The sequence below is a fragment of the Atractosteus spatula genome, chromosome 2, assembly GCF_055471065.1.
Source record: "Atractosteus spatula isolate fAtrSpa1 chromosome 2, fAtrSpa1.hap1, whole genome shotgun sequence".
In the NCBI taxonomy this organism is placed as follows: Eukaryota; Metazoa; Chordata; class Actinopteri; order Semionotiformes; family Lepisosteidae; genus Atractosteus; species Atractosteus spatula.
In genome coordinates this window covers 49,384,382-49,598,369 of record NC_142707.1, presented here as the reverse complement: position 1 = coordinate 49,598,369, position 213,988 = coordinate 49,384,382, and the positions used below count along the sequence as shown (strand labels likewise).

The window sequence follows — 213,988 nt, the reverse complement described above, 5'->3', positions numbered from 1 at the left end:
TGTAGGGGGGGGGAGATACAGTCACCCCACTGCTCTGTCCTGTAGGGGGGAGAGATAGTCACTCCACTGCTCTGTCCTGTAGGGGGGGGGAGATACAGTCACCCCACTGCTCTGTCCTGTAGGGGAGAGAGATAGTCACTCCACTGCTCTGTCCTGTAGGGGGGAGAGATAGTCACTCCACTGCTCTGTCCTGTAGGGGGAGAGATAGAGTCACCCCACTGCTCTGTCCTGTAGGGGGGAGAGATAGTCACTCCACTGCTCTGTCCTGTAGGGGGGGGGAGATACAGTCACCCCACTGCTCTGTCCTGTAGGGGAGAGAGATAGTCACCCCACTGCTCTGTCCTGTAGGGGGAGAGATACAGTCACCCCACTGCTCTGTCCTGTAGGGGGGAGAGATAGTCACTCCACTGCTCTGTCCTGTAGGGGGGAGAGATAGTCACTCCACTGCTCTGTCCTGTAGGGGGAGAGATACAGTCACCCCACTGCTCTGTCCTGTAGGGGAGAGAGATAGTCACCCCACTGCTCTGTCCTGTAGGGGGAGAGATACAGTCACCCCACTGCTCTGTCCTGTAGGGGGGAGAGATAGTCACTCCACTGCTCTGTCCTGTAGGGGGGAGAGATAGTCACCCCACTGCTCTGTCCTGTAGGGGGGAGAGATAGTCACTCCACTGCTCTGTCCTGTAGGGGGGGGAGATACAGTCACTCCACTGCTCTGTCCTGTAGGGGGAGTGTGACAGCTTGTCTCCAGCTATTACTATTGAGCAACTTTACTGCGAAACTTTTATTCAGCAAGTGGCAAAAGCAATGAAACAAATCCTGAAACAAAAAACATGAATTATTCCTGTAAACAAATTTGGTCCTTTATTAACATATAAAAGTTCAATCAGCGAGAGCAGGCAGAAGGTGCATATGAAATTATCATAATAATTTATCATAAAGTCACAGTGTCTTCTGTTGCTGTGAAGGAGGATGAGAATAAGGGACTTTTCTCAGTCAGGAAAGGGGTACAGGTCCTGCAGACACATTCTGCCTCGAGCCAGGGGCACCAGGGGACCAGACGGGGGTGGAGGGGTCAGGGTTCGGCCCAGGGCTCAGTGACAGCGGTCAGTCAAGGGAGAAGGGGTCAGGGGTCAGGCCCAGGGCTCAGTGACAGTGGTCGGTCAGGGGTAGGGCCCAGGGCTCAGTGACAGCGGTCACACAGGGGAGAAGGGGTCAGTCAGGGGTTGGGCCCAGGGCTCAGTGACAGTGGTCAGTCAGGGGAGAAGGGGTCAGGGGTCAGGCCCAGGGCTCAGTGAAGTGACAGTGGTCAGTCAGGGGAGAAGGGGTCAGGGTTCGGCCCAGGGCTCAGTGACAGCGGTCACACAGGGGAGAAGGGGTCAGTCAGGGGTTGGCCCCAGGGCTCAGTGACAGTGGTCAGTCAGAGAGCAGTGCCTTCTTGACAGCCTCCGGCACACGGCTGGTGTAGTACTCGTGGTTCTGCAGGGTGGCCAGCACCCCCGTAGAATTCATGTGCTTCACGTGGCGGTCGTACCGATAAGCTTTGCCATGGATATCGGTCAGCTTCCCTACAGAGGGAGAGAGAGGGGTCAGCACCGAGCTGAGGGCCGAGGGCCAGGGAGACGCAAACAGCAGACGTGTCTCACCCCCCACGGCGTGCAGGATGGCCTCAGGGGCGCAGGTGTCCCACTTCTTACATCCCGGACTGGCAAACACATAGGCAGAGGCCTTGCCCTCCACCAGCTGGATAATCTGCAGAGAGGCAGGGAGAAGAGGCTTCTACACACAGGCACCAGACTCAGAGAGGTCAGGGGGAGGGAGGGGCTCAGAGAGGGGGCCGGACGAGAGGGGCATGACTCCGCCCACAGTGGAAGTAGAGCTCCGCCCCCAGCACCTCACCTTGTTTCCTGCCCCGCCCACTCTGATCACATCATGCGGCTGCATGGCTTGGACACACTCCGTCACCAGCTTGTTGCTATGGGAACGGGTCGTTGTGATGATGCGCTGCCCTCCCGGCACCTCCTGCAGCTGGAAACCGAAAGAGCCCAATCCCAGCATGCCCCACAGTGTCCGCCCGAGAGCAGCTCCTGGGCCCAGCTACAGGGAGAAGGAATAGCAAGGGGATCAGGGTGGGGAAGAGATAGGAGATGATCACAGCAGAGCACTGTAACAGTGCGAGAGACCGGTGGGTACGTCTTCCTCTGGCTGGAACGCTGCGAGTATCTATCTGGAGACCCGAGAGCAGCTGCTGTACCTGATAGTTGTAGAAGGGCTGGTTGATCACTCCAGCGATGGCTGTCCCATTGTATGCAATACCAATCAGCACGGTCACGTGATCCAGGAGTCCTGGAACACAGTGTAACATCATCATGTCAAGTGAAGGATCCCTCACCCACCCTGCTCGAACCCTTCTCACCCCAACTGCACCCACCCTGCTCGAACCCTTCTCACCCGGACTGCACCCACCCTGCTCGAACCCTTCTCACCCGGACTGCACCCACCCTGCTCGAACCCTTCTCATCCCGACTGCACCTACCCTGCTCGAACCCTTCTCACCCCAACTACACCCACCCTGCTCGAACCCTTCTCACCTGGACTGCACCCACCCTGCTCGAACCCTTCTCACCCGGACTGCACCCACCCTGCTCGAACCCTTCTCACCCGGACTGCACCTACCCTGCTCGAACCCTTCTCACCCCAACTACACCCACCCTGCTCGAACCCTTCTCACCTGGACTGCACCCACCCTGCTCGAACCCTTCTCACCTGGACTGCACCCACCCTGCTCGAACCCTTCTCACCCGGACTGCACCCACCCTGCTCGAACCCTTCTCACCCGGACTGCACCCACCCTGCTCGAACCCTTCTCATCCCGACTGCACCCACCCTGCTCGAACCCTTCTCACCCGGACTGCACCCACCCTGCTCGAACCCTTCTCACCCGGACTGCACCCACCCTGCTCGAACCCTTCTCACCCGGACTGCACCCACCCTGCTCGAACCCTTCTCATCCCGACTGCACCTACCCTGCTCGAACCCTTCTCACCCCGACTACACCCACCCTGCTCGAACCCTTCTCACCCGGACTGCACCCACCCTGCTCGAACCCTTCTCACCCGGACTGCACCCACCCTGCTCGAACCCTTCTCATCCCGACTGCACCCACCCTGCTCGAACCCTTCTCACCCGCACTGTAGGCACCCTGCTCGAACCCTTCTCATCCCGACTGCACCCACCCTGCTCGAACCCTTCTCACCCGGACTGCACCCACCCTGCTCGAACCCTTCTCACCCGGACTGCACCCACCCTGCTCGAACCCTTCTCACCCCGACTGCACCCACCCTGCTCGAACCCTTCTCATCCCGACTGCACCCACCCTGCTCGAACCCTTCTCACCCGGACTGCACCCACCCTGCTCGAACCCTTCTCACCCGGACTGCACCCACCCTGCTCGAACCCTTCTCACCCCGACTGCACCCACCCTGCTCGAACCCTTCTCATCCCGACTGCACCCACCCTGCTGGAACCCTTCTCACCCGCACTGTAGGCACCCTGCTCGAACCCTTCTCACCCCAACTGCACCCACCCTGCTCGAACCCTTCTCACCCCCACTGCACCCACCCTGCTCGAACCCTTCTCACCCGGACTGCACCTACCCTGCTCGAACCCTTCTCATCCCGACTGCACCCACCCTGCTCGAACCCTTCTCACCCGGACTGCACCCACCCTGCTCGAACCCTTCTCATCCCGACTGCACCCACCCTGCTCGAACCCTTCTCACCCGCACTGTAGGCACCCTGCTCGAACCCTTCTCACCCCAACTGCACCCACCCTGCTCGAACCCTTCTCACCCGGACTGCACCCACCCTGCTCGAACCCTTCTCACCCGGACTGCACCCACCCTGCTCGAACCCTTCTCACCCGGACTGCACCCACCCTGCTCGAACCCTTCTCACCCGGACTGCACCCACCCTGCTCGAACCCTTCTCATCCCGACTGCACCTACCCTGCTCGAACCCTTCTCACCCCAACTACACCCACCCTGCTCGAACCCTTCTCACCTGGACTGCACCCACCCTGCTCGAACCCTTCTCACCCGGACTGCACCCACCCTGCTCGAACCCTTCTCATCCCGACTGCACCCACCCTGCTCGAACCCTTCTCACCCGGACTGCACCCACCCTGCTCGAACCCTTCTCACCCGGACTGCACCCACCCTGCTCGAACCCTTCTCATCCCGACTGCACCTACCCTGCTCGAACCCTTCTCACCCCAACTACACCCACCCTGCTCGAACCCTTCTCACCTGGACTGCACCCACCCTGCTCGAACCCTTCTCACCCGGACTGCACCCACCCTGCTCGAACCCTTCTCATCCCGACTGCACCCACCCTGCTCGAACCCTTCTCACCCGCACTGTAGGCACCCTGCTCGAACCCTTCTCATCCCGACTGCACCCACCCTGCTCGAACCCTTCTCACCCGCACTGTAGGCACCCTGCTCGAACCCTTCTCACCCGCACTGTAGGCACCCTGCTCGAACCCTTCTCATCCCGACTGCACCCACCCTGCTCGAACCCTTCTCACCCCGACTGCACCCACCCTGCTCGAACCCTTCTCACCCGGACTGCACCCACCCTGCTCGAACCCTTCTCACCCGGACTGCACCCACCCTGCTCGAACCCTTCTCACCCCGACTGCACCCACCCTGCTCGAACCCTTCTCACCCGGACTGCACCCACCCTGCTCGAACCCTTCTCACCCCGACTGCACCCACCCTGCTCGAACCCTTCTCATCCCGACTGCACCCACCCTGCTGGAACCCTTCTCACCCGCACTGTAGGCACCCTGCTCGAACCCTTCTCACCCCAACTGCACCCACCCTGCTCGAACCCTTCTCACCCCCACTGCACCCACCCTGCTCGAACCCTTCTCACCCCCACTGCACCCACCCTGCTCGAACCCTTCTCACCCGGACTGCACCCACCCTGCTCGAACCCTTCTCATCCAGACTGCACCCACCCTGCTCGAACCCTTCTCACCCCGACTGCACCCACCCTGCTCGAACCCTTCTCACCCCGACTGCACCCACCCTGCTCGAACCCTTCTCACCCCAACTGCACCCACCCTGCTCGAACCCTTCTCACCCCGACTGCACCCACCCTGCTCGAACCCTTCTCACCCGGACTGCACCCACCCTGCTCGAACCCTTCTCACCCCAACTGCACCCACCCTGCTCGAACCCTTCTCACCCGGACTGCACCCACCCTGCTCGAACCCTTCTCATCCCGACTGCACCCACCCTGCTCGAACCCTTCTCACCCGGACTGCACCCACCCTGCTCGAACCCTTCTCACCCCAACTGCACCCACCCTGCTCGAACCCTTCTCACCCCAACTGCACCCACCCTGCTCGAACCCTTCTCACCCGGACTGCACCCACCCTGCTCGAACCCTTCTCACCCCAACTGCACCCACCCTGCTCGAACCCTTCTCATCCGGACTGTAGGCACTCTGCTCCTCCCACTCTAAGGCTTGTCAAGTGTAGTCTAGTATTGTGTATTGTTGTGTTTCCAGGTTGTAGAGAAACGGTGTGTATTGCTGTGTTTCCAGGTTGTAGAGAACGGGTGTGTAGTGTTGTGTATTGCTGTGTTTCCAGGTTGTAGGGAACGGGTGTGTAGTGTTGTGTATTGCTGTGTTTCCAGGTTGTAGAGAACGGGTGTGTAGTGTTGTGTACTGCTGTGTTTCCAGGTTGTAGAGAACGGGTGTGTAGTGTTGTGTATTGCTGTGTTTCCAGGTTGTAGAGAAAGGGTGTGTAGTGTTGTGTATTGCTGTGTTTCCAGGTTGTAGAGAACGGGTGTGTAGTGTTGTGTACTGCTGTGTTTCCAGGTTGTAGAGAACGGGTGTGTAGTGTTGTGTATTGCTGTGTTTCCAGGTTGTAGAGAAAGGGTGTGTAGTGTTGTGTATTGCTGTGTTTCCAGGTTGTACAGAACGGGTGTGTATTGTTGTGTACTGCTGTGCTTCCAGGTTGTAGAGACAGCTGTGCTCTTATTGTGTGTGTTGAGACAAGGGGGCACAGTGTCCTCTCTCCCCCCCTGACCTGGGCTCTGATCACAGCACTAGAGCTCACTGCAGCACAGCAGGGACTGGAGGAGACAGCGAGGAGATCCCAGCACCCCAATCACAGACCCCAGTCTTCACTCCCACCAGGGCTCCCCCAGACACAGGCTTTCAGCCCCAGTCATGCCTGAACGTCACTATTCCACTGCTGACATGCAGACAGACTGGATCTTTCACCAGCTCAGACAGGAGTTCACAGCACGTGCAGCACACCTGTCTCGCAGAAACCAGGCGCAGTGGGCGATGATGAATACTGTGCTCTCCAGGAGAGGCGCTATATAAATAAGAGCTGATGGATCCAACTTACCCTCAGTGTACTCCTTGGTGCCGTCCAGAGGATCGACCCACACCACCAGCTGAGAGAGAGAACTGGAGTGAAACTGCTGAACTCTACAGCACACTGTTCCCCTCTCTCACTCTCACACTGCTGAACTCTACAGCACACTGTTCCCCTCTCTCACTCTCTCACACTGCTGAACTCTACAGCACACTGTTCCCCTCTCTCACTCTCTCACACTGCTGAACTCTACAGCACACTGTTCCCCTCTCTCACTCTCACACTGCTGAACTCTACAGCACACTGTTCCCCTCTCTCACTCTCTCACACTGCTGTACTCTACAGCACACTGTTCCCCTCTCTCACTCTCTCACACTGCTGTACTCTACAGCACACTGTTCCCCTCTCTCACTCTCTCACACTGCTGTACTCTACAGCACACTGTTCCCCTCTCTCACTCTCACACTGCTGTACTCTACAGCACACTGTTCCCCTCTCTCACTCTCTCACACTGCTGTACTCTACAGCACACTGTTCCCCTCTCTCACTCTGTCACACTGCTGAACTCTACAGCACACTGTTCCCCTCTCTCACTGCTGTACTCTACAGCACACTGTTCCCCTCTCTCACTCTGTCACACTGCTGTACTCTACAGCACACTGTTCCCCTCTCTCACTCTGTCACACTGCTGAACTCTACAGCACACTGGTCCCCTCTCTCACTCTCTCACACTGCTGTACTCTACAGCACACTGTTCCCCTCTCTCACTCTCTCACACTGCTGTACTCTACAGCACACTGTTCCCCTCTCTCACTCTCTCACACTGCTGTACTCTACAGCACACTGTTCCCCTCTCTCACTCTCTCACACTGCTGTACTCTACAGCACACTGTTCCCCTCTCTCACTCTGTCACACTGCTGAACTCTACAGCACACTGTTCCCCTCTCTAACTCTCTCACACTGCTGTACTCTACAGCACACTGTTCCCCTCTCTCACTCTGTCACACTGCTGTACTCTACAGCACACTGTTCCCCTCTCTCACTCTGTCACACTGCTGTACTCTACAGCACACTGTTCCCCTCTCTCACTCTCTCACACTGCTGTACTCTACAGCACACTGTTCCCCTCTCTCACTCTCACACTGCTGTACTCTACAGCACACTGTTCCCCTCTCTCACTCTCTCACACTGCTGTACTCTACAGCACACTGTTCTAAGCCAGGGTCTCTCACTCTCACCTCCTCCTCTCTCAGGCCGCTGTACTCTGCAGGACAGTGTTTCTTCAGGACCTCCTCAGACTGCCTGCTCTCAATCAGGTCCTCCTCCACCTCCTCAGGAAGAAGATCCTGGACAGATGGAGAGAGAGGCAGAGTTTTATGGTTTTATCTGATTCTACACGTCAAACCTTCACCAGATTAATCTGGAATCACTATTACTCTGAAGTCATTTGGCTGATCAGACAGAGGTGAGGCAGAGAGATCAGTCACTGGGAGACAGAGATCGGACCAGCAGAGACTCATACAGAGAGTGATGAAAAACGAATACATTAATACACTAATAGACAGACGGACTGACCTCCTCTCCGATGATGGTGATGGTGGGGAAACTACGAGACAGCGAGGCGACGATACTCTTCTGAACCAGTCGATCAGCCTGAGTCTGCAGGTCACTGGCCCCAGTCTGAGAGGACAACAGCAGGAGCACAGCTGTCTGATCAGTCCGCACATAACAGGATTTTCAAAGCAGGACAGCAGCTACCTGCCCCAGTCTGACAGGACAGCAGCTACCTGCCCCAGTCTGATAGGACAGCAGCTACCTGCCCCAGTCTGACAGGACAGCAGCTACCTGCCCCAGTCTGACAGGACAGCAGCTACCTGCCCCAGTCTGACAGGAGGCAGGACAACAGCTAACTGCCCCAGTCTGGCAGGACAACAGCTAAAGATTAGCTACAATGACTAAAACACACAATTAACAATGATAAATCCTAAGTAAAGGATCAAGGCACATAACACAGACATGGGGAGAAAGAAAACAAAGATATCCATCCAGTTGATAAAATGATCCATTCTCCCATCTTGAAAGTGTTTTATCCAGTACGGGGTGTGTGGGGAGACCGAGCCTGTGCTGGCAAGCAAGGCAGGAGACACAGGGCACACACTCACACACAGTCACACCAGGGCCACTTCTACCTGAAGCCAGCATGTCTTTGGACTGCAGGAGGAAACCCATGCAAACACAGGGAGAACATACAAACTCCACACAGACAGCACCCAGGAACTGAATCCAGGGCTCCAGCACTGTAAGGCTACAATGCTAACAACTTACCAATACAATTGTAACAAATACTTTCATTTTGTGGAATTTAGACAGAAGATATACAATTCAATTTTTTCCACACCAAAGACCATCCTAAATCCCTTCTTCCCTCTCCCATTCCCCCTCCCAAATCCCTTCTTCCCTCTCCCATTCCCCCTTCCCAAATCCCTCCTTCCCTCTCCCATTCCTCCTCCCAAATCCCTTCTTCTCTCTCCCATTCCCCCTTCCCAAATCCCTGGTTCCCTCTCCCATTCCCCCTTCTCAAATCCCTCCTTCCTTCTCCCATTCCCCCTTCCCAAATCCCTCCTTCCTTCTCCCATTCCCCGCTCCCAAATCTCCCCTTCCCTCTCCCATTCCCCCCTCCCAAATCCCTTCCTCCCTCTCCCTTTCCCTCCTCCCAAATCCCTTCCTCCCTTTCTCTTCCCTCCTTCCCTGTCACTCTCCCATTCCTCCCCTCCCAAATCTCTCTGAGCTCTACAGGGACACTGAGCCCTGATTAACAGCCTTACTGCAACCTGCTGTAAATGAAAGAACATCTTAGGACACAGCTGACTTGGATTTCGGAAGGGAAGGTCTTGTTTCACCGGTTTGTCAGAATTCAGGAGATAACACGACTGCAGCCAGGTTCATTTGTTTGCCCGGGTTGCAGCTGTGATCAGAGCCATTGGCACGGATACAATCCGCTTCTTGTCTGGGCTGGAATGACCACACAGGAAGCAGGTGCCTTTGGTGATGTCACTGTGTCAGGCACGTACACACACACACACACACACACACACACACACACGATGTTTGAGGTTCTCCACCTCTGTCCCATCACACAGCTCCTGCCTGACAACGTCACAGATCGAGTTTCTCTGCACGATCGCTGGAAAGTGATCCACACAGGAAGGAGGAAGATACAGACAGGAGCAGCGGGATGGTACACACGACAAGAGACATGAGTCTTCGTGGGGATGCTGATGTGTCCTCATCAAGACAATGTGGAGAAGCAACTGAACCTCAAACTAAAAGCTTGGTGACAGAGCAGTGATCCAGTGATCCTCTACCGCTACAACACACTAGAATACAATAACCTCATTTAGAGCACCGTGTCCAGTTTTGGTCATCATACCATGAAAATGATAATACCAGAAAGAGTTCAGAGAACAGCAACAATGATTGCTGGTCTTGGAGGACAGTAGAATACCGACAATTTGTACTGTTGTTGAGAACAGAGGAGATTGAGAGATCGAATTAAATTCAGGAGATTTTAAAAGTTTCCAGGTTTACCAAAGCTAAATGGGAGTCCATTAACAATGAGAGTGGGAACACACGTGTGTCATGTACCGCGGGCTCCAAAACACGCGGGCTCTGACAGCTGTGACGGCCTGTGTCCTCTCTCTCTCACCTTCTCCACGATGCCCAGATCTCCGCTGTGCAGCACCTTGCGCACGATGCTGCCGGCTCTCTCCGCCACCATGAAGGCCGAGGCCACCACCCGCATCACTGCCGGACTGGACGCCATCCTGAGACACACTGAGAGACAGCCAGGTCAGCTGGAGAGGAGGGCGGCAGGAGGAAAGATCATCTTCAGCAGTACACAGGGACACTGTACAGAGCTGGCACCACAGTTTAGGACACTGCACAGAGCTGGCACCGCAGTACAGGGACACTGCACAGAGCTGGCACCGCCGTACAGGGACACTGCACAGAGCTGGCACCACAGTACAGGACACTGCACAGAGCTGACACCTCAGTACAGGACACTGCACAGAGCTGACACCACAGTACAGGGACACTGCACAGAGCTGGCACCGCAGCACAGGACACTGCACAGAGCTGACACCGCAGCACAGGGACACTGCACAGAGCTGACACCGCAGCACAGGACACTGCACAGAGCTGGCACCGCAGCACAGGACACTGCACAGAGCTGACACCGCAGTACAGGACACTGCACAGAGCTGGCACCACAGTACAGGGACACTCCCCAGAGCTGACACCGCAGTACAGGACACTGCACAGAGCTGGCACCACAGTACAGGGACACTGCACAGAGCTGACACCGCAATACAGGGACACTGCACAGAGCTAGCACCGCAGTACAGGGACACTCCCTAGAGCTGACACCACAGTACAGGGACACTGCACAGAGCTGGCACCACAGTACAGGGACACTGCACAGAGCTGGCACCACAGTACAGGACACTGCACAGAGCTGGCACAACAGTACAGGGACACTGCACAGAGCTGGCACCACAGTACAGGACACTGCACAGAGCTGACACCGCAATACAGGGACACTGCACAGAGCTAGCAGACAGTATAGTGACCTTGGGTGTGAGGTTTAAATCTATTGTGGTGAAATCGGTAATTTGCAATCACAGTACAGTGATGATTACACACTAACCACAGCACCTCCTGTTTCTCAATGGTGTGTGTGTGTGTCCGTCACTGGAACCCCACAGACACACAGCTCTGAGCTGCTCCTGACTACATTAGAAATTAGTTTCTTTTTTCATTTCACGCACACTGTTGGCATAGACCACCATTTAGATCTGAAATGTCTCCCACCAACCCATTTCCTAAACTATCTGTTAAAAGTTTCAGAAGAAACAGAAATAATCCTGTTCAGACAGGTGAGTTGAGAACGACAGGGGGTCACAGTCAGATATTTCAGCATCACTGCAAGTTCTGATCTAATCCGCCTGGTGAGCATGAGATCGGGCTTCATTCCCGGGGTTCTGTCAGACTTGTCTCTGACTCCTGTGACACTCGACTACTGTCAGCCTTGTGTCTTCAGTGACCATAGCTCTCAGACACCTGGAGGGACTGATCTCTTCTGAATTGTTCAGCAAACGATTAGCTTTCTAACACGCATACGGCATGTTTTCTCCGGTCCTTACAGCCAATTACTCGAATCATTCCCATCGTTAAAGGTACAGTCGCCTATAAACACCCCAGAGCCTCGTTAGAACTACAAGCGTGCCATGAGTTAAATAATCACACCAGATCTGTAACAGAGAGCTCAGCAAGTCCAGTGCAGAACACTCCTCGCCCTCCAGAAGCCCTGACCCGACCTGTCGGCACAGCGCAGAGACCCGGTTTAACCCAGACTGTGTTCACACTGCCTGGACCTCCTCAGACCCTCCAGACACTTCAGACAGCTGAGTTATTTTACATTTTATTTTAAAATCAGTTTATGCATTTTAGAAACTTTTAAGCAAATCAAGATAGACCACGTAAATTTCTTGAGGTGTTTCCTGTACTTTTACAGGTCCAGCACTGTGTGCGTAGTTGTGTCGGACTGACGACTGTATTTAGTATCTGAAAACGGACGGACTCTGGACGCTGGACTCACTCGCGGTCACCGTGCTGACGGACAGGTGCGCTGTAGCCACGGAGCTTCTCGCTGGCCATCCCGGGCAGCTGGGCACCAGGAGCAGTGACCACTGCCGAGAGGGCCGCCCGGCGTGCGCTCCGCCCGGAGGTAACAGGTCAACACCTGCTGCCTTCAGGTCCACCGGACCTGCTCAACACCTTATCACACTGCTACGGCACTGCAGTGTATCTATTTCACCGTGACACCGCGCTATCCCACAGTAATCGCGCTGTCCTGTGGGTGTGAATAAGGAAAACTCACCGAGTTTGCCGACTGCAGTTACAGACTTGACAGAGGGAGCCGATCAATGCTGATCCGGGAGAGTCCGGGCTGTTAGTGCCGGGAGCGGCACTCAAAGCCACAGTCTTAGTTCCCAGCCGGAAACTGTACCGAAGGGGACTGCGCAATCACACACCAGCTTCCCGTCACTTCTCCGGGTCCTAATGTTAAAAGTGTCACTGCAAATCCCGCAGCAGCTGTCGGTACTGCATATTTCTATTTTCGACGGACATCGAGTCTTAGTGTTTGTTACAATTGCCTTAAAAATAAAAAAAACAATATCCCGTACATGGGACAGCATAAAAACAAAATTTGTTACAATCCAAGAAGACTATTCGGATCATCTAGCCTTTCTGTATTGGGAAATTAATCGATCCCTCTCACCCATCCGTTTCTGGGATGAAGCAGGGTATCGGCTTCAACAACACAGTAGAGTAAACCGTTCCATACTTCCACAACCCGTTGTGTGAACAAGTGCCACCTGTTCTCACTTTTAAATATCACTCTCCTGTGTCTCTGCTGTAGACAGTGTGTCTCCTGTGTGTGCAGTCAGGAGCAGCTCAGAGCTGTGTCTCTGCTGTAGACAGTGTGTCTCCTGTGTGTGCAGTCAGTAGCAGGTCAGTGCTGTGTCTCTGCTGTAGACAGTGTGTCTCCTATGTGTGCAGTCAGGAGCAGCTCAGAGCTGTGTCTCTGCTGGAGACAGTGTGTCTCCTGTGTGTGCAGTCAGGAGCAGCTCAGAGCTGTGTCTCTGCTGTAGACAGTGTGTCCCCTGTGTGTGCAGTCAGGAGCAGCTCAGAGCTGTGTGTCTGCTGGAGACAGTGTGTCTCCTGTGTGTGCAGTCAGGAGCAGCTCAGAGCTGTGTCTCTGCTGGAGACAGTGTGTCTCCTGTGTGTGCAGTCAGGAGCAGGTCAGCGCTGTGTCTCTGCTGTAGACAGTGTGTCTCCTGTGTGTGCAGTCAGAAGCAGCTCAGAGCTGTGTTCTGCTGTAGACAGTGTGTCTCCTGTGTGTGCAGTCAGGAGCAGCTCAGAGCTGTGTCTCTGCTGGAGACAGTGTGTCTCCTGTGTGTGCAGTCAGGAGCAGCTCAGAGCTGTGTCTCTGCTGGAGACAGTGTGTCTCCTGTGTGTGCAGTCAGGAGCAGCTCAGAGCTGTGTCTCTGCTGTAGACAGTGTGTCTCCTGTGTGTGCAGTCAGGAGCAGCTCAGAGCTGTGTCTCTGCTGTAGACAGTGTGTCTCCTGTGTGTGCAGTCAGGAGCAGGTCAGCGCTGTGTCTCTGCTGTAGACAGTGTGTCTCCTGTGTGTGCAGTCAGGAGCAGCTCAGAGCTGTGTCTCTGCTGGAGACAGTGTGTCTCCTGTGTGTGCAGTCAGTAGCAGGTCAGCGCTGTGTCTCTGCTGTAGACAGTGTGTCTCCTGTGTGTGCAGTCAGGAGCAGCTCAGAGCTGTGTCTCTGCTGGAGACAGTGTGTCTCCTGTGTGTGCAGTCAGGAGCAGCTCAGAGCTGTGTCTCTGCTGGAGACAGTGTGTCTCCTGTGTGTGCAGTCAGGAGCAGCACAGAGCTGTGTCTCTGCTGGAGACAGTGTGTCTCCTGTGTGTGCAGTCAGTCAGCAGCTCAGAGCTGTGTCTCTGCTGTAGACAGTGTGTACTGTTGCCTGTGTGTGGAGTCAGGAGCAGCTTAGAGTCAAATGTTTAAAAAGTCAATATCAGGTCATCATCGTCAGGTGTCACAGTCCATCAACATAGTACTGAGCATATGCTGACTGTAAGAAAGTGGGTTAAAAAATATGTCCATAACATTTTGCTTTTATGAGACAACATATATATTGTTATTGTTAGACAGCTTCTGAATGTTAAACTGTACAGTAACACAAACAACTCTTAACTGAGCACCACTGTGTGAAACATTGTAGAAAATCCCGATCATTCTATACTGTAAATGTACAGTACCACTCAGATTGAATGCTGAATTCAGAATGGGTTCCTTTATACCAAGAGTGGTGGCTGTGTGGGGCAAATGACCATGCACCTCGTAGCTGAAGGTGGTTCAGCTCAATCTGTCGGTGACATGAGTATCTGGGAGCAGCAGTCAGAGGGCTGTCACTGTGTGGCACAATATGTCTTTCCTGTGATGTGATTTGTCACTGTGTTGATGGTGAAGACAGAGCTGGACTTGAGAAACTCTGTGGTCAGGAGTGGTGACTCCTGCTTCCTGTTTGTTCAGCCTGCGGTCTGCAGGATGTAGAAATGGAGCTTGAGAAACCTGTACAGCCAGTCTGAGTCCAACTGACTGTCCCATCTCACAAAGCCCTCAGTGTCTCTGAATCCATCTCACAGAGCCCTCAGTGTCTCTGAATCTCATCCCTAAGAGCCTTCATCATCTCTGAAGCTATGTCACAGAGCCCTCATTATCTCTGATTCCATCCACAGAGCCCTCAACATCTTTGAATCCATCCAGAGCCCTAAACATCTCATAATCCTATCCACAGAGCCCCCAGTGTCTAAATCTCATCCACAGAGCCCTCAACATCTCTGAATCTCATCCACAGAGCCCTCAATAACTATGAATCCATCTCACAGAGCCCTCAATATCTCTGAAGCCATATACAGAGCCCTCAAAATCTCTGAATCCATCTATTGACCCTAAACATCTCTGAATCCATCTACAGTGTCTCAGTGTCTCTGAATCCCTCCACAGTGTCCTCAGTGTCTCTCAATCCCATCCACAGTATCCTCAGTGTCTCTGAATCTCATCCAGTGTCCTCAGTGTCTCTGAATCTCACCCACAGTATCCTGTGTCTCTGAATCCCTCCACAGTGTCCTCAGTGTCTCTGAATCTCATCCAGTGTCCTTAGTGTCTCTGAATCTCATCCACAGAGCCTTCAGTGTCTCTGAATCCCGTCCACAGAGCCCTCAGCGTCTCTGAATCTCATCCAGTGTCCTTAGTGTATCTGAATCTCATCCACAGAGCCCTCAGCGTCTCTGAATCTCATCCAGTGTCCTTAGTGTATCTGAATCTCATTCACAGAGCCCTCAACATCTCTGAATCCCATCCACAGAGCTCTCAATATCTCTGAATCCATTCATAGAGCCCTCAACATCTCTGAATCTCATCCACAGAGCCCTAAATAACTATGAATCCATCTCACAGAGCCCTCAATATCTCTGAAGCCATATACAGAGCCCTCAAAATCTCTGAATCCATCTATTGACCCTAAACATCTCTGAATCCATCTACAGTGTCTCAGTGTCTCTGAATCCCTCCACAGTGTCCTCAGTGTCTCTGAATCTCATCCAGTGTCCTCAGTGTCTCTGAATCCCTCCACAGTGTCCTCAGTGTCTCTGAATCCCGTCCAGAGCCCTCATCATCTAAGAGCCTAAGAGCCCTCATCATCTCTGAAGCTATGTCAAAGAGCCCTCATCATCTCTGTTTCCATCCACAGAGCCCTCAACATCTTTGAATCCATCCAGAGCCCTAAACATCTCTGAATCGTATCCACAGAGCCCTCAGTGTCTCTAAATCTCATCCACAGAGCTCTCAATAACTATGAATCCACCTCACAGAGCCCTCAACATCTCTGAATCCATCCACAGTGTCTCAGTGTCTCTGAATCTCATCCACAGTATCCTCAGTGTCTCTGAATCCCTCCACAGTGTCCTCAGTGTCTCTGAATCCCATCCACAGTATCCTCAGTGTCTCTGAATCTCATCCACAGTGTCCTCAGTGTTTCTGAATCCCGTCCAGTGTCCTCAGTGTCTCTGAATCCCATCCACAGTATCCTCAGTGTCTCTGAATCTCATCCAGTGTCCTTAGTGTCTCTGAATCTCATCCACAGAGCCTTCAGTGTCTCTGAATCTCATCCACAGTATCCTCAGTGTCTCTGAATCCCTCCACAGTGTCCTCAGCGTCTCTGAATCTCATCCACAGAGCCCTCAGTGTCTCTGTATCTCATCCACAGTATCCTCAGTGTCTCTGAATCCCTCCACAGTGTCCTCAGTGTCTCTGAATCTCATCCACAGTGTCCACAGTGTCCTCAGTGTCTCTGAATCCCTCAAGTGTTGATACACCAGAAAATACAAAAATGTGTACAGTATATACACAGTGCAACACAGGGATCAGCACACAGGCCTCAGAGATGGAGACACAGATACTCTATGTAGATTACACACTAAGCACACAAACACTCTGTGTTTCTCTGTATTACACTGTGTCTCTGTGTGTGTACTTTTTGCCACAGTGTCTCACTGTTTGACTAACAAAAAGATCTGCAACCCTCAAAATAAAGTTAAATGCAATTATAACAGATCTCAATTCAGATATTAAGGTTTCATCACTATTGACAAAGCATTTACAGTAACGTCCAGCCCAGCACATTAAGCAATAAGCATACGGTAATTATACTTTTTAGAGAGCAGTTGCATACAGAGAAATCAATTTACAGTCTAGAATGATTTTCAGTATCTCTGTAATAAATGTAGTTCTGCTTACAGTTGCTTCTTACTGTGGTAAAGAGTGCATATATGTTACAGTATGTCACAGAGTGTCAGTGTGATATACCCCAGTGTGTCACAGGGTGTCAGAGTGATATACCCCAGAGTGTCACCCCTGTGTGTCAGTGAGATTTCATTAGTCATTAATTACAGTTAATTATAGCTCTGGTTACCTGCATACCTGACTCTCCACTTATACAAGTCAGTTGTTGGCTGACCAAAGATGGCCACCAGAGCAACTCTGGGAGACAGGAGGAGAAACAGGAGAGCGAGGGGAGATGGGAGAGCTAAACTAGGAGACAGGAGAGTGAGAGGAACAGTGCTGAAAGAGAGAGGAAAGACAGGGGGAGATGGGAGATTGAGTGCAGGTTACATCCCCCTACAGAACTCCTTACTACAGTGAGGGAATTCTTCCTAGTCTCCACACAGAGATCAGTCACTTCCAGGGCCAGGGAAACGTGCTGCTCTGTGGTGACCTCAACGCACGAACAGGCACACTGGCAGACTTCACCAGCACACAGGGAAACACTCACGTATTCAGACAATCCCCTCTGTACCACACACCGGTCACCTCACACAGGTGCAGCCATGACACCACGGTCAACAGCACCGGGCGCGAGCTGCTGCAGCTCTGTCAAGGGCTGGGCCTGTACATCGTCAACGGCAGGACTAGAGGGGACTCTCTAGACAGGTCCACCTACAGCCCAGCTCTGGGCAGCAGTGTGGTGGACTACACCATCACCGACCTGGACCCCTCCTGTATCAGTGCCTTCACTGTCAGGCCACAAACTCCTCTCTCTGACCACAGCCAGATCACACTCTACATGAAGAGAGCACACCAGCACAGAGACACACTGACACAGCCCAGCCAGCTGTATGATCTCAACCAGGCGTACAGATGGGACACAGATGCTCAAATTTTTCAAATTCTCATCGTGAGAACTGGGTGTTTCCCTGAGGCCTGGAATCAAGGACTGATCACATCTATAAGAGTGGAGACAGACTTGACTCTCCTCTAGAGACTCTGGGTGGGACACCATCAGTCAGACAGCATCTTCATCCTCTGGAGACTGGGTGGGACACCATCAGTCAGACAGCATCTTAATCCTCTGGAGACTCTGGGTGGGACACCATCAATCAGACAGCATCTTCATTCTCTGGAGACTCTGGGTGGGACACCATCAATCAGACAGCATCTTCATCCTCTGGAGATTCTGGGTGGGACACCATCAATCAGATAGCATCTTCATCCTCTGAAGACGCTGGGTGGGACACCATCAATCAGACAGCATCTTCATCCTCTGGAGACTGGGTGGGACCATCAGTCAGACAGCATCCTCATCCTCTGAAGACTCTGGTCGATGGCAAGAGCTGCTCATTATTATCCTCCTTCTCTGGACTCTCTGTCTGCCTGATAAACTGTCCCCACTGTCATCACTCTGGACAGGGCTAGTCTCTCTGTCCCCACTGTCCTCAGACACTGCACTGGACTAGTCTGTCTGTCCCCACTATCCTCACAGACTGGACTGGACTAGTCTGTCTGTCCCCACTATCCTCACAGACTGGACTGGACTAGTCTGTCTGTCCCCATACTGTACAGAGAAAACCAAGTAAAGTCTAAATTGTCCTGGAGAAGTCATTTCTTCTTCAGATGTAAATTTAGATTTTTTCGGTGTTCCACAACACTATTTGTGGCAATAATGAAAAGTGTACTATTTAAAAATCTCTTAATCTGCTAACATAATTAATATTACGTACTAAGAATAATAGCACTATGCTTTCTTTAAGAGTTAAGAGTGTCCTGCACAGTGAGAAACATTCTTCCCTAAACTCAGAAATCTAATCCCAGAGTTCCCACACCTGCCAGAATCACAACGGGTCCCAATCCTACTGGGAGAGGGAGGAGGGAACTCAGTTGAACTGGCAGCCCAGTATGTGATCTCCTGTCACAGCCTGAGGAACAGTGAGTCTGTCTCCCAATAATGCTCAATATGTTTACAGTATATGTAAATATTTTATGATATGTCTTTGTTGTAAATGTCTGTAATATGTCTGTAGATTTTATTTTACTTTTATTTTTTGTTTCATGTGAATTTCATTATTTTTATTTGCTTTGGCAACACTGATTGTACCCATCGGTCATGCTAATAAAGCACCTTGAATTGAATTGAATTGAATTGAGTGTGTGGTTACGTGGACAGAAAAATAATATTTCTGTCCACTTTAGAGAACAGCTGATTGTCCCTGGCAAAGCGAACACCCCTTGGAATCCTCGGCTCCAGAGCTCGGTCTGGACCGTGCTCGTTTCTCTCACTCCGCGGTGCAACAGTCGAACAACGCGTTTTTAGGGGGCCCTGGTGTTCCGCACAGCAGCGAGAACTCGGACTGTCCTTAGCAGCTCTCCGTAGTTGTGCTGCTGATTAATTCTTCCGGCTGGAACCTGTGAAGACCTGTGAAGTAACAAGCAACGGAGGCCGATCGACAGGAGTCCTGACTTTCCCGAGAAGTCGCTCTTAGTGCCTGTCATGCTGCTGTGCCGGGCCGCTGGGGCGCTCAGACAGGGGGTGCGCTGGGGGCCGTGTGCTCGCAGAGGCGCCCTTCATCGCGGCCTCGTCTCCAGCCCCTCACAGACTGGCGACACCGCCGGACCCGCAGTCGCCCAGGGAGATGGGCGGTACCGCGACACTGTCCTGCTGCCCCGGACCGATTTTCCCATGAAGCTGAGTGGTCAGCAGCTGTTGGACAAGGAGCTGGAGATACAGCGGGTAGAGTCTCAGTACCGGTGCTGAGTCTCGGTTTAGTGTGTGCGCTCAGGGGAGTGTGAGTCTCGGTACCGGTACCAGTTTAGTGTGTGTGTGCTCAGGGGAGTGTGAGTCTCGGTACCGGTACCAGTTTAGTGTGTGTGCTCAGGGGAGCGTGAGTCTCGGTACCGGTACCGCTGTGCGCTCAGGGGAGCGTGAGTCTCGGTACCGGTACCAGTTTAGTGTGTGTGTGCTCAGGGGAGTGTGAGTCTCGGTACCGGTACCAGTTTAGTGTGTGTGCTCAGGGGAGCGTGAGTCTCGGTACCGGTACCAGTTTAGTGTGTGTGTGCGCTCAGGGGAGTGTGAGTCTCGGTACCGGTACCAGTTTAGTGTGTGTGTGTGTGTGTGCGTGTGCGTGTGCGCGCGCTCAGGGGAGCGTGAGTCTCAGTGTACTGGTACCAGTTTATTGTGTGTGTTCAGGGGAGCTTGAGTCTCAGTACTGGTGGTGTGTCTGGTTGTGTGGGTGTGTTGCCTCTGTGTGTCAATACAGGTGTAGTGTAATAAAAGTGACAGGACGGGTGGACTGTCAAGGAGTGGTAGATGTGAGCCCCATTGTTCTACTGCTGCTGTAAATGGTAACATCTCTGTTTCGTGCTCGTACGAATTCCGGATAGTAATTCAGCTCTTGTCAGATCGGCAGATCTAACAGTATTCTTGTGTATACTAGTCTGTACTAGTCTGCAAGTATCGCATCAAGCTTGGCAGTACTGGTAGATGTAATATTATTTTACTTAGTCTCCCTCTTAATTACCCTTCTCTCTTACCTTCTGTGCCATCTTGCCTCCTCTTCCGAGACCATGAACATGTTTTCCTCAGACATCTTTTTCCAGATGTACATCCTCCTCCTGAAGGGGGATGAACTTGAGCCAGCTATTGTTACTGAAACAATTTTCATTATACAGTAAACTGACCGTTAACAATAAACATGATAAGGGAGGAACAAAACTGATTGATTGTCAGGAAAGGTTCTGTCTGTGTTTTCCATTCCTTGAGATGACAGCAGTTAGATATGAGTTTGTGTGTTTTCCTGGAGAAACAGGTAATGTTTTGTATTAATCGCTTTGGTGACAATAACTATTCTTTGTTGTTCTCAAGTCTTTGTTTAGACACAAACATAATCTTCCCCCAGTCCATGCTGTTCAGAATAAGCTGTAGGGGTTCTGTGGTGTTTAACTCTGTGCTGTATCTGACAGTGTGTGAGTGCGTGCAGGTGTGTGCTGCTGGGCAGGTGTGTGACGGTGTGCAGGTGTGTGCTGCTGGGCGGGGTGTGACAGTGTGCAGGTGTGTGACGGTGTGCAGGTGTGTGATGCTGGGCGGGGTGTGACAGTGTACAGGTGTGTGACGGTGTGCAGGTGTGTGATGCTGGGCAGGGTGTGACGGTGTGCAGGTGTGTGATGCTGGGCAGGGTGTGACGGTGTACAGGTGTGTGACGGTGTGCAGGTGTGTGATGCTGGGCGGGGTGTGACAGTGTACAGGTGTGTAATGCTGGGCGGGGTGTGACAGTGTGCAGGTGTGTGACGGTGTACAGGTGTGTGACGGTGTGCAGGTGTGTGATGCTGGACGGGGTGTGACGGTGTACAGGTGTGTGACGGTGTGCAGGTGTGTGATGCTGGGCGGGGTGTGACAGTGTGCAGGTGTGTGACGGTGTGCAGGTGTGTGATGCTGGACGGGGTGTGACGGTGTGCAGGTGTGTGACGGTGTGCAGGTGTGTGATGCTGGGCGGGGTGTGACAGTGTACAGGTGTGTGATGCTGGGCGGGGTGTGACAGTGTACAGGTGTGTGACGGTGTGCAGGTGTGTGCTGCTGGGCGGGGTGTGACGGTGTGCAGGTGTGTGCTGCTGGGCGGGGTGTGACGGTGTGCAGGTGTGTGATGCTGGGCAGGGTGTGACGGTGTGCAGGTGTGTGATGCTGGGCGGGGTGTGACAGTGTACAGGTGTGTGACGGTGTGCAGGTGTGTGCTGCTGGGCGGGGTGTGACGGTGTGCAGGTGTGTGATGCTGGGCAGGGTGTGACAGTGTACAGGGGTGTGACGGTGTGCAGGTGTGTGCTGCTGGGCGGGGTGTGACGGTGTGCAGGTGTGTGATGCTGGGCAGGGTGTGACGGTGTGCAGGTGTGTGATGCTGGGCGGGGTGTGACAGTGTACAGGTGTGTGACGGTGTGCAGGTGTGTGCTGCTGGGCGGGGTGTGACGGTGTGCAGGTGTGTGACGGTGTGCAGGTGTGTGCTGCTGGGCGGGGTGTGACGGTGTGCAGGTGTGTGATGCTGGGCAGGGTGTGACAGTGTACAGGGGTGTGACGGTGTGCAGGTGTGTGCTGCTGGGCGGGGTGTGACGGTGTGCAGGTGTGTGATGCTGGGCAGGGTGTGACGGTGTGCAGGTGTGTGATGCTGGGCGGGGTGTGACAGTGTACAGGTGTGTGACGGTGTGCAGGTGTGTGCTGCTGGGCGGGGTGTGACGGTGTGCAGGTGTGTGATGCTGGGCAGGGTGTGACAGTGTACAGGGGTGTGACGGTGTGCAGGTGTGTGCTGCTGGGCGGGGTGTGACGGTGTGCAGGTGTGTGATGCTGGGCAGGGTGTGACGGTGTGCAGGTGTGTGATGCTGGGCGGGGTGTGACAGTGTACAGGTGTGTGACGGTGTGCAGGTGTGTGCTGCTGGGCGGGGTGTGACGGTGTGCAGGTGTGTGATGCTGGGCAGGGTGTGACGGTGTACAGGTGTGTGATGCTGGACGGGGTGTGACGGTGTGCAGGTGTGTGACGGTGTGCAGGTGTGTGATGCTGGGAAGGGTGTGACAGTGTGCAGGTGTGTGATGCTGGGCGGGGTGTGACGGTGTGCAGGTGTGTGACGGTGTGCAGGTGTGTGATGCTGGACGGGGTGTGACGGTGTGCAGGTGTGTGACGGTGTGCAGGTGTGTGATGCTGGACGGGGTGTGACGGTGTACAGGTGTGTGACGGTGTGCAGGTGTGTGATGCTGGACGGGGTGTGACGGTGTGCAGGTGTGTGACGGTGTGCAGGTGTGTGATGCTGGACGGGGTGTGACGGTGTGCAGGTGTGTGACGGTGTGCAGGTGTGTGATGCTGGACGGGGTGTGACGGTGTGCAGGTGTGTGACGGTGTGCAGGTGTGTGCTGCTGGGCGGGGTGTGACGGTGTGCAGGTGTGTGACGGTGTGCAGGTGTGTGATGCTGGACGGGGTGTGACGGTGTGCAGGTGTGTGACGGTGTGCAGGTGTGTGATGCTGGGTGGGGTGTGACAGTGTGCAGGTGTGTGACGGTGTGCAGGTGTGTGCTGCTGGGCGGGGTGTGACGGTGTACAGGTGTGTGACGGTGTGCAGGTGTGTGATGCTGGGCGGGGTGTGACGGTGTGCAGGTGTGTGATGCTGGGCGGGGTGTGACAGTGTGCAGGTGTGTGACGGTGTGCAGGTGTGTGCTGCTGGGCGGGGTGTGCTGCTGGGCGGGGTGTGACGGTGTGCAGGTGTGTGCTGCTGGGCGGGGTGTGACGGTGTGCAGGTGTGTGATGCTGGGCGGGGTGTGACGGTGTGCAGGTGTGTGATGCTGGGCGGGGTGTGACGGTGTGCAGGTGTGTGACGGTGTGCAGGTGTGTGCTGCTGGGCGGGGTGTGACGGTGTGCAGGTGTGTGATGCTGGGCGGGGTGTGACGGTGTGCAGGTGTGTGATGCTGGGCGGGGTGTGACGGTGTGCAGGTGTGTGATGCTGGGCAGGGTGTGACGGTGTGCAGGTGTGTGATGCTGGGCAGGGTGTGACAGTGTGCAGGTGTGTGATGCTGGGCGGGGTGTGACAGTGTGCAGGTGTGTGACGGTGTGCAGGTGTGTGATGCTGGACGGGGTGTGACGGTGTGCAGGTGTGTGACGGTGTGCAGGTGTGTGATGCTGGACGGGGTGTGACGGTGTGCAGGTGTGTGACGGTGTGCAGGTGTGTGATGCTGGGCGGGGTGTGACGGTGTACAGGTGTGTGACGGTGTGCAGGTGTGTGATGCTGGGCGGGGTGTGACGGTGTGCAGGTGTGTGATGCTGGGCGGGGTGTGACAGTGTGCAGGTGTGTGACGGTGTGCAGGTGTGTGATGCCGGGCGGGGTGTGACGGTGTGCAGGTGTGTGATGCTGGGCGGGGTGTGACAGTGTGCAGGTGTGTGACGGTGTGCAGGTGTGTGATGCTGGACGGGGTGTGACGGTGTGCAGGTGTGTGACGGTGTGCAGGTGTGTGATGCGGGACGGGGTGTGACGGTGTGCAGGTGTGTGACGGTGTGCAGGTGTGTGATGCTGGGCGGGGTGTGACGGTGTACAGGTGTGTGACGGTGTGCAGGTGTGTGATGCTGGACGGGGTGTGACGGTGTGCAGGTGTGTGACGGTGTGCAGGTGTGTGATGCTGGGCGGGGTGTGACGGTGTACAGGTGTGTGACGGTGTGCAGGTGTGTGATGCTGGGCGGGGTGTGACGGTGTGCAGGTGTGTGATGCTGGGCGGGGTGTGACAGTGTGCAGGTGTGTGATGCTGGGCGGGGTGTGACAGTGTGCAGGTGTGTGACGGTGTGCAGGTGTGTGATGCTGGGCGGGGTGTGACGGTGTGCAGGTGTGTGATGCTGGGCGGGGTGTGACAGTGTGCAGGTGTGTGACGGTGTGCAGGTGTGTGATGCTGGGCGGGGTGTGACGGTGTACAGGTGTGTGACGGTGTGCAGGTGTGTGATGCTGGGCGGGGTGTGACGGTGTACAGGTGTGTGACGGTGTGCAGGTGTGTGATGCTGGGCGGGGTGTGACGGTGTGCAGGTGTGTGACGGTGTGCAGGTGTGTGACACTGTACAGGTGTGTGACGGTGTGCAGGTGTGTGATGCTGGGCGGGGTGTGACAGTGTACAGGTGTGTGACGGTGTGCAGGTGTGTGATGCTGGACGGGGTGTGACGGTGTGCAGGTGTGTGACGGTGTGCAGGTGTGTGATGCTGGGCAGGGTGTGACTGTGCAGGTGTGTGACGGTGTGCAGGTGTGTGATGCTGGGTGGGGTGTGACAGTGTGCAGGTGTGTGACGGTGTGCAGGTGTGTGATGCTGGGTGGGGTGTGACAGTGTGCAGGTGTGTGATGCTGGGCGGGGTGTGACAGTGTGCAGGTGTGTGATGCTGGGCGGGGTGTGACAGTGTACAGGTGTGCTAATAGGCAGGGTGTGACGGTGCGCAGGTGTCTGACAGTGATCTCTGTGTGCAGCGCTGTGGCTTCTCAGAGCTGTACTCCTGGCAGAGGGAGAGGAAGGTGAAGAAGGAGTTCTGTCTCCATGATGGTCCACCCTATGCAAATGGAGACACACATGTTGGGCATGCCCTCAACAAGGTACTGTATACTCTCACCCCCTAACTCTGAACCCCAGCTGCTCATCCCTGCTGTCTGACACCACGTCAGAGCTGGTGGCTCTGTGTGTGAGTGTCTAGGAGCTCAGTGTTGTGTTGACTCAGGACTGTGTGTGTTGACAGAGCTGGTGGCTCTGTGTGTGAGTGTGTAGGAGCTCAGTGTTGTGTTGACTCAGGACTGTGTGTGTTGACAGAGCTGGTGGCTCTGTGTGTGAGTGTCTAGGAGCTCAGTGTTGTGTTGACTCAGGACTGTGTGTGTTGACAGAGCTGGTGGCTCTGTGTGTGAGTGTCTAGGAGCTCAGTGTTGTGTTGACTCAGGACTGTGTGTGTTGACAGAGCTGGTGGCTCTGTGTGTGAGTGTGTAGGAGCTCAGTGTTGTGGTGACTCAGGACTGTGTGTGTTGACAGAGCTGGTGGCTCTGTGTGAGTGTGTAGGAGCTCAGTGTTGTTTTGACTCAGGACTGTGTGTGTTGACAGAGCTGGTGGCTCTGTGTGAGAGTGTCTAGGAGCTCAGTGTTGTATTGACTCAGGACTTTGTGTGTTGAGAGAGCTGGTGGCTCTGTGTGTGAGTGTGTAGGAGCTCAGTGTTGTGGTGACTCAGGACTGTGTGTGTTGACAGAGCTGGTGGCTCTGTGTGTGAGTGTCTAGGAGCTCAGTGTTGTGTTGACTCAGGACTGTGTGTGTTGACAGAGCTGGTGGCTCTGTGTGTGAGTGTCTAGGAGCTCAGTGTTGTGGTGACTCAGGACTGTGTGTGTTGACAGAGCTGGTGGCTCTGTGTGTGAGTGTCTAGGAGCTCAGTGTTGTGTTGACTCAGGACTGTGTGTGTTGACAGAGCTGGTGGCTCTGTGTGTGAGTGTCTAGAAGCTCAGTGTTGTGGTGACTCAGGACTGTGTGTGTTGACAGAGCTGGTGGCTCTGTGTGTGAGTGTCTAGAAGCTCAGTGTTGTGGTGACTCAGGACTGTGTGTGTTGACAGAGCTGGTGGCTCTGTGTGAGAGTGTCTAGGAGCTCAGTGTTGTGGTGACTCAGGACTGTGTGTGTTGACAGAGCTGGTGGCTCTGTGTGAGAGTGTCTAGGAGCTCAGTGTTGTGTTGACTCAGGACTGTGTGTGTTGACAGAGCTGGTGGCTCTGTGTGTGAGTGTCTAGAAGCTCAGTGTTGTGGTGACTCAGGACTGTGTGTGTTGACAGAGCTGGTGGCTCTGTGTGAGAGTGTCTAGGAGCTCAGTGTTGTGGTGACTCAGGACTGTGTGTGTTGACAGAGCTGGTGGCTCTGTGTGTGAGTGTGTAGGAGCTCAGTGTTGTGGTGACTCAGGACTGTGTGTCAGTGTTCAGACTGTGCTGTGCTGTGTTATTGTGCAGACTGTGTATGAACGGTGCGCGTGGCGCTGTGTTGCAGATCCTGAAGGATATCCGGAATCGTTTTGAGGTTCTGCGTGGGCGGCGTGTGCACTTCGTGCCAGGCTGGGACTGCCACGGGCTGCCCATCGAGCTGAAGGCCCTGGGAGAGCTGGGCACCACCGGGCTCACGCCCCTGCAAATCAGGCACAAAGGTCAGGGGTCACTCTTTCACGCTGTGGACACACCCCCTGAGTTACCCTGCCCCCACGGCACCTTGCATTTCAGCCTGTGTGTGTGTAGGTGTCGGGCTGTACTGAGTCTGACTGTCAGGATGCCTGTGTGTGTGTGGGTGTCAGGCTGTACTGAGTCTGACTGTCAGGATGCCTGTGTGTGTGTAGGTGTCGGGCTGTACTGAGTCTGACTGTCAGGATGCCTGTGTGTGTGTGGGGGTGTCAGGCTGTACTGAGTCTGACTGTCAGGATGCCTGTGTGTGTGTGTGTGTGTGTGTGTGTGTGTGTGTAGGTGTCGGGCTGTACTGAGTCTGACTGTCAGGATGCCTGTGTATGTGTAGGTGTCTGACTGTCAGGGTGCCTGTGCGTGTGTAGGTGTCTGACTGTCAGGGTGCCTGTGCGTGTGTAGGTGTCTGACTGTCAGGGTGCCTGTGCGTGTGTAGGTGTCTGACTGTCAGGGTGCCTGTGCGTGTGTGTAGGTGTCAGACCTTGTCTCAGATTAGGACCTGACCCTGACCAGATATGTGCCAGGGATCATTGTGCAAGTAGAGTCCTGTAACACTTTTCTTACCCCTCTGTCTGTCCAAACCCCTCTCTCTTGCCCTCTTGCCCTGCTCTAGCCCGGCAGTTTGCGGAGGCAGCGATCTCAAGACAGCGCGCAGCGTTTCAGCGCTGGGGGGTGATGGCGGACTGGGACCAGTGCTACTACACCTTTGAGGGGCAGTACGAGGCCAGGCAGCTGCGTGTCTTCCAGGACATGCACAGCAAGGCAAGAGACTGACTCATTCATTCACAGAGGACATTCGCTCCAGCTCGTTTCACCTGGATATCCAACACCCCTGTCCTTGTTCAGTGACACGGCTGGATGGGTCATTCCCAGGGAATCCGTGTTCAGTGACATGGCTGGATGGGTCATTCCCAGGGAAGCCGTGTTCAGTGACACGGCTGGATGGGTCATTCGCAGGGAACCCGTGTTCAGTGACACGGCTGGATGGGTCATTCGCAGGGAACCAGTGTTCAGTGACACGGCTGGATAGGTCATTCCCAGGGAAGCCCGTGTTCAGTGACACGGCTGGATAGGTCATTCCCAGGGAAGCCCGTGTTCAGTGACACTACTGGATGGGTCATTCCCAGGGAACCAGTGTTCAGTGACACGGCTGGATAGTTCATTCCCAGGGAAGCCCGTGTTCAGTGACACGGCTGGATAGGTCATTCCCAGGGAAGCCCGTGTTCAGTGACGCGGCTGGATAGTTCATTCCCAGGGAAGCCCGTGTTCAGTGACGTGGCTGGATAGTTCATTTTCAGGAACCCCGTGTTCAGTGTGTTCAGGGTGTTACTCTTTGTTTTGGTGCATGCTGGGGCGCTGTGCTGGTAGGGTCAGTGTGTGACTCTCTCTCCTCTCTCACAGGGCCTCATCTATCAGGACTACAAGCCTGTGTTCTGGTCCCCCTCCAGCAGGTACGACTGAACAGGGGAGGAGCAGGGGTGAGGCTGTCAGTGTGAACCACACCCAGCTGGAGAAGTGTGAGAGTGATGGGAATGAATGACTGGACCCCACACTTCACTGCCGTATAGAGCAATGGGTTGGATCACACTTTCAGATATATGCAGCCAGAATTTTGTGGGGTGAGGGGGGTTGGTGTTGTCGACCCTCCTTCTAATGATGTAGGAAACCCTGCTCGCCTTCTCCTTCAGTGCCAGGTTAAAACTCCCAGATGAACTGGTGGTCAGTCTGGGGTATGAGTACCTGGTTGTGTTCCAGTGTGTTGTTGTTCAGTGTGAAGTGGTACCTGTATTTCTCTCACCAGACTGCTCTCTGTCTCTCCCCCCCTGTCTCTGTAGGACAGCGCTAGCTGAGGCGGAGCTGGAGTACAATCCCAATCACGTGAGCCAGGCTGTGTACACCACCTTCCCTGTGATCACGCCCCCTCCCAAACTGGCCTCCGCCACAGGTGAGAACACACACCTGTACTGCACACCTGTACTGTCTGGACCCCCTCTACACACCTGTACTGCACTCCTGTACTGTCTGGACCCCCTCTACACACCTGTACTGCACTCCTGTACTGTCTGGACCCCTCTACACACCTGTACTGCACACCTGTACTGTCTGGACCCCTCTACACACCTGTACTGTCTGGTCCCCTCTACACACCTGTACTGCACTCCTGTACTGTCTGGACCCCCTCTACACACCTGTACTGCACACCTGTACTGTCTGGTCCCCTCTACACACCTGTACTGCACACCTGTACTGTCTGGACCCCTCTACACACCTGTACTGCACTCCTGTACTGTCTGGACCCCCTCTACACACCTGTACTGTCTGGTCCCCTCTACACACCTGTACTGTCTGGACCCTTCTACACACCTGTACTGCACACCTGTACTGTCTGGTCCCCTCTGCACACCTGTACTGCACACCTGTACTGTCTGGACCCCTCTACACACCTGTACTGCACTCCTGTACTGTCTGGACCCCTCTACACACCTGTACTGCACTCCTGTACTGTCTGGACCCCTCTACACACCTGTACTGCACACCTGTACTGTCTGGACCCCCTCTACACACCTGTACTGCACTCCTGTACTGTCTGGACCCCCTCTACACACCTGTACTACACACCTGTACTGTCTGGACCCCCTCTACACACCTGTACTGCACACCTGTACTGTCTGGACCCCTCTACACACCTGTACTGCACACCTGTACTGTCTGGACCCCTCTACACACCTGTACTGCACTCCTGTACTGTCTGGACCCCCTCTACACACCTGTACTGCACACCTGTACTGTCTGGACCCCCTCTACACACCTGTACTGTCTGGTCCCCTCTACACACCTGTACTGCACACCTGTACTGTCTGGACCCCCTCTACACACCTGTACTGTCTGGACCCCTCTACACACCTGTACTGCACACCTGTACTGTCTGGACCCCTCTACACACCTGTACTGTCTGGACCCCCTCTACACACCTGTACTGCACTCCTGTACTGTCTGGACCCCCTCTACACACCTTTACTGCACTCCTGTACTGTCTGGACCCCTCTACACACCTGTACTGTCTGGACCCCTCTACACACCTGTACTGCACACCTGTACTGTCTGGACCCCTCTACACACCTGTACTGCACTCCTGTACTGTCTGGACCCCCTCTACACACCTGTACTGTCTGGACCCCTCTACACACCTGTACTGTCTGGACCCCCTCTACACACCTGTACTGCACTCCTGTACTGTCTGGACCCCCTCTACACACCTGTACTGCACACCTGTACTGTCTGGACCCCTCTACACACCTGTACTGTCTGGACCCCTCTACACACCTGTACTGCACTCCTGTACTGTCTGGACCCCTCTACACACCTGTACTGCACTCCTGTACTGTCTGGACCCCCTCTACACACCTGTACTGCACTCCTGTACTGTCTGGACCCCTCTACACACCTGTACTGCACTCCTGTACTGTCTGGACCCCTCTACACACCTGTACTGCACTCCTGTACTGTCTGGACCCCTCTACACACCTGTACTGCACACCTGTACTGTCTGGACCCCCTCTACACACCTGTACTGTCTGGTCCCCTCTACACACCTGTACTGCACACCTGTACTGTCTGGACCCCTCTACACACCTGTACTGCACACCTGTACTGTCTGGACCCCTCTACACACCTGTACTGTCTGGACCCCTCTACACACCTGTACTGCACACCTGTACTGTCTGGACCCCCTCTACACACCTGTACTGCATACCTGTATTGCCTGTACCCCCTCTACACACCTGTATTGCCTGTACCCCCTCTACACACCTTTACTGCACCCCTGTGCTGCCTGCACCCCATGTGCACACCTGTGCTGCACCCCTGTACTGCCTGCACCCCCTCTACACACCTGTGCTGCACCCCTGTACTGCCTGCACCCCCTCTACACACCTTTACTGCACCCCTGTGCTGCCTGCACCCCATGCGCACCTGTACTGCAAGCAGAGCTCCACTGGCTCGGCCACCCCAGTCAGGATGAGACGAGCTGCCCCTGAGTCCCTGCGGGGGTACACTGTGAAATCTTGCTTCAGTGAGGTCATTACAAAGAGTGCATTCCCTGCCTGGTAATGTGCTTACTTTCTTGTTTATTTTAATTCTATTTCTTTTTACCTAATGCCACAGTTCCAGGAAACAAGCTATTTCCATACTGCTTGTTGTGTAAACATATGTACTGTAGGAAATCCAGTGGTTATTCTAGTTCACTGAGTGGGGGGCCGTCCATGTAAAGACTGTCTCTGCTTCAGAGGACTGGTGCAGTGTGGGAGTTTTGGTGTGGACCACCCAGCCCTGGACCCTCCCTGCCAACGAGGCCATCTGCTACATGCCCAACGCACAGTGAGTCTCGGCTGCGCACTGTCTATACACCGCACGCTGTACTCTGACTGTACACTGCCCTGGGACTGGCTAAGCTCCGAGCTGGAGCGAAGCCGGACAGTTCTTGTCTGTTGAGCTCCAGAGCTGCTCAATGAATGAATGATTTGACCCACAATCCAACACGCATAGACCACATAGTAATGAAAGAAAAAAGCACAAAGAGCTTCCATGCTGAGTGTTTTGTATTTACACACATTGTATTTACACCACACTGTACACTGTAGCCTGACAGTGAGCAGTGTGTAATCGGGTACAGCGCACGGTGCCCTGACTGTACACTGTAGCCTGACAGTGAGCAGTGTGTAATCGGGTACAGCGCACGGTGCCCTGACTGTACACTGTAGCCTGACAGTGAGCAGTGTGTAATCGGGTACAGCGCACGGTGCCCTGACTGTACACTGTAGCCTGACAGTGAGCAGTGTGTAATCGGGTACAGCGCACGGTGCCCTGACTGTACACTGTAGCCTGACAGTGAGCAGTGTGTAATCAGGTACAGCGCACGGTGCCCTGACTGTACACTGTAGCCTGACAGTGAGCAGTGTGTAATCGGGTACAGCGCACGGTGCCCTGACTGTACACTGTAGCCTGACAGTGAGCAGTGTGTAATCGGGTACAGCGCACGGTGCCCTGACTGTACACTGTAGCCTGACAGTGAGCAGTGTGTAATCGGGTACAGCGCACGGTGCCCTGACTGTACACTGTAGCCTGACAGTGAGCAGTGTGTAATCGGGTACAGAGCACGGTGCCCTGACTGTACACTGTAGCCTGACAGTGAGCAGTGTGTAATCGGGTACAGCGCACGGTGCCCTGACTGTACACTGTAGCCTGACAGTGAGCAGTGTGTAATCGGGTACAGCGCACGGTGCCCTGACTGTACACTGTAGCCTGACAGTGAGCAGTGTGTAATCGGGTACAGCGCACGGTGCCCTGACTGTACACTGTAGCCTGACTGTGCACTGTACCTGATTATACACTTCTCACTGTGTCCTGACTGCAACCTGTAGCCTGACTGTGTCCTGACTGTACACTGTAGCCTGACTGCGCTGTACCTGATTATACACTTCTCACTGTGTCCGGACTGTAACCTGTAGCCTAACTGTGCTCTGTACCTGATTATACACTTCTCACTGTGTCCTGACTGTACACTGTATTCTGTGTAATATACCCTGACCATACACTGTGTTGGCCCTGACAGCACCCTGACTGGACACTCCTTCAGTCTGTACTCTGCACCTCAAATAGACAGTGGGTGGTCAGTGCACATACTGCAAGCACTCCATACTTCCTGGCAGCTGTCAGTACGAAGGCACGCCTTCACGTTGTTTTAACTGTGTGTGCTGTGTGGCCTGACTGTTTTTCTGTGCTTGGCCTCAGGTACTCAGTTGTGAGGAGAGCTGACAACTCACAGCTCCACCTGGTGGCTACTGAGCGTATTGCCAGCCTTGCCACCCTGCTGGGCACCCAGCTGGACACCACTGCCTCCTTCACAGGTAACACAGCGCCCTCTGCTGGCCAGCTGCTTTCTCCCTCTGAAGGAGACCCATGAGCCCCATATCATTAAGCAGGAGGTAAACTGATGATGAGCAGATCTTAATGTCTTCCAGGCTAGTGTCCAACTCCAGCCCTTAAGCCCTTAAGACCACACAGGCACACAGCAGACTTTATCGGCCCCAGGACAGATCCCTGCAGTGCGCCAGACACTGTGTCTTCATGGTGGGGGTGCACAATATAGCCCATTAGATGAGCAAGACACCCTAGTAAAAGTGTCCACATCTAGTGTCCACTTGAGGTCTCCGGGGGTCAGCAGGGCTGGTCAGTGTTGAAAACGTCAGGTGTCAGGTGGTTTTTCATTGCATTTCAAAGGTCTTTGTGTAAGTCTTGTATTGTGTATCTGAAATACATACTCCTGCGGTTTAACATTGATACTGTTATATTTAAATATATTCTTATATTTAATTTAAAACCGTTGGGTTTCTCACCTTAAAAATAGTTCTAGTGTGGTTCCATCCTGCTATTCTGGGAAACAAGCCCTTCTAGATGACATTTTCCGTACTTACCCAAGCAGGTACAGTGTACGGCTCCGCACCCGTGTTCCTGCTGAGCCCTGCACCTCTCCATGTGTCCCAGCAAGCTGCCGGACTCTGGGCATCTGCTGCTCTGAATTAAAGGGTTAATAAAAGCAGCTAGCACCTAGTTCTACTTCTGGGCTCTCACCAATATGAATACAAGTCCTTATCCCGCTAGGCTGGAGCTTTTATTATTTTTCATCTGCATTCCATACCTGCTGGGCTAGGAGAAGATTCACGAGCTGAGAGAAGGCAATGCCCGTCTGTTGATCGGTTCTCCAGACAGCCTGTATGAGTACTGAGCATGCTCCTGGGCACAGGAAGTGACCTCGCTGCCACTGCGTGTCGTCTGCAGGGTCTGAGCTGGAGGGTATGGTTTGCAGCCATCCCTTCACCCCTGGCAAGGCGTCTCCACTGCTGCCCGCCAACCATGTGACCATGGGCAAGGGCACGGGATTGGTGCACACCGCGCCCGCCCACGGCATGGAGGACTACAGCGTCGCCTCGCACTTCAAGCTGCCCGTGGTACGTCTGGCTCTCAAACGCACCTTGCAGCTGGCTCATTCGCTGCCTCTTTCTCCTCACTGAGCAGCTCGCCCAACTCTTTCACACCCCCACCTCCCTGTCTCTCTGTTGGACCTGCCCCATCCCTCCCTCGCAGTCTCTGCTCTGCCCTCTTCTGCCCCTTCACTGTTTCCGCCATCTGTCTCCTCGTTTATTCTCCTCCGGTCTCTTTCTTCCTCTCTTACAACACTCATCGATCCTCTCTGGCATGTCCTGCCTGCTTTGTCCCTCTTCTGCGGCGGCCTGACTCCCATGGTGCAGCAGTGTGGCCCAGCTGTGAGCTGCAGAGGAAGGGCTGGATACTGGGATTGGGAGTTACTGTGCACAGGCATTGTGGTGATAAAAGCACTGGGCGTTGTCACTCTGTTCCTCTGCCAGTGAAGAGGGGCAGAGGGCTGGCGACCGGTTTTCTTCATGGGGCTGTGTGTCCCTGGATTAAACGGCTCCGTGTCCTCCCGGCTGTCCCTGTCAGGTGTGCCTGGTGGATGAGGAGGGCCGGTTCCTTGAGCAGGCGGGGCCGGAGCTGTGCGGCAAGGAGGTGCTGGACCAGGGCAGCCACACAGGTGAGTTAAAAGGCAGGGAAGTGTGGCAGTGCAGGCATTAACAATCTGAAGGATACAGGAGCTCTGGCCAAGGAGGAGCAGTGTGTGTGTAACTGTGTCTCTCAGTGATCTCCATACTGAAGGATACAGGAGCTCTGGTCCAGGAAGAGCAGTGTGTGTGTAACTGTGTGTGTCTCTCTTGGTGATCTCCATACTGAAGGATACAGGAGCTCTGGTCCAGGAGGAGCAGTGTGTGTGTAACTGTGTGTCTCTCTCTCTCGGTGATCTCCATACTGAAGGATACAGGAGCTCTGGTCCAGGAGGACCAGTGTGTGTGTAACTGTGTCACTCTCTCTCAGTGATCTCCATACTGAAGGATGCGGGAGCTCTGGTCCAGGAAGAGCATTGTGTGCACAGTTACCCATACGACTGGAGAACCAAAAAACCTGTTGTCATCCGACCCAGTAAGCAGTGGTTCATCAACACTGCCAGCCTGAAGGACCGGGCCCAGGTCAGCCTCACCTGCCGAACCATGATACTACAGTGACTGTTGTGTGGATCAATGTACTGACGCACTGCTGTCATTGTACTGACATTGTCACTGTACTTACACAGACACAGACTTTGCGTCTGGTCTGTGTCTGTCTGGGAGTGTGTGCGGTCTGTATCTGGGACAGTGTCTGGTCTGTGTCTGTCTGGGAGTGTGTGCGGTCTGTATCTGGGACAGTGTCTGGTCTGTGTCTGTCTGGGAGTGTGTGCGGTCTGTATCTGGGACAGTGTCTGGTCTGTGTCTGTCTGGGAGTGTGTGCGGTCTGTATCTGGGACAGTGTCTGGTCTGTGTCTGTCTGGGAGTGTGTCTGGTCTTTCACTATCTGTGTCCCTATCTGCAGGAGCTGCTCCAGAAAGTGCGCGTGATGCCTGAGTCTGCGCGCAGCAGCCTGCTGGCCATGCTGGACAGGAGGACCTACTGGTGCATCTCACGCCAGCGGAGCTGGGGTGTCCCCATTCCTGTATTTTATCACAGAGTGACTGGAGAACCCTTAATCAACAGGTACGAACCCTTACATTTCACAGCCAGGGCACCCCAGAACACCCCATCAACAGGCCACCCCGAAAGCCCAGTGTGCGGTATTGACAGTGTGTTTATAGTGTGTGACAGTGTTGACACTGTGAGCTGGTGTGTTGCAGGCACACAGTCTCCCATGTGGCGGCGCTGTTCTCTGAACAGGGCAGTGACTGCTGGTGGGAGCTGTCCATGGACCAGCTGCTGCCCCTGGAGGTGCTGAAGAAGGTGAGAGCGTGGGACTCGCTGACCTGCCGCGGGACCGTGAGGACTCGCTGACCTGCCGCGGGACCGTGAGGACTCGCTGACCTGCCGCGGGACCGTGTGGACTCGCTGACCTGCCGCGGGACCGTGTGGACTCGCTGACCTGCCGCGGGACCGTGAGGACTCGCTGACCTGCCGCGGGACCGTGAGGACTCGCTGACCTGCCGCGGGACCGTGTGGACTCGCTGACCTGCCGCGGGACCGTGTGGACTCGCTGACCTGCCGCGGGACCGTGTGGACTCGCTGACCTGCCGCGGGACCGTGAGGACTCGCTGACCTGCCGCGGGACCGTGAGGACTCGCTGACCTGCCGCGGGACCGTGAGGACTCGCTGACCTGCCGCGGGACCGTGTGGACTCGCTGACCTGCCGCAGGAGTATGTGACCTCTCTGCTTCTTCATCCCACAGAGTAAGGCGGGCACCGCGGACGACTACGAGCGCGGTCAGGATGTGCTGGACATCTGGTTTGACAGCGGAGTGTCCTGGGCCGCAGTGCTGGACGGTGAGTATCTCGCACAAACACACTCTGGCCTTTCTCAGGTGACCCACAGGCAGCCTTAAGCTGGGAGGCAGACAGGAGGCAGGCTCTGAGGGGAGGTCAGGGTTAGAAATCATGCCTCCGATTTTTCCCGACTCCTGTTTCTTTTCCCCAAAGCCCTCCATGGAGATGTACCCTGACTATACTGAAATGTTGATATGAATGATTGATGCAAAGTGAGTCCTCGCACAGGTTTAGAGCTGATGCTGTGTCGGAGAGTCCCCAGATTGGGTTTCTCAGGTCTGTATGTCAGTGTGAAATAATCAGTGTGTTCGTGTGCACCTGTGTCACAGTTTCACAAATCCCCCTGTGCGCTCTTGTTGCACACGTCTGCCCACACCAGTCTGGATGGAGGGGAAGAGCTCCGTCTCCCCCCTTGCTCCTCTTGCAGGCTGACCCCTGTCTGGAGAGCGTCGTGGATGACCGTGTGTCTGCTCTCTCCCGCAGACTCGGATCCGCAGGCTGACGTCTATGTGGAGGGCAAGGACCAGCTGGGCGGGTGGTTCCAGTCCTCCCTGCTGACCAGCGTGGCTGTGCGCAACAAGGCCCCCTACAGGTCAGGCCTGAGCACTCGCCAGTGCCCGTGCTGTCACCAGTGTTCGTCATCAGTGTTTTGTTCTAGTTATATTAGTGTTAATGTTGTTATTATTCTCAGTATTATTTTTGTATTGTTAGCAGTGATTCTAATATTGTATTATTCTCAGTATTTTACAGTTGTATTCAGTTCCAGTTTTGTATTTTAATGCAGGAAAACCTTCTTAATCAGGTGCCATAACCTGCTTCCTGTCAGTGATGTGTGGCTTTTTTGTGTGTTTTTCTGGGTCACTGCACACAAACATTCTTTTGTGCATCAGCGTACGTGTGAGGCTGTGTTTGTTGGTGCAACATTGTCAGGTTTATCCCTGTGTCAGTGTGTGTATGTCAGCATATTGCTGTGTGTGTCTCATTGTGTCAGTGTGTGGATGTCAGTAGGTCAGTGTGTTTGTATTTGACACTGTGTGTTGCTGTATGTGTATAGCAGTGTGCCAATATTTCCTTGGATATTAATGGAGAAAACATCGGTGAACTGTGACTAACACTGTCCCTCTCTGTCGCCCCCTGTGGCAGGTCGCTGGTAGTGCACGGTTTTGCTCTGAGTGAGCAAGGGGAGAAGATGTCCAAGTCTCTGGGGAACGTCATGGACCCCGACACGGTCATCAATGGGGGCCCGGTGAGGACGGATACGGTCTCTTACACGCTCATCTCTCAAGCCAGGTTCTCTCCATGAACCCCCACGCTAGAGGAGGGGTGTCTTCAGAGACAGATATGCAGAACACATTACACAGCATGAGCAGTAGGTGATGCCGCTATCAGATGGATGTTTTCCGCAGCTGATTACTAAGCAAGGAAGGAAGTGGCTATGTCACACTGCAGCTCACAGCCGGCAGTCCACTGAAGCTCAGCAGGTGTGAGCCTGGCCACTACCTGGAGACCTCCTGGGAAAAACTAAGGCTGCTGCTGCAGGAAGAGGTGTTAAGAGGGGCCAGTAGGGGGCGCGTACCCTGCTGTCTGTGTGGGTCCTAATGCCTCAGTATAGTGATGTAAATAAGCATACTGTTTAAAAAAAAGGTGCCGTCTTTCAGATGAGGTCTGAGGTCCTGACTCTCTGTGGTCATTAAAAATCCCAGGGCGTTTCTCAAAAAGAGTAGGGGTGTTAGCCCGGTATCCTGGCCAAATTTCCCATTGGCCTTTACCAATCATGGCCTCCTAACAATCCCCATCTCTGAACTGGCTCCATCACTCTGTTCTCCTCCTCACTGAGAGCTGGTGTGTGGGGAGTGTACTGGTGCACTACGGCTGCCGTCGCATCATCCAGGTGGGGCTGCACACTGCTGGTGGTGGAGGGGGGTCCCCATTACCTGTAAAACGCGTGTCCAGAAAAGTGTTATATAAGTGTAAGCAATTATTGTTCTTTAAAACCATGTGTCTGTCCACACACACAGTAATGAACAGTCTCGGCAGAACAAGACGAGTGTCACATGGACTGCGCGAAAACCAGCCTCGGCTCTGTCTTTCCATTCTGAGCTTGAGCAGTCTAGAAATAAATGGATCACCAAAAGAGTTAGATCACTTAATGAGACGGTTGAATATTAATTAGGACCTGTTAATAAGGATCTTGAGTCAAGCGCTTAAGGCAGACGTTCCCCTTGTTTGAAGCGGTTCAGTTTAGGTATAGGGTAACGTATGTACAAGAGCTTGGGGTTAGGAAGGACCGACCTTATTTCTGTACCTCAACAGGGCCAGTGGGTGTCAGCAGAGGTTTGATTGGGTGTACTTAGATTTCAAGAAACCTTTGGGGAAGGTTTCAAAATACAGACATTCGAGGCTGGAAACTGTAAAGTGTGTCTGGGGGTTGAGAAGGGATATGCCAGGTAAGAAAGAGCCCTGGTATCACACGGATCTGTACTGGGTCCCCTGTCCTTTCTCATCTTTCGACTGCGATATACACATACACCTGTGATCACAGGACATCACACACACACTGACTGACCCTCTCTCCTGCTCTGCACATGCTTGTGATCACGTGACATCATCGCACACACTGACTGACTCTCTCTCCTGCTCTGCACATGCCTGTGATCACATGACATCATCACACACACTGACTGACTCTCTCCTGCTCTGCACACCCTTGTGATCACACGACATCATCGCACACACTGACTGATTCTCTCTCCTGCTCTGCACACGCCTGTGATCACACGACATCATCACACACACTGACTGATTCTCTCTCCTGCTCTGCACACCCTTGTGATCACACGACATCATCGCACACACTGACTGATTCTCTCTCCTGCTCTGCACACGCCTGTGATCACACGACATCATCACACACACTGACTGATTCTCTCTCCTGCTCTGCACACCCTTGTGATCACACGACATCATCGCACACACTGACTGACTCTCTCTCCTGCTCTGCACACGCCTGTGATCACACGACATCATCACTCACTGTCTGTCTCCTCTCCCCTCCAGGACCCCTCAGCCGCCCCCCCCTACGGTGCAGATGTGTTGCGCTGGTGGGTGGCTGAGTCCAATGTGTTCTCCGAGGTCCAGATTGGTCCCAGTGCCCTCAGCTCAGCCCGAGACAGCATTGCCAAGGTCTGTCTCTCACTGCAGTTGTCTCTCACTGTGTCACGAGTGTCACTGTGTCAGTCTGTTGCTGCTGTCGTCTCTTACTGTCTACAGGTGCTACACAGGTGTCAGTCTGTCGCTGCTGTCGTCTCTCACTGTGTCTGTAGCTGCTACATGAGTGTCACTGTGTCAGTCTGTCACTGCAGTCGTCTCTCACTGTGTCTGTAGCTGCTACATGAGTATCACTGTGTCAGTCTGTCGCTGCTGTCGTCTCTCACTGTGTCTGTAGCTGCTACACGGGTGTCAGGGTGTCAGTCTGTCACTGCAGTCGTCTCTCACTGTCAGTGTCACCGCCATCTTCTCTCTATGTCTATATCTGCCCATGTCTGCAGCTGAGGAACACTCTGCGCTTCCTACTGGGGAATCTCCAGGGGTTTGACCCCCAGACCCAGGCAGTGGAGCCCAGAGACATGTACTACATTGACCAGTACCTGCTGCATCTGCTCCGAGAGTACAGCATCAAGGTCTGTGGAGTGTGTGTGTGGGGTGTCTGGCTGGCTCTAAGTGTGGGATCTGTGGAGTGTGTGGTGTCTGATTGGCTGTGTGTTTGCTGTCTGTGGAGTGTGTGGTGTCTGATTGGCAGGCACTGTGTGTGTGGGGTCTGACTGGCTGTGTTTGCTTCCTGTGGATTGTGTGTGTGAGGTCTGTGGAGTGTGTGTGTATGTGGTGCCTGATTGACTGTGTTTGCTGTCTGTGGAGTGTGTGTGTGTGTGGTGCCTGATTGACTGTGTGTTTGCTGTCTGTGGAGTGTGTGTGTGGTGCCTGATTGGCTGTGTTTGCTGTCTGTGGAGTGTGTGTGTGCGGTGTCTGATTGGCTGTGTTTGCTGTCTGTGGAGTGTGTGTGCGGTGTCTGATTGGCTGTGTTTGCTGTCTGTGGAGTGTGTGTGGTGCCTGATTGGCTGTGTGTTTGCTGTCTGTGGAGTGTGTGTGTGCGGTGTCTGATTGACTGTGTGTTTGCTGTCTGTGGAGTGTGTGTGTGGTGCCTGATTGGCTGTGTGTTTGCTGTCTGTGGAGTGTGTGTGTGTGGTGCCTGATTGGCTGTGTTTGCTGTCTGTGGAGTGTGTGTGTGCGGTGTCTGACTGGCTGTGTTTGCTGTCTGTGGAGTGTGTGTGTGTGGTGTCTGATTGACTGTGTGTTTGCTGTCTGTGGAGTGTGTGTGTATGGTGCCTGATTGGCTGTGTGTTTGCTGTCTGTGGAGTGTGTGTGTGGTGCCTGATTGGCTGTGTGTTTGCTGTCTGTGGAGTGTGTGTGTGGGGTGTCTGGCTGGCTCTAAGTGTGGGATCTGTGGAGTGTGTGGTGTCTGATTGGCTGTGTGTTTGCTGTCTGTGGAGTGTGTGGTGTCTGATTGGCAGGCACTGTGTGTGTGGGGTCTGACTGGCTGTGTTTGCTTCCTGTGGATTGTGTGTGTGAGGTCTGTGGAGTGTGTGTGTGTGGTGCCTGATTGACTGTGTTTGCTGTGTGTGTGTGCGGTGCCTGATTGACTGTGTGTTTGCTGTCTGTGGAGTGTGTGTGTGTGGTGCCTGATTGACTGTGTGTTTGCTGTCTGTGGAGTGTGTGTGTGCAGTGTCTGATTGGCTGTGTTTGCTGTCTGTGGAGTGTGTGTGTGCGGTGTCTGATTGGCTGTGTTTGCTGTCTGTGGAGTGTGTGTGTGCAGTGTCTGATTGGCTGTGTTTGCTGTCTGTGGAGTGTGTGTGCGGTGTCTGATTGGCTGTGTTTGCTGTCTGTGGAGTGTGTGTGTGCGGTGTCTGATTGGCTGTGTTTGCTGTCTGTGGAGTGTGTGTGTGCAGTGTCTGATTGGCTGTGTGTTTGCTGTCTGTGGAGTGTGTGTGTGTGGTGCCTGATTGGCTGTGTTTGCTGTCTGTGGAGTGTGTGTGTGCAGTGTCTGATTGACTGTGTGTTTGCTGTCTGTGGAGTGTGTGTGTGCGGTGTCTGATTGGCTGTGTTTGCTGTCTGTGGAGTGTGTGTGTGCAGTGTCTGATTGGCTGTGTTTGCTGTCTGTGGAGTGTGTGTGTGCAGTGTCTGATTGGCTGTGTTTGCTGTCTGTGGAGTGTGTGTGCGGTGTCTGACTGGCTGTGTTTGCTGTCTGTGGAGTGTGTGTGTGCGGTGTCTGATTGGCTGTGTGTTTGCTGTCTGTGGAGTGTGTGTGGTGCCTGATTGGCTGTGTGTTTGCTGTCTGAGGAGTGTGTGTGTGGGTGGTATTTGATTGGCTGGCTCTGTGTGCGTGGTGTCTGAATGGCTCTCTCTGTGCGTTTCCCAGGTGACAGATGCCTACAGCGCGTTTGACTTTGGCAGGGTGATCCGATTGCTGCAGGGCTTCATCAGCAGGGACCTGTCCAGTTTCTATTTCAGCATCATTAAGGACAGGTACCGAGTGCTGCTGCTTCAGATTACACCAGACAATCTGATAGTCTTGCTCGATTACACCCTAGTGCTCTGCTACCTGGTTCTCATTGATCCCAGGTTCTTAACCAGGCGTCTTTTAAATAAACCAGGGTATCAAGCCTGGGGAGCTTGCTCCACACTCCCACAACCCTTTGTGTGAAACAGTGCTTCCTATTCTCAGTATGAAATGTACTTACATATAGTCTCCAAGTTTCCACTGTGTCCTCTGATTTGTGTATGCCTGCTCATTCGGAGGAAATCTTTAGAATGGAGATGGGTTGACTTTTTTAGTTTATTTGAGGATTTTGAATACTTGTGTCAGGTCTCCTTACAGTCTTTTCTGTTGAAGACTGAGGAAACCCAGTTCCTTCAGCCTGTCTGCCTTCAGCCTGTAAAAAACTTCTAGCTCAGTTTTTTCCATGTTGTATTTACAGTTATTTTTTACTACCTGAATGGAAAACCCTGCACTTGTGTGTACTAAATGTCACCTTGCACATTTGTGCTCAGTCACGAAATTGTATTGAAATTCTTTTTCAATTTTATTTGCTGCTACTGCAGTGTTTGCTGATCTAATTTGGTATCACCTGTAAAATTGACCTGTTTAAATATTATTCCATAATCTAGATTATTGGTATAAAATAGGACGAGCAGTAGTGCTAGTATGGGTTCAGGCAGACAGATCCCTGGGATGATAGGGATTAGATCCACTAATTACATCATCTAATATGAACATCTTACCCTATTCTGTACACTGGGTCCTATTCATTAAACAGTTCTCAATTCAGTTGTACACATTTCCCTGAATGCCTTCCGCCTGTGTTAATCACATGCTCTGTGTGTGTCAGTGGTCGCTGTTGCTTGTTCAAAGAGCCCTTTAACACATGAATCTGCTTCCTTTCTTTAACCACCTTCACCTTCTGCCGTGTTGACTATCCCCTAGAAAAGGCCTGCTGTGCCTGAGGGATTTCTGTTTCACCCTGTGCGACTGTCTCTTAGGCTGTACTGTGATCCTGAAAGCTCGTTGGGTCGGCGTTCTTGCCAGACAGTACTGGAAGAGATTCTAGATGGGGTGACGCATTCTATCGCCCCCATCCTTCCACACCTGGCTGAGGAGGTGTACCTACACTCACCTGGACGCACAGGTACAGCACACCTGCACACGGACACCACGTAAATACTGACACACCCGGACACAGGTACAGCACACCTGCACATGGACACCACGTAAATACTGACACACACCCGGACACAGGTACAGCACGCCTGCACACGGACACAGGTACAGCACACCTGCACATGGACACCACGTAAATACTGACACACCCAGACACAGGTACAGCACGCCTGCACACGGACACAGGTACAGCACACCTGCACATGGACACCACGTAAATACTGACACACCCGGACACAGGTACAGCACGCCTGCACACGGACACAGGTACAGCACACCTGCACACGGACACAGGTACAGCACGCCTGCACACGGACACCACGTAAATACTGACACACCCGGACACAGGTACAGCACGCCTGCACACGGACACCACGTAAATACTGACACACCCGGACACAGGTAGAACACAGGTACAGCTCTCTTCCAAACCTCTGGAAGAGCTCTGCAGTGTGTGCTGCAGTGCATGATGTCTTGGTGTCTGTGTTCCAGAGAACAGTACTTTGTTCCAGAGTGGCTGGATCAAGGCCAGCCCTGTGTGGAAGCGTCCTGGCCTGGAGGAGGTGGTAGAGGGGGCATGTGCTATCCGTGACTCCTTCCTGTCTTCAATTCCCGGTCGCAACGCCGCCGAATACGAGCTTATCATTGCTATCGAGCCCAGCCTGCTGTTCGAGCTCATGGAGGTACACCTGACAGGCTGGCTGCTTGACCGTATGTCCTGAGTGGTGTTGTCTGCCAGTGACCTGTCAGCACCTCAGTGCTCTCTCCCTGTCCCGCAGTCTCTGCAGGATGAGCCCAGCTCCAGCTCGTCCCAGCTGACGGAACTGATGATGTCATCGCGCACCACCCTGCTGAGCGCCCTGCCCCGTGATCTGCCCCCCAGTGCTCTCACCAGTAGGGGGACCTTTCTCATCAACCTGGAGGGTGAGATACCTCACACAGCGCCACACACTGGCTAGGGGGGCACACTGCACTGACTGTACCCTGTGCGGTACCTGTACAGTGCGCCAGTCAGTCTCTTCAAAAGTGGTCAAAGGGACACATTGCATTGACTGTACCCCTACACCGTCCCCCACTGTGTCATACACAGACCAGGGAGCCCCACCTTGCCTGTACCCCCACACTGCATCACATTCTGGCCAAGGGACCCCACATTGCGTGTACCCCCACTCTGTGCCGCATTCTGACTGGAAACTCTGCATTAAATGTACTCCCACACAGGGTATTCCACCTATGCACTTTCCTGAAAAGGGAGAGCAGTGACAACATTATAGCAAGATAATGGAAAAATATATAAAACTGAGTCACAACGTATTTACTCAAATGTTTTTTAATTGAGGACTTCGGTCCTAGGATTTCTGTTTTTGCTTTGTCCTAAAAAGATGTCCAGGCTTTGTTTAATGGACTTGGCTCTGTCCACCCATCCAACAGCTGGATGAGATTCAGGGACCTATTAACTACTGACCGCAGACCGGGCTGGAGGAGAGGCTGCTGGGCAGGGCTGTCTTGTGCTCTGAGGGGAAGTCTGGGAGACTGGCACAGCCCTGGCTCCGCTCACCGCCGTGTTGAAACAGCTCCTGAGCACCAAGGGGCTGACCGGACCTGCAGTGTCTGCGATCGCTGGGTGATGTAGACCAGTAACGTCCTCTCCCCCCTCGCAGGTGGGGACATCCGGGAGGAGTGTGGGTACAGTGTGGCCGCCGTGCCCTCCTCGCTGCTGCGCTGCCCGCGCTGCCGCCGGTACGCGGCTGAGTCGCCGGACTGCCTCTGCCCTCGCTGCCAGACTGTCGTCGCGGGACTGGCACACTGACGGGGCACCACTCCTGCTCTCGCCCACCACTGATGGAGTGCCCTGATGCTACCCATCTTGTCCCCCACCTTCTGATCCTGCCACCTTTCTTGGCTGCCATATTGCTCCTGTTTCTCTGTCTTGCACCCTGGTCCTTCTAGAAGCTCTGCGCATTGACGTCGCCGATCCCAGCAGGGCAGGAAGAGTGAGCACTGCTGCTAGGCTGACAGCAGTCTCCTCCCCCAGCCCTGGCAGGAGCTCTGCCAATCAGGCCAGGGCAGGAAGAGTGAGCACTGCTGATAGGCTGACAGCAGTCTCCTCACCCAGCCCTGGCAGGAGCTCTGCCAATCAGGCCAGGGCAGGAAGAGTGAGCACTGCTGATAGGCTGACAGCAGTCTCCTCCCCCAGCCCTGGCAGGAGCTCTGCCGACTGACGTAGCCAATCCCAGCACGGCAGGAAGAGTGAGCACTGCTGATAGGCTGACAGCAGTCTCCTCCCCCAGCCCTGGCAGGAGCTCTGCCGACTGACGTCGCCGATCAGGCCAGGGCAGGAAGAGTGAGCAGTGCTAGTAGATAGTGCCTCCACATGCATGGACAGTGTTGGTGCAGTAGGGGGGGGTGTGACTGGCTGTTGAGAGCAGCGCCCCCACAGCCACACAGCTCTGGAATGTGCCCGTTTTATGTATAATACAGAAAAGGTGTCTGATCAGAGGTGGTTAAGGTTCCTGTGTGATGTCTATACATTCAACGTGTGCATACATTCTGTGGCTATATTATGTATATAGAGTTTACCCTTTCCAAAGAAAGCCAAATAAAATTTGAATCAACTTCGTGTTAGTGTGCTGTACAGTATTCTGGTGTGGACTGTAGTCTGTTAGTATTGTGTGTCTTATACTCTTCTAGGTGCAGTATCATGTTCTGCAATCTTGTTAGCTGCAGTATTGTTCTCTACATTATTCTCAGACGCAATGACAGTACAGCTTTCTTACAGTATATAAATATAGAAGACAATCAAGGAAACATTTGAATATTTTTATATAATACACCATTTAAGTCTTAGAGTACAGGGATAGACAGAGACAGGAATAAAGTATACAAAAATCTCATGCCCATCAACTAACAGAGGAGACAGCTGGCACGTATTTTTTTATGACGGCTTCAGGCTCCCCCCCGACTGATAAATACAGCTCGCAGGACGTGACTGCAGGCCCCACACATTCCACCACTAGGAGGGGCAGGTGTGGCCATGGCACCTGCCCACTCCAAACTGTAGCAGTCCTCTCTCTGCCCCTCGCTGCCTCTGTCCCCCTCTCCGCTCCCCCCTGCTCAGGTGTCAGTGTCCAGGACCTCCACGGCCTCGAGCAGGTGCAGGGCCAGGCTGTACTGGCCGTGAGTCTCGGGCAGGACCTCAATCAGGCGGCTGACCAGGCGGCTGGTCTGGGACAGGGGCACTGAGGGACAGCGCAGCTCCCCGGGGTCCTGAGAGAGGAGCAAGAGCGAGTGAACGTTACTGATACATAGTACATATTCTCACTGACGCTGTACAGGGGCAGTAAGGTCAGTACAGCAAACCGTCTTCAAGGACGCAGAGGACACTGTGTACAGCTCACTAGAGCTCAGAAAACAGTGTATACCGTCGGCTGTAGCTCACAGTGCCGTGCGTATACAGTCCTCTGTAGCTCACAGTGCAGTGCGTATACAGTCCTCTGTAGCTCAGTGCAGTGTGTATACAGTCCGCTATAGCTCAGTGCAGTGCGTATACAGTCCTCTGTAGCTCAGTGCAGTGCGTATACAGTCCTCTGTAGCTCAGTGCAGTGTGTATACAGTCCGCTATAGCTCAGTGCAGTGCGTATACAGTCCTCTGTAGCTCAGTGCAGTGCGTATACAGTCCGCTATAGCTCAGTGCAGTGCGTATACAGTCCGCTGTAGCTCAGTGCAGTGCGTATACAGTCCTCTGTAGCTCACAGTGCAGTGTGTATACAGTCCTCTGTAGCTCACTGCAGTGTGTATACAGTCCTCTGTAGCTCACAGTGCAGTGCGTATACAGTCCGCTATAGCTCAGTGCAGTGTGTATACAGTCCGTAGCTCACAGTGCACTGTGTATACAGTCCGCTTTAGCTCAGTGCAGTGCGTATACAGTCCTCTGTAGCTCACAGTGCAGTGCGTATACAGTCCGCTATAGCTCAGTGCAGTGCGTATACAGTCCTCTGTAGCTCACAGTGCAGTGTGTATACAGTCCTCTGTAGCTCACAGTGCAGTGTGTATACAGTCCTCTGTAGCTCACAGTGCAGTGTGTATACAGTCCTCTGTAGCTCACTGCAGTGTGTATACAGTCCTCTGTAGCTCACAGTGCAGTGCGTATACAGTCCTCTGTAGCTCAGTGCAGTGCGTATACAGTCCTCTGTAGCTCACAGTGCAGTGTGTGTATACAGTCCTCTGTAGCTCACAGTGCAGTGCGTATACAGTCCTCTGTAGCTCAGTGCAGTGCGTATACAGTCCTCTGTAGCTCACAGTGCAGTGCGTATACAGTCCGCTATAGCTCAGTGCAGTGTGTATACAGTCCTCTGTAGCTCACAGTGCAGTGTGTATACAGTCCGCTATAGCTCAGTGCAGTGCGTATACAGTCCTCTGTAGCTCACAGTGCAGTGTGTATACAGTCCTCTGTAGCTCACTGCAGTGCGTATACAGTCCTCTGTAGCTCACAGTGCAGTGCGTATACAGTCCGCTATAGCTCAGTGCAGTGCGTATACAGTCCTCTGTAGCTCACAGTGCAGTGTGTATACAGTCCTCTGTAGCTCACAGTGCAGTGCGTATACAGTCCTCTGTAGCTCACAGTGCAGTGCGTATACAGTCCTCTGTAGCTCACAGTGCAGTGTGTATACAGTCCTCTGTAGCTCACAGTGCAGTGCGTATACAGTCCTCTGTAGCTCACAGTGCAGTGCGTATACAGTCCTCTGTAGCTCACAGTGCAGTGCGTATACAGTCCTCTGTAGCTCACTGCAGTGTGTATACAGTCCTCTGTAGCTCACAGTGCAGTGCGTATACAGTCCTCTGTAGCTCAGTGCAGTGTGTATACAGTCCGCTGTAGCTCAGTGCAGTGTGTATACAGTCCTCTGTAGCTCAGTGCAGTGTGTATACAGTCCTCTGTAGCTCACAGTGCAGTGCGTATACAGTCCTCTGTAGCTCACAGTGCAGTGCGTATACAGTCCTCTGTAGCTCACTGCAGTGTGTATACAGTCCTCTGTAGCTCACAGTGCAGTGCGTATACAGTCCTCTGTAGCTCACAGTGCAGTGCGTATACAGTCCTCTGTAGCTCACTGCAGTGTGTATACAGTCCTCTGTAGCTCACAGTGCAGTGCGTATACAGTCCTCTGTAGCTCACAGTGCAGTGTGTATACAGTCCTCTGTAGCTCACTGCAGTGTGTATACAGTCCTCTGTAGCTCACAGTGCAGTGCGTATACAGTCCTCTGTAGCTCACTGCAGTGTGTATACAGTCCTCTGTAGCTCACAGTGCAGTGCGTATACAGTCCTCTGTAGCTCACAGTGCAGTGCGTATACAGTCCGCTATAGCTCAGTGCAGTGTGTATACAGTCCGCTGTAGCTCACAGTGCAGTGTGTATACAGTCCGCTGTAGCTCACAGTGCAGTGTGTATACAGTCCTCTGTAGCTCACAGTGCAGTGTGTATACAGTCCTCTGTAGCTCAGTGCAGTGTGTATACAGTCCTCTGTAGCTCAGTGCAGTGTGTATACAGTCCTCTGTAGCTTATGGTGCCGTGTGTCCACTGTAGCGCTGCGCTCTCTTACCATGGCTTTGAGCCAGGTGCAGAGGACAGGGGGCAGGCGGGCGAGCAGCTCCATGCCAGGCCGGGTCTGGGTGTGCAGCAGGGCGAAGGAGAGCCTCTGGCCTGTGAGAACCAGCAGCTGGGAGCCCAGAACCTCTCGATCCTCCACCTCCAACATCACCTGAGACACCAGGGAAGGTTAAGAATGTGTTATTAGTGTACAGTGCTTTAATGGGTACATCATCATCAGGGTGAGAGTCCTGCTGGAGTACAGTAGTGACACAGTGAGTGTTGCTGGGGTACGGTAGTGTCAGGGGAGAGTGTTGCTGGGGTACGGTAGTGTCGAGTGAGAGTGTTACTGGAGTACAGTAGTGTCAGAGTGAGTGTTGCTGGGGTACGGTAGTGTCAGAGTGAGAGTGTTGCTGGGGTACGGTAGTGTCAGAGTGAGAGTGTTGCTGGGGTACAGTAGTGTCAGAGTGAGTGTTGCTGGGGTACAGTAGTGTCAGAGTGAGTGTTGCTGGGGTACGGTAGTGTCAGAGTGAGAGTGTTGCTGGGGTACGGTAGTGTCACAGTGAGAGTGTTGCTGGGGTACATTAGTGTCAGTGAGTGTTGCTGGGGTACGGTAGTGTCAGGGGAGAGTGTTGCTGGGGTACAGTAGTGTCAGAGTGAGAGTGTTGCTGGGGTACATTAGTGTCAGAGTGAGTGTTGCTGGGGTACAGTAGTGTCAGGGGAGAGTGTTGCTGGGGTACGGTAGTGTCGAGTGAGAGTGTTACTGGGGTACGGTAGTGTCAGAGTGAGAGTGTTACTGGAGTACAGTAGTGTCAGAGTGAGTGTTGCTGGGGTACAGTAGTGTCAGGGGAGAGTGTTGCTGGGGTACGGTAGTGTCGAGTGAGAGTGTTACTGGAGTACAGTAGTGTCAGAGTGAGTGTTGCTGGGGTACGGTAGTGTCAGAGTGAGTGCTGCTGGGGTACGGTAGTGTTAGGTGAGAGTGTTACTGGAGTACAGTAGTGTCAGAGTGAGAGTGTTACTGGAATACAGTAGTGTCAGAGTGAGAGTGCTGCAGGAGTACGGTAGTGTCAGAGTGAGAGTGTTGCTGGGGTACGGTAGTGTCAGAGTGAGAGTGTTACTGGAGTACGGTAGTGTCAGAGTGAGTGCTGCAGGAGTACGGTAGTGTCAGAGTGAGTGTGCTGCAGGAGTACGGTAGTGTCAGGTGAGAGTGTTACTGGAGTACAGTAGTGTCAGAGTGAGAGTGTTACTGGAGTACAGTAGTGTCAGAGTGAGAGTGCTGCAGGAGTATGGTAGTGTCAGAGTGAGTGCTGCAGGAGTACGGTAGTGTCAGAGTGAGTGCTGCAAGAGTACGGTAGTGTCAGAGTGAGAGTGCTGCAGGAGTACGGTAGTGTCAGAGTGAGTGTTTCTGCGGTACGGTAGTGTCAGAGTGAGTGTGCTGCAGGAGTACGGTAGTGTCAGGTGAGAGTGTTACTGGAGTACAGTAGTGTCAGAGTGAGAGTGTTACTGGAGTACAGTAGTGTCAGAGTGAGAGTGTTGCTGGGGTACGGTAGTGTCAGAGTGAGTGTTGCTGGGGTACGGTAGTGTCAGAGTGAGTGTGCTGCAGGAGTACGGTAGTGTCAGGTGAGAGTGTTACTGGAGTACAGTAGTGTCAGAGTGAGAGTGTTACTGGAGTACGGTAGTGTCAGAGTGAGAGTGTTACTGGAGTACGGTAGTGTCAGAGTGAGTGCTGCAGGAGTACGGTAGTGTCAGAGTGAGTGTTGCTGGGGTACGGTAGTGTCAGGTGAGAGTGTTACTGGAGTACAGTAGTGTCAGAGTGAGAGTGTTACTGGAGTACAGTAGTGTCAGAGTGAGAGTGTTACTGGAGTACGGTAGTGTCAGAGTGAGAGTGTTACTGGAGTACGGTAGTGTCAGAGTGAGTGCTGCAGGAGTACGGTAGTGTCAGAGTGAGTGTTGCTGGGGTACGGTAGTGTCAGGTGAGAGTGTTACTGGAGTACAGTAGTGTCAGAGTGAGAGTGTTACTGGAGTACAGTAGTGTCAGAGTGAGAGTGTTGCTGGGGTACGGTAGTGTCAGAGTGAGAGTGTTGCTGGGGTACGGTAGTGTCGAGTGAGAGTGTTACTGGAGTACAGTAGTGTCAGAGTGAGTGCTGCAGGAGTACGGTAGTGTCAGAGTGAGTGTTGCTGGGGTACGGTAGTGTCAGGGGAGAGTGTTGCTGGGGTACGGTAGTGTCAGAGTGAGTGCTGCAGGAGTACGGTAGTGTGAGGTGCTGGAGAGAACGATTATAGAAAGGGGAACAGTGTAGCTGGTACACTGCTGTAAGGAGCAGCGATGGTGATTTGCAGTACCCGATATGCTCCTCTCATGATGTTGTTCAAGAATGAAGTAGTGTATATGTAAAGACCTCAAGGGCTGTAATACTGCTGGAGTACAGTGAGACAAAGCATTAACAGGGTTACTGGGAACTGATCATTCTGGGTCATGCCGCAGATCTCACAGAAACAGTACCTCCTCAGCCCGTCGATCCAATCCCTGGCTGTACAGCTCACACACCAGATGTCGGCGCAGAATGTCGGGGTTCACCTGCAGGAGGGGGCCCAGATCCAGGACCAGTGAGGGCCACAACTCAGCTCCAGGGACAGAAGAGGGAGCAGACTCCTCACCCGTCTCCCCAAGAGACAGAACCCACCCACTCAGCACCTTCAAAAGAAACTGAGAGAGAGAGGAGTCCTGTAACTCCACTCCACACCTCCCCCTGCACCGTCAACAGCACTGAGGAGGAGTCCTGTTTCTCCACTCCACACCTCACCTAAGAGTGAGGATCGAGGGAGAGGAGAGGGGAGCCGGAGGAATGAGGGAGAGGAGAGAGGAGCCGGAGGAATGAGGGAGAGGAGAGAGAAGGGGCAGATAAGCAGGAATGAGGGATGCGAGAGAAGGGAGACGGGAAAAAGGAAGAGGAAGAGAGAGACATCAGCAAAACACACTGGAGCTCTACAGAGTCATTCCCCGCACCTGCCAGCGGGGGGCGCTCTCACCTCCTGCCTCAGCGACACCAGGCTGGGGTCTACGTCTCCGCTGGGCAGCAGCTGGATGGAGGTGAGGTCCTTGAAGAAGGCGTTCTTGCCCTGGAGAGAGGAGCGGAATAGTGAGCAGACTGGGTCTCAGGGAAATGGGTACAAATTAGGTCCTACCGCCCAGTCAACTGGGGGGGCTTCTTCCTGGCAGAAACCGCCCATTACTTGGCAACAAGGAACGACTGTCCGCTCGGACAACTGTGACGGTGGGAAGAGGTACCAACAAGAAGGAAACTAGAACAGTTGCCACAGCAGCCTCTCCTAGGACAGTCATTTCTGCCTCCAAAAGCCTCATCCAGCACATCACGTTTCACTACAGTGCGTCAATAACTGCTCTGACTCTGGATAGAAAACTAAACAGCTTTACTGCAAGATGAAGCCAGTACAGAACTGGGCCGCGGGTCAGTGTGACAGTCGCCGTGTCTCTGGGGTCAGGATCTCGTGTTACAGAACTGGGCCGCGGGTCAGTGTGACAGTCGCCGTGTCTCTGGGGTCACGATCTCGTGTTACAGAACTGGGCCGCGGGTCAGTGTGACAGTCGCCGTGTCTCTGGGGTCACGATCTCGAGTTGTCACAGAACTGGGCCGCGGGTCAGTGTGACAGTCGCCGTGTCTCTGGGGTCACGATCTCGTGTTACAGAACTGGGCCGCGGGTCAGTGTGACAGTCGCCGTGTCTCTGGGGTCACGATCTCGTGTCACAGAACTGGGCCGCGGGTCAGTGTGAGAGTCGCCGTGTCTCTGGGGTCACGATCTCGTGTCACAGAACTGGGCCGCGGGTCAGTGTGACAATCGCCGTGTCTCTGGGGTCACGATCTCGTGTTACAGAACTGGGCCGCGGGTCAGTGTGACAGTCGCCGTGTCTCTGGAGTCAGGATCTCGTGTTACAGAACTGGGCCGCGGGTCAGTGTGACAGTCGCCGTGTCTCTGGAGTCAGGATCTCGTGTTACAGAACTGGGCCGCGGGTCAGTGTGACAGTCGCCGTGTCTCTGGAGTCACGATCTCGAGTTACAGAACTGGGCCGCGGGTCAGTGTGACAGTCGCCGTGTCTCTGGGGTCACGATCTCGAGTTGTTACAGAACTGGGCCGCGGGTCAGTGTGACAGTCGCCGTGTCTCTGGGGTCACGATCTCGAGTTGTTACAGAACTGGGCCGCGGGTCAGTGTGACAGTCGCCGTGTCTCTGGGGTCAGGATCTCGTGTTACAGAACTGGGCCGCGGGTCAGTGAGACAGTCGCCGTGTCTCTGGGGTCAGGATCTCGTGTTACAGAACTGGGCCGCGGGTCAGTGTGACAGTCGCCGTGTCTCTGGGGTCACGATCTCAAGTTGTTACAGAACTGGGCCGCGGGTCAGTGTGACAGTTGCCGTGTCTCTGGGGTCACGATCTCGTGTTACAGAACTGGGCCGCGGGTCAGTGTGACAGTCGCCGTGTCTCTGGGGTCACGATCTCGAGTTGTTACAGAACTGGGCCGCGGGTCAGTGTGACAGTCGCCGTGTCTCTGGGGTCAGGATCTCGTGTTACAGAACTGGGCCGCGGGTCAGTGAGACAGTCGCCGTGTCTCTGGGGTCAGGATCTCGTGTTACAGAACTGGGCCGCGGGTCAGTGTGACAGTCGCCGTGTCTCTGGGGTCACGATCTCGAGTTGTTACAGAACTGGGCCGCGGGTCAGTGTGACAGTCGCCGTGTCTCTGGGGTCACGATCTCGTGTTACAGAACTGGGCCGCGGGTCAGTGTGACAGTCGCCGTGTCTCTGGGGTCACGATCTCGTGTTACAGAACTGGGCCGCGGGTCAGTGTGAGAGTCGCCGTGTCTCTGGGGTCACGATCTCGTGTCACAGAACTGGGCCGCGGGTCAGTGTGACAATCGCCGTGTCTCTGGGGTCACGATCTCGTGTTACAGAACTGGGCCGCGGGTCAGTGTGACAGTCGCCGTGTCTCTGGGGTCAGGATCTCGTGTTACAGAACTGGGCCGCGGGTCAGTGTGACAGTCGCCGTGTCTCTGGGGTCAGGATCTCGTGTTACAGAACTGGGCCGCGGGTCAGTGTGACAGTCGCCGTGTCTCTGGGGTCACGATCTCGTGTTACAGAACTGGGCCGCGGGTCAGTGTGACAGTCGCCGTGTCTCTGGAGTCAGGATCTCGTGTTACAGAACTGGGCCGCGGGTCAGTGTGACAGTCGCCGTGTCTCTGGGGTCACGATCTCGTGTTACAGAACTGGGCCGCGGGTCAGTGTGACAGTCGCCGTGTCTCTGGGGTCACGATCTCGTGTTACAGAACTGGGCCGCGGGTCAGTGTGAGAGTCGCCGTGTCTCTGGGGTCACGATCTCGTGTCACAGAACTGGGCCGCGGGTCAGTGTGACAATCGCCGTGTCTCTGGGGTCACGATCTCGTGTTACAGAACTGGGCCGCGGGTCAGTGTGACAGTCGCCGTGTCTCTGGAGTCAGGATCTCGTGTTACAGAACTGGGCCGCGGGTCAGTGTGACAGTCGCCGTGTCTCTGGAGTCAGGATCTCGTGTTACAGAACTGGGCCGCGGGTCAGTGTGACAGTCGCCGTGTCTCTGGAGTCACGATCTCGAGTTACAGAACTGGGCCGCGGGTCAGTGTGACAGTCGCCGTGTCTCTGGGGTCACGATCTCGAGTTGTTACAGAACTGGGCCGCGGGTCAGTGTGACAGTCGCCGTGTCTCTGGGGTCACGATCTCGAGTTGTTACAGAACTGGGCCGCGGGTCAGTGTGACAGTCGCCGTGTCTCTGGGGTCACGATCTCGAGTTGTTACAGAACTGGGCCGCGGGTCAGTGTGACAGTCGCCGTGTCTCTGGGGTCACGATCTCGTGTTACAGAACTGGGCCGCGGGTCAGTGTGACAGTCGCCGTGTCTCTGGGGTCACGATCTCGAGTTGTTACAGAACTGGGCCGCGGGTCAGTGTGACAGTCGCCGTGTCTCTGGGGTCAGGATCTCGTGTTACAGAACTGGGCCGCGGGTCAGTGAGACAGTCGCCGTGTCTCTGGGGTCAGGATCTCGTGTTACAGAACTGGGCCGCGGGTCAGTGTGACAGTCGCCGTGTCTCTGGGGTCACGATCTCGAGTTGTTACAGAACTGGGCCGCGGGTCAGTGTGACAGTCGCCGTGTCTCTGGGGTCACGATCTCGTGTTACAGAACTGGGCCGCGGGTCAGTGTGACAGTCGCCGTGTCTCTGGGGTCACGATCTCGTGTTACAGAACTGGGCCGCGGGTCAGTGTGAGAGTCGCCGTGTCTCTGGGGTCACGATCTCGTGTCACAGAACTGGGCCGCGGGTCAGTGTGACAATCGCCGTGTCTCTGGGGTCACGATCTCGTGTTACAGAACTGGGCCGCGGGTCAGTGTGACAGTCGCCGTGTCTCTGGAGTCAGGATCTCGTGTTACAGAACTGGGCCGCGGGTCAGTGTGACAGTCGCCGTGTCTCTGGGGTCACGATCTCGAGTTGTTACAGAACTGGGCCGCGGGTCAGTGTGACAGTCGCCGTGTCTCTGGGGTCACGATCTCGTGTTACAGAACTGGGCCGCGGGTCAGTGTGACAGTCGCCGTGTCTCTGGGGTCAGGATCTCGTGTTACAGAACTGGGCCGCGGGTCAGTGTGACAGTCGCCGTGTCTCTGGGGTCACGATCTCGTGTTACAGAACTGGGCCGCGGGTCAGTGTGACAGTCGCCGTGTCTCTGGGGTCACGATCTCGTGTTACAGAACTGGGCCGCGGGTCAGTGTGACAGTCGCCGTGTCTCTGGGGTCACGATCTCGTGTTACAGAACTGGGCCGCGGGTCAGTATGACAGTCGCCGTGTCTCTGGAGTCAGGATCTCGTGTTACAGAACTGGGCCGCGGGTCAGTGTGACAGTCGCCGTGTCTCTGGGGTCACGATCTCGAGTTGTTACAGAACTGGGCCGCGGGTCAGTGTGACAGTCGCCGTGTCTCTGGGGTCAGGATCTCGTGTTACAGAACTGGGCCGCGGGTCAGTGTGACAGTCGCCGTGTCTCTGGGGTCACGATCTCGAGTTGTTACAGAACTGGGCCGCGGGTCAGTGTGACAGTTGCCGTGTCTCTGGGGTCACGATCTCGTGTTACAGAACTGGGCCGCGGGTCAGTGTGACAGTCGCCGTGTCTCTGGGGTCACGATCTCGTGTTACAGAACTGGGCCGCGGGTCAGTGTGAGAGTCGCCGTGTCTCTGGGGTCACGATCTCGTGTCACAGAACTGGGCCGCGGGTCAGTGTGACAATCGCCGTGTCTCTGGGGTCACGATCTCGTGTTACAGAACTGGGCCGCGGGTCAGTGTGACAGTCGCCGTGTCTCTGGAGTCAGGATCTCGTGTTACAGAACTGGGCCGCGGGTCAGTGTGACAGTTGCGGTGTCTCTGGGGTCACGACCTCGAGTTGTTACAGAACTGGGCCGCGGGTCAGTGAGACAGTCGCCGTGTCTCTGGGGTCAGGATCTCGTGTTACAGAACTGGGCCGCGGGTCAGTGTGACAGTCGCCGTGTCTCTGGGGTCACGATCTCGAGTTGTTACAGAACTGGGCCGCGGGTCAGTGTGACAGTTGCCGTGTCTCTGGGGTCACGATCTCGTGTTACAGAACTGGGCCGCGGGTCAGTGTGACAGTCGCCGTGTCTCTGGGGTCACGATCTCGTGTTACAGAACTGGGCCGCGGGTCAGTGTGAGAGTCGCCGTGTCTCTGGGGTCACGATCTCGTGTCACAGAACTGGGCCGCGGGTCAGTGTGACAATCGCCGTGTCTCTGGGGTCACGATCTTGTGTTACAGAACTGGGCCGCGGGTCAGTGTGACAGTCGCCGTGTCTCTGGAGTCAGGATCTCGTGTTACAGAACTGGGCCGCGGGTCAGTGTGACAGTTGCGGTGTCTCTGGGGTCACGATCTCGAGTTGTTACAGAACTGGGCCGCGGGTCAGTGTGACAGTCAGTTCTTCTCTGGGGTCAGAAGAACAAGCCACACTTATTAACTACAGAAGCACAATCGTTCATGTATTTCATGTGTTTCACTGCCTCTTGACCCCAACCTGAGACCCCTGCCTCCGCCACTGACCTTGCTGTCGAAGAGTCCGAGGGGCCGCGCGGACCGGAGGTTGAAGGTCATGGCGGCGTGCAGCAGGGTAGCCAGCAGCACGTGATGTTGGACCAGAGGGTAGTGTACTGGTCGCTGCTCTAGGGCCAGCTCCGCCAGCGAGCTGCGGCCCTCCGCACCCCCCCACACCTCCTCCACTGCCAGCGCCGGGGGAGGCACCTCGTCACGCCCCACGTCCGCCTGCAGGGAGACAGAGCCCATAGGTCAGGAGCCTGGACACTGCACTGGGCAGGAGGAGAGGGGAGAGTGACCAGTCCAGTATACAGAGGGGTCAGAGGTCAGGAGCCTGGACACTGCACTGGGCAGGAGGAGAGGGGAGAGTGGAGAGAGGGCAGAGTGATTGGTCCAGTATACAGAGGGCTGGACACTGCACTGTGTAGTCTTTCCCAGGGGTGTATGACAGGAGAACAATCTGAAGCAGAGACAGAAACAGTATTTGCAGACTTACCTCCATCAGAATCTGCAGCAGCTGAGTGCACGACCCCAGGAATGATGTCATGGCACTGTCACCCATCCCCACATCCTGCAGACAGGTATAGACCCAGTATTAGTCCGGTACAGCACTACCATTACTATGACAGCCACACCCACACTGCACGGCACCTCCTCTACTGGCCACACCCACACAGGAGGGCACACCCCTTCTACTGGCCACACCCACACAGGAGGGCACACCCCTTCTACTGGCCACACCCACACAGGAGGGCACACCCCTTCTACTGGCCACACCCACACCGTAGGGCACACCCCTTCTACTGGCCACACCCACACCACAGGACACTCCCCTTCTACTGGCCACACCCACACCACAGGACACTCCCCTTCTACTGGTCACACCCACACCACAGGGCACACCCCTTCTACTGGCCACACCCACATCGCAGGACACTCCCCTTCTACTGGCCACACCCACATCGCAGGGCACTCCCCTTCTACTGGCCACACCCACATCGAAGGACACTCCCCTTCTACTGGCCACACCCACACTCACACCACAGGGCACTCCCCTTCTACTGGCCGGAGGACAAGCTGAGAGGCGACATGGTGTGTTGGGAACTGAAACTCACCCGCCGACACAGTCGATCCTTCGGAGCTTTGCCCACCTATAAAAGACACAAAATGTTTTGGGTCACAGCAGAGCTGAGGGCAAACACACACAGACGTCAGAGGTCACAGCAGAAGCTGAGAGGGAAACACAGAGGTAAGAGTCACAAGAGAGCTGAGGGCAAACACACTGTCTCTCTCTGCTGACCTTTTCCATGAGGAAGGCTGCTGCAGAGAAGCGCTTCACGATGAATGTGCTCCACATCATCACCCCGATCCCTGAGAAGGAGGAGAATTAATACACGAGTCATCTCCGAGACTGTGTGTAGTTACAGTTGGTGCTGAGGCACTGGGTGAGCCTGTGACTGCTCATCCCAGTAGTCTGGCTCACCGTGCTGGATGTGGGGGTTGCTGATCTGTCTTAGGTGCTCCACTGCCCAGGACAGGTATCGCCCCACCTGGCGAGAGAGAGAGAGAGAGGGGTGAGAGAGAGGAAAACCCCTCACCAACATAAAGAGGTGGACGTTTCCCATTTGCTAGAATGCTTGAAGAAAATCTGCACCACTTGAATATCCTCTTTTCCAAACTTCCAGATCCAGCAGAGGCAGAACTGAGACAGCAGCGCTGGGCACAGCAGGCACACATGCCAGGAGAGAGAGGAGCGTGACTCGTTCACCTGGCTCACCTCAGGATCCTTGTTCCACTGCACCACGTACTCCCAGCAGCAGTGAGCCGACAGCAGGTCTGGGGACACAGAGCATGGGAACCGCTGGAACACAGCACACAGCAGCTCTGGAACACAGAGAGAGACACTCCCCCACTTAACACAGCTCTGAAACACAGAGAGAGACACTCCCTCAGTTAACACAGCTCTGAAACACAGAGAGAGACACTCCCCCAGTTAACACAGCTCTGAAACACAGAGAGACACCCCCCCAGTTAACACAGCTCTGAAACACAGAGAGAGACACTCCCTGCGGTTATCTACTCTCCACAGATTCAGAGAGACACTCATGTTAGCACACATCTGGAACAAAAACAGGAGTGGGGACACAGTGAGACAGTAGTGGGGACACAACTGAGGGACACCATACCGTCTGAGCCCACCAGCACTGACCTGCGGCTGTCTTCAGCCCAGCGTCCTCTTGGCTCTCCTCGTCCGCCCCTGGCTCTGCTGCGCTCTGCTCTTGGCTCGCTCTGTCCGCCCCCCCGCGCCGCAGCAGCTGTCTCAGCTGCCCGGGGGCCAGGTCCTGCAGGAACACCCACTTGGACACGCTGTCCGCCACTCCCCCTGCAGAGCGTTCAGCACAGCAATCACTCACCCCCATAAACCCCTCGTGTCAACACAGACGTGAGACAGGTAAGAGAGAGGCGGCGCGCAGTACCTCTGCCGGCCTCCAGGAGCGCTCTGACAGTGAGGCGGGTCACCGCGCCCCCTGGGGGTGGGCGAGGGGAGGGCAGGGACAGCAATGTCTGCAAAGCCAAGCAGTCCTCCAGCTGTCTGAGACACACGGCCCACTGCTCCAGCTCCAGAGACACTGCCTCCCATGAGTCAGACAGGCACTCAGTCTGGAACTGAGAGAGAGAGCATTAAAGTATTGGCTACACCTAAAAAACAGCGACCAAAACTCCTACCACCACAAAGCCCTGCTGAGCCAAGAGCTGAGCCCAAAACAGAGCCCCCTGAGCCAGCTGGTCCTGAGGCTCACTGACCTGAGCCACACCGACACTAACCAGCCTCAGGACAGCACTGCTAGAGCACCACAACTCAGACTCAATCACATCACAGCACAGATCAAACAGCAATATCTCACACACTGGGACACACACACACAAACACAACATAAACTGGAATGCTACAGAACCCTAAACAGACAATACACACTAGCCGAATATTTGACCAAGATAAGAAACAGCAAACAGAAACAGACCCTGAGGAAGTACAGGCTCAGTGACCACAGCCTGGCCATAGAAACTGGACGACACAGGCAGACCTGGCTGCCCAGAGAGGACAGGCTGTGCTCCCACTGCCAGCGGGGAGAAATAGAGACAGAGGTGCACTTCCTACTGCACTGTGACAGATACTCTGGGATTAGAGAAACATTCTTCCCGAAATTCAGAAATCTAATCCCAGAGTTCCCACACCTGCCAGAATCACAACGGGTCCCAATCCTACTGGGAGAGGGAGGAGGGAACTCAGCTGAACTGGCAGCCCAGTATGTGATCTCCTGTCACAGCCTGAGGAACAGTGAGTCTGTCTCCCAATAATGCTCAATATATTTACAGTATATGTAAATATTTTATGATACGTCTTTGTTGTAAATGTCTGTAGATTTTATTTTATTTTTTGTTTTGTTCCATGTTAATTTTATTATTTTTATTTGCTTTGGCAACACTGATTGTACCAATCGGTCAAACACTGATTGTACCCATCGGTCATGCTAATAAAGCACCTTGAATTGAATTGAATTGAATTGAATTGAGAGAGAGAGAGAGAGAAACAGGCTCAGGCTCTCAGGGACCAGTAAGACAGAAAGAGGAGTGTTGAGAGATCACCACAGTCCTCAGAGCTGTAGGCTCACCTTCTTCTGCGCCAGGCTGTTAATGCATTTCTTGGCCACAGTGTGCCCCACCAAACCAGCCAACAGGGCGGCGCCAGAGTTCTCAGACTGTGAACACACAGTGCGCACCTGCTGCCACCAGGGGGAGACAGTCTGGAGGTCCCAGGACTCCTCCACTGCCCCTGTAACGAGCACTGACACTGAGACACTGAACTGTCCACAGCACTCACAGCACTGACCCCCCACACTGTCCACAGCACTCAGAGCACTGACCCCCCACACTGTCCACAGCACTCACAGCACTGACCCCCACACTGTCCACAGCACTCAGAGCACTGACCCCCCACACTGTCCACAGCACTCACAGCACTGACCCCCACACTGTCCACAGCACTCACAGCACTGACCCCCACACTGTCCATGAGTTTTTGGGATCAAGCAGTCCTGACAGCTCTGTGACCTGTCCTGTGTCGTCAGTGCAGTCATGTCCACTGGGCTGGACTGTAAGGCTGTCCTGCCAGAGCCACACACCTCTCATGCAACTGAGCTCAGTCAGCAGGGCGCGCAGGCGGGACACAGCCTCCGGATCCCTCAACACCGCCCTCTCGCGGGACAGCCACATACTGAGGCACAGGGCCTGCGCAGCAGGAGAGGGAGAGGAGGAGATAAGGAGGACACCAAGAAGAGGGAGAGGAGGAGAACGGAGGAGAGGGAGGAGAAGGGTGTGGGAAAGAAAGGGGAGACAGTTTAATTCACTGCAAAACACAGGCATGCCACTTTAAACCCCAGCTTTCCTCCTGTCACCATCCCTCTCCTCTTCCTGCTGCTCTTCCTCCCCTCCTCACAGCCCTCATTTCTCCTCTCCCTCCCCTCCTCAAACCCCTCCCCGCTCCTCTCTCTCTCCTCACCTCACACCCCCTCCCTGCTCTTCTCCCTCTCCCCCATCCCTCCCTGCTCTTCTCCCTCTCCCCCATCCCTCTCTGCTCTTCTCCCTCTCCCCCATCCCTCCCTGCCCTTCTCTCTCCCCTCCTCACCCCTCCCTGCTTCTCTCTCCTCTCCCTCCTCTCCTCACACCCCTCCCTGCTTCTCTCTCCTCTCCCTCCTCTCCTCACACCCCTCCCTGCTCCTCTCTCCTCTCCCTCCTCTCCACAGCCCTCCCTGCTCCTCTCTCCCTCCTCACACCCCTCCCTGCTCCTCTCTCCTCTCCCTGCTCCTCTCTCTCCTCTTCTCACACCCCTCCCTGCTCCTCTCTCTCCTCACACCCCTCCCTGCTCCTCTCTCCTCTCCCACTTCTCCACAGCCCTCCCTGCTCCTCTCTCCTCTCCACACCCCTCCCTGCTCCTCTCTCTCCTCTCCACACCCCTCCCTGCTCCTCTCTCTCCTCTCCTCACACCCCTCCCTGCTCCTCTCTCCTCTCCCTGCTCCTCTCTCTCCTCTTCTCACACCCCTCCCTGCTCCTCTCCCTCCTCACACCCCTCCCTGCTCCTCTCTCCCTCCTCACACCCCTCCCTGCTCCTCTCTCCCTCCTCACACCCCTCCCTGCTCCTCTCTCCTCTCCCTCCTCTCCCTGCTCCTCTCTCTCTCCTCTTCTCACACCCCTCCCTGCTCCTCTCTCCTCTCCCTGCTCCTCTCTCTCTCTCCTCATACCCCTCCCTGCTCCTCTCTCCTCTCCACACCCCTCCCTGCTCCTCTCTCTCTCCTCACACCCCTCCCTGCTCCTCTCTCCTCTCCCTCCTCTCCACAGCCCTCCCTGCTCCTCTCTCTCTCCTCACACCCCTCCCTGCTCCTCTCTCCCTCCTCACACCCCTCCCTGCTCCTCTCTCCCTCCTCACACCCCTCCCTGCTCCTCTCTCCTCTCCCTCCTCTCCCTGCTCCTCTCTCTCTCTCCTCTTCTCACACCCCTCCCTGCTCCTCTCTCTCCTCTCCTCACACCCCTCCCTGCTCCTCTCCCTCCTCACACCCCTCCCTGCTCCTCTCTCCCTCCTCACACCCCTCCCTGCTCCTCTCTCCCTCCTCACACCCCTCCCTGCTCCTCTCTCTCTCCTCACACCCCTCCCTGCTCCTCTCTCCCTCCTCACACCCCTCCCTGCTCCTCTCTCCCTCCTCACACCTCTCCCTGCTCCTCTCTCTCTCTCCTCTTCTCACACCTCTCCCTGCTCCTCTCTCCTCTCCACACCCCTCCCTGCTCCTCTCTCTCCTCTCCTCACACCCCTCCCTGCTCCTCTCCCTCCTCACACCCCTCCCTGCTCCTCTCTCCCTCCTCACACCCCTCCCTGCTCCTCTCTCCTCTCCCTCCTCTCCACAGCCCTCCCTGCTCCTCTCTCTCTCCTCACACCCCTCCCTGCTCCTCTCTCCCTCCTCACACCCCTCCCTGCTCCTCTCTCCTCTCCCTCCTCTCCCTGCTCCTCTCTCTCTCTCCTCTTCTCACACCCCTCCCTGCTCCTCTCTCTCCTCTCCTCACACCCCTCCCTGCTCCTCTCTCCCTCCTCACACCCCTCCCTGCTCCTCTCTCCCTCCTCACACCCCTCCCTGCTCCTCTCTCCCTCCTCACACCCCTCCCTGCTCCTCTCTCTCCTCACACCCCTCCCTGCTCCTCTCTCCCTCCTCACACCTCTCCCTGCTCCTCTCTCTCTCTCCTCTTCTCACACCTCTCCCTGCTCCTCTCTCCTCTCCACACCCCTCCCTGCTCCTCTCTCTCCTCTCCTCACACCCCTCCCTGCTCCTCTCCCTCCTCACACCCCTCCCTGCTCCTCTCTCCCTCCTCACACCCCTCCCTGCTCCTCTCTCTCTCCTCACACCCCTCCCTGCTCCTCTCTCCCTCCTCACACCCCTCCCTGCTCCTCTCTCCTCTCCCTCCTCTCCACACCCCTCCCTGCTCCTCTCTCCCTCCTCACACCCCTCCCTGCTCCTCTCTCCTCTCCCTCCTCTCCACAGCCCTCCCTGCTCCTCTCTCCCTCCTCACACCTCTCCCTGCTCCTCTCTCTCTCTCCTCTTCTCACACCTCTCCCTGCTCCTCTCTCCTCTCCACACCCCTCCCTGCTCCTCTCTCCTCTCCACACCCCTCCCTGCTCCTCTCTCTCCTCTCCTCACACCCCTCCCTGCTCCTCTCCCTCCTCACACCCCTCCCTGCTCCTCTCTCCCTCCTCACACCCCTCCCTGCTCCTCTCTCCCTCCTCACACCCCTCCCTGCTCCTCTCTCTCTCCTCACACCCCTCCCTGCTCCTCTCTCCCTCCTCACACCCCTCCCTGCTCCTCTCTCCCTCCTCACACCTCTCCCTGCTCCTCTCTCTCTCTCCTCTTCTCACACCTCTCCCTGCTCCTCTCTCCTCTCCACACCCCTCCCTGCTCCTCTCTCTCCTCTCCTCACACCCCTCCCTGCTCCTCTCCCTCCTCACAGCCCTCCCTGCTCCTCTCTCTCTCCTCACACCCCTCCCTGCTCCTCTCTCCCTCCTCACACCCCTCCCTGCTCCTCTCTCCTCTCCCTCCTCTCCACAGCCCTCCCTGCTCCTCTCTCCCTCCTCACACCCCTCCCTGCTCCTCTCTCCTCTCCCTGCTCCTCTCTCTCCTCTTCTCACACCCCTCCCTGCTCCTCTCTCTCCTCACACCCCTCCCTGCTCCTCTCTCCTCTCCCTCTTCTCCACAGCCCTCCCTGCTCCTCTCTCCTCTCCACACCCCTCCCTGCTCCTCTCTCTCCTCTCCACACCCCTCCCTGCTCCTCTCTCTCCTCTCCTCACACCCCTCCCTGCTCCTCTCTCCTCTCCCTGCTCCTCTCTCTCCTCTTCTCACACCCCTCCCTGCTCCTCTCCCTCCTCACACCCCTCCCTGCTCCTCTCTCCCTCCTCACACCCCTCCCTGCTCCTCTCTCCTCTCCCTCCTCTCCCTGCTCCTCTCTCTCTCCTCTTCTCACACCCCTCCCTGCTCCTCTCTCCTCTCCCTGCTCCTCTCTCTCTCTCCTCATACCCCTCCCTGCTCCTCTCTCCTCTCCACACCCCTCCCTGCTCCTCTCTCTCTCCTCACACCCCTCCCTGCTCCTCTCTCCTCTCCCTCCTCTCCACAGCCCTCCCTGCTCCTCTCTCTCTCCTCACACCCCTCCCTGCTCCTCTCTCCCTCCTCACACCCCTCCCTGCTCCTCTCTCCCTCCTCACACCCCTCCCTGCTCCTCTCTCCTCTCCCTCCTCTCCCTGCTCCTCTCTCTCTCTCCTCTTCTCACACCCCTCCCTGCTCCTCTCTCTCCTCTCCTCACACCCCTCCCTGCTCCTCTCCCTCCTCACACCCCTCCCTGCTCCTCTCTCCCTCCTCACACCCCTCCCTGCTCCTCTCTCCCTCCTCACACCCCTCCCTGCTCCTCTCTCTCTCCTCACACCCCTCCCTGCTCCTCTCTCCCTCCTCACACCCCTCCCTGCTCCTCTCTCCCTCCTCACACCTCTCCCTGCTCCTCTCTCTCTCTCCTCTTCTCACACCTCTCCCTGCTCCTCTCTCCTCTCCACACCCCTCCCTGCTCCTCTCTCTCCTCTCCTCACACCCCTCCCTGCTCCTCTCCCTCCTCACACCCCTCCCTGCTCCTCTCTCCCTCCTCACACCCCTCCCTGCTCCTCTCTCCTCTCCCTCCTCTCCACAGCCCTCCCTGCTCCTCTCTCTCTCCTCACACCCCTCCCTGCTCCTCTCTCCCTCCTCACACCCCTCCCTGCTCCTCTCTCCCTCCTCACACCTCTCCCTGCTCCTCTCTCTCTCTCCTCTTCTCACACCTCTCCCTGCTCCTCTCTCCTCTCCACACCCCTCCCTGCTCCTCTCTCTCCTCTCCTCACACCCCTCCCTGCTCCTCTCCCTCCTCACACCCCTCCCTGCTCCTCTCTCCCTCCTCACACCCCTCCCTGCTCCTCTCTCCTCTCCCTCCTCTCCACAGCCCTCCCTGCTCCTCTCTCTCTCCTCACACCCCTCCCTGCTCCTCTCTCCCTCCTCACACCCCTCCCTGCTCCTCTCTCCTCTCCCTCCTCTCCCTGCTCCTCTCTCTCTCTCCTCTTCTCACACCCCTCCCTGCTCCTCTCTCTCCTCTCCTCACACCCCTCCCTGCTCCTCTCTCCCTCCTCACACCCCTCCCTGCTCCTCTCTCCCTCCTCACACCCCTCCCTGCTCCTCTCTCCCTCCTCACACCCCTCCCTGCTCCTCTCTCTCTCCTCACACCCCTCCCTGCTCCTCTCTCCCTCCTCACACCTCTCCCTGCTCCTCTCTCTCTCTCCTCTTCTCACACCTCTCCCTGCTCCTCTCTCCTCTCCACACCCCTCCCTGCTCCTCTCTCTCCTCTCCTCACACCCCTCCCTGCTCCTCTCCCTCCTCACACCCCTCCCTGCTCCTCTCTCCCTCCTCACACCCCTCCCTGCTCCTCTCTCTCTCCTCACACCCCTCCCTGCTCCTCTCTCCCTCCTCACACCCCTCCCTGCTCCTCTCTCCTCTCCCTCCTCTCCACACCCCTCCCTGCTCCTCTCTCCCTCCTCACACCCCTCCCTGCTCCTCTCTCCTCTCCCTCCTCTCCACAGCCCTCCCTGCTCCTCTCTCCCTCCTCACACCTCTCCCTGCTCCTCTCTCTCTCTCCTCTTCTCACACCTCTCCCTGCTCCTCTCTCCTCTCCACACCCCTCCCTGCTCCTCTCTCCTCTCCACACCCCTCCCTGCTCCTCTCTCTCCTCTCCTCACACCCCTCCCTGCTCCTCTCCCTCCTCACACCCCTCCCTGCTCCTCTCTCCCTCCTCACACCCCTCCCTGCTCCTCTCTCCCTCCTCACACCCCTCCCTGCTCCTCTCTCTCTCCTCACACCCCTCCCTGCTCCTCTCTCCCTCCTCACACCCCTCCCTGCTCCTCTCTCCCTCCTCACACCTCTCCCTGCTCCTCTCTCTCTCTCCTCTTCTCACACCTCTCCCTGCTCCTCTCTCCTCTCCACACCCCTCCCTGCTCCTCTCTCTCCTCTCCTCACACCCCTCCCTGCTCCTCTCCCTCCTCACAGCCCTCCCTGCTCCTCTCTCTCTCCTCACACCCCTCCCTGCTCCTCTCTCCCTCCTCACACCCCTCCCTGCTCCTCTCTCCTCTCCCTCCTCTCCACAGCCCTCCCTGCTCCTCTCTCTCTCCTCACACCCCTCCCTGCTCCTCTCTCCCTCCTCACACCCCTCCCTGCTCCTCTCTCCTCTCCCTCCTCTCCCTGCTCCTCTCTCTCTCTCCTCTTCTCACACCCCTCCCTGCTCCTCTCTCTCCTCTCCTCACACCCCTCCCTGCTCCTCTCTCCCTCCTCACACCCCTCCCTGCTCCTCTCTCCCTCCTCACACCCCTCCCTGCTCCTCTCTCCCTCCTCACACCCCTCCCTGCTCCTCTCTCTCTCCTCACACCCCTCCCTGCTCCTCTCTCCCTCCTCACACCTCTCCCTGCTCCTCTCTCTCTCTCCTCTTCTCACACCTCTCCCTGCTCCTCTCTCCTCTCCACACCCCTCCCTGCTCCTCTCTCTCCTCTCCTCACACCCCTCCCTGCTCCTCTCCCTCCTCACACCCCTCCCTGCTCCTCTCTCCCTCCTCACACCCCTCCCTGCTCCTCTCTCCTCTCCCTCCTCTCCCTGCTCCTCTCTCTCTCTCCTCTTCTCACACCCCTCCCTGCTCCTCTCTCTCCTCTCCTCACACCCCTCCCTGCTCCTCTCTCTCCTCTCCTCACACCCCTCCCTGCTCCTCTCTCCCTCCTCACACCCCTCCCTGCTCCTCTCTCTCTCCTCACACCCCTCCCTGCTCCTCTCTCCCTCCTCACACCCCTCCCTGCTCCTCTCTCCTCTCCCTCCTCTCCACAGCCCTCCCTGCTCCTCTCTCCCTCCTCTCCACAGCCCTCCCTGCTCCTCTCTCCCTCCTCACACCCCTCCCTGCTCCTCTCTCTCTCCTCACACCCCTCCCTGCTCCTCTCTCCCTCCTCACACCCCTCCCTGCTCCTCTCTCCCTCCTCACACCCCTCCCTGGTCCTCTCTCCTCTCCCTTCTCTCCACAGCCCTCCCTGCTCCTCTCTCCCTCCTCACACCCCTCCCTGCTCCTCTCTCCCTCCTCACACCCCTCCCTGCTCCTCTCTCCTCTCCCTCCTCCTCTCTCCTCTCCCTGCTCCTCTCTCTCTCTCCTCTTCTCACACCTCTCCCTGCTCCTCTCTCCTCTCCACACCCCTCCCTGCTCCTCTCTCTCCTCTCCTCACACCCCTCCCTGCTCCTCTCCCTCCTCACACCCCTCCCTGCTCCTCTCTCCCTCCTCACACCCCTCCCTGCTCCTCTCTCCCTCCTCACACCCCTCCCTGCTCCTCTCTCCTCTCCCTCCTCTCCACAGCCCTCCCTGCTCCTCTCTCCCTCCTCACACCCCTCCCTGCTCCTCTCTCTCTCCTCACACCCCTCCCTGCTCCTCTCTCCCTCCTCACACCCCTCCCTGCTCCTCTCTCCCTCCTCACACCCCTCCCTGCTCCTCTCTCCTCTCCCTCCTCTCCCTGCTCCTCTCTCTCTCCTCTTCTCACACCCCTCCCTGCTCCTCTCTCTCTCTCCTCTTCTCACACCCCTCCCTGCTCCTCTCTCCTCTCCACACCCTTCCCTGCTCCTCTCTCTCTCTCCTCACAACCCTCCCTGCTCCTCTCTCCTCTCCACAGCCCTCCCTGCTCCTCTCTCCTCTCCCTCCTCATCTCTCTCTCCTCTTCTCACACCCCTCCCTGCTCCTCTCTCTCTCTCCTCTTCTCACACCCCTCCCTGCTTCTCTCTCTCTCTCCTCTCCTCACACCCCTCCCTGCTCCTCTCTCTCTCTCCTCTCCACACCCCTCCCTGCTCCTCTCTCTCCTCTCCTCACACCCCTCCCTGCTCCTCTCCCTCCTCACACCCCTCCCTGCTCCTCTCTCCTCTCCCTCCTCTCCCTGCTCATCTCTCTCTCCTCTCCACACCCCTCCCTGGTCCTCTCTCTCTCTCCTCTCCTCACACCCCTCCCTGCTCCTCTCTCTCTCTCTCCTCTCCTCACACCCCTCCCTGCTCCTCTCTCTCCTCACACCTGTGTGAGTTTCTGCCATTCCCCTCCCTCACCAGTAGCTGCTGTGGGCTCACACCAGCATCCTGTAGTCTCTCACACAGCCTGCGGGGGGAGCTGTTCCCGCTCACGCACGCCCAGAACAGGAAGCTGCCTGAGGGGCAGAGAGAAGGCTGGAGTCAGGAACGCTGGACCCAAGCCTGGAGACACAGGACCCCACACAGACCCCCGCACTCTGTGGCCATACCCAGCTGTGTCCAGTCGCTGTCGGGACCCTTCACCACCTGCACCGCCCCGCCCTCGCACTCCAGCTGCGACAGGAAGCTTCGCACAGGAAGTTGGCCTCCCGGCTCCTGGGCGAATGACACTGAGGGGCGGGAGTTGAGTTCTGAGTATCGCTGTAGCGCTGGCTGGAGGCGAGCCAGCTCGCTGTCACTATCCACATCGCAGGACTCTGCCTAAGAGAGAGACTGAGATGAGTTTCTCTTCCACAGCATTTATCAAACGTCAGGCTACGTGTACATGTGTATCTCTCAGTGTCTGAGCTGGGCTCCTGTCCCTCAGTGTTCAGCGTCAGTGTGTGTCAGTGCTGTATCTCACAGTGTCTGAGCTGGGCTCCGGTGCCTCAGTGTTCAGCGTCAGTGTGTGTCAGTGCTGTATCTCACAGTGTCTGAGCTGGGCTCCGGTGCCTCAGTGCTCAGTGTCAGTGTGTGTCAGTGCTGTATCTCACAGTGTCTGAGCTGGGCTCCATTGCCTCAGTGTTCAGCGTCAGTGTGCGCCAGTGCTGTATCTCACAGTGTCTGAGCTGGGCTCCTGTCCCTCAGTGTTCAGCGTCAGTGTGTGTCAGTGCTGTATCTCACAGTGTCTGAGCTGGGCTCCATTGCCTCAGTGTTCAGCGTCAGTGTGTGTCAGTGCTGTATCTCACAGTGTCTGAGCTGGGCTCCGGTGCCTCAGTGTTCAGCGTCAGTGTGTGTCAGTGCTGTATCTCACAGTGTCTGAGCTGGGCTCCGGTGCCTCAGTGTTCAGCGTCAGTGTGTGTCAGTGCTGTATATCACAGTGTCTGATCTGGGCTCCGGTGCCTCAGTGTTCAGCGTCAGTGTGTGTCAGTGCTGTATCTCACAGTGTCTGAGCTGGGCTCCGGTGCCTCAGTGTTCAGCGTCAGTGTGTGTCAGTGCTGTATCTCACAGTGTCTGAGCTGGGCTCCTGTAAATCAGTGATCAGCGTCAGTGTGTGTCAGTGCTGTATCTCACAGTGTCTGAGCTGGGCTCCGGTGCCTCAGCGTTCAGCGTCAGTGTGTGTCAGTGCTGTATCTCACAGTGTCTGAGCTGGGCTCCGGTGCCTCAGTGTTCAGCGTCAGTGTGTGTCAGTGCTGTATCTCACAGTGTCTGAGCTGGGCTCCGGTGCCTCAGCGTTCAGCGTCAGTGTGTGTCAGTGCTGCATCTCACAGTGTCTGAGCTGGGCTCCGGTGCCTCAGTGTTCAGCGTCAGTGTGTGTCAGTGCTGTATCTCACAGTGTCTGAGCTGGGCTCCGGTGCCTCAGTGTTCAGCGTCAGTGTGCGTCAGTGCTGTATCTCACAGTGTCTGAGCTGGGCTCCTGTAAATCAGTGATCAGCGTCAGTGTGTGTCAGTGCTGTATCTCACAGTGTCTGAGCTGGGCTCCGGTGCCTCAGCGTTCAGCGTCAGTGTGTGTCAGTGCTGTATCTCACAGTGTCTGAGCTGGGCTCCGGTGCCTCAGCGTTCAGCGTCAGTGTGTGTCAGTGCTGTATCTCACAGTGTCTGAGCTGGGCTCCGGTGCCTCAGCGTTCAGCGTCAGTGTGTGTCAGTGCTGTATCTCACAGTGTCTGAGCTGGGCTCCGGTGCCTCAGCGTTCAGCGTCAGTGTGTGTCAGTGCTGTATCTCACAGTGTCTGAGCTGGGCTCCGGTGCCTCAGTGTTCAGCGTCAGTGTGCGTCAGTGCTGTATCTCACAGTGTCTGAGCTGGGCTCCTGTAAATCAGTGATCAGCGTCAGTGTGTGTCAGTGCTGTATCTCACAGTGTCTGAGCTGGGCTCCGGTGCCTCAGCGTTCAGCGTCAGTGTGTGTCAGTGCTGTATCTCACAGTGTCTGAGCTGGGCTCCGGTGCCTCAGCGTTCAGCGTCAGTGTGCGTCAGTGCTGTATCTCACAGTGTCTGAGCTGGGCTCCGGTGCCTCAGCGTTCAGCGTCAGTGTGCGTCAGTGCTGTATCTCACAGTGTCTGAGCTGGGCTCCGGTGCCTCAGTGTTCAGCGTCAGTGTGCGCCAGTGCTGTATCTCACAGTGTCTGAGCTGGGCTCCTGTCCCTCAGTGTTCAGCGTCAGTGTGTGTCAGTGCTGTATCTCACAGTGTCTGAGCTGGGCTCCATTGCCTCAGTGTTCAGCGTCAGTGTGTGTCAGTGCTGTATCTCACAGTGTCTGAGCTGGGCTCCGGTGCCTCAGTGTTCAGCGTCAGTGTGTGTCAGTGCTGTATCTCACAGTGTCTGAGCTGGGCTCCGGTGCCTCAGTGTTCAGCGTCAGTGTGTGTCAGTGCTGTATATCACAGTGTCTGATCTGGGCTCCGGTGCCTCAGTGTTCAGCGTCAGTGTGTGTCAGTGCTGTATCTCACAGTGTCTGAGCTGGGCTCCGGTGCCTCAGTGTTCAGCGTCAGTGTGTGTCAGTGCTGTATCTCACAGTGTCTGAGCTGGGCTCCTGTAAATCAGTGATCAGCGTCAGTGTGTGTCAGTGCTGTATCTCACAGTGTCTGAGCTGGGCTCCGGTGCCTCAGCGTTCAGCGTCAGTGTGTGTCAGTGCTGTATCTCACAGTGTCTGAGCTGGGCTCCGGTGCCTCAGTGTTCAGCGTCAGTGTGTGTCAGTGCTGTATCTCACAGTGTCTGAGCTGGGCTCCGGTGCCTCAGCGTTCAGCGTCAGTGTGTGTCAGTGCTGCATCTCACAGTGTCTGAGCTGGGCTCCGGTGCCTCAGTGTTCAGCGTCAGTGTGTGTCAGTGCTGTATCTCACAGTGTCTGAGCTGGGCTCCGGTGCCTCAGTGTTCAGCGTCAGTGTGCGTCAGTGCTGTATCTCACAGTGTCTGAGCTGGGCTCCTATAAATCAGTGATCAGCGTCAGTGTGTGTCAGTGCTGTATCTCACAGTGTCTGAGCTGGGCTCCGGTGCCTCAGCGTTCAGCGTCAGTGTGTGTCAGTGCTGTATCTCACAGTGTCTGAGCTGGGCTCCGGTGCCTCAGCGTTCAGCGTCAGTGTGTGTCAGTGCTGTATCTCACAGTGTCTGAGCTGGGCTCCGGTGCCTCAGCGTTCAGCGTCAGTGTGTGTCAGTGCTGTATCTCACAGTGTCTGAGCTGGGCTCCGGTGCCTCAGCGTTCAGCGTCAGTGTGTGTCAGTGCTGTATCTCACAGTGTCTGAGCTGGGCTCCGGTGCCTCAGTGTTCAGCGTCAGTGTGCGTCAGTGCTGTATCTCACAGTGTCTGAGCTGGGCTCCTGTAAATCAGTGATCAGCGTCAGTGTGCGTCAGTGCTGTATCTCACAGTGTCTGAGCTGGGCTCCGGTGCCTCAGCGTTCAGCGTCAGTGTGCGTCAGTGCTGTATCTCACAGTGTCTGAGCTGGGCTCCGGTGCCTCAGCGTTCAGCGTCAGTGTGCGTCAGTGCTGTATCTCACAGTGTCTGAGCTGGGCTCCGGTGCCTCAGCGTTCAGCGTCAGTGTGCGTCAGTGCTGTATCTCACAGTGTCTGAGCTGGGCTCCGGTGCCTCAGCGTTCAGCGTCAGTGTGCGTCAGTGCTGTATCTCACAGTGTCTGAGCTGGGCTCCGGTGCCTCAGCGTTCAGCGTCAGTGTGCGTCAGTGCTGTATCTCACAGTGTCTGAGCTGGGCTCCTGTAAATCAGTGATCAGCGTCAGTGTGTGTCAGTGCTGTATCTCACAGTGTCTGAGCTGGGCTCCGGTGCCTCAGCGTTCAGCGTCAGTGTGTGTCAGTGCTGTATCTCACAGTGTCTGAGCTGGGCTCCGGTGCCTCAGTGTTCAGCGTCAGTGTGTGTCAGTGCTGTATCTCACAGTGTCTGAGCTGGGCTCCGGTGCCTCAGTGTTCAGCGTCAGTGTGTGTCAGTGCTGTATCTCACAGTGTCTGAGCTGGGCTCCGGTGCCTCAGTGTTCAGCGTCAGTGTGTGTCAGTGCTGTATCTCACAGTGTCTGAGCTGGGCTCCTGTCCCTCAGTGCTCAGCGTCAGTGTGTGTCAGTGCTGTATCTCACAGTGTCTGAGCTGGGCTCCTGTCCCTCAGTGCTCAGCGTCAGTGTGTGTCAGTGCTGTATCTCACAGTGTCTGAGCTGGGCTCCTGTCCCTCAGTGCTCAGCGTCAGTGTGTGTCAGTGCTGTATCTCACAGTGTCTGAGCTGGGCTCCGGTGCCTCAGTGTTCAGCGTCAGTGTGTGTCAGTGCTGTATCTCACAGTGTCTGAGCTGGGCTCCTGTCCCTCAGTGCTCAGCGTCAGTGTGTGTCAGTGCTGTATCTCACAGTGTCTGAGCTGGGCTCCGGTGCCTCAGTGCTCAGCGTCAGTGTGCGTCAGTGCTGTATCTCACAGTGTCTGAGCTGGGCTCCGGTGCCTCAGCATTCAGCGTCAGTGTGTGTCAGTGCTGTATCTCACAGTGTCTGAGCTGGGCTCCGGTGCCTCAGTGTTCAGCGTCAGTGTGTGTCAGTGCTGTATCTCACAGTGTCTGAGCTGGGCTCCGGTGCCTCAGTGTTCAGCGTCTGGATGTCAGTGTAGAGCTGCAGCAGGCTCAGCTGGGTGGAGCAGAGCTGCAGGAGACCGTCGTCGATGCTCTCTGGATCTGAAACACACACAGCAGTACTGGTCATGTGATATCACACACCTGCGTCACGCCTGGATAGCGACAGGCCGGCCCAGGGGCAGGTGGCTCTGGCCCGGTTCTGCTGTACCTTGGTCCTTCAGGCTGTCCAACAGAGCCCGAGTCACACTGGTCAGAGATGACAGAGGGGCGTTCTTACTGGACAGCAGGGACTCCAAGGCCTGTCAGTCAAACACAACAACTCCATCACCAACAAATGAAATCAGGCATGGCCCCTCCCCCATCACTCTCCCACTCCGCCCTGCTCTCTCCTCCTGTCTCATGCTGTTCCAATGTCATACCACCCTCTTCCTACGTTCTGTTTCTCCCGCACCCTTCCCTGCTAATCTCCCTGTCATGAGTGTCCCTCAGTGATGCCTGCGTCTCAGCAGTGTCGCCTGCGTCTCAGTGCTATCCGTGTCTCAGTGTCGCCCGTGTCTCAGTAGTACCTGTTTCCGGATGGCAGGGTGCTTGATGTCCAGCAGTATGTTCTTAGCATCACTCTCCAGAGTCTCTGTTTAAAAAAAGTTCAAGGATTAAGAGGTCAGGGGTCAATGGCAGTGGTCTGATCCCAAAGAGTATCATATTATTATATTATATGAAGTTCAGGAAATACACTGTTCCACCTCACTGCTCCCACTCTCTCTTGATGCCACTCAAATTCAAATTCAAAGAGCTTTATTTAGAGTGGCAGTGTTATAACATACAATTAACAAAACATTTACAAATAGGAAAATAATTAACACTATGGACAGACAGACTCACTGTTCCTCAGGCTGGAACAGGAGATCGCACACTGTATTATTATAATTGAGGCACAGGCTCACTGTCTGTTCCTCAGGCTGGGACAGGAGATCACACACTGTATTATTATTATTATTGAGAGACAGGCTCACTGTCTGTTCCTCAGGCTGGGACAGGAGATCACACACTGTATTATTATTATTGAGAGACAGGCTCACTGTCTGTTCCTCAGGCTGGGACAGGAGATCACACACTGTATTATTATTATTGAGAGTGAGGCTCACTGTCTGTTCCTCAGGCTGGGACAGGAGATCACATACTGTATAATTATTATTATTGAGAGACAGGCTCACTGTCTGTTCTCAGGCTGGGACACGAGATCACACACTGTATAATTATTATTATTATTGAGAGACACGCTCACTGTCTGTTCCTCAGGCTGGGACAGGAGATCACACACTGTATTATTTTTATTGAGAGACAGGCTCACTGTCTGTTCCTCAGGCTGGGACAGGAGATCACACACTGTATTATTTTTATTGAGAGACAGGCTCACTGTCTGTTCCTCAGGCTGGGACAGGAGATCACACACTGTATTATTATTATTGAGAGACATACTCACTGTCAATTCACTGTCTCCAGTTTCTATGGCCAAACTGTGAATACTGAGCCTGTCCTTTCTGGGCCCCGTGCCTAGTTTCTATGACCAGGCTGAGGTCGCTGAGCCTGTACTTCGTCCTTGCTGTTTCTTACCTTGGTCAGATACTTAACTAATGTGTTATTGTCATTTTAGGGTTCTGTAGTATTCCACTTTGTGTTGTGTTTGTGCGTGCAAGTCCCAGTGAGTGAGGTAGATTTGTCTGGCTTCTGTTGTTATTAGTCTATGATTTGTGTTGTTTTACTGTTTTCCAGGTGTAAACAATATTTGGTTGCTCTCTTCTGTATATTGATTAGTGATGGGTATTGGCCTAATTCAGCCGTGCACTTATTGTTTGGAGTTTTTCTCTGCGCATGGATGATGTTTTTACTGAACTCCGTGTGCAGAGCTTCTGTGGGGTGTTTGCTCTATTTTAGTGTGATCCTGGTCTGTGATTGAACCCTGCGTTCCGCTGTCATAGAGGGCAGTGGGGATTACACTTTCACATTTTTCTGGGTGGGGTTGATAGTGCAGAATTCTCTCTCACCAGGCTGTGCGTCTCTGTTCTTCAGCAGGGCGTTCAGTCTCTTCAGCAGGTGCATGTCCCGGGCACGCTCACTCTTCTTGTCACTGGCACAATAACACACCACAGCATACTCTTACCCACTGACTCACAGTAACACTCCACAGCGCACTCTCACACACACAACGGCAGTGTTACTGTGCCAGCAGCGGGGCAGTGTGTTACACCCTTACAGGCATTAGAAACAGGGCAGTGTGTGGTTCAGGTGTAAGGAGTGGGGAGAGTATGTCACACAGAGTTTGGGACAGGTATCAGAAGTCTGACAGTGTGCTACACAGTGTGTGGAACAGGTTATACAGCACGTGGGATAGGCGTCAGCAGTAGGAAAGCGTGTTACACAGCGTATGGGACGGGCACGAGGTATGAGCAGTGAGATAGCGTGTTACACAGTGTGTGGGACAGGCGTCAAGAGAGGGACAGGGTGTCAGAGTGTGAGGGACAGACGTCAGCAATGGGAAAATGTGTTACACAGCGCGTGGGACAGGTGTTAGCTGTGGAATAATGTGTTACACACTCTAAAAGGCAGGGGGCGCTCTTACCTTAGGGCCAGGTGGAAGGGCACGGTCACTGTCCTCAGAGCTCCACTGGCTGGGTCTAGCAGACATACCTGCTGTGTGGGGAGCTGCCAGCCCTGACTGGTTACACTGGTCACCCCCATCAGCTTGTATCCGGGGTACAGCAGCCTGAAAGGGGAGGGAACAGAGAAACAGTTTGTGATTTTGGGATGACTTGGTGCACTGTGACAGTGTGAATTATTGGGGCAATGTGACAGTGTGAGGTCTCAGAGTGTCTCAGGGCACTATGACAGCATGAAGACTCGGGGAACTGTGACAGTGTGAGGTCTCGGGGTGTCTCAGTGCTGTGACCGTGTGAGGTCTCGGGGTGTCTCAGTGCGATGTGACAGTGAGAGGTCTCGGGGTGTCTCAGTGCTGTGACAGTGGGAGGTCTCGGGGTGTCTCAGTGCTGTGACAGTGGGAGGTCTCGGGGTGTCTCCGTGCGATGTGACAGTGTGAGATTTCGGGGTGTCTCAGTGGGATGTGACAGTGAGAGGTCTCGGGGTGTCTCAGTGGGATGTGACAGTGAGAGGTCTCGGGGTGTCTCAGTGCTGTGACAGTGTGAGATTTAGGGGTGTCTCAGTGCGATGTGACAGTGTGAGGTCTCGGGGTGTCTCAGTGCGATGTGACAGTGTGAGATTTAGGGGTGTCTCAGTGCGATGTGACAGGGTGAGGTCTCGGGGTGTCTCAGTGCTGTGACAGTGTGAAGTCTCGGGGTGTCTCAGTGCTGTGACAGTGTGAGGTCTCGGGGTGTCTCAGTGCTGTGACAGTGTGAGGTCTCGGGGTGTCTCAGTGCGATGTGACCGTGTGAGGTCTCGGGGTGTCTCAGTGCGATGTGACCGTGTGAGGTCTTGGGGTGCCTCAGTGCGATGTGACCGTGTGAGGTCTCGGGGTGTCTCAGCGCTGTGACAGTGTGAAGTCTCGGGGTGTCTCAGTGCGATGTGACAGTGTGAGATTTCGGGGTGTCTCAGTGCTGTGACTGTGTGAGGTCTCGGGGTGTCTCAGTGCTGTGACCATGTGAAATCTTGAGGTACCTGCAGTGTTTGCCCACAGTGAAGGCCCCCACTCTGGGGCCCTGCTGTGTGCCCCACACCTCCAGGATGCCCCGCCTTGGGGCATAGATTACCAGGAACTGAGCATGTCGCCGTGGGAACGAGGGGGATCTGGGCGCCTCCCCCTCTCCCCGGCCTTCACACACCTGTACCCACCCCAGCTGGGCGTCCCGGTACCCTGAGACAGGGAGAGAGACGGGGAGACACAGGGAGGAACACGGTGAACCTCTCTAGTGAGGAAGATACAGGCTTGCAAACCGTTTCTGCTTTTGCAACACTCAGTCAAGCCAACAGAGCTCAAACTGGAATCACAGGAGGAGAGAGGAAGAGGAGGGGAGAGAGAGGACACAAGTGAGGAAGAGAAAATGGTTGAAGATAAGTGGTGATGGACAAGGAACAAGAGAACGATAAAGATACTGCAAGAAAACCAAAGAGAAAAAGCTGGATCATACCAGACTTCTGTCACCTTACCTCTCCCAGTCCCTCAGCTCTAACCACTAGCCCACACTGCCTCTCTCTCTCCCAGTCCCTCAGCTCTAACCACTAGCCCACACTGCCTCTCTCTCCCAGTCCCTCAGCTCTAACCACTAGCCCACACTGCCTCTCTCTCTCTCCCAGTCCCTCAGCTCTAACCACTAGCCCACACTGCCTCTCTGTCTCTCTCTCCCAGTGCCTCAGCTCTAACCACTAGCCCACACTGCCTCTCCCTCTCTCCCAGTCCCTCAGCTCTAACCACTAGCCCACACTGCCTCTCTCTCTCTCCCAGTCCCTCAGCTCTAACCACTAGCCCACACTGCCTCTCTCTCTCTCCCAGTCCCTCAGTTCTAACCACTAGCCCACACTGCCTCTCTCTCTCTCTCCCAGTCCCTCAGCTCTAACCACTAGCCCACACTGCCTCTCTCTCTCTCCCAGTCCCTCAGTTCTAACCACTAGCCCACACTGCCTCTCTCTCCCAGTCCCTCAGCTCTAACCACTAGCCCACACTGCCTCTCTCTCTCTCTCCCAGTCCCTCAGTTCTAACCACTAGCCCACACTGCCTCTCTCTCTCTCTCCCAGTCCCTCAGCTCTAACCACTAGCCCACACTGCCTCTGTCTCTCTCTCCCAGTCCCTCAGCTCTAACCACTAGCCCACACTGCCTCTCTCTCTCTCTCCCAGTCCCTCAGTTCTAACCACTAGCCCACACTGCCTCTCTCTCTCTCTCCCAGTCCCTCAGCTCTAACCACTAGCCCACACTGCCTCTGTCTCTCTCTCCCAGTCCCTCAGCTCTAACCACTAGCCCACACTGCCTCTCTCTCTCTCTCCCAGTCCCTCAGCTCTAACCACTAGCCCACACTGCCTCCCTCTCTCTCTCCCAGTCCCTCAGCTCTAACCACTAGCCCACACTGCCTCTCTCTCTCTCCCAGTCCCTCAGCTCTAACCACTAGCCCACACTGCCTCTGTCTCTCTCTCCCAGTCCCTCAGCTCTAACCACTAGCCCACACTGCCTCTCTCTCTCACCCTTCCACATGCGGATGGCGATCCCTCTCCCCACGTCCAGGAGTGTCACACGTCCAAAGTCATCAGTCACTCCGGCCAGCGTGTTGCAGGGGGACAGAACGATGGCCTCGCCATGACGACGGGAGTCGGGGAGGCCAAACCTGCGAGGGGGCAGATATGAGAAAAGGAGGGTGAGTTGGGAGAGGGGTGTCAAGGAGGAGATGGTCCATCTCAACAAAAAAAAAAGGACAACAGATGCAACACCAGAATGGGAGGATTCGTAGCAATGGAGCACAGAGACTGGGGAATTTTCTATTATTTATGTGCCATCACAGTCGCTCTGGTCAGAGTCCTCACAGTAACTTTGGATAGAGGTCACACTGTAATTACAGTCACTCTGGACAGTCATCACAGTCGCTCTGCAATTACAGTCGCTCTGCAATTACAGTCACTCTGGACACAGTCATCAGTCGCTCTACAATTACAGTCACTCTGGACACAGTCATCACAGTCGCTCTGCAATTACAGTCACTCTGGACACAGTCATCACAGTCGCTCTGCAATTACAGTCACTCTGGACACAGTCATCACAGTCGCTCTGTAATTACAGTCACTCTGGACACAGTCATCAGTCGCTCTGTAATTACAGTCACTCTGGACAGTCATCACAGTCGCTCTGCAATTACAGTCACTCTGGACAGTCATCACAGTCGCTCTGCAATTACAGTCACTCTGGACACAGTCATCACAGTCGCTCTGCAATTACAGTCACTCTGGACACAGTCATCACAGTCGCTCTGCAATTACAGTCACTCTGGACAGTCATCACAGTCGCTCTGTAATTACAGTCACTCTGGACAGAGTCGTCACAGTCGCTCTGCAATTACAGTCACTCTGGACAGAGTCGTCACAGTCGCTCTGCAATTACAGTCACTCTGGACAGAGTCGTCACAGTCGCTCTGCAATTACAGTCACTCTGGACACAGTCATCACAGTCGCTCTGCAATTACAGTCACTCTGGACAGAGTCATCACAGTCGCTCTGCAATTACAGTCACTCTGGACAGTCATCACAGTCGCTCTGCAATTACAGTCACTCTGGATACAGTCATCACAGTCGCTCTGTAATTACAGTCACTCTGGACAGTCATCACAGTCGCTCTGCAATTACAGTCACTCTGGACACAGTCATCAGTCGCTCTGTAATTACAGTCACTCTGGACACAGTCATCACAGTCGCTCTGCAATTACAGTCACTCTGGACAGAGTCATCACAGTCGCTCTGCAATTACAGTCACTCTGGACACAGTCATCACAGTCGCTCTGCAATTACAGTCACTCTGGACAGTCATCACAGTCGCTCTGCAATTACAGTCACTCTGGACAGAGTCATCACAGTCGCTCTGCAATTACAGTCACTCTGGACAGTCATCACAGTCGCTCTGTAATTACAGTCACTCTGGACACAGTCATCACAGTCGCTCTGCAATTACAGTCACTCTGGATACAGTCATCACAGTCGCTCTGTAATTACAGTCACTCTGGACAGAGTCATCACAGTCGCTCTGCAATTACAGTCACTCTTGACACAGTCATCACAGTCGCTCTGCAATTACAGTCACTCTGGACACAGTCATCACAGTCGCTCTGTAATTACAGTCACTCTGGACACAGTCATCACAGTCGCTCTGCAATTACAGTCACTCTGGACAGACTCATCACAGTCGCTCTGTAATTACAGTCACTCTGGACACAGTCATCAGTCGCTCTGTAATTACAGTCACTCTGGACAGAGTCATCACAGTCGCTCTGCAATTACAGTCACTCTGGACAGAGTCATCACAGTCGCTCTGCAATTACAGTCACTCTGGACACAGTCATCAGTCGCTCTGTAATTACAGTCACTCTGGACACAGTCATCACAGTCGCTCTGTAATTACAGTCACTCTGGACAGAGTCGTCACAGTCGCTCTGCAATTACAGTCACTCTGGACACAGTCATCACAGTCGCTCTGCAATTACAGTCACTCTGGACACAGTCATCACAGTCGCTCTGCAATTACAGTCACTCTGGATACAGTCATCACAGTCGCTCTGTAATTACAGTCACTCTGGACACAGTCATCAGTTGCTCTGCAATTACAGTCACTCTGGACACAGTCATCACAATCTGCTCTGTAATTACAGTCACTCTGGACACAGTCATCACAGTCGCTCTGCAATTACAGTCACTCTGGACAGACTCATCACAGTCGCTCTGTAATTACAGTCACTCTGGACACAGTCATCAGTCGCTCTGTAATTACAGTCACTCTGGACAGAGTCATCACAGTCGCTCTGCAATTACAGTCACTCTGGACAGAGTCATCACAGTCGCTCTGCAATTACAGTCACTCTGGACACAGTCATCAGTCGCTCTGTAATTACAGTCACTCTGGACACAGTCATCACAGTCGCTCTGTAATTACAGTCACTCTGGACAGAGTCGTCACAGTCGCTCTGCAATTACAGTCACTCTGGACACAGTCATCACAGTCGCTCTGCAATTACAGTCACTCTGGACACAGTCATCACAGTCGCTCTGTAATTACAGTCACTCTGGACACAGTCATCACAGTCGCTCTGCAATTACAGTCACTCTGGACACAGTCATCACAGTCGCTCTGCAATTACAGTCACTCTGGACACAGTCATCACAGTCGCTCTGCAATTACAGTCACTCTGGACAGAGTCGTCACAGTCGCTCTGCAATTACAGTCACTCTGGACACAGTCATCACAGTCGCTCTGCAATTACAGTCACTCTGGACACAGTCATCACAGTCGCTCTGCAATTACAGTCACTCTGGACAGTCATCACAGTCGCTCTGCAATTACAGTCACTCTGGACACAGTCATCAGTCGCTCTGTAATTACAGTCACTCTGGACACAGTCATCACAGTCGCTCTGCAATTACAGTCACTCTGGACAGAGTCATCACAGTCGCTCTGCAATTACAGTCACTCTGGACACAGTCATCACAGTCGCTCTGCAATTACAGTCACTCTGGACAGTCATCACAGTCACTCTGGACACAGTCATCACAGTCGCTCTGCAATTACAGTCACTCTGGACAGAGTCATCACAGTCGCTCTGCAATTACAGTCACTCTTGACACAGTCATCACAGTCGCTCTGCAATTACAGTCACTCTGGACACAGTCATCACAGTCGCTCTGTAATTACAGTCACTCTGGACACAGTCATCACAGTCGCTCTGCAATTACAGTCACTCTGGACAGACTCATCACAGTCGCTCTGTAATTACAGTCACTCTGGACACAGTCATCAGTCGCTCTGTAATTACAGTCACTCTGGACACAGTCATCACAGTCGCTCTGTAATTACAGTCACTCTGGACAGAGTCGTCACAGTCGCTCTGCAATTACAGTCACTCTGGACACAGTCATCACAGTCGCTCTGCAATTACAGTCACTCTGGACACAGTCATCACAGTCGCTCTGTAATTACAGTCACTCTGGACACAGTCATCACAGTCGCTCTGCAATTACAGTCACTCTGGATACAGTCATCACAGTCGCTCTGTAATTACAGTCACTCTGGACACAGTCATCAGTTGCTCTGCAATTACAGTCACTCTGGACACAGTCATCACAATCTGCTCTGTAATTACAGTCACTCTGGACACAGTCATCACAGTCGCTCTGCAATTACAGTCACTCTGGACAGAGTCATCACAGTCTCTCTGCAATTACAGTCACTCTGGACACAGTCATCACAGTCGCTCTGCAATTACAGTCACTCTGGACACAGTCATCACAGTCGCTCTGCAATTACAGTCACTCTGGACACAGTCATCACAGTCGCTCTGTAATTACAGTCACTCTGGACACAGTCATCACAGTCGCTCTGCAATTACAGTCACTCTGGACACAGTCATCACAGTCGCTCTGCAATTACAGTCACTCTGGACACAGTCATCACAGTCGCTCTGCAATTACAGTCACTCTGGACACAGTCATCACAGTCGCTCTGCAATTACAGTCACTCTGGACAGAGTCATCACAGTCGCTCTGTAATTACAGTCACTCTGGACAGTCATCACAGTCGCTCTGCAATTACAGTCACTCTGGACACAGTCATCAGTCGCTCTGTAATTACAGTCACTCTGGACACAGTCATCACAGTCGCTCTGCAATTACAGTCACTCTGGACAGAGTCATCACAGTTGCTCTGCAATTACAGTCACTCTGGACACAGTCATCACAGTCGCTCTGCAATTACAGTCACTCTGGACAGTCATCACAGTCGCTCTGCAATTACAGTCACTCTGGACACAGTCATCACAGTCGCTCTGCAATTACAGTCACTCTGGACAGAGTCATCACAGTCGCTCTGCAATTACAGTCACTCTTGACACAGTCATCACAGTCGCTCTGCAATTACAGTCACTCTGGACACAGTCATCACAGTCGCTCTGTAATTACAGTCACTCTGGACACAGTCATCACAGTCGCTCTGCAATTACAGTCACTCTGGACAGACTCATCACAGTCGCTCTGTAATTACAGTCACTCTGGACACAGTCATCAGTCGCTCTGTAATTACAGTCACTCTGGACACAGTCATCACAGTCGCTCTGTAATTACAGTCACTCTGGACAGAGTCGTCACAGTCGCTCTGCAATTACAGTCACTCTGGACACAGTCATCACAGTCGCTCTGCAATTACAGTCACTCTGGACACAGTCATCACAGTCGCTCTGTAATTACAGTCACTCTGGACACAGTCATCACAGTCGCTCTGCAATTACAGTCACTCTGGATACAGTCATCACAGTCGCTCTGTAATTACAGTCACTCTGGACACAGTCATCAGTTGCTCTGCAATTACAGTCACTCTGGACACAGTCATCACAATCTGCTCTGTAATTACAGTCACTCTGGACACAGTCATCACAGTCGCTCTGTAATTACAGTCACTCTGGACACAGTCATCAGTCGCTCTGTAATTACAGTCACTCTGGACAGAGTCATCACAGTCGCTCTGCAATTACAGTCACTCTGGACAGAGTCATCACAGTCGCTCTGCAATTACAGTCACTCTGGACACAGTCATCAGTCGCTCTGTAATTACAGTCACTCTGGACACAGTCATCACAGTCGCTCTGTAATTACAGTCACTCTGGACAGAGTCGTCACAGTCGCTCTGCAATTACAGTCACTCTGGACACAGTCATCACAGTCGCTCTGCAATTACAGTCACTCTGGACACAGTCATCAGTCGCTCTGCAATTACAGTCACTCTGGACACAGTCATCACAATCTGCTCTGTAATTACAGTCACTCTGGACACAGTCATCACAGTCGCTCTGCAATTACAGTCACTCTGGACACAGTCATCACAGTTGCTCTGGACAGAATCATCACCGTTGTTCTATAATTACAGTCGCTCTGGGCAGAGTCTTCATTCATTCTGGGTAGCACAGACTCATGAACATGTTTCAGTTGGATGTAAGACATTGTTTCTCCTAACGCCACTAACTAGAGATCTCTTCGCAATGCTACAAGAGATCGGAGAGGGACAGAAACTGGCTGATAATGTATCTTTGAGCCTCAACAACATGGCTGAGAAATTCCAGACAACCCCTTTTAATTGAAATGGATTCCCTGCGACTGAGATGACTAGACGAGGCTCCTGGCCTTAGTGGATCAGTGGAAGTTTTAACTTGTAAACTGCAGAGTGAGGGGGGTCGGTCTCGCACTGAGGTTAAGACTGACATTACCCCCGATCCTAACCCCACTGTGGCTATTTTCCCCCGTGTGGCATCACTATTAGCCCTTCGTCTTTGGGGAAGGAGCCATAATCCTTAAACAAACAGTCCTGGAGTCGCTGCACTGGCTCCCCGTGGAGTTTAAAAGTCCACTTTAGGAAGGTTTGTTTCTCATCCTGTAGTGATCTCCGCAGTGCCTGGCCTCTGGTGTGGGAGGCAGCAGCTGGAGTGTGGAGTGATGCTGCAGCTTCCTGTACACTGTCCGAGCTCCGTCCATAGCTGTCATGAGCGTTACAGGAAAGCCAGTAATAGGCACAGTGATAGAGCAGTATGGTGACGTTCCAGCACAGAGAGAGAAATCAGTGACATCATTCTCTGGGCTGCAGTGACACGGAGTCACGAGGATGCTGGGGTACAGTGGTTTTGGGGTACCTCACTGCTAGTGGGGTAGCTGGCTCCACTTTGGGCTTTTGCTTCTGGACAGGTTCCTCCTCCTGCTGCTTATTCTTCCAGCCCAACCAGCCACTGAGAGAGGGAAGAGAGCAGTGAGAGTATTTCAGTTCTATTCATCGGGTTTTACTGGCATGACCGGTCCATTACAGTGTTGCCAAAGTGTATTCCAATTAGCACAACATTTACAATACCCAAACGCACACTGAGAGAGACAAGAGAGCAGTGGGAAAGACGCAGACGCAGACTGTCGAGCATACCTGGCTGCGCTGAAGAAGGCGGATGTTAATTTACTGGCCACAGCCAGAGCGACGTGGGACAACAGGGGCTGGGAGCTGCCCTGGGGACAGAGACAGGGGTCAGGAAAAAGAATTTAAACACAGCATTAGTAAAATCAAAGAGTAAAACTACATTCACAGTGGCCTAGACACTAAAAGCTCTCCATGATCACAGATACAAGCTATGTCACTAGTCCACTGGGACCGGGACTGAGACTAGGGACACTCTTGTCAGAGCTGAGACTCCAGTACAGGGCCGTGTCTCCTGTGATGTGTTGAGAGATAAGGGGACTGGGGACTCTCCTGTCCTCCAATCAGACCTGAGCCTGCAGTATGGGGCTGTGTCTCCTGTGATGTGTTGAGAGATAAGGGGACTGGGGACACTCCTGTCCTCCTATCAGACCTGAGCCTGCAGTATGGGGCTGTGTCTCCTGTGATGTGTTGAGAGATAAGGGGACTGGGGACACTCCTGTCCTACTATCAGACCTGAGCCTGCAATATGGGGCTGTGTCTCCTGTGATGTGTTGAGAGATAAGGGGACTGGGGACACTCCTGTCCTCCTATCAGACCTGAGCCTGCAGTATGGGGCTGTGTCTCCTGTGATGTGTTGAGAGATAAGGGGACTGGGGACACTCCTGTCCTCCTATCAGACCTGAGCCTGCAGTATGGGGCTGCGACATGCTGAAATAAGGTGTTCCTCCTGAAGCCACTCTCACTCCCTTGAGAGAACAGAACCCCTGCAGTCCCCGGGGGGGGAGCGGGCAGACAGACAGTCCGCAGTCCGGGGGGAGCGGGCAGACAGACAGTCCGCAGTCCGGGGGGGAACGGGCAGACAGACAGTCCGCAGTCCGGGGGGGAACGGGCAGACAGACAGTCCGCAGTCCGGGGGGAGAGCGGGCAGACAGACAGTCTGCAGTCCGGGGGGGGAGCGGGCAGACAGACAGTCCGCAGTCTGGGGGGGAGCGGGCAGACAGACAGTCCGCAGTCCGGGGGGAGTATAGCAAGGCACCTCGATGGCGTAGTAGAAGCCGGTGAAGGGCCCTGAGCCCACAGCGATATACTGGCTCATGGCGGGAGGGCTGCCCTTCACGGTGGCGTGGAAGCCCCCCAGGATAGAGGCGTTCTTCATCTGGTCAAACGCACACAGGGTCATTATTCCTGCCGGGCAGAGGGCAGACCGGGAGAGAGGAGGGAGCAGCGTTAGGCATCATTAACACTGCAAGGCCAGCAGCACCAGCTGAAGCTGAACTTGGCCCCCAGCAGGGAACAGCACTGTGCTCCTCTTTCAGCCTGGTCAACACTGTCCGCAGCAGAGCACAGCGCAGCACTGCCACTGCACACAGCCTCTTCCTCCACCCCCTCTTCTATCCTCTCCCTAGCCCTCCCTCTCATCTCCCTTTCCCCTTCCTCTCTCGAACCCCTCCCCCTCTTCTCCCTTTCCTCTCCCTCTCCCTAACCCCTTCCTCACCATCCCTCCTGCCATCCTCTCCCCTCCCTCTCACATCCGACACCCTCTCCTCCCTCTGCTGGCCTCTTCTCACCCACGCTGCAGTGGTCCACGATGGAGTCCATGTCCAGGAGACCCCACTTCTTGTAGGCTAGAGGGGGCGGCTGCACACTCTCACTGCCTGCTGCCGCCGCTGCACAGACAGGAGGAGAAACAGGGAGTCAGGGATCACACACACACACACACCTCTGTCCCCCTCTCTCTCACACACACACACGCACCTCTGTCCCTCTCCCTCTCACACACACACACGCACCTCTGTCCCTCTCTCTCTCACACACACACACGCACCTCTGTCCCTCTCTCTCTCACACACACACACACCTCTGTCCCTCTCTCTCTCTCACACACACACCTCTGTCCCTCTCTCTCTCTCACACACACACCTCTGTCCCTCTCTCTCTCTCACACACACACCTCTGTCCCCCTCTCTCTCACACACACACCTCTGTCCCCCTCTCTCTCACACACACACAAACGCACCTCTGTCCCCCTCTCACACACACACACCTCTGTCCCCCTCTCTCTCACACACACACACGCACCTCTGTCCCTCTCCCTCTCACACACACACACGCACCTCTGTCCCTCTCTCTCTCACACACACACACACACCTCTGTCCCCCTCTCTCTCACACACACACACACCTCTGTCCCTCTCTCTCTCACACACACACACACCTCTGTCCCTCTCTCTCTCACACACACACACCTCTGTCCCTCTCTCTCTCACACACACACACACACACCTCTGTCCCTCTCTCTCTCACACACACACACACACACACCTCTGTCCCTCTCTCTCTCACACACACACACACCTCTGTCCCCCTCTCTCTCACACACACACACACACACCTCTGTCCCCCTCTCTCTCACACACACACACACCTCTGTCCCTCTCTCTCTCACACACACACACACCTCTGTCCCTCTCTCTCTCACACACACACACACCTCTGTCCCCCTCTCTCTCACACACACACACACACCTCTGTCCCCCTCTCTCTCACACACACACACACACCTCTGTCCCCCTCTCTCTCTCACACACACACACCTCTGTCCCCCTCTCTCTCTCACACCTCTGTCCCCCTCTCTCTCTCACACACACACACACCTCTGTCCCTCTCTCTCACACACACACCTCTGTCCCTCTCTCTCACACACACACCTCTGTCTCTCTCTCACCTCGGGCCACCTGGTTGCGACAGGCTCGCAGGGACTGGAAGAGGCTGAAACCGTCGATGGTGACCAGCGCTGCAGGGTACAGGATGCTGAGCTCCTCGTGCTGAAGAGAGAGACGGTCATTTCTGGACAATGATCACACACCTGTTGCTGTTCGATTACAGTGCCTCTGACACAGATTTGAATTACAGTATAACAGCGCAGACTGCTGTGTTCAAGACTTACAGTACCTCATCCAGAAAATAATCTGCTTACATTGGTCACTGTTCCTCCACTACAGAAGTGGTCAGATCTGTTGTCCCACTGGGCAGTGTTCTTGGCACAATTCTTTTCAGTGTCTGTATGGTACCTGTGTGATGGACTCCTCACATGTGTTACATCAGCTTTAATTCCTATACTGATTATTCCAAATTTTCTTTATATGAAACCTGACAATTAAACTGTGTCTGCCTTTCCACACTGCTCAGATTATGCTAAAACTGTTCCTCAGACCCTTTTACATCTGAACTGACAAGACTGAAGTCATGGTGATTGTCTCTCCTTATCAGCTCCACAAAAGTATCAACCTAAGTTTAACTGCTGATGGTCCTGGAGTCAGGGCTGGTTCTCTGGTCAGGAATCAGAGTCACTCTGACCTGAGTCTTCAGGAGGTCATGATCACTGGCTCTCCTCAGTGTGACTGCTGATGATCCTGGAGTCAGGGCTGGTTCTCCAGTCAGGAATCAGAGCGGCTCTGACCTGAGTCCTCAGGAGGTCGTGTTGACTGGCTCTCCTCAGTGTGACTGCTGATGGAGTCAGGGCTGGTTCTCCAGTCAGGAATCAGAGTCAATCTGACCTGAGTCTTCAGGAGGTGGTGTTGACTGGCTCTCCTCAGTGTGACTGCTGATGGTCCTGGAGTCAGGGCTGGTTCTCCAGTGAGGAATCAGAGTCACTCTGACCTGAGTCTTCAGGAGGTCATGTTGACTGGCTCTCCTCAGTGTGACTGCTGATGGAGTCGGGGCTGGTTCTCCAGTCAGGAATCAGAGTGGCTCTGACCTGAGTCTTCAGGAGGTCGTGTTGACTGGCTCTCCTCAGTGTGACTGCTGATGGAGTCAGGGCTGGTTCTCCAGTCAGGAATCAGAGTGGCTCTGACCTAAGTCCTCAGGAGGTCGTGTTGACTGGCTCTCCTCAGTGTGACTGCTAATGGTCCTGGAGTCAGGGCTGGTTCTCCAATCAGGAAACAGGAGGTTTACACTGCTCTTGGGGTCAGTGTTGTATTTGAAGCTCATGTCCAGTGTTGTGAAGGTGTCTTTTATTCATCTGCATGACACTGCATGTATCTGTACACATCTTTCCCAGCTGGACACAGAAAAGCTGAAGTCTGTCTTTTCCAGACTAGACTGCTGTAACACAGTGTTTGCTGGAGTCTCCAGACACACTTGCATGTGGTGTGAGGCCCTGAACACTGGGACACACCTGGAGACGCTGGTGCTTTTTCTCCTGCTGCTCCAGGGCTGTGCAATGATCTCCCAGCTCATATCAGGTCTGGCAAATCAATCAGCAGTTTCAAATCCTGTCTTAAATCTCACTTTTACACTTTGACTGCATTGATCACTGCACACCTGTTTTACAGTGCAGAACCTGGTGATGATGTACCATAAAAGGCAACATACTGTATAAGACAAATATTGCGGCATTAACACTTTTAGTTACGACTAACATTAAGGCATTAATTGCACTACAATAATAACTGCTGTTGCCTTTGAGTTTAGTTTCCTCCCAGACTTGTCTCTCAGCCTGTGGAGGTCAGACACACTGGTGTCCTCCTGGCAGGGTGGCCACTGGACCAGTAGACCTAGATGTCTTAGTAATGGACAGTACAGGGGAAAGTGGTGATTCAGCTCATTTTTTGGCATCTTTTATATTCATCTCCAGCTTGTCAAATTCAATGACCACCAGCCTGCAGCCTTGAAGAGTCTCTGATCTTAATCAAGATGCTGCTGCTCCTACTGAATGTCCTCTGTGTGTCACCTCCTTTTACATCCCAGAAACACAGGAAACCTGTTATATAGTTCAAGAAGCATTTCCAGAGAGCAGAATGTAATTGACAAACTCTATTGAAAAGAAATACATAGGGGTGTGAATGCAGGGGACCCTCTTACTGCCTGCTGACGATCCAGGCTTTCACACTCACAGGGGACAGGTGTTGGCACGCTACCTGCTCTGTGACTCCGTGATGTCTTGGCTGCTCATAGGTGCGACACTTGAGCTGCAGGACGGGGTCCTCATTCAGGAGCTGAGCCAGGAGAAGGACCCCATTCTGTCAACAACAACAGCAACAGCACTATCACAGACTGGATACCTCCTTCCTGACAACAACAACAACTGCAGCAACACCATCCCACAGAGGACCCTCCCCCCCCCGACAACAACAACAGAAGCAGCAGCAACACCATCCCACACAGGGCCCCCCACTCTGACAACAACAGCAGCTGCAGCACCATCCCACACAGGACCCCCCACTCTGACAACAGCAGCAGCAGCAGCACCATCCCACACAGGACCCCCACTCTGACAACAACAGCAGCAGCAACACCATCCCACACAGGGCCCCCCACTCTGACAACAACAGCAGCTGCAGCACCATCCCACACAGGACCCCCCACTCTGACAACAGCAGCAGCAGCAACACCATCCCACACAGGGCCCCCCACTCTGACAACAACAGCAGCAGCAACACCATCCCACACAGGGCCCCCCACTCTGACAACAACAGCAGCTGCAGCACCATCCCACACAGGACCCCCCACTCTGACAACAGCAGCAGCAGCAGCACCATCCCACACAGGACCCCCACTCTGACAACAACAGCAGCAGCAACACCATCCCACACAGGACCCCCACTCTGACAACAACAGCAGCTGCAGCACCATCCCACACAGGACCCCCCACTCTGACAACAGCAGCAGCAGCAACACCATCCCACACAGGGCCCCCCACTCTGACAACAACAGCAGCAGCAACACCATCCCACACAGGGCCCCCCACTCTGACAACAACAGCAGCTGCAGCACCATCCCACACAGGACCCCCCACTCTGACAACAGCAGCAGCAGCAACACCATCCCACACAGGACCCCCACTCTGACAACAGCAGCAGCTGCAGCACCATCCCACACAGGACCCCCCACTCTGACAACAGCAGCAGCAGCAACACCATCCCACACAGGACCCCCCACTCTGACAACAACAGCAGCAGCAGCACCATCCCACACAGGACCCCCACTCTGACAACAACAGCAGCAGCAACACCATCCCACACAGGACCCCCACTCTAACAACAACAGCAGCAGCACCATCCCACACAGGACCCCCCACTCTGACAACAACAGCAGCAGCAGCACCATCCCACACAGGACCCCCACTCTGACAACAGCAGCAGCAGCACCATCCCACACAGGACCCCCCACTCTGACAACAACAGCAGCAGCAACACCATCCCACACAGGACCCCCACTCTGACAACAACAGCAGCAGCAACACCATCCCACACAGGACCCCCACTCTGACAACAACAGCAGCAGCAACACCATCCCACACAGGACCCCCACTCTGACAACAACAGCAGCAGCACCATCCCACACAGGACCCCCCACTCTGACAACAGCAGCAGCAGCAACACCATCCCACACAGGACCCCCCACTCTGACAACAACAGCAGCAGCAGCACCATCCCACACAGGACCCCCACTCTGACAACAGCAGCAGCAGCAACACCATCCCACACAGGACCCCCCACTCTGACAACAACAGCAGCAGCAGCACCATCCCACACAGGACCCCCACTCTGACAACAGCAGCAGCAGCACCATCCCACACAGGACCCCCCACTCTGACAACAACAGCAGCAGCAACACCATCCCACACAGGACCCCCACTCTGACAACAACAGCAGCAGCAACACCATCCCACACAGGACCCCCACTCTGACAACAACAGCAGCAGCAACACCATCCCACACAGGACCCCCACTCTAACAACAACAGCAGCAGCAACACCATCCCACACAGGACCCCCACTCTGACAACAACAGCAGCAGCAACACCATCCCACACAGGACCCCCACTCTGACAACAACAGCAGCAGCAACACCATCCCACACAGGACCCCCCACTCTGACAACAACAGCAGCAGCACCATCCCACACAGGACCCCCCACTCTGACAACAGCAGCAGCAGCAACACCATCCCACACAGGACCCCCCACTCTGACAACAGCAGCAGCAGCAACACCATCCCACACAGGACCCCCCACTCTGACAACAGCAGCAGCAGCAACACCATCCCACACAGGACCCCCCACTCTGACAACAACAGCAGCAGCAACACCATCCCACACAGGACCCCCACTCTAACAACAACAGCAGCAGCACCATCCCACACAGGACCCCCACTCTGACAACAACAGCAGCAGCAGCACCATCCCACACAGGACCCCCCACTCTGACAACAACAACAGCAGCAGCAGCACCATCCCACACAGGACCCCCACTCTGACAACAACAGCAGCAGCACCATCACACACAGAACCCCCCACTCCGATGATGACGACAACAACACAATCACACAGGCAGCGAGTACCAGAATGAGGTACAAAGACAGAATGACACAGTGAGATGGACAGACCCCAAGGACACTGGTGACACAGAGACAGTGTGACAGAGCCGTACCTCAGTGTAGAAGCGCACATATCCTGAGGTGAACCCCACCACTATACAGGTCCAGTCTGGACGGCCTGTGGAGCTCCTGAACACAGAGAGAGAGAGATACAGGTGTGTCGTCAGCACCGCGACTGACACACAGAAAGAGAGAGAGAGACACGCCTGTAATCACTGCTGTGTCTAATGCAGGCATAAGAGACAGGTGACACAGAAAGACACCACTGGCATGAAGACCACCCCTCCCAAATTAAAGGAGGAAGATAAAAGTGGAAACGTAGAAAGAGAGCGTAAAACAGGTGCCTTACCTCTTCTGACTGGCCAGAGGAATGCAGATCACACTGCTAACACATTCCCTGCAAACAGACAGGACACAGTTACAGCACATACAGTATAAGTCCACCCACCCACCAGATTCTCTCTCCCAGTGCCTCAGCTCTAACCACTAGCCCACACTGCCTCTCCCAGTCCCTTAGCTCTAACCACTAGCCCACACTGCCTCTCTCTCTCTCTCCCAGTCCCTCAGCTCTAACCACTAGCCCACACTGCCTCTCTCTCCCAGTCCCTCAGCTCTAACCACTAGCCCACACTGCCTCTCTCTCTCCCAGTCCCTCAGCTCTAACCACTAGCCCACACTGCCTCTCTCTCTCTCCCAGTCCCTCAGCTCTAACCACTAGCCCACACTGCCTCTCTCTCTCTCCCAGTCCCTCAGCTCTAACCACTAGCCCACACTGCCTCTCCCAGTCCCTTAGCTCTAACCACTAGCCCACACTGCCTCTCCCTCTCTCTCTCTCCCAGTCCCTCAGCTCTAACCACTAGCCCACACTGCCTCTCTCTCTCTCCCAGTCCCTCAGCTCTAACCACTAGCCCACACTGCCTCTCTCTCTCTCCCAGTGCCTCAGCTCTAACCACTAGCCCACACTGCCTCTCTCTCCCAGTCCCTCAGCTCTAACCACTAGCCCACACTGCCTCTCTCTCTCTCCCAGTCCCTCAACTCTAACCACTAGCCCACACTGCCTCTCTCTCCCAGTCCCTCAGCTCTAACCACTAGCCCACACTGCCTCTCTCTCCCAGTCCCTCAGCTCTAACCACTAGCCCACACTGCCTCTCTCTCCCAGTCCCTCAGCTCTAACCACTAGCCCACACTGCCTCCCTCTCTCTCTCCCAGTCCTTCAGCTCTAACCACTAGCCCACACTGCCTCTCTCTCTCTCTCCCAGTCCCTCAGCTCTAACCACTAGCCCACACTGCCTCTCTCTCTCTCTCCCAGTCCCTCAGCTCTAACCACTAGCCCACACTGCCTCCCTCTCTCTCTCCCAGTGCCTCAGCTCTAACCACTAGCCCACACTGCCTCCCTCTCTCTCTCCCAGTCCCTCAGCTCTAACCACTAGCCCACACTGCCTCTCTCTCAATTCATGATGCTTTATTGGCATGACCAATGAGCAGATTCAGTGTTGCCAAAGCAAAACAAATACCATTAACATAAAACAGAAATCTACAGACATTTACAATAAAGACACAATCATAAGATACTTAGAAACATATGGAACATTATTGAGAGACAGGCTCACTGTTCCTCAGGCTGTGACAGGAGATCACATACTGGGCTGCCAGTTCCACTGAGTTCCCTCCTCCCTCTCCCAGTAGGATTGGGACCTGTCGTAATTCTGGCAGGTGTGGGAACTCTGGGATTAGATTTCTGAATTTGGGGAAGAATGTTTCTCTAATCCCAGAGTATCTGTCACAGTGCAGTAGGAAGTGCACCTCTGTCTCTATTTCTCCCCGCTGGCAGTGGGAGCACAGCCTGTCCTCTCTGGGCAGCCAGGTCTGCCTGTGTCGCCCAGTTTCTATGGCCAGGCTGAGGTCACTGAGCCTGTACTTCGTCAGCATCTGTTTCTGTTTCTGTTTGCTGTTATTTATCTTGGTTAAATATTCAATGTGTATTGTCTATCTAGGGTTCTGTAGCATTCCAGTTTATGTTGTGTTTGTGTGTGCGTGTCCCAGTGTGTGAGATATTGCTGTTTGATCTGTGCTGTGATGTGCTTGAGTCTGAGTTGTGGTGCTCTAGCAGTGCTGTCCTGGGGCTGGTTTAGTGTCGGTGTGGCTTGGGCCAGTGAGCCTCAGGACCAGCTGGCTCAGCAGGGCTTTGTGGTGGTAGGAGTTTTGGTCACTGATTTTTAGGTGTAGCCAATACTCTAATACTCTTTTCTGTATGTTTATCAATAGTGGGTACTGGCCTAATTCGGATGGGCTGGCAGTGCCCAGGTCTGACAGTACTGCTCCAGCACTGCCAGGTTCTGCTGCAGCCCCTGTTCTGGGTCCAGATGGGCTGGCAGTGCCCAGGTCTGACAGTACTGCTCCAGCAGGGCCAGGCTCTGCTGCAGCCCCTGTTCTGGGTCCAGATGGGCTGGCAGTGCCCAGGTCTGACAGTACTGCTCCAGCAGTTCCAGGCTCTGCTGCAGCCCCTGTCTTGTGGGTGACAGCAGGACCAGGTCATCTGCGTATAGCAGGAACTCTCTCTCCCATTCCCCCTGCTCTCTAACACTGGGTCTCTGTGGCACACGGGGGGACTCACCCCTCCTCTGCACTCAGAGCACCACTCCAGCTGACCGTCAGGGTCATCTCCTCTTGTCCCCCCTCGTCTGTTCGCCACTTCGCTGCAGAAAGAGACAAACAGTGAGACCGACATAGAACCCGGTCAACAGTCATACAGAGAGAGAAACCCCTCAGAGAGCACGAACTCACCAGAGAGAAACACAGCCCTGTGCTCACGGGCCACCACCAACAGGTCAGAGCAGGGCGACAGGGACACTGCACACTCCTGCAGCCAGGGGGCGCCCTGGGAAACACTGTCCTCCTCCACCTGAGAGACAGACAGAGAGCAGACCAGTCAAACAGGACCGGGACATGCAGGCAGACACACACCACTACCGCAGGACAGACAGAGAGACAGCGACACCAGTCACACAGGACAAACACACACCACTACCGCAGGACAGACAGAGAGACAGCGACACCAGTCACACAGCACAAACACACACCACTGCCGCAGGACAGACAGAGAGACAGCGACACCAGTCACACAGGACAAACACACCACTGCCACAGGACAGACAGAGAGACAGCGACACCAGTCACACAGCACAAACACACACCACTGCCGCAGGACAGACAGAGAGACAGCGACACCAGTCACACAGGACAAACACACACCACTGCCGCAGGACAGACAGAGAGACAGTTATACCAATTACAAACAACAGAGACAGAGCAGTCACACAGGATGGACAGAGAGGTAAGGACAGGCTCTTTCCATCTGAAACCGTGTAGAAAATGGTTTTCGACACCCGCCATCCCAGAATGCTCTGAAATGATCTATATAGTTAGAGAGAGATAAGACACGCATCCCTATAATGTTATTTGTAAAAAATAAGTGAATTGATAGCACCAAGAAGGACACTATGATAGGGATGTAATCACAAAATATTTTGTAATAATAGTTTCCAACATCTTATCTTTCCCTGAAAATGATTAGGACATGAGGAATGCAAAAGTAAATGGTTCATGACTACTCTTCTTACTCCGATAGAAGATGTCCTGAAGAGAAAAAAAGTCAAAAGAAGAGCAGTCATGGACAAAAGTTTTGATATTCCATACATTTCCTTCGAAACCTAGAATCTCTTGAAAGTAAAGCTTTAAAAATATTGCGGGCATTTTTTTACTTTCACTTTTTCACACCTGGGAATAGCGACACCTGGAGGTCAGAATTTGTTAATATTAAGTGACATTACACAAAAAATATCTGTCGTGTTTCATTAACTTGTGCTGGAGAAAAAAGCCATCACCTTTTTAATAATAATAATTGCTTACACTTATACAACGCTTTTCTGGACTCTTTACAGGTAATGGGGATCCCCTCCAGCACCACCAGTGTGCAGCCCCACCTGGATGATGTGACGGCAGCCATAGTGCGCCAGTACACTCCCCACACACCAGCTCTCAGTGGGGAGGAGAGCAGGGGGATGAAGCCAGTTCAGAGATGAGGATTATTAGGAGGACATGACTGGTAAAGGCCAGGGGGAAATTTGGCCAGGCCTCCGAGGTAACACTCCTATGGGAAATACTCCTTTTCGAGAAACGTCCTGGGATTTGTAATGACCATGGAGAGTCAGGACCTCAGTTTTACATCTCATCCAAAGGACGGCTCTTTTTACAGTATAGTGTCCCCGTCACTATACTGGAGCATTAGGTTCCACCCAGACCGCAGGGTGAGCGCCTCCTACTGGCCCCACTAACACCTCTTCCAGCAGCAGCCTTAGTTTTCCCAGAAGGTCTCCCATCCAGGTACAGACCAGGCTCACACCTGCTGAGCTTCAGTGGGCTGCCAGCTGTGGGCTGCAGGGTGACATGACTGCTGGATGTCTTCTCTGGGAATACTTCAGAAAGATTGGAGAAATAATACTCCAAGCCCCAGCTTCGCCCTACTTGTCCATCATAGAGAGCTGATGTTACACACTGTGATATGGGTGGGCTCAGGGTAGAGTGTGGGGGACGTTTACCCATTTATTTGTATGCCTTATGTCCTAATCATTTTCGGGAAGGGGTTTGGTACAAAATGGACGTTGGAAAATAGCATTACAGGGAGGGTGTCATGGTGTGTGATTTGACATGGAATGACCTAACAGGGAGAGACAAACAAAGCGACAGAGACAAGCAGGGGGACAGTGTGTCCAGTTCCACTCACAGGGCCCCTGTCCTTATCATCATGGTCGTCCCAGGAGCCCCAATCCACATCGTCCCAGTTCAGCTCCTTATCTGGAGAGAGACAGGAAAGGATACACTCCTAACACCACAGCATGGACACAAACCTGGCTGTCCAGAGAGGACAGGCTCAATGACCACAGCCTGACCATGGACACTGGACACAGGCAGACCTGGCTGTCCAGAGAGGACAGGCACCACAGTCTAGACAAAGAAACCAGGATACAGACAAACCTGGTTGTCCACAGAAGACATGCCCAGTGACCACAGCCTGGCCATAGAAACTGGGTGACACAGGCAGACCTGGCTGCCCAGAGAGGACAGGCTGTGCTCCCACTGCCAGCGGGGAGAAATAGAGACAGAGGTGCACTTCCTACTGCACTGTGACAGATACTCTGGGATTAGAGAAACATTCTTCCCTAAAATAGTGAATCTAACCCTGTGTTATGATCTAAAAGGAAAGATGTTGTTAAGTTTTGGTAGCAGTTAACCCAGCAGTAACCCAGTCCAGTGAAAGCCCAGTGTGGGGCATCAGAGAGCCCACATTCGGAGGGTGTGTGACCTCCCTCTCTTCTCCTCGCTAGAATTCAATCTCACATTCAAGAGCTTTACTGCCATGACTGATGAGTTATAGTGTTGCCAAAGAAGACACAATTAACACATCTACAGATGTTTACAATAAAAACAAAACAAATTATCGGACAGTTACTGTACATACATCACAGAAAATATAACGCATTCATGAGAGACAGGCTCACTGTCTGTTCCTCAGGCTGGGACAGGAGATCACACACTGTATTATTATTATTATTGAGAGACAGTCTCCCAGTCTGTTCCTCAGGCTGGGACAGGAGATCACACACTGTATTATTATTATTGAGAGACAGGCTCACTGTCTGTTCCTCAGGCTGGGACAGGAGATCACACACTGTATTATTATTATTGAGAGTGAGGCTCACTGTCTGTTCCTCAGGCTGGGACAGGAGATCACACACTGTATTATTATTATTGAGAGACAGGCTCACTGTCTGTTCCTCAGGCTGGGACAGGAGATCACACACTGTATTATTATTATTGAGAGACAGGCTCACTGTCTGTTCCTCAGGCTGGGACAGTAGTTCAGAGTAATTCACACATTGCAGTAGTCTCTGTCTCTGTTTCTCCCTGCTTGTGTGTGTGTGTCCCAGTGGGTGAAGCAGTGCTGCCCAGCTCGTGTCTGTCTCTCCCTCCCTCTCCCTCTCTCTGCGATGACTCATATACTGCACAGCCCCCAGCGCATGTCGGTGCTGCAGGCGCACACACAGGGACGGACAGAAAGGCAGACCGACACAAAGAGACACGGCTATGATCTCTGTCACCTCTACTTTGCAAGAGCTGTTCCCCCCCCCCCAGCCGTCCCTCATCCCCCTTAGCGCCAGGAAACCGATCACAAAACGGCAAGACACCCCAGAAATAAAGACCCGCAAACCGGGCGCAGCACCGCGGGTGAGCGGGGACCCGCGGCGGTGTGACGTCAGAGGCGCAGGCGAGGGAGAGCCCAGTCGGTTCCGGCACCAGCAGCCGAGCTGCCTCTTCCTTACCTGTCTGGTTCTTGTTGGTGTCGGCGGCTCGCAAGCTTGGGAACAGGAACTCGCGGACCGTCCGCAGGTCCTGGACCCGGCAGAACTCGAGCAGACAGCAGGACATACCGAACCGAACCGAACCGGGTCGGGAGAGCAAGAGCCTGGACTGCCGATGTTACAGACTGGTGTCCGAGCCCGTGTGCCTCAGTGATACCGCCGGGACTCCGCACAATCACAATCCGCCCCTCGGTGTCTACAGCTGAACCCCAGTACGAGGATGTTGACACGGCGCCGCTCTTCAAGACAACCCGAAGCTCCTGACAGCCTGCAGCAGCGGCTGCTCTCCCTCACGCCGCCCCCTAGCGGCTGGCTGACCGGCAGCCTGCGCGGTCCGACCTGCCGTGTGGAGATCAGTGCGTGTTCACGGGTGGGCACGGAGAACAAACTCCAGAACAGCGCATCCTCCCAGGAGAGAACTCAAGTTCTAAATATCGTAACACCTGCAGGTCTGCCAACAACGATCCCCTGCGGTCGATCAGATCATACATCCGCCTGTATCGAACTGGTCTATGTGCATAAAGAGCTCTGTGCAGCAGCGCAATACTGATGGGTTATTAGACAATCTAGGAACAAGTGAACACTTCCAGCCAGGATCTCATCCAGCCAGTTCTTGAGAGAAACCTCGATATGACTGAGGCCTCATTTAGAATAGAAAACATATAGCTGCTCATTCCTGGGCTTAAGATAGTGTCCTACACTGACAGGCTGAAGGAACTAAGTCTCTTTAGTCTTGAACAGAGATCTGATACAAGTACAACACTCAAAATCCATAAACTAATTGTATTTTTGTAACAAAATCTGACCATAGTCTGAACCATGAGCTACGGCAGCTTTCTCAGTTTGTTTTGTTTTATAAATGTATTAAAAGCTAAATTTATATTAACTTCTGCGTAGATAACACCATCCCCACCAAAGACGTACACTGCTTTTCCAATAACAAACCCTGGATCACCAGCGACCTGAAGGCTCTTCTGAATGACAAGAAGAGAGCCTTTAGGAGGGGAGATAAGGAAGAGGTCAAGCGTGTACAGAGGGAGCTAAAGCAGAAGCTAAGAGAGAGCAAGGACGCATACAGGAAGAAGATAGAGGACAAGCTGCAAAGGAATAGGGTGAGAGATGTATGGAGCAGCATGAGAGAGATCACTGGCTTCAAACAGGCTGGGGGTGCAACAGAAGGGAACCTGGAGATGGCCAACGAGTTGAACCAGTTCTTTAACAGGTTTGATTCTGGGTCCTCTGTGGCGCAACACCCATCCCCCCACAGCCACACGCTCCCTAACCCTTCACAGCTGCGACTGCCCAATACCTCCTCCATCCCCCCACAAACATGGCCGCCTACAGCCACAACCCCCAACGGCTACTCACCCACCCATCCCCCACAGCTGCCACTCTCCAACACCTCCGCCATTAACACCTGCAGCACTGAAAGCACTATGAGCACCATCCCCCAGGCCAGGCTGACCATCACAGCTGACCAGGTGAAGAAGGAGCTGAAGAGGCTGCACGAGGGTAAGGCCACAGGACCAGATAACATCTGCCCCAGAGTTCTGAGGGCCTGTGCTGATCAGCTGAGCGGAGTGCTCCAGCGACTGTTCAACCTGAGCCTGCGCTTGGAAAGAGTCCCGGTGCTCTGGAAGACATCATGCCTGGTCCCGGTACTAAAGAAAGGGCACCCCTCTGTCCTCAATGACTACAGACCAGTTGCACTGACTTCTCACATCATGAAGACACTGGAGAGGCTGGTCTTATCCCACCTGAGACCCCTGGTCAGCTCATCACTGGACACCCTACAGTTTGCCTACCAGCCCATTGTTGGTGTGGAGGATGCGATCATCTACATGCTGCAAAGGGCCTACTCACACCTGGACAGGGCTGGCAACACTATAAGGATCATGTTTTTCGACTTCTCCAGTGCCTTCAATACCATCCAGCCCTTACTTCTAAGGAGGAAGCTGGAGGAGATGCAAGTCGATGCCTCCACGACCTCGTGGATCACTGACTACCTGACAGGCAGACCACAGTCTGTGAGACTTCAGAACTGTGTGTCTGAACAGGTAGTGAGTAACACAGGGGCACCTCAAGGGACAGTTCTTTCTCCATTCCTCTTCACCCTCTATACTTCGGACTTTAAGTACAACTCAAAGTCATGCCACCTGCAGAAGTCCTCAGATGACTCTGCAATTGTGGGATGTATCAAGGGTGAACAGGAGGAGGAGTACAGAGGACTGGTCAGCAGCTTTGTGGAGTGGTGTGGGGTGAACCACTTGGAACTGAATGTTACAAAGACAAAGGAACTGGTGGTAGATTTCAGGAGGAAAAAGGTCAAACCTACTCCTGTCTACATCCATGGGAGTGGCGTGGAGATGGTGGACTCGTACAAGTACCTGGGAGTGCACATCGACGATAGACTGGAATGGTCTAAGAACATCGAGGCCATCTATAAGAAGGGACAGAGCCGACTCTACTTCTTGAGGAGGCTCAGGTCCTTCAATGTGTGTAGTAAGATGCTACACATGTTCTATCAGTCGGTGGTAGCGAGCGCCATTTTCTACGCAGTGGTGTGCTGGGGCTCTGGGATTAGAGAAGTAGATTCCAAAAGGCTGAACAAGCTCATCAGGAGAGCAAGCTCTGTCATTGGGTTTGACCTGGACTCCTTGGAGGTAGTGGCTGAGAGGAGAATGATGTCCAAACTAGAGGCCATCATGGACAACTTCTCCCATCCCCTCTATGACAGGCTTGCAGGAATGAAGAGCACGTTCAGCAATAGACTGATTCATCCACGGTGCGACAGGGAGCGCTACAGAAGGTCATTCTTGCCGTCTGCCATAAGACTGTACAATGCATCCACCTTGCGTCTTGGCAGAGGCAATATCGACAGTGACCTGTTTCTGGACTAAACGCATCTACACATCTACTGCTACATCTGTTCTCTTTCTTTTTCTTTTCCTTTTTCCCGTTTACAACAACTTTTTGTGCAATATATGCCAGGGACCTGTGCAATACATTTATATTTATATCTATAGTTACTCTGTGTTCTGTATATTGTTCTGTTCTAGTTTGTTCTTGTGCATCCGGACTGTGAGTAACTCTTGTATTGTATTGTATGTATTGTACCATTATTATATAATTCGTTACACTGTGGCTGTGTTGTGTGTGTTATGCTGCTGTTGCACTGCAATTTCCCTCACGGGATCAATAAAGTATCTATCTATCTTATTGTGGTGAACAGTTCGCATAGTGAGAAGCGGTGCTAGGCAGCTTGTGCCGGCAGAGGGCGCTGTCTACCGCGCGGCTGTAATGCCCGGAAGACGTCAGCGATCAGGGGAGACTTCCTTCTTCTCTCTGCCTTGTATCCGCCCCGCAGAGGCTGCCACGCAGGCTTGTTTTTACTCTGTTTCCGCCCCGCACTTGTGTTGTGAAGGTGCCGCCGACGATGGAACAGCGCCTGGAGGAGTTCAGAGCCCTAAAGAGAAGGCAGCAGCCGGCGGGCCAGCCCGAGAAGCGGACCCCGGCGGTGGAGTCGCAGAGCCCCGTCACGGAGTGCTGCACTGCCGGAGCGTCTGAGAGAGGCAGCCCAGCCTGTGGTCCGCCACAGCCTGCGGAGCAGAGAGTGAGTCCCCCAGAGAGCAGGAATACCAGCCGGGCTGCTCCCGCTGTAAGTTCATCGGCCGAGTTCAGCCCTTACAGCGCGCCGGGTCCGTCTCAGACCGGTCCGGTTTCGGTAACCCGGCTCCGCTGTTTTCCTTTGGCCTTCAAAAATAATTCTGTTTCTGTTTCTTGGGTCTGTGATTGTGTAGTTGGATAGTTGTGTGTGTTGATGAAGCTGTGTACATCGAACAGAGCCCTTCCACCTGAACTCCCTAGTACTGGACCTGTCCTGAGTAGCCTGACCTCTCTCTCCTCTCTGCAGGCGGAGAGCCCAGGCTGGCTGGGGGCCGCTGTACCTGTCCTGAGTAGCCTGACCTCTCCTCTCTGCAGGCGGAGAGCCCAGGCTGGCTGGGGGCCGCTGTCCTGTAGCTGCTGTACCTGTCCTGAGTAGCCTGACCCCTCTCTCTCTCCCCTCTGCAGGCGGAGAGCCCAGGCTGGCTGGGGGCCGCTGTACCTGTCCTGAGTAGCCTGACCCCTCTCTCTCTCCCCTCTGCAGGCGGAGAGCCCAGGCTGGCTGCGGGCCGCTGTCCTGCTGCTGAAGCTGGCTCTGTGGCTGGCCCTGCTGGGGCTGTTCTCGGAGCTGCAGTTCGGCCTGCCCTTCTTCCTGCTGTCTCTCTTCTACTGGCTGTACGAGGGGCTGCGCAGCCCCAGGCAGCGCCAGCCTGGCGAGCTCAGCGCCTACTCCGTCTTCAACCCGCAGTGCCAGCCCCTGCTGGGCACCCTCACTGCCCAGCAGCTGGAGGGCGAGATGGGCTACAGGCCGCTGGGCGACAGGTAGCTGGGTGAGGAGGACACTGGGCTGCACAGGGCAGTCAGAACCGCCGCACGGGTCTGACAGCGCCGCAGGGCCGGGCCTGCCCCCTCTGACATTTAACACTGCAGAGCCCTGTGCAGGACATTCAGAACCGCACGGGTCCAACAGCACCGCAGGACCGGGCCTGCTCCCTCTGACTCTTCACACTGCAGAGCCCTGTGCAGGACAGTCAGAACCGCACGGGTCCGACAGCGCCGTAGGACCGGGCCTGCTCCCTCTGACTCTTCACACTGCAGAGCCCTGTGCAGGACAGTCAGAACCGCACTGGTCCGACAGCGCCGTAGGGCCGGGCCTGCTCCCTCTGACTCTTCACACTGCAGAGCCCTGTGCAGGACAGTCAGAACCGCACTGGTCCGACAGCGCCGTAGGACCGGGCCTGCTCCCTCTGACTCTTCACACTGCAGAGCCCTGTGCAGGACAGTCAGAACCGCACGGGTCCGACAGCGCCGTAGGGCCGGGCCTGCTCCCTCTGACTCTTCACACTGCAGAGCCCTGTGCAGGACAGTCAGAACCGCACGGGTCCGACAGCGCCGCAGGGCCGGGCCTGCTCCCTCTGACTCTTCACACTGCAGAGCCCTGTGCAGGACAGTCAGAACCGCACGGGTCCGACAGCACCGCAGGACCGGGCCTGCTCCCTCTGACTCTTCACACTGCAGAGCCCTGTGCAGGACAGTCAGAACCGCACGGGTCCGACAGCACCGCAGGGCCGGGCCTGCTCCCTGACTGTTCACACTGCAGAGCCGTGTGCAGGACAATCAGAACCGCACGGGTCCGACAGCACCGCAGGGCCGGGCCTGCTCCCTCTGACTCTTCACACTGCAGAGCCCTGTGCAGGAGAGTCAGAACCGCACGGGTCCGACAGCGCCGCAGGGCCGGGCCTGCTCCCTCTGACTCTTCACACTGCAGAGCCCTGTGCAGGACAGTCAGAACCGCACGGGTCCGACAGCACCACAGGAACGGGCCTGCTCCCTGTGCCTGCTTACTGCATGGCACACCGTGCTATCCAGGCCCCAGAGAGTTTCCGAAAAAAAAATTCAGATAGGAGCAAAAAATCACTCGTCCTAAACCTGACTTGGGCCTCAAAATCCAGCCCTGATCTTAAAAATGTGTTTCCATTTCTATCCGTCTATCCATGGTCTTGATTGTTTCCCAGTCATACTTTTTGGTTTGGGGAACATGTCAAAATCTGATGCACAGAGAAGTCCAGATAGAGATCGCGGAAATGCTCAGTTGACAGCCCAGGTAGGGTTAGGGTTAGCATTCACACACTACTTAGACCTTTTTTAAGCTCAGCGCTGGATTTTGGGGCCCATGTCAAGTTTAGGATGAGTGATTTTTTGCTCCTATCTCAAATTTTTGTTTTCGGAATCTCTCTGGTGCCTGGATGGCGCAGTTCACCGTGCGGTAATTGTATCCGTAAACTGAGTTCGTTGGATCAGAAGTTGTGACCAAAGATGATTAAATCCCATTCACTTGCAAGAGCTGTGATCAATGGTCTTGATTGTTTCCCACTCATCCTTTTTAGTTTCTGGAACATGTCAAAATCCGAAGCTCAGAGACATTCCGATATAGATCGGGGAAATGCTCAGTTTTGACCTGGCACCGAACATACTGAAGGAGAAGGCGAGCAGGATATACAATATCAACCCCCATTTACAGTACACCATATATTGTTCTGAATAACTGAGAATGGCATTGTGATGTTAATGAGTGATGGAAAAAAAATACCACCAAAAGTCTGTGTTGGTAAAATATGTTGAAACAAATTAAGAGTGGTTTATTACTATAGAAACTACCACATGATTGGTCAAGCTTCTACACCTTCCAGACACCAAACAACTCCTTAGCTTAAGAGCCCTATCACCAACACCAGCCAGCCTCAGGACAGCACAACTAAAAGAACACAAAGCAAAGTCAGCCAAATCATAGTACAAGCCAAACAACACTACTTTACCCACTGGGACACACACACAACACACACTGGGATGTGAACAGGAAATACACACTGAATGAATACCTGATCAGGGTGAGACGCGGCAAAGAGAAACAGACCCTGAAGAAGTACAGATTATTCACAATCCGGCCATAGAAATTGGACACAGGCAGACCTGGCTGCCCAGAGAGGACAGGCTCATGAACCGCAGCCTGACCATGGACCCTGGACACAGGCAGACCTGGCTGTCCAGAGAGGACAGGCCCAATGACCACAACCTGACCATGGACACTGGACACAGGCAGACCTGGCTGTCTAGAGAGGACAGGCTCAGTGACCACAGCCTGACCATGGACACTGGACACAGGCAGACCTGGCTGTCCACACAGGACAGGCTCAATGACCACAGCCTGACCATGGACACTGGACACAGGCAGACCTGGCTGTCCAGAGAGGACAGGGTCATGAACCGCAGCCTGACCATGGACACTGGACACAGGCAGACCTGACTGTCCAGAGAGGACAGGCTCAATGACCACAGCCTGACCATGGACACTGGACACAGGCAGACCTGGCTGTCCAGAGAGGACAGGCTCAGTGACCACAGCCTGGACAGAGAAACTGGGTGACACAGACAGATATGGCGGTCCAGAAAAGACAGGTTCAATGACCACAGCCTAATTTTTAAGGCTTTTATGTGCCCTGTGTATACTTGATTTATTAGAGCACTCTTCTTTCTGACTCTTGTACTATTAAGCTGTACCCCAAGAATGACGCCCATTCAAGTCAACACTCGATTTTATTGGCTTCTTACAAGGGATAAAACAGTGTGCTTTGAGAACAGAACCAGGGCTGCCAGTGGCTGTCTCAGCAGGACTGTGTGGAGACCTCACTTGATGTCGCACAGCAGGGCCACGCCGCGCAGGATCCAGTGGTCAGGGGGCTGGGTGGTGCGCAGGCAGATTGGGGTGACATAGGTGAGGTCGGTGCGCCGCGGCTTCTTGTAAACGGGGCAGATGTAGAGCTTGGGGTCCTTGGGGGCGGTGGAGTTGATGGCGAACATGTGCACCACGGGCAGGGGCGTGAACAGCACCTTGGGGGTGGACTCAATCAGCCGGCAGTTCCTCCTGTCCCAGCCGGCCCCATCCAGGTACAGGCCGTAGATGTACACGCCCTCCTGAGGGAGACACACAGATAGTCTGGCTCTGCCATTCCTGCCCACGTGTGGGGGGTGGCTAGCGGATCAGTCTTCTGTGTCACACTGGGCTTGAAGTTAGGGGTTATATAGGCAATTGATCAAATTATAAATTAAAGCTTTAAATTGATTAACTGTTGCCATTTATCTGAATATTGTGAGTGAACTTCAAGCTGACTGAGCAGAAAAAAGCTTACAATTTATTTTTACATAAGCTGAATATGGCGCTAGATCTAAGTTTTGAGGGTGGCAGACAGAATTACAGGTTTAAAAAACGGGTTATGAAAAACACATGGTCCTAATCATAGTGCTTCCTGAAATGAAACTATAATGAACACACAGAAACCTGTATAATTTACAGATGGATAGTAATGAAATAATCCATCGCCCTTCCTGGTGCTAAAGAGGAAGAGAAATCCTTGGAGCAGACTATTCAAAGAGCAGTGTCAGGACACATACCGCAGGGGGCGCTGTGATCTCCTCCCGGGTCTGTTTCAGCACCTCGTTGTGCAGAGTGACCGTGTCCAGAGCCCAGCCCTTGTGTGCTCTCGTCACCTCCTGCCTCATGGCCGTCAGGAACCCTGGAAACAGACAAGTGCAGTTCGGAGGAAGGAACAGGCCTCCTAACCTCAGTACAGTATCAATAATTCTCTGACTCGATCCTCACCCTGGGGGTTGAAGAAGCCAGTCATCCAGAAAGTTTTGGGTCTCCCCTCGAAGATCCAGCTGCTGAACTGCGTGTTCCTCTCCAGCAGCTCTGTGAACCAGAACCCCAGTGTGGACGAGTCCCAGGAGATCTTCTTCCACAGGTTAGGCACACGGGCGTTGTACATGTTATCCAGTGCGTCGCGCAGGTTCTGTACAGGGACATCATCCAGAGTCAAAGGAGGACAAGGGCTGGCTGAGCCAACACTGATGACCAGTCAGTGTCCCTCGTCTCGCTCAGGAGCTCATGATGATGGGTCAGAGGGAGGAGTGGGAGGAGAAGCCTGTGGCTCTGACCTCGCTCAGGAGCTCATGATGACGGGTCAGAGGGAGGAGTGGGAGGAGAAGCCTGTGGCTCTGACCTCGCTCAGGAGCTCATGATGACGGGTCAGAGGGAGGAGTGGGAGGAGAAGCCTGTGGCAATGATCTCGCTCAGGAGCTCATGATGACGGGTCAGAGGGAGGAGTGGGAGGAGAAGCCTGTGGCTCTGACCTCGCTCAGGAGCTCATGATGACGGGTCAGAGGGAGGAGTGAGAGGAGAAGCCTGTGGCAATGATCTCGCTCAGGAGCTCATGATGACAGGTCAGAGGGAGGAGTGGGAGGTGAAGCTTGTGGCTCTGACCTCGCTCAGGAGCTCATGATGACGGGTCAGAGGGAGGAGTGAGAGGTGAAGCTTGTGGCTCTGACCTCGCTCAGGAGCTCATGATGACGGGTCAGAGGGAGGAGTGAGAGGTGAAGCTTGTGGCAATGATCTCGCTCAGGAGCTCATGATGATGGGTCAGAGGGAGGAGTGGGAGGAGAAGCTTGTGGCAATGATCTCGCTCAGGAGCTCATGATGACGGGTCAGAGGGAGGAGTGAGAGGAGAAGCTTGTGGCTCTGACCTCGCTCAGGAGCTCATGATGATGGGTCAGAGGGAGGAGTGAGAGGTGAAGCTTGTGGCTCTGACCTCGCTCAGGAGCTCATGATGACGGGTCAGAGGGAGGAGTGAGAGGTGAAGCTTGTGGCTCTGACCTCGCTCAGAAGCTCATGATGACGGGTCAGAGGGAGGAGTGGGAGGTGAAGCTTGTGGCTCTGACCTCGCTCAGGAGCTCATGATGACGGGTCAGAGGGAGGAGTGGGAGGAGAAGCCTGTGGCAATAATCTCGCTCAGGAGCTCATGATGACAGGTCAGAGGGAGGAGTGAGAGGAGAAGCTTGTGGCTCTGACCTCGCTCAGGAGCTCATGATGACGGGTCAGAGGGAGGAGTGAGAGGTGAAGCTTGTGGCTCTGACCTCGCTCAGGAGCTCATGATGATGGGTCAGAGGGAGGAGTGAGAGGTGAAGCTTGTGGCTCTGACCTCGCTCAGGAGCTCATGATGACGGGTCAGAGGGAGGAGTGGGAGGAGAAGCCTGTGGCAATGATCTCGCTCAGGAGCTCATGATGACGGGTCAGAGGGAGGAGTGGGAGGAGAAGCCTGTGGCTCTGACCTCGCTCAGGAGCTCATGATGACGGGTCAGAGGGAGGAGTGGGAGGAAAAGCCTGTGATCCTGACCTCGCTCATGATGATGGTGCCCTCGATGGCCAGTTTGAGGTCGCTCAGGCTGCTGCGCACCACGCCGATCACCCTTTGCATGCGGTCTATTTCCTGCCTCAGGAAGATGTTCATTGAGTTTAAGGCTCCCATTTTCACCAGACGGGCTCTGACCTGAACAGTACCAGATAAATAACATGATGCACATCAGTATTTGTCCATAAGTGTCTGGTATTCAAGGCTGTGATTATAGTAGTATTGCATGTCTCGGCACACTGACTTCATGTGGGAGGTAGTTCGGCGGCAGTTTCTCCAGCATGTCATGTGCCAGCCTGTACACTATAGTCTCTCTGGTCTCTCCTGCTCCCCCTCCACTCTCTTTTGGCTGAATGTTGGTGATGGTGTCCAGCACCTCTGCTGATGTGTTACTCTGATACCTAAAAGCACAAACTTAGAAAGATCAAATGCACTGATGCTATAACAATGGAACAAACAGAGCAAAATCAGTATGACTGCAAGCCCACCCTTGTGTCTTCCTCTTTTCAGTTCCGTTCATGGCAAGCAGACCCTTTCTCTGTCTGTCAGGAGAAAAGGCCTGTCTGCCCTTGCATCAGAGAGTAGTATTCAAGTACCTCTTGAGAAGATTGTTGCTGGACAGCAGTGAATTGTTATGGGGAAAGCTGATAGAGTGGAGGACTGGGGGTTTCAGTCTTACGTGATATCAGCGTTGGGGTGCAATCCAAAGACCTGGGGTGAGTCGACAGCAGGCAGTGTCTGGATGTACTCCAGGTACTGCTCTAGTGTCTTACACACTGGCACCTTGTAGCCTGTGTAGAAGCAGAAGGTTGGCTCAAATATCTTCTCATTGAACCACACCTGAGAGAGGACATGGGGACAGAAAGGACCATGAACCTCAACACACAGAACCAGCACTCTCCTCTCCCTAAGACTAGCCCTCAGCCCTGTTACAGAAACCTACCCGTGCAAAGCAGTTGAGGAGCCGTTTGTCATAGTCATCAGTGACCCTGCCGCCATACTGCACCTCTCCCAGCATGTAGCGCACAGTGGTCCAAGAGACACCCTGTAGGCAGACACACAGGAAGCAGGACTCTGAAACCATTACCTATGTTTTCTTCTCTGACATCCTTTATTCTTTCCCAGGGTTTTCTAACACCTAACACCTAACAAGTTTAGAGAAAACAACACCATTTTAAGAGCTATCTGACATGAATTCAGAAAGAGGTCTTATAGAATTATTTGAACAAGCAACAGGAACATTAGAGTACATTAAGTATGTGACCATTTTATACTGTTTTCATAAGGTCACTCATAAAATGTTGGTTCTCAAATAAAAATTTAGAAGAACCTAAGGTAATCTTTATACATGGATGTGGGACTGGCTAATGAATTTAGAATCACAAGAAAAGCTAAAAATGAGAGGTGGCTAAATAGCCCATCCAGACCACTGAATAGTAAGGAGCCAATTCATCCAATTTCTGGATCTCATCCAGCTGTTTCTTGAAAATGTCAAGGCTTTGACTTCAACGTGACTAGGTAGCTTGTTCCACATTCCCACAACTCTTTGTGTAAAGATGTGCCTCCACTTGAGCCCTCTGATTCATTTTTCACTGTTCATTCAGCAGAAATATGCTGGGTTGACTTCAGTGTCTATAGATTTTGAATACTTGTACAGGTCTCCTCACATTCTTCTCTGTTCAAGACTAAAGAGACTCAGTTCCTTCAGCCTGTCAGCACAAGACATTCCTTTAAGCCCCAGAATGTATCTGATAGATCATCTCTGGACTGGTTTCAAAACAGCAATATATCAAATTCAAATTCAGAGGTTTATTGACATGACCAATGACCCACCGTACTGCCAAAACAGATACAATTAACACAACATTTACAGTAAAAACATATAGGTATTATAATGTGGTGACCAGAACTGTATACAGTGTTCTAAATGAGGCCTTTCTTCACAGGTTCACAGGAAACTAAAAGGGAATTAATTTAGGACAGACAAAAAGAAGGAAAGAGTTGTGGTTATCTGTAGTAGGCTTCCAAGGCAATTGTTTAAGGCCCAGACTCTGGGGACCTTCCAGAAGACGCTAGAGAAAATTCACTAACCATCTAAACCACCAGTTGAGGACAAAAGGCTAATTGTCCTCCTCTCCTCTGAAACATTCTTGTGGTCTCACCTTCATGTAGTAGGCTACTACACCTTCATGTAGTAGTCAGAGAGCTCCTTCAGGCAAACAGTGCACTGGGATATAGTTCAATCCATAGTGCGGGCAGTCAGTGCTGTACTTACCAGCTTTCTGCTAGCTTATTGACTTTTCTTTTTGCACCTCTGTTTTGCTTCTTTTTCCTCTTGTGTTTAAAAATGAGACATGGTTTATTGCTCATACTGAAATGTAACAGTTTGGAAGAATGTAATCCCACTGAATTACGCACGTGTACCCGTGAATGATCATACTTAAAGTAAAAGAACAGTGCAGGATGACACGGTGACCTGTAGCTGTTAGTTGGCTTACTTTCTTGGCACTGCATTCATCCAGGTGGTTCTGCACGAACTGCACGCTGGCTGTGAAGTCTGCGGAATTGAACTCGTAGGGAATGTTCCAACCCAGGGGGCCAAATTTACGACGCTCCTGCATGAGAGGAACAAAGGCAGCGCTGAGGCCTTTCGCTCACTAGAAGTCATGAAGTACAGTGTTGTGAACAGTGATAGTAAATAAGGAGCTCCCAGTCTGCACCGCTCCCCTGTGTGTACTGGGTGGAGCTCTGTTACCTGTACCACAGTGTGCAGGAAGGCCACGTTGTACAGCATGGGCTTCCACATGGGCAGGTTGCTGACGTCCAGCTGGTCCTGGCTGATTCCCGAGAAGGTGCGCTTCAAGCCGGCACGCACGCCCTGAGGGGGCTCGTTGGTGAACTTGATGGATGACTGTAACACAAACGGGGAACGATGCAAGACAGCCCGGGCAGGGGTGAGGACGCCCCCAGTGCGGCGCGCGGACACGGGCGGACCTGCAGCAGCGTGATGGAGAAGCGCTCGTGGGCCTCGGTGGTGATCCACACTCGGAAGCTCTCGTTCATGGACTCCACAGTGGTGATGGTCTCCAGCAGCTCGTCCATGAACTCCAAGCCCAAGTGGCAGTTCTGCAGCAAAACCCAGCCGCCCTGTACACACACAGGACGGGCTGTCAGAGCTGCTCTTGAAAAGCACACCGATTTAACATTCAACCAAAACAGCCAGTATCAGACAGTAACCACACAGCTAATGGGTTACAGTGTCACTGACTGAGTGAGTTAAAAGGTTCTTGCCAGAGTCACAAAGTAAGTGCACAGTTAACAATTTAAAGTGTCACTGACTCATTATAAAAGGTAGTTCTATATCTCCTGGATAAAAGAATAGAGGTATTTCTATAAATAGAATTGCTTTTAAATTACTTCATGGATCGCTTTTAAATATTGAGAAATCAACTTTTTGTCAAGGTACAGCAAAGTTCACATTTTGAAATACTAATAATGGGTAACAACACAATGGTAGTCTTTCTTTACTTTTACCATTCAGAACAGCGCAAAGTGTCAACACAGAGCACCTGAGAGCGGGGGGCAGTCGGAGCGGCACTCACCTGCTGCATCGACATCTGGATGAGCCTCCTGGCGTGCACCTCCTGCCCCTGTCCCATTGAGATAGCCCGACACTCTGGAAACGAGCACAGGTCCAGTCAGAATCACCCCTGCCCACGAGCCCCATCAGACAACACACGGGTGTCTGAGTGCGACCCTTCGGCCACACGTAGTTTCTGAGCCTCCCAGCAGAAACGGTGTGCGTGTAAGATTTTGCAAGCTGATCTCACCCAGCCGCAGCTTCTTGGCCAGGGCATCTATCTGGTTGGTAGGGTCGGAGCCCATGGACAGGAAGCAGATGAGTGGCATGCGCATGTCGCTCTCCTCCCAGGTCTTCTCTAGGTTGAGGATGACTGGCTCTGCAAACCGTACGCCCATCGAGTCTGCGATGTATTTCCTGGCCTGAGTCAGGGTGCGGTCTGGACACCACGATCTGCCATTGGGACACACATCTTTCTAGTCTTGAACAATAAACTGTATTTAATTACATATCAATTACGCCTAGGGCACAGTATACTAAATATTTTTAATTATGACGGTGTCTCAGGCCTCCCTGTTCAAAGATGGGAGAAGAGAACTCCTCTGTGTGAGCTGGAGTGTATCTAGGCTCTCACCGGACCAGTAGCAGCTTGTGGAAAGTGTCCAGAGAATCATTGTATCCATCAGGAATCACCCCCTCCTCTGGAGCATCCATGTCAAACCACACTTTCCAGCCCTTCTCATTCCGAGACACCTGCACATGCAATAACAGGACTTCTGTTAATGTACAAACAGCTATGAGTTTGGCTCTTCGGTGTCAAAACAGTGCATCCACCAGTGGGAGATCAATTCACAGTCTACTTTAGGTTCACTCAATTACAGTTCTGGTGCTCTATTGAAAGGGATGAGTAGACAAACACATTTTGAGCTGTATAATACAGAAAAGACAGATGTGCAATTACAGGACTAATGCACAGATGTGTCGGCTACTCTAGAGACCCAACCTGGTTCATGATCTCGCTGAACTGGGACAGCTTGCTGAGCTCCACCAGGTTCAGCCAGGTCATGTCCAGAATCCAGCGGAAGGGCTTTGCAGGACAGGCCTTCAGGTCCAGGGCAGCTCCCCCTTCACAGACACAGAGCACATATCAGCACACTGGGGCACTGGATTTGGCCCTGTGGGGTACTAGCCTCACTTAACTGCCTGTAGTAAAAGTGTGATTTTCTGAGACGTTCCATGCATATTAATCAGGAAATCAGGTTTCTAGTTTGAAAAATGGAAGTTGCAACTTCAATATTTTAAACAAAAATACTGGAGTGTTCTCGGTCACCCATATGATCATATTATTGAACAAAATATAAAACAACAACACTGACATACACATGCCTCAGTGTGACGTTAAAAATCAGTTAGCATGTTTCCATCTGCATTTCCTCTAGACCTGGCTGCAGAAAACCAGTACATGGCCAGCTATCTTGATTACAACAATCCCCTCTGTTCTGCACATTCGTTGGCTTGTGATCTGTACCTTTGATGAGGGTCTGAAACTCATTGTGTTTGACTTTTCCTTTCTGCATGTCTATCTTGAGGGCCAGCAGCATAGTGAAGATGAACTTGTGGTTCTCATACAGCCCCCTGACGCTGTACCTGAACACCTCAAACGTCAGGTAGTCAATGATGTTACTGATGCGCTTCTGTGCCAGAGGGGATTTCTCAGATCTGCAGAACAGCAACACACACTTCTTACAGGAGGGCAGCAGCTTCAGCTTATGCTTCAGTAACTACATACAGTTCTGTATGTACAGTATATGAGTAATGATTAAGTGTGAAGCCATCTCAAAATATTTGATACATTTCTAAAAGTTAAATATGACAGTGTTCTACTTCACTATCTAAATTATTCCTACTGCAAAATTCAGTTCAGAATAAGCAAATCAAGCTGGTGTCCTAGTCTGTGTGCTGAAAGGATGGGGTGCAGAAACAGGCAGGTGTGTCAGGCTGCTGTTCCAGTCTGTCTGCTGAGAGGATGGGGTGCAGAAACAGGCAGGTGTGTCAGGCTGCTGTCCCAGTCTGTGTGCTGAGAGGAGGGAGTGCAGAAACAGGCAGGTGTGTCAAGCTGCTGTCCCAGTCTGTGTACTGAGAGGAGGGAGTGCAGAAACAGGCAGGTGTGTCAAGCTGCTGTCCCAATCTGTGTACTGAGAGGAAGGAGTGCAGAAACAGGCAGGTATGTCAGGCTGATGTCCCAGTCTGTGTTCTGGGAAGAGAGGCAGTTCAGTACTTGGCCATGGAGATATCAAAGATCTTGAGGAACTGGGCCAGGGAGGTCTGGTACATGACGTTGACCATGCTCATCTCAGTGATGAGGAAGTACAGGATGCTTCCACGGGAGGCAGCAGGGCGGTATTCCTCCTGCGCAGTGTTGATCTTCACCTCCGTTTCTGCTGCCACATGCAGCTTCTCGCTCACCTCCCCTGCCGTCTGCTTTGTAGTGCTCAGGATCCCGATCATGGACTCATCATCCACCAGGGAACCTCAACACAGAGCACACAGCACCATCTCAGGGCTCTCCCAGCACAACTCCGCTCACTCTACAGCAGAGCAAATTCTACCCTGTAGAAGCCCTAATCACAGCTCTGAGGCACAACTACATACCAAAAAGAATGCAGCAAGAGAAATTACTGAAGAACTAAAGTGACACCTTTAAAAGGCTCCCAGTTAACTCCCATCCGAGGACAAACAACTCCTCAGGGAGATTATAGAAAAACAGAGCGTGTGTCTCATGAGCGGAAGCGCCGTGTTTATGAAGCAGGGGAGGGCAGTGGCAGGATACCCTTGGTGGTGCTGAGCTTGTACAGTAGGTTGTCCTCCAGCTCCTTCATCTTCCTCTTGTTGGCGGTGACGTCCTCCATGAGCTTCACACGTTCTGCCTCCAGCTCCTGCAACACAGCACTCCCAGACGTTACTCAAGAAGCAGGCCTGTGCTGAAGATGGAAGAGGGGAGGCGGTTGTTTCTTTTAATGTTCATGGAAGGGTCAATTTGATAAAAGTTCAACCAATCTTAAATTGTAGAAAGGCACAGGAAACTGCAATAAATCATGGCGACAGGAGGTTTCCAATAATGAAATAAGGCAACGATGAAGCTGAAAAAGAAATTACAATATAATATGAGTGACAGCAAATGAAGCAATATGAAAATGGGTGTATCTATGTCAAAGCAGCTGAACCTTCCAGCATGCGAGCAGACAGAAAACAGCAGGGAAGCCCTGTTTGCATGCTGCTGGAGGGCATGTGAGTACAGTGCACCAGAGGGGCTGTTCAAGTGACACTCGTAAACAAGCCATCAAAGTTCGGCATTTCCATTCTCAATGGGGACAGAATGCAATGCAAAGGGCTATAATGTATCATGTCAAATGCTTCAGAGCTGTAGCCTGTTCCAAGAAAACTGTAAAACTATCTCATCAACCCCCCCACCCTTATCGAAAGCCATCTTGGTTTTCTCTTGAAATGCATATGGCTCTGACATTAAGGAGAACGTGGCTGTCCGGCCCGAGGGGTGCCTTACATATTTTTCCGTCAGGATGACTCTGCCCAGCAGCTGGTTTTCCAGGCCCTTCATGGTGACAGTGAAGTCTATGATGGAGGTCTTGGCACTGATCTCTGGAGTGTACGCTGGATTCGGCAGCTTAGTGGTGATGTAGAGCTTGAAGCCATCCATTATATCTGTCTCTTTATCTCCCACTTTCACCTGCAGTCACAGAACCAGAGACTTTTCTACTGGGTTTAATCCTAAAAGCCAACATGTTACTCTGTACGCTGTACTTAATCACTATAGTGCTCCATTTTCTAAGCCATCATGCATTTTCACACTAAGTATAGAAATTTACACTAAGGTCAAATCAAGACTCAAATAGACACGAATACATGGAGTGTTCAGAATTTTAACATGAAAAATAAAAGAGGAGCAAAATGAGATGTTATAAACATAAATCATTAGAAGGACTCATTTACATATACGTTTCCTGTGAAGTCCTGTCAGCTTGCTGTGGAAGAGTCTCTCACCTTGTAAGTGGAGCCTGACTTGATGTAGTTCTTCTCCAGCACGTTGTCCAGCGCAGGGTCCAGCTCCTCCCGCACATCCTCAATCAGTAACGGCCGTCCTAGAGACAGGCTGTCCTCCAGGTGTGTGCGGAAGAACTTGTGGTTCAGAGAGGTTACCTGGAGGGGAAAGGCCACCTGGTGAATCACTTATCAAACACACAATAAGCACTTCCCACCCTGGACCCCTGGACCCCTTTCACTGAGGAACAGACCCTGAAGAGTGAGGTTTTACTAGAGGTACAGCAGAGTGCTGACAGCCCACCTGTAGCTCGTTGTTCTGCTCTTTCTTCTTGATCCAGCTCTTGCCCTGTGTCTGAGGGTCAATGAGAAGTGGAAAGCGGGTGGCCTTTGTCACAATGATGCCATTCTGAACAGAAAGGTCGTCCCCTGGCAAGCCCTGCAGATTCCATTCACTAATCTGGAAAAGGGCAGAATTTGACATCAGATACCACTGCTCTCGTGTCATCTGTAAGACATCCTTCATCCATCTAATGACATATCCTTCCCTCGCCCACACTAGTTAAACTGACAGTGGGCTGAGAGTGCTGGCAGGCTCTCAGTGCGGCAGATGTACCGTGGCGGGGTCCACCAGCATGGAGATGAGGTTGAGATTTTCCGTGAAGGGGATCTTGCGTCTACGCAGCTCCACCTCCCAGATTTCCTTCAGTAGCATGTTGCGGAAGTTCTGGTTGAAGGGGCCACAGTAGGACAGGAATCCTGTGAGCTGCAGCACATCTCCCACCAGCCTACAGACAGAGGGATTAGGTTCACCAGAACTTAAGTATTTACCTGTTCAGAAGAGGATTAAATACTCTGTTAGACTACAGACTTGAAAAGTCCTTCATATAAAAGACAAGGCCATACCACATGACCACATAATACAATTCCTAGTAAAGGTATTCACCCCCTTCCAAATGATATCCCATTTGGTTGAATTACAAATCCTATGAACACATTTTCCAAATCAAAATCTGGCTGTAATAACAGCCGCAAGTCATTTTGATTATGTCTCTAGCTAGGATGGTGCGATTCCCGCTCATTCGTCTTTGCAGAGTTGCTCTAGCGCTGTCAAGCTGACTGAAGATTGTTAACGAACATCTGAAATCTTGCCTCCGACTTACTATTCATTATTTACTATTTATTTTACTATTGATTTATTTACTATTCATTATTTACTAGTCAGGACTTTGCCTGGGCCACTCAGGGACAATCACTTTCCTATTCTAAAGCCACTCCACTATAGCTTTGCATCATTAACCTGCTGAAAGGTGTATTTTTGTTCCAGGTTTAGGTCTGAAGCAGGTTTTCCTCTATGTTTAACAAGTACTCTGCTCCATTTATGTTACCCTTAGTCTTGACAAGCTTTTCCATCCCTGCTGATGAGAAGCAGAGCTATAACATAGTCCTGTCACCACCATGTTTTTCTTTGTAGAGTGACCTTATTGTTGACTCATAACAACAAAAGTCAAGTTATAAACAAGAGAAGACCATTCAGCCCCTCTCTCTACAGCTGACAGCTCTTTTATCTTCATGGTTGAATCTTTACTTGAAATTTGCTATCTGACTGAGGAACCTTAAAGAGAAACGTGTATGAATTCTCAAATCACACAAAACCGCAATGGTCGTGGTTTATTGTGCACAGAGGACATTACACTAATTGTGAGACTTGAAAAAGTAATCATGTGCACCCACACTAACCTAGGTTTGCTAGGTGTGAATACTGTACGTATGCATTCAACATGTCTTAGTTTGGGTTTTTTCTTTTCAGTTTTCCCTTCACTGGAATGGGGTGAATACTTCTGCACAGCAGCCTTATATAGTAACACCGATATTAATCTGTCTCCTCTCCAACTTCATTATTAGGAATTTTTAGAAAGAAATTTGTCATACTGACCATTGGTTAATGGATTCAATTTGATCATTTTTTGTCAGGTTGTCAGGTAAACATGATCAGTCTATTACTGATATTTGTGAAACATTTTTTTACTTAATGCAATTTCTATTGAACTATAAAAACTATTTTCTTTTTATGTTAACAGTTTCTTTTATTAGAATTGCCTATAAGCATACAAAGTACTTGTTATTTGGTGTGCTAATGTGTGCAGAACACTTTGCTCCCTTTTGAATTCTCAGAAACACCTGCCTGTTGATCTGGGCTTTAAATTCTTTGCTCTGCTCAGTCCAGCGTATTTTCTCTCCACTCAGGCCATCTATCAGGGCAGAGGCTGCCTGCATCTTCCTTCGGCAAGTCTCGGCATCATTCAGCAAATCCTACACAGAAACCAATCGCTCTCCAGTCTGAAAACACTCCACCAGTGTAAATAGCAGTTTTTCCTGTGATCATGCACATGCGCACTCTGCTTAATCTCAGGAGGTGGAAAAAAAAACACTTTTGGTCTGGCATTTTATGATTATTTTGACAGTTTGCAACAATTCTCAACCCTGGACCTCTATGTCTTCCAGACAAGTTATTAATAATAGACTAATTCATTCATAGTTTTTTTATTATTATTTGGGGTCTATTTTTGAATATGCTTTCAGATCTTAAAATGTCAAATTGGACTGGTACCAATTTCTGAATTCCAGGACGCCATATTCCAGGTATGTTAACTAAAATGACCAATTTCACCACTGGAAAAAGGAAAGGAAGCTCATTGTGGGAGTGTCTGATTGTCATCCCCACCTGTGTCTGTTTGCCTGTTAAGATCACCTGTTAAGAACTGTTTAGTCAGATTAAAAGGTAAATAAGGTGGGGGGGGAGGCTGTCTTAAACTCGAGGTTTTGAGGCTTCAAGCAGCAGTCATCCGTTCTAGTGATGCACTCGTGCAGGAGTGACACTCCTTAGAACAACAGAACTGTAGTTTGTGTCTGGCCATGGCTGAGAAGCCAGTGGGGTGGAGCTGTCATCTGTGAGAATATGACTGAATCCCCCTAAAAGGTAACCTTGATGTTGGGTATTTTTGATAATCAGGACTGTGTGCAGAAGCAAGTGGTTCAATTAAAGACATCGATTAGCCTGCGGATTTGGAGCTCAACTGGAATGTAAACCAGCAGATGCAGTGGGCGGCCAGGACTATGGATGGGAACACAGATTGGTTGCTGAAGTGATAATGAAATAGATCTCTGCTTGTTTGCCTTCTCTCCACACACTACTGAACGAGAGTGAGCCTCACCATCTTCTCCTTCATAGCAGCATCAAACTTGGCCTGCACTTTGTCCAGCTCAGCCTGCTTGTCATCCAGCTGGGCCTGCGCCTTGTTCAGCTCTGCATTGGCCACAGCCAGACGGCCCTCCTGCACGACCAGGTTAGCCTGCGGGACACAGCACACTTGCACATCAGGACCCCTGGGGCAGGACGGCACAGCAGGTCAGGACAGACACACAGGGATTATTTCTGGATGAAAGCCTGAACCGGCTCATGTTTCAGAGGCATATGAAAATCAAAGAGAGAGTGAATCTATACAGTATATTGTAAAGATAAAGTGATTCCACATACTGAAAGAATTAAGAGGTTTGGAACAGGCAGAATGAAGGGATTGCTAGTGGGGCGGCAGGGGAAGGTTTACCTTGAGGGGCAGCACCTCCTTGTTGATTCCAAAGAAGATGGCCATGGCCTGGGTCCAGGCCAGCAGACCGGCCACATTACCACACACCTTCTTAGCATTCTCAAGAGTGTAGTCCTCCATGAGGAAATACGGCTGCAGCAGCTCCACCATCTCCTCATTGATGGTGTCCTTGGGGAACTGCTGGAGGGACTGCATGAACCCGCCGGCACTCATTAGCTGAGGAAGCCAGACAGACACAGACAATAACCTTGCTGTCCCAAGGTGTATAAACTCACAGAACTGGTTACAGGTAACCTTGGTTCTCTGAGACATACTGTTTCCATTATAGACAGCTCAACTCCCCCCACTTTAACCCCCTTGTGGTGGAGACTGAAGTCCAAATGAGTCTGCGTGATGTACTATGGTGACTGGGTTTCCCAGACAAGCTGTATCACTGTAGGGATAATGACCAGACCAACCTTTTCTTACCAAGGGTGCGTAGTGAGGAACACAGCGTCCTTGGAAGTTCCAAATAGTATAGTATTGTATTTCAGGGAAGCAAGGTTACCTACTGTATGTAACCAGTACCTTCCTTTTCACTAGCAGGTGTTACCATTACCAAACAGGTGTATATCGTAAGGGAATTTGCCACACTGTCCGGAAGATGAACCACTGTCACCCAGGCACTCATCAACAAGGATGCCCTGACCTTGCCAGCACCTTCAGAGGAGGCAGGGAAAGTGGAGTTGTGGATAACAGATGACGCCCAGGAGGCAGCTCACTGGATCAAGAATTTGTGAGTTTCAGATTCCAGAACCTAGAAAAGTAAGCAGGGACGACCACACTGCGACATGGGAGATCTCCTGCATGGACTACCCATGAAACTGCCCAGGAAGTCGCAGTGCTACCGCTCAGGTCTCCAGTGACCCTTGTAGTTGGATTTGAATCCAGTAGTTGTACAGTAGCTTCAACAATCACACATGAACATAAACAGCTTGGACAAACTATATTCCTGATGCTGAGTGACATAGCTCTCAAACAACAGATCTATCACAAGCAGGGAGGCCTAATGTATCCTAGAGCACAGGAAGGGCTTTCAGTTTGTCTAACTCTATTAGCAGATGTAATTGAGAAGAGAAAAAAACTCTTTGCAAGGAAAGATACTGAAAAAAGCAACACGCAAAAGCTCAAATGGGCGTATCATGAGGCCTGTCAAAACCATGTTAAACATCCTTTGCAAGACAGGGTGGCTCAGTCTATGCACTCCATGGATGAACTATTCAGGCAGGAAATGAGAAGCCGTGGACAAAGAGTCATTTTTAGCAACATTGAAAAGCATTTGGAGAAAATTAGAGAAAATAACATACTATATCATAAGCAAATTTTAGACACCAGTCTTCGAAGATCTGTCTGCCGATAATCTACAGGAAATGTGGGGAAAAAAGAGCTTTGGTATTGACAAATTCCTCCATGATCTCGTCAGACAGTCTGGGAAGATCTAGGAGTAAATGTTCTGCTACACTTGCATTTAAAATGAGAGTGGTTTCAGGCCATTGAATGCACCTCCTGAACATAACATCAGCTGCTTATTCCCAACAAGAGTTGTGGGAACCCGGAGCCCTGGAAATCTTGGAAACATGGGAAACGAGGCGAGACTACAGCCTGGAAGGTTAGCCCAGGATGGAATTGACTCAGCCAGCATATATTCGGATCATATTAGAAAATCCATCTTAAACTTCTCCGGTCCAGAACAACTACATGGGTATTAATAATAATTTCACTGAATGGTCTCAAACTGCTGTTTTCATTCATAAAGCTATTTCATGCAGATTATTTGTTACTTGCTTCCTTGCTCTTTATAGGCTTAATGTTTTCAGAGTTGTGCTACTGGTTTGATCAATGTCCAGCCCCCAGTATTGCATTTGGCTCACTCTGTGAAACCCATGGAGCCCCACAATCAGAAAGGTTTCAGTGAAGAGGTGTTGAGGCATTCTGGTGGAGTTCTGGGCCACAGTGACCCTTTGGCCTCAGCACACACTAACCTTGAGGGCCTCGCCCCAGGAGGGCTTGATGCAGGGCCGCTCTGGGTCCTGGGTGACAGCTTCCAGCCTTTTTTGGAACAGAAGGAGGCAGCAGTCCATGATTCGCATAATAAGATGTGGTGGCTTGGCCAGCTTCCGCACAGTAGCAATGTCTGCTGGTTTAATAGTCTGTCGGAAAAAGAAAATGCATCAATTATATTCTTGTTCAAAGTGCGGCTCCTGTGCTGTTATTTAATAGTAATAAACTAAATATAAATACATTTAAAAAAGCAGAAAAAGAAGTCTGTAACAGCCAAGAGGAAAGTCTTTTTTCAAATTTAACTGTTGCACAGATGTAAGTGTACAAGACTGCCTGACCATACTGGACTGTAATACAGGGACACTTTTGAGAGGTCAAAGAAATACATAGCAAAACACATGACACTGACCTCAGGAACACAATGACAAAACGTAGGAAGGATTACAAGTGAGAGGAGGCTACTTGGTCCACATATCTCATTCCGGTAGATAGTGGCTAATTGATTCTCGGATCTCACCCTGCTGTTTCTTGAAAGAAACCAGGTGGGTATTAACAGTATCACTGTGCAGCTTGATATGTACTCTCACAACACTTTGTGTAAAGAAGCCCCTCCTGTTCTCAGTGTTAAATGCACTTCCACCCAGTATCCATTGACTGTATGTCTTCTTGTTTGTGGTTCACTGTTAATTATAAGGAATCTTATGACAACATTATTTTTTTTCATAAGATTCTTTACAAGAAATCAGTTTGACAAATTGCAGTCCTTAAGCACTCAAGGAAATGCATGTTAAATTAAAATGAAAAATCTAACGTATGATAATGCTACCCCTCATTAAAATACTTTTAAAATTAATTGATTCCTTATGACCAGAAACCAATTTGGCACATCGTATTAGCAAAGAGCATTACTCTGCAGCCCCTCTTCAGAGTGTTTCTTACTCACAACTCAACGGGCTGACTAACCTGCTGAGAGATCACCCTTCATGATTGTTTTATCACTCTGTATTATAACAGACATGTATCAAGATTTCAGAAACAGAGCTGAAATATCCACCACACTCACGGAAGAATCTGCGTCTCCATACTTACATTCAAGGCCGCTTCTGCATCCTCTAAGGCAGGCTTGGCAGCTTCCAGTTTCACTTCTGCAACTGCCTTTTCCTTTCCAATCCCCTCCACGATTTTCTGCGCCTTGTCTTTCACCACCTGCACCTCATTCTTCACCTTGGCGGCAGCCTCTGCGCTCACGGTCACTTCGGCCAGCACCTGGAAGAGCAGAGGCCGAGAGCTGAGAGGGAGAGGAACGCCAGCCCCAGGCCCACTCAGAAGACAAGTCTTCTGTAACTGCAAGTACAGCAGTACTTGGCCAGCACATAAGGGAACAGCAGCAATGACCCCTAGAATCCACTTTGACTTTAATCAAACAATCCAGCCTTTATTTAGGAAGGGAAGACAACTGAGAATCTTATTTTATAAACTGAATAAAACACAGTAAGAATTTTCACCCCACTGTCAAAAATACAGTATGGATACCATGTCTATTATTGGAACTGAATATGCACCCATCGTCAGAATGCAGGGCACTTCACTCTGTCAATATGTACACATACTGTAGGTAAAGTAGTTCAGGTGGGTAGCTCACACCTGAAGAAGGCTCCACGGCCAAAATGTTGTGTTTTCTTTCTTCTTTTTGTCAGCATGGAATAAACCTATTACTTGTTCTACTGTAGGTAAATACTAAGCAAAGGGTTTGATAAGGAAAGTCACTGTGTACCTTATCTGCCTTCACAGATGCCACAGCCAGCTCCTTCTCCTTCACAGCGAGCTCTTTGGACAGGTTGGCTACAGACTCACTGGCTTCCATCAGCTTAGACAGACCTGCCGAAGGAAAACACCCATACAGCTCATTCAGTGTCTCAGACATCCTATCATTAATGAGTACAGTCATACAAGACACCACTCTCCTGCAGGAGTGAAAAATGAAATCTCAGCCTGATAAGATTGGAGGACCTACATTACTATAGTTTTCTACACATGAATATAGGGTGTATGTCAGAACAACCCACTGTTATTTATTCAAAAACAACATAATATGCTCCACTACCTTTCACTGTTTCACTTTCCCTAATCTGGTCTTAATCTTCTCTAATTAAACTCCCAGTGGATCAAATTTGGCCCAATATACAGACTTAACCTTTAGTCTGTAGACACTCAGACACAGCAGGCATTGGGGAGGTTTAATTTCCCTGTCCGAGTATAAAAGACTTTACAGAACCTTTATTCTTTAGAATAAATTGGTATAATCTATCTCGAGATTTGATTGTTGCATTAATTATTGCAAATAACTGGCAGATCCTGTCTGACCCGAGGTTGGGACTGAAAGTGGGTCAACAGATTGGACACAGCAACTATTGATGTACTGTATTCTGGTTGCCCAATTTGTATGACCCAGATTTTGCGGCTCCTTGCAAATAAATGCTCTGATGTCTCACCTGAGACTTTACTGTTCTAATTCCCTGGGAGCAGACACTCTCTGTCTGTTTTGGTGCTCTTTCACAGTGAGAGACATTCGCTCACTGCAGGTGCTGCTGATCTCTCTATCATGTGTAGAATGTGAACTGACATTTATTTTGTTAACCACTCCCTTCAGCAGTCTGAGCTGATTTCATCACTCCAGATACCTCTGCTGCATAACGCTACCAAAGAGGCTAGATGGGCCGAATAGCTTCCTGTCAGTTGTTAACTGTTAAATTGTTCAACTAGTAAATTGAGGATGCGTTCACTTCTGGGGCAGCCTTGACCAAAGTACTTCACTTAGACTGCTCCAGTCAGTAACCGGGTACAATCATTAAAAGTATATGTGAAATAATTCATAATATTATTTCTTGGTCCTGGAGAAGCACGACAGGCGAAGGAGCAGCTCCCGGGTCTCACCTGTGTTCATCCGCTCTGCCAGCTCGTTGATGTAAGCATGCTTTTCAGAGTACACAGCTTTGTAGCCATTGATGAAAGACAGGTAGGACTTTGGAGTGACATGTGTTCGACGCCGAAACCTAAAATAACAAGTACTTGATTTCTATCTAGGATTGAATCCACTACAGCATTTATAAAAGACTACATTGTTTACTAATTTAAGAAGTTTAACAGACCATCAACCATCCATCTTCTCATCCATCAGCCATCTACTTTTGAGGGTTGTGGGTTAACTAATATAATCAAGTTAAAACATAGTTTCACAAGTTCAGCCATTGCTATCTCATTCCTGCTTAAAGATAAGTAAGATAAATATGTTAGCTGGTTGAAACAGAAATGGTCCGGCTGGTTAGACCAATCTGATAATACACTCTCTGCTTGGTTTTCTTACAATTCATACTGTATATTGAGGGATGCTGAGGGACAGCAGAAACTAGCAAGTGTTGGCAGGTTCTTGACTGCTGCACACCCTGAAGCTGGAAAGGAAACGGGCAGGCGATATTGGGCCAGTGATTCAGACTCACGCCTCTGTGACCGAGGCAATGCCTATGTTTTGAGGGGGAGCTGAGGTGTGTGTACCTCTGGAAGTAGCTCTCACAGGTGGAGGACACCTTGTCATGGTAGACCCCCATCGTCTGCACCACCTGGGCCTTCACCTCAGAGGAGCAGACCATGTGGAACTCCGACAGGAAGTACTGGGACACGGCCACAAGAGCCTCCTTGGGCCAGGGAGTGAACCAGTCCATGGTGCAGCCTGAAATCAGCCCAGGGAACTTCAGAGACCGTGTGCGAAACTTCTCACCAACCTAGAGCAGGGAAGCAGCAAGAATAGTGTTATTTGGATTTCAAAATAGTAGAATCCCTGAAGAGCTGGAATATTAATGGATTTCAGGCACTCTGGACTCTGTCTCACCGGAGAGAAGCACAAAACCACGTGCAGGTTCCTTCGGGCTCGAGAGATAAAATACTCGTAGAGGTTGTCAAATGTGGGAGGATGGCGGGGCAACTCCTTCTTCATCACTGAGATCAGCCCTTGAGTGATCTCGTCCAGCTCATCACGGGCAAACAGGTTGGACACCTGCAGAGTTGAGGCTTTAGCTTCATCAAAAAATGCCCAAAATTCATCACAGTGATTTGTCAAACTATGAAAAGGTTTTAATTTAAACTACGGATTTCAGTCTGTTTTGTTGTCCCAACACAAGTTAGTCCATAGCCTGACACATAAGATATAACACAACGTTACACAGAAGAGGGCATGTGAAGAGAGCAATGTGAAAAATGATCTTTAAGCTAGTTCATGCTTTAATAGAGTTAATGTGAGAGTTTGGTACTCTACTTATCTCTAACTAATAAAATGACTTTCAAAGGAACTTCTAACTTCTGTGTTTCTAGGTTTGATTCCCTGTATCACCTAATCTGCATTACTTTCACATTCAGTTTGAAACCATAACTTCACACTTGATTTCATGTCCTTAATCTGCTGTGTCTGTGCCTCACCTCGCCAGATGACAGGACATTGTTGAGGTACTCGAGAAAGGCTTCGTCCTTTATCTCATTGTCCGTGAAAATGAAGGTGATGCCTTTGCCATCTGCTCCCGCAGTTCTGTACAGCAGCTTCAGGTCATCCATAAGGTTATTGACACCGTATGTTCTAGGGAAGCCACAGAAGATAACTATTCGATACACACCACAGTCTAGGCAGTGATGTCAGCTGACGTGGAGTCAAGAGAAATGATTGCTCACCTGCTTAATGTGATCTGGAATATTCTGTATCCTGCTATGAAGGTTGCCAGCCGGGTGAGGCTCTGTTTCCCTGATCCCCCCACTCCCACAAGCAGAGCATTCCCACAGGATGTCCTGATGATACGAGAGATCTGTAGAGGACCAGGGACAGACACAGCAGTGAGACTCTGCTGTGCATGTTATGTATTTGTTGATCAGTGATACAAGCCTTCCCTAATCTAGCTATGCAGAATCTACCATTGCAAGCTTAAATGCAAAAAACTTAAACAGTGAGTGAGAAAAAGGCACATTTTTTCCAGTATAAGTGTATATAAACTAAGGGCACTCATAGTGAGTAGAATCAAATTTAGTGTCCCTTACACTAAATTAAAAAATATTTGTCTACACTTTAGGATTTTAAGCAGGAAAATGGAGATTTGTGTGAAAGTGCAATTCCATTTCCCTGGAATAGTCGACATTGAGGTGAGGTGACCTTGATGAGGTGAGTCATGGCGTCGGTGAAGAAGACCAGGTCCAGACGGGAGCCCCTGACAGTGTCATTGTACTGCCTCTGATACAGCTGGAGTCTTTCACACAGGAACTCAAAGCTGGGTACCTAAATGACAGGAACCACACAGAACCACACTCAGAACGAATTCAGGGCAATCAAATGTGACCATGAAAGAGACACAGACTGTGTGTAACTGGCCTGTTTTAAGAAACTTAACATGGTTCATCAGTTATGGAGTTCTCACAGGGTTCCTGGAATTCCCATGTCTCTTCATTACTGCCCCCACTCAGCTCTCATTAAGACAAATTGATCTCTAGATAGAAAAACTCTTTCTCAATTATTAAGAAGTTAAATTATTAATTTATATTTACCCAGAGCCCTCATAAAACTGTGTAGAACGTAACTAATGGGACAGGTGCTGAAAAGAGTTGTGTTTTGTGGGATTGTCTGATACAGTGTGTGATGCCATTAGAGACATAATCTTAGAAGGATGGTACTTTCCCTGAAGCATTATCCTCTTAAAAGAGGCAGTTTTCTGTAACAAGATGCCCAAGAAAAAATGCCAAAAAATAAAAAGGTGTTTTCTGGCAACTATTCCCTGTTCCAGTCTACATAAATTGACTACCGATCCAGTAGTGTGGTGTGGTTACTCTCTTGGGAAAAAAGTGCAGGGTGGATGAAGGTACCAGTTGTGTACCTAGTGGACCAAGGTCCAGATGAGGAAACTAAATTATGGAATGAACACTCTTGAGGCCAATGGACTGCAAGTGTGGAAAAACCCTTTTCTGTTTCAACTTTAATAACAGCGTTTCAAAACCTAAAGAGAGGTTATTTAAACACACCAATAAGCTAGCTACCCCCTTGATGGGAGAAGACAAAGTCAGCTACGAGCCTGACAAAGACTTTGGTGTATCTGTTTGTTATTTTATTTTTGTTTGGTTTACTAAACAAAACAAAACACCATGTCAACTGGGTTCCTATCAGCTGGAGTTTCTATGTTCTCCCCATGTTTGCGTGTGTTTTTGTTATGAACTTCCTGTTTCATTCCACTGTCCAAAGACATACTGGTAGGTTAATTGGCTTCTGGGAAGACTGACCCCGGTGTGAGTGTGTGCATGTCTGTGTCTGTGTGTGAACTGACATCCCATCCAGGATGTATCCGCCTTGCACCCCCAGGCTCTGGCTCCGCCATGACTGTGACTGCAGATAAAGTGGTTAGAAAATGGGTGGATGGATCATTGATCGATCAACTGTAAAGATCTTCTCTGAAGAAAGAAGGGAGAGGCCATGCACATATAACCTCAGCGGTTATAAGGAATCATTGGAAAGTATCCAGAAGACACAGGTGTGCTCCAGGACCAGGGTTAAGAAAGAAGAGGAAAAGAGTTGTTTTGTATTTTGCTGTGTCCTATAAGTACACTATATACTAATATAGTTGCAAAGATGCCCTATACTTTTAAAAGCAAAATGATAAGAAAGCAATTCTATAAGTATTTTAAAATCCATCTATTTCTTGCCAGTAAAGATAAGCAGCAGAAACGTAAATCGTGTAAATAAACATGCTTTCTGTGCAATGTATTTAAAGTCATCCGGGTATTTATTTACAGGGAACTTGGTGTCAAACTAGATTCCTTGTCCTCATCAAAATGATGTGAGGAGGTAATGAAAGAGCTGAGAGCTTGGGTATAGAGCACAGAGTGTGGAGTTAAAATCCAGAAATAATACTTGAGCTCTGCAATACATTAGTTAGGCCTCATCTAAACGACTGTGTTCAGTTTTGGTCACCACAGAATAGTACTACTTAGAGAGCAACAAGAATGATTCCGGGTCTCAGGGAACTGTCCTATACTGTTCATTTCTGATGCATTTTTAAAAAGGCAAAGCAAAAAAAAATATACTATAACTCCAGAATAGCCTAAAGGATTATAACTTACACAACATGATTAATAAATATAAATATAAATCACAATATAATATATAATAAAAATATTATATAATAAATAAATAAAAGTAACTATAAATAATTTGCTTCACTGTTCTTTTAGTAGAAAGTTCTGCACCTCCAAAAGCTGAATCATTGTTTTCATTCTGGCGTTCTGAATTTAAGACCTGTCCGTTCCTTCTTTAAAAAGCTTTACAGGCGAATTAAGGTTAGAGGCCTGAGTGTCCACTGTGCTATACCAGTTCGTAGACTTTGGGAGCTTCCAGACTCGAGTCCTCGGGCTCATCTCCGGTTGGCTCTGGAGCCTCCCTCAGGAAGTCCACAAAGTAGGGGTCAGGATGGAGCTGCGGTGCAAGACTGGGGTCCACATGCTCTTGGACCACCCGTGTTATAGACTTCTCAAACCACACCTTATCCTCCGCGCTCACGAACCTGGGCCACAGACACACAGGGCCTTCATCAAGCATTAATCAGCATTAATTACTCTCAAATAACCTTTCATAGCGTTATAGGTTCCCTTTAAATAAAATTAATAAGTAACTAACTAATAAAGTTCAATGGTGTCATTCTTGTTCGAAACATTGTCTGTCCTTCCCAAGTCTCCACCAGGAAAAAGCCCTCAGTACAATCAATGTTCATTTCCCTAGCCTGGCTTGCAATTCAGTTTTTCCTTGCTGTGTTCTTTTTCATAGGATAATTAGAAATAAGGGAATAGTAGACTTTTTCTAACCCCTGCACTGATAAGAAACACGGACTGAGCAGCCACACAACATCTGGTGAGGAGGTGTAACATGGTGTATATGCTTGAACAAGGCTGTGGGCATCCATCCCCATTCTCAGCTCAAACAGAAACTTGACACAAATGTATAAAATCCATCAGGAAATAACAGACCTGTCAGCAATAACTCTTGTACATTCGTTCTGAAACAAGGCCAGCAGAGTCTGCAAATCCTCACATTCCTCTGCCTTGATGTTCAGCATCCCCTGCCAGATCCTGGACAGGTCCCGCAGATTGAAAATGTAGTGAAACTTGGACGGGGTGGGCAGCATCTTTGTCTAAGCAACACAGCAGTGTAAGTTTGTAAACACACATAAGGCCCTTAGCAGATGTGGGAAGATACGAAACTGACCATATTATTCTGATCTGATTTAGACGCTAGAGCTGTGCTTTCATTGAAGTCCATTGCTCTCTTTCACTCAAAGGGTCACAGGTTAATACACTATATCAGTATCCATGCCTCCAGGTACAGTTCATGCATCACTATGTCAGAGTGTGCACATTGTTTAAGGGAGGAATTCATCCGAACAGGAAGTTTTCATATAATAAATTTCCACGTCTTATTTGAAAAAGCAGGCTACTGAAAGCACAGCATTCTCAAGATTATTGAAATAGTCTTGCTTTCATTTTCATTTTAGAATTCTAGCTCAAAGAGGTCTTGTGATAGTAAACAAGATACTGTACATGCTTCACAGTTTGTGCTTAAACTTCATGATTATAGAAAGCCCTGTATACACCACACCCAGTGCTTTGGTAAAAAAGAGGTCACATTTCAACAAACTATCATGAACAGATAAAATGTTTCAAAACAGTGATTATAAAAGTGGGATTGATTATAAAAGGAGAATAACTTTATCTGATACACGAAAACAGTTTATTGTAACAGCCAAAACATTTCTTTGTGCATCTATAACAAACTTAACTGCAATATTTACCTGTCAGGTTTAAATAGGATGTTCAATAAACAATACAAATTCAGAGCAATTTGTTTTTATGAATGTGAGAAACACTGGAATAATGAAAAAAATAATTTCAAGGAAATCATCCACATTACTTAAAGATTATGCATCTCCTCCTTCAGTTCTTTGGGAAACATTTCCTAAAAATATCACGATAGGTAAGAGAATTTAATTATTTCAGCGTGGGCCTTTGCAAAAAGCCTGCACCTTTTTCAAGGGGGCAGTGGGATATATTAAAGATATACAAGAGGTTACCTTGGTCCACTGCCAGAGCATCCTGCTAGCTGGGACCAGAATCTTGATCATATCACAGATCTCAGGCCTGAAGTCTCGACAAGCATGGAAATACCCACAGCCCATTATCCCTAAGGAAGGAATAACAAATTTACCCATCACAATTCATTCACAATCATTCGACTCAGCTGACTACAGTGCTTTCCTTGACGTCGTGTCAAATAACAAAGCAGTGAATAAACCCATGCTAAGCCCAAAGGCAAAGTATTCCCACGCTATATATGCTCGAGGGGTTCATCTCTCGTCACCCATCCAAACTTCAAAACGAATGTAGCAAATACGAATAATCTGTGCTCAGAAACGATTCACTTTTTCCAGAACTCACTATTGAAAAGGGTTTGTGTGAGGAACAGCTGAGAAATAACTGAGGTGTCCAGAAGTGCCCTGACATCATGCTGTCCTAAAGCCCCTCAGACGGGAGAACAGAAAGCAGGTACCAAAGATCTTGTCGATGGACGTGTTGGCGGGCAGGGTGCAGTTGAAGACAGTAAACTGTCTCTTCAGTCTCTGGGGGATGTCATTTCTCCCTCCACCAGGGTGAATCATGGCCGCCATCAGCTGCACGTCCACGATGGTGGTGAAGTCCCCAGGCTTATCCAGGCTGTACATTCCAGACATCTCCATCATCTGACGCACTATCTCATTGGTGATCTGCACACGGGAACAGGATTCATAGCCAGGACTTTTACCAACTAGGCTCATATCTATATACTGTAGTATCAGTTCAAAGAGGACTCAAGACAAAGGGACATGTTTGTGTTTGTAGAAAGCAACTGAACTGGAACTCTGTGAACTGCAGTCACTTGTTTTCTGATTGTTGAAACTGGAGGACACTTCCTACTAGCACCTGCGGTTATAGTCGGAGTTACGCTTGTAAATAGCTGTATTGAGAAGTGGATACTCACTGAGTCAACCGCAAAATGTCAGAAACTATGTAGATGTTTTTGAAAGCTTTTAGCTCCAAATGCAAATTTTCCACCAATTTCCTGAAAATAATTTTAATGTTTAAAGGTGTGTTTCTAAGAAAAGACAAGTCAGGTTTGACACGTCTGGAAGAGAGAAATACAGCCTTTTCATTTAAGCACAGCCTGGAGGATAAGCTTTTCACATGCTCAGACACTTTGACAGCTCTGCAGCAGTGTAGTGTGTACCGTGTCACGGTTGTATAAAGCAATGTTCTTCAGACTCCGTCAGCGTTTCAGCAGCTGGGATCCACTGTGCCTGTACTGCACCGTACCTGATCACCCCACTCGTTGATCACTGGCATGTTGATGTCGTCAATAAACACCGTCATTCTGCGCCCCCCCGGCGGCCCGTAGGTGCTGCCCATCCGCTTTTCGATATAGCTCTCAATCGTCCTCTACAAGCACAGCACACAGTGAGAACTGCATATCCAAACACTTTGTCTGTCAAACACCAGCAATGTAATTATTCCTGCCCAAGAAGGATCTAAACTTCTCTGATGAATAATGAGAAGCTGGGTTTACAAATCAAGCTAAGGAAGACTGGTTGCTTATGTCATGATGTGAGAAATGCCCTGTTATACATCACATTGTGAATTGACTCTTTAAAATGTTACATGTACAGTAAGTGTTTGAATTACTCTATGACACCTTGCACTGACTTTGAAACAGTCATTAGTTGCTTCTTTGCTCAAACATAAAGAGTGATAGTTAATTATATTTCCTTACAAAGATACACCTGCATGAAACTTTCTGAGGGCAGGATTTCCTTAGGTTTTGTAAGGGAGAGGTGTGAAACAAAACTGTGGACTTGTAGAGTATTAAGGTGATCAAAAGTATGTTTACAATATAGAAAGGGATTAAATAAACTAATAATCTGTTTCCAGACCTAGCAGCTATTATTTTAGCATAGATGCCTGTTGAAGTGGAAATTCATATTTGCTAAATTATATATTGCTCTTTTGCAACCACAGAAAACAGAGACAGGTGCGTTTTAAAGTGATACTGATCTAGAGACAAAGGAAAATCATGGTTTTGGAAGAACACCAGAATCAAAATTTAATTTGCATTAATTACTGAACAGAAAAGCACATCTGGTCCACAATTCTAACCTCTGCTGGATCCAAACGCTCTGCGTTTAATGCAGCATGTCACACTGCCAAATCATGTTACAGTTCCTTCCATACTCATTTACACTATGTACTAATTTACTAAGTTGTTCTTGTATTCAAATGTCTGCATGTTTGGGACTACATTAAAAAAACCTCACTTTTACCATACAAAATTTGATCAAATTAACCGATGAATTATACCTGTAACAAAGCCCTTCTGGTGAAGGCTACACCATGTGTTAGATGGCCTTTATTACCATTAACACCAGTACACCTGACTCCACTTGGGATTACTACCACATGTTACACTTCGTCGACAGGCTCTGCCACTTCAGCAGGACATCTGCTCTTCGATATAGCTCTCAGTTGTCCTTACTTACTTTTTACATCAGCAGGCTGCATCTTCCTCTCTGCCACAAAAATGCAAGCCAACATCGGAAAAGCTGCAGCCCAGGTGATCAAAGAGCGATTACCTGGAACATCATGGGTTCAGTGGCAGACGAGAAGTTTAAAGATTTGGACAGGTCCGTTTCGGGGTCATATTTCTTCATGTATCCTTTAATCATCACAGTCTTCGCAGTTCCTTGCTCTCCAATCAGCAGGACAGCCTGTAGATCACACAGACTTAGATATAGTCTGCACTATTCATTAGATTAACTGAAAAAAATTCTTGTGAAGTTCCTTTGCCATTGTCATTTTGATGTTCAAGACATCTTGCCATCTGACTCATACCATGACCTGTGGGTTTTGAGAATGATGATTTAGTGCCAGGCTGAATCAGCCTGATTCAGCACCACCACTGTGGACCAGTGCCAGACACTTACCTTGTGCTGTTTGGCTATCATTTCCATCAGGAAACTGGTCCTAGTGTTATCCACATTGGGCACAAGGATGGAGGCATACTCCGGCACATGGTCTGTTGGGTAATCATACTCCAGCACACGGCTGTTCCAGTGTTCCCAGGCTCCTGGCATGGAAAACACGCATCTGTCACTCTCTCATTCTCACAATCACTGGGAAATGGTCTCTGAGGTCCTTAACTGTAGGGATGAAGGCATCATGCCATAGACTGTTTTAGATCTGTTTTTCCTTATTGACTTTCCTCTGATTTTATGCCAAATCCTATAAATCATTTGTACACTCCATGAACATGTGAAAGTTTCAGAGCCACCAAAGCCTTGTAGAAGACTCTCTACCTCTATCAGAATCTAATAAAACTGTACAGGCACTGGTGCATGGTGCAGTTGGAGAGGACTTGTGGTCCCGGCGGGGTGGAGCCGGGGGACGAGAGGTTACCGTTCTGGCTGACGAGGTACTCAAACATGGTCTCCCCTGACTTCACGGGCGGCAGGTTTAGCTTGCTGTTGTGGTTTCTCAGGAACTGCTCCAGCCTGTCCCTGCTGTCCAGCTCCAACAGGGAGCCCACACTCCACATCAGACAGAACACAAAGAGCCGCTCCACCTGCACAGCACTCATGTTTCCCCCTGCCTCCTTCATGGGAAGGAGCCCCTCCAGCAAGTTAATGGACTGAAAAAAGGAGTACAAATGAGGTAAGGATGACCAGTGCTAGGGTTATTAATCATTTTAATTATACAGCTGATAGCTTTGTGATGCATTTCTTTAATCCATTCTCTCCTAGGTTTGATATCACCTTTGTAAAACATAATTAGGGGACCCAAGTCCAAACTATGGGGAAGTGATTTCAACACTTAGAACAGAATACACTTCTCTACCCAAGTGATTGGGGGAATGTGGAACAAGCTACCTTCGAGAGTGAATTCAGCCTGGTCCCTCGGGTTAACACCCATAATCCTACAGCTTCCTGGACTAATGACAAAGCAGTCAGAATTTCAGTTTATTATCTTGTCACATGTTTAGCACTTCCTGCTACCACACAGTATCTCCAGTCTCCATACAGGAGCACTGCAAAGGACTTCTGCTCCAGGGGGAAGTGCCCCACCAACATCACAAAAAGTACAGGTTTCCCATCCCAATACTGACCAAGAACAACCTCGCTCAGCTTCTCAGATCTGGCCAGGCTACAAGGCCATAATGTTGAGGCCATATTGTCAGGTGAAACACAAACCTGGCACACACGCTACACTTACCTGCATGATGTAGTTACACTCCAAGAGCTGCATCTTAGGTTTCAGATTTATCTTCATGTATGTGTATGCATCCTCAAACACTTTGTCATACAAGTTCTGTAGTATATCAGCTTCCTGAGGATTGCGCTTGTTAAGCCAGGCCTGAAATTCAGAGGAACCAGTCAGAAGACTTTCAAAGCAGGGTGCAAGTGTAGCACTGTCTTTAATATTTCTGTGACACTGGTCTACAATCTCACAACTTTCATTGGCTTTAGGAGTTTCTTTAATCCTGGAACTTAAAATCTCTTATAGCTTTTTACATGAGCAATCAGTCTACTGTCTGAAAGAATCAGGAGAGAAGAGAAGTCTAAATTATTTGCAATAGTATCCCCTTCAGTTCTGAACTCAAACATTCATATAAAGAATATGTGTGTGACAAAATATTATAAGACAGTGTTTCTTGATATTTCAATGTAGAGAAAACAATATTGTTTTCCAGAGAATAATAGCCTGTAAAAACAGACAAAAGTCATAACCCAATAAACCACCTTAAAGCAGCTGTTTTTCAGCTGGAGAGCAAACCTCACTGGTAATGAAGAAAGAAGCTGTTGTTTTTTTTAAGATTAGAAAAAACGCTCAGGAACTCAGAAGCAGTGACAAACAGGCTGCAGTTCACGGGGCACGGGGCATGATGGTATCAGAGGGCAGCATACCTTCAGTATGGGCTGCCAGCTGAGCGCTGAAGAGCTCATGAAGACCATGCCCACTCGAGAGACAGTGGCTGGAGACGCATTGTCGATGTTGTGGACCTCAAAAAGCAGCTTACAGGCCGGAGACATGGTGATCCGATCTCCATTAGCTAGAGTCAGAGTCTTGTTATCATCCAAGACGGAGTTGAGGTTCTCAATCCAGATGGCATCTACTGGCCCATCCAGGATAATCCACACATTTTCCCCTGAGACCGGAAAATGGGAAGAGACAGCTGTCTATTAACTGGTCCCTCAACAAAATGTATACATTTTTAAAGCACTTACACAGTAAGTGCAGCAAGCTAAAGTGGACGTGCTTAATCGAGGCAGCCTCTTTAAGGAGATGCAATGGCTGTAACCAGCTTTCCTCCATTAAAGATGCGCACTGTTACTGTACTTGAGCCCAGAGAGAGTGACCCACCCTTCTTGGCCTTCAGTGTCTTCCTCCACAGGGTCGAGAAGATGCCATCAGTCCAGTCGTTTGTGGCGGCGTCCAGGCGGCCGAACATCTGCGGGGCCGTGATGGCCTTGGGATTCATGCGCATTTCCCTGTGCGGGGAGCCACACTCGGTCATCGCCCGCATCAGGATGTTAATGACTACGGTCTTCCCAGCGCCACTGGGGCCCAGTGTCATCAGGCCATGGCGTACCCTCGCCGTCTCAAACAGCTGGCACACACAACATGACATCAGCACCACCGCAAAGGCACAGCCACACAAGCATGCCGTAAGCTATGTATATATATTAGAGATGCACAGTGGACCACGTATGTCCTAGACTGTTTCTACTGTCTCTATCACCCAGCAAGGCAGTAAGACTGCTATGTGGAGTGGAGTGCCAGAGAACGTGCTCCTTCAGACACATCACAACTGCGACTGAAGAGCAGGGTACCTGCACCAGCTTCAGATTCCAGGGGGGGTGATTGACAACACCGGCAGCCTCCACCTGATTGGTCACAGCAGCCTGGAGCTCAGCATAGGTGCTGCTGTCCAGCTGTATTCCTGGGAAAAGGTCACTGATCAGGCTGAGGAACAGTGGCTCATCTTCATCTACCTGCAATGAAGCACAGGCCAGTCATGCTCACCACCCCAGTGCTGCCAGGTAACCACTGGGTCTTCCTGTGATTCTGGAAGAAGTTAGAGGCACAGACTGCAAGCAGTCTCAATGCCACTATGGCCCATCTGTCCAGGAGCTGTCTTTCACTTCTCAAGGTTAAAATCAATCAAAAAGACTGCCAATATCGACTTCTTTCTTAACTTGAGTGTAAGTTGTGTTTTGCATTTGTATACAGTTATTTTGAGTGCAGTTACCTATTGCTTTGTTGATTTTTATGTAATGGGAAGAATTTTCTAATTGTTGTCTTTGCATTTGCAAAATATTAGACAATATTCCTCGATGTCTAAGGTGATTACAGCTGCAGAATGTTATGGCATTGATTCTTCAAGAACGTTATTTGCAAATATCCCTGGAAATAAGGGGCCAACACTCAGACAATCGCAGACAAGGCAGTCTCCGACTGTTGCTTCCTGAAACTCTTGTCTCTCAGCCTGTGGAGGTCAGACACACTGGTGTCCTCCTGGCAGGGTGGCCACTGGACCAGTAGACCTAGATGTCTTAGTAATGGACAGTACAGGGGAAAGTGATGATTCAGCTCATTTTTGTGGCATCTTTTATCTTCATCTACAACTTGTGTAGTGGTTGAAGAGTCTCTGATGTTATCCATTATGCTGCTCCTTCTGAATGTCAGTGTCACCTCCTTTTATACCCCATGAAAACAGGAAACCTTCAGAGGCCTCTGTGAATTTCCAGAGACTTCTGTTGCATTTCCAGAGAGCAGGATGTTAATTTGATTTTCATTTGTTTTTGTTTATTTAAAGCAGTATATAAATGTGCAAATAAATATGATCTTGTATCCTTGTGTTTTCTGGAATTAATTTGGACAAATATGACTTTTCTCTGTGCAATGTTATTAAGATTATAGTATTAAGATATAATAAACTGCTAACTGCTTGAGTTGTATCATGCCAATCCTCCAATTAAACTGCAGATTGAAAATGATGATATGTGTTATTGTGACTAATGACAGTAAAGTATATCAGTGCCTTACAGGAACAAAGTAGATGTTCATTTTAACTTATTTCTTCAGATGAGACCTTTTCCCTGCTTGATGTGGTAGATATTCTGCTGGCCCACTCAGACGGACAGACTACAGAGTCTAACAGACTGAATCTGAAGTATATACAGTACAGAGTATATGACGGAGCAGCTGTTGTCATTTGTCAAGTACCAGTTTGGACAGGTTCATGTCCCGCAGGACTCTCATCACGATGCTGGATTCGCTGTCCCCAGGCCGAGCCCTCTTTTGTGCCCCCAGTGTCCGCAGCACCGACAGAATGTTCCTCAAACCGAAGTCGTAGTGGACCTGGGGACAGTGAAAGAGCACAGTCGCGTTGGCCAGCACAAGCAATGGAGAGGGAGCGAGCACCTTTGCTAAAGGCACTGGGAGAGGTGGATAGTGCCCTGAATTCCTGAGGGAAGAAAAACTGTGTGAGGACGCAGCTACTCCCTTGAGTGGAGTAGATTTACCCAGATTGCTCTGGGTAAGACAATATTTTTCCTATCAGTGTACTACTGTACATTCCATTTAGTGTTTCATTTGTTAATATGTGTATTTACGGTATATGAATTGTGAATAAATCGCAGATATTCAGTTCATACTCTGCTTTCTTTTGCTAGCAAGCAAACTCAATGGAGACCAAATGCCTGGTAGTTGCATCTGTGCAGTATTATGATCACCTAGCAGGTTCCCTTGTTTTACACTCAGTTACAGAGCAGGGTCCAGGGCACTGGACTATGATTTTTCATTTTATTTCTGAAAGTATTCATCTCAAACTAATACAATTTGTGATTTTGCTATAATCACTAAAGGGATCTCATAAATATGTTCAGAAATAATTTCATACCAGTTAACTAATTTAACTCATGTTAAGTGAGCAATTAGCTAGTGTTCACCAATACCTCTTTTTATATTAAAGAATCTGGTGACTTAGAGGCTCAAAATACTAAGGCTTGTAGAAACATATGAAAATAAATAACAAAATAAATGAAATCATGAAGACCATCAGGAGCAACAGCTCTACAGCAGCTGTGTTACCTGTTTAGTGAGCTGTTCCTCACACAGCTTGTACAGCACATAGAACTTCTGGGCCAGGATGATGTTCTCGATGAACCCACAGCTGGCCAGCTTCACCCTCATGATGATCTGAAACACAGCGGTGGCAGGGACCACAGATGTCAGCAGCAGGTCTGGGGTGAAAGCAGGGCATGTGGAGAGCTCTGAGAGGACTGACTACCTGTCTGTCTGGGACCATCATTGACACAGTCCGGAACTGAACTTTCAGGTTTTCTGGAAGCTCCTGACGGCCAGCGTATCCAGGGTTCTGTGGCACAAACATAATATCATTCACTGCAAAGCTCAGAGGTTATGTTTTCAGAGTCACAGATGTTCACGTTGACAGTCTAGTGCAAACAGTCCCAGGATTACTTTGTGATGCAGCATTACACTGACTTTAAATTTTTCAGTTTCCAACTTGTGAAAACAAGTTAAATTTTAGAAGGATTCTATATAACTTTTTGAGCTTTCTTTTTACTAATTTAGAAAAATGAAATCTTTTCCTACATGAAACAATCAGCTTAAAATAATATAAAAACAAACAATAATTTCCAATAAAGGTGCATTTTTCCTATTTCTAAAAGCAGTTGGTAGCTATGTTTTTAACTGCTGTTGATATTGTCACTATTGACTGAATGGATATGTGTATGTCCTGTGATGGACTGGTGTGTATAATTGCCCTAATGGCTTGAGAGAATTAATGTCATCTTGAATTGAAATTTCAGTCAGTAATGAAGGTAACTGTTGCTGGTACTATGTATGAAAAAAAATGAGAGATAAGCAGACAAGGTAGAGATGCAGAGTAGGGTCTCTTTCATCTCTCCAGGGACTGAGGGCTCATTGTGTGCTACAGTATGAGCTGAACTTGCCATAGTAATGAAAAGGCCAAATTCTGGGTTCAGGTCCACACAGTCCCCATCAGTGAAGACAAACTGCTTCTTGTGCTCCTTGCGCGCAACCAGGACAATGTAGATCTGCTGGGCAGCCACAGACAGCACAGGCAGCTCGATCCTGTTAAACTCATCAAAACAGCCCCAGGACCCAGACTGAGCAAGGCCTGTAAGAGGAAAGTAGCACATTACAGAAGAGCACTTCAGAAATCACAAATGAGCAAATAAACACTTATGGCATTTAGAACTCATTTAGATCAATCTCAGCAGGGCAGTTGTGCCCTGTTTTTATTTAGATTTTTTAAAGGGAAGAAACAATCCTACCTAAGATAATAATTGATAAATACTGCACCTTGAGAGAAGCTTTCAAAACAACAGTAAATGATGAACTCCAAACACAAAGTATATATATATAGTACAAAGAATATATACAGCACTCTGGATTTATAGACTGTGCTTTTAATATTACATGCTTTAAATCATGATATGCCACTTTGAATTTATGAATGGAAAACCCTCTGATAAAGGATGCAGGCAATACACCCCACTCAGACTCTGCTACATTTCAATGAAGAACTCTTTTTCCTTCAGTAGCTTCCTCCTCTCTAGTTAGATTTTAATGTGTGCAACAGAATTTTGTCACCTGTTAAGCACATTGCGACCTGGGTACAGCCTACGATTATTAACCTTTGTAAATCCTGCCAAGGCCTCTGAAGTCCATCTGGTCTGAGCAGTTGAAGACCACCACATACTTCCCCAGCGCCCTGCCCATGTCCTTGGTGGTCTCAGTCTTCCCGGTGCCAGCTGGCCCTGCTGGAGCGCCACCCATACTCATGCCCAAAGCCTGGGACAGGGTAATATAGCACCTAAACCGCACACAGCAAGTCAGTCAGCTTTCATTTTTACAAGAGCCTTTTCATAACTAGCACCAGTTCCCAACACTGAAAAGTCATGCTACAAATGATCTAGGACACAGTATTACTGAGTAACCATTGAACACAGTAAGGAGAAGAGTTGTGATGGGCAGGCACATTTCATATCACAAACAAGTAAAGGTTAATTCCACACTCGCGGGAAAAGACTGTACAGCCCAAACGTTTCTCTTTTCTATTTTTCAGTGTGGAAGTAACCTTAAGTTAGAAGCCAACCCACACTGACACAGCTCCCCACTTGAAAATCTTATACTGGCAGGTAAGGCAGATAGCTATGAGAGTGACTTGGGAACTACAAGCCCCAGAAACCTCAGTCTCAAAAGCCAAACTGCTGCCCATGTGCAGAGGCGATCCCCATATTAAAATGACTGACATAGGCTGGGGGTGAGTGTTTGTCAAGGAATCCTAACTCCTGGGCTGTAGGTCTGCAATCCCATCAGGTTTCAGAGGTCTCTTTAAAACGGCAGCCCCAGACAAGGAGGGGTAGTCTGATAAACCACTCCAATTCATATGATAATCAGATCAATGGGATCCTAAGGGTTATGTTGCAAAGGAGAACCTGGAGGACAGCAGCCCTTTGGGAACGGGTTATGAAGCCAGTGGTATTTGGCCTGCTGCAAGGCTCTGGAGTGAGACAGAGAAGGGCTTTAAATAAAGATTTTGGAGCTCTGTTTTGAGGAGAAACTGAACTAAACATTGACCTTGACTTTTGTCAGGTTTTCATCCCTTGTCTGTCTTTTCACATATGCATTCTAGTAAAGGACCTAGCTGTGCTGTCTCAGCTGGGAATCTTGAAAACATTAGCTAGGACTCTAAAAAAAGGGCTAGGCTTTCTGTTTTCTATTTTGTTTTTCTTGCCTACACTCATGTTTGCATTAATAAAGTACTGAAAAATTCTGCTTTTGTTATGCTGCCATACATGTGCCCTGCCATCAGAAGACACCACAATAACACCTTTTTCTCCAGTGTCTCACACCACTAATGTAAAGAATTAAAACTTCAAGCACAGGGCACATTTTGTACATAGGATGCATTTGACAATAACCTTGTGAAAGACAACTGTATATACAGTAATTGAGGGTATTAATGTAATTAACTGAAAGCTAACTGAAAGTGCGAGAGGAACCTGTGTAAATGCTTTCTTAAACATTAATCCATTCTATCTTTTGAAGTATTGTATGTCTGTATTGTATTTACAACAACAGGGTGAAATTTAATATCATGATCCAAATCTGTAAAAAACAAGTGGAAAAATTAAAAACATATTCCAGCAAGACAGAAAAGAAATGTAAAGGCTACTGTAATGTGTCCTTGCCTGTCTGTTAAAGGGGTGATGACCAGACGGTCTGTGCAGCCAAGAAACTCATTCTGATATACGAAATCTACATCTGTAATAGACACAATGACTTGGTCCAAATCTTCCTTGAAATAAAATCTGCTTTGCTTGAGCCATTCAAAGTCTGACACAGACTTGATATGCAGTTTCACCTGAAACACAGATTTAGAGTGTATAGGTTAAACGCCACCTGTCACCCACAAAAGACTGCACAACTATGACTTCCACACTCGGACTCTGATTGTCTAACAATGCAGAAATCAGACATCTAGATATGCTCAGAAAGGCACTATGTAAGAATAAAACTGATTGACTCAATAAAAAGATATTCAAATTGAAATTGAAATTTACTCTACCAGTTCATCAAATATGTCCCTCTGGTGCACATGGATGGTGACCAAAGTCTCGAACTTCACTCTTTCAAACTTGGTGAGATCTTGTGTAGTCTGCCCAATCAGAGTGTTGAGCAGGTCCAGGAACCTCTGGTTGGTAATCTGCATGACCTTCTTGTCATCCCTTGCATTGCGCAGAGCTTCCTCTGAGTCCCGTGTCCACAGCATCTGGATCCCCAGCAGGCCCACCTGGCCCAGGGAAAACAACACGATGCACTGAGCATTTCAGCATGATTGCTAAGCCTCATGTTCAAAGTTCTTTAGCTGTAGCAGCTGTTTATTTTTTTAGGTTGGGGCTTCTTGGCCACTACAATATTCAGAACATCACCTGCACAATTCAGAATTTTGAAATGGAAATCATGCAAAGTTTTATAGCTGAGAGCCAATCAACCTCAGTTTCTCATTAGAATATGGACCGCACTTCACAGCCATGCTGTTGTAGCCGATATCCTGGTTTCTTTCGAGGAACAAATGGGTGAGATCCGGGATCAGTTAACTACTAACCCCCAGACAGGCTAGATGGACTGAATTGTCTCTTCTTGTTTGTAAACTCAATACAGGCTCAATACAGGAAATATGAACATACTACTTTTTTATGTGATGGACTGATCTCAGCTGGCCAAAGTTATATGTTTCTCTTGGCAAACAAACTCTTGCAATGAGTAGGACTGCAATAAGGATATGAACTTCAGCAGACGAGGTTTTCCTGTTAACTCAAAGCTGAGGTTCTGTTTAAGACTGAAGAAGGCAAATTAATTTTCCTTTTATTTAATAAGGATCAAGCAGATGGTGTTAAGGATACTACAGTACAATATTATTTTAATGAACCTCACACATAGCAGGCTAATGACACTACCCAGATATATATCAAGGATGATCTTTTCTTTAAACATTGTAGAATTCACCAGAATGAAAGCCTGGCTGGAAAATAAGAATCTGTTTTAGGCATTAAACTTCACAGAAGTCAGGCTACTGAAATTCACAGTGTCTCAGAGGTGATGAAGGCAGACCGTGCTGATAGAGCCTGGGAAATGTTGACGTGGACATTAACAATGGTAGATTTCAACTCTATGTCTTGAGCTAGCGGCAGAGTGATTCTTACTCCTAGTGTGCCTGCCCACCTGCGCTGGGAACTGCGCGAGGAAGCTGAGCAGCTGGAAGCCGGAGTCGTTGATCTGCATGTCCCCGGCTCTGATGACGGAGTGCAGGGAGCTCTGCTGCTGCTGCAGGAGCTCCCCCAGCCACAGCTCCACTGGCCCCCGGGCCATCACGGGACTGTCCAGCTGGAAGACACACACAGCACCGACGCCATGGAGCTGGGGGCTCTCATACAGACCTTCAGGCAAACCTTCAGGTTAAAAGCTTCAATTTGTAACATTAGACGTAGACACACAAGTCTCTTTTGCAAAGTGAATTAAAAGGTTTGAAAGCAGGCCTACTGGTATTTTCTCTCCTTCTCTTGAAATCACAGCCAGTATCTTGTCGTAGTCCTTGGCATGGAACTCCACCTCATTGACATTGTCAAAAACTCCCAGGAGATGAGACTGAAAAGACAAACCACAAGGTCATTCCTGAAAGTAATATTTCTACATGAACCAGTTATTCCCTCTCAGTTATTCCTTTGAGTTTGTCAAAGTACAGTTCAAATATGAATGGTAGATCTCAGAAGTCTTTCTGCGTAACATCCACAACTATTGACAAATCACACTGCCAAGGCACTCCAAGCTCTTTTATATATAAGCACGTACATCCAGATACAACCTGCACCGAAGTTCGAAAAGCTACAGCAACATAACGTCTATCAACAGATGATCTGGAGAAGGAGAGCTGCAGTCAGACACCCAGTGTGCAACGGCAGATCCTTGGGTCAGATTTTCACAGTTGCCTGTGACAGAGTTTAGATAGTTCATAGTCAAGAATCAAAGAAATTAGAAGTTTCTCCTTTGACCCACTGTGAAAATACCTGTATGGTGTGCGAGTCACTGGCTTGTCCCAAAATCTCCAGGAGAGCCGGATCAGACACAAAGAAGAATCTGGGGAACTGCAGCCTCTTCTTCTCTAGATAGCTGTAACATCAAGCAAATGCTGGTTATGACAGAGCTGAAGTCTCATCTCAGGTATTCTACAGAACCCAAGAGCAGAAAGAGGGTTTTAACTGTCTGGGAGACGAGCTGTACCCTGTGAGAGACTTCTGGCACAGCTCTAGCTGCTCCTGCAGGTGAGGCAGCAGCTGTCCCATGGTCTCATCCCCCACACAGCACTGAACGACATTAGGGATTTCATGTGCACGCTGCATGATCTTAATCCAAGACTTGTCAATGTTCTGGAAACGCTTGGCTTCCTGTTAACAACAAAGAGAAAATATTCACACTAGGAGTCTGATGGCACAATCCAATTCTTACTTCTGTAATGAGACTGTTATTACAATCTAGCAAAAGGAAAGAAGCATTATGTTGAAGTAGTTGCTCCAGGTTGCATAAACATGAGGCTTCAAACTTGGGAAGTACTGTAATTGTTTTTCAAAATGCATTAAATTTCCATAAAGTAACTTTAATTATTATAATTATGGACATGCTGACCATTTTAACAGCAGCTCTGTTTTAAGAAAAACTGAACTTCTCCTGGATGAAAATGAAGTGCTAGCATGAAAAGCTATCTGGGAGTTTGTTTCATTAATGATACTTCATGCTAATCCCCCTAGTGTCTTACAGTATATCATAATATATGTTTTGGAGTTCATTCTGCTGCACACTGCTCAGTGTACCAATTCTAGACTAATCCGGGGAAACTGGAATTAAAATTGACTTGTATACTGATGTGAGTGCAGTTTACATACAGTGTTTTATGCACGTTTTTTAAAGATTAGTAGGTTTAATGCCTAACACAGTGAATAAAGAAATGTATCCCATTGGCACAATAGGTCTTTGTAGTTAGCAGCAATTTCTTGCATTCTTCTGCCCCCAAAGACATGTACACACTTCAAGGTTATTGATATCCAATGCATATTAAGGCATTCTGAAAGAATTTTCAATTGCAACATTGCAGAGAAATCTATGTATCTTTGTAAATAGCTTGCAGTATGTGGACGTGTGGACGTGCTCAGCTTGATTGATAAGATAGATAGATCATAGATAGACAGAGAGATCAATAAAGTATCTATCTATCAGGAGAAATACTTTCTGACACCCATGCTTATAGCGTGGCTCACCTGCGGTAGCTGCTTTGCGATGTCTCCCCCTACAAAGACAGCCTCCAGGTACACCCAGAGATTCTGTACGATCAGCCACTGCTCAATTATGTCTGTGGACGTGCTCAGCTTGAAAACCCAGTTCTGGATGTCCTTCTTAAAAGGAGCATTATATCTGTTCAACCAAGCAATTCATATTAAACAAACCCATTCATTCACAAACAATAGTAGACAGTACACAGATGCACCCATGTAGAATGAGCATAAAAACTGCTGTTGGTGGTAAGCAAACTGCAGTGTAATGTGCTCTGTTTCAGCAAACTCCATTTAGCACCTCAAACTTTGTTTGTTCCTCATGCATCAAGAATTATAAAATTTTTTTAGTTTTCTGTTTTTAAGGACTTGTATCCACTGAAAATTGGTGCTCTTTTGTTTGTGTTTGAAGTGTGGAGTTCTTAAGTTGTTCAGAAAAATAACAAGACAAATTTAATAGTTATAAGTAGTTACAGATTGTTCTATTAATAACGTTGCTAGGTTTAGGTTTGGGGATGTTTTGTGGTGCTCTTCCTTGTGTGTGGAGTTCCTCGCAGTGGAGGTACAGGGGGTGAGTTACACCCCTTTATAATTCTTCATGTGAGAAAGAGCACAAACTGCTTTTCATGTTGTAAAGCTAGCTTTATGGCTCTGGAGCAGATTGCAACCATGTTTATTTCCTTTATGATGTCACTTTGAGGTGTTATGGAAAATGAAACTAGTTGTCAGTAAAACTACCACTAGGCCAGCTAGAGAAAAGGAAATGAAAGCTCTTTACAAACACTTTTCAAACACTGGATTTTTCCCAGGGTGACTGTTTGTGTGGCATTTATGTTGCTTCTGTCTCCCACTTCTTGGCTCCTAGTTTTGAATGTGTGTCTGTTGTGCCCCAAATCAGGGCATTCTGTGATGAATTTTAATAAAAAGTTTAATAAAAAGTATGTTCTTCTCAATATTTTGATACATCCCCAACATAAATGCTGAAGCACAATACTGTGAAACACTTCTGTGACCTGGGCAGCTGGGCAGAAAATAAATCCATACAGTACACTAGCCAGTTGCTCCTTTTTTAAAAGATTACTGGAGCCTAACACATCTCTTGGGCACCTCGCAGTGAATTTGAGAGCTTGCTGTAAACAGCCATACCTGTTGCTGAGTAAAGAGCCTAGAACCATCAAGCTGTCCTCCATCACCATGACGATCTCCGAGGTCTCTGCCCCCTTCAACATGAGCTCTCCTCTGCCCTTGAAGGCTTGAAAGCTCAGAACCTGACTGGACCAGACATCCACCACCTGAGCCAGCCTGGCCTCAATATCCTTCTCCTTGACAGCTGAAATACAGATATCCTGGAACAGGAAAACAGGCAGTCACTGTAGAACACATCTTCCTTCTGGAAAGAGTGTGCTGCTGCTTGGGTCACTTCAGGAAGAAGGCTGAAGGGCAACCCTATGGACAGGAACTGTTGTCTGAAGAGGTTGTGAAAGTCAGTGTCTCATTTTAACAAAAGGTTAAATGTTGATAAATCTCACCACCCACTCGTAGGATCACACTGACCTCTATGTCTTCCTTGTACTTCAGAAGTGGTGCTTCCATGATGTTCTGCAGACAGAAACTATCTGAGTCCACATCAAACCTATGCTTAGTGAGGTCTGCAATGCGATCCCAATGTCTCTGTTTCATTGCTTTATTGGCCATCATTTCCAGCAGAGGACAGGACTCGCTGAAATCGTCAATCCTCTTTTTCAAGTCTAGGAAGGCCTGCCAGTCTTTCAAACCTTTAGGCAGCTTTCGGCACCTGAACACAACAACAAAGATCGCTGTTGTCACCCGTCACCTTAAACACCTTTCTAGACATGCAATGTGTTATTGGAGCAATATCTTTAAAGGTGTACATTAGAAATGTCCACTATGCAAATTCTTTATATTTATATGCATTATTTAAACATCAACAGAAGATGCCACTGGTTAAAAATAACACTTTTCTGAAATCTGGTATTTTATTAATCAAGTGTTTCATAAGGCCTGTGTATTACCTGTTCTGAAAATCCAGAAGCTCAGCATTGATCTTCTCGATATCTACGTCTGTCCACAAAATGTCGTAATAGCCACTGATATTGTTCATCACTGTGTCATAAAGGCCATACAGCTTCTGTAGGAGACCCAGCTCTTTTCTGAGAGTAGATCAACAGTAATAACACATCACTCAAAACTATAGGAGAAAGTTACAGGTAAGTCAGTATGTCAGCACTCTATTGACTTTTCTCTGTTTTACAATGCTGATGACAAATATTGTACAGCAGCTTATAACAGTAATAGAAATTGAAGTATATCATGCAGTTATGTTTCCCAATTTCCTGGGTAAAATAAAAGGTATTAGTTCAAGTGTTATGATGGGGAGCACTACAGTTAAAGCTGGTTTAGTGTTTTGGGATCAGATTCTGGCTGTTTTCTTCAGTATTTGCAATGTGTTTTTTATAAGGATAAATGTTTGATCTTTACTGACAGACTTATAACTACAAAACCCAAAGGAGAACTGGTGCTTGTTTACTTTGTGAAGAACTACAGTAAAGCTTTTGTTTGGTTTTTGTTTCAAAGTATTGTTTGATTCACTTGTAAGGTTGTGTTCCCTACACTTTGAAGTTTCTAATTCTTTCACCTTTTACTTTACTTGATTCTTTTTCACCTTAGGCTTGGTTTATTGTCTTGTGTTGATCACTCACTCTTTAACCACCCCTAATTTTCTGCACTTGACTTTCATGACTGGCCATCGGGAGACAAATACACTCGTGTACAAGCTTCTCAAGCCCCGACTAGCTCAGGTGGTAGACCATGAGACTCATAACATCAGGGTAGTGGGTTCGTGTCCCACGTCGGGTGCAAGGTTCTCTAATAACCCCTACTGGGCAGCAGCAGTATGGGGCGGTGGTGGCGGCAGAGGGTCACATATCTGTGACAACGGCAGCAACTCTCGCACTATCGGCGCAGAAGAAAGGCCTGGCAAACTACTTCCGTATCCTGCCATGAGAACTCTATGGATAGTGATGGTGGAACTGTCCATAGGGTCGCCATGAGTCGATACTGAAACGAGGGCACTCAACCACCACCACCACGGTTCTCGTGAAATCTCTGAAATCTAGACAGTGCGGAACCCTGCTGTGGCAGAGGACAGGTCTGTCTTTTGGCACGGAGCAGTTATCTGCTGTCTAAGGAAATGGCATTGGACATGCTTGCATCCTGCGAGCGATCAGGATCGAATCCCGGCAGGAGCAGGGAAAGCTGCACCCCTTGCACTTGCAGGAAAGGGAGAGGGGGATTGGAGGGATGGCAGGGATTATGGAGGCAATTGGAGGGCAGAGGTGGAATTAAAGACTGGATCAGATAAAGAAGGAACTAAGGTTTGTTTTAGGGGAATCCAGCACAGAGTCTAGCAGAAAAGTGGCAGGAATGGTCATGGAGGAATGGAAAATTCCATTCTGTAAATGACATTTCCTAGGACTAAAAGAAAGACCAAACCCAAAGGCAGTGCAAGAAGTAAATGTGAGCTTCAGTTGTGGGATATGGATGGGCTGAACAAACTGATGAGTTGGTACGGCTACAGCTGCAAATTGGACACTGGAGGTGTTGACTTAGTGGCATTATCACTGTTTCAGAGTGACTACTAGTGCCACAGAAAAAGAAAAGAGTGCAATGCAAATGTTTTGGGGTACCTGGTTCTTTGCAGACTTTCATAGTCCGTGACTGGCAGTCCAAAAAGCTGTTCACCTGAGGAGTATGTTATAAATTTCCTCCAAAGGTCATCAAACCTGGCCTGCAGAAAAGATAATAAAATAATAACCTTATGTGTAACCTGCTCCCAAAAACTGTCTCTTCCAGGGATTAAGATAATATTTTTGAATCCATTAAGTCTGCAAATATCTTGATTTTATGATGCCAAATCTGCACAGCTATCAAGTACAAAATGTTGTCTAAGAGTCACGTACAGTTGTGCCTTCAAGGGTGACAATGAAATCAATAATGACAGTAACCCTGGAGAGTCTGCTCTGGGGAGAGCAGGTCACACGTCCAGACCAGCAAGGGCTTCATTAGTGCGCTACAAAAAATAATAGTTGTATCTCAGGCAGCTTAGGAAATGAGAGGCTCATATTTAAGTTTCTTTCTTAAAATTATTGTTCATAAATATATGCTTCTATCAAGGTAGATGGTTCATCCAGAGCACTGTATTGTCCAGACTATACAGTGAGAGAAAGACCTGTGCCCGTCACTGATATGAGAGCACGGCCCATGTCCATCCTACCTGGCAGATCTGGAGTCTTGTGCTGGCCTCCTGGGGGGTTATTCCTGGAACCATCGGCCCTTCCTACAGGTGACACAAACATTGACCACAGCTGCATGGGACGCCTACAATATTACACATGTGAGGTGATCTGCAGAATCTATCAGTGTCGTTTTATCTCCACAGAGGACAAAAGACACTTGCTGTCTTTTTTCAGAATTAGGACAGTGAATTAACATGTGAGCAAAGGAGAAAGTGAAGGTTAATTCCACACTCAAAAGTAAAAAGAAAGAGCAAAATGTACAATGTTTTCCCTCAGGAGTGTAAAGAGAGGAAGGACAGGAATAAGAGGAGGAAAAGAAATAAAGAAATAATAAAAAATAAAGAAAAGGGCAGAATAGACAGGGGTGAGGTAAAGGAGGACAGTGAGACAAACTGTGGAAAAACTTACATGGGGAAATATAAAGGCAGCAATGTGTGACTTTCAAACCTCAGCCCATCTCAGATTTTCATGCCATGTGTATTGTTTGTTCACTCTGTAATTGTTTTTTAAGACGCTTATGTAAAGTCACATGGTGAAATTGCCAAATAATCAGATTGTACTGATGCAAACTGACAGGAACAGAGTCTTGCCCAGTCAGGCATCAAGTGTACCTACACTATAAAGTCCCTGTGGAAACCCTTAACAACAACATGGTCTACCAGAGCTGCGTTTTTGTGATTGGGAGAACAATATGAAAACAGTGCAACATTGTTTTAATTTGTGAAACAGATTTAAACCTCCTATGGGAAAATGTGTGCAACTCCACTTCATCTCCAGGATATTTTGTATGTTTAGGAAAAGAGTAACAATATTTTGTGCACAGTATATAGGAGACTAATTTATCTTGTAGATATTGCCCTGAGTCTTGTTAAACAACTGACTGTTTCGAGCTCTAGAGAGGCAGAATCAGGGCTAGACCCAGTATGAGCCACTAGCAAACCATCACTGGGAGTTCTGGTGCTCCAGTGGATGGGTAGGATATAAATAAGTGGCCCCAAACTGCCACTTCCACACGTATACAATACCCAGTAGCTGGCAGAGAAGTGATTATTATGATTTATGTGAAACCTGTGTTTAATACCACATATAGCCTCTAAAGTCTATAAAAACATTTTTCTTTGTTGAAAAATGCAGGATCCAAGTCTGAATATGAATAATATCTGTTGCACCTCTACATCTATAGTATGTTGTAACAAGAGGTAACTTCTGGAAGATCATTACCGTGTCATACTGGTCTACAAATGTTAAGACATCCTTCTGGAAAACTGTTACTGATTCCAACAAGTTTGCTTTAAACTTGGGCTGCACACGTACCAATTCATCTTGCACAGATCTCTGTTGAAAAAAAGAAAATCAAATCCAGTCTTCATGTGTGGACACCTTCCTTCTGACATTTTCCAGTTTTGTTATTATCATATAGAAGCATCTATCAGATTATCTGTAAAGTAACAGTTTGTCTGAATGCAGAGCAGGCCCTCCCCACGCAGCAGTGTACCCACCCAGAGGAGGCAGGCTCCCTGGAGAGCCTGACACAACGCCACATGTTCAGCACTGATTGGAGATGTGTTCCCTCACTGGCAGTACCGCAGGCCTGTGGTCACTGTGTGGCTGGTGGCCAAGGTAGGTCTGGCAAACTAATTCCACCTTATCCTCACTCACTGGGACTCGGTCCATTGTCTTCCCCCAACTCAATCTATCGACATCAATGCGCATGAGTTCCCAACCCATCACACTCACGGCTTTGGACTGTAATTTGATGAAAGAGTATCTGAGAGTGTCAACTCCTTCAGCCTCCTCTTTAGTCACTTCCACTTCAAATCTATTCAGGATCCCATAGGCTTCCTGTCAAGCAAAAACATGCTGGCATGAAAACAGAAGTTCCAAGACAGTCAGGAATTATTGCATATCATCATTTTTTGCAAACTGTGAAGACCACATGTTGTATCTTATTACTCCTATAAAGACGTGTAGTGAACCCTTACTTCAATGGGTCCCAAGGTCATGTCTATCTGGATCTCTGATTCCCGTACGTTTGACAGAGCTTCCATTGCAAATCTCACGTCATCCAGATCCTGAATTGGTCGAGAGAGTTTTTTAAGATGTTCCCCAATGAATGTTGAGATATCTGCCATTTTCTTCTTATACTCCTCATTCAGGTATTTGCACAACAGCATCTTCCAGGCCTTAGCCTCCACTGTCAAGGCCAGCTTCAGTGGTGCTGTAAAAGTAAAATCAGTTGCAGAACTGTCAGCGCTGTGGGGACAAAGCACTGCTTTTTATTCCACAGTATGGCAGGTGTTCCCAGTAACAGGCATTCGGAAATGGCTTCAGCTGGAAATGGCGTGTAATTAAGTCACTGACTGGGTTATTGCTTGATTGAATGAAACGTGTACATTTCCACATGGAAAGGATGTCTCAGTGGTAACTGAGGACTAGTGCTGGCATGGCAGACTGGAGTAACTCCAGTAGTACAACAATAGGAATCTGAAGGCCATTACAGGAACTAAATGTTTGTTCAAATTAGGAAAATGACGTGTAAAGAATGTTCTTATAGTGGAGAATGAACATGTGCCTTCAGATAAAGGACAGTCTAGTTGTACAAGCACAAATCTCAAACCTGACCTGAGCTCCCCAGTCTGAGCAGTTGTATATTTCTACTAAATGAATTACACTTACAGTAAATGATGTATTCAGTATATTATTTTCAAGACAATAAGTAATAAGTACCTGTAGACAACTCAATTGATCCTAAAATGATTGTGGGCTTGATTTCTTCAATCTCTTGCTCAAAAGCCACATAGTGCAAAATCTCTGATTTTATCTGTGTCAGGTACGGGTTACTTGCCATAAATTCCTACAAAATAAATGACAAGAATCAAACAATATTCTCATATTTTTAGGATTCTGTATATGAACTAACCAATGCAGAAATGGTGTAAGAGGACCGTTTGAACCCAACAATTGCAGTTCACAGACCTTGACCTTGGCATCCCTGTCTTCTGCCCAGATGCCCTTAAACCTGTGGAACTGCTGGAGAACGTCACTGGCCGGTTTCCTCAGGGAGTTGACTGCAGAGGTCAGCAGCACCACAATCTTACAAATGTCCTTGTGCTCTGATACGCTGTGATAAAAGTTTTTTAGCTTCTTTACAGGAATGTCTTCATCCGCGGTTCCTAAAGTGCCACCAGCAAAAATAAAGACTTAAAATACATTCAATGAAAAAACATGAATACAAATGTACCACAACCAAGTATTTTAAGTCCCAATAATAAGTGTCATTCTTTTATAACTGGTATTTTTTGTGAACAATATTGTTTAACAACATACCCAGTATATGGCGAGACCTACTAACCACAGTATATTTGTTTCAACATCAAAGTTTACATTTTTGTTAAGAAGTATTTAACTAGGCAAGACCTGCAAAATAAGGTTCTACTAGACAAATTCGAAAAATAATATATTTTAGAGAGCAAATATTTCATTTAGTTTGCATTTTTCTGTTGATACAGGAAGTGTTTTTCTCTGAGTATTTCGTTTTCTGTCCTTTTTGGACTGATAAAACTAAGGTCTGTGTGGTGCCTGAACGCTGCAGGTATCTGAACACCATGAATTAAATCCGAAGCCAGCTGCATCACGCGTGTGTTTAACGTGGCAGAATGCTGCGAGTAAACCCCAGCGGCGTGCAGGGAGACGGGCAGCCGCTGAGGGCGGCGTTCTTACTGGAGCGCTGCGTGCCCTTGGCCCCACCGAGGCTGTCTTCCAGGGCAGCGGGGCCCCTGTGCCTGCCCGCCTGGCCCCACTGCGCTATGCCACGGCTCACCTCCAGCACCAGATGCACCAGCCGGTTGATGGCCTGCTGGATGTCATCCAGGCTGGGCTGCATGACCTGCACCATGGCCAGCACAGGAAGGGTTAAAGTCATCATCATGTCATGGCATTGGAAGCCAAGACTCCTGCTTCCTCGCTGTGCTATCTCATTATTGTGATGGAAGGCAATACTGTTAAAAAGCCCATTTCCCCTCATTTGTATACACTGATTCATAAAAGGGTTAATGAGGGTAAATGGTTTTTACTGCCCGTTGTACCTTGCTGGCAAGAACCACATACATTTGCCAGAGGAAAAAATTAAATGTTATATTATTCAATTTTCATGTGATTATTGTGTCAGTATCAGACAGAGCGTCAGATCTGTCAGATATCTATTAGTGATATTAATAAACCATTTGATTTATAAACACTTTTCAACTGTCCATAAGCGCTTTACGATAGCTCATATAACACACAACAGATGTAAGAAAGCAGAAAACATATTGACTGATGGAAAACCAAGAGTAAAACTAAACTCCACACTGTGAAGAGACACATCTGGAAATTTACTGGGCTTTGAAAGTAATGACAGTCGCAGTCTCTATGTGCAACAGACACATGGAGAGAGGCAATGTGCAGATGTGCTACACAAATTGACATATGGTACAGTATATATCACACATGTGCGTTGCTATAACAGTGATGTAGTGACAACCGAGAGCACTGTTTATTTCTGACGGTACCCATTCTTCAACCCCCTCTACAATATGACAATTTATCAAGAGAAAAGGCATTGTTCAAATCTTTCAACTTGATCTTGTTAGACCAGATTATCTTAAAAGATCTTTAACACGATCATTTGATCATTTATCCATTTCTGATCATAACACAAGACAAAGGCTGCAGCACAAAAGACAAGACAACTTCAAATCTTTGTGAGACGTTGCACAGATAAATGAAGAGCAAAAGCTCCCAGAGCTGTGCAGTTCCTGTTCATGCAAGATCGCCCTGTCTGTTGGCTTGCAGGAGACTAGGACAAGCTGCACAGCTATGTTGTTGAAACTGAAACACACATTATTTTCAATGGCTGGATAAGATCCTCCTATCAATTAGCTTCTATCTACTAAAGAAGACTGATAATAGATATTCTAAGATACTAAATGATGCCCCCCTCTCATTTGTATCCTTTCTTATGTTCTTATAGAAATGTGGAATATTTACAGGAAATGGGTATGGAATTTTCACACAACCCACAAATCCATTGTTTAGGACAATGAAACAACAGTGCAATTCAAAGGCACCTCTGCTTTTGTAGTCTGAAACAGCCATAATCAGCGGGTACCACTGCTGTCTAGCTCTAATGTGTTCATACGCACCTTAAGATTTTCTGTGTTTCTTTCTCACTCATGTAGGCAAATGTTAAAATGTCAGGGCAACTGTAATATCCTTCATTGAACAAGTGTTAATACACGTTTCACACATTTTCATGCAAAGATGGACAGTAGGATAATTGCCAGTCCAAGATCTCCCATAGAGGATTTCATCTCTATTTGCCTTTCACATATTAATTTGGATCCCAGAAGCCATTACTACAGTTCACTTTATCATCAACTCCTGTCAATCATCAAGCTGACTTCTGTTGCTTGCCTGACACTTGCAGGGGTCTTTCTGTCAAACTGTATATTGACTATCATGTTATTTATTTTGACAGTGCTTTTATGAAAGAGGTGAAGAGTCATCAAGGTGTCTCAATGGGGTGATTTTCATGAAAGACTCAACACAGGTTCGCATCACAGTGTGGCAGAGACTGCTTCCCTACAAAAAAGATGTAGGAGGCCACCCAGCAAGAAGCACACTCCAAAGGGGGTCCAGAGTCCAAGAGAACCCTTGAACCTTTAACACTTTGTGACAGAAGAATTACTTACCACGTTAGGTATTGCCAGGTGCATTTCTGATTTTAAAAAGGTAATTAATTCCTCTGATTTACTTGACTGACTGAAGAGCCCTTTTCTTGCAGACAAGCTAAAAGTAAAGAGATTCACACATAATGTGCTGTATTTCAAGGCACAACAGCACCGATTTCTGACAATTCTTATATAACCTTCTTTCACTTTTTCTGTCCAGCAACTGAAATGTTACATTTTCCAGTCAACCAAGAGGTCAAAAGAGACACAAATGAATAAGTAAAGGTTACATCCATGCTGAAATGTAGAAAGAAAACACAAGATTTCTGCTATAGAACATCTTCAGGAGATCCTTCCTCACACCTGAAGAACACCACTTTTCTTCTTTCTACTTTTCACTCTACAATTAGCCTTTACTTCTTCCTTTGTAGTCAACTCACCCTGAAGTAGCTCCCTTACACAAACATCTTCACAAGAGACACAATATTGCTAAAATCAATAGGTTCTGAATTATCAAAAAAATGTAATACAAAACTATATATTGGTTGTTTATGTAATTCCATTATGATACTCAATCTATATATATGTACCTTCATTAAAAACATTATTATATGGTTACTTTGAGGATAGGTCTTATTCTTGAAGCATGTTTCTACTCACACAGAGACAAAAATCCTTCTCTTTAAGGTGTCCAGAGACAAGCGTGTCGACTTGAGCAATGCATCTAACAGCTGATGGCTAAAGTAAGCATACATCTCCTTGCACTCCTGGAATAAATAAAAACATTGGCATCCCCACAGTGTCTCCAAGATGTAAATGACATGTCAGCTTTAAACCTACATCGTTTTCATAAGTATTTGGTGGTTCCATATTTGAGCCAGAATGGCTTTTCGGTTCAGAGCTTATCCCACTTTCCACAATGTTAAGTGAACAGACAGAGCATGACTCTCTCCTGTAAAGGATGCCGGTCCATCACAGAGCCTACCCCTAGTAAATACTGGTTCCGAGTTACACAGCTTGTTGGACTGGAGCAGCTGGGGTAAGATATAACAGCAGTGTCTATAGCACAGACTCGAACCCACAACCCACCAGTAAAGTGTGCAGGAACATACCCTCTACGATATACTGTTCCCTGTCTTTTTCATACATACAGCAGACTCTTCCATTTCCATTTAATGTTTTCCATTTTGTATTTATAATTAATGTTACCTACAAGCAAAACCCTATGTGCTATATTAAATGTCATCTAACAGGTGTTTGCCTACTTCTCGATTTAATCTAAATTTAACTGACTGGTTTACTATAACTGACTATTCTGGAATCTACATCATCGTTATAAATTAAGAAGTGTCCTCTTTTATTTGCCTAGTGTACAGCTCACAATTTTGTCTGTCTCCTCGTAATTCTCTGCCATTGATTTCCATTTGTCACTCCCCCTAAGTTGTGTGATCTGTAAATGTAACTAATTTTCCATCTCGACCTCAAGCAACACATATCAAAAGCTAACCAAAGACTATGTACAGTACAATGAAGAGAGCTATTCCAACAATTCAGATGTCCAAGTAGTGTCAGAGTAGTGTTCTGTCCACTACCCTGAGCAAGTTTCTACGTCTGTGTCACCTGACACTGCTGTTTCTGTATTTACAGGTCTTAGTTTTCTCCTGGTGATATATTCCAAGCAGACCCCTTACCTTCTCAAACTCATCCCCTTTTTCCCCTTCCTGGTGCTCTGTGGTGTGGCTGTCTTCTTCATTTGCAATAGTGTCCTCTGTGAATGCTACACGCTTACGTTCTTAAATAAGAGTTGGTACAGACATTTTAGAAAACAAATGTTTTTACTTTTAATATAGGAGAGTGGGTGATATCAGTATAATAAGCATCAAAAGAAACATATAACTAGAGAGTACATACAGAAAGATAAAGTATATGGATTAGATTATGTATAACTGATCATGATACCTTAGGTGACTTTCACTGTTTTGTGAGCACAAAGTTGTACAGTGTTAATTGTGCAGAGGAAATGATTAGTTTAACCTGTCAGATGTCGAGCTTAATTAAAATCAAGAAAAACACAGAAGACCTGTCAATGTTAGACCAGAACCTGGGACACATACTGTAGGTCACGCCATTTCACCTATATCGATAGAAAGGTCTAGCTGTGATGGTCTGGGCAGGAGCGTTGATGTGCTATAGAACTCCACTTGCAGGGACTGATGTCAAGTCAGGTCACCATGTGTCTACTAGGGCTCAGAGAGCAGTGAACGGGCACATCCTGTAGGAGAGGTCTGGGACAGAGTCTCACAAGACAGTATCTCCACCTGGTGCAAAGCAGGAGTGACAGATATACAGCTTGCCCTGCTTCCAGCAGCAGACACATGCTACCAGCCTGTAACTCCCTCAGTAGAACCCGTGCTGATTACAAATGTTAATCAGAATGATGAATTTATCTGTGTCATGTCTGGCCAGTAAAATGTTAGTGCATCTGCTACAAAAAACATTGTTATTGTTCTGATACATTTCTAAACTTGTTGCAGTTACTGTATAAGTGATAAGTTTCTTTTGATACTCAGTTTATTCGATAGTGAAAACAGGTGATAATGAAGACTGATTTTAGATGCAGGGTCTAATCAGTTTTAAAATTTCTAAATTAGTTTAACTTTAAGTATATATAGTGACCTGTTTGAATTAAGCCATATATTTTTATCAATATAATTTAGCAATATGGGAGTGGACCTTCTTCACCACTTTATCAGTCCTGCCTGTTCACTCACCTGGAGACACACAGCAGCCCCACTGCACACAGATCAGAGAAACTGCTTCAGCAGACAGAGTAAGGGGGAACTTTGGGGAAACCACACTGTTCAAGCCTAGATTAGGATTTAGTCATGACACTGGGATTTAAACCCCTACTGTTGTGAAGAGCCATGGAGTTTTTAATGAGCAAGGAGTCAGGACCTCAGTTTAACATCTCATCACACGGACAGCACCTCCTACAGACAGCGAAAGTGTCCCTGGTCACCATACTGGGACACTGGTGTGGACCCTGCTAAACTGGTGTGGACTTTCTGAGATCTGACTAGACCAGGTTACAAGATATAAAAACTGTCAGTTTCACAGTCACTTTGTGACAAGACTCTTTGTGTCCATTTCAGTCATACCAAAAAGGTAAAAAAATATCTACAAGTCTGTTACTACCAGGAAATAAACTGTGAATGTACTGTACAGTATGTTGTTAACTGGTGGTATTTCTCACTGGGAAAGAAAATGAAATATTTCAGTGCACAAACCTGGCACAGTGGTTTCCTCTACTATTTTCTTTGTTTCCTTGGACTCATACATTGCTTTAAAGATGCCAATCAGCTCCTTCACAGACTCTTCTACACGTCTGCTCTTGTGGTTCATGCTGTCTGCCCACTCCTTTGAGCGACTCTGAAAGATAGTATCTATGGCAGTTTTATTCCAAACCCACATGGTTACCTAGCCAAGTCACTCTCACTTCTCGCTCACCAAGACATTTTCACAATATTGTCAGGTTCTCTGTAAAAAGAAGATAATTGAACCCAGAAAGCAGCATTGTCACATCATCCCCCCACCTAATCAAGACTACTCTAAACTGGGAAGAGTATGAGCAGAAGGATTAATCTTAACTGAACAAGAGAGCTGCAGAGTTTATTCTTTTCGGAGGCAGCAGGATGTTTTTTATCTGCTGTGAAGGGAGCTATACCAAACACAATGACTGATTGATTGAACTTTGGTATTGTTCATCACACAGAATGAGATGCGTAGCTGTTACTGTAAATAGACACATTAAAGGCTCTGACGGTCATTTCTGCATACCTCATTTTTAACAAGGACGTCCTCTAGTGTGGTGGGCCCATCCTCAGGCAGGTCTACCAGGACAGTTTCTGAAATGTCCTGCAGCACAGCTTCAATGTGCATCTCACATATATCCCTCACCTGGAGAAAAGGTGCAGAGCAGGGTACTCTAATTGTGTTTAGAAACACTCAGTTTAGACTTTAATTTGAGTCAGAGTCTTTCATTGAACTTGCTCTCCCATGTTTCCTTTAAAACGTATATTCATCTACCTATCATCTTCTTTTGCAATCCAAACACTATGTATAGAAATCAATCTGATCAAGACCATGCCTAAGTGCCTGTACCTTCTTAAGCAGCTGATTTAAATCAGACAAAGCCATGTCCACACTACAGAAGAAGCTGTCCAGGATGAGGGAGGACCAGCTTAGTATAGTCAGTCCATGTCGAAGCACTGCCTCCACCTAAAAAAACACACAAGGTAATATTACTTCCACACACAGGACAGAACATCTAACAAACACAAGAGCTCTTCAGCTCTTTACAGTGACATGAAAGCCCTGGGCTGATGGTGCTGTTGCTGAGAAAAGCAACAGGTTTAAGAGAACAACTTTGAAACAGGTCAAAAATATACCGTACCCCCAGGAATTACAATTTTAAATAAAAATAATATGTATTATATTAGGGTTGTTTTACTATTCATCTGAGGAATGAACAGTTTAGAATTGACAAGTTTAAATAATATTTAGGTTAAAATAACTTTAAGTTTAAATAACAAGTTCTGGTGTGAATGTGTGCGTACCTGTGTCTGTGTGTGCCCTGCGATGGATTGGTATCTCTTCCAGAATGTATCTCACCTTACACCCACTGGGATGAATTACTTTAGAATAAATGTATTATAAGAAAGTGTGACCGTAGCGGTTCCGCGCGAGCTTGTGCCCTCCGCCACCCATTCCGTCCCGCACACCTGGGGCGTGAACCCAGGTCTCTGGCGTAACACAACAGGGCACCAACCGCGTGAGCTAAAGGAGAGCTCCCTCAGCCCAGGCAGCTGAGGTCCCTGCTACGCGCAGTGAGGGCGCTGACGTCACCGTATCCGAACTAGCTCCGCTACGGAAGGTCTAGACTTACATGTTTATATAAAATGCCAAGGCTTTGCCAAGGCCTGTTAGTGACCTATACAGTGCCTTGCGAAAGTATTCGGCCCCCTTGAACTTTTCAACCTTTTGCCACATTTCAGGCTTCAAACATAAAGATATAAATTTTTTATTTTATGTGAAGAATCACCAACAAGTGGGACACAATTGTGAAGTGGAACGAAATCTATTGGATTTTTGAAACTTTTTTAACTAATAAAAAAATGAAAAGTGGGGCGTGCAAAATTATTCGGCCCCTTTACTTTCAGTGCAGCAAACTCACTCCAGAAGTTCAGCGAGGATCTCTGAATGATCCAATGTTGTCCTAAATGACTGATGGTGATAAATAGAATCCACCTGTGTGTAATCAAGTCTCTGTATAAATGCACCTGCTCTGTGATAGTCTCAAGGTTCTGTTGAAAGCGCAGAGAGCATCATGAAGACCAAGGAACACACCAGGCAGGTCCGTAATACTGTTGTGGAGAAGTTTAAAGCCGGATTTGGATACAAAAAGATTTCCCAAGCTTCAAACATCCCAAGGAGCACTGTGCAAGCGATCATCTTGAAATGGAAGGAGTATCAGACCACTGCAAATCTACCAAGACCTGGCCGTCCCTCTAAACTTTCAGCTCAGACAAGGAGAAGACTGATCAGAGATGCAGCCAAGAGGCCCATGATCACTCTGGATGAACTGCAGAGAACTACAGCTGAGGTGGGAGAGTCTGTCCATAGGACAACAATCAGTCTTACACTGCACAAATCTGGCCTTTATGGAAGAGTGGCAAGAAGAAAGCCATTTCTCAAAGATATCCATAAAAAGTCTCGTCTAAAGTTTGCCACAAGCCACCTGGGAGACACCCCAAACATGTGGAAGAAGGTGCTCTGGTCAGATGAAACCAAAATCGAACTTTTTGGCCACAATGCAAAACGATATGTTTGGCGTAAAAGCAACACAGCTCATCACCCTCAACACACCATCCCCACTGTCAAACATGGTGGTGGCAGCATCATGGTTTGGGCCTGCTTTTCTTCAGCAGGGACAGGGAAGATGGTTAAAATTGAGGGGAAGATGGATGCAGCCAAATACAGGACCATTCTGGATGAAAACCTGTTGGAGTCTGCAAAAGACCTGAAACTGGGACGGAGATTTATCTTCCAACAAGACAATGATCCCAAACATACAGCAAAATCTACAAAGGAATGGTTCACAAATAAACATATCCAGGTGTTTGAATGGCCAAGTCAAAGTCCAGACCTGAATCCAATCGAGAATCTGTGGAAAGAGCTGAAAACTGCTGTTCACAAACGCTCTCCATCCAACCTCACTGAGCTCGAGCTGTTTTGCAAGGAAGAATGGGCAAGAATTTCAGTCTCTCGATGTGCAAAACTGATAGAGACATACCCCAAGCGACTTGCAGCTGTAATCGCAGCAAAAGGTGGCTCTACAAAGTATTAACGCAAGGGGGCCGAATAATTTTGCACGCCCCACTTTTCATTTTTTTATTAGTTAAAAAAGTTTCAAAAATCCAATAGATTTCGTTCCACTTCACAATTGTGTCCCACTTGTTGGTGATTCTTCACATAAAATAAAAAATTTATATCTTTATGTTTGAAGCCTGAAATGTGGCAAAAGGTTGAAAAGTTCAAGGGGGCCGAATACTTTCGCAAGGCACTGTATGTCCTTGAACAGGATACTTCAGAACATCTGGCTATTTGTTTAAGTTTGTAAGCTCCATTAAGTAGACTTGAGGACTCATTTATGCTTTACAATTTCATACTGGGTGGTATTTTATATAGTTAAGTTACAGTTAATAGTAAATATTAAAAAGGCCCTCCATTTATTTGATTCTATGGTAACCAGATTTTATACTTAAAAGTCCTATTGGTGCAAATCCAAATGGAAAAGAAACATGTTGATTTACTTGCCTTCAAAAAACACCAACAATCCTAAAGGAATGCATTGACTGTCACAAAGCCAGGGGCTTTGGGGAAGATATTTAAGGAAGGGAAGAGAAATCCTGGAACCTCTATTTCCATTATTCATAATCTCCTAACTGCAGTGAAAAACAGTACTCTAGAACAGTCTGCAATATAATATAAAAATGTTATGAGTCTTTTCAATCTAAAATTGATAACATCTGGAGTCAGATTGTACCATAGGATTCCACTAGTTCACCATTTCTCTCCTTGTCAGCTCCACAACAGAATCAACCTCAGTATGACTGCTAATGGTCCTGGAATCAGTGTTAGTCCTCCAGTCAGGAATCAGAGTCAATCTGACCTGAGTCTTCAGGAGGTCGTGTTGACTGGCTCTCCTCAGTGTGACTGCTGATGGAGTCAGGGCTGGTTCTCCAGTCAGGAATCAGAGTCAATCTGACCTGAGTCTTCAGGAGGTCGTGTTGACTGGCTCTCCTCAGTGTGACTGCTGATGGAGTCAGGGCTGGTTCTCCAGTCAGGAATCAGAGTGGCTCTGACCTGAGTCTTCAGGAGGTCGTGTTGACTGGCTCTCCTCAGTGTGACTGCTGATGGAGTCAGGGCTGGTTCTCCAGTCAGGAATCAGAGTGGCTCTGACCTGAGTCTTCAGGAGGTCGTGTTGACTGGCTCTCCTCAGTGTGACTGCTGATGGAGTCAGGGCTGGTTCTCCAGTCAGGAATCAGAGTCAATCTGACCTGAGTCTTCAGGAGGTCATGTTGACTGGCTCACCTCAGTGTGACTGCTGATGGAGTCAGGGCTGGTTCTCCAGTCAGGAATCAGAGTGGCTCTGACCTGAGTCTTCAGGAGGTCGTGTTGACTGGCTCTCCTCAGTGTGACTGCTGATGGAGTCAGGGCTGGTTCTCCAGTCAGGAATCAGAGTCAATCTGACCTGAGTCTTCAGGAGGTCGTGTTGACTGGCTCTCCTCAGTGTGACTGCTGATGGAGTCAGGGCTGGTTCTCCAGTCAGGAATCAGAGTGGCTCTGACCTGAGTCTTCAGGAGGTCGTGTTGACTGGCTCTCCTCAGTGTGACTGCTGATGGAGTCAGGGCTGGTTCTCCAGTCAGGAATCAGAGTGGCTCTGACCTGAGTCTTCAGGAGGTCGTGTTGACTGGCTCTCCTCAGTGTGACTGCTGATGGAGTCAGGGCTGGTTCTCCAGTCAGGAATCAGAGTCAATCTGACCTGAGTCTTCAGGAGGTCATGTTGACTGGCTCACCTCAGTGTGACTGCTGATGGAGTCAGGGCTGGTTCTCCAGTCAGGAATCAGAGTGGCTCTGACCTGAGTCTTCAGGAGGTCGTGCTGACTGGCTCACCTCAGAGTGACTGCTGATGGAGTCAGGGCTGGTTCTCCAGTCAGGAATCAGAGTGGCTCTGACCTGAGTCTTCAGGAGGTCGTGTTGACTGGCTCTCCTCAGTGTGACTGCTGATGGAGTCAGGGCTGGTTCTCCAGTCAGGAATCAGAGTGGCTCTGACCTGAGTCTTCAGGAGGTCGTGTTGACTGGCTCTCCTCAGTGTGACTGCTGATGGAGTCAGGGCTGGTTCTCCAGTCAGGAATCAGAGTGGCTCTGACCTGAGTCTTCAGGAGGTCGTGCTGACTGGCTCACCTCAGTGTGACTGCTGATGGAGTCAGGGCTGGTTCTCCAGTCAGGAATCAGAGTCAATCTGACCTGAGTCTTCAGGAGGTCGTGTTGACTGGCTCTCCTCAGTGTGACTGCTGATGGAGTCAGGGCTGGTTCTCCAGTCAGGAATCAGAGTCAATCTGACCTGAGTCTTCAGGAGGTCGTGTTGACTGGCTCTCCTCAGTGTGACTGCTGATGGAGTCAGGGCTGGTTCTCCAGTCAGGAATCAGAGTCAATCTGACCTGAGTCTTCAGGAGGTCGTGTTGATTGGCTCTCCTCAGTGTGACTGCTGATGGAGTCAGGGCTGGTTCTCCAGTCAGGAATCAGAGTGGCTCTGACCTGAGTCTTCAGGAGGTCGTGTTGACTGGCTCTCCTCAGTGTGACTGCTGATGGAGTCAGGGCTGGTTCTCCAGTCAGGAATCAGAGTCAATCTGACCTGAGTCTTCAGGAGGTCGTGTTGATTGGCTCTCCTCAGTGTGACTGCTGATGGAGTCAGGGCTGGTTCTCCAGTCAGGAATCAGAGTGGCTCTGACCTGAGTCTTCAGGAGGTCGTGTTGACTGGCTCTCCTCAGTGTGACTGCTGATGGAGTCAGGGCTGGTTCTCCAGTCAGGAATCAGAGTCAATCTGACCTGAGTCTTCAGGAGGTCGTGCTGACTGGCTCTCCTCAGTGTGACTGCTGATGGAGTCAGGGCTGGTTCTCCAGTCAGGAATCAGAGTGGCTCTGACCTGAGTCTTCAGGAGGTCATGTTGACTGGCTCACCTCAGAGTGACTGCTGATGGAGTCAGGGCTGGTTCTCCAGTCAGGAATCAGAGTCAATCTGACCTGAGTCTTCAGGAGGTCGTGTTGACTGGCTCTCCTCAGTGTGACTGCTGATGGAGTCAGGGCTGGTTCTCCAGTCAGGAATCAGAGTCAATCTGACCTGAGTCTTCAGGAGGTCGTGTTGACTGGCTCTCCTCAGTGTGACTGCTGATGGAGTCAGGGCTGGTTCTCCAGTCAGGAATCAGAGTGGCTCTGACCTGAGTCTTCAGGAGGTCGTGTTGACTGGCTCTCCTCAGTGTGACTGCTGATGGAGTCAGGGCTGGTTCTCCAGTCAGGAATCAGAGTCAATCTGACCTGAGTCTTCAGGAGGTCGTGTTGACTGGCTCTCCTCAGTGTGACTGCTGATGGAGTCAGGGCTGGTTCTCCAGTCAGGAATCAGAGTGGCTCTGACCTGAGTCTTCAGGAGGTCGTGTTGACTGGCTCTCCTCAGTGTGACTGCTGATGGAGTCAGGGCTGGTTCTCCAGTCAGGAATCAGAGTGGCTCTGACCTGAGTCTTCAGGAGGTCATGTTGACTGGCTCTCCTCAGTGTGACTGCTGATGGAGTCAGGGCTGGTTCTCCAGTCAGGAATCAGAGTGGCTCTGACCTGAGTCTTGAGGAGGTCGTGTTGACTGGCTCTCCTCAGTGTGACTGCTGATGGAGTCAGGGCTGGTTCTCCAGTCAGGAATCAGAGTGGCTCTGACCTGAGTCTTCAGGAGGTCGTGTTGACTGGCTCTCCTCAGTGTGCCTGCTGATGGAGTCAGGGCTGGTTCTCCAGTCAGGAATCAGAGTGGCTCTGACCTGAGTCTTCAGGAGGTCGTGCTGACTGGCTCTCCTCAGTGTGACTGCTGATGGAGTCAGGGCTGGTTCTCCAGTCAGGAATCAGAGTGGCTCTGACCTGAGTCTTCAGGAGGTCGTGTTGACTGGCTCTCCTCAGTGTGACTGCTGATGGTCCTGGAGTCAGGGCTGGTTCTCCAGTCAGGAATCAGAGTGGCTCTGACCTGAGTCTTCAGGAGGTCATGTTGACTGGCTCTCCTCAGTGTGACTGCTGATGGAGTCAGGGCTGGTTCTCCAGTCAGGAATCAGAGTGGCTCTGACCTGAGTCTTCAGGAGGTCGTGTTGACTGGCTCTCCTCAGTGTGACTGCTGATGGAGTCAGGGCTGGTTCTCCAGTCAGGAATCAGAGTGGCTCTGACCTGAGTCTTCAGGAGGTCATGTTGACTAGCTCTCCTCAGTGTGACTGCTGATGGTCCTGGAGTCAGGGCTGGTTCTCCAGTCAGGAATCAGAGTGGCTCTGACCTGAGTCTTCAGGAGGTCATGTTGACTGGCTCTCCTCAGTGTGACTGCTGATGGAGTCAGGGCTGGTTCTCCAGTCAGGAATCAGAGTCAATCTGACCTGAGTCTTCAGGAGGTCATGTTGACTGGCTCACCTCAGTGTGACTGCTGATGGTCCTGGAGTCAGGGCTGGTTCTCCAGTCAGGAATCAGAGTGGCTCTGACCTGAGTCTTCAGGAGGTCATGTTGACTGGCTCACCTCAGTGTGACTGCTGATGGTCCTGGAGTCAGGGCTGGTTCTCCAGTCAGGAATCAGAGTGGCTCTGACCTGAGTCTTCAGGAGGTCATGTTGACTGGCTCTCCTCAGTGTGACTGCTGATGGAGTCAGGGCTGGTTCTCCAGTCAGGAATCAGAGTGGCTCTGACCTGAGTCTTCAGGAGGTCATGTTGACTGGCTCTCCTCAGTGTGACTGCTGATGGAGTCAGGGCTGGTTCTCCAGTCAGGAATCAGAGTGGCTCTGACCTAAGTCCTCAGGAGGTCGTGTTGACTGGCTCTCCTCAGTGTGACTGCTAATGGTCCTGGAGTCAGGGCTGGTTCTCCAATCAGGAAACAGGAGGTTTACACTGCTCTTGGGGTCAGTGTTGTATTTGAAGCTCATGTCCAGTGTTGTGAAGGTGTCTTTTATTCATCTGCATGACACTGCATGTATCTGTACACAGCTCTCCCAGTCGGACACAGAAAAGCTGAAGTTTGTCTTTTCCAGACAAGACTGCTGTAAAGTAGTGTTTGCTGGAGTCTCCAGACATGTTCTTAAAAATGTTCAACACATTCAGAACTCGGCTGTTATGATCTTAACTAAACCTAAAACGCTCCAGGACATATTGCCTGTTTCAGCTTGCCTGTTTCTTGGGAGACACTGGTAGACCATGGTACTTTTTGTGCTGTTGCTCCAAGACTATGCAATGATCTTCCATCTCATGTTAGATATTGCAAATCTTTCATACTCCAAGTTTTCACTCTGCTATTTTCACTGTAGTTGTAATTGCTTTCCTGTGCTTTTTTGTTGATTGTTTTATTGTAAAGAGCTTGGAGATGATGACATAGTGAAAAGTGCTATATAAAAAATATTTTCACTCCTATTATTATTTGTTGTCATTCATTTCTCCCACAATGTGTATAGCTTGATATCACATTGAGACCCACTAGTATACTTGCATTGTCTGAGTATTCATCTGCTTCGTTAACATTACATACTGCATGTATGGAAGGTACACTGATTCACTTTACGAAACCCCATGCACAGTGGATGAATGTAAAAGCAGACACTCTTTAGCTGAATACCAGCATTTTTTCTTATACTGTAGTTTTCAAATGCACAAGAACAATTATTATTACTGAATGATAAACCAGCCCTGCTTACAGCAGTAACTTTACGTACCTTTTTAATCTTTGAGGCCAGCAGATTAACAAACACTGCTGGTATTTTTTCACAGGTTGTCTCATAATTGTTAAGAAGAGTCTGAAATGTACAAAAAGGCATTATATTTATATATATTATATATGCATGTAAATATGTAAAGGAACAAGTAATAGGTTTATTCCATGTTGAAGAGAAGAAAGAAAACACAACGTTTCGGCCGTGGAGCCTTCTTCAGGTGTGAGCTCACGGCCGAAACGTTGTGTTTTCTTTCTTCTCTTTTCAGCATGGAATAAACCTACTACTTTTTCCTTTGCAGCCTACGCATGCTGACGCAGCTACCCACCTGAACTACTGTATGTAAATATGTATTTGCATGTTACTATTCATGTCCTATTTATGTTTCCCTGTTATATCCTGAATCATTGCTGTGATTCTTATAATATGCGTCTGATGAAATCTTTTCCTGTTTCTTCCTACAGCACACAGCATGGAAAGCACACCCTCAGAACTGAGCTCCTGTAATTTGCCTAACGAATCATTTGGAGCAAAATAAAGAAGGGATAGATGATTGTGCAAGTGCAAGTACAGACTTGTCAGAATTCAGTAATACTTCTCACATGAATGTTAAACTGTTTCTTAATGTCTTTGTGGGTTTTTGCATTGTGGTGATAATCTGCCCAGTTCTAAGCACTGTTGATCGGCTGCTGACGAGATTCTTTACCTCTAAGCGGAATCGATTGGCTTTCATGGAGCTCTCCGCCTTCACCAGCCTCAGTGTTTGCTCTGGGACCTCCAGGCCCATCTTCAACATGCACTTTGTCTCTCTCACGATTTCAGAGATCTTGGGATCAAAGTTTACAAGCAGTTTTCCTGTCTCTGGGTGCCGAACCAGCAGGGTAGCTTGTAATGCTGCAGCAAATGTAAATGAACAGCACAAAGGGCCTGGTTTACTTGACACTGGCAATCTGGGCATCACATGTGCAGTGCAAATGGACATCAATCTGTATGACCACACCCACCGTCTAACATCCTAATCTAAACTGAACTAATAGGTTCAGCAGTGCAGCATGTCAAACTCACAATAGACATAAAATCACTGCAGAGTCATAAGGGTGGTATGGATTCACTACAAATAAAGTTGCCTACCAAGCAATGGAGCGAGGCATATATGTATGTAAAGCTTTTTCTTTTTATTTCAGAGTCAAAATGTTTATTACAATGTAGGTTCATATTTTAAAGTACTGTGCAATGTCTGCATTTCAGTATTTGAAATACATATAATCTACACATAAAGTACATCTAATGAAGATGTAAGGAATTGACAAATGTACTGCTTAAGGGTTTTACAGCAGTACAGGACCTTAAAGATTTTCTTAATAAGTATATGAATATTTAATGGATTATACAGTTTAAATTTGGCAGTAAGCTTCATCACATAACAGTATTTAAAGAAAATACTGAATAATAAGCAGGAGCTGAACTTATAACAGAATAGCACTTTATTCCAGATCAGAATCCATGATGGAAACACAGAGCTTAACCCTGGACGGACATCAGTCAGTTGCAGGGCACACACAACCACACGTGGACAATGTGCAGACACTAATTATCCCAAGTCTTTGGGAGGTGGGAGCAAACTGGAGCACCAGATGAAAACCCACAAAGAGACAGTGAGAAATGCAAACACCACAAAGATGGCATCTCAGCAGGGATGAATTGAACCCAGGGTTCAAGAGCGAGTGATAGTGTAGCATGGGATTCAAAAACAAATCGAACTGGGAAGCTGGAATCAAATTACAAAGAGAATCCCAATTCCCCAACCTGACTTCATACTTCACGTAAACAGGACTCCTGAGCCCGACCGCTCTGTACTCAGATCTGAAGTCTCACTGGCACAGGCCTGCTCAAGACTCTGGACTGTAATGATACTCGCCATATTGCAGCTGCGAGACCTCCCTGATCCAGGCCCTGTGGTACAGAATCTCAAACTCCACAAACACTGATGCAGCCCTGTTGTACATCTTCACAGCTTCCCTGCCCTCTGGACATGACAGGACATCACTGTTGCTCTGTAAACCACATATAGGATATCAGATAAAGAATATAAATCCTATCTGCCCCAGTGCTTCTGTAGTTTCTGCCAAACCTTTTTTAATAAATTTAACATCTCTCAAAAATCTCCCCACATTTTACTTGATCATATTCATCACTGCAAGATAATGGCAGCATATTGTGACTATCTGCTCAGCCTCAAAATAAATACGTTTAAAGAGGTATCGGAAAACTCACAGTCTTTTTGTAACAGATGTACAGATATTTTACTGATGAGACATGACACTGGTAAATTCATTATGCAGATGCCACCAACATAGGCTTTACTATGGCTTCTGTTGGAATTGGTACACACTGTATACCTGTGACTTTTTCTATATATAATCTATTTAAATAATTTATAAAAGTGTATCAGAACAATGACAATGTATTTTGTAGCAGATGCACTAACATTTTACTGGCCAGACATGACACAGATAAATTCATCATTCTGATTAACATTTTTAATCAGCACGGGTTCTACTGAGGGAGTTACAGGCTGGTAGCATGTGTCTGCTGCTGGAAGCAGGGCAAGCTGTCTATCTGTCACTTTGCACCAGGTGGAGATACTGTCTTGTGAGACTCTGTTCTAGTAGTCTCATAGGGTTGGGACAAGCCTCTTCATTGCTCTCTGAACCCTAGATGGCACAAATACCAGCTCATCCCACTGGTGTTAAATGGGGCTGTAATCTGTTGTAGTGGGCATCTACAACAAAACGGTTAAATTCTAATCTTAGAATATGATTTTTTTTTCATTCTAGAAGAACTCTGCTGTTTCACAAGTAGCATAAGGACATATATTGTCCTGCTAGAAAGTTGCTAGAAAGTTGTCACATCAGAGTGAGCCTGCAGTAGTCAAAATGACATGTTGCTCCATCTTATCATATCACAGAGGAATGCAATGTCCTCTTTATGAATGGGTCATTCTGGTTCCTTTCTTTATATGTCTTTATTTTCACCAGGCTTGACATTCAACATCTAAAATCACTCAAATATATCATGGTTATGATCAATTAAATAAAATGATGCCTAAAATATTTCATCAACACCAAAAACCCTGAACTGTATACTTATTTTTCAAAAACATACATGCCTAAACAGAGTAATAAGTTTGTTCTGATACTTGGTACAGTATATTAGGTTTGTCTCAGTACAGTCATGAACTATTGGGAAATCCAGGGAGGTAAATAAGTACTCACATCTATGTACTCAATGGGCTCCTGTATTCTCCTGAGGAGCTGCCTCACCCACAGTATCTTACCAGCGACGGGAGGCATGTTCCGTGCCAGAGGAGGGTCCTCTCTATGGGCCTGATAGAGCTGTGCAGAGAGAGACAAAGGGGGTAAAAATGTGCTGGGTTTCCAGAATGTTACTTCACTGTACCTGCACTGTAACATCATTTATACAACCCTCACAACAGTTAACAAGAAGAGTTGAGACAATTATTTGTTAAAGAAGATTCAGGCTGAAACTTAGTGAATGTATTCAAATGTATGTTTAATTTGTAATCAAAATATATCAATAAAAAAACGACAGTATATTTTTTTAATATAACATATAGTCTTCCAAAGTACTTTTCACCATCTTAGAAGCAATGATAAGTTCATTTAGAGGTTCTTTACCTTCTTAACAGACTCCAGCTCCGAAACATAATACTGAAGAATGAGTCTGACTATGCTCGAAATTGCAGCCTGTAGACAGGGTATATTCAGTTTCTGGAACCTAAAAAAGATTAAAGTGTATTTATTGTGAGGTTTTATGAGAATGTTAAATTCAAATTTCCTGGAAGGGGTGTCTTTTAAATTAATCCTGTTCCCTCTCTTTCTCTGAGCATATGTTTGACCTACCATGTCTGTAGAAGATCTACTGCGCGTTAGAGCACAGACCCATTAAAGTCTGGAGGAGTCACTTAAACAGCCACTGTGAATAGGAGGGTCACAGTGGTTCTCATGCATAAAATCACAGAGACATTGCCTTGAAATTTCTTGTGGCAGGTCCCCCTTAGACCATAGTGTGGCATTGGACGAGCCGAGCACATAAAGCCCCATACCTGCTGTAACCTTCATGAATGAATGAAACCATGGGGAAAACTGAAACCGGAGCTGAGGCCACCCCAGTCCTGCTGAAAATAACCGTACCGCCCTGACCCCTGTAGTGGTAAGTTTAAATGACGGGAGAGGTGACTCAAGAAGGAAAAAAAAAGGGCTTCTAAGCATGGGAAATTGCAGAAAATTACAGCAAAAACGAAAGAGAAAGAGCTGAAATCTGTTGGTTGCCTCAGTTTTCAGACCCGTGATTTCTATATTTGGTGGGAGCACCTCTGACAGCAATGACAGCCACATGTCTTCTTGGATGAGTCTCCACCAACTTTGCTCACCATTCCCCATTCTGCTTGCTAGTGTTGATCCAGCTCTCTCAGGTTGCTTGAGGATCCTTTAAGGACATACATAGTCTTTCCACAGATTATTAATTGGAGTGAGTCAGAACATTGACTGGGCCAGTCAAAAACATTCATTTTCTTATTCTGCGCTCACTCCAGTGTAGCTTTGGCCTTGTGCTGCTGAAACAGCTTTTACTGTAAGATTTGCCACATTAGCCAATACTTTGCTCCACTGATGTTCCCATCAGTCTTGACAAGCTTCGCAGTCCCTGCTGATGAGGCAGAACTAGAGCACCACCATACCATAGTGATGCACGACGTTGGGATCGTGTCAGGTATCAAGTTCTGTATTTAAAGTTCTGTGCTTAAAATTCAAAGTTTTTTCTTCAGCTCCATACAATTCTGCTTTGTGGAGTGACCAGGATATAGGTGGCTCCTGGACATCTTCTCTCATCTCAGCCACTGAAGCTGCTGCTCTTTCAAAGTCATTGAAAAAGAAACTGTTGTTTCTTTAAAAGAGCTGCAGTAGCATGAGAGCTGTTGCAGTGGCATCATTCCCCAGCTTCCTCCTCACCCAGCTGCTCAGTGTGGAGAGACTACCTGGACTAACTCACGTCTGGGTGCCTTCCACTATAGCCATTACAGAACTTCTTCCCGGAGTTATTCCGACAGCTCCTTTGTCTTCAGGGTTGGATCTTTGCTTGAAGTTCACTACCTGACTGAGGAACCTTACTGAGACTGGTGATTTTAGTCTGAACTCATGTAAACCACCACTGCACACAGAGCCTACTCAGCTAATTGAGTGATTTGTCAAAGTGAGTTTGTGCACCTAAACTGAAGATTTGCCACAGCAAAAGGTTGGAATACTTATGCAATCATGACTTTTCCATTTTTCTGTAACATTAAATATCTGTTGACTTTCTTTTTTTTGCTTTGGCTGTGTAAAGTAAGTTGTTGTCTATGTAAAATTTTATCTGCTACTACTATCATGACTTCAAGCTTTAAAGGGGAACTGCAACGCTATTTTTATATTTTGGGGTTAGAAAGAATCAGCATTGATGAGTGCCTTTCAAACCACAATGAAAGTAACATAAAACCTCCAATTTACGTCACAAAATAGATGACATTTCCAGGTATGTGCAGTGCGATATTGCCGTCATGGTCTGCGTTTCACAACGAGACAACAAAACGTCCAGTGAGGTGAAGCAGCCCTATTACACTGTAAACAAGCAGGCTTGTGAATACGTCTCTTTTAATCTGATGGAAATATTGCTCTAGACTTCAAGACAGTTTTGACAAGAAATACTACCTGTTAACTCTGCAGGCAGACCACTTTGGAACATTTCTGCAGTGAAATGTCTGTACTTATTCGCTTGTACATTGCATCACATTAGTCATTACAGTGACTAGTGAGCAGGAAGGGCTGTGTCACATCACAATTTCTGACAACTCTCGCTCTCGCACATGGCGAGAACAGGGGTTTGCGACAATGCAGTTCTTTCACAAACTTCATGCTTTTATGTTAATTTTGAATTTGTAAAATTCTGTGATACTGTTAATTAATTTATTTTGTTAATGAGCTCTAATAACTGGTCTAGAAAATTGGGGCCACAGTTCCCCTTTAGAGAAACAACATATGAAAACTATGAAAGTATCTGAATACTTTTGCAAGGCACTGTTTTTTTTACTAATTCTGTAGTACAAAGAAAGCTTCATGTCAGCATACCTAAATCAAACATTGTCTTTACATGATGATTTAATAAATCATTGTTAATTTATGCAAGTTCCCGGTTTCGAAAAAGTACATTCTCCCTTACAAAATATTTTAGTATTACTACCTACCTTTGTAACAAACGCAAGGCTTGCTGAGATGATAGGATTTTACCAAAACAGGAACTCATAAACATCTGCAGCTGATGCTGAAATGTTTAAATGACAAATATTTATAACAGTTAATCTTCTAATTCCACAATTCTCTACTATTCCAAACTAATTTAATAATGACAAGATACATGAAGTTGTCTAAATATTTTCTTTAAATGTAAGGAATAATTACTGTTGCTTAATAGTATATGATGAAAAACGTGTTACACTATAATACAAATTCCTTGTAGTTAATCAGCACCTTTTTATCCTTTGGTATCTTAAAGCTGTTTACATACAGGAGGGGACTCACTTTATCCCCCACTGCACAGCAGATCAGGGGAGGAGAGAGAAACTGTCGCACCAGTTGAACCACCAAATAGTTGAATTAAAGGAAAATTCAAAATGCCATTTGGCCACACCTGGTATTTTCTGACTGGTGGTGGCAAAATAAAATTTAACTTTCATAGATTGCTTGTACCCCAGCTGGTCATAGGACTTATATATAATTTGACTACTTGGAAACTTAAATACAAAAAACTAACACAAAACCAAAACACTTAAAATCAAAAGCTATAAAAAAGTTTTAGTAATGGATGTTGAGTATTAATTTAAAATTATTCACAGAAGGTGAGCTTTTAACATAGAGAGGTAGTGATTTCCAGAGTAACTGGTCCTTAATGCAGAAGAAACCATTCCCCGTCTGTTTAACCAAGCCTTCTGTGCCCAAATACCATCACGGACAGCTGGCCTTAATGGCTGAAATTTTCTCTCCCTGGCCCCTTGTAAGTGAGGGAGGCTGTGAATTCAACCAAACCAGTGAATTGAAGCTAAACAAGCTGTTACACTTCTAACTTTCCATAAATACCATTAATAAATCAACAATGTCAATCTATTACTAATCACCAAGAAAACCTACCTCTAAGTTCTGCACTTGGCTCATAAAATCTGTAAAGTCTACATCAAATTCAGTTTTTCTAGGATCCAAAATGTCGTATTGCTTCTTCTTCATAGTGTAGTATATACTCTGAAATTTTCCAGCTAAGGTATCTATGCCTTCTATCGTTGAGTTATTGAGAGCAGAAAATGTTTTCACTGCCGTGATCATCTGTGTTATCTGTGACAGAGAGAGCTGCAGTCAAATTCAACGCTGTGCTCCACCTGGGAACTTCAGAGGGACTGATGAGTAAGATCTCCATGAGCTTGTTTACACGAGTTAGATTTCCAGCATGGCAATAAGGCCGGAGGCAATGACAGAAGCATGTCGGGACGCACTACAGCAACTGCAGAACTAACTGTGAGATGGCGTGATACATACAACCGTAACTGTGGCAACATCTATTGCCTCTGAAGTATCTAGATTGAGTTGTTAAAAGTAGTTTTGTACTTTTTCACATTAGGAAGGCTTAGTTGAACCCTCTCTAGTCTACAAGCACGCTACTAGTGTGTTTGACAATGAAACAATTGATGTTCACAAGCCCTCTTTTCAATAAGAAAGACAATGAGAAGGATGTTGCATCAAGACAATCTTGTATGGTGCTTGACCAAGAGGTAAAGCTTTGAACTTCAAAGCTATTGCATACAATACAGTTATATTTATACATTATAAATATTACATTACATATTCTAATTCTATGAGCTTTAATGGTATGACCAATGAATTAAAGGGCAAACACAATTAACAACTACCCAATTTCAGGATACACTGTTTTCACATAAGGAGCAAAAGTACAACATTAACACTATTACACTATTCATAAAATGCATGTTACTCATGTATCTGGCTTCATTTCTTTGAGGTATGAAGCAAGGACAAATTTGCTCTGATCTCAGTTTCATTCTTGTTCTGTAAGTTATGTAAATGTGCGAAGAACCTGCTGTATTTAGTAAGTACACTGCAGAGTTCCGCTACAACGCTCACCTTTTCCAGTCTCTTGCAAAAGCCCTCAAACTTGCCAAAGATGTACATCTCTGACACCTCAAATGGCTTTTCTCCTGGCGTGTCCACAGTCTGCCTCTTTGTCTTGTGGAAGCATGCCTGATACTCCCGAAACAAGAAGATACAGTCCTGCAAAAAAGACTGAAATTACATCTCTCTGAAGCAGCTTTAGCAACATTTTTCTAGGTTTTTTTCTTATAGTAGTAAAATTGTGTTTGTAAAACTCCCTCTTGAGAGGCCTCTGTGATATGATGTTAGAGGAATATTACCCATTTCCTCTGCTCAATTCCAGTTTATTTTTCTACAGTCTGTAACTCACCGGGTGCTCAGGACCCGTTGAAAATAAAATCCTTATACAGTTTTTTTTTAATGTGCTTTGTTAATTCTCTTGCTATTAATTTTTATAAAATGTACTGATTACATACGGTGAATTACTAAAAATCTGAATTGACATAAGATTGGTTGGGCCTTCTTATTGTAGTTGTTGAGATCTCAAAGAACTGTAATTATACTTAACTAGACATTTCTCTGTTCAGTTTTCTGATGGAGAAATTCAGGAGGAATTAAACAATAAGAATATTACTGTTGTATGTTGGGTTTATAGTAATATTACCTTTAAGAGTGGCCATCTCCCTGAACCCCTTTGAAAACTTACCTGAGTCTTTTTGATAATCTCTGGTGTTTCCTGGTCCCACACTCGAGATGTGCCATTATCAGTGATATATGCTTTGCACGCTGTTACCATCTGGTTTGTCACCTAACAAAATATGGGATTGTTTTAAAAATGAGGAAAAAAGGTACATCACACTTTTCTGTCAGCAGAATTGCAGCATGAACCAGATTACATCACTGACTCCTGCTGGTTGCTGAAAGAAGAAATACAGCTAGAGGGCGCTCCTACTCTGTCCTGTCCCTAGTTTCCTGTGCTCTGCTTGTCCTTCCGGTGTGTCTCTGTTTGGGGCTATATATTTCCGGGTCACGCTTTCCTCCTTACTCAGCATTGAGGTTCGGATGTCCTGAAACCCGCCTAGCACCAGGTCGCCCCACGTCCGTGGCCTGAGGGCATAGGTTTCTATACGGCATTTCCTGAACAGCTGAGCCCGGGCTAACCCCCATCCCGCCGCTACACATAGGGTCTTTTTCGCTCTCCTGCCTCTCCACGGTTCGTCCCTTCCGACATCCGTGACAGGAATTAGAAGGCTAAAGTCCACAGTGTTGAAAGCAGTCACATACTTACACAATCTGCAGCTTCCCTGAAAACATGTATCATCTTATAATCATTCTCATGATTTCAACCTTGCTTCTTAGATGAAGTAACTAATATGGTAGCAAGATCTGAAGTTTCTTAGAAAGATGCAGCAGACAATTAGGATTTGTATATCAAGAAGTTAATTGGTCATTTCGATTTTCTGTTTGTTCCCTTTTTTTCTTTCCCATTTGGAAAGATGGGAAACCATTTTTAATGTTGTTAATTTTGTTAATGTTACAAGCATGAACATTTTTTAAAATATATTCTACTTTAAAAATGAATTTTAAAAACTAAGTTTTGTAAACGTGTCTAAATACTGTAAGTGTTTGTAGCCAAGGGAAAGTTAATCTTTTTAGCACAGAAAGAAAGAATCACTTTATAACAAAGTACATGATGGATGATCTGTAACAATATTTGTACTCAAAAATATATTCTTTATAATTAAAAGATAATTAAAAGACAGTTCATTTCTGCATTTTTAATTTCCAGATTATGTCGCTTGAATAGAAAGGCTATTAATGAATACAGCACTCTCCAGATGAATTCATATTCCCAATAAAATAGAAACAAAACACAACATCAGCAGAATGATTTACGGACTGTATCACTTAAAAAATTCCTATAATGAAATACTGTAATCATAATATATTACTTAGATCAAGACAAATTGTCATAATTAATTTAAAATATAAAAGAGGACCAAATATATTCATACTGCTATGTATTCCCTTAAATAAAATAAAATAAAAACACATCTACAGGAACATTCTCCACTCTGGAAGTGTAATAAAAACCTCTGGAACTACAGTATGTAAGTGGTTTCCTGTGTTTCTGGGATGTAAAAGGAGGTGACACACAGAGGACATTAAGTAGGAGCAGCAGCATCTTGATTAAAATCAGAGACTCTTCAAGGCTGCAGGCTGGTGGTCATTGAATTTGACAAGCTGGAGATGAATATAAAAGATTCCACAAAAATGAGCTGAATCACCACTTTCCCCTGTACTGTCCATTACTAAGACATCTAGGTCTACTGGTCCAGTGGCCACCCTGCCACGAGGACACCAGTGTGTCTGACCTCCACAGGCTGAGAGACAAGTCTGGGAGGAAACTAAACTCGAAGCCAACAGCTACAGATCTCTACACTCTGGCACCATCAGGACACACAGTGATGGAAACCACCATCGAAGTCTCCTGCATGATGTTCACAGCTGGGCTGCAAGGAATAAGCTTCTTCTGAGGTTGAATCACAGACAGAGGCGACTCAGACTTGACCAACATCATTTTAAAAGACAAATGGAACAATGAAAATAGAGCTGTTTGACGTGCTCATCAGTTATGTTTGATGTAAATAGCTCATGTTGAGAAGACACTCCTGCCCCCTGTGAAAGTCTGTAGGGGTCTGTTATGTTTTGGGTTGGTTTTACAACTCTTGGTTAAGACTGGGGAATTCATGCACCCCAACATGTACCAGGACAGAGCTGACCAGACACCTGGTTCCTTCAGACAAGAAACTCAGTCTTGTCTGAAAATAGACATTCCAGCATGACAATCATCCACATCTACATCCAGATCTACAAAGAAATGGCTAACTGCTCTCTGAATAACTATTCTCAACTGGCCACGTTCAACTTCATGTTCCGAACTTCTGTCCGATGAAACATCTGGGATTCTGATTCAGGAGGACAGTTGACTAATGCAAACCTAAGAACGTGCATAAACCATTCCACACAAAATGCTAATAAGTGAATAAAGGAGACACTTGTATTTTCTGGAATTCAATAAATTAAATTAGTTATTAATGGCAAATACATCTTTGTTCTGTGCAACGCCATTATGATAATATTATAAGAAGATTTTTTAAATGAGGAATTATCCAATTAATTCCTCACTCTGTTATGTAATATTTATTGTTCGTGTTTCAACAGGAGCATGAATTAATCTGGGGAGCACTGTATATTTTAGTTTGAACATGGGTGACATTTCTATAGTGATTTAGATAATCTGGTAGAATATTACATTTAGGCAATAACACATACTGTACAACTGTTCTCTCATCCTATGAGGGTTCTCATTTGATGTGTAACTCCTGTATTGCACTGAATCCTATAAAACACATAGGATGAATTACTTAATCAACAAAAATCAAGACCTACCTTTATGAAGAGTGATGTTATTCTTTCTGACGTGTTGTAGTATCGTGAGACACTGTGAATCATTCTTATAGCATTAATCAAATTCTGAATACCTTTAGTCATTGTAACCTGCAATGACATACACATTTCCATACGTACTAATGTTAAAGAACCAACAATAATAGGATTCAGAGGTAAAAACAGTTTCTGAACAAAAAATTGTGCACTTACTGGATCACAGTTGTAGAGAGGCTGACAGACCTTTTCTAAAGTATATAAAAATTTCACATTGTCTTTTGCCTCATTCGCACAATCTGTAATTCTAGAATCCAAATCTCTCCACACCTACAACAGGAAACGGCAAAAAAGTAAGTGATATATATTTTAAATGTAGACCATCAAGTCTGCTTATTACTTAAAAAAACATTTCAAACAAAAACAACTTTTGGAACTTTTCTGTTAAGATTCTGCCACAGCAGTATTTCCAATTCATCTTTTGGTTATAACTGCTGTTCTACTGAACGCCAGGTGTTCTTTAGCCCGTCACTGGCAGCCAGGGCATTTTCACACACAGATCACCAAATAATGTTGAATAACCTCTTCAGAGTCACACTTGGTTTGGCCGCTGGCCTTTTACTTGCTCGTCCCCGTGCCTATGACATACACCAGACTCCTGGAAGAGTGGCTCAGGTGCCTCAGATCATCACAGTCTTGCCTGCAGCCCTTAGAGTGGAACAGCCTTGGTCCAGTAGAGAGAGGTTCTGACAAAGGCTGGGCTTCAGTGTGGAACAGGAGAGGTCGGAGGGACTAGGACCTACCACTGGCAAACAGCAAGCACGGACATCCTGGAAGCATGGGCAGGGTCTCTGGGTCTCTGCCACTTTTAGCCAGTGCTTAGGAAAGGTACGTCCTCATACTGATTGAGGACACCAGAGGGTTGACTTACATCAATCACCAGGAAAGCTGTGACCTGCATCTCCAAGAACCCCCCCTTTGGGCACAGAATGAGACTCAGACTCCTATCTGCTCAGCCTGACCAACACCAGTAAAGTGCAGTGAGTAAACAGACAGAACAGGCTCACAAAGAGCAGGAAGAAAGATTCCCGGGCCCAGGGGATTGTCCTTGACACACAGGTTAAGGGAGATAAATCTTTCCATCTGGAAACTCACAGTCTTTCACTAACTTACTTTAAGGCCCTTGGAGCGACTCATGTTTAAAATGTTGACAACAGTCTTGCACTGGGGGCCCTTAATGTGCTCAATGATGGAGTTGAATTTGGCAGACATCCTCTTCCAGTGCTCCAGTTCAGTCAAAGGCCCTGAAGCATCAGCTTCTTTCCTCATCTGGTCACTTTCAGTTAAAACCTAGGAAGATTAAGCAACATATAGGCAATGAGACATGTGACTTGTGAGCTGTACTATAAACCCAGTGCTGCATGTTAAAGTAATACAAAAAGTGCAGAGAACACACTGAGCTACAGGTCCCAGGTGGCTCTATGCATCTGTTATGTATTCAATGTTTAGATTACACAGATTATTCACAAAGAAGGAAATTCATAACAATAATGTTACGGGTATAAAGGCAACCCTATTCAGTTTGAAATATTTTCAGCATATCAGAGGACGAGTTAAATTGGCAAGAACTTCACACAGATAGCTCACCTGGACCAGACAATATCTACCCTCTTGAAATCAAAGAAATGAGGGGAGTACTGACCATTCACTAGGACATTTCAGATGACTACTGAGGCAGGAGTGTCCCCTGATAGCAAAACAGCAAATTTATTTTGCATTCATTGAACACATAGAACAAAACAGAGGAATTATATATCCTTCAGTCTTACCTCAATTACAATAAAGTTATAGGACTGGGAAACTGCATTCTAGGAGATAGTCATTATGAATTTACAAAAGGAAGATTGTGCCTCAGTAACGTAGATTTGATTCAATTTCTTTGAGTTAGTAACAAGTTCAAAAGGAAACTTTAGGGCGATTGCATGATATATTTGGACCTTCAGAAAGCATGAAATGAACAACTAATCCCCAACCTTTCAATTGAAAGAATCCAAGGTCAAAGTATCCACATGGATGACAATGGGATAAAAGCTGAAGACAGAGGGTTTGGATAAGGGGAGTTACAGTACCTCAGGCCTGCGAGGGGTCGTTAGTGGGGTATTAGAGTTCTGATCAACATCAATGATCTAGGTACTGGTACAGTGAGGGTACATGACACCTTGACTTGTCACACTTGTGACATTAGTACAAGCAATGCAATCCTGTAGCTTCCAGTCTTGAATTTTGACTTGCCACTTGGCAAACAAATTTTAGCTAGGACGTGACTATTCAGAGAATTCAAATTTCTTCTACATATGGGACGCACTACATACTAAATTTGAGGTACATGTAGAAAGTCAGAATGTGAATTTAAAATATCAAATGTGTGACATTTCACTGGAAAAAAACAATTTGTAAGAAAGATCTAGGAGTTTATATATATATACACAGTACGTTTATCACACCCTCAACGAGACAGGGTGGAGAAGCAATAAAAAAGGCTAACAAAATACTGCTAAGAGTGTAGAACTTAGATCAATGGAAGTCATTTTAAAATTCAAAATACACGAGTGAGAACACACTTGCAATATTGTGCTCAGCTACAGAAAGACATTGCTGCTCCAGAGGCCGTGCGAAGGAGAGAAACCAGGCTGGTCCTAGAGGAAACATACTTGAACAGATGAAAGAAACTGAATATTTTTAACTATTCAGGGTCTCAGTTTAATAGTTTATCATTTATCCCCAAGATAGCAATTCCTGCTGCACAGTGTCCCTGGTCACCATACTCTAGTATTGATACAGAAATCGTGGTCCAGAGATAAGAGTGCCATACCACTTACTGCAGAAGCCTGTTTCTCATTAGAGTTGGCCAACCTTTTGAGTTTATTATACTGTAACCTGACACACAGTATCGTCAAGAACGGTTTCGATACCTGGAGGTATCTGACCATTTCTGATTTGGTCGGCATGCCGCTGGTCCCTTTCACCTTTTGTTATTTAATGTCGGGATGAGCAGTTGCTCTTCAAAGATTGCTGTTTAATTTGCATGACAATAGCTTCATTGACAGTTCAGGAAGAAAACAGGCAATGTTGTCACGTTTCTCTAATAGTTCCCAGCTGCTCAGCCAGCACATACTGTACCTGTTCGATCTGCTTGTACCACATCATCAGCACCTCTTCAAGCTGATGCACCATGTCCAGGTCAGAGGCTGCAGCCTTCTGATCTTCAAAGCACTGCAGTCTGGAGAAGTCAATGTGTGTGGTCATCTTCAGTTGCACCATTCCCTCGATGCTTACTTGAGTCCCTGCACAGTCAAACCACAGAGTCAAATTCCCCTCCCAGAAAACCAGTTCCTGTAAAAACACAATGATTCCCCTTGACGGTCCATGCACAGTTCTGCACAGAGACACCTGCAGCAGGAAGTCAGTGAGGATGGAGTGATTGTGTTTGCATGTGAGGGTCATGAAGGGGAAGGTGATTTTCCGCATGACTGCAGATACTTCTGTTTTCACGGTGAGGTTGAGTGCGTCAGGTGCTGTAGAAAGGAAATGCAAACCCTCATTTATGCCCTGAAGACTACCAGTATTACTTGACATATTTCTAACAAGCAATCGCAAAGCGAATGACTCAGGCACTGCAGGGTGCGCTGCCCTGTGCTGCACGTCCTTACCGTCTAAGAAAGCTATGTAATGTTGGATAGCTTGTTTAAAGTGTTCTTTCTCCTTCTCTCCGTGCTTGGATTGGCTCAGAGCTCCCCAGTTATCAGTAGCAATGACAGCTGGCAAAAAGACCTGTGATAACATGTTCCTAGTCCCTTTCATGAGACCCTCAGTGGCCTCTAGCGTAGAGAAAAAAATCTCCTGCAGAGGGTGCCAAAAAAAAGAAAGAGAACATTTACCTACATCTAAGTCCAAACTGTTCATTACTAAGACATCCACTTTCTATTTAAATGGCCTCAATGTGCATGTTTTTCTTCGCTGTAGCACGTATACTCAATAAATGGCACATCACGCCTGGCTGCAGTACCAGCTACCACAAACATGGCTCTTCCGTCTCTGAAAACATCAATACTGGAACCAAAACTCAGATTGCTCAGGCAACACAAGAGAAAGGACGATTCGTGAACAGCAACTAATGCCTGAGCTGCTCACACGCCAGGTTTGATCTGCATTAAATAAATCTGGTAAACGCCTTTTTATGTGTGTGGGTTATTTCATTGGAACCACAAATTATTTTTGATTTTCTAACTACCCAATCTGGAGACAGCAATTTTTCTCCAGTTCAGTTAAGAAAGTTTAGCAATAGAAAGTTCAGCACATGTGCCAGACAGAGGAGGAGGCCTCGTGCGTGCTCTGACACACCCCGATGTCAATGCCAGTCGTCAAGCTCCACGTGCGCAGGGCCTTCAGGAGAGGGAGCACCAGTAGCAGCAGAGGCATGTCTCTCGCTACAAGCTCACAGAGGTCACATCTTCCCCACAGCCCATGGATATTCTGACCGATCAAAGCCCCACCACCCCCTGTGGCACATGGCCATGGACGAGACACACGTCAGCGATGTCTGGGCTGTTGAGCTCCAGAACACACCAGGCTGAGAGAAACATATACTTTTGACAAAGCCTGTACATGGGGCTCACACAATAACAAAATACTGTATCAGATCCATAAGGAAAGGCAGTTAGGACCAGTTATCTTGCAGATGAAGTCTTTTCATGGCGATGCCTACTGTGAGCCAGACTGAAGAAATTCCAGTACCGGCTGATCGACCCTTTTAAATACCAGAACACGGCACAGGTCACAAACAAGAGGAAGCCAGGCGACCCATCCAGCCCGTTTGGTGGTTAGTAGTTAACGGATCCCAGGATCTCATCCGGCTGTAATTGGAAAAAACGAGGGTATCGCTACAACACCATGGCCATGTAACTTATTCCACACTCCTGTCACCCGTTCTTCCCAGTGCACCTGTAAAGAAGTACTCCACGTTCTCGGTTTTAAATGTACGTCCGTGTACTTTCCACTTGAGCCCTCTGGTTTGTGTATCACTGTTCATCCCGAATGAATCAGTATGGGCATCACACTAAGAAAGCTTACTTACCTCGTGAATGTTTTTGGGATTGATGGCAGTTTCGTTTCTGCAGCGCACAAAGAACAAGCACAGGCCCCTGAGACACGTCTCAGACGGACTGGCCAGGAACAGTCTCATTACTTTCGCTCCTTTTGTAGCTCCTGGGAAAGTGCGGCCACTCTCTGAAATTATAGTTATAAAGGCAGCCTTTCACGTTGAACTCTTCTGCTTGAATTCCACATTAACAAACTTCAAATGATTAACCAAGCAACTTGGGCGTTGCACAGGTTTAAATTTTCTGCTCTGGAAGTGTTACAGTGTCTTTGCATGATACCAAAGGAAAATCCAAATTTAAGATTTGTATTCTGAGAGAATATATATACGGCTTTGAATCATGTGTGTGGACTAGTAGTAATACTGATGTTCTTGATGACATGTAAGCTACCACTGACAGTCCTGAAGTCTGGAAACGCATGAACAGAGAAACCAGGGGACAGAACAGTTCTCATTCTTCTCCACAGCCACGTAACACTCACTAATATTTCTAAATCCCAGAGTTAGAGTTGCGCCCACAGGACATAAGTCTCAATTGTAAATAAAGGTCTGAATCCGCAGTCAGAAATGAGCACTTTGGAATATCAACTGACAATGCAATCAGACTAAACTATGCCCAGTGGTTCTATTTCATTCCAAGCACATAGTAATGCACATTCATGTGAAAAGAAAAGCAGATCTATTCAATATTAAATAAGGGCATTTTGTTACATTTATGCAATGGTTTGCAACAAAATGATAAAACATAAAACTTCTGTAAGCTTAGCTTGAGGGGTTGTGTAGAGTAGGTAGTGTGTCTGTGGACTCTTGACTGATAGGGTTGTGGGTTTGAGTCTGTGCTACAGGCTGTCGTACCTTCAGTGAGGTACCTTAGCCCAGTTCATCCAGTCCATCCAGCTGTGTGACTGGGGGAGCAGTATTTGCTGGAGGTAACCTCTGTGATGGACTGGCGTTCCTTACTGTGGGGAGTCATGTGCTCTCTGTTCACTTACTGTAACACTGTGGAAACTGGGACAAGCTCTGCGCCGGTGAGCCATATTCAGGCTTGAATATTGAAATGAACTACCGTGAGAGGACAGCCCTGTCAGGACCACATTCCCCAGAACTCTCTGAGGGAATGAGCTGCTGCTTGAAGTTCCTGACATTTTTCATACCTCCCAGCACATACTGGTACTGTACGTATCCATTTAATAGTGCTCATTTATTTCTGCAGCTCAATATGAAAGAGCAGAAGTAATTATTGCATGATTCAGGAACGTGAGGATATAGGATATATATATATAGGATATATAATGTAAGTCTAGGAATTACAGTGAAGAGGGGTGAACAATGCTGCGCTCTATAAACTCTGTTTCCAATCTGACACGTTGCAACTTTAAAAATGCAATAACTTGGCAGGCTTAGTGTCAGCTGTGGATGTGTAGAAATGACTTCACATAAATTGGTGTACTCGTTTCTCAAACTCCATGTGACATACCTATTCCTGGAATGTCACTCTCCTGGTAGACAAATGATATGGTTTTACACCCTCCCTTGGCAAAGAAGTTTTCAAATGGTTGGAACTGCAAACAGAATAATACATTTTCACATTTTATCTCTCTGTGTACCTAAACACCTTAATTTTCCAAATGTACCAATATAAACGGCACTTATACATTATCTACAGTCAAACATCAGAAATTGCTGTTATTTAGAAATAGCACTCATCCTCATACACGCTAATCTGTACTACTGTACCTGTTTCTTGTCCATTAACTAGTTCTCAATACAAACATATCCTTAAATGTCAATGCAAGTCTTTCGAAATTTAATTTTTTACAATTCTATCAAATCTAAATTTTAATAAAAGCCTTCTGAAATTCTAAGTATGCCAAATCATCTCCTCTGTCTATAGTATATACATTGCAGTTCCTTGTTTAAATTAATGCTAATACATTACTAAGGCAAAGGCCAAACTTTCAAAATCAATACTGACCAAAATATTAGGATCCCATATTATTCACCAGTTTAGTTTAATAACTGTTTCTATAACTTTAAATGAATAGAAGTGTTTATTTATACAGTCCTGTCTAAAATTGCCTCAGGTTTATGGATATGGTGCTAATTTAACAATATCTCTGAGACCTGAAGATTTATTATCATGTTTCATATTGTAGCTTTTTGAGATGGTGATAAGCGAAGCTGTATAATAATAAAATCTTGTTTGCCTAAAGCACAAACGTGTCAGCATCATTCAAATAATTCAGCAGTCTGAAGCACCACCATTGACAGAAATTAAAAACTTACGGATGGAGAATCAAGTACAAACTCCTCTACAGTGGCCTGATCCATGGGAAGCCTGTCGGCTAAAATCTCAAAAATGTATTTATGAGCTGCAGTGATCTTCATCTTGCGTGCTTCCCTGGCTTCCTTATACCTGGCCTGGAAAGACACACGGGCATCTCAGCATTGGTACCGAGTGAACCTGCTGAGAAATTCTATAATGATTATTCATTGGCTCAACTGAAGTTTGATCCAAAGCCGGTAACGTTTACATCAACTGCCAGTGAACCGATACTGTACAACAGCGTCCCAGCCTGAGACCTGAACACACGTCCTTCGACCCACTGCTCAGTGTCCTGCTGGAACCCACAACCTTACTTGGCACTGGGAGAACAGGGAGGCTGCTATCCAGAGCACAGACCTGCTTCTCCTTGAGTGTCTCCTGCACAGCCTGCACACTGCTGCCGCTGCGCCGGAACTTGCTGGCCCGCCGGCCACGGTCCATCATGACCGGGGGCTCAGAGAAGTCGCTAGGGTCCCCTTGGCTGGATTCCCCTGGACCCCCAACTTGAGAGGCTCCACTCAGCTGGCTCATTTTCCTCCCTGCTGGGGAAAAAAAAACAGTGAGCTCTGGTGCAAGCTGTGTCAGCTCACTACCTGTCTGATCTACACCTCACTGTCACACACACTCACACGCCTGTCCTCACACTGGACTGTCTGATCTACACCTCACTGTCACACACACTCACACGCCTGTCCTCACACTGGACTGTCTGATCAACACCTCACTGTCACACACACTCACACGCCTGTCCTCACACTGGACTGTCTGATCTACACCTCACTGTCACACACACTCACACGCCTGTCCTCACACTGGACTGTCTGATCCACAGCTCCCCGTCACACACACTCACACGCCTGTCCTCACACTGGACTGTCTGATCCACAGCTCCCCGTCACACACACTCACACGCCTGTCCTCACACTGGACTGTCTGATCTACACCTCACTGTCACACACACTCACACGCCTGTCCTCACACTGGACTGTCTGATCTACACCTCACTGTCACACACACTCACACGCCTGTCCTCACACTGGACTGTCTGATCCACAGCTCCCCGTCACACACACTCACACGCCTGTCCTCACACTGGACTGTCTGATCTACACCTCACTCTCACACACACTCACACACCTGTCCTCACACTGGACTGTCTGATCTACACCTCACTGTCACACACACTCACACGCTTGTCCTCACACTGGACTGTCTGATCTACACCTCACTGTCACACACACTCACACACCTGTCCTCACACTGGACTGTCTGATCTACACCTCACTGTCACACACACTCACACGCCTGTCCTCACACTGGACTGTCTGATACACAGCTCCCCCTCACACACCTGTCCTCACACTGGACTGTCTGATCTACACCTCACTGTCAAACACACTCACACGCCTGTCCTCACACTGGACTGTCTGATCTACACCTCACTGTCACACACACTCACACGCCTGTCCTCACACTGGACTGTCTGATCTACACCTCACTGTCACACACACTCACACGCCTGTCCTCACACTGGACTGTCTGATACACAGCTCCCCCTCACACACCTGTCCTCACACTGGACTGTCTGATCTACACCTCACTGTCAAACACACTCACACGCCTGTCCTCACACTGAACTGTCTGATCTACACCTCACTGTCACACACACTCACACGCCTGTCCTCACACTGGACTGTCTGATCTACACCTCACTGTCACACACACTCACACACCTGTCCTCACACTGGACTGTCTGATCTACACCTCACTGTCACACACACTCACACGCCTGTCCTCACACTGGACTGTCTGATACACAGCTCCCCCTCACACACCTGTCCTCACACTGGACTGTCTGATCTACACCTCACTGTCAAACACACTCACACGCCTGTCCTCACACTGAACTGTCTGATCTACACCTCACTGTCACACACACTCACACGCCTGTCCTCACACTGGACTGTCTGATCTACACCTCACTGTCACACACACTCACACGCCTGTCCTCACACTGGACTGTCTGATCCACACCTCACTGTCACACACACTCACACGCTTGTCCTCACACTGGACTGTCTGATCTACACCTCACTGTCACACACACTCACACGCCTGTCCTCACACTGGACTGTCTGATCTACACCTCACTGTCACACACACTCACACGCCTGTCCTCACACTGGACTGTCTGATCAACACCTCACTGTCACACACACTCACACGCCTGTCCTCACACTGGACTGTCTGATCTACACCTCACTGTCACACACACTCACACGCCTGTCCTCACACTGGACTGTCTGATCTACACCTCACTGTCACACACACTCACACGCCTGTCCTCACACTGGACTGTCTGATCTACACCTCACTGTCACACACACTCACACGCTTGTCCTCACACTGGACTGTCTGATCTACACCTCACTGTCACACACACTCACACGCCTGTCCTCACACTGGACTGTCTGATCTACACCTCACTGTCACACACACTCACACGCCTGTCCTCACACTGGACTGTCTGATCCACACCTCACTGTCACACACACTCACACGCCTGTCCTCACACTGGACTGTCTGATCTACACCTCACTGTCACACACACTCACACGCCTGTCCTCACACTGGACTGTCTGATCTACACCTCACTGTCACACACACTCACACGCCTGTCCTCACACTGGACTGTCTGATCCACAGCTCCCCGTCACACACACTCACACGCCTGTCCTCACACTGAACTGTCTGATCGACACCTCACTGTCACACACACTCACACGCCTGTCCTCACACTGGACTGTCTGATCCACACCTCACTGTCACACACACTCACACGCCTGTCCTCACACTGGACTGTCTGATCTACACCTCACTGTCACACACACTCACACGCCTGTCCTCACACTGGACTGTCTGATCTACACCTCACTGTCACACACACTCACACGCCTGTCCTCACACTGGACTGTCTGATCTACACCTCACTGTCACACACACTCACACACCTGTCCTCACACTGGACTGTCTGATCGACACCTCACTGTCACACACACTCACACGCCTGTCCTCACACTGGACTGTCTGATCTACACCTCACTGTCACACACACTCACACGCCTGTCCTCACACTGGACTGTCTGATCGACACCTCACTGTCACACACACTCACACGCCTGTCCTCACACTGGACTGTCTGATCTACACCTCACTGTCACACACACTCACACGCCAGTCCTCACACTGGACTGTCTGATCCACAGCTCCCCGTCACACACCTGTCCTCACACTGGACTGTCTGATCGACACCTCACTGTCACACACACTCACACGCCTGTCCTCACACTGGACTGTCTGATCGACACCTCACTGTCACACACACTCACACACCTATCCTCACACAGGACTGCCTGATCTACACCTCACTGTCACACACACTCACACACCTGTCCTCACACTGGACTGTCTGATCTACAGCTCCCTGTCACACACACTCACACACCTATCCTCACACTGGACTGTCTGATCCACAGCTCCCCGTCACACACACTCACACACCTGTCCTCACACTGGACTGTCTGATCTACAGCTCCCCGTCACACACACTCACACACCTGTCCTCACACTAGACTGCCTGATCTACAGCTCCCTGTCTGCTTTCTTCTTGACTGGGCAATGCAGACTAACTTTGGGCTTTCTGTGGTATCATGTTCTTCATATTACTCGAGAACGGTCCAATCCGTGGTTCTCCCAGAACCGCTTACCCTTTTGTGTTTTCTTGGTGTCAGTTAAGAGGTTGGTGAGCTAGGTCGAGCTCCTCTGGAAATCGGTATCAATACCAGCTACAGTATGTCTCAATGCGACGCCGGTTGTGCCGTTGGTCCCGAGAGAGCCGGACTCGCAGCCTCCGAATTCAAACTTAACCGCCACCTCCGCGAGCTGCACCGCCGGCGGCGTGGTCCGTTACTCGGGCTCCTGCCTGGGCTGAGGCGGGGCTGAGGAGGGAGGGGATGAAAATGGCGGCTGCAGGTGGAAACGCGCCTGGGCTTCCTCTCACCTGTCCCGCTCTACCTTACACCTCCCGAAAACAAACTTGACTGCAGTATTACGGAAACAGATGTTGTATATTTCTTATCAATAAATAAGGACATTGAAAAAACGATATCGCCTTACGTACTATTACAATCACAGAAAAGGGAGGTGCAATAACCGTTTCCGTCTGCATGTCAAGAGTGTCTGGGATAAAAACGGTGTTTAGTGACTTTTATCTTTCATTAGGTCGCGGGGTTATAGACGTTAAAATAACGTCTGTGGCACAAGTATGGAGGGACCAGGAAAGACAAGCTTTTCCACAGCCGAAACGTTGTGTTTCATTTCTTCTCTTTTCAGCATAGACATTTTATAATCAGTGAACCCACCACCCAGGTCATAAAGGTGCTTGGACTGTGCTGTGAGGGTCCAGCAGGGTCAGGCTGTGCCAGACTCTACACGCTGTCTCCTTGTTGATGTGAGTTTCTGATTTTCTGAGAAATAAGTCTTTGTATTTCTTGCAGTGCAGCAGAAAGTGAATCTCGTCTGTTTCTCCCCATTGGCAGTGGGAGCACAGCCTGTCCTCTTTGGACAACCAGGTCTGCCTGTGTCCAGTTTCTCTGTCCAGGCTGTGGTCATTGAGCCTGTCCTCTCTGGACAACCAGGTCTGCCTGTGTCCAGTTTCTCTGTCCAGGCTGTGGTCATTGAGCCTGTCCTCTCTGGACAGCCAGGTCTGCCTGTGTCCAGTGTCCATTGTCAGGCTTTGGTCATTGAGCCTGTCCTCTCTGGACAGCCAGGTCTGCCTGTGTCCAGTGTCCATGGTCAGGATTTGGTCATTGAGCCTGTTTCTCTGTGCTGTCTCTTACTCTGGTCAGACACTCAGTGTATATTGTCTGTCTAGGGTCCTGTTGCTGTGATTGTTTATCGTTTGTAACCCCGGAATTCATCCCGGTCTCACGGCGCTGACGTCACAGCCCGAGGCCCGGGGGCGTGTCCAGGCTCGACTCCCTGCCGGCGCGCTGCAGTCTGGCCGCTGTGCTTCACCATGTCTGACCAGGGGCTCTCAGAGGAAGCGGTAGCAAAATGTTGCAAGGAGGGAAACGCTGTCACCAAGGTCAGTGTCAGAGCAGGGAGCTCTCTGCATGGGCAGGCTCCGAGATGGAGCGCGGAGCAGCTGGGATTTAAAGGGCGCTTTGGTGCTTATTAGGCCGCGGTGCCTCCGCACAGTTTTAACACCGTGAAACTTGCGTGCTGCTGGTATTAGTTATATCAGTGTTAACCGAGCGGCCGGCGTGTTAGAAGAGTTTCATGAAAAGAGGAGACGGGCCTGGCCGTGTTTCCCGGTGTGTGATTCCCAGGTGCGGGCGTGACGCCGCGTCGCGTTCCGGGAACCCGCAGCTCGCGGCCAGGATTCCCGGCGGAGCTCGTGAGTGTACTGTGCGCCGTGTCAGTCCAGCCCGGTGTCACCTGCACAAGTGCACTGAAATGCGTATTTGCATGTATGCTCCAATACAAAGACATTAAGGAAACAGCAAAAACATAAACACAGAACAGCAGCAGCAGCAGCAGCAACAACAAGTTAAATAACAAAGTTTAAAAAAAAACATCGGCGTGAGCCAGTGGTAGGGGTAGACTTCAGTCATCTGACAGTTTGTGGGAAGAAACTGTCCAGTCTCCAGCTGGCCAGACTGCACAGTCACGGCTGTTCACGCAGAGGAATGTGTGAGACGAAGCTGCTATCGGTGACTGTGCTGTTTTTGGTTTTTGATGAGTCTTTGCTGCTTTCCCCCCCCAGTTTCTGGAAGGCTATATATGCAAACTGTGGAATTGCATCTAACAAGTGAGAACAGGAGGCACTTTTTTGACACAAAGTGTGGTGAATGTGTGGAACAAGCTGTCCAGTCATAATATTGGAGCTGATAATCCTGGTTTCTTTCGAGAAATAGCCGGAGGAGTTCCTCAGATCAATTAACTACTAACTACCAGATGTGCTGAATGGCAGTAATTGTTTTTTATGCTGGGACTCTGTTACAATAATACTGTACAGAACTACATGCTCAGAGCTCTAGTCCAGGGCCTGGTGTTTGGGGGACTCCGGTCCAGTGCATCCGGGCTGTGTGCTGGAGAAAGTGCTATTCTTTGCAGGAGAACAGTGATGTCTTGCTGGGATTTGTAGTCCTCGGCGCTGTGGAGGGCCACGGTGCTGCTGGGGTTTGTAGTCCTCGGCGCTGTGGAGGGCCACGGTGCCGCTGGGGTTTGTAGTCCTCGGCGCTGTGGAGGGCCACGGTGCCGCTGGGGTTTGTAGTCCTCGGTGCTGTGGAGGGCCACAGTGCTGCTGGGGTGTGTAGTCCTCGGCGCTGTGGAGGGCCACGGTGCTGCTGGGGTGTGTAGTCCTCGACGCTGTGGAGGGCCACGGTGCTGCTGGGGTGTGTAGTCCTCAGCGCTGTGGAGGGCCACGGTGCTGCTGGGGTGTGTAGTCCTCGGCGCTGTGGAGGGCCACGGTGCTGCTGGGGTGTGTAGTCCTCTGATATCCCATTCGCGCTGTATTGCAGGATTTCATGATGCAGCAGACCATGTTAAGGGTGAAGGACCCCCAGAAATCCCTGGACTTCTACACCCGTGTCCTGGGCATGAGGTGAGTCCCGTCTCTGTCTCTCAGCCTGATTCTTGCCCTGCCTTGTGTCTCTCAATTCCAAAGAGATTGAGATTATACACTGGACTGCAAACTTCTGAGTTTCCTCCCCCAGTAGGTTTGGGAGTTGTTCTGAATGTTTTAATGTTAATCCCAGAGTATCTGTCACAGTGCAGTAGGAAGTGCACCTCTGTCTCTATTTCTCCCCGCTGGCAGTGGGAGCACAGCCTGTCCTCTCTGGGCAGCCAGGTCTGCCTGTGTCGCCCAGTTTCTATGGCCAGGCTGTGGTCACTGACAGGATCTGTTTTTCTTTGTTGTGTCTCAGCTAGTGTGTGTTGTCTGTTTAGGGTCCTATAGCATTCCAGTTTGTGTTGTGCTTGTGTGTGTGTGTCCCAGTGGGTGAGGTGGTGTTGTGTGGTTTGTGTTGTGAGTTGGTTGATTTTGATTCGTGTTGCTCTAGCAGTGCTGTCCTGAGGCTGGGTGGTGAGTGAGCCTCAGGACCAGCTGGCTGAGGGGGCTCTTCTCTGTGCTCAGCAGGGCCTTGTGTGGGAGGAAATCTGGTCACTGTTTTCGTGGTGTAACCAGCATGTGATTGCACTGGAAAATATTTTGTACAGAATTCTGTTTGCAGAGGTCTCTCTCTCACCCTGCCTGTCTCCACCAGGCTGCTCCAGAAATTTGACTTCCCCTCCATGCGTTTCTCCCTGTACTTCCTGGGATATGAGGACAAGAAGGAGATTCCCGTGGACGTGAAGGAGCGGACAGCCTGGACCTTCTCCCGCCGAGCCACCCTGGAGCTCACACAGTGAGTGCTGCGCTGCGGCCTGCGGCCCGCGTCGCCCCCCGGCCCATGACAGGTCAGGCCAGGACCTCCTTCTGGCATGCGGGATAGTTCATTCATCCGAGGATCTCGGCCAACTGTTTCATGAGAAAAACCAGGGTGTCAGCTACAACTGCATGGCTGGGAAGCTTGTTCAACACTCCCACCACCGTTTGTGTAAAGAATAACCTCAGTTTTCTCAGGTTTAAATTCTTCCACATAGCTTCCACTTGTCCTCTGGTTTGTGTTTCACTGTTCATTCTGAAGAAGGCCACTGGGCTGACTCTGTTGGTGTCTTTGAGGATTGTAAATACTTGTATCAGGTCTCCTCACAGTCTCCTCTGTTCAAGACTAAAGAGACTTAGTTCCTTCAGCCTGTCAGTGTAGGACAGTCCCTTGTATCAGGTCTCCTCACAGTCTCCTCTGTTCAAGACTAAAGAGACTCAGTTCCTTCAGCCTGTCTGTGTAGGACAGTCCCTAAATACTTGTATCAGGTCTCCTCACAGTCTCCTCTGTTCAAAACTAAAGAGACTTAGTTCCTTCAGCCTGTCAGTGTAGGACAGTCCCTTAATACTTGTATCAGGTCTCCTCACAGTCTTCTCTGTTCAAAACATAATCTGCCGGTCTTGAATTTAATGTGAATCTTTTTGAATTTCATCTGCTGCTTCTGCCATGTTTTCTAATGTTATTAATTTGGTACCATACTGATGAAGTCGATACTCTAGCTTCTCTCAAGAAACAGCTGGAAGAGCCCAGATGGGCTATTTGGCGTCTTCTCACCTTATATTCCATATCCCACACTCCCTCATCTACCTCTTCTAAACCCGTGTCAGTCCTGTCCATCTCCTAGGATCTCTCCTCCACAGGGGTCCTCTGGCTCCGGCTCAGCTCTTGTGTCCTTGTCCTTCCATGTGACAGACTCTCCAGGCTTCCTTGAGTCCTGGGTGGGGTCAGAAGGACTGCCCAGGGTCACTGGCTGCTGATAGCTGAGGCTCTGGTTCTGTTGGGTCTTTGTTGCTGCCTGTGCGTCTCTCACAGGTTTTGCCTCTTCTTTCCTGCAGTAACTGGGGCTCCGAGTCCGATGAGAACCAGTCTTATCACAACGGCAACTCCGACCCCCGAGGCTTCGGTGAGGAGAGCAGACGAGCTGTGTAACCAGAGAGGGAGGGCGGTCTGTATGATAGGTGTTAACGTCCAGCGTTTGTAAATGTCTGGAAGTGTTGTGATCATTGTACCTCCTCGGCAACAATTTGTCACTCATTGGTCAGGACAGTGAAGCTGTGAGAGAGGAGACGGGTGAACACCCAGGGGAGAGGAGAGAGAGGGGACGGGGCAGACCTCTGGGAGAGGGGAGAGGAAGAAGGGGGGGGGGGGGGGGTGGACGGGGTGAACACCCAGGGGAGAGGAGGGGGGAGGGGGGAGGGAGGGGACCCCCAGGGGAACTCCTTTGAGCACAGAACAGAATTAAAGTGTCTGTTGCAGGTCACATTGGGATCGCGGTGCCTGATGTCTATGCTGCCTGCAAGATGTTCGAGGAGGAGGGGGTCACGTTCGTGAAGAAGCCAGATGAAGGTGAGAGCAGACGTCCCTCTGCCTCGCTCTGCCTGCGCCTCACCGCTCTCCTCCTGTTCTCTCCAGCTCTCGCACCCGTGTCTGACAGCACTGTCTCTGTGTTGCAGGCAAGATGAAGGGCCTGGCCTTCATACAAGATCCCGACGGTTACTGGATTGAGATCCTAAGCCCCAACACCATGGTTTCCATCACCTCCTAGAGGAGGGGCAGGGGGCACAGAGACGAGGGGTCAAGGGGTGGAGAGGGGCGCAGCAGGTCACCTGGGCAGGAGCCCCTCTGGACGCTGGCCAGCCGGAAAGCTGTAGTTGTGTTTCTATTTCAGCAGGAGCTCCGGCTATGTGCCCAGTTCCTGGAGCTCTGTAGTAGCGCCTGTGTACAGTAAAGTAAATCTCTGCTGGTGCTGTTGAATGTGTTTCCTTGTGCTGTCTTCATGCTTGGAGCTAAGCTACACAAAACACCAGGGGGAGGTGTGTCGGGGGGTTCAACACCTGGCGGGGACTCCTGAACGCAAGCAGAGGTATGTTGGGGGGTTGAACACCTGGCTGAGACTCCTGAACGCAGGGAGAGGTGTGTCGGGGGGTTGAACATCTGATTGAGACTCCTGAACGCAGGGAGAGGTGTGTCGGGGGGTTGAACACCTGGTTGAGACTCCTGAACGCAGGGAGAGGTGTGTCGGGGGGTTGAACACCTGGTTGAGACTCCTGAACGCAGAGAGATTTGTGGCGGGGGGTTGAACACCTGGTTGAGACTCCTGAACGCAGGGAGAGGTGTGGCGGGGGGTTGAACACCTGGTTGAGACTCCTGAACGCAGGGAGAGGTGTGGCGGGGGGTTGAACACCTGGTTGAGACTCCTGAACGCAGGGAGAGGTGTGTTGGGGGGTTGAACACCTGATTGAGACTCCTGAACGCAGGGAGAGGTGTGTCGGGGGGTTGAACACCTGGTTGAGACTCCTGAACGCAGGGAGAGGTGTGTCGGGGGGTTGAACACCTGGTTGAGACTCATGAACGCAGGGAGATGTGTGGCGGGGGGTTGAACACCTGGTTGAGACTCCTGAACGCAGGGAAAGGTGTGTTGCGGGGTGGGGGGTTAAACGATCTGGCCTTGTTTCCTGCTGGTTAAAACTGCCCTGGGATGTTTGATAATCACAGACGCGACATCACTCAGTTTAAAGGGGAACTACAACAATATTTTGATTTTCAGGGTTAGAATCACCATTGATGAGTGCATTTCAAACCGTAGTAAAAGTAGGTACACAGAAACTTGTAAAACCTCCAATATACATAAAAAAATAGACTAAATGTCCAGGTATGTGCAGTGCCATATTCTGTGATTCAGAACGAGGCAATAAGATGTGCAGTGATATGTTACGGCCTTATTACACTGTAAACAAGCAGACTTGTGAATACGTCTCTTTTAATCCAATAGAAATATATCTCTACTTTGAAACAGTTTGCTGACAAATACTTGTTAGCTGCATGCAGATCACATTGGAAACTTTCTGCAATAAAATATCTCCTGCACAACCTGTACTTAATTCACACATACATTGTGTTACATTAGTCATTACAGTGACTAGAGAGCAGGAAGGGCTACGTCACGTCACAATGTGTGGGAACTGTCGCTCTCGCCTGTAGCGAGACCAGGGGTTTGTGACAATATAGCGGCTTACAGTGCAGAATAAGTACAAATGCTTTATTAGAAGGATTAGAGGAAGGGGGACCCCAGTCTCAGTGCGAGCTGGGGGAGGGGTGACCCCACTCTCAGTGTGAGCTGTGGGAAGGGGGAGGGGGACCCTACTCGCTGTACAGGACTGAGTTGGTTTGGTGGGACATTCTTCATCACAGGAACAGGAGATTGATTCAGTATTGGCCTTTATTTATATTCGCAGATACAGAGACAGAATAGAGCACAACATTCATTAGCTGGTGTCTTACAAAGCCAAGGTCTTGACATCTCTCCTTCGTTAGGAGTTCCTGTTGTCCAGTGATCCTGCATCGCTGACACAGGCGTATTCTCTCACATCCTGCTCACCTCTTCTACATCCTTCAGACATTACTGTGCCAGCTCTGAACCGAATTCTTTGTCAAACATAGAAAACTAAAACCAACTTGTTTTAGGGAAAGGCATTGAACTGCTGACTGTAGCCAAGCATGTTTCTTTGCAAACCCTTGTATCTGCACCTCCAACAGTGATTTTACATTATAACACAGAGTAAGATGTGCAAGTCAAACACCATTTGAGCTTCTTCATCAGCCAATTTTGTACTTTTCTTTCTACTGTATGTATTGATATGCCAGTTATTTTACATGTAAAAAAACCTTCAACATGTGCCAATTTGTGCTCCACTTCAGTCAGCTCCTTGGACTTGACATTCAGCTCCTGCCAAAGAGGTGCATCATGGGAATCCTCGGAGTTCAGGTGCTGGGTGTCTTCCAGTCTCTGTAAGATCTGCCTGTTTCTCAGTCCAAGCCATCTCTTTTAAAGAGACTGCAGCTCCTGACTCGGCTGAGTTGGGATTCTCTGATTTCTGGGAGAGCTCACCATGCTTGACCCTTGGTATTATTCCTGTCATCAACACAATGGCACTTGCTCAGACTTGTTTGAATTTGTTCTAAACAGACTTAACTGGTTAAAGAGTGATCAGAATACAGACCTTTTTAAAGGAGTAAAATGGGATAACTTCTAAGCAGTACACCAGAAATGAAAATGACATACAGTAACTGGATGTGCAGTGTGAATACCACAATTGTTCACGTAAAAGGAATTTGTGTTCAATGAATTCGGTGTATTTAGGTTTTCAATTTTTTATGTAAACTTAAAATTTCCAGTTAACATTTGGATTATATACCTACCCGAATTGGAATCGATGTTCTGTTTGCGCAGTTTTTGAATCTACATTCTGGACGCGATCAGCTCAGCGGGGGGGAGACGGTCGCTCCTCCGCTGCACCAGGCGGCGCTTGACTTCCGGCAGAGCTGCCCCAGGCGCTAACTAAACAACATCCGGGTTGCGTCCTGGGTTTGCTGTCGCATTTCTTGGAAGACGGCTCGAGTGAAACTGGCTTGAACGGCATCGACACCGGCCGAACCGAGCAACCGGGATCGACGGGACGAAGGCGGAGCAGAGCGGGGTGTCCAGAGAGAGAAGAGGAGGGCGGGCCGGGAGAGATTTGGACTCTAGCTGGTGCGTCACCACGGTCATGGCCGTGACCCGCAGTTGTCAGAAACGACACAGTAGTGGTTGTGACACCGCAGCTACACACCGGTCCGGGACGCCCGCGGAGACAACGACTCCGGGGGGTGCCGGGTGTGTTGGCGCGTATGCTGTGTGTCGAATGAGTAGTGTGTGTGGATACAGTGCGTTTGTCTGCTTGTTGTGTGAGTACAGTGTGTGTAGGTACAGTTAGTGTACTTGCTGTGTGGGTACAGTGTGTGTGTGCTCGTTGTGTGTGGGTACAGTGTGTTAGTGTACTTGCTGTGTTAGTACAGTGTGTTTGTGTGCTCATTGTGTATGAGTACAGTGTGTGTAGGTATAGTGTGTTAGTGTATGTGCTGTGTGGCTGCTGTGTGAGTTCAGTGTGTGTCTGGGTTCAGTGTGTTAGTATACTTGCGGTGTGAGTAGTGTGGGTGTGGTGTGTTTGTGTGCTTGTTGTGTGGGTACAGTGTGCTTGTGAGAACAGTGTATGTGTGAGTATGGTGTGTTCGTACAGTGTGTTTGTGTGCTTGTTGTGTGGCTACAGTGTGTGTGTGGGCACAATGTGCTTGTGAGAACAGTGTATGTGAGTACGGTGTGTGTGTACAGTATGTTTGTGTGCTTGTTGTGTGGCTACAGTGTATGCTGTTACAGTGTGTGTGTGTGCTTGTTGTGTAAATATAGTGTGTGTGTGAGTATAGTATGTTTGTGGGTACAGTGTGTGTGCGGGTACAGCATGTATGTGAGTACAGTGTGTATGCGTGCTTGTTGTGTGAGTAGTGAGTATGATTTGTGTGCAGTGGCTGTGTGTGGTGTGTGTGTTGCAATGGAAATGCAAGTTCACTGCTGTCCTGCGTGCCTTGCGTGATTCTCCAAGCTGCTCACAGGGGAAGCGCTGTGGCTGCTGGAGTCGTCCAGTCACGCTGCAGGAAGGAGAGGGTGACAGCAGGACGCTGGACACTGCAGGCCTGTCGTTGCGAAGATGTTGATTGAATGATTGACACCCGGAACTCCACCGTTATCAGTCGGGGTTTTTAATGGAAATCCCCTGTTTTAACTAACAGTACAGGTGGTGAGGCTGTGCGGGTGTGGAGCTCAAGAGTTCAGTTCCCCTGTGCCGTCAGGGAAACAGATCTTGTTGTGACTGGGCGTGTGCTGAGCCAGCCCTGAGCACGTTTCCCTTCCCTTCAGATGTGCCGAGCGCCCCCTGGCTGTGGCCATGAGTAACAGCCACCCTCTGCGGCCGCTGGCCTCGGTGTCGGAGATCGACCACGTGCACCTGCTGTCGGAGCAGCTCGGGGCGCTGGTGCCGGGAGAGGAGTACAGCGACGTCACCTTCATCGTGGAGGAGAAGAAATTCCCTGCACACAGAGTCATTCTGGCTGCGCGCTGCCACTACTTCAGGTACCCTGAACCCACACTGACCCCTCCCCACATTAACACTGACCCCACAGTGACCCTGAACCCACATTGACCCTGATCCCAACACCACATTAACAATGACCTCGCACTGACCCTTATCCCATATTAACAGTGACCCCACAGTGACCCTGACCCCACAGTGAACCTGATCCTGCACTGACCCTGACTACATTAACATTGACCCCACAATGACCTCACACTGACCCTGAACCCACATTAATACTGACCCCACACTGACCCTGATGCCACATGTACACTGATCTCACACTGACCCTGATGCCACATGTACACTGATCTCACACTGACCCTGATACCACATGAGAACTGACCTCACACTGACCCTGACACCACATGAACACTGACCCATCACTGATTCTGACCCCACACTGACCTCACATTAACACTGACCCTGACCTCACATTAACACTGACCCTGACCCCACATTAACACTGACACACTACATAAGGTACACTAACAGTGCGACGCGCTGAGTGACTGACACACTGACACTACTTCAGGTACACTGGCAGAGTAACAGGCTGCCTGGTCCAGTTTCCTGCCTTGTTTCAGGGACGAGAGGTCAATGTGGGCGGGTGTTGTTTCCTGTACAGGCAGTTCTGCCGATGGAGGCACAGTCACGTGGCCTGAGGGGTGAATGGTCTCCTCTGGCATACAGCCTCTCTGATGTGCACACCTCTCTCTGCCTCTTCTTGCAGGGCCCTGCTGTATGGAGGGATGAAGGAGTCCCAGCCTCAGGCAGAGGTGTGTCTGGAGGAGACACGGGCCGAGTCCTTCTCCATGCTCCTGCAGTACCTGTACACGGGCCGGGCCAGCCTGAGCTCGGCCCGCGAGGAAGTGCTGCTGGACTTCCTGGGACTGGCGCACCGCTACGGCCTCCAGCCACTAGAGGACTCCACCTCTGAGTTCTTGCGCACAGTGCTGAGCACCCACAACGTGTGCCTGGTGTTCGATGTGGCCAACCTGTACTGCTTGCAGGCACTCAGTGCCGCCTGCTGCTCCTACATTGACCGCCACGCCCCGGAAGTGCTTGCCAGCGATGGTTTCCTGTCCCTCTCCAAGGTGAGAGGTCACACAGGGAGGGGGGCACACTTTGGTTGTCAGTTTGGGTGTGAGGAGTGGCTATGCCCTTAGAGTAAACACTGTTCTCTGTTTCTTTTTCCCCGAAGGGGATCACTTGTGCCCCAGTGCAGCTCTGTGGAACGTCACAGGGTCGCTTGGGTATGCTCTACGTGAACGTGTAAGAACTTCAGGAGGGGTGACCTTTTAGGGGAGATGCTAACCTGGTGGTGTTCAGTCATAATCCCACAGCCAGGCACAGACACCAGATATGTGAACCTGTGGTTCCTCCCGTACTGTGCAGAATTGCTGTTATAGCAACACTTCATCAATGAAGTATTTCACTTGGGCCTTCACTAAGGAGGAAGTCAGCAGCAAAACAACCATCAAGGACGAAGTAAAATATGTTTATGACTTTAAAGGGAAACATCTAGACGATAAGAGGGAAATGGCTGATTGCTAAACCAGTGTTTCACTCAGAACCTCACTGAGGAAGAATCATCACCAGGCCTCAGGCAGCAGGGGGACACAGTTCTGTATTAAACAGCATCAGTACAGAAGAGGGAGAAGAGTTTCAGGTACTGAAGGACTCAAGATTAATAAATCCCAGGGCTGGTGGTGTCTTACCAGCTGTAGTCCAGGACATGGAAGAAGTGATTTAGAAAACAATGAGACAGCTCTTCCAGCTGTCCCTCAAGACAGGGCTCGTACCAGGGACTGGAAAACTACTGGACAATATAGTCATAGACCAGTAACTCTGACTTCTGTTACAGTACAGTCCCTCGAGACAGGGCTCGTACCAGGGACTGGAGAGCTGCTGGTCATTATAGACCAGTAACTCTGACTTCTGTTCCAGTACAGTCCCTCAAGACAGGGCTCGTACCAGGGACTGGAGAGCAGCTGATGTAGAGCCCATCCGCAAGGGTTGACCGGTTCCAAGTCATTATAGACCAGTAAGTTATATTGATGACATTGATACTAAAAGATGGGACCCAGAACAGCTTGACGTGACCTTGAACTCTGAACCTGGTGCCTCCTGTCTGACGGCTTCTGGAAGGTTTTCCACCCTGTTGGCTGGAGCCAAAATGATTTGCACGTCACCTTGATAGCCTCCTGCCTCTTCTCTGAGACCCTTCCGTCACCTCTGCCCCGCTGAGGGCAGAATCGGCTGTGTCTTCTCCTGAGCTGCTGCCTGTACTGGACTGTGCCAGTCGAATCCGACTCCCTCAGAAGCTTCACACAGTGAAGTTTCCCAATGGTTTTCATGGTCTGAGATGTACAGACATGGGAATGGGGCTGGGAGTGTGATGATGATGATACTAATAGCCCTTTTCTGGACACTCCACTCAAAGCACTTTACAGGTAATGGGGACTCCCCTCCACCACCACCAATGTGCAGCATCCACCTGCCATAGTGCACCAGTGCATTCCCCACACACCAGCTTTCAGTGGGGAGGAGAGCAGAGGGATGAAGCCAGTTCAGAGATGAGGATTATTAGGAGGTCATGATTTGTAAGGGCCAAGTTTTGAGAAACACCCTGGGATTTTTTAATGACTACAGAGAGTCAGGACCTCAGTTTTACATCGCATCCATTTACAGTACAGTGTCCCCGTCACTATACTAAGGCATTAGGACCCACACAGACTGCATGGTGAGCGCCCCCTGCTGGCCCCTCTTAACACCTCTTCCAGCAGCAGCCTTAGTTTTCCCAGGAGGTCTCCCATCCAGGTACTGGCCAGGCTCACACCTGCTGAGCTTCAGTGGGATGCTGGTTGTGAGTAGCAGGGTGATATGTGTTCTGGGGAGTGTTCACATCACAGTGCAGTGTATTCACCACAGTGCAGTAACCCCTCTCTCTCTTTCTCTGCAGTCGGCCCTGCTCACTGTGGTCCGCAGAGACTCCTTCGCGGCTCCAGAGAGGGAGATATTCCAGGCGCTGTGCCGCTGGTGTCAGCAGAACGGAGAGGAGAACGCGGCGGAGGTGATGGGGGCTGTGCGCCTGCCCCTCATGAGCCTGGCGGAGCTGCTGAATGTGGTGCGCCCGTCTGGCCTGCTGTCCCCCGACGCCCTGCTGGACGCCATCAAGACCCGCTCTGAGAGCCGTGACATGGACCTCAGCTACCGCGGCATGCTGAGTGAGTCTGGAGCACTCCTGCATCTCACCCACACCTGGACCACTGCACCTGCACAGCCCTTAACATTACTGTACACCTGGACCGCTGCACCTGCACAGCCCTAACATTACTGTACACCTGGACCGCTGCACCTGCACAGCCCTAACATTACTGTACACCCAGACCACTGCACCTGGACAGCCCTTAACATTACTGTACACCTGGACCGCTGCATCTGGACAGCCCTTAACATTACTGTACACCTGGACCGCTGCACCTGCACAGCCTTAACATTACTGTTAAGTAATGGAAGTAATGGACCACTGTACCTGCACAGCCCTTAACATTACTGTACACCTGGACCACTGTACCTGCACAGCCTTAACATTACTGTACACCTGGACCGCTGCACCTGCACAGCCCTTAACATTACTGTACACCTAGACCGCTGCACCTGCACAGCCCTTAACATTACTGTACACCTAGACCGCTGCACCTGCACAGCCTTAACATTACTGTACACCTGGACCACTGCACCTGCACAGCCCTTATATTACTGTACACCTAGACCACTGCACCTGCACAGCCCTTAACATTACTGTACACCTAGACCACTGCACCTGCACAGCCCTTAACATTACTGTACACCTAGACCACTGCACCTGCACAGCCTTAACATTACTGTACACCTAGACCGCTGCACCTGCACAGCCCTTAACATTACTGTACACCTAGACCACTGCACCTGCACAGCCTTAACATTACTGTACACCTGGACCACTGCACCTGCACAGCCCTTATATTACTGTACACCTAGACCACTGCACCTGCACAGCCCTTAACATTACTGTACACCTAGACCACTGCACCTGCACAGCCCTTAATATTACTGTACACCTGGACCGCTGCACCTGCACAGCCCTTAATATTACTGTACACCTGGACCGCTGCACCTGCACAGCCCTTAATATTACTGTACACCTGGACCACTGCACCTGCACAGCCTTAATATTACTGTACACCTGGACCGCTGCACCTGCACAGCCTTAATATTACTGTACACCGAGACCGCTGCACCTGCACAGCCTTAATATTACTGTACACCTGGACCACTGCACCTGCACAGCCTTAATATTACTGTACACCTGGACCGCTGCACCTGCACAGCCCTTATATTACTGTACACCTGGACCGCTGTACCTGCACAGCCCTTAACATTACTGTACACCTGAACCACTGTACCTGCACAGCCCTTAACGTTACTGTACACCTAGACCACACTACATGCACAGCCCTTAACATTACTGTACACCTGGATCACTGTACCTGCACAGCCTTAATATATCAGTACACCTGGACCACTGTACCTGCACAGCCTTAATATATCAGTACACCTGGACCACACTACTTGGACAGCCTTAATATTACTGTACACCTAGACCACTGTACCTGCACAGCCTTAACATTACTGTACACCTGAACCACTGTACCTGCATAGCCCTTAATGTTACTGTACACCTGGACCACACTACATGCACAGCCCTTAACATTACTGTACACCTGGACCACTGTACCTGCACAGCCTTAATATATCAGTACACCTGGACCACACTACTTGGACAGCCTTAATATTACTGTACACCTGGATCACAGCCTTAGTATTACTGTAAAGTACTGTGCTGTATACTGTGTTGTGCAGCACTGGTTTGTCTGTCTCTGTTCTCCTGTAGAAAGTAAATTGATGAGGCATGGTGCCCTGCTCTGTCTTTCTCTGACTGACGTTGCTTCATCCACAGTCCCAGAGGAAAATATTGCAACGATGAAACATGGTGCTCAGGTAGTGAAGGGGGAGATGAAGTCGGCGCTGCTGGATGGCGACACACAGAACTACGATCTGGACCATGGCTTCTCGCGCCACCCCATCGAGGACGACTGCCGATCCGATATCGAGGTCAAGCTGGGCCAGCCCTCCATCATCAACCACATCCGCATCCTGCTGTGGGACCGTGACAGCCGGTGAGCACTGTACTCTGTACTCTGTACTCCTGAGGCTCTTTCAGCAGATCCCTGAGGACAGACTCAGTACCCCGCACCCTTGCCACACACACAGCAGGGTTTTTGTTCAGTACAGCAGCAGAGGCAGGCTGTGTGTCTCATTGTTCTGTGTCCTCGCACAACTCAGGGCACATACTGTACTGCAGACAGATTTCAGCAGGTTGTGTTTCCTCTGGGTAACAGCAGAGACAGGTCCTGTGTCTCAGTGCTCTTATTGCATTTTAAAGTCCATCAGTCCTCATCAGTTAAAAAAGTGGGTGTTTCTTCCCATCCTGTTGGCCGTGTTGTGGGGGAATAGTGTCCCACACTGACTTGTAAGGTTTGGTTGTCTTTACCCCTGGGTGAAGAGCCAGACCCTTTGCAGGTCTGCTATGACCCTCTTTCAGCAAACTGCACCGCCTCATTGTCACCACTAGAGGGAGGTGTTGCCAAAGGTTCCTATAGTAAGATGTTCACAGATTTAAATATGCCGTTCAGATTAATTAAGGATTTGTAAATTATTAAATACATTGGTAAGACAAGTGCTTGATGTACAATATATTTTAATTGCTTGAGTGGCAGTTGAACCTAAACAGTGTACATTTACTCCATCTGTTAAATAGCTTGATGTGCATAGCTGTTTTCTCTCTCTCTCACCCCCGGCTCTCTCCAGGTCGTATTCCTACTATATCGAGGTGTCGATGGACGAGCTGGACTGGGAGCGCGTGGTCGACCACTCGAAGTATCTGTGTCGCTCCTGGCAGAGCCTTTACTTCCCTGCCAGAGTCTGCAGGCAAGTGTCTCTCACCTAGCGACATCTTCCTAGTCTTTAGGGCAGAGCCGGCCACCTTCCACAGGCTGAGCCCGGCACCCAGAGCCGTTCTTCTTCTCCTCTCTCGCCTGAGGCACCAGTGGATTGACGGACCCCAGTTCATGTGAACCAGTCCCACAGTCAAGCCTGCCAGCAGGGCCCTGAGGTACTGGGCACAGGTGCGCTCTGCATCGCAGGAACAGCACCTGAGGCTCCAACAGTCTGACTGGAACACAGGAGAGACAGTGTACCGGGAAACAGACAACACAATCTGACACGCACAGAGCACAGCGCACAGCTGAATGCATGGAAACAGCATATAACTCAAGAAGACAAGATCCAAAGGGAATTACAGAAGAAAAAATAGGTAAAGCAGAGTAGAGCAGGAATATGTGCATAACGAGAAACATAGAAGGAAAGAGACAAGTGGAATGAAACAGATTATTAGTATATGTAAGCTAAGGTTATTAGTTAATGAAACTTATGAATTATGTCTTTAAGCAGAAAAGCTCTCAGCAGCGAGTCTGAAGATTCCTGCGCCCAAGCCCTCCTGTTCTACATGCAGAGCTCACTGTTCATGTTCCTCTGCTGTTCCGAGTGCTGACGTTTACTGAGCGGCTCTGCTGAGAGACTAGTTCGCTGCGATTGGTGGTGGAAATGAGATTTCAACACTGCTGGTTGGTTAGGGCTTCACAGGGCTTTTTGCAGTTTTCATTATGATATTTTTGTGCGTTTCGGTGAGGGACAAGGGGGTTCAAGGAACCCCACCTGGTTTCCATCGGAAACAAGCAGAGCGGACAGCACAGAGCCCGCCAGCTCCAGTTCCGCTCTCCAGACACTGCAGGGGCTGCTGCTCGGCCTTCAGGGCTCTGTCAGGAGTACCTCTCCGTATCGGGCCTGTCCCTCTCTTCCTCTCCCGCTCCCCTGGTACTGTACTGAGCCATCGTGCTCCGAGCAGCAGAGAGAGAGACTGCAGCACCATGAGGGAGATGGAGACCTTGCGTGACCTGGCTAAGAGATGCAGTTATTCTGTCTTTTCAGCTTCTGAGGCCACATCTAATGCCTTTGCAGCTCTTTTTCTTTCTCTTCTCACTGTGGTGTTGGAGAGGCCCTGGGCCTGACCAAGACCAGACCAACCTGGGTGTTTCTGTGAGTGTCGAGTGGGCTGTGTGTGTCTGCTGGGTGGTTAGACCTGCTGCCTACAATTGACCAGGGCAGACTGATCTGCTGGCTGAAGTGTTTCTGTGTGTATCCTGAGTGGGCCGTGTGTCTGCTGATCAGATGACCTGCTGCCTGGGGTGTTTTTGTGTGTATCCTGAGTGGGATGTGCATCTGCTGGGTGGGATGACCTGTTGTCCCCAGTTTTCTGTGTGTTGAGTGTGGTTTGTGTCTCTGCTGAGTGGGATCATCTGCTGTCAAGGGTGTTTCTGTGTGGATCTTGAATGGGTTATGTGTCTGTTAGACGGGCTGATCTTGTACTTCTGTGTGTATATTGAGTGGGTTGTGGTATGGGTGGACTGATCTGCTGCCTGAGGTGTTTCTGTGTGTATCTTGAGTGGGGTGTGTATCTGTTGGGTGGACTGATCTGCTGCCTGGGGTGTTTCTGTGTGTTTGTGTGATCACTGAGCAGATGACCTGTTCTCTGTGTTGTTTCTCTGTATATTTAGAGTGAGCTCTGTGTTTCTGCAGAGTGACCTAACCTACTGCCCGGGGTGATTCTGTGAGTATCATGAGTGGGCTGTGTGTGGTGGGTGAGATGACCTGCTGCCTGGGATTTTTCGGTGTGTATCTTGAGTGGGCTGCGTCACTGCTGGGTGGGCTGACTGCTGCCTGGTGTGTTGTTTTTGTGTACCTTGAGTGATCACTCTCTGTCACCAGACACAGTGTTAAATAAGGCCATAGTTTAAATTAAATTGTGAAGTAGAACCAGAACACACTGTTAGGTTGTCAGAGTGTGTCTGTGCTGACTGTTGTGGTTGTGTGGTTGCAGGTATGTGCGCATCGTTGGGACACACAACACAGTGAACAAGGTGTTCCACCTGGTGGCCTTTGAGTGCATGTTCACCCAGCAGAGCTTCACCCTGGATCAGGGGCTGCTAGGTAAGAGGAGTGAGGCATTCAGTCTTTCTCCTGGGGATTACTGCCCTGAGAGAGACTGAGGCGTTTCAGTTCATACAGCGAAGTAGTTAAATATAAAGGTGTTAGGTTAAAATTATACAATGCACAAGCAAGACCTAGGTCTCCTAGATGGTTACAAGATTAAAAAGGTTCAGTTCCTTTTGTTTGTCAGTGGAAGACATTCACTTGAGCCCAGTAATATATCTGGTAGCTCTTTTTTGGACTGCTTCCAGAGCTGCAGTATCGTTTTAGTATTGTGGTTCCTTACATTGAGTGGGCTAAAAAACAGAATTTCTTAAGTCTGTTCTATACTGATAGGCTGTAGGAACTGAGTCTCTTTAGTCTTGAACAGAGAAGACTGTGAGGAGACTGATACAAGTATTAAGGGACTGTCCTACACTGACAGGCTGGAGGAACTGAGTCTCTTTAGTCTTGAACAGAGAAGACTGTGAGGAGACTGATACAAGTATTAAGGGACTGTCCTACACTGACATTTGAAGGAGTCTCTTTAACCTAAACAGCAGACACTAATAAAGTCAGCCGAGCAGATTTCTTCTGACCGAACATTGAAACACCAACCAGAGGACACAAGTGGAAAGTGCATGAAAGTGCATTTAAAACTGAGAACAGGTGGTATTTCTTAACACAAAGAGTTGTGAGAGTCTGGATCAAGCTGCATCCTCTAGCATCCCCTCATTAGTGGTGTGACTGAGGTTCTTATTCAATTGCTCTGAAGTTTATTAGTCCTCCCAGATGGCAGAATAACTTCAGATATATGTGTCTGTGTCCCCTACCCCTCTGTCCCACAGTTGATACCCCCCTCAGCTGTGACCTCTCTGTCAGCCCCTCTGTCTTTACCCCCACTGTGTCCTCAGCTGACAGCCCCTGTGTCTTTACCCCCCTCTGTCTTTACCCCCACTGTGACCTCAGCTAACAGCCCCTCTGTCTTTACCCCCACTGTGACCTCAGCTAACAGCCCCTCTGTCTTTACCCCCACTGTGACCTCAGATAACAGGTCTTTACCCCCACTGTGACCTCGGCTAACAGCCCGTCTGTCTGTGCCCCTCTGCCCCTGCAGTGCCCAGTGAGAATGTGGCGACCATCGCCGCCTGTGCCAGTGTGATCGAGGGTGTGAGCCGCAGCCGGAACGCTCTGCTGAACGGCGACACCCGGAACTACGACTGGGATTCGGGGTACACCTGCCACCAACTGGGCTCCGGCGCCATCGTGATCCAGCTGGCTCAGCCCTACATGATCAGCTCCATGAGGTCAGGCAGGCCGTGTGTGTGCTTGGACGTGCGCATGTGTGTATGGACGCTTGAATTCAACAGCTACTGCTGTTTTTGCAAGTCCTGGGAGCTGTGAGGTGCGCAGTCAAGACTGGCAGCACAGCAGGGTCTGCAGACCTGCACCTGCAGACCGGTTCAGTAGAGCTCTGCCACAGGTCTGTCATTGCTGAAAGCCAGAAAGAGGGAGAGGAGGGAAAGAGCTGAGGGCTGGGGTGTGTCTGATTGTGTTAGTGTGTTTGTGCTCTTTCTCTCTCAGTCCCAGTGCAGTGATGTAGTGTTCAGACTGTGCTCTCTCTCTCTGTGACAGTCCCAGCACAGTGATACAGTGATCAGGCTGCACTCTCTCTCTGTGATGGTCCCAGTGCCAGCAGTAATACAGTGATCGTGCTCAGCCTGTAAAGGATGGATACCCGTTTTCTTTGTTACTCAGTGTGGCCTTTAACCCTGGTTCAGGTTGTTACTGTGGGACTGTGACGACCGCAGCTATAGCTACTACATTGAGGTCTCCACCAACCAGCAGCTGTGGACAAAAGTGGTGGATCGGACAAAGGTGGCCTGCAGGTCAGACAGTCCTCTCTTTAAACCTATTTCTCTCTACCCCTGGGGCTCTTCTCTTCCTGATCCTGTCTCTGTCTCTCTACCCCTAGGGCTGTTCTCTCCTCTCTCTGATCCTGTCTCTCTCTCTCTGCCTCTGTGGGGCTGTTCTCTCCTCACTTTGATCCTGTCTCTCTGCCCCTCTGGGGCTGTTATCTTCTCTCTGATCCTGTCTCTATTCAGTTCAATTCAAGATGCTTTATTGGCATGACCATTGAGTAAAATCAGTGTCGTCAAAGCAAAACAAATACAATAAACATAAAACAAAATTTTAGAGACATTAACAATAAAGACACAATCATAAGATACTTACTTAGAAACATATGGAACATTATTGAGAGACAAGGTCACTGTTCCTCAGGCTGTGACAGGAGATCACATACTGGGCTGCCAGTTCAGCTGAGTTCCCTCCTCCCTCTCCCAGTAGGATTGGGACCCGTTGTGATTCTGGCAGGTGTGGAAACTCTGGGATTAGATTTCTGAGTTTAGGGAAGAATGTTTCTCTAATCCCAGAGTATCTGTCACAGTGCAGTAGGAAGTGCACCTCTGTCTCTATTTCTCCCCGCTGGCAGTGGGAGCACAGCCTGTCCACTCTGGGCAGCCAGGTCTGCCTGTGTCACCCAGTTTCTATGGCCAGGCTGTGGTCACTGAGCCTGTACTTCCTCAGGGTCTGTTTCTGTTTGCTGTTACTTATGTTGGTCAAATATTTGGCTAGTGTGTATTGTCCGTTTAGGATTCTATAGCATTCCAGTCTGTATCTCTACACCTGGGGCTATTCTCTCCTCTCTCTGATCCTATCTCTTTCTCTGCCTCTGTGGGGCTGTTATCTCTACTCTCTAAACCTGTGTTCCCCCTGTCTCTCTGACTGGCCTTGTGTCCTGCAGGTCCTGGCAGACGCTGACCTTTGATAAACACCCAGCCTCCTTCGTTCGCATTGTGGGGACTCACAACACTGCCAACGAGGTGAGAGGATGGAGGGGTTCAGGAGGGAAGTACTCTCAGTACTGTTTCACATTCCCCAAGCTTTATTGGCATGACCCATGAACAATTTAGGACAGTAACGCAGTATTGTTATTCGGGAGGCCCTCAGGCGGTGACAGCAGATCACATGCTGAGCTGCAGCTCTGTTGAGTGTTCTCCCCCAGCAGAATTGAAAGCTGTTCTGATTCTGGCACTTGTGGGAATTCTGAGATTATTTTAGGGAAGAATGTCTAATCCCCAGAATATTTCTCGGTGTATAGCAGAAAGCACATCTCCATCTCTGTTTCTCCCTGCTGACAGTGGAAGCACAGCCTGTCCTCTCTCAGCAGCCAGTTTCTAAGCACTTCGTGTTGTGCTTGTGTGTGTGTGTCCCAGTGGGTAAGATAGTGTTGTTTGGTTTGAGTTGTGAGTTGGTTGATTTTGATTCGTGGTGCTCTAGCAGTGCTGTCCTGAGGCTGGCTGGTGTCGGTGTGGCTCGGGCCACTGAGCCTCAGGACCAGCTGACTGAGGGGGCTCTTCTCTGGGCTCAGCTCTTGACTCAGCAGGGCCTTGTAGCGGGAGGAGTTCTCGTCGCCACTTTTTTAGGTGTAGCCAATATTTGATTGCTCTCTTCTATATGCTGATTAGTAATGGTATTGGCCTAATTGGACCCTGCATGCATTGTTAGGTGTTTTTCTCTGTACATGGAGGATATTTTTGCAGAACTCTGTGTACAGGACTTCAGTGGCCTGTTTGTCCCATTTGTAATCCTGGACTGTGAGTAGACCCCACACTTCACTGCCATACAGGGCAATGGGTTGGATCACACTTGCAAATAACTGCAGGCAGGCGTTCGTGGGGGGATTGCTGTGTTCATTCTTGTGTCTTTGCCTCTCTCCTGCCCCTGCTGTCTCCGTGTCCAGGTGTTCCACTGTGTGCACTTTGAGTGTCCAGCCCAGCTCGACGTGGAGGTGAAGGAAGGCAGTCCTGGGCAGAGCTCACCTGAGTCGGGCTCCAGCTCCCAAGAACCACAGCAGTCACGCCCCCCCAGGCCCTCGCGGGCTCAGAATCTCCTACTGGCTCCTCCCTCCTCCCCAGGCTCCTGGACGCAATCCCAGCACTGAGCGTCGTGGACACACGGACTCTGGAAAACATGAAGGCTGCTTCTGCAGCACACGTCTGGCCACAGTGCTGTTTGTCCTGGCCTCAGCCTGGGACTCCCGGACTCCAGAGAGCACCGCCGCGTGCTCCTGGATTCCCAAACTGCTTTCCCGGTTCTGTGTAAAATCAGGCCGTGTCTCAATCCAGTGACTCACTGCGTGTGGCTGAGCTGTACAGTAACCGTGCTTGTCTGAATGTATATATGCTCCAGGCTAACACACTGATTCCTGTGTTATAGAAAGAATGTGAACTCAGGCCTGCTGGTACTTAATCCAGTCCTTGCTGCACAACGCGTGCAATAAAACACATGCAGACGCGTGTTTCTCTCTTGTGAAGGAAGAGTGCTTTAGAAAATGGTTTAAAGAAACAACATGGCCCACTTAAAGATAAAAAGATAAAAATATTAGAAAGGAGGAGAGAGATGGACATTAATATTGCAATGAGGCTAAAACAAAATAGATTTTTTTTCACTATAACTGCAAAACAACCATCAAGGATAAAGTCAGATGTGTTTGAGACAGTGATGGGAAACTCGTAGACAACCAGAGGGAAATGGCTGATTGCTAAACCAGTGTTTCACTCAGATCCTCACTGAGGAAGAATCATCACCAGGCCTCAGGCAGCAGGGGGACACAGTTCTGTATTAAACAGCATCAGTACAGAAGAGGGAGAAGAGTTTCAGGTACTGAAGGACTCAAGATTAATAAATCCCAGGGCTGGTGGTGTCTTAGCTGTAGTCCAGGACGTGAGAGATGTGATTTAGAAGACAATGAGACAGCTCTTCCAGCTGAATACTACTGGTCAATATAGTCATAGACCAGTAACTGACTTCTGTTACAGTACAGTCCCTCAAGACAGGGCTCGTACCAGGGACTGGAGAGCTGCTGGTCATTATAGACCAGTAACTCTGACTTCTGTTCCAGTAGAGTCCCTCAAGACAGGGCTCGTACCAGGGACTGGAGAGCTGCTGGTCACTATAGACCAGTAACTCTGACTTCTGTTACAGTACAGTCCCTCAAGACAGGGCTCGTACCAGGGACTGGAGAGCTGCTGGTCATTATAGACCAGTAACTCTGACTTCTGTTCCAGTACAGTCCCTCAAGACAGGGCTCGTACCAGGGACTGGAGAGCTGCTGGTCATTATAGACCAGTAACTCTGACTTCTGTTCCAGTAGAGTCCCTCAAGACAGGGCTCGTACCAGGGACTGGAGAGCTGCTGGTCATTATAGACCAATACATTTAACTGACATCTGTTATATACAGGGTTATGGAAATGGGAACTAGAGGATCTTCTGTACGGAAGTAACACCCTAGGGAATATGGGATTTAGAAATGCCCGACCAACTCGATAAGAGATCCTCTCACACTGTGAGACGACACCCACTAAGCAACAGTAGTAATGCGAACGATTGTGAAACTCTCGCACCACCAGCACTAAGCAGGGGACTGCGAGTGTTGGGTTAGAGAACTGGTAACTAGAACATTTAAAGTCGCCAGCTGTACCTCTCAGACCTCAGCTCACAGCTCCCTGCGCCCCCACACACGGGGG

The 213,988-nt window shown here is 49.8% G+C and overlaps 7 protein-coding genes across 10 annotated transcripts; 4 read left to right on the top strand and 3 right to left on the bottom strand.

Annotated features, from left to right (window-relative positions):
- Positions 1–841: 841 nt before the first annotated feature.
- bpnt1 (bisphosphate nucleotidase 1) lies at positions 842–12,448 on the bottom strand. Of its 2 annotated transcripts, none has more exons than XM_088940128.1 (9): positions 12,335–12,448; positions 10,100–10,247; positions 7,969–8,073; positions 7,632–7,739; positions 6,423–6,471; positions 2,252–2,343; positions 1,897–2,094; positions 1,644–1,749; positions 842–1,565 (listed from the first exon to the last, which is right to left on the bottom strand). In XM_088940128.1, exons 2-9 carry the CDS (start codon positions 10,214–10,216, stop codon positions 1,414–1,416), a joined length of 927 nt encoding a protein of 308 aa, XP_088796254.1. In that variant the 5' UTR covers positions 10,217–10,247; positions 12,335–12,448; the 3' UTR covers positions 842–1,413. The 2 variants fall into 2 exon arrangements, with proteins under 2 accessions (XP_088796254.1, XP_088796248.1); XM_088940122.1 differs by having other exon boundaries at positions 10,100–10,227; positions 12,335–12,403.
- Positions 12,449–19,258: 6,810 nt separating this feature from the next.
- On the top strand, positions 19,259–45,351 carry iars2 (isoleucyl-tRNA synthetase 2, mitochondrial). The gene is made up of 23 exons (XM_088939029.1): positions 19,259–19,597; positions 24,831–24,953; positions 26,365–26,518; positions 27,157–27,305; positions 27,945–27,994; positions 28,379–28,488; positions 30,830–30,920; positions 32,334–32,449; positions 33,381–33,550; positions 34,062–34,152; positions 34,491–34,642; positions 35,022–35,182; positions 35,320–35,422; positions 35,866–35,959; positions 36,443–36,551; positions 37,103–37,205; positions 39,017–39,142; positions 39,508–39,639; positions 41,433–41,539; positions 42,554–42,699; positions 43,224–43,414; positions 43,511–43,655; positions 44,393–45,351. The coding sequence occupies exons 1-23, from the start codon at positions 19,358–19,360 to the stop codon at positions 44,539–44,541; spliced, it is 3,012 nt and encodes a 1,003-aa protein (XP_088795155.1). The 5' UTR covers positions 19,259–19,357; the 3' UTR covers positions 44,542–45,351.
- A 186-nt stretch (positions 45,352–45,537) lies between these two features.
- rab3gap2 (RAB3 GTPase activating protein subunit 2 (non-catalytic)) lies at positions 45,538–98,488 on the bottom strand. The gene is made up of 35 exons (XM_088905918.1): positions 98,197–98,488; positions 96,600–96,670; positions 94,601–94,718; positions 94,431–94,512; positions 92,166–92,213; positions 91,870–91,945; positions 89,358–89,459; positions 87,164–87,263; positions 86,007–86,105; positions 85,475–85,623; positions 84,448–84,527; positions 84,170–84,262; positions 77,988–78,127; positions 76,472–76,667; positions 75,423–75,566; positions 74,848–74,930; positions 73,369–73,433; positions 73,011–73,101; positions 72,783–72,901; positions 68,335–68,545; positions 68,144–68,241; positions 60,611–60,716; positions 60,101–60,261; positions 58,904–59,093; positions 58,636–58,809; positions 58,204–58,310; positions 57,910–57,976; positions 57,727–57,797; positions 57,542–57,577; positions 56,923–56,997; positions 56,436–56,654; positions 51,342–51,431; positions 50,815–51,018; positions 48,325–48,483; positions 45,538–45,998 (listed from the first exon to the last, which is right to left on the bottom strand). The coding sequence occupies exons 1-35, from the start codon at positions 98,300–98,302 to the stop codon at positions 45,846–45,848; spliced, it is 4,083 nt and encodes a 1,360-aa protein (XP_088762044.1). The 5' UTR covers positions 98,303–98,488; the 3' UTR covers positions 45,538–45,845.
- A 3,155-nt stretch (positions 98,489–101,643) lies between these two features.
- saysd1 (SAYSVFN motif domain containing 1) lies at positions 101,644–104,179 on the top strand. Its single transcript, XM_088909675.1, has 2 exons — positions 101,644–101,893; positions 102,383–104,179. The coding sequence occupies exons 1-2, from the start codon at positions 101,672–101,674 to the stop codon at positions 102,662–102,664; spliced, it is 504 nt and encodes a 167-aa protein (XP_088765801.1). The 5' UTR covers positions 101,644–101,671; the 3' UTR covers positions 102,665–104,179.
- Positions 104,180–105,408: 1,229 nt separating this feature from the next.
- Positions 105,409–184,382, bottom strand: LOC148839811 (dynein axonemal heavy chain 8-like). The gene is made up of 89 exons (XM_088934800.1): positions 184,260–184,382; positions 182,836–183,025; positions 182,306–182,469; positions 180,299–180,475; positions 179,342–179,455; positions 179,132–179,239; positions 176,385–176,486; positions 175,712–175,858; positions 174,710–174,907; positions 173,770–173,846; positions 171,170–171,269; positions 170,747–170,866; positions 169,390–169,525; positions 168,178–168,365; positions 167,475–167,555; positions 159,585–159,701; positions 159,261–159,380; positions 158,711–158,852; positions 157,115–157,215; positions 156,084–156,190; positions 155,445–155,541; positions 153,433–153,598; positions 152,689–152,885; positions 152,440–152,566; positions 151,695–151,930; positions 151,450–151,554; positions 150,934–151,047; positions 149,691–149,753; positions 149,104–149,204; positions 147,430–147,567; positions 146,951–147,191; positions 146,543–146,742; positions 145,385–145,538; positions 144,354–144,517; positions 144,140–144,242; positions 143,616–143,720; positions 143,298–143,459; positions 142,141–142,365; positions 141,764–141,936; positions 140,204–140,382; positions 139,496–139,683; positions 138,808–138,894; positions 138,609–138,716; positions 137,742–137,876; positions 136,346–136,507; positions 135,876–136,122; positions 135,419–135,660; positions 134,727–134,867; positions 133,914–134,145; positions 133,442–133,584; positions 133,091–133,225; positions 131,781–131,903; positions 130,981–131,194; positions 130,505–130,614; positions 129,405–129,568; positions 128,752–128,944; positions 126,553–126,675; positions 126,081–126,211; positions 125,835–125,988; positions 125,251–125,415; positions 124,917–125,143; positions 124,299–124,417; positions 123,139–123,242; positions 122,454–122,630; positions 121,346–121,513; positions 119,325–119,540; positions 118,932–119,069; positions 117,902–118,029; positions 116,333–116,504; positions 116,021–116,176; positions 115,720–115,875; positions 115,223–115,405; positions 114,491–114,596; positions 113,939–114,191; positions 113,189–113,379; positions 112,664–112,785; positions 112,295–112,413; positions 111,911–112,113; positions 111,683–111,756; positions 111,075–111,227; positions 110,836–110,991; positions 110,579–110,695; positions 109,024–109,125; positions 108,760–108,920; positions 108,325–108,481; positions 108,066–108,218; positions 106,496–106,685; positions 106,288–106,409; positions 105,409–105,810 (listed from the first exon to the last, which is right to left on the bottom strand). Exons 1-89 carry the CDS (start codon positions 184,365–184,367, stop codon positions 105,523–105,525), a joined length of 13,455 nt encoding a protein of 4,484 aa, XP_088790926.1. The 5' UTR covers positions 184,368–184,382; the 3' UTR covers positions 105,409–105,522.
- A 7,247-nt stretch (positions 184,383–191,629) lies between these two features.
- On the top strand, positions 191,630–196,069 carry glo1 (glyoxalase 1). Of its 3 annotated transcripts, none has more exons than XM_088908664.1 (6): positions 191,630–191,755; positions 193,194–193,276; positions 193,938–194,078; positions 195,155–195,222; positions 195,576–195,665; positions 195,773–196,069. In XM_088908664.1, exons 1-6 carry the CDS (start codon positions 191,687–191,689, stop codon positions 195,862–195,864), a joined length of 543 nt encoding a protein of 180 aa, XP_088764790.1. In that variant the 5' UTR covers positions 191,630–191,686; the 3' UTR covers positions 195,865–196,069. The 3 variants fall into 3 exon arrangements, with proteins under 3 accessions (XP_088764790.1, XP_088764791.1, XP_088764792.1); XM_088908665.1 differs by lacking the exon at positions 191,630–191,755 and adding an exon at positions 191,799–192,067; XM_088908666.1 differs by lacking the exon at positions 191,630–191,755 and adding an exon at positions 192,438–192,481.
- Positions 196,070–198,666: 2,597 nt separating this feature from the next.
- btbd9 (BTB domain containing 9) lies at positions 198,667–212,762 on the top strand. Its single transcript, XM_088908808.1, has 11 exons — positions 198,667–198,849; positions 200,050–200,262; positions 200,997–201,360; positions 203,229–203,493; positions 205,269–205,488; positions 206,180–206,299; positions 208,308–208,417; positions 209,514–209,703; positions 210,178–210,285; positions 211,203–211,281; positions 212,202–212,762. The coding sequence occupies exons 2-11, from the start codon at positions 200,078–200,080 to the stop codon at positions 212,400–212,402; spliced, it is 1,842 nt and encodes a 613-aa protein (XP_088764934.1). The 5' UTR covers positions 198,667–198,849; positions 200,050–200,077; the 3' UTR covers positions 212,403–212,762.
- The last annotated feature ends 1,226 nt before the right edge of the window (positions 212,763–213,988 follow it).

What these genes read in the sequence shown, in the direction of transcription:
- bpnt1 (XM_088940128.1), bottom strand. Translation starts at nt 10,216, where the DNA reads ATGGCGTCCAGTCCGGCAGTGATGCGGGTGGTGGCCTCGGCCTTCATG. An exon ending in ATCTGGGCATCGTGGAGAAG is followed by an intron (nt 8,074 to 10,099) that starts GTGAGAGAGAGA and finishes TTGTCCTCTCAG; the next exon opens with ACTGGGGCCAGTGACCTGCA. An exon ending in TCACCATCATCGGAGAGGAG is followed by an intron (nt 7,740 to 7,968) that starts GTCAGTCCGTCT and finishes CCATCTGTCCAG; the next exon opens with GATCTTCTTCCTGAGGAGGT.
- iars2 (XM_088939029.1), top strand. Translation starts at nt 19,358, where the DNA reads ATGCTGCTGTGCCGGGCCGCTGGGGCGCTCAGACAGGGGGTGCGCTGG. An exon ending in CCTGCAAATCAGGCACAAAG is followed by an intron (nt 26,519 to 27,156) that starts GTCAGGGGTCAC and finishes GCCCTGCTCTAG; the next exon opens with CCCGGCAGTTTGCGGAGGCA. An exon ending in CGCAACAAGGCCCCCTACAG is followed by an intron (nt 36,552 to 37,102) that starts GTCAGGCCTGAG and finishes CCCCTGTGGCAG; the next exon opens with GTCGCTGGTAGTGCACGGTT.
- rab3gap2 (XM_088905918.1), bottom strand. Translation starts at nt 98,302, where the DNA reads ATGTCCTGCTGTCTGCTCGAGTTCTGCCGGGTCCAGGACCTGCGGACG. An exon ending in GCTTCTACTACGCCATCGAG is followed by an intron (nt 84,528 to 85,474) that starts GTGCCTTGCTAT and finishes CTCTGTCCCCAG; the next exon opens with GGCAGCTCCCAGCCCCTGTT. An exon ending in TGGTGTCGCTGAGGCAGGAG is followed by an intron (nt 51,019 to 51,341) that starts GTGAGAGCGCCC and finishes TCTCTCTCTCAG; the next exon opens with TTTCTTTTGAAGGTGCTGAG.
- saysd1 (XM_088909675.1), top strand. Translation starts at nt 101,672, where the DNA reads ATGGAACAGCGCCTGGAGGAGTTCAGAGCCCTAAAGAGAAGGCAGCAG. An exon ending in CCAGCCGGGCTGCTCCCGCT is followed by an intron (nt 101,894 to 102,382) that starts GTAAGTTCATCG and finishes TCCCCTCTGCAG; the next exon opens with GCGGAGAGCCCAGGCTGGCT.
- LOC148839811 (XM_088934800.1), bottom strand. Translation starts at nt 184,367, where the DNA reads ATGAGACTGTTCCTGGCCAGTCCGTCTGAGACGTGTCTCAGGGGCCTG. An exon ending in TTGTAGACCAGTATGACACG is followed by an intron (nt 149,754 to 150,933) that starts GTAATGATCTTC and finishes TGTCACCTGTAG; the next exon opens with GAAGGGCCGATGGTTCCAGG. An exon ending in TGGCTTCTTCAACCCCCAGG is followed by an intron (nt 106,410 to 106,495) that starts GTGAGGATCGAG and finishes GTCTGTTTCCAG; the next exon opens with GGTTCCTGACGGCCATGAGG.
- glo1 (XM_088908664.1), top strand. Translation starts at nt 191,687, where the DNA reads ATGTCTGACCAGGGGCTCTCAGAGGAAGCGGTAGCAAAATGTTGCAAG. An exon ending in GCCACCCTGGAGCTCACACA is followed by an intron (nt 194,079 to 195,154) that starts GTGAGTGCTGCG and finishes TCTTTCCTGCAG; the next exon opens with TAACTGGGGCTCCGAGTCCG. An exon ending in CTCCGACCCCCGAGGCTTCG is followed by an intron (nt 195,223 to 195,575) that starts GTGAGGAGAGCA and finishes TGTCTGTTGCAG; the next exon opens with GTCACATTGGGATCGCGGTG.
- btbd9 (XM_088908808.1), top strand. Translation starts at nt 200,078, where the DNA reads ATGAGTAACAGCCACCCTCTGCGGCCGCTGGCCTCGGTGTCGGAGATC. An exon ending in GCGCGCTGCCACTACTTCAG is followed by an intron (nt 200,263 to 200,996) that starts GTACCCTGAACC and finishes CTCTTCTTGCAG; the next exon opens with GGCCCTGCTGTATGGAGGGA. An exon ending in CCTGGATCAGGGGCTGCTAG is followed by an intron (nt 208,418 to 209,513) that starts GTAAGAGGAGTG and finishes CTGCCCCTGCAG; the next exon opens with TGCCCAGTGAGAATGTGGCG.